The sequence below is a fragment of the Rhinolophus ferrumequinum genome, chromosome 10 (genome assembly GCF_004115265.2).
Source record: "Rhinolophus ferrumequinum isolate MPI-CBG mRhiFer1 chromosome 10, mRhiFer1_v1.p, whole genome shotgun sequence".
NCBI lineage: Eukaryota > Metazoa > Chordata > Mammalia > Chiroptera > Rhinolophidae > Rhinolophus > Rhinolophus ferrumequinum.
In genome coordinates this window covers 45,253,560-45,541,917 of record NC_046293.1, presented here as the reverse complement: position 1 = coordinate 45,541,917, position 288,358 = coordinate 45,253,560, and the positions used below count along the sequence as shown (strand labels likewise).

Sequence of the window (288,358 nt, the reverse complement as noted above, 5' to 3'; positions counted from 1 at the left end):
TGCATGGACTGATCATTCCTTAGAAATAAAAGCCTGAAGATGATGGAACCACGTCTTTTTAAGCGAGCTATAGCTCCTAACCTAAGGTGAACACATGGAAAAAATAAATCAGCCAATACGAAGGATTTGGGTTTTTATATTTTGAAAGGCAGCTACTGAAAACTGTCAGCTTCTCTTAAAATAATTTGCTCTTGGTCACCTTGAGTAACTACAACAGAGAGGAAAATGGCTAAAATCAAATTTCCCTACTTAATGCCTTAAAGCAGCTTCAGTTTTACCTATTTCAAATGCATTCACCAGAAAATGAATTTTTTCTCTCTCAGACAAGTTCAATTGTCTCAATGCTTTCTTTCTTCATGTGCATTCTAACTTTGACAGATAATTAAACAGTAGTTGGGAAACTGCACTTCCCAAAGTGACAAGGTACCTTTTAAAATAACTTATAGTTACCTAAAAAGCCTCTCTCATCCCAGAAGTTGTGACTTCCTCAGTTTCCCTAATTGTTGACACCTCAAGGAGGTAATTAAAGTCAGTTCTGCTCTGTGCAGCGCTCTTAAAAAACAATGTTCCTTTCAGACTTCTGAGTGTAAAAAAAAAAACCATAGAGTTGCATTTCCTTTTAAACCTGGTGCAACAGACTCCTAGTAAAGGCTCCATAGAGATTTCCTGTAAGGCAAGGAGCTATAAAAGGCCCAGTTTCCTGCCACACAATAGTGACACAGATTAAAATGAAAACCAAAATGATACATCTTGTTAACATGTGCTGCGATTCTTTATCAACACTATGGAAATTGGAATGCTCTTTTATCCTTCTGAACTTTCTTGAAATGACTACCCAAATTCCCTTAATACATAGACAGAAATGCTCTTGGCAAGCTTTCTAGAGAGAAAAGAAAAAAAGGAAAAAAAAAGTTCAACTTTAAAATTACTTGACATGATTTAGTGGGAGTTTCAGACAGAGAAACTGGAAGCCATTGGCCAAACTTCAGGCTGCGTTACTGCAATGTAGACCTGGATACCATAGGGGACATCATTTCTAACCATCATTGGTAGAAGCAAACAGGTTAGTGAAATGTGTAAATAACAAGTACATATGGTGATGGCTGCAAGAACAGAGCCAGGGGATAAGCCAGGATCTCACTCAGCAAACATTTCCACTGAGGCTCTCTAAAGCCAGTTACACAATCCAAGCCAAAGCCCTACTCTCCAAAGTACAAGCAGCTTTCTAATATTTAACAAAACTCAGACACTGGTCTTGAAAAGCTGAGCCAAAAAAATTTTCACACAATAAAACACAAGACTTTATCTACCTCCCAAATTGTGTTATAAATTTAACATGTTCTCCTAGAAACTACTTTTAACAATGAGATATTCTATCACAAGATACTGCATACTAACCATACGTGACCTTTGGGGGAGAAAAAGACCATAATTAATCAAGTATCCTTGTGTTTTGCCAGAAGTCATGGCTACAAAAAAAGAGCAAATGTGGCAGTGTTGGCTGTCGCTGTGTGTGATGAGGACCCTACAGAGACACACTTTGTGCACTGGCAACTTGGAACCACAATCAATCTATTCACATTTTAATTTCACTGCGGTTTAGTTGTAAAAAGTATAATTTGAAAGCAAGTGGTTGGTATGGATCCCAGCAGTGTTTATCTTAATTGTGTTTTATTTTATTCTTTCCGTAGCCCATTCTCTCACAACTAGAATGACCAGTAACTGATTTCATGACCTGCCACAAGTCTCTAATGAATAATCAATCAATTGATTCAGTCATTTTAATTTGCAATTTACATTTAAATAAAATGCGGAGAGGAAATTCTTCCGAGAAGTTAAAAAAAAAAATTATCCTTACTTAAATGACGTTTAAAATAAAATACCAAAGTCCTAAAATAATTCAGAGTTACATTTACATCTGCTACTTCATTTTCACTCATGACATTTCAATGGCTGGGACAAAGGTAAGTAATGACATGAAAAATGATGTGGAAAAACAAAGAAGCAAGCATTTGATAAAACAGGTTATTCCTATATTTGGATTTAGCCAGTTCATCTGCCTGATATCCTGACCTGTGGGTGTATATAAAGATTTTCTAAGAGACAGCTGAAATATATTGAAAAGAACTCTGACACTGTAAACAGAAATCCTATTCTGAAAAAGTCTGAATTTGGCCATCAATCACCTGTGTGATCAACTCTTAGCCTCTCTAAGCCTCATGTATAATATGGGGTTAATAATTCAAACTTCATGATGTTATGTTGAAAATTAAGGTAAATAATGCATGTGAAAATACTTGGTGAAGTCCAATCAACTGTGGTTGGATGTTAAATTTTAAATGAAGTTCCCATTCAGTTGGGAGAAACCTAGATCATAGAAGCTAATACCTCACTTCCTGCGGCCTAGTCTGGCGGGAGGGGGGAGGGGACTTTGTGGGGATTTCTCTTGGCAGCAGGGCAGCTGACCAGCAATACTGAGCAAGGGGTCAAAGGCAGTGTTCTAGGGTTGTCTTACATATAAAGCAAAATATATCTGACATTTACTATGTATCATGCGCTTTTAAAAGCATTCTGCATAGATTAACCAATTTATACCTGACCAGAACCATATAAGATAGAGATATTACCATGATCATTCCCATTTTACAGGTTGGACAACTGAGACAACGAAGAGAAGGTGGAAAACACAAAGAGAATCAGGGTCATTTGGCTCCACAGAAACAGAACACAAAGCCAAGCTCTGCAGCTCAAGAGTCCGGGTTCTTAATGCTTCTCCTGCCCACACCAGCGTAGAACAAGAAAAGCCCCTGAGAGCTCTATGCACAAGCAGTGCTGCAGAACCAAGGAAGCCTGGAGTCCAAACAGAGAGCCCCAGGCTGCTGGGTGTGGAGTCCTGCCAAGCGGAGGCAGTGGTAAGGCCAGTGGTCATCAGCAGTGGTGATAAAACACTATCCAGGCACACTGCATTAACATGAGACACAGCAAGGACAGAGGCTGATACCCAGGGACAGGGAGAACAAGACGTTTCACCAGGGGCAGACGCTCATCTGCTGCGAGCCAGCACCACGCTGTGAAGGTGAGGTGGGAGGAGCCCCTTGAGTAGGGCGAGCAGCCACTAAAACAAGGCATTACTGAAAGCAGAAGAGGCTCCATTACCCTTCATGGGCTAAATCAAGTGTTTTCTTCCTTGAAAAAGCAGGGAGCCTAGAGACCAAGATCATTTCATGTGTGGAAAATAAAGTGCAGGCTCATATCTGCCGGAGGTCTTCCACTCACTGTTCCCTCTGCCTGGATGCTCTTGCCCAGATCCTTGCAACCGTTGTCTTGCTTCCTTCTGTCTGTCCAAACGTCACTCCCAGGGAGACCCCCTTTGCTCTCTATGCTCTTACCCTGCTTTAATACACTAATCACCAGCTGTGATCACTCCGATTATCATCTTTCCTTCAAGCAGCATGTAAGCTCTGTGAGCATGAGGACTTTGTCTCCTGTGCTGCTTTAATCTCAATGCCTGCAACTGTGCCTGGTGCAGAGTGGATACTCAATAACATTTCTTCACTGACCCAATGCATCAGAATGTGTTCATGTCAACCCCAGTGCATACAAATTTAGGATAACAGATCTAGCAGGGAATTTACAGTTCAATCTGATGGATCCCAAATGGTGTTTTTTTTTTTCCTTTTAATCATCAGAATGCACACTTTAAAGACTAAGATATAAGTGGGAAAAGCTCTAACAGCACTGCCTGAACCCTGGAAGTGAGTAGGGAGGTACTTTCTAGAAAGAATTGTGGAGAACAGTTTGAAGACCACTTATCCACACCAACTGCTTTATTTTTCAGTTGAGGAAATGGAAGCCCAGAGAGGTTATATGATTTGCTGAAAGTCACTAAGTCCAAAAGTTAGTTTTCATGAACTCCAGTCTAAATGAATACCATATTTGCAAGTCACCTGTTTTGTACCAGATAGAGTGAAGTTTCTGATTCCAGAAGTAAGCCCCTGGTTTAGATTTCATGTGGTAGCTACTCTGCCTACAGACTCTAAGAGTCATGGAATTTCTTGAATATCAAAAATGCAGGCTCCGGGTAAAGAGTTGCATTTCTTATTTTTCTGCTCTAATATCTAAAATTTGGCAAACACCACTTATGGTACAATGTAGGTTTCCCCTACCTTTTTTATACCATTTCCTTCACCAAGCCCTCACTCGTGCACCCAGGATCTTAGCCACCTCTCTTATTGTAGCTCAGCGATATTCCTCTCTCCTCCCAGCCCTTCCCTGCTCTCAACAAAATTGTGCTTCACATATTCCACTTCTGTCAAAATGCCCTCCAGCTACACACTCCAAAGTACTTACACACACTGTTCTTCCTGAGTATGTGCATGTGGTTCCCTCTCTCTCTCTCTCTCTCTCTCTCTCTCTCTCTCACACACACACACACACACACACACACACACCTCATTCAGCTCTTGCTAAAATAGGATTTGCCTTCAAGTTTTTGGCAACCCAAGCCTCCCCAACTGCCCATTGGTGTATCTTTTCCCCGTCCCCCTCCTTCTCCTCCCGGCTCTGCCAGGCCTGACTCATTTGCCACTTTACTCCATCCCATGGTTCCTGCAGATGGCAGGGGGGAGTGGGACCATTGGCCATGAGTACCAAGTGATATGTTATTATGGAAAATTCTTCTCTAAATGAAACTCAGCCATCTGGCAAAATGTGTAACAAGGGGAAACCAAAGCGAGAAGGAAAAATCCATGAAACATTTGCTCATTTCAGGTTGGAAAGGAAGATAAAAACAAAAGACAATCTACTAAAATCTACCTAGTTAACACAGAACAACGTAAATTAGTGATAGAAACACCTGTATTCCAACCTTATGTACATAATATTTAATTTCCAGATCTTAGATTAAGTTTTGCCAAGAGAAACTTGTGGAAATCAATAGTTTTAAAGGACTTAGCTGGAAAGAAAATTTTTACCTTTTGCCTGGTACATGAATAACATTTCTTTGTCTTGATCTACTAAGGAAAAGTAAAAACTATCCTATGGAAGGTTTTTCTTTAAATTTCTTATTAATTTTTTAAAAATATTTAATGTCAAAACTAAAAAAGCATCTAACGTTTCTCTTTTATGTCCATATTCTAATTACTCTAATTTTTAAATATTCTACTCATGTAACCTTAAATCAGAACAGAAGGTCAAAGGATAGATTTAGAATCATAATATATTTCTTCTCATAAAAAGCTATACATCATCTACAATGAAGATTTTTCCACTTTATTTTCAACTGAGACAGAATTTTGGCACTAAGCAGAGAAAGAATGTGCTTTATGAAAAACAGACTATGCTGACTTTTCCATAACTTGGCTCTATCAAGTAGAAAGTTATTTTCTAGTAATGAAAATACAAGACTATTTATGTTTGAATAATAATCATATTTGAATTAGTCACATCATTGTTGGGATATGAATTATCCATGTCAAAAGTGGAAAAGGGAAGTGGTGATTATCAAAACAACTTTCAAGGATCTCTTAGTTCCCCCAGTATGCAAATGAGATGACAATATGCAAATTTCAAAACGTCCTAATCAGTCCTTCAAGAACAAATCATTTCTGGCTCCTATGAATGGTATGTGTCCAACGGAGGGGTCCAAGATCCAACATTTGATCTGCCTTGGAGGACCAGGCTCTTTCTATTGGGCTCGCATTCCACAGATGTGAAACTTCAAACTTGGACTCTGTATTTCAAAACCTTATTCCTTTCCTAATTGTAGCTACATCTTGCTCTTCGTCATTTGTTTTCGTGGGCTCTGACCTCCAACCTCTTGCACACACCACAAAGTTTCCCTCAAGAAGGGAGTCTATGGCTGAGAATGAACAAAGAATGAAAACCTCCCAGCTTGATAATGAACGATTTGTTTACACATTTTTTCCCATCAGCTCTCTATCTTTATCTGCTCCTTGGAATAGAGGCAGTGCCAAATGAAATACTGACTCAGTAAATGTGGACTGGTTAAGATTCTTTTGATTAGAAGCAACAGAAGAAAACCTCACACTTGCTCAGGCAAAAAAAAAAAAAAAAAGGGAGATTTATCATGAAGATACAGAGGTGATTCACACAACCTTGGACAGGAATGTAGCCAGGCTTCAGGAAGACTAAAACAGGAATGGAAAAGTTGTCAAGAATTTCTTCACCATTCTTTGACATCCTTCAGACTAACCCTTCTCAAGTGGTGCTACTTTGCCCATCCGGTGAATATAAAATGGACACCCATAGCACCCAAGGGCAGATCTTAAAGTTTCAGTCTCTCAGACACACAGAATCTTCCTCAAAATCCCACACAAAGAGTTCTAATTGGCCCCCACTGCATATCCTTGACCTAATCAGTGATGGCCAAGGAGAGCAGGGTCATATTTCCATAGAACGGCTTGCTGGGTCTATTCAGAAGGGGTGAGTGAATGGGCAGACACGTGATAGTAACTACCTGGCGACTGAACCAGGAAAACTAACCAGGAAATGGGGTCAGGGTGACAGGAAAGAGAAATTGACATCATTTTAGCCATCAGAAAAACTTCATTGGTGACAGACATGGCTTAAAGATGTGTAAACCACAGGGAATCCCAATATAATAGAGATTCAATGTGTAACATGGGTGACCTATGAGGAAGCACTTCTCATTTTTTCTCAGAAATCCCCAGGGGAATGATCCCACTGATTATAGATTGCATAGAGTAAGGCTTCTTAAACTCTGATAGCTTTCTTTTTAAACTGTGTGTGAGAGATGGGGTAAGTGAGGAGGAGTGTGGGAGTACAGGGGGACAGCTTGAGAAGAAAGCATTTGAGGTGTAGAAAGCAGCTCCGTGCTGTTGTGCCATGGAGACCAAAGGAGGCGGAACCTCTCCTTCAGCTTTTGTCAAAAAGCCTGTGTCATCAGCAGAGTCAGCTCCACCTCAGTCTGCTTCTTTGGCTGTGGTCCCTTCAGCCTAAAGCTAAGAACAGTTAGAAACCAGGCTCTCAGTACAGACAGCTCCCACCACTTAACATCTCCCAGACCCAGAATCCAGCGCCCTGGGTGTTGTAAGTTCCTGCACGTCTGTTATACATCACTGCAACAGCAATGTCTCCTAAATATAAACGGGATGTGGATAAAATGAAGTTTCTTTGCAAAGGTGAAGGATGTACAATGTTCAACACAAGGCTGTCCCCTCGCATTCACATTAACTAAGGGACCGTCTCAGGAAACGCAAAGGCCAGAACCCAGCTGTGAAAAAGGAAAGGACCTTGCAGGTAGGGATTTTTTTGTTGTTGTTTAAGGTATGAATGGTGTGCAAATGCCTCTGGGGACCAATGTAAAATCTAAAAATGTACACTGAATATCTATTAAAAATAGTTCTATCCTAGAATGCTAGCATCTAAAATTAGAACAATTGCACAAGATGTCAGCCACGAGCAAACAGTTCTGAACTTAGCTTTTGGGCAGGTCTGCCAGATCTCCCGCGTAAATTGCAGCCCACTCCCAGGATTCAGGGACGCTGATGTGTCACCTTCTTTCCATCTGTCCCAGCAGGGTACTCATCCTCCATGAGAAAGATGGCAGTAGCAACAGAAACTTCATTCCTCTCTGCTTCTCTTCTCCACTTTCAGAAGGTTCACTTGCACAAGTGTTATTTGAGAGAACAAAAGAGGAAAAAAGAGGACGTGGTGTGAGAGGGCAAGAGGGAGCCTGCTGAAAATAAAACAACTGATGTTTCTGACTTTCAATTCCAAAGCAGAAGTCTACAAATGGCCTTACTAGTCAACGTGGTAATGCAAAACATGCTGTAGAGTCTGTAAATTCCCTGTGAGGAAAGATGAACTTCATGTACTTATTTCACTCCTTGCCAGAAAGTTTTGCAAAGATCCTAAGACCATTTATCTCCAAAGAGAGTACTGGCTGAAGAGTCTTGTTAAAAACCTATGAGATTTTAGCTTCTGTCAACCTCACCCTTCTGCAGAATATCAGTGTTACTGAAATCCAAATGAGCTGTTTATCTGAGAAACCTCACTCCTTCTTTCCATCCATCAGTCCATCTGTCAGTCCATCGTTCATTAATTTATCAAATACCTTTTCCCCAGTATCTGCTATGTCCCAGGCACTGTACTAGATGCTGGGGATGAGACAATGAATAAGATGTAGACATTTATTTAGGGGCTTTCAGTGGGTAAAGAAAAATAGTAACGGAAACAATATGCAATATTTCTAACTGGAATCCCCTTGAAAATCGCAATCCTGCCTGGCAGTACCAACCCTATTTGAGCAGGATGTGGCACACATTTTCCACCACTCTCCACAGTCAAATGGTTGCAGTGCTGGAATAGAGGACATTTTCTGATACAAAAGTACCAAATATCAAGATAGAGTATCACCCAGCATATGAGGAAAGTCTAGTGGAAGAAAAGTAAATAAATTACAGTCTTTCGAGAGAAGAACTAAGCTACAGAAGCACCAAAAATGAAACAAATCTTCTTCAAATGAAAAGTAAAAGATAGAAAGATTAAGTCTGAGCCTGCATACTACTATGACTAGGGTAGAGTTGAGTATAGTCAACATGTACTCCTAAACCCTAAATTGGATCCTGCTACTCTCATACTTAAATATCTCCTTAGATGGTGGTAATCATTTTACAATATACAAGTGTATCAAATAAACACATTGTACACCTAAAAATTATACAATGTTATATGTCAATTATAGCTCAATAAAACTGGAGGAGAAAAAAACAAAAAAATAGAACTCTCTCTTGGATGCTTGTTGTTTACTTAATAAAATCTAAGTACATATATTCACACAAATAATTCATTCAGCAGAGCCTATAATATGCTATGTAACATTCTAGACAATGGGAATACAAGACCACAATCACTGCACTAAAGAATCTCAGTCGCTTTGAGAATACAGATTTTAAAAAAAAAAGAAAAATCTGTGATACAACACCTCAGAGCCATATCATATTAGGTACAACTTGTCATGGAAGCACAAAGAACCGAGAGCCAAACTCCTTCCCAGGGCAAAAGGGAAATAAGAGAAGGCTTTAGACAGGACAGATTTTCAAATGGAGACTTGAAGGATAAATGGGAATTCTTTAAGAGACAGAGAAAGAAAAGGCAACACAGCACATTTGTCAAAACAAAGAGACTAGAGCATGATTTTACTCATTCTGTCCTCCAGGATTATCCAGGTGTTTAGACGGATCAGTCATCCAAGTAGGTCAAGGTGCTTATGCCAGCATACACAGCTTCTACTGGGCAAGTATAACTCTGAGCTTTAAGAAGCAAGAGTGTTTCTAGGAAGGTTTTATATTTGAGCCCTTTACCTGGTTGGAGAAGATTCCTCAAAAGTACGTGTATTGGATGAGAGCAGAAGAATTGACACCACTGACAAACATGAGTTTTATGTACCTATGCAGCTTAAGATTGATCAATGTATTTATTGTTTGGTTGCTTTTTTAATCTAAAAATCAAGGTGCTTTTAGGAAAAAGTGAAAGAAAGAGTCAGCAATTATCCAGGTAATTTGATACATATAGTTAATCTTTATTGCATAAGCAAAAGAAGGTAATTTGGCAACAATCTGGTAATATGGGCTCTGAACATAACTGAATGATAAGATTTGTTTATTCAGCAAAATCTTCTAGGTGCCAGATTTAGTGCTCAATAATTGAAAAGACACAGCCCTCCCTCAGAGAGCATACATTCTAGTGGGAAAGACAAACAATAAATAGGTATGTAAGCTTAAGAGATAATGAAAGTTATGACAAGTGCCAGGAGGGAAACAGAGTGATGCGACAGGCGGCTGTTCCTCTCTGGAGCAGCGATGCTTCAGGAGACATCTGAAGTGAGACTGAAAAATTTTACTTCCAGAGCTAGATGTTTTATTTGGGTTTCTACATGTTTTAAATTAATAATTATACTACATAAAGGGAAAGAATACATTTTGTTTTGGCTTGGTTTTTTTTAAAAGGATGCATTTGGAAGCTGGACACACAGAATATGGATTTGGCCACTTTGGGCAAATTACTTCTCGTTTCTGGACATCTGTTTCCTCCTCTGCAATTTGGCCATCATAATATCCACCTAACCAGGCCATTGATGGAACTAAGGAGAAGGAAATGAAATACAATAATAGTATTTTCATGTACATTCAGATACATGTTTCTATATTAAGTCATTGATACAACCCACAAACCCTAGAACATAGATACCATCATTATCCCATTCTACAGATGAGGAAACTGAATGTCCATAAGGTAGAACTGGGGTTTGAATGAGGGCAGTATGACCGCAGATCCCATGCTTTTTAAATACTGCCCTTGATATTAGTACCTACCAAACAGTCAGGGCTCAGTCTTCTTCCCTTTACTTTGGACAAACACAGTTTTAGAAAACAGAAATCGTTTTACAAAGTCATGCTAAGAAAATAGTGGATGGGCACAACGAGTTAGCTAAAATGCTCATCACTATTAAAGAACGTTTATTTAAAAAAAATTAATACTAATGTCCAACAAATGTATCATATAGCCACAAAATAATAATTGTAAAATAATATTAAATGACATGAAGAAATGTTCATTATATACTAACTGAAAAACAAGTTGCACTTCTCCAGTGTGATCAATTTTTGTATATATCCAGGAAAAAGAAAACTATATATATATATAGTTTTTCTGGATATATATATATATCCAGAAAAAAGAAAAGCAGATAATACATTTCTTTGTACTTTTCTATACTTCTTAAAATTTTTGTAATGAACATGTTCTTTTAGTACAAGAGGAACAATAGAAATGCTAGTTAACAAAACACTACTCCTTTTCAATGGCCTATTCATCTTTGTTTATTCATATATTTTTCGTGTGGAATAATACTTCTATTAACAAAGACAAAGCATTCCAATCATACATTGTATTCTCAGGAGTTTAATAACCAGGGGTGGACAAATATAGACTCTGCTCAGGCATTAGCATTGTCTCCCAGTTTGGCTGCAAAGGAGCACCTCTTCCAAGAAGCCCCTCTCACCAAGTCCACTGCTTTCTTCACAAGGATCTTACCCACCTCACACCTCTCTTGGAGGCAACAAAACGGGCAGGCAGAACGTGTGTTTCTCTGATGGAGAGGTGGAGCGTCTGGTTCTTTGCTACTTAAAACAATGAAAACGCTGATCTTTAATGTGGAACAGAGCTAAACAACGGGTTGCTGGAATGAGACATGTTAATTTAATGGCCGCCCTGCCAAGGTAAAGAAATCAGACCTCATTTTATCTGAATTTAACTGGAAATCCCATCAGCATTCTTCGGACTACAACTACAAATGCTATGTTTATGGTTAGAGAGCCCTATAGCTCACTAACCTATAAAACAGATCAATTAGAGAAAGCATTTCTGCATCACAAAAAGAGATGTTTTGCATTACAAAAGATTCACCTCGGAGCTTTTTAAGTATAGGGACCCCTGTGAACAGCTGTTTATTTCTTTACAGGTCATTAACTATTTGGCTGAAAGATGAGTTGAGTCCAAGGTGGGCTCCAGAGCCAGTGCCACCAGAAACTAGAGATCAACTAACCGTGGAAACTGAGCTTTCTGGTGCAGAACCCCACCCTTTTTCTTTTCCTGCTGTGTCTGGGAAGGAACTGCTAGGGAGCCAAGAAAAGAAAGACAGATTAGCAAGACAGAATTTTGGTGTACTTCTGAGAAAGCTACAATGGATTTACATATGGGGGAGGAGGGTGCGGGGAGGAAGAGAAGGAGGAGAAAGGAAGGAGGGGGCCCCTGCAGGCCTCAGTGGGAGGCCTGTCCCTTAACTAGCGGAGGTGGCTGGGGCTTTGTTGCTCCAGGCAGGACTGCAGTGGGAGGAACTGTAAATTACAGATCTCCGTCAAAGCTGGGCTCTGCTATTGCAGATTTGGAACAAGGGCTCTGGTTTTGCAGATCCAGAACACTCCCTAAAACACGTCTTTTCTGGAAGGTCCCTAAGGAAGATCTGACTTAGGGGATCTTTCACTTCCACTGCAATAACAGGTCCTGATTTTTGGAAAAATCTGTACCCCCATTAAGTACATGGACATAGAGACCATTAAAAACAAAAATAAAATACACCCAGTTTATCTCTTCTCATTCCCTCCGAACTCTAGGCTAACAGCTTTCTCCTCAACAAACTAAAGGCCTGTGTGTCACAGCCTGAAAAGCACGCTAGTTTTTTGGTTTTTTGTTTTGTTTTTTTTTTTAGGTTTAACTGCTCAAGCGTTGCTTTCTGTTTCACTTAATGAAAAATTTAATTTTTCTGGCAATCATTGATCTGGTGTCAGTTCTTCATTCTACAGGCAATGATTTATGGCCAGATCGCACAATGTGCATTGATCCAAGGCTTTTAATACTTCTTTACAGCATTTATTTGCTGCTAGTCTAAGAACCAGAGCCACAGGATTCACTTTCTGACAAGCACAGCATCATTTTTAGTGGCCCATACAGGAGTCAACCATAGCTCTCCTCTGATTTTAACTTGTACCTCAACTGTTTGGTCAGCTTCAAATCCAAGATGCCCACTTAAGCCAACAAAAGATAAGGATCCTTTTTATGCTGATTACATGACACCATGTTTACATTCCAGGAGTGGCCTCCAAAAGCAGTTGAACTTGTTGACCAATTACTGCCTAGAAGAACAGCTAAATAGTAATTATGTCCAACTAAACTCAGCTTCTTCATCAGGTATACTGTCACATATAAACTGATAACACTATAAGCAATTTTACCCAAAAGATTTGCCCATTCAGTAGTACAAGGCTTCGTTTTTGGGCTGAATTATCTTGGAATCCAATCACATTGTAGTCCTATTCAAAATTAAACATAATTTAGGAGTTAAATTAAGATTTCTGTAGGGCAGAAATAAATTGGGGATTTAGGTAACCACCTCACTCAAAGTACTCTGCTTTTTTTAATAGGACAGAATTTGGGGGAATTTAGTTAATATTTCTTTAAATTCTTAAACAGATGAAGAGCTCAGAAATGAGAAAATCCTCTCTGTTGTCCATAGATTTTACTGAGCTTATTGTCCATTATTTTACTCAGAAGCCTTTAGATAGGTATCCTTTTGACAAATTTCTTTAAGAGCTTAAGATTCTCCCCCTCCCAAAACCAAACAAAAAACCTCCAGAAAAGCTCTTTTGTGGTAAACTTTGATCATTGAAGGCTTTGCAAATTTTCAATGTCCTACCTTATTTTGGCAGTTAGAAAGTATAGTGCCTGGTGAGCAAGCCTGGATGCCAAGAGAAAGGGTGAGAAGGAGACATTTTATTGTATGCATGTTTTACCTTTTGAAACTTATGCATGTATTACCTATCAAAAAATTAATACAATTTAAGTAAGATGGCATGATGGCAATTTAGAAGACTGTTCTTTATTCTGCGATTATCCCCTTCCTTGTTTTGGGTGAGACTCCCAAGATTGTTTTGCTTTGCTTTGTTTATTTTTATAATACCCTTATTTGGCAAAATTAAAGGTTAGCAACCATATGTCATCGCTTTTTACTCTACACCACTTGACTTTCGTCTTCTAATCTACATTTAATATTTTGATTCTTTCGAATCAGAGCATTTTATTATCAATTGCCTCAGATTCTTATTGGAATTAGGCTAGATATAAGTACACAAATACAAACACACACCACATATATACACAAAGTCACACACTCCAATCCTAGTGCTGAAAGATGCCTGGAAAACTCCTGTTCCCATCCCCTGAACTGATGAAAGAGGAAGACAGACTGGGGAGGATTCCTACCATCCCCTCTTCATGTTGGACTTGGACCCAGACACAAGTCTCCACAATTCCCAGTCTATTGTTTCCATTAACAATCAAAATACAAATCAAGAGATCCAAGATGGCAGAGTAGATTAAACACTGTGCCTGCATCCTTCCTTAAATGCATTAAAATTACAACTAAATTATAGAACAATCAACTTGGAGAACCATCTGAAGTCCAGCCAAACAAAGTCCTATAACTAAAAATTTTAAGAAGTCACGTCAAGACTGGTAGGAGGGATGGAGGCACAGAAGAGGCCCCACACCAGCATGTAATGGTTGAGAATCAGGAGGGATATCTCAGCTGCATTCGTTCCCCCTGGAGGAGTGAAGGACCCCAGGCCCACACCAGTCTCCCCAGCCTGGCATACTGGTGCTGAGAAGAGGAGCCCCCACAACATCTAGCTGTGAAAAGCAGTGGGGATTTTGGCCCTTTGGGTGGGACAAAGGGCTGCGGGAAACTCAAACGTTCTCTTAAACAGCAACGCACAGACTCACTCGCAGGCACTGACCTTGGGCTCCAATGGAGGGATGGTGATTTGGGGGCTTCAGAGACATACTGGGGAGAAGACTGAGGTGTGTGTCTTCAGGAGGAGGACTGGAGGACAGTAGGCCTTTTTCCTGTGAGAGGTCCTTCTCCCATGCAGCCAACAGACAGGTGCCATTTTGCCTGTGTTGAGCCCGCCCCGTTATAGGACAAATCTGAATCTGATTGGTCTGGTGAGCTCTGAGGCTCCGCCCTGCTGACTCAGCTGGGATCTCATCCCACCCAACTCATGCACCACCTGAGGCACTTTCTCCACGAGCAGCCAGCCCTGCCTTCATTGCACTCTTTCTTGAAAACCTATCGGAATCTGGCAGGTCCCAGGTAGGCAGTGACTGAGCTTTTGCTGAGTCACTCAAGGCTCAGTACTGGCACCAAACAAGAATTTACATTAACCTGATGACCACAATTCTTCTTACTCTAATTACTCCCTGAGATCCTACCTCAACCAACTTGCATATGGCATGAGGCTTTATCAGTGGCTGAACCTTAAGGGAGCTGGCAGGTGGCAGCAGACCTCTGGGTGTCCTGGATTTTTGGAGAGCTACCCCAGGCCTGGTGCTGGTGACAGACATCCTTGGTTCACAGTGTGGCCTCTCCCGCATGTCTCCAGGTCCAGCACAGGCAGTAAACAACTGCAGATTGCTTTGTAGCTCCTACTAGGTAGCTCCCTGCCAGTCACAGTCAGCGGGTGACCTGGGACTATACTGGTGCTCCTCCCAAAAGGCCTCAGAACCAACATACTTGGAGGTTGGTTTCAGACCACAGCAGAGCACTGCCCAATTAGCCCCGTAAATGGCACACACCCAGCATGGTCTCAACAGGTACCAGAGCCCACTGGGGTGAATCCCACTCAGTGGGTTAAGCCTCCTGCACAACAGTCCATAGCTGTGGACATGGCCAAACACCACAGCCAGTCAGCCGAGGGGCAATCGCACCTATTGACATGCCAAGAACAATCAAGGCTCAATTATAACAGGAGGGCACACACAGCCCACACAAGGGACACCCCTGGAGCACCCTGCTCAGGTGACCAGGGAGACTGCCACTGGGCCCCACAGAACACCTACTACATAAGGCCACCCGGACAAGACTGAGAGATATAACAGATCTACATAATACATAAAAACAAACACAGAGAGGAAGTCAAAATGAGGAAACAAAGAAATGCATCCCAAATTAAAGAACAGGAAAAAAATCCAGGAAAAGAACTAAACAAAATGGAGGCACGCAACCTACCAGAGACAGAGTTCAAAACAATGGTTACAAAAATACTCAAGTAATTTAGTGAGAACTTCAACAAAGAAACAGCAAGCATTATAAAGGACATAAAAACCATTAAAAAAAAAGTCAGAAGTGAAAAATACAATATCGGAAATGAAGAACGCACTAGAAGGAATCACCGGCAGACTAGATGAAGCAGGGGATTGAATCGGTGATTTGGAGGACAAGGTCACAGAAAACACCCAATTGAAATAGCAAAAAGAAAAAAGAATCCAAAAAAATGAGGATAGTTTAAGAGACATCTGAGATAACATTAAGTGTAACCACATTTGCAACATAGGGGTACCAAAAGGAAAAGAGAAAAAGCAAGGAATTGAAAACTTATTTGAAGAAATAATGACTGAAAACTTTCCCAACCTGGCAAAGGAAATAGACATACAAGTCCAGGAAGAGCAGAGTCCCAAACAGGATGAAAGCAAACAGGCCCACACCTAGACACAATATAATTAAAATGGCAAAGGTTAAAGACAAAGAGAGAATCCTAAAAGCAGCAAGAGAAAGACAGCTAGTAACTTATAAGAGAGCTCCCATAAGATTGTGAGCTGATTTCTCAACAGAAACTTTGCAGGCCAGAAGAGATTGGTACAAAATATTCAACATCATGAAAAGCAAGGACCTACAATGAAAACTGCTCTACCCTGCAAGACTATCATTTATAATCAAAGGACAGATAAAGAGCTTCCCAGACAAGAAAAAGCTAAAGTAGTTCATCACTGCCAAACCAGTATTACAAGGAATGATAGAAGGACTTCTTTAAGATGGGAAAAAAAAAATCAAAATTATGAATAATAAAATGGCAACAGCTACATACCTATCAAAAATTACTTTCAATGTAAATGAATAAAATGTTCCAATCAAAAGACATAGGAGGGATGAATAGATAAGAAAACAAAACCCTTACATATGCTGCCTATAAGAGACTCACTTCACATTGAAAGACACACAGAGACAGAAGTAAAGGAATGGAAAAAGATATCTCATGAAAATGGAAATGAAAAAAACATAAAAAGCTGGGGTAGCAATACTTATACCAGAAAAAATAGACTTTAAAACAACGGCTATATGAAGAGACAGTGAAGGACCAAGTAATCCTACTTCAGGATATTTATCCGAAAAACTCAAAATGCTACTTCAAAGAGACATGTACATCCCTATGTTCATTGCAGCATTGTTTACAATGACCAAGATGTGTAGGTAGCCGGGGTGTCTGTCGATGGATGAATGGATAAAAAGTAGGTGGTACATATATACAATGGAATATTGCTTGGCCATTGAAGAGAATGGGTTCTTGCCATCTGTGGCAGCATGAAATGGACCTGGAGAGTGTTGTGCTGAGTGGAGTATGTCAGACAGAGAAAGACAGATGCAATGTGATTTCACTTATACGTATGTGGAATCTAAGAACAAAATTAACAAACAAAACAGAAAGAAACCCATAGGTACAGAAAACATTTTGATGGTTGCCAGATGGGAGAGGGGCTGAGGGGTCAAAAAAGGGAAAGGGATTAAGAAATACAAATTGGTTGTTACAAAATAGTTATGGGATGTAGGGTATAGCATAGGGAATATAGTCAATAATATTGTAATAGCTATGTATGGTGTCAGATGGGTACTAGATTTGGAGTGATAGGTGAGAGAAGTTTGGGGGCAGAATGAAAAAGGTAAAGGGATTAAAAAGTACAAATTGGTAGTTACAAAATAGTCATGGGGATGTAAAGCATAGGGAATATAGTCAATGATATAGTAAAAACTATGTACAGCGCTAGGTGGGTACTATACTAGTCAGGGGGATGACTTCTTAAATTATATAAATGTGTAACCAGTATGCTGTACACCTGAAATTAATATAAAATAATATTGAATATCAACTGTAATTGATAAGTTTTAACAAGGGGGAAAGGAGAAGGGGAATTAGAGGTCCAAATTCCCAGGTATAAAATAAGTAAGTCATGGGAATGTAATGTACAGCATGAGGAATATAGTCAATAATATTGCGATAGCATAGTACAGTGTTAGATGGGTGCTGGACTTACATGATCACTTCTTTATGTATATATTAGGTTGGTGCAAAAGTAATTGCGGTTTTTGCAATTTTTTTTTTTAACCTTTTAAACAATACTTTTGCACCAACATAATAAAGGTGAAATAACTATAGTGTACCCCTGAAATTAATATAATATTGTATGTTAGCTATATTTTTAATAAAAATCTTTAAAAAATAGTCATGGTGATGTATAGTATAGGGAATATAGTCAATAATATTGTAATAAATATGCATGGAGTCAGATGGGTATTAGATTTATCAGCGTGATCCCTTGTAACTTATATAAATATCTAATCACTATGTTGTACACCTGAAACTAATGTAATATTGTATGTCAACTGTAATTGAAAAATAAAAAATATTAATGAAATAAAAAAAGAAAATTGGCAAGATTTATGAAAACAAAAACAAAAAAACACACAAATCAATGCTTTATAAAAGGACTATCGCATATCACTTGGAATAATCTAATAATTGCAAAAGGTATCTCCAAGAACTAATTTTCATCTTTATAAAAAATGAAATCAGCCCAGAAATTCTGGAGCAGTGGTATTTATATTCAGCAACTTGTGTTTGAGGAAAAGGACATTAACGTAATTAGTTTCTGCTCTGCTGGTTCCTTCCTCCCCATCACCATAAGCTAAAATATACACTCCTTAGCACAGCATCCACTTTAGGTTTCTACTTTCCAGCCTCAGCTTTTGGCTCTCCATCACACAATTCCTTACCTTCCACGAGACCAAACTACTTCTGGGTTCCTAAGCATACTATTTCCTGTCATTTTTTCATGTGTCTGCACATGCTGCCTCCTCCACCGGGGACATCTCTCTTCCTCCAAAACCACACCTTCCCACCTAGACTCTTTGGTAAAGACTCGGTGTCAGTAAAGACTCAGTGTCACTTCCTGGAAAACACTCTCCCTTACTAGGCCTCACAGATATCATTAGTTTTCCCTCCCTTTGTGCTGCCCTTAACACTTTGGAGATGCCTCTTCCAGCATTTATCTCACTGTTCATGAATATTTATGACATTTGAGTCCCTAACAAAACTTGAGCTCCCGAGTAGACCAGCTCTCTTTTACATAATTCTCTCCCCTGTCTACCTAGCATTGTACTCAGCATATAGTAGTTGATCAATAAGTGTCCTCAGGAGGGAAAAAGGGAGAGAGAAAGAGGAAAGGAGGCCATCATTTGGGATGCAGAGAGGAAAAAAGCCCTCCTGTATGTCTCCCTTTGGATTGCGGTATAAGCAAAGAATGTTTTCCCCATGGCTAGTGGCCCGGAAGTAGGTGCTTAAAAAGAACCTTTACTGAAAATCGTGCAACATGGGCCTTGGGTAAGAAAGGAAACAGGCACACTCTTTGCTGAATTGTTCTCTTCTTTATATCTAGACACATGCCTGGGAGCTACTGCTTAGTGGAACATTCTCTTCGCCCGCATAAAAGCAGAAAGTCACTCCTATTAGCCTCCAGTATTGAGTGACGTGCAGAACCACGGGCACTATGCTTATGTAATAGTCATTATACACAAAACTGAGTGAACAGTGACTTAGCAGCCCATGATGTGTGCCATCATGTCATCTTACGCCACCCCCCCATAGTCTCTGGGAAGGAAAAAAATAAAAAAATAAAGTATGATGCTAAATTCTAATCCCCACTGTGCCATGTCACTGCGAGCACATTTTTTTCTCTTTCTACTTAGTTCCCTCCTCTACCAAACAAGATTGTTGGATTAACTGCCTCCCACAGTTCTTCTAAATCTAAAAACTATGGTTTTGTGTCAGAGTATAATGAGGATGTGGAATTGCACAGTTAACCAATGCAAGAATAACCAACCAACACTTATTGCATTCAGATGGCGTGCAAGCATCGTACCACCTCCAGAGGTATATGTGAGGGCTATCAAGAAGTCCCCAAAATGACCCCTGCCCTCAAAAGGCCAACAATTTAACCAAAGCTTTATAACACACAAAATATGTCAAGTATTATAAGAATTGATGTGCACAATTCCAGAGGAGGGGAAGAGATGATAAAAACTTTGATACCACATAACTGATATGTTAGCAAACCTCACTCCTAAACAGAATAGGGAGTGAAGGAACCACTGAAACACTGACAATACTACAGCTAGCTTCCCCATCCCCATGATGCTCCTAAATCAGTGAATAGTCTATGGTTTTTCTGTCAGACATTTTAAATCAATTTTAGCATCAAATTTAAAAAGTGATAAGAAAAGAAAATGCAATCCTCTAGTATTAACCCTCAAGGCTCTAGTAAAAAATAATGTCAATAATAATAACATTAACAACAACTTGCCAAGCTCTGGCCACCAAGTCCATTGATGGGCATTTGCACTATAAAAAATCAGATGACTTCAATCTGTTTTCAATGACTTTGTTCCCATGGAGAGCGCTTCCCTGACAGACACACCCACCTCAGTTGTGGGGGGAAAATGGTATCGATATATTCCTACTGTGGTTGTGACGAGAGCTTCACTTCCTTTGGCTGTGTTTTGAGTGTTACCCCTCTTTCCTCTTCCATTTCCTCCTCACACTTGTCACCCACACACCTCTCTTGATTCTTACAGAGTGAATCGATGAGCAAAGACATAAACATCCTACTGTATTCACATTTCTCTCAGGTCCTGCTGGCTGGATTGCCTGCCTCTTCTATCCATTTTTAATGAGATAGTAAGGGAATTATAGCTATTTACAGGCAACTCCAATTTCAGATTAGATGACTTTTCATACAACTCGTAAAACTGCTCCATGCAGAAACCTGGGTTGGATCTCACCATCTTCATCTCACCACACATTTGAGGAAAACGTACTCCTGGTTCTTTGACTTCATTTTCAGCTCCTTATCTATGAGGTTTGAGGGTGAAGTTTTTTGTTTGTTTGTGTGTTTTCTTCTTCTTTTCTCATATTGAATTATTCTGCTCTGGTGGCTGAAATAGTACTTTTCACAAGAGTGGGTTGTAATTCTGAGACTCTATAAAAAGGATTAAGTGTGTTGATTTGCGTGGCACCCTAATTTCCTCTGTTTCTCTGTACGGCTCCTTAAACTTCATTATTTCGCAATGTAGAGAGCTAAATTGAAAGAGAAATTCCCTGTCAGATAACTAATCCAGAAAATTAAAATATCACCATTTGATTATTGTTTCAGTCTCCCATTTGCCTTTTAACCTAATGGAGTTAGTAAACTAATTTCCTTTATACATTCTGTCCAATCACATCATGAGTGACACATTACTTTGCTAATGCTTTAGGACAGTAATGTAGCGGAGAGTGTGCTCTGGTCACATGGTCAGCACGCTAACACAAAGGCTAATGTCTAGGCTCATGAATGGCTCTCACTCACCAGAAAACCACATCCTGGTGGAGGGTGCCGGCCTGGGAGCCAGTTCCCAGGAGGTCAGAAATGCTGCTCCAAGCTGCTCCCACTCCCTTCTTACCATGTGACTGTGTATCTGGATTTTCAGAGTTGGTGAGCAAAAGTCAACAATTACCTTTTTTTTTTTCCTGCTCACGAAATGGCACAGAGCCACCATTTCAAAATTTCCCCCTTACCGTCTTAAACTCCAGAAGAAAATGGACTATAAATCTAGCCATCTCTATGGGAAAGTTTATTCCTTTTTTATACTTATAGCCTATAACCACACTATTGAGCAAGTAATTTTTTTTTCATATGCTTGCTTGAGCTTTGTTTTATTTTAATGTTCCACAAATCCTGGACTCAGGGTGGGAGCTGGGGCATGGGGTGGGAGTACGACTAGGAGTTATGGAATTATTTAAACTCCGACATCTGGGAACTCCTGCCCCAACCAAAGCATTAGGGAAGGGAAGAGCTAACGCAGACATTGCAGGTCATACTTGGAGATATTTATGGAGCCCCATGTGTTATCCTCAAGTCAGGGGCCAAAAGAATAAGCAACGTTCTGAAGCAGGCATGGCTACTTTTTATAAAAAGGATAGAAAATGTAGTAAAATCTAAGATCTAGAGTTTGAGAGGCAGAGGATTGATTTTAGTCTTCGTTCAGTGATTCAACTACAGTGTCTAAGTTCCTTTTAGATTAAAACAAAAAGAGTAAATAAAGCACCATTGACCTAGGATATTTCCAGAAAAGGTCATTAGAAGCCATCATGTCACTCTCTTAAGCTGTCAAAGTGGATAAATTAGTCCTGGGTGTCTCTATATTGCAAAAAGAAGATCTGAAATAAAGTATTACAAATAGGGTTCAGAGCTGTGAACAAAAAGGACATTTATTTTTCTTCTTTCTCTTTCTCCAATTCACAGGAATGTGAAATCAATAGTATCTGGTTTGATGGATAAATCAGGAAGCCAGAATCTCAGAAACAAAATAAATAAGACACCAATCTGTTCTGCAGCCCAGCCCCTCCATTTTGGCGGTGGATGTCTGGAATTGACCTTGTTCTCCAAAGCTGGGTATCTCTATGGGGCTCTTCCAAGCAGCAGCTGTGCTCCTACCACATGCAGACACAAGCTTGGATTTTACCCTGCTTTCTCAATTGGCTACTGGGATGCTAGTCCACACCTGAATCTCAGCTCTTTTGGCTGAACACTGACAACCTGACACTCCCTGTTCCTGGGAGGTTAGACCCTGCCCCAAACCCTAATTGCTGCTTTACCTAGCCTACTGCCTCCCCACCTATTGCTGTCTCTACTATCCAAATGCCTGTGCCTCGCCTCTTTAGACAGTGGACCATACTAGCCTTGGGTGGATCATCTTAGGCCACGGGCTGATCAGCCCTACCTGCCCCACCTCACTCCCTTATCCCTGACAAGCCTCCACTGAAGCTGCAGTGGTCATTTATCATCCTATTTCTAGTAGCACCTACTCTGTTCTAGTTGCTGTGCAAGGCATTGGAGTCACAACCCTTAATTAGGCAGCACTCTGCCCTCAAGGAGCAGACTAGGGGAAGAGCCAGCAAATCAATGATTACAAAGATTGCTGTGACAAGGGGGTGGACCCTGACCCTGTGGCCTCCCTCCACTCACCTTTGAAATAGTCTTCAATTCTCTCATATGTCCTGGGTAGGCTCAGTTTTCACAAGAGATGATCAGTTTGGTTCAGTTGACTGTTAAAATATGTAGTAATTCTTTTTTTCACAAGCAATATGGAATAGCTGAGTATTACCCAGAAATCACAATTTCAAGATCACTGCTGGCCAAACTCCCAAAAGCCTGGTGCATATTATTTATGGAGGATGGTCTGAAGGACACACAGATCAGCCAGTTCACTTTATGGAACTAAAATTAAACTTCTGAGCTCTCCTGAGGTCCCCAAGGCCTACGCGTCAGGACCTCTGAGAGCCTCCGTCAAACCTCTTACTTTATGGGTTTGATAGAACTCTTCGGGCTCCAGGGAACACAGTTTGCTCTGGACAGTCTGAAGTTTAGCAGGAGAGAAAAGGCACTACTCCCTTCTATGAATATGCTTTTATTTTGAATTCTTTCATACCACTTTCTCCCTTGCTTCTTTCTATTTCTTTGGCTTCTTCTTAACCAATTATACCGGGGTTGCCAAAATAATGGCTACAAGTGGACACTTTGGTCAACGTTGCTCAAGCAGTAGTTCGCCGTAATCAGAAGTGTCTGGACGCTGATGGTAACGACTTTGAGCACCTCTTGTAATTGCAGAAGTCAAACGTGACTCGTATTCATCCTTTGTTACCAGTGTATATTGAGTATTACAATTTTAATACAGTTTTCCTTTCTTAAAATGTGAATACATTTTTTTTGGCATCCTCTGTAAAGGTTACTTTCTCTTGTCATTCAAAACTGAACTCAACATCTTCCCCCACCAAACTTGACCCTGCTTTGAAGCACATTCATGAACCAGCCTCTGCCCATCTCTCCAGGTTCAGCCAAGCCTCCACCACAGCTCTGTCCTTACTCCTCATACTGCAGCCAGACTGGACATATTTCAGTTTCTCAGAGTCACCATATTTGTCCTGACCTCCTCACTTTTACATATGCTGTTCCCTCTGCCTGAACTGCTAAAAACACACATGCATATGTCTTTCCCTAGGTTAGTTCAGCTTTCATGTGCTTCTTCTCCCACGACGCCTTCCCTGAGTCTACCTCTGTACCTTTCAACTAGGTGGCTTGTCCCTGCTGTGCACTACCAGGGCATTCTGGACTAGTCACTTTATTGTAATTGTCTTACAGGCTGCAAAGTGTCTGTCACAAAGTGAAGTGAATTAAATTGCTCCTTCTGAAAAATGAGTTTTCTGAGAAGTGAATTGAGGGATGCTTTGAGAAACAGCCCCAAGAAACACCTTGTTATGTGCTCCAGGAGGATGTGGTCCGGGATGCTGTTCACCATTTCTCTAGAACCGTCTTCATGATGACCTGGGGTGGGATGTTTTTTTCTGCTCTTTGACTTAGCAACAGTTGTACTTCACTGAATAGGATTGTTTTTATCTTAGACACATTTACAATTGTGGGAGAATTATGTAATCTTTTGTTGTATTGACTACTAGAAACCTGAAAGCTAAATTATATCCCATTCTTTATGGGACAAATTTTATGAATTTGTCTCATTTCTGTTTCTCATTTCAGACCTATTTTCAAATTACACTTTCAGGTTAACTTGTTATGTGTTTTTGTTACATAATTGGAAGTGGGCTTAAATCTTTTTTGGAATAAGTTCCGGTATAATTGATCAAATAAACAAATAAAGTGATAAAGGAGTAGAAAGTTGAACAGAAGAAAAGTAGTATCTAAACAGGAAAGGGATGTACCAGTTAGTATTCTTTAATTTGAAGTCACTTACACCCCAAAGGGGCTTAAAAGAAAACAAAGTATCAGTCTAATCTGAAAAATTCAGTGGTAGTTTGTTTTGAGGGAGGGTTTGATCCAGGGGCTTAGAGAAGATCCAACAGGGCAGAGACTTTGGTTTACTGTTGAATTTCCAGCTCAGGGGTACATTAGTGCTCAATAAATATTTGTTAAATTTATTGTTGTGGAATTCCTAAAAGTTCTTGTAAAATCCCAGGACCTGACCTGGGTCACATGCCGATCCATCCCTCAATCAATCTTTTGATCAGAGAGATCCAGAGCTGTAATTTTCCAGGTTTGGGTCACATGATCCTAACAGCAAAACCAAGGATGAGTCTCCAAGGAAACCACTGACAGTGGGGGAAGTTGGTTCCCCAAAGGAAATTTGGAGCATTACAAAGAAGGAGAAACAGATGCTGGACAGACCAAACAACAAATATGTACATCACTGGATTATGAAGAAGGTGATGCTTGAGTTGCATTTTAAAGGATAGACAGGAGTTAGCTAATAGGACAGTTGACAGTGGGTAACATGATAGGTATGTTCAAAGCACAAAGGTATAGACTAGCTTGATGCTTTCGAAGAACTGCAGATAATTTAATATGGTTAAAGCAAACAAGGGTGGGGGGACGTAGTAAGAAAATAAACTAGAGAGAGAGGCAGAGTACAGATAGGAGGCACCTTTTAGGCTAATCCAAGGAGGGTGCACTCAATCCGTAAAGCCCTGGAAAGACGTTAGGATTTCCAGCAAGGAAACATGCCTTATAGCTAAGCCTAAGCAGGTCATTACAGGGTCAAGACTGATTCACCCTGGAAACACTGAGTGGGGCTGAGCCTGCAGGTCAGGGAAAGGAGTCCAGATGTGGGCGAACACAGGAAACAGGGACCAAGCAAAGCTTAGAAATCAAACAGACCGGGAAATCAACACAGCCGGCTGACACCATCAGGTTCTTACTTTAATTCCCAAGTCTGTGGCGTGACCTCTACATCTTCCCATGAAAGTACTCTTCAGCGAACCAAGAGGCATTCACAGCATGACTTAGCTAGGTATTGCATTCATTTCCTAGGGCTGCCATAACAAAGGACCAGAACCTAGGTGACTTACACAAGAGCAATTTATCGTCTCAGTTCTGGAGGCTAGAAGTCTGAGATCAAGGTGTCATCAGGGTTGGTTCCCTCTGAGGGATGTGGGAAGAGTCTGTTCCATGTCTATCATGTAGCGTCTGGTGGTTCCTTGGCTTGCACATGTGTCACCCTGATCTCTACCTTCATCATCACGTGGTCTTCTCCCTGTGTCTGATTCCAAATTTCCCCTTTTTATAAGGACTGCAGTCATATTGGATGAGAGCTTACCTTAGCGACCTCATTTTAACCTGATTATCTCTGTGAAGACACTATCTCCGAATAAGATTACATTTTGAGGTATTGGAGAAGAGCTCAGCATATGAATCTTTGGAGGACATAATTCAATGCGTAAAGGTATCGTTTTTAAAATATCTGTTTGTTATCAAAGCTTTAAAAAGAAAAATAAACATTCCCTAAGTGAATTGATCTATTTGTGAAAGGTACGGTACCATATTGGTTTGTAAAGGCAAAGAAAATAATACCATTAATACAAAAGACCTAGAAGCAACCCAGTAACCCACAATGAAGAATGTTTTACAGAGGAAACTTTTTAAAAAAAATGGTTCTTTTCTAATTTGTAAGATTTTGCATGGAGGCTAGTGGTTGTGAGAAGCTGCCTTATAAATTGGCATTATATAAACTTTCCACCTATTGAATCTTTTCTGCACACCTGGCATCCAATCCTCTCAATAGTCCTCTGAAGTTGATGTTCTTATCCTCGTTTATATAGAAGAAACTAAGCATCTCCTCAAGGTGAACCACATAATTCTAGGCTACATTTGGTAAGCAGGGGGGCTGAGATTTGAATTCAGACTATTCTAGTGGCAAATCATCACATGTACCACCCAATGCAATTTTATGAGAGTCTTGGTTGAAGACCAAGTGTCACATTTACATTGAATACATATGATGCTGCCCACGGCACTTGTCTAAAGATGCGGTAAAACTCATGAGGAACAATTATGTGTGCTCTATGAGGTCCGACATGTTTCCTCCATGTATAATAGATGCTCAATAAACAAAAACTTTGTGACGTCCCCATAGATCTATTTCCTCTGATACCAGATTCATTTCTTGTCATAAGAAAGTAGCATTTTCCCCCCAATTAATAGGGAGACCCAAGTGCAGGCTCTATAAATATTCTCCTCATGAGCATCTCCATACCCAACTCTGCTGCTACTGCTGTACTGATCCACTGAAGAGTCTCTCTCGTAAAGATGCTGCTGTAGGAGTTCAATGATTCCATCCTCCATTGAGTCTCTTCCACTTAGTCATTGTTGGGAAACTGCTTTCATTTTAAAGTCCAAATTGAGACAGTAGACAGATAAGCACCCAAAGATACTAAAAAGGAGATTGGATTCTTTGCCCTTAAAAGTACTGATTTTCACAACCTTCGTGGGTAGAGTAAATCATTTTGTCAGTCTTCTTAGGCAGTTCTGGAGTTTAGATAGAAGCTAAAAGTTTATAGCTTAATGGAAGCACTTGCAACCCTGGCAAGATAAACAGACACAACTTAAAAAGCCAACTCCAATAAAATGCTGAGGAGCAAAACAACCTAGGTTGTTTTGTCCAGATTCCCATCAGTTACAAACACTACTGAGCAAGTGGAGTTATTTCCAAAGCAACAGCCTTGTTTCCTGAGTGATCTGTGCTCCGAGGATTAGGAACTCAGCGGGTGTATCTAGAGGGGAGAGAGTTTCTACAGTGCAGGGAGATCTGAGTCAGAGCACAGCCTGGAAGCCAAGCATCTCCCTAGCAGTGTACCGTTTTCTCCTCCTTTTGCCTTTAAGTGTTATTCCCTTACATCTTCTTTTTCATCTGCTCAATTTTTTGCTGAGTATTCCCTTGTTTCACTAGTAGTGAAAATGGAGGAGACTTGGAGCTCTGAAAAAAATCTGAAATGGGCAGTTTTGATTTTTCTTAAAGGGATAGAAATTGCATGGATCAACACCCTCCCCATTGCCCCGCCCCCACACGCCCGCACACATACGGACATCTTCATCCTCCTGGAAGATAAAACAGTATCCTAGAAGATTGCGGAAGGGGTTGAGACGTCAAGAAGCTCCAGCTTTCCAGAGACACCTGTCAAGTTGGGGTGAGCAGCTGCTGTGGGGTTTGCTCTCTGCAACCTGGGTGGGGGTTGAATAGTACTCCCACAGTGTAAGACCAAGATCGGGCACTGGAGAGGTCCTAAGGTGACACAAATGTCAGGGCAGAACTTTCAAACAGGCTGAGTTCTAGTTCATTCTGAGCAAATGTGCCTAAGAGCCCAGCTCTGGGAACTGGGCAGACTGAAAACATGGAGAGTAGTTTTACTAATGAAAAATGATCACCGTGATCAAATTAATACTTAGGACACAACTTGAAGTGTGCCATGCTAACTTGGGTCCAGTTCTGAACACTGGGGTGGGCTGAGATTCTCATGTGCATTCTCCACACTTAAGAGTTTTCTTTGGGATGGACAGGACCGTCGACGAGGGAAAGGGAATGGACTAGAGGCTGAATCTTTGATTTCATGCTACCAGGCGGAGACAGCTCAGTCTATGGGATTACACCGAGAGGGTCGAGACCAATTGGGTCCCCAGAGAGGCGAGGTGCGCCGGAAAGAATCCAAGAGTTTAATTAACTACCACCACCACCACCACCAGCACCACACACCAAAGGGAAAGCAACCCCGACAATTTCCAAACCGTTTGATCAGAGGAAATTGGGTTTGTCTTTTTCCCCCCTTCACCTTTCATGTCTTTCAATCCATCAGGATTGTCAGTTAAAAAAAAAAAAAAAAAAAAGGCAAAAAATCGGGGGCGGGGCACAGGAGATGACCGAGCTGCACTTGAGAACCTGGGCTGCGCCTGGGTGAACTTCGTCTAGTAGATAACCTGCCCCCAGTTCAGCCCCGTTCGCTGCGCGCGGAGCCAGTCCTGCCCAGCTGGCCGCACGTTCGCCCGCCTGCCTCGCCGCCGGGAACCGGGCACCGACCTCGCCTTTCCCCGCCGAGCCGGGGTTCACGTGGGTGCGCTGAGCGGCCTGGATCCCGCGAAGGCATCCGCGCTCCGCGTTTTCGCTCGCGCCCGGCCCCCGGCGGCCGAGGGCGGGGTGCTCGGCGGCGCAGCGGCGTGGGGCTCGGAGTCGGAGCGCACTCCGCCTGCAGCCGGCTGCCAGTGCCGCGTTCCTCCAGTGGCCGCCGCCTCCCGACAGCGCGCCCCGGGACGTGCCAGCCTCGCACCGCCTGCGCTGATTTCCCCGAGGGGCGCCGCGGCCGGCCTGGCGACTTTCTGGGCTCCCGATGGTTCGCGTGCTGCCCACCTTCGCCCATCCCTGACTCCACGGACCGCAGCCCCGCAGATCCAGCGCGGCGCCGAGGACAGTCCAGCGGAGTTCTCTGTCTTTTGCGCGGGGTGAGTGGCAGCCCCGCTCCGGGAGGGCTCTGCAGAAGGGTTGCGGGCGCGGCGGTGGGGAGCGATCACCGCAGGGGAATATCCGGACACCTCCGGTGTCACTGCGGGGGGTCTGTGACACCCACACTGGGTCGGTGTGGAAGAAAATAAGGGAGAAGGTCATCGTCGGTTTGTTGGGCTGTGCAGACAGTGAAAGCAGATATTGGGCTGCAGCACCAAGAGCGCTTCAGATAGGCTGCCCGCATGGCTCCTGTGTGCTGCATCACAACCAACTCTTCCCTTGATTCTCTCCTGCGTGGAAACCCGTTCAACGGCCCCAGAGTTGGGGCGATGCTGGCGCAGGGAGGGTGCATTGGCATGTGTCCGCCGCTTAGGATCGCCTGTCACCTACTGGCGTCGGGAAGGAGGGTGCCGATTCTCTCCTAAGGCTCTGGGGAGAGGGCCGATTGCTTTTTGGCCGGGGTGCATCAGCTCCGCGCCCCCCTCCCGCTCGGGCGAGGTTGTTTTCTTGAATGTAGCACGTTTATGGAAAAGAATGGGAGCGTCTTCCTCCCTTTAGGCAGAAAAAGTTGAAGAAACTGGGCATGTTAATGATTAGCAGGACCGGGACTCAGGATGCAGCAGAAAGCTGTTAAATTTTCATTGCCCTCTAAGAAAAACAAACGGCATCGCCAGTGACTGTTGGCAGTGCCGTGTTATTTTGGGGACTTTAGGAAAATTGTCCACAGATTGTCTTCGGGGAGGCTGAAGAACGAGGAGGGGATGGGGGAAGGACGGCTGGCACCGCACTGAGTTGCAGCTTGCCTAAAGAGGATTCAGAACCACAAGCCAAACACGTTTGCTTGCTGATTTTAAAACGCGGACAGGAGGCAGAACTGCAGCCATGAGCAAGGTGAAGAACACACATGGGAACCTGCCTAAAGAAAAGAACATCTTGCCTCTCAGGAGGAGTTCAGATGCATTTGTGCTATAAAAAGCATATATATATATATATATATATATACACATATATATACACATATATATACACATATATACATATATATACACATATATACATATGTATATATGTATGCATATATATATGGTGTGTATATGTGTGTGTGGCTTTTAGGATGGATTTCATGAAGGGCAAAATTATACTTAATGAAATTGTCTCTATTCACGCCGGACAGTTTTATCTACCTCCTCATTTTAATCAGTACCTCAGAAGGCTGTGTCTGCAGTTGATGTTATATAATTGACAGGGTTCACCATCAGATATTTTTAAATGCACTTTTGGAGTGAAAGGAACTTCTGTCTGTCCCTTTAGATAGGCCCAAGGTGTGGATGGGTGAGGGTTGCTCAGTGTTTGCCCTGATCCGGCTCCAGATGTGTGAGCTCAGCTGTTGCCTGTCACTTAGGTGACAACTGGCCTTTTCCCACTAAGCCTTTGCTGTCTCCATTATCCTCAGTGAAGTGTCAATGTTCAGCCGCCTTCTATTATGGGGAGTGGACTCTTTCCCCTTGGGAGGCTGCAGCCTTGTTTGACCATCCCCAACAATATGTCTGTTTTTAGACTGGTTGGGGGGGGGGGGGAATCCCATGACAGCAAGATAGATACATTTTGAATTAAGCACCAACTTAATCCAAAGATTCTGCTTTAATCAAGACAGCTCTGGAAGGATGATGCAATATTTGTCAAGCCTTTTTCTCTGGAACAATATTTACTCCCACCAGGGGATTTTAAACTTAAACAGCAGCCATTTATCTTGCTGTCTGGTGAGGCCCAGTTCAGTTTGCCTCCAATGTGGTCCTAGCCTAGGTGGCTGGGCTTGGCCTGGGACAGAAATCTGTCATTGTAGCCCAGCTGGAGCCTGAAGAAAGCAAAATATAGCACCTGCTGGTTCCAGAGGGTTTCTAAATGCCATCAACTGGCGAGTCAGGAAACACAGAAGGAGATATTTTACAAGCTCTTCCAGAAATGTTTATACAAAGGATTTAAAGGTTAACAATGCATGTGCTCTACATATTAAAACTAAAAGGTGCTAGAAATAAATGGACATTACTCACAGTTAAGAGTTAGCACACTTGCTGATGAACTTGAAAAATCTGTTTTAATACGTCATGGCTAACAATAGTGACTCACTCTTTTGAATAAGTCTAGTGAGAGAGGACGGAGAGCGAGAGAGGAGGAGGGAGGAAAAACTGGATGGTACATAGAGGTAGCCATATTGATGTGAGTGAATGGGTTCAGTAAGTTAATTTTTCCATCCTTAATTTGGTACTTATTGGTGATGTATTACTATGTGAGCCCGTCGGTTCACAGGTTTTTAAAATAAAAGTGATATATTCTATTAAAGTGAGAGATTTAATCAGTTCTGCCAGCAATACCAATGAAACTTTTAAAGTTTATCAGGTTTTCATAATCAAGGTACATGGAACCACCATTTGTCTCTATAGTAGAGGAGGTTATAATGAGCCAGTTTGGGTCACCCAAATAAAATCTAGTATCAGGTGGGGAGAAAAAAAATCCTTATAGGGTTAATAGGTAAACTATTAAGTTAAGCGTCAGGTGTGGATAAAAGTCTGGTTTTTCTTAATATCCTCTCCTATGATAACTCTGAAAAGACACAAAAGAAAAAAGGTTAAATTTTGAAGTTTCTTTACTTAAGGATTTTTAAAAAGCTGAAATCTAAGTTTTAAAAAGTGACATTGTAAGATAATTTCTCTAAATTTTTTTTTAAGATTTTATTGGGGAAGAGGAGCAGGACTTTACTGGGGAACAGTGTGTATTTCCAGGACTTTATTGAGGAATGGTGTGTTTTTCCCAGGACTCATCAGCTCCAAGTCAAGTTGTCGTCTTTTCAGTCTCACTTGTGGAGGGTACAGCTTAGCTCCAAGTCCACTTGCCCTTGTTCAACCTTAGTTGCAGGGGGCACAGCCCACCATCTCTTGTGGGAGTCCAACCGGCAACCTTGTGGTTGAGAGCCCACACTCCAACCGACTGAGCCATCCGGCCGCCCCGGAGCTCAGTGGCAGCTCATTGTCTTCATTCTAGTTGCGGAGGGCGCAGTTTGCTGGCCCATGTGGGAATCAAACCAGCAACTGTTGCCCAGAGCTCACTCTCTAACCAACTGAGCTACTGGTCTGCCCTGAAATCTTTTATAATGACTTAATAATAACAAAACAGAGTTAAGTATTATGAATGACTGTTCGTAATACTCATGAAATGGAACAAGAATTTTAAAACTTATTTTCCAGTAATTAAGTAACGCTTTTAGTGGCCTTACCTGTAGTTTGGGTTGTCCAATATTACGGGAAACAGTTTTCAGGAAAGGTTATCATTGCTGGAATTCTAGTTATTGTAGTTACTTTCCTGGTTAAAGCTGTTTACAAAGAGTAAACTTTTCCATTTAAAGAAGGAAGGTAATTTTAAAAATCAAGCGATTCTCATATGTGCACAGAAATGTTAAAGATGTTGCTTGGCGGTGATAAACTCCTTCCCCGTAAAAAATAGCTCTCTTATTTCCCCTTCACTTTATGTAAAAGAATATCAATTGTTGAAGTCTTATTAGTGAGAATATTCAATTTACTTAAATCCAGGTGTAATTATTCCACAATAAAGAGGAGTTAGGAAAATGAATGAGCTGTTTATTGGATGGTTGGTTGGTTGGTTGGTTGGTTGGTTGGTTGGTTGGCTAGTTGGTGTTTTAAGGGACCATTACTGCTTTTTCTTGTGGTCACAGAATGAAGCATTACCGTATTGTGCACTAATATCTTTAGAAGGTTGGTATGAGCAAGTGAGTTGGGAGAGGAAAATACCATAATCCAGATGCCAAGTCCTGCAGTGGTGCAGTTCCTCGAAACCTCAGGCAGCACATGGAACCAGTGCTCCAGGCTGGGGACCAACATGGCATCAGGGAAGCTGCAGCAGCCCCTGCTTCTGGACTTCTCCATTGCTAGACACACACAAGTGTAGCACCTCAGCTCCCCCGGTAACCAGTAACCACACCTTGTTTAAGGCCGTGCTGAACTGAAGTCAAGGACATTAACTACGTCTGTGTTTGGGAAGCAACATTTTGGAGCAGTGGCAAAGGCCTGACCTGGCGTGGGGATCCACCGACACCTTCATTTCCCCCACTCCTCTCTCTGCTGAAGGAGAGATGGTGGGAAGAGACATGCTTTTACAAGTTGGAGCACGCTGATGTCATGACACTTCTGGCATGGAACTATGACAGAATAATCAGATCGCTTTTTCTGCGTGCCAGAATGACACGGTTTTTCCAAGAACCGTTCCTGAGCCAGTGGTCCATTGGCACTATTTCCAGTTATTAGTGGGGATCAAACCTCTCAACAAGAATGTAATAATTCTTCCTGTGTCTCTGTTTTGTGAGCATATTTAGACTAAACTCTAAATGCATTTTGGTCACTTTTGAAGGGACCTCTCTATAGGAACAAGAATGATTGCCCAGCCTGAACTGATTAGACCCTTCCAGGTTCATTTCCCTATAAAGAGAGATTTAAAATTTAAAATTAAAATAAAAACTTCTGCAAGGCAGAAGTAAGTGTCAACTTTTGAAAACTTGGAGCGGTAAACTAGCAGGCAGCTGTCAATTACCTTTACTTAAACTCCCTCCCCGCCACATAAGTTTGGTTCCAAGTGATCCTAAAAAACAAGTGACCAATTAAATTGCAGTTGCGTTTTTCTCACTGGAAGATTGGGGGTAGACTCTTGGGAAAGATGCCTTTTATTTCTAGTGGATTACACTTCAGGAGAAAAAAGTTAGGGCTGTGTTATTTCAGTTGTTCAAGCGCTGAAGTCATGTACTCCTAAGAGTTTTGTCCCAATTGCTGATTTATAGCACCCACCAGCTTTTGCTTTGTGTCTGCTTCTCTCTGTTGCCTTCTTTTCTCTTTGGGTCTCTAGAAAGAAAGTTTTGTCAATAAGACAGTGAAAATATTGCAGTCAGATGCAGACCCATAAGTAGACTCCTCCGTGCAGCGTGCTCTCACTCAGCTGCCCTTCTTTTATCTGAGGCGCAGATCCCACAGTTCGCAATTATGGTCTTTGACTTCGGTAACAATTCTGTTTGAAATGTTTCCAATTACACACAATATTGGCGGCAAGTAGCAGCTGCATGCCAAAAAGCATTTCGAAGTGTGTTCCAAGAATCAGGCTGTGATTGCTTTTAATTTAAATAAAGGCTATTTGGTTTCCTGTGAAGTTTTTTATAACCACCTTCCCCCCCTCCCCCCCACACACACACCCTATTTTTGTTGCCTTTAAAAAAAAAAAAAAGTCCGATATAAAGTAGCCACCACTTAACGTGATACAATATTGGCCCTGGTTTTTCTAGGATGGCCATTTGCTATGAGCTGGCATAACTGAACTGTTCAATAAAGGAAATTTGAAAGAAACATTGTACAGCAGTTTAACTTTCCCAAAGAAAAGGGAAAAAGGTTATCTGATAGCATATTCTAAGTAGCTGATGTTTTCAAGTCCCCCACCCCTCACTTTTACGGATCTATCATTATAATTATCTTTTTAGATCACTGGAGATTATCATCACTGTCTGTCCTTCAAATTCCTCTATTTCTTTCTTTTTTTTTTTTTTTTTTTTTTTTTTTGAGCCCATGACCATGTTAAAAACATACTGAAAGAATACTGAAAGAATAGAGAGGTCAATAAGAATATTCTTAAAATGGGATGGGGGCAGGAACCAGCGAATAATTTCACCATTTTACAGGAACCAAACCCTCCAGATTTCCCCCCTCCATGGGCTTAAAATCTATGAACACTGAAACCTTTTTAAATGGTAGTGGTTTAAATCTTTTAATAGCTACCAGATACACTTGACTTATTAAATCTGAAAATAAGAAAATATACACTCCGAGGACTTGGAGTGAAGGGATTGGTTACAGGACTGGGGGGTTCTGTTTCTAGGATGGTTTGTTGGCCCATTTGAAAAATAACACCTAGAGCTAGAGGCTATCCAATAGCGAGGTGCTAAGATGGTCCTAATTAAGGTGTTTTCACATAGGCTCTTTCAATCCTGGCAAAAACATCCTATAGAATATAGTGCTTCTTTGGGTTGAACAGTAGTGGACTTGCATAAATGCCAACATCCCTTCTGGAATTTTTGGAAATCCTCCATCGTGTAATAAATAGTGCTGTATAATCCAAATTTGTAAATGCCATGTTTCATGTAGCCCCTGTAGAGACAGCTGAAATTAACCCAGGCTGCAGGGATCATGGAAATCCTGGAGGTTAGGTTACTGCCTAGATCCAAAGAACTACCGCTAATGAACCATAGTGGAGGCCTTTGATCACATCTAGGAGAAGGTGTGAGGTTAGCCTTAGCATAGCAGTGTACTGTGAAGCAGTGCCCACCAGCCGATACTTAGACGTTTCCTTTATCCTTGGAAACTGTCTTTCAATTAAGCAAACCTTCTTAGAGGAAATTTGCTCAGCTCGAGGTAAAATGAGGTTTATGTTGCTTTACCAGCTGAGCACCCAGCCTGCCAGACACTCGCCCCACACAAGCCCATTGCTATAGTGACAAAACCCACAGTAACTATGGTTGAAATAGAAAGTCTGTTAAAACACTTTTATATATTGGTCAGCTCCTCTGCCTTCATTAAAATGCAGTCTTCTGGATACAAACACATGCGCACTCGCTCACACATGCACACATACACGTGTGCAAGCAAACATAGCACTCTTTTGGTCTATAGTAATCTCCTGTAAACCGTGTCATAACTTCACCAAAGGCATTTATACTTCTTTTTTTCTTTTATGACACTGATAAGCAAATAATATGGTAATCTTCTTGAGGAAACTTGGAATATGCTAACTGAAATTGATATTTCTGTTATTTATGTACTTGAATAATCTAAGTTCTTTAGTTAGGATCTGAAAAAGAGCGAGACAGTGTGGCAATTTGTTTCGCTTTAAAACATCTCTTCTACTTCCTCTTCCCGTAAGTGGCTGAGGTGACCTCTGAAAATGGTTTGCTACTTACTTGACCCAGAGAATACCACGAAATCATGCAAATCGAGAGGTTCAAATCTTCGTGTTCACTTTAAGAACACTTGTGAAACTGCCCAGACCATCAAGGGAATGCATATCAGAAAACCCACCAAGTATCTCAAGGATGTCACATCACAAAAACAAGGTGTACCATTCCATCTTTACAGTGGTGGAGTTGGTAGGTGTGCCCAGGCCAAACAGAGGAGCTGGACGCAGAGTCAGTGGACCAAAAATAGCACTGAATTTTTGCTGCATGTACTTAAAAATACAGAGAATAATGTAAGGGTTTAGCTGTAGACTCTCTGGTCATTGAGCACAGCCAGTGAACGAAGCTCCCAGGATGCTACCAGAATTTAGAGCTCGTGGGCTAATGGATTCACCCCTACATGAGCTCCGCCTGCCACACTGAGATGATCTTAACTGACAAAGGACAGATTGCTCCAAACCAGAAGAGGAGGTTGCACAGAAGAAAAAGATCTCCCAGAAGAAACTGAAGAAACAAACACTTATGGCCCGGGAGTAAATTCAGCATCAAATTCAGCAAAAATGAAAGTGAGAGAAAAAAAAAATCTCTTCCAAACAATTTAAGGAATGGTTAGATTTTATGTAAGAAGACTGCTTAGTGCTCTAGTGTTGAAATATTTGTTATAATGTGTGTCAAAAAGAGATGGCATTTTAAATTCCTCTGGGATGATGTAATTAATAAGTCTGTTCAGTGCTTGAAGTATATACATGTTACATAATTTTTAGCAACAGATAAAGTTAGGTCTGAAGTGCATTAGAGAATCACAGATGTTTCTTGTAAGGAAGTACATATGCACCAGAGGAATTTTGAACTGCTTTCTGATGCTTAGCTTTTGTTCATTGCAAGGATCATATGAATAATTTCATTGAATTGCCTTAGTTCTTATTTACACAAACCTTGAAAAAGGAGCTGAACTGATAAATAACTTGCCTCCCTCACCTAGTTCTGAAATGCTTTAGCCTTTGTGTTTTTGTGAATGTGGAGGGAGGCAATAAAATATACAGAGAAGATGTTTGTGTTGCACTAACTTCATCATATACATTCCCTTTGTAGACCTTCTATAAGCTTAGACAGTTTGGCAGGCTAATAGCCAAAACCATGTCCTCAAATATTGCCAAACGTATTAAAAGACCAGGCTTTCTTTATATTGAGGTATTGGAAATTGATTTTTTTTAACCTTATGAATTTTACAGAATACACCAGAAAAATCGCATTCTTCTTTTCTCCTCCTTACCCACAGAAACCAAAATTATTATTCATTGCAGTGCTGAAATGATACTGATAGGAATAATATTTGTGTAGGAGTGTTTTAAACCAGCTTGATTTGTCTCATTAAGCAGGAGGTAACAAGGTTACTATAGTGTGTGATGAGTCTTTTTGTTGTTGTTATTTAGATGTTTATGTTGCCTGTAGACACTGGCTTTTTTACCTTGGTTCAGTAACTTTTGGCCAAATATTTGTCCATTTATCCTTATTCTTGAACAGAGATTCAAGGATAGACAATAGTGATGTAGTATAATAGCTCAGGGAAAGACCATTTTCCTAGAATCTTTTTCTGAAAATCAGAAAACTTGGACTGAAGTGCAATAGCTGTGTGATTTGGGGTCAGTTTCTCAGCCTCTCTGGGCCTCTCAGTTCCTCATATACAAAGTGAGGGAATTAGGCTAGATCAGTGTATAGTAACCAAAAGTTTGAATCATAAACACCTAGAGAGCTTTTTCAAAATGCAAATACACTGAAAATTTTAAGGCAGTAGATTTGGGATGGGGTCTTGCACATGTAACTTGAAAAAGTTCCTCAGGTAATTTGATACACAGCTGTGGGTAAGGACCACTAAATTAGATGATCTCTAAGACTGCCTTCCAGTTCTACACTTTTGTTTCCAATCCTAGGCTGAATGCCCTTCCTCTTTCCCCCCTCCCTCCCTCCCTTTCTTCAATTCCTCTATTCATTCATTCATTCATTCTAAACAGCTATGTTCATTCCTAGTGTTGCTGTCAAAATATTATAGATATTTTAACCCAGTCCCAGGAAGATGTATGTTCTGCTCCTGTGAATAGACGGTAATTGATGTGAGAGAGGAACTATGTTTGTTCACAGTTGCATACCCTCCGCCTTACACAATGCCTGGCACATAGTAGGCACTTGACAACTACCGAGAGCCCCGAAGTCAGGAAACTTTTCAAAATGTGGTATTAGTTACGCTTTCAAATAATATGCTCAATATGTTTTTTGTCAGCCTCCAGACATATTTCAGGTAAAGTGCCTCCAAATTTAAGACAATGAGTATAAATGTTCATCTGAACAACAACATAATAAATACATTATTTTCCTCATGTTTCCAGGGTTTTGGGATATATTATATTGATTGTGTGTTTTTTTCCAGATTAACAGTTGGTCTCATTGCTTTAAATTTGGAGGTTATTTCACCTGGAAAGAGCTGGAGATTGACCAAAAGAAAGCTATTGAGCATGTTATTTAAAAGTATAATTAACATATAGTTGAAAAATAGTTTATCCTGTGAAAAACATAATTTATGCTGTTTCCTTACCTTTTGGGCTCCTGCACTTTGTTGAATGAATGTCCAATCTTCTGCTATCATCTTAATGTGTGTCCATTTAACAAATAGTCCCAACCATATCACCCTAAAGGTTTCAAAGTTTATCTGACAAATTTACAACTTTATTACAATTTTAAGTCTCATTTTTAAATATTTTGAATTACAAAGATAAAAAATTTAAATAGATCCTTATTAATACAAGTTTCTTAACAAAGTATGTGTGTGAATCTCTGTGTGTGTGTGAGTGAAATTAAGCCCTTTGTCCTTCTCAACAACAGAAATGCCGATTGCCATTTTTTCGGATTAGTGAGTCAATTTTAAACTAGCTAATTGTAATTGTTTTTATAGCCCGCAATTGTTTTTAGCCTTCTACAGTCATGACTCCATATCATATCTTTCATAACATAGAAAGTGCTTTTAAACTGTCCATATCCATGCTATCCAGAGGTTCATTTCCACAATGTATATGTATACTTTGTTGTGGATAAGTCTCAGTAAAATGTGATAAGCACACTCTCAGTTTGTTCTTATAATAACTATAATGTATCTGAAAGTTTTGTTATCAAGCATTGGAAAATTCTGTTGTATAGTTTTGGGGAAATTGATTAAAAGGGTTTGCTGCCCATTGTGCTATTTTGCTTGTCTCTTTCAGTCTTTGAAAATTTGGGGTTTTTTCCTATCATTATCCATTATTACCATTACTGTATAGCACAGATAGAATAAAAAGAACTTAAACCAGTCAGTACTACTACTGGTTGTGTCCTATGTAGTACAAACAAAAGGCGAAATTTGATACTTAGTTTACTTGATTTTGTTGTTGTTGTATGTGCCATTCTTTGGGGGGGGGGGTGTTGTTTTGTTTTGCTTTTACTTAAAGGAAGAACTTTAAAAATTGACCATTCTAAAACCTGGATAAATTTCCTCTGCACTTCATCACTACGTAGGCATGGCCAGTAGCAAAGTCAGCCAGCTTCAGCTCTTCTTTTCCTCCTGTACGCCCATTGCCAAATCAAATAATCATGGCCTCAGAGTGGAAATTTCTACCTAAATTATCTCCTTGAGTTGTTTGTACAATGTAACCAACTGGAAAACTCTCTTTTAGGTACTATGTGGAGAGATACTGTGAGGCATTTCAGTCAGGAAAAATGATTAAGTTGTATATACAGAGTTTAAGGATCACTGGAGATAAATTGAGACCTAGTTCAAGTATTGTATAAAGCCTTATTATTTGTAGGATTCACTTTCCTGATGTTTATAGCTAATCTCCTCGTTTGTGCTCGACTTCAGGCTAATATGAAAAGACATGTAGGTTTTTCCAGGTGGGCTCATGGCTCACTCCATCCTTTTTGGTCTGTTCTCAAAAGTCATCTGATATCAGGGAGGCGTTCCTGATCACCCTCTATAAAATAGCAGCACCCTTGCCTTCCCTCAGACACCCCTCTAACCTGTTTCACTTTTCTCTGTAGCACTTCCCACTACCTGAACGATACTCATACAGCTGTCTGTTCCATGAAGAAGTCTACAGTGTCTTGTCTACTGCTTGAGTTACAGTCTTGTCTACAGTCTTAGAGTATGCCCAGCACATAGTAGGTGCTTAATAAATATCTGCAGAATGAATTACTACAGAAATATAGGAAGCTAGCTATGCTTCGAATTGGAGTATACGCTCCCCAATCTCATATATGTAGTGCTGAGCAGGTTAGAGTGTTTTAAGCTTATATTCTTAATCTTGTAATGGTACTTTAAAGATAGCAAATGGGCACTGTCATTTTACAGGGTAGGGATTTGTGTACCTTTTTAATGTTATATGTAAAATAAAGACACATGAAAACCAGAATTCTGTTTTTACCTGAGTGGAAATTTCCAGAAAGAAATTTTTGTTGTTGTTTTGGGGAGTTTTGTGGGATTTTTTTGCAGCTAGAGTGGAGTTTCTGAGCTGTTTCCCTCCTTATCCAAATAAAGCCAGAGAGACTGATAGAATATGACGGAAGGCACTGATCAAATATCCCTCTCCCATCTCTCCACAAAGTGATCAATGAAATGTAATCATATAGCAAACAGATACCATGTTAATAAAAGAGTGAATATTCACAACAAGGAAGCTATGTGACTTTCCTCTTCCTAATGCACCAACACTACTCTAACCTTTGAAAAAAAATAGAGGCGTTATCTTCAAATAGACTTATGGTGTTGCCTTGTCAGTTAAAACAAAGATGACAGTCAGTCTTTCACTCGAGAAATCCTGACTTAAATTCCAGAGGTGAAAAGCTAATCCTCTAAGTGATTTCAACCAGCTTGGTAGGAAACCTAGTTGCTGGAAATTATTATTTTAATGTCTCAGTTTCCAAGGTTAAATTGGCAGTGAGTCAGCTTTCCTGTTGAGGAGCTGAGCCAATTTATTTGTCCAAAAATTATCATGTTTTAACTCAGGAGTTCTTCACTAATAATAAGATTAATATTGTGCACAAAGCACTTTCAGACTCATCTCATCTACCTTCACTGCATTTTGTGTGGTCTAACCAAGGTTATCCCCAATGTACTGATGAAGAAACGGCCTGTTAGTTCAAGACACAGCTTCCTAAGAAACGTTGGTTTGGTAGTTCCTAAATCAAATAACATTTGCCATTCAGTTTTTAGTCAAAAAAGAAAGAGGGAAAAGAAGCAAGCACTTGTAACTGATACAAAATTATTTGATGATGTTTTAATGTTTTGTAAATATCATTGTGTATGTTTGTTCTACATTAAATGCTTTTAGATAGCCTCTCCTATTACTAACTTGCATGTGATTGTGGTAAGTTACTTAATTTTCTGGACTTCTTACCCACTGTGTGCCTCAGTTTCCTCAATCATGAAGTGAGGGGTCTGATGACTTTTTAGGCTCAAAATTTTCTAATTCTAATCTATGGATTTGGAGGCTATAACTTCAGGGGGCTAGATAATAAATTGGAGCTGATATTATCTTTTTATTAATTATCATCACCTAAGTCTCTGACTAGAATTATTTAATGATTGACTCAAGATTACTCATATTAGCCAGGTACAGCTTTAAAAAATGGTCTCTTTATTCATGACTCAGTGTGACCAATTCAAAACTCGACAAAAGCTGTGTTTTAAAGACTTAAGAGAGTGTGCACTTTCCCTTACCCAAAGTCTGGTTTCATTGGTTGCAATATAGTTTAATATGAGGAGCTTAAAAAATACAGTAATATTAAGAGCAAATTACTAATCTGATGTAGTTACAACAGTGGCATATTTAACACTAAAAATTACAAATGGGAGTACTATGTTTATGCATAAGAAATATAGAAAATTTAAAAAGTAGAACTCAAAGTAGTATGTTCACTTATGTAATCAATAGTGATTATAATTTTGTTTAAAATGTATGTGTTCATTGACTAAATTGGAATCAATTTTGGGAGATTTGGAGAGAGTTTGCTGGAAAATAAAAATAACTCAATGTCCATTTTAGTTCTCTTCCTAATATTTTTTAAAACCGTAATAATATTCTCATCTCCCCCATGCTCCAAATAAAAGCTGGTGTAAATATGCAATAAATGGTGAAACTCTTTCTGTATTAATCTTAAAGGTTGTCATATGTCACCGTACCTACTGGCCTGGGTGTTCCATTTTTGCAGCACTGTGATTAATTAAATGTCTAACGTTTGCGCAAATTCTCAGGACCTTGGATCTTATTCACACTCTAATTAGGCTGAGCCTGAAGTTACAAACAGCCCACCAGGCAGTTTTACAGCTTCTGTATTATGTTTAAGAAGGTGGAGTTTGTGAATTGCCCAGATGAACGCAGCAATGAGCCATGGCACATCTCTTTGCAGATTCGTAAGTGACTATGAAGTGCTATTCCAATAGAAAGGACTGTATAAATGTGACATTAATAATCACCAGTTTGAATCTGGGTCACTTCAGCCATGACTCAAAGATCAAATGCTATCAGACGGTAATGAGTGTGTGAAAGTACTGCAGGAAGACATTCCATTTCTTAATGACACCTTTGTGGGTCTTCTCAACAGACTGTTCAAGGGTGGAATAGAAATAAAGGCGCACATGCCCCTTGGTCTGGAGGCCAGTCCTCCAGGTTACAGTTGGCACACTTTTGCAGAGATGTTTTAGGAACAGTTTGCAGTGCTTTCTGTTGTTGTAGCTCCTTAAGTGGATATGCAGAACCTTTCAACTTCTGCCTCTCTTTCTGACCATTTATTCACTTCAGAGTCATGGCAGCTCTTTTACATATTCTCTGCTGTCTTTCCTCTTCTCTGAAAAGGAGAAATAGCACTTACAAATAAATGCATGTTAACCATTTAATGTTAAACTTTTCCAGTTTTATTTCAACTTTGGGGTATGATTTTCATTTTAAAACACCTTTATGTAGCCCCCATCGTCTGCCAGGCACTGTGTTAGGCTCTGAGAATATAAACACTAAATAAGAGGGGTTCCTGTCTTGAAAGAGCTCCCTGTTTTGTAGGGAAGGAAGGCATTTAAGCACTTAATTGCAAAAAAGTTGTGGTAAAGGCAGGAATATAGAGAAATGGCACAAACGCAGAAGTCATTTGTTCTGTGTAGTTTGTTGAGGAAGGCTTCCCAGGGGAGGAGATGGTTGACCTGGCTATTAATAACGGAATAGAAGTTGGCCAAGCCATTGAATTGGACAAAGACTCAGTCTAGGCAGAAAAAAAAGTTGGGAAAGGCAGGAAATGTGAGACAAGCGTGATGCTCAGTGAATTGCAATTCTTTGTATTTGGCTCTAAGATTAACTATGCTCTTGGTCAAAAGACTTATCGCCACCCCTATAAATCTTCAGTTTCAATCAGAAATAAGATATGAATTTTGACAGCTTTAACTGTGATCCTGTCTTTTTTCTGTGGTTGACTTTTAATTTCTGAGTAACAGCTCTCTATTCTCCTTAAATGTTGCCTCTACCTGACCAACCTACTAGATGTTTACACTTCTGTCTTTTCATGGTTATGTTGGTACAATCTACATTTATTTACTCATCAGTTTCACTGCCAGGTTTTAATTTCAGAGTCAAGTGTTTAGACAACATTATATAATGAGTGTTATATTTTTATGACATTTGCTTTAGTACTGTAAAAGCTTTCCATGAAAGCTAATGATTGGTAAAAAAGAAGCCTGAATGTCACCAAGTGGCCTCCAGATGTGTTTTATTGTGTTGGTATCTCTGTTTTGTTTTCATAAAAACTTTTAAGCTTAGAAAACCTTACCAAGCAGAAATGGCAAACAATGGACTCTTAGGATATGAACTGTTTTCATTTCCTGATTGTTATTTCTTGAATTCTTGTTTTAAAAACTATGATTCAGCTGGGGGGAGAAATCCATAATATAAAGTACTGTACTTTTAAAAAGCAAATTATTATGTTTCTTTTTCAAAGATATTCTCACTTCTTAGGTTGGAAGTTTCCCCTGTGTTTCAATATGTGTTTCTTCAATGTGGTGATATTAAAATTGTGATTTAACATCTTTTGGAATTTCTACCATCTAATTGTTCATTGAGCAATCAATATGTTTTCAGGCAGTCTGTCTGGCGTGTGGTAAATATTTTGGAGCATATACAGCTGAACATGCCAATTTCAAAGGGCTTTACAAGCTTCAATTAATTTTCACAACAACCAGATGCACTCTGCTTTATTAATGGGAAGTCCACAGACAGTGGAGTTCAGAGGATTGTCCTGATTTGTCTAGCAAGGTGGTTTTCAAACTTTTTTCGGATAGCTGAACACTTCTCACACACAAGATTATCTGGAACCCAGCATGGAAAGTGGGTCTGCTCGTGTTGGGAGGCAGAAAAGCGGTTCATTATGGGGCTGTCAGATTTATTGAAATAAAAAAAATTCCCAAGATGCGAAATTTGAGTTTCAGATAAACAGTGGTTTTTAGTATAAGTGTGTCCCAAATATTACAAGTCCTTAAAACAATATTGGTTGTTTATATGATATTCACATTTAACCAGGCATCCTGTATCCACCTGGCAGTTTGAAACTCCTGGCTGTAGCCCCGCCATCAGCACCTTTATCTCTCCCCCAGCCACGTTGGGGTCCTAGTTCCTTGAACACAGTTTGAAGACCCCATATATTAGAAATTTAAACAGACACTGAGAGAGAACCAATAATAACATTTTTCTTCTTGGTCCAGATTTGAAAAATAATATCACTTCCTTGACTGTGTTAAAGAATCGCCATGATCATGTATCCATTGCTACACATGATAATTTTAAAGAATTATTGCCTTTGCTTTGCCTTTATTGTTTCTTAGGATAAAACACTTTAGTCTCCCGATCTTTGGGAGCAATGCTTGCTAAGTCACCTATTCATAGATGTCAACAATTTAACTCCTTTGAGTAAGGAGAACTGATGGCATAATGTTTCCATGTTTCTATGTCCCAAAGTATAGAAGATCACCTGGGATATGGATATTAATTTTTTAAATTTGCAAATGCTTATATATCTTGGAAGGTTCATTATAATGTGAAATCTACCCAAATTGTTTACACTTAAAATTTATCTCTCATTCATTCATTCATTCATTCATTCATTCGTTCATTTATTCATTCATCAAATACATAATGTAGACATATTCCTGTACATCACAAGACAGGGGGCGACAGATGGAAGGAAAAGGAAACAGAGATCCCAAGATAGGACTTGACTATGTAGTGGGGCTGGGTTAGGGATGCACTCATACAGATACATCTGAAATGGGGAAGAAAGGTGACTGGCCTTAATTAGCACAGGAGCCCTCCCTCTGACGCTCAGGGAGGGTAAGTGACTGTCAGGAGGCTGTGTGTCACCATCAGTACCTAAAGACCTGTTTATCTCTTGTAGCATAAAAACAAGTGCAAGCTTCCATCCCAGGAGCTAGAATCTCAAAAGCCAGCAGAGTCCCTGGTTGTTTCCACACACAAGGCCTGGAACGTGGAGTCCATCTGCTGCTCACTGCCAGCTTTAGAGACAAGCTGGATTTGTGCTGGATGGTTTCACTCTCTCCTGCGCTGGTGTCAGGGATTTTGCTTTTAATCAACTATATAATATAAGCCACAGGGACATTTTCTTTTGTCTATTAGCATCTTTTTAATTCTCTCGGAGCAAGAAATAGCCTGTAATTTTATTCTTAGAATAACTCTTCATAAAATCCCTTGTATTGATCTTTTTATGACTTTGAAACTCATACCGAATAGGTAATCCGTATATATTTGGTTTTTTTTGTTTTAAAATATGAACACGTGCAAAAAAATTACTTGTTTAGTATGTTTACCTCCTTTCACAGTTTAAGTAGGCTACATTTCTCAGTGACCTGATGAAGGTGGAATTTAACAGGTGATTTGAGGGGATTTGCATGATAAAACCTAAGAAATTAAAGTTTTTGTATTTGCTAAGACAACCTCTGGAGTTAAGGTTAAATTCACACAAACTATTGCATATTAAATTAAACTGAGTTATTGTTGATATTAATATGTAAATATTAGTGAAAATAATCTCCCAAATATTCAAAACAGTTGCTTTAAAATAAAGCTAAATATTTTCTTCTTTATTTTAACAACATACGTTAAAGTTTATATAATAATTTTCAAGAACTTACTGAATATGGAATTTTTTACTTGTTAAGATGCACATTTGGATTTGAAAATCCACAGAAATAAATATGAAAGAATTTTCTTAAATTTTGATTTTTTCTTGTGAATAAACTAGGTGTGTTCTAGAAAGAAAAATGTGAGTGCCATTCAGAATTACCTATATTTCTGGGAGCTGCTGAAATCAAATAAATGTCTTGATCAGTGGGGCTGTCAGATGGAATTTTATCTAAAACTGGTATAGTTTCTTTCATACTTTAGGACCCCTGTGATTTTTATCACAAAATCATCTCATACCCCATTTGGGATGCAGCCACTTAAGCGTGGAATATGACAATTGTTTAACAGTGCATAGTAAACCTTAAATAATTTATGACTCATGGAAGGGAACTGTACCTAGTTGAAACTTCCAGGGTACTTCAGGTAGGTGGATGTAACCACCCAGGTGTCTTGGAACTATTCCAATTTGAGTCGGCTAATGAGCTCATAGGCTGAGGTCTCCTTTGCTCTGCCTCCCTTTCTAGTTCACCTGTCCATTAGCTCTGTGCCATCTGACATCATCCTGGGACGTGGATTTCACATTGATTCACAAAGAAATGCCTTGCGTCACACAGTGACTGTCTAGTCTGTACCAGGTGTCTTCTGTGGGGCTCTGATTTCAGAATGTGCTGTTCGGCTGATGACCTAATCTTTCATCTGTACCAGCCAGCGTTGAATGTCCAGTGCCACGCTGCTCATCTTGGATGTGAACCTTGGTAGAGTAACATGCTTCCATTATCGATCCATCTGTTCCAGGGATTACATCACCACAAAGGAGTTAATTTGTCTTGTTTTGAGGGTCACATTTAATTGCATAGGTCAGCAAAGGATGATAAATGACTGCTTTTTACTTTTCTTTAAGTCTGTGCTTCACTTTTTCTCTAAGACTGCTGAACAATACAATCAGTTTCCTTAATCGGCACAGCTGGTACCATAAGAATGACATGCAAGCAGAAAAAGGTTACTGCTAATCTAAAATCTGAGGTAACCCGTCCAGAAAGTTAAATATAGCATATCCTTAAATTGACTTGCTCACAGAAAGCCTCCTGCACCCAACAGGAAGAAAGGAGGCACTAGATGGCAGTCTTAAACAAACGTGAAATGTCCTTTCTTCTCTTAAAACTAATGCATTACCTAAAAGCAATCACTTCTGTTCCAGACAAACTCTTGGACTTGAACTCTACTTCATAAAAATTGCAAATCTGAGGGCATTATGAAGTTTATGTCACATTATAGAATTTTGATTAAAAATGATTCCATATATATCGGGGATGCCAAAAAATGTATACACATGACATGTATTCATCTTTTGTTATCAGTATATATTGAGTAGTACAATTTTAATACAGTTTTTTCCTTTCTTAAAATGTGTATACATTTTTTGGCACCCTCTGTACTTTAAACGCTTGTTGTGGAACGGGTTTATTTACAGAGTTTTTTGAATGCCTATTTTAACTCAACATTTTAAAGTGTTGTCAGAGAGCTCTTTTAGACTTTAAACACTAAAAAAAATGGTATGTTCATAAGGAAGAAAATTATACAGCTATTAAAAACAAAGATACAGAAGTAAAGTCATTGAAAAGATACAGGATATATTCAAGTGGAAAAAGTAGATGATAAAACGGTAAGTAGGGTGTGATCACTCTGAGGGAGAACAGAGTATACTCATCTGTGTCAGTGTTCATATATATGTCTACGTTGATCTCTGGGAGATGAGATTATGGATTTTTTCTTATTGCTTATTATTTTTCTACCAAAAACTATATTTTTTCTGCAGTACAATAGATTTTTCAAATGCACACAATAAAGTTAAATTATCTTCCTGATCTAAGATGAGCTACTTGAAAACACTGTTATTTCTTTTTTTCTATCAAGTACAACTATATTTTTTTTATCAACTATATTTTTTCTGCAGTACAATAGATTTTTCAAATGCACACAATAAAGTTAAATTATCTTCCTGATCTAAGATGAGCTACTTGAAAACACTGTTATTTCTTTTTTTCTATCAAGTACATTTGCCATCCTACCTTGTATGCTTTTTCATGTTATATGTTAGTATTTACACTGTGGGATTTTTATCATTTAAAATAATGCAAAATGTATTCCTCATGTTCCAAAGTATAGTGAAAGCAGATACTGTCCATATTAGCAAATTCTATACAGGTCTCAAGGATGATTTATATGTTTATTTTCTTTAGTTTCATCTCCAAGTGGGTGCTTATTGGACCAGATTGCATTCACAATGAATATTTACTAAGTACCAAAGGTGAACAAATCACAAATTATAACTATTGGGTTTTAAGTTTGGAGGTGAAGTTTTATAGGGGTTATAATCAGTTTATCTTTGTGCTGTTCCGTGTGTGTGTGTGTGTGTGTGTGTGTGTGTGTGTGTAAAGAGGAATGCATATCCTGCTTAAGAAAATAACACTTATATTTCTTACCTACCTTCTGTCTTGGTCCTAGATGTCATTTGGAATTAATGTTCCATTACAAGACAGAGAAAAGTGTGACTGAATATAATTGAAGTATTTTTTTTTAAATTAACAACAACAATACACCAAAACTTTAATTCCATTTGGGAAATACTTAAAAACAATCCTAGTAACTTCTATACAGAAAGGTCTTAAAGGGCAGTTCCATTCAGAAGGGGTCAATGTAGACTCTGGGAGACATTAGTGATTATTAAAGCGTGTGTCCTACCCTTAATAGAATGCCTGGCACAGAATGTATATATTCAATATATGTTTGTTCATCAATTGATTGTGTCCAGCGGGAACATTTTTAGTATACATTAGATGATTTGTATTGACAATCTGTATACACTTGATACAAAAGGCTTTAGGGAAGGGTTTTAGTAAATCTAAATCTGCTGAACGTATCATTTTGTTGATTCCTCCAGAAGGCGAGTTAGTTCCATTGCAAATAATTATTTAAAATAGTAAGAATAATCTCTGCCTCTCATATACAATATGAGAGGCAATAGTAAGGAGATCAACTAACTCTGTGGCAAGGATGGCATGCAGACATCTCATTCATTCAGCCTCCGACCTCCATTACAGTGCTCAACACATGTTATAATTGGTCTCTTTGTATTTTATCTTATGCATCCTTGAGGAGAACAACTGTGGATTCCTTGTGTTTTATTTTTTGAATCAAGCATATGATAGGGACTTAAATTTTTTAACTTGATGAATAGTAAATGTTTCTCATATTTAAGGCTAAGTTTGATGACCGCGTCAACCACTGTGAGAGTCACTGCCCATACCTGTATCTCTGGTGCTCGGTGAATATAGAGAGAGAGATGGGGCTTGGGGGGTTGTCTTACATTGTATTCAAGCTTCGGAGTTAAAGAATGCATTTACACATGTTCTCATTTAATCCTGGTAACACACTATGAGTCGATTGTCTCATTTTATAAATGAAGCAGGTTCCACATGGTTGAGAGAATCACTGTGGGTCACACAGTTAGTAAAGGGTAGCACGATCATAATCCAGCTCTTCTTACCCAAGTCCAGTCCGCTCCATCCCACTTCGCTTAGGTCAGCTCTTCGAGTACCGTGCTGAGACACCGACTCGCACAGTCACCTCTCCCACCAGCTGCTCAGTTTGCCGTTGCCCATCCTCAAACCTTCTCTATTATCTACCTCTATCCTTCTGAGTTAGTCGCTTCAAAGACACCTCGTTATCCAAACTGGAAACTTAGACATTATCCTCAATTGCTCTTTTCTTTGTCACCTTCATTCAGCCAGAAATCCCATCTAATTTACCTCCTGGTCATTTCTGGGACTAGCCATCCTCTTCTCTCTAAGGTTCCATCTTTTATATCTTAGTTCGCTAATCCACCATCCAGGCTTCTGGTCTCCAATCTTGCCCCATTCACACTGCAGAGTGATCTGTCTAGAGTGAAAATTGGACTATGCCATTCCTTTGTTCATATTCTGCTTCCCTTATGGGCCCTCCATGGGCTGGGTGTCCCACCACTTGAAGCATCTTCCTCTAGTGTCTCCCTTGTCTTCTAACAACACAGGCTACGTTATCATGTCCCATGTGTCTTGCTTAGGTTGTCTCTTTCCAGGGTAGAGCTGCATTTTTCCTCCCTCTCCCGCCAGCCCGTCTGTTATTCTGGCCCATTGTAGGTGAATGTAGTAGCCACAAACTCAGACTTTAAAGCAAGAGACTTTAAATAAAGCTCCCCAAAGAGTAGTAGCTTCCTTCATAAGTTCCTTTAGCCCAGTGCTTCTCCAACACTCTCCCCTCACCCGCCTCTGGGATTCTGAAGTCAGAGCTGGTCTGCAAAGAAAACAAGCTCGAGAAACTGGCTATGGGTGAAAATCAAAGAACACAAAAAGCAAATGTCAACAAGTGCACATAACAAATGGGTAAAACCACAAGACGGGCCAGGCTCTACCACCGAGGAGGATTTGCTGCTTGGGTTGTTGGGGGCCGGGGGCGGGGGGTTAACCCACAACAGAGTCTTCCTATTTGTTTAGTTTTTCCCTGTCCCTCTGCCCACTAAGCATCCCACCGTAGATTCTGTGCTGCTTTCTTCAATGCCGGTTTGTCATAGTCTTTATGACCTTTGAAAAAGTTCCATTGTGGGATGGGAGAGGCAGTTTTGAGGTGGGACAGTTCCTCCCATGTCCCTGCTCTACTCCCCTTTCCCCAAAACACATCCCCTTCTAGCAGTACTTCCTGAAGTCTTCCGGTTCTTAAGGTGACCCCAGATCTCCCCTTCCACCCAGCTTGCTCTCCCCTCTCTCCTACTTGGCCTGGCAGACCAGAGTTTGGAGGAATCCCGTTTGAAAACTTTCAGAATGGATGGCCATCCTCAGGCATCCCCACCATCCTGCCTTGATGGCCACATATTCGCAGCACCAAGAGAGCTGCTGTCCCCAGAAGTCTGCTGATACCAAAAGCAACTCAGGTTTCAGTGAATCTGGGAACCCCAGTTAAGGTATTAAAATTTGCATTTGTCCTTGATGGTACTGACTCATATTTATGAATAGTATTTTTAAACATGTGAATATCCATGCTAACTCTTTTTAGGATTCTTTGTTTAATTTCAGTTTGCTAGTGCTAATGTTCTTGCCCCAAATAAAATGTATTTAAATAAATGCAAATTTAATGCAAGTTAATCCTTTTTGCAGTAATTGAATTATTGTTCTTTATTACCAGTGACACTGAGCTCTGCATCTGGATACATTACAGTAAAAGGATCCTTTTGCTTTTGTTTACATTCCACTAGGACTTTGGAATCCAAATGATCCTGAAATTGGCTCGAAAAAAAAAAGGTTAAATCCTCTTACAACTAACCCTTCCAAGATTATTTCTTTGAATACTTCAGTGCAGTTTGGGAAATGTTCATATTCCTAGATTTTGAAATATGACCTCAAAAAAGATTTCAGTAGTGTTTTGGAAAAGGACATTTTTCATAGTGGGAGGAGGGTCGTATGATGAGTCCAGTTTTGTTGATGTTATTTCACTTTAGAAATGCTCCACGTTTCGGGTGAGTATACATCCTGCTTAATACCCATTGTGCCAACATAATTATTAATTATACTCTACAAGTGCCCTTCTTTGCATGATACATTATTGTCTCCCTATCTATATTCTATTCAATTGTCAAACAATTGATCAGGATTTTGGTTTGTCTGTAAGGATGTTTTGCAAAGAAATGCAAAAAAAAAAAAAAAAAAAAAAAAAAAAAAAAAAAACACACACCATATTGGACTTTTAATAACACCAATATGTATGTAATCTGAAAAAAAAGCAGTCAGTATTCTTACTTATCCAGCTTGAACTTGGCTTACCACAGACAAATTTCTGTTTGTGGCAGTAACTTAGCTCTTTATCTTTGAGAGCCATGAAACTGACCTGATCAATCATAGTTTAAAATTTTTAATAAAAATTTGCTAAACTTTGAATGCAGTCTTTTTTTGTGACCTAATGTTCCTGGGCAGTAATCTCCATCAACTGTCTTAGCAATACAGTTTCTTCCATCTTTATAGAATTTATTGTTTCTCATTTCCTCCTGTGATTTAGGGTATTGAAGCCATTCTTCATATGACAATGTTTATATCTCTTTTCCACATTATGAAGTTGATATTTAAATTTTACCTTCGTGCGTCTACTTGCAAGTCTTTTACCTTGCTTTGGTTCTTTCTTGTCTATTTGTTATCGAACTCTTACATCCTTGGTTTTTCTTACATTTATTCATTTCTCATTTCTTAATTTCTAGTTCCAATTTTTTTCATTTATTTATTTTTAAGATATCTTACCTAGGTACATTATTTCAGAATTTACTGTAGTTAATACTTTATCAGTTGATTTCAAGTACATTAGCAACTTTTCTTAACTTCCTGTAGTTCTAATATGTAAATAATATACTTTTGATCTGCCTTTTTAAAAATGTTATCGATATCTTTTATATCCTCAAACTGAATTTCACTGCCTTTTACACAATCTCTGGTGAGGTTTCCCGCCTCCTCCTAATCTTTCCCTTTGTAAGATTAACATGTTAGCATACATACTTTAATTTTCTGGTACAATAAATGAGATAAGATATCTTTGCCTTTTAATTGATTTGAAAATGGGTGAGACATTACATTTTCACCTGTCTATCTTGGAGCAGCCATAAGATGGTAGTTCAGTGACTGTGACAAATTCCCAGACTGATTTTGAATTACTAATGTACATTGGCCCTTCTTAGAGATGACTTTTCATAATTACTCTACATACGTATTGAATCATTATCATTAAAAATGGACAGCTAAAATGGAAAAGAAGATAGATTTCATTTTACACTCTGAGGATTTGTAACATACGTATTAGCCTGTAATTGAAAACTATTTGGGGCTCCTAAAAATATGACCTTTAAATTTAAACCAAATTAGTTCATTAATTCTTGGAGAGAATAGAGTTAACTCGCTATTGTAAATACTGCATTTAAAAACACGTATCCACAGACGATAGATGCCATCAGCAGGCTATTCTATGACTGAGCATTACAAAATCTGGAAGTTCAACAGTGCAGAAAAGTATTCAGGGGAAAAATTTGGGTGGAGTAATAGGGAAGTTTGGTAGAAGAAAGAAGGTCAGAGAAGTAACTGGGAGTGGTTGGAAAGGGCTTTCTTCACGAAACAAGCCTTTGTCTGCTTGAGACTTTTCTATTGTGTTATATTATGTATTTATGTATTTATTTATTTATTTTTACTGGCTCTTTCCCTCACATACACAAAAGGAAAACAGAGTAAAGGTTATTACTAAATGCATAGTACCATTGTTGGGTGAGTATCCACCATCTTGCCAGAGCAGATGACAGTTTATTATTAGTGGTAGGCATTTGAAGGATGTTGGTTTGCTAAAGTATAACCCCTAAGCCACTTCCCTGACATGATCTTTCTAATATCCTCAGAACTTTTTCTGAGGCTTATCTCATTCTAATCTTGTCTGGCAATGTGACAAATGCCTTAGGGAAGTGGGAAGGATATAACCTGTCTTCAGAGATTTATAGCATTTCAGGCACCACAAATCCTGCAAGACATTTTTGTTCTTCTTGGGTTTAGGACTCTATTAATATTTTCATATTAATAACACAAGTTAGCAGTATTATTACTGGTTATCAGTAATAGTGCATGTGTTATTTTGCGTGAAGATGATGCTTTGGACCTGCCAAGACTAAATGATCTTTTTTCCAGATTCAGATGCACATCTATTCTTGCCTAACCTTCCCTGTGAACAGTGGTGGTCAGGTGTGAGATGACTGTCCAGGGCCGGGATACTGTTTGAGCCATGGCAAAGCACAGAAATAACTAAACAACCGCCTAGTCCAGAGTAAAATACAGAAATGATCAATACTTGTCTTCAATGGAAAATTGGGTCACATATTCTCTCTCACTTTCTCTGACATTATTTCCACATATCCAACAAATAATCCCAGACAACAGAAATGGTATAACTAAGTTTGAAAACTGAGTTCAAAGATGAATAACTCCATGTTGAAAGAGACCCCATTTTATCTGTAGTATCTACAAAAGTAGTTCTCCACTTACGTTGGAAGAACTGACTCTTGTTTGTTTCTTGTCCAATGCATATATAACTGTTGGTTAGCACATTAGTTTTGTGAAGTAATGTTTAGGGAGCATGGATAAAACTGTTTTATTTGCCTATAATTTGTATATTGTAGAAAATCCTTCAGCACAGGCTCCAGACTTGGCACCTGGAATATAGCTTCCTCACTGTGGGAACTTGATAAAGACCTGTTTAATTATGGTCAGTCAAGTCAGATAGAATCAATACTGGGGCCAAGCGCAGGTAGGTTGCCTGTATCTAGGAAAGAGAGACCCGGATGTTTCCCTTCATAAGGAAAGTCTTAGGTAGGTTTTATTTTGGTACATTTTAATTAGGAAGGTGCATTTAAGCATCTTGACATCAAAGTAATTCTTCTGAATATAAAATCTCTTGACAGCTCATATGAATTATATAGGTTAACGTTATTTTCTAAAAGCTACCAGGTAACAGTCTGAAATGAGATATGATGGCAATGACATGGAAGAAAAAGAGATTTCTTTGTAGGAGTTTTGATGTATGTTTGGCACTTCATAGAGGCCTGAACTCATTGTCCTTTGCTTTTCTTTTGAAGTAGAAGTGCTACTTTTTCAAAATGCTTATTGCTCCCAATTTCTTAATTTTCTACAAAAATGCACCCTGTACACTGCAGCCTAAAAGCCAAGACTTCTCTAGGGAATATAGTCAATAATATTGTAATAATTATGTAGGGTGTCAGATGGGTACTAGACTTATTGGAGTGATCACTACGTGAAAAAAAAAAATTTTTATGAAAAAAAAATTTTAAAGAATTTTTTTTTTTAAAGCTAGGATTTCTCACAAATGAAAAATATATACAATCAACCATGCAATTCAGTATACACGGTTCAATGTCAGGTTTTTGTTTTGTTTTGTTTTTAATTTCCTGTTTGATAGCTATTTGACTAAGAAAATTAACAAATTCAATATACTTGCACTTCCAGCAGTGGCTTCTGCCTTCTCAGTATAGCTCTCTTGGCTGCAGTTCATACTGGATCAACCATATATATCAGCTCTGGCTCCTCAATAGGAAAATGAAGTGCTTTGAAAGAAAATAAGGTCATAAAAACCAAGCAATAGCACTTTATTATTTTCTTTAAGAAGACTTTAAAAACAGTGTTTCTTTGTAGCTTAGTGACCAAGCTACACTAGCTTAGTGCTGTAACCAAAGGCTACAGCAGTGCTCGTCCCGTGAGGCTGTGGTCCAGCGCCCACTCCTGGCTGGCATCTGCTGGCCCAGGGTGAGGCTGGCTGGGGACCCAGACAAGCAGCGTCCTGTTGGAGACCTCTGCTGCATTTTCCACAACAGCATTGGAATTTTCCTAAGGCAGTTCACATCTGGAATTTTAAAGAAAGTTTGCCCTTCAATAAAATGGTAGTAAATCTTAGGAAACATTGTGCCTTTTTTTTGTTTTGTTTTAATTAACCTGGCATTTCTCTACTAACCCATTAACAAATTATTGGTTCTTCCCTCCCTTTTTTACCCTTAATGGCAATAATGGACAAAGAGAAGAATTATGAAATTCTCGAGTGTGTGTGTGTGTGTGTGTGTGTGTGTGTGTGTTACTTTTGAATTAAGGTGGCATACATATTTCACAGAATATCTTTTACATTTCTTACTCAAGATGTATGCACTAATCTAAGGCATAAATATTACATTTGATTTATGGAAAATAGCATTATTTTATTATGAAGATCTAGAGTTTGTACAATTAAACAACACTGAAACATATTTCTGATGGGTGCCTTGTATGTGACATGTCTTTATTCAGTCTGTAGAGACTGTCTTCCTTAGAAGCCTGATTTAAAGGTTGTCATCACTACAATATACCAATTACTAAGCATGCAAAGTACCTCTCTAAAAGCCAATTTTAATGACTCCAGCCTGCTATTAGAATAGTCTAGTCAAATTCTGAAAGCGACAGTTTCTTATTTTAAAATGTCAAAGCTGTTCATTTTTTGACTGAAAAAAAAATTGTGATAACTTTGGAATGAATATCTCAGTGTGTGTTTGAAGAACCTTTTATATATATATATAGGAAAACTTTGCATGGTGACATAAAACAGTCATGAAACCTAGAATTTTGAGTTACTGGTTTTATGAAAACAAGATGAGTCCCACAAAAACCTCAGAATTGTAATAACTCAAGTGTTCCATGAATTGTGCATGACTGATAACATAAGCATGATCCAGCCCCTTTCAACTCTTAAAGAAACTTTTAAACAGACAAACATGGACATCTTTAAAAGTAGAGCATTTGCAGAAAGGAAGAGAGGGTGGTGTGTGAATAGGTCATATAAAAATCTGGAGTTCCATTTGTTATTTTGATTATTGATTTGCCCCTCCCCACCCACCGGATTTTAAGGGAAGCATAGGTAGGGGTGAGGGTGGCTGCAAACTAGAGCCCATCCCTTGTTCTAGTGCATAAATAGAGAGACCCAAACTACGTTAGCTTATACGTTATTTAGATTTGAAAATGGATTTTCCCAGACAAACAATGTGACCAGTTATAGCTCACTTCTTTCCTTCATCCACTTAACAAACGCTTACTGAGTTGCTTCTCAGTCCAGGCACTGTTCCCAGGCTAGTCCACAAAAAGTTAAAGCAGAATGTATGTATGTGTATGTTGAATAAACTGACTTTGTACTTCAAAAGCATTCAACCACTGTCTTGAACCCTCTTCAAGGCTTAGCTTGGTACAGCTACGACAGCTTTCCTGTCACTGAGTAGCACCCAGCAGTCTGGTAGAAATTAATGGCCTGTTCTTGGTCTGTGTCCTACACTGAGCCCTGAGCTCTTTGAACGTAGGGCACGATCCTTCTAGCCTGGGTGCCTGGCACGTGTCGGTGCTCCAAAAGGTTTGCTGAACAAATTTCTGCATTATATATTTGAATCCTTCCTTGAAGCCCATAATGCAGTTATGTATAGAAGAAGAAGAAGAAGTCAAGCTTGACTCTATAGAGTTCTTGACTAAGTGTAGAACTCATTTGTTCAGTCATTTAATAAAGACTTACTGAGACTTGACTTTGTGCCAGACCTCAGCTCTGAGTAAGTATCAAGATACAAGAGCACACACCCAAAGCCAGAGTGCTGTGTGTCTGAATCCTGGCTCCAACATTTACTTGTGGGATGATCATTTAACCTCTTCTGTAAAGTAGAGGTAATAATAGTCCCTCTTTTAAAGGGTCGCGGTAAGGATTAAATTAATTGCTTTATATATAGTACTTAAGCCCTATGTAGGTATTTCTTATTACTGTTGTGGCTGTGGTGTCCATGGGTATTAGTAAGAGCAAAGACAAGCCTGTCGTGAGATGAATACAACTGGACAGGTAGGAGGACCAAGTTTCCCAGTTTGGAGCTGCATTCTCAGTCCTGGGAAACCACTGAAACCTTTCAAGCTGAGAGGGAGGGTGGTGATGAAGTCTGTCTGTAGCTTCTGGCCTCTGCCACGGCCAGAGAACCTTATTCAGTGAATTCAGCAGGCAATTGCTTAAGGCACACTTGTAAGTGGCCACTTGACTTTAATCAATAGGGCTTTATGTCTGAATCACAGAAAAGAATATGGATTGTATTCAGGAACTGAGTGGGGTGGTAAATGTTTGCTTACCTTCAAAGTGGAATTAAGAGATGGGTAATATTACAAACCTACCTTCAGGCTGTTTGTAAAGAAAATCAAATTCGGTGATTAAATACTGAAAGGTGTAATTCTTTTTACTTTCTGGGCCTCTTAGTATAATGGAAGGTTTATATGTACGGGGAATAGAAGTGAGGTTATTGCCAATTCTTAGTAATCAAGTAGCAGATAAAGAAAATGCTGCTATATAGAAATAATGGTCATTCTAGAAGGATTTTACAGGAACAATTTTAAAAAGTTGTTGTTTAATAAGTAACCTTTATTTCTGTTGTTAAAATATTTAGAATGTATTATAACTTACAAGTACCGTGTTTCCCCCAAAATAAGACCTATCTGGACCATCAGCTCTAATGCGTCTTTTGGAGCAAAAATTAATATAAGACCCGGTCTTATTTTACTATAACATAAGACTGGGTCTTATATAAGACCAGGTATAATATAACATAATATAATACCAGGTCTTATATAAGACCAGGTATAATATAATATTATATATTACCAGGTATAATATATTAATTTTTGCTCCAAAAGATGCATTACAGATGGTTGTCCAGCTAGGTCTTATTTTCGGGGAAGCAAGGTATCTGTAGTGCTACCTAGGCACTCTGCGTAAGAAAACAAAGTTCTGGGTCCATTCTGTTTTATTCAAACTAGAGGAATTTTTATCTTAATACCCATTGTTGCCAAGTGCCTTAGGGAAAGAGTTGATGAAGGAACTTGAACCTGGGTTTTAGGGGGAAAGTTCTATTTTAAAACCTCTACCACGAATAGAACTTGGATTGTTGGCATTAACAAATTCATTCCCTTTATTCTCTTGGGTTTGGCTAAAAATCTCTTTTAAACTTGATACTCTCCCCTTTTAATAGGAATTTGCCTTGCTTCACTTGATGCTTTTAGTGTCTTACAGGTTTCTAGTTCCTTGTGAACTGTTAACAAAGCTAAAAGGGAAATACAGAAGTCATCTCCACCTTTGAAACACATTGGCATCCTATTCCAGACTCCTTAAAGAATTATTAGGGAAATAAATGTCCATACTTTTCTTGGACATAGTGTCCTTCTCCAACTACAATTTTGGTCATTTTTATAGTGTCCTACTTAACTCTAAAAGTTTCTATTAAAAAATTATGAGTTAATTTAGATTTTTTCTTTTTTGCTCATTTGTATGTTCTAATTTCTGTACAGTAAGAACGATAGGTACTGCGTAATGAGTACTTACTACACGCATTATCTCTTAATTTTCACAATAACAAGTAAAATGAATTCAGTTCTAAGACCCTATATAGTATTAGCTTACTTAATGCTTACTACAACTTGATGGGTATATTTATTATCCCCCGTTTTCAAAGGAGGAAACTGCGGCAGATTTTTCAGTGATTTGACCGAGGCCACCTGGGGTGTCAGAACCAGGCTTGAACCCAGGTGGTTTAATCATACAACCCCCTTTCTTAACGGCTGTGCTATGGTATCTTTCACTCCATCACATTCCGATTGCCTGATATTATCTGCATCTCACAGATGAGGAAAGTGGAGCTGAGAGAGGTTAAGTCACTTGCTGAAGGTGACATAGCTGGAAAGGGTGGAACTGGACAGACACCAATGACCCTCTGGTTCTAGAGCCCATCTGCTTTTCAATCACAATACAGTCGACATACTTGTTCGGAAAATCTTGTTTGAAAATAGAAACTGAGGGTGCCATATAGATACTCATATTCTAAGACACCATGTCTCTGTTTGAAGGAATATTTGTTGTGTTTACTCAACTTTAAAACAGGGTCTTTATGTACATTTTGGATAGAACTGCTGCTTGTTACTGCTGTTCACAGCTGCCTGAACCCCACTCTTGTAACTTCCCCCCTCCGTTCCTTTTTAAGAGAAGAGAGAGGATGCCTTCTGCCTGGTAGTAATGACCCTGGCAGTGATGATCCCTCAGGAATCTTGATGATTCCCGATACTCTCCTGGTAGTTTCTACCATGAGATTGGTCGTAAGAAGAAGAATAAAAATAATAAATATAACTCACATTTGTGGGGCGCTTTGTCTGTTCCAGGCCCTGGACTAAGCACTTTTCATACATTACCTTATCTGATTTTCACAGCCCTCTATGGTAGACACTATCATTTTCTCCATTTTACAGAAATGGAAAATAAGATATAATGACATTCAGTAACTTTTTTTGAATGTAAATGGGTAGTGAATGGCTAATGGAGATGTCAGTCGGTTTCTGTCGTACTATAAAAAACCCAGCTTCTTAACCCCCAGGCCCTTTTATATGTTAAGGACCATGGTCCTAGTTAAACAGTGTAGAACTAGAGTGGGGTGTTTTGGACGCGCTGGGGTCATGTGCATCAGCTGCTTCGTACAATTGGTTTTAAAAATTCAAAATTCTTCATTATACTGATTAAAAATTATATTGTCTCTTCATATGAAATTAACTGGGCTCTAGCATTGCACCCATCTGAAAGCAGACAGCCGACTGGCTTCTTTTCGGAAGGGAGGACATCCAAATAAACATCTCCTCCTTTGGGCCACACACAGAGAGAAGAAACTAAGCAACTGGCTTGGAGCTATTGGCCTAACGTGTATGTTTCTCTTTCCGCTTTTCTCCTCCTTCTTTATTTATTTGCTACCATACAGAGATGGCACCCTTATTCTTTACAGGTGGATCAATATTTACAGCCCTTCAGAGAAGACATTGACTCTTCCCATTTTGTAGGCTGCTGTGTAACAAAAGCTGCCTGTTTTTCTGGGGCCCTTCACATCTGCTAGCAGAACTGCAATTAGAATTACCAAGAGCTTTGAGAAATGGCCATTTCAAAGAAATTTTATTTGGAGCACTCCAAGCCTTCTTCCTGTTTGCTAGGAAAGGAAAATAACCCTCCTACACACAGGTATGAGACCCAGAAGGCGGCTATGTGGTTCCGGTAGACATTTATTTCTCCATTTTATTTTTTCTCATGATCGCCTCAACATTCTGATGTGTGATCACAACCATCTGTACAATTATAGTTATTTAACCTACTGTAAGTTTAAAATTGAAGGTTGCATAGGTGCATATTAACAAGGGTGGTGCTGATAAATAAAAAATAGAGGCAGCTGATCACAACAGCATTTTTAAATTAATGAATGCAATTGGCTTTAATTATAAAAGAAATACATATGTCTAGCAGGCTTCCTCAATAAGACTCTTTTATGCTGACTGGGGCACATTTTTCCTCAAATAATTGCAGAGCTCAGCTTTATCATTAAGCAGATGGTTTCTATTAATTCCCAAGGAAAGTAAATGATTGCAATTAACCAAATACTCAAAACTTGAGGATTTTAGAACTCAGCCCTACGACTTCAGACATGAATCTGTGTCACCCTTTTTTCAAAGGATGCAAGAAGAGGGACCCTTTGACAATTTCATATCTCCCACTTTAATATAGGAGCTTTGAATGTAATTTTGAGAGTCCTCAAAGCTCAGTTAGTGCTAAATCCCTGTTGCCTGGTGGTTCTCAATTGTTGTGATTTTTGTCTCTTTGTTTTTGTTGTGGTAGTGCAAAGGGGGTCGAAAATATTCTAGATAAATTTGAGTACCAACTGAAAAGAGTTAAAAAAATACCCTCTAAATTTGGGTAATACCATACAGGTTATATCTTGAAAACAAATGCTACTTTGCCTCGTTTCCCTATTGTACAACATATGTAGGACTGTTTCATTGGCATTTTCAAAGAACAGATAAACTGATGGAGACTATCCTTATGCAAGTCCACCCTTCCCCCCAATTAAATAAAATAATGTTTGCAGTGGATTTCTTCAAACTTGTTGATTTTAACCAAATAATATTGATTCCTCTCTTCTTCATTTTAAAGTTTAGTCATTTGCTCAACAGATTTTTGTTTGGGTGGGTTACTGTGTGCAAGACACAAGAGCTGGAAGGAGAAAGGATTTTGTTCCTGATTTCAAGGAGCTTACAGAGCAGTCGCAAACACATTGCAAACAATCATAGTGCTATGAGCTACCTGGTCTGGGGCACCTTAGCACAAGGTGTCAAGGAAGAGTCGGAGCAGAGATAGTACGTGACCTAAGGCTGAAAGGATCAATAGAAGTTTCCCAAGTCGTCAGCATGATGGGGAGGGAAGAGTGTATGCAAGGCAGGGAGGCCCCAAAGCAGGGCAGGTTCAAGTACCTGCCACGTAATTAGATGTTGCCAGAATGCAAATTTCAAGAGAGAGTGTTGGAAGCTCAGGTCAGACTGGTCTGCTGGAACCAGATAATGATGCCCTTCTGTGCCTTGCTAAAGAGGAGTTAACATTTTATCTGGTAGGAAATACTCTTTGTGGCAATGGTCAGGAGAATAGATAGAGGAGGTAAGACCGGACTGGGGAGATAAGTGAGCGATCTCTTACAATCCATGGAAGAGAGAGAGGTCCATGGTGACTTTTAGGTTTCTGGTTTAGGCAACTGTTGGGATGAGGCAAGTGCATTCTATGAGATGGGGAACACTGAAGGAGGAAGTCAAGGCTGCCTTTGTCCTCCAAGTAGAGGTGGTCAGTGTGCAGTAGGGGTGGAAGGTGAGGGTGTCACATGGTTGCGGAGCAGAAAGGAGACATACGGCTTCGAGTCACAATAGGCCCTACCTGAGAACTCTCCATATGACTCATAAAACTATGTCAAGATAAACTTACCAAGAGATATTCTGAGATATTTTAACCTTTGTTTCCCCTGTGTTTCTTAAACTTTTACTTCGTATTCACACAAACCGCCTTGATGTGGATTCTGCTGTAGTTTATTTGATGTATATTATTACCCCTGTCCATACTTCAGCTATACCACTTGACACCTCACATGCCTGAGGACACTGGGAAATGAGGAACACTGGGACGAGTGAAAATCATTAGTTAATATTATTTCTAATACTTTTATTCTAGCTTCCCGTGGGGAGAGACCTTTATCTAGAAAGCTAGAAGCCACACAAGTTTTCTCTTCCTCTTATACCAAATCAACCTTCTGAGACTCAGGTTTGAATCTTTATCATTAGTTTGAATTGGAGATAGGGTTGGACAGAACAGTACATTCTTTGCATCTGAAATAACAACCTCCATCTTCCTCTCTGCCTCTCTGAATACTGACCATGAAGGCCCAATTTAAATTTCACCTCGTCCCACTTTGATCACACCTCCTGAAAGTGAGCCAGACCTTATTCCTTGGAACTTACGGTTTTGCACCTATTATTTGCCTCATAGCTTATGCTGCCTTGTGTAGTTAGTTATTCTGGTGTGCATGGATGCCTCATTCTCCTCGATCAAACTCTCCTGTATTGTCCTCCGTCTTCTATATTACGCTTCAGCTTAGTAATCACATAATAAATATTTTGGTGTTACTATATTAGGGGGATTTAAAGATATAGGATATGTTTTTTCCTACTCCATATCCTCTGAATGTTTAACCTTGATTTTCCTCTCTTGTAAATTAAAATTGTCAGTAATAAAGATAGCTGCCTTTATCAGGTACTTAATATTATTAATCTGAGAACCTTGGAAGTGGGTTAATGTAATACCTAACTTTTAATCTGAATTGGCCTAACAATAATAGCTCATGTTGTTTGAGCATCATGTTAGCCCGTCCAGTCTTTAAAAGTAACCTCATGAATTAGGTGTATTATTTTCCCCATTTGGCGGATGGGAAAACGGGGCCTTAGAGTAAGTCCCGACACACAGCTGTGAAGAAGCAAAGCTGGGACGTGTGCCCTGCTGGGTTCAGCTCCCAACTCCAAATCCTGGAGTTTTATCCATTGCATTGCACTACTGGCTCTTGTGCATTTATTGCATAATCTGCCCACGGACCTCTGGATACCTGTTGTTAGCCTCGTTTACAGGTGATTAAATCTGTCTCCAGAACTCTTGCTCTTTAGACTGACCACTTCTTCTGATTAGCACTTGCTAGAAAGATGCCTCAGGTGGAGGTTTGAAGTAGCTCATCTCTAGGAGCCTCCCCAAGAGCCTTGCCATTCTAAGATTCTGGATAGCAAAAGCTAGATATATATGGGAAATTACATTATGTGGATAGAAATTATTCCAGCTATAGAAAGTGACTTCAAATCTGTTCTAGATTGCTCCTGTTTCTGAGAATACACAAATACTTAGAACCTGCAGCTAATTACAAAAACAAAAACAAAACTCAGGGTATATTTGGTCAGAGCTATTAACAAGTAATCAAAATGGCTGGTTTGAATTTCTTTCCTTCTTTTCTTTTCTGGCAAAATAGTTGAAATGCAATGAAAGTGAAAGGCCCAAAGACAGACAACGACCACCACCAAATAGAAATAAAGTTCTTGGAAAATTTCACAAAACTACGTAATTCATCCAGTACATTTAAGAATTTTACTACCTTGTTAGAAAAATTGATATTCATTGAAGTCCCCCTGAGAAACTATCAAGTACTAAATGACAGATTCACCACTTTAAAGGGTTCCAAGTGAAGAAGAATATTTAATTCTTTCATGAAGTTGTCTCAAATATTCCTGAAAGCTGGATAGTATAGTGTCAGCAGCAAGTCAGGTGAAAAGTTCCTTCCATTGTAGAAATCTGTTTTCATTTAACTTTTATTAATGTCCACTACTCCCATTTTATCTCTATATAACATAATATTGTCTGTGATTGATTACCAGTCCATTTCAAATTTATGTAAACTGTGATTTAATTAACTTTACCCTTAAGCAATGTGTTTTGAGACATATTAATGAGGTGGGAGTCTTTTCAGAGTATTCATAATTTATACTTTTTTTTTGGCTTGGCATCAAACTTTGAAATTCTACAAGGCAAAGGGCTGAATTCTGAGCCTACATGACTCCAGGGAATGTCTCCCATATATTTCCAGGCATATTTGCTCATCGTTGTTTAAAAAAGATTACTTTCTTACAACTAAGTTCTTTACTGCCAATTTAGAATTTACTTGAAAAAAAAATCATTGAGCTGCAGGGATTTGTTTTTACTGTCATTCAACTTAGTTTCATGACAGTCCTTTAAAAAGTATCTTAATGTGTTGAATTTTAAGGTTTTCCAAGAACATAGTAAACCAAGTTATAATACAAATAACCAATTTAAAGTATGTGACTTTGAGAGATTATAGATTTCTTCTACATTCTGCTTGGTGTATGCTTGCTCTGAGAAACTACAGAATGCAGCCTGGCTTTATGCATTTGGATATCTGTGTCATCCATCCAATGATGTTCAACAAGTCTTTTTGAAGGCTCACTAACTAGTATGTGCTAGTTGCTCTCAGAATTCAGTGTGGGAGCCCTAGGAGTTCATACCCTCTTCTCCATAGCAAGACACAGGGAAAGCAGTTAATCCTCATCTACTATAACAGGAAGTCAGAGATAATGACTAAAGTTTCAAAACCAAGTATAATAATTCTACATATTATTTAGAAATAAGGAGATAAGTATCAGAAGAAATAACTACAAGAGTTAAAAGTTGTTGACTCTGGTGACCAAATGAGTACTGTTTCTGTTGTAAGTGTTCTAGCACTGTTTTTCTCTTGAAAAATATTTGCATATGCATATATATTACTTCGGTAAAATAAAAGTGTTTTAAACATAACTAATTTTACATGACAGTTAGCACTGTTCTTAGAGTTCTGGATAGAGTTTGAATCCTGTCCTTATCCTGATGGAACTCTCCTGTAAGGGTAAGGCCTGCCATCTTGGCATGTGGAGGAAAAAGCCCTGGACCTAGAGTCAAGTCCATGAATGTAATATTGGCAGACGGGAGTGGGGAGATATTGCCTCCTCAGATTCCCCAGCCCTAATATTGCAGGAGGATTTTAATTGGTTCAACATGATAGACTACAAATATAGCATAAAAATTAGCTACAAAAATCAAAAAATGGTTGAGGAATAGCATATTGTCACAGTACCAAAAAATTAAATGTACTAACCATTAGCAAAAAATAAAATAATACTTTAGAATGGAGAAATGTTGTGCTCACCAACTTAACCAAATTATCACTCCTAAATTCATTAATAGTCGGGCAATCTGATGTTTCTTGATGTGAAGCAATATGAAGTATACAACATCACCAATGAAATCTTCTTTCCAAGAATGTATAACTTGAATCCAATCAAGCCTTACACAGTTTACAGGAAATGGAGGGGCTAGCAGAATGTTAAGAGACAATATCAGGAAATAACCAAATCTAGAATGTGGGCCCTTCTGCAAGACAGATGTCCTGACTCGTCAAAAAGTCAGTATCTTTTGGAAAAAATAAAATGGAGACACTATTCTAGATTAAGAAGACTTATGTTGTTGACTAACATATGTATATATTAAGTATTAGTATGATGTCAGACAATTAAGTTAATGAACTCATCCTAGAAAAAGTGCTACAGACCTCATTGCTGAATATCACTACGGTCACCTTGGAAGTACTCTTCCTGAGAAGCTATGCACCGACACCAGCGCCTAGTCCACCCTTCAAAGCAATTTTGGAACTCTTTTTCTGGAATGGCCATCAGAGCTGTCATTGTATTGCCCTTGATGTCCTGAATGGCATCAAATTGTGTTCCTTTCAATATTTCCTTTATCTTCAGGTAAAGAGAGAAGTCATTGGGGGCCAGATCAGGTGAATAGGAAGGGTGTTCCAATACAGCTATTTGTTTACTGGCTAAAAAGTCCCTCACAGACATTACTGTGTGAGCTGATGCATTTTCGTGATGCAAGAGCCATGAATTGTTGGCAAAAAGTTCAGGTTGTCTAACTTTTTCACGCAGCCTTTTCAGCACTTCCAAATAATAAACTTGGTTAACTGTTTGTCCAGTTGATACAAATTCATAATGAATAATCTGATATCAAAAAAGGTTAGCAACATCGTTGCAACAAGTTCCCGAACTTAATTGTCACACCTCGTATAGTTCTTGAAATTGTACTTCAATGTCTTTGAATCATTTTATGTCTGAATGGGAGTTATAGAGCAAATTCCAGGTGATAACAGAGCAGATAACATACTTGTTTTGAAAAAAAAACCCAAGTACCTCATTTAGTTCTTTTTTGAATAGATATCTTCTGTATCTTAAGGGAAGATTTCTAAATACAAACGCGGAGTAAACCTTCTTAAAGGGTCTTAATGGAGGTGAAAAAAAGATATTTCATAGCCACTAAGCTATAAAAAAATTCCTTTCAAATCTAATCAAAATAATTAACATCCATTTAAAGCTTCCTGTGTGCTAAATCCTTCTTTATTGTGGTAAGTGCCATATGGTGGGTGCTGCATTTAGTGCTCCCAACACCCCTACTCTCATTTCCATTTTACAGATGAAGAAACTGAGTCTTAAAGAGATTGCTAGTTTTCCTAGGGTCAGTATGATCAGGAGTCTGAGTGGAGAATTTGTATGCAGGCAGTGACTCCACACTCAAGCTCTTACTGCTGTCATCTTTCTGTCAGAACAGTTTACCTCCTGTGGCGGGGAAATGCTGTCATTTAGTTACCCTCCCCAAAGTGAAGTGGGAGTTTGAAGAATCTTAACATAAACTGTTATTGGCTTAAATTATGTAACATAAATAAAACTATTGATTTAACTCTTGAAACATTTCCATCTTTTAACGTGTCAAACGAGATCTGAAACAAAACCAGGGAGGTTCCTGATGTATACACAGTATAATTCCTGATTAACTTGACTAGGTGGAATGATACTATGGTGTACTAATCACAATTGATTTTCTTCTCACACCCGCTAGAATGCCAACTGGGAGAGATATCAAATATTCTTCTCTAGGACATTGGATTGTAATTAAAGGGCTCTGTTCCACTGCTTCTTTAACTTTCTCTAAAGTCTAAAATCAAAACCAGAAGTCTAGCATACTTAACATTTCTTTCAGTCTTGTGCATTAATAAAACTTTTTTTTCTTGTTGCTTTGTAAGGAATATATTTAGGAGGGCACAAAGGGTTCCTATTTCTTTAAAAAGCTTCATACATAAATATGTGACTTTTAAATACAAAAATGAATGACCTTTTCAACTTAACTGCAGAGTTCTTAAAAACTGATTACAAATAGCAATCACTGAAATTTCTAGAAAAATGTGGAATTGCCGGTGGAAAGCTATGATAAGAATTATAGAGGTGCCTGCTCATACCATGAAAGCTGTCAGCTGTCCCATTAAAAAAGGTTGTTCACTATATTCAGGGTAGGATGTAAGGTCTCAGTAATATAAAGACACAGATAAAATTTCTGATTGTATTACTTTTGTGAATATTTTAATCATTTTCTAATTTTAAGAGCTTGGATATTCAGTTGTTTGTGCTTTCAGGAGACTATTTAGACTCCCTTCAGCTATCAAATATACCTTATCTATGTTTTTATTTCTCAGCTTTTTATTAAATTATTTTAAGGATGTTTGCTCTAGTGAAATATATAATTCCTTAAAGCTATTAATCAGAATTAATTCCCATGTGTTTTCTTTAAGTTGACATAGTGCAGCCAGCTGCCAGTATCTCACTTTTGGGAAATCAAAGACAATAAATGGTTGGATTAAAGATGCGTTTTAAAAAGAAAAAAAGTATTTATGTGTAACATTGCAGTAGTTAGCACCAAATGCAATGCACTTGCAGAAGGAAAACTCACTCCCCATGTTACCCTGCACAGTGTAGTCCATGATGTGAAGAATAAGATGAAAAAGAATTTGTTCTATCTTAAAGAGCTTAAAATCTGATAGGGAAAACAAAAACATCTTACACATGAAGCTATTAGGGTACTAAACCTTGCAGTCTTAACTGCAGTATTGAGTTAGAGTCTTGATACTCCATCCTTCAAGTGTGATCCTTAGACCAGGAGCAGTTCTATTGCTTGGAGCTTATTTGGATTGTAGGATCTCAGGCTCCACCTCTGACCTACTGTATCAGAATCAGCATTTCAACAAGATCCCCAGTGACTACTACACATATTGAAGTTTAAGAAATGCTGAGCTAGCATAATGCAAGCAGTGTGTGTTAGACCCCAGAGCACTGGCCAATGGAACTTTCTGCGGTGATGGAAACAGTCTGTTTTACTTGCTTTTTAATGTGATCGTCACTAGCTTATGTGACTATTGAGCACTTGAAATGTAGATAGTGCAACTGAGGAACTGAATTTTTCATTCTAAATGTAAATGTAAATAGCCACATGGGGCTAGTGTTATCATATTGGGCAGTGCAGGAGAAGAAAAAGCACTGGATCAAGAATAAGTGAATGAACTAATCAGAAACAGTTTTGGAGACAAAGAGGAAAAACTGAGGGTTGCTAGATGGGCGGAGGGGGGTGGGGGTAAAGGGGAAGGTGAGGGGATTAGAAAACAATCAGTAACCACAAGATGGCCACGGGGTTTGAAAATTAATCTGGGGAACATAATTTAGTGGTTACCAGAGGGTAAGGGGGTTAGGGGGTGGGAGATGAGGGTAAGGGGGATCAAATATGTAGTGATGGAAGGAGAACTGACTCTGGATGGTGAACACATAATGTAATTTATAGATGATGTGATACAGAATTGTACACCTGAAATCTATGTAATTTTACTAACAATTGTCACCCCAATAAATTTAAAAAATAAATTAATTAATTTAAAAAAAAAGAATCAAGAGATTGAATACTGCTTTAGCAGACACTAACGGTATGGACCACCTTGATTGAGGAAGTCTTTTTAACTTTGTCATCTGTTAATAATAGGTTGAACTAGATTATCTCATAGTGATATTTTAGTATTATTGTTATAAGACTGCTTCTATTGAAAGAATGCTTCCTTGACCAACTGAGTCCTGACAGTCTATTTTAAAAATACATTCTGGGCAGAGTCATCAAGGCAGAAGAAGAAGTAAAAAAAAGATGGATTTACTAACTGGTGGTTCCACAAAGGAGAAGAGCCTAGTTTGATAATCAGCACATATAAAATATTCAGAAAATGTCTTGTTCTTCACTATATCCCCAGGGCCTATAGCACTGTCTGGCACATAGTAATCACTCACTTAATATCTGTTACATGAATGAATCAATGTGATGGTTAAATAAATATCAATTAACCAGAGTTGTTATTCAAGTCCCTTTGGTGTGGTCTGGATTACTGGGTTTTATGTTATTCTGTTTTGTTTTTTGTTCCTTAGTAGATTTGTTTTAAGAATAGTCTCGCTTCAGTCCCCCGTTAGAGCAAAATTGAAATAAATCTGTAGGCATATTTGTGTACGGTGAGGTGTTTTAATTTAACAACACTTAAATAAGATCTTTATGTTGAGATTTTATAAATGTAAGAACAGAAGAACCCAAACAACTCTATAGGTGGATTACATATAGTATTACCAAATAGTTAATTTAATAGCACTGTTAACAATAAGTATACTTACGAGCACCCCCAAACCATTAAAGATGGATTAAATTTTCCATGATTTGGACATGAAACTTAATGAATCGTCATAGCAAACAGGGCAAAAAAACGTGCACATCAAGTAAGGAAAAAGCCTGAGAGATGAAAGCGTGGACTAGAGAAGTGGGAAGGGGTCTTCTCAGGGGCAATTCAGGCAACCTCCATATCGGATGTCCCAAAGATGGAGACAGCATCTCAGCCAGGTGAGCAGAGTTCAAGATCGAGGGCCTCTGCGCGAACATTCAGGCACTTGCTCATATGAGAGAAGCTGTGAGAACTGAGCAGTGTGACAGGGACCAACGAAAAGTTCCCAGTTCTGAAGACTGGGGCACACAAGAATGTAGGAAACCAGAACCCAGAAGCTCTTGCTTATTTCTGGGGCTCTGGATCCTGAGTTTGGGAGGGCAGTTCACGTCCAACCTCTCTGAGGAGTTAATCTGAGGAAATACAGTAATTGGTCAGGAGGAGAGATCAGCACCAGGGACGTTGGGGTGGTAAAGGCCAGGGAGGCCGTTAGTTCCCAGAGCTAACGTTTCACAGCAGCTAGAGGCATTTTTAATTCTGGCACTCTTTTGTGGTGTCCCTCCTTCCATCTGTCCTCAGTTTGATTTCTTTCTCTAGCCACTTCATTTCTGGCAATTACACCAGAGTCCACTTCGATTCCCTCACTTCCAGTTCTAAGTCTCTCTGCCCGTAACTACTGCTAGGACTAATGCTCATCTTTCATCCTTTAGATCTCCTTCCCTTTTGGCCTGTGCACCTTTGAGCTTTTCATTATACAGTTCAGTGGAAAATATTTATGTCTGGAGAACCAAGACTTTGTAATCAGATGCTGCTTCTGCCGCACTGTGTTCAGTTTGTAGGTAAATTATGATGTAGGTGTGCTAACGTGTGCTTCCTTCTTTTGCTCTCTAGAGTAGCTGATAAACTCCAATGGGGAGAGGGACTATGTCTTGTTCATTCTCATATTCCTGCACCCAGAGCTGAGTCTGGCACACCTTAAGCAGCCAGCAACTATTTATTGACTGCTGGTTGTTTGCACCTGCATTTCAAAGGTGCATCTCCACTTTACTGGCTACTTAAGGTGTACCAAGAAGAGGAGTAATTTCACTTTCACCACTTGAATTCTCAGACAGTTTTGTCAATGGTCATATAAGTTAGGATCTTTCTGCCAATTTGGCTAGTACTGGCCTTACTTTGACCCTCATTTCTATCCAGTCTGCTCTGACTCTGATCTACACCAGGTCTCTTCTGGTTGAAAAAAGCCAACTCAAAATAACTTCTCTGAGGAAGGGAATTTGTTGGTTCATTCAACTCAAAAATCTAGGAGTAAATCTTGATTCTAGCATGCTTGAATCCATGTGCTCAGTGATTCATAAGGACTCCATCTCTTTATCCCAGTTATATTTTTCTCCTCTCCTGGTTTTATTCTCAAGCTGCGTGGTCCAACATGGAGGCAAGAATACATACCCGTAGCTGTAACTTAACATCTTTGTCAATAATTCAGGAAAGTCTCAGGATTGAGCTCATATGCCATCAGTCATATACCATCTCTGACTCAGTTACTGGCCAAGGGAATGGAATATTCCAGTTGCCTAAGTTTAAAGGGTCATGTCCTCAAATCTAAAGCCAAGGGTGGGATCTACCCCATCACAACTGCCATAGACTGAGAGTCGGGGAGGGATAGCTTCCCAAAGAAAAAAATGTTTTTATCAGAAAAAAGGAAAGTGCACTTCAGGGAGACAAAACCCATGGATATTTACTACAGCAGGCTACATGATTTGTTTGTCTTTTCTTCATGGTTTAGACATGAGTGAATTTGGTCTTTATTGTCCATAGATAAAGTTTATCCTCTAGGAACATATATCTCAGTTTCTTTGTTTGTTTTACCAGTATCCTCTTTCATAAAACTGTTCCTTTCCCCACAATTCTGGGGGCAATGGACCTCAGGGTGCAAAACTTGGAAGGAGAGGCAGTCCGCCAAAGGGGGTAAGGGTTTTTATTCTAGAGTCAGCAGTTCCCAGCTCTGCCCTTTATAAGTCATGGCACCGTAGACTAGTTACTCACCTCTCAGGTGGTTAATAATACCTACCTCAAAGGGCTACTGTACAGAATTAATCCATTATTATGTGTAAAGCTCTTAGCATGTGCCTGGCTCATCGAAAATGCTTCATACATTTTATTTCTTGCTGTTGCTCTTAATAACAACAATAATAAAAGCCATAGCTTACACAGGTTTCTAGCCTCTCTGCTGGATTTCCACAGGCTGAAATGGTTCCAGCTTCTTCCCCTTCCCTACCGTATAGCCAACATTGGACTCCTGAATTCACCTGAGCCCCCATCCACCCTGGACCAGGACATGCACCTCTGCAAGAAGGTTCTTCTTCCCATCTGCTGCCTCTCAGCCATCAAGTCTCATCATCAATGGGTTTTTCCATTGTCAATGAAGAGGCCTTCCCTGACCACTCCTCCACCCCAACTCATGATCTATTATTGCTTTCATAGCACCCTATTCTTTCTCTTTATTACCCTTACCACCATCTGTAATAGTCTATGTATTTTTATGTTTCGGTGTAGTTCTACTCACTGTAAGCTCCCACTTAATGCAATTAGTAGGATCTCAGTAAATATTTCTCAATTAAATAATGTCAAATATTTTCTGGACCTACTTAAGAGTCACAGGAACTTTGTTGAGGACACAATGAAGAATGCCATAATAGCTAGAAAGTACAGAGCTAGTGATGGGGGAATATTGAGAGAAGTTTGAAGAGGAAAAGTGGGTACAACATGGTGAAAAGGGTCAGCAGAATAAGATCTCTGCTATGTGAAGTGGATGCTGTGCATACAACATTTATTTAAGTTTAGTCTCACTTTTTCAAAGTGGATTTTGTCTGTATTTAGCATCTTTGCCAATTTTGTGTATTTTCTCTTTTTGTGTGTATGGTTTCGGGGTACAAGGAGGTGTTGGTCACATTGCCTATTTATTATACAATTCCCCAAGTACTTTGAATGGAAACTTTATAAATAATGGCTATTTATGATTGTTGTCTAGACTTAACAGTTATTTAACAGGCAATGAAATAATTTACTCACAGTTTTTATACTATAATTACACACACCACAATTAAGGGGCCAGTGTTAGAGCTCATGCTCAAAATATGTCTTGTTCATAGTGGGGAATTATTCTCTATGGACAATGAAATTTGTATTCACTAGTATGAAATACAGAACAAAGAAAACTACAGTCACTCTTCAAGGATCAAATTCTTAGAAAGAGTTGAATGTCTAAGGTCATCATAAGTCTAATCAATGCTGATTGGAGAATATTAACATAGCCATTTATTAGTTTCAAGATAATACAAGTTTATAGTCTAACATTTAGAAAACACAGAAAAGAAAGAAGAAAATAAAATAACTATAGTCCTGCTTCCCAGAATAACAGTGGAACATTTTGTTATAGACCCTTCTGTGCATTTTTCTCCTATTCATGAATTTTTAAAGCATACAATTAGAATCATATTATATAAATGTCACATAATCTTTTTAAATTTTAATATAATATTAATGATTTTCTAGATCTAAACATTGTCTGTAGCTGCACTGTTCAATACTGTAACCACTAGCAACATGGACTGTCAAGCACTGGAATAGTGGTTAGCTAAATCATATTGTGCAAATGTCATATAATCTTTTTAAATTTTAATATAATATTAATGATTTTCTAGGTCTAAACATTGTCTGTAGCTGCACTATTCAACACTGTAACCACTAGCAACATGGACTGTCAAGCCCTATAATAGTGGCTAGCTGGAATTGAGATGTGCTGTAAGTATGAAAAACACACCGATTCAAAGGCAGTACCAAAAAAATACAACATCATTACATTTTATATTGATTACATGCTGAAATATTCAAGTTCCTTGGATTAAATATGTTAATAAAATTAATTTCACTTGTTTCTTTTTACTCTTTTTAATGTGGTTACTGGAAATTTTTAAATTATAAATGTAACTCACATTCTATTTGTGTTGGACAGTGCTGGTTCTATAGCATTATTTTATAGCTGCATAATTTTCTATTACATAAATATAATTACTTAACCAATTGCAACTTGTTAAATCTTCTAAGTATTTCTTATTTTTTAGAATTAAAAATTACTCTCTGAACACCTTGTACATAAATCTTTCTGCACATCTCTGATTGTTTCCTTAGGATTTACTGCTAGAAATAGAATTGCTGGGAGAATGGAAATTTTTAAATGAGGAATAATGATATAAATACTTGAAGAAATAAAAAGTAATGGTTTTGCTTCTCATTATTCAGTTATTGTTGTCCTTGTAGAGAAAGACATGATTCCATCACTGGCAATTGCTCATTTTACAGTGAATCAAAACACCATGTTAGGGCCGGCCCGGTGGCTCAGGCGGTTAGAGCTCCATGCTCCTAACTCCGAAGGCTGCCGGTTCGATTCCCACATGGGCCAGTGGGCTCTCAACCACAAGGTTGCCAGTTCAATTCCTCGACTCCCTCAAGGGATGATGGGCAGTGCCCCCTGCAACTAAGATTGAACACGGCACCTTGAGCTGAGCTGCCTCCAGGATGGCTCAGTTGGTTGGAGCGCATCCTCTCAACTACAAGGTTGCTGGTTGGACTCCCACAAGGGATGGTGGGCTGCGCCCCCTGCAACTAGCAACCGGACCTGGAGCTGAGCTGCGCCCTCCACAGCTAAGACTGAAAGGACAACAACTTGACTTGGAAAAACAGGCCTGGAAGTACACACTGTTCCCCAATAAAGTCCTGTTCCCCTTAAAAAACAAAAACAAAACAAAAAAAACACCATGTTAACTATATTCAAATAAATTAAAATTAGCTATGACTAAGTTGGACTTGAGAAGTCTGCTCTGAGATATCCGCCAAGATGGCGGAGTAGGTAAATGCTCAGCTTATCACCACTCACAACCACTTCTTGAAGAAAACAAGATAAAAAATATGAATAAAATGGCAATAACTACATATCTATCAACAGTCACTTTAAGTGTAAATAGATTAAATGCTCCAATCAAAAACATAGATGGTTGAAAGGATAAGAAAACAAGACCCATAAATATGCTGCCTACAAGAGACTCACTTCAGATCGAAAGACACACAGACTAAAAGAGATGGAAAAAGGTATCTCATGAACATGGGGGAAAAAAAAGCTGAGATAGCAATACTTATACTAGACAAAATAGGCTTTAAAACAAAGGCTATAACAAGAGACAAAGAAGGAACCAGTAATCCCACCACAGGGTGTTTATCCGAAGAAACTCAAAACGCTACTTCGAGTGGACATGTTCATTGCAGCTTTGTTTACAATGGCCAAGATGTGGAGCCAGCCTGGGTGTTCATTGATGAATGAATGTGGTACATATATACAATGGAATATTGCTTGGCCAGGGAAGGGAATAGGCTTTTGCCATCTGTGATGGCATGGATGGACATGGATGGTATTGTGCTGAGTGGAGTGTCAGACAGAGAAAGACAGATGCAGCATAATTTCACTTATATGTGGAATCTAAAGAACAAAGTAAGTAAACAAAACAGAAACAAACTAACAGATACAGAGAACATCTTGATGATTACCAGATGCCACGATGGTGTTGGGAGTGGGTAAAAAAGGGGGAGGGATTAAAAAGTACAAATTGGTTGTTACACAGTAGTTATCGGGATGTAGGGTATAGCATAGGGAATATAGTCAGTAATACAGTAATAACTACGTAAAGTGAGGTGCGTGCTAGACTAGTCAGGAGAATCACTTCTTAAATTATATAAATGTCTAACCACTATGCTGTATAGCTGAAATTAACATAAAAGAATATTGAATGTCAACTGTGATTGAAAAATTTAAAAAGGGGAGAAAAAAGTTTCAGGGTAAGAAGAGGTTCAAATTTTTAGCTACCATGTTTCCCCCAAAATAAGACCTAGCCGGACAATCAGCTCTAATTCGTCTTTTGGAGCAAAAATTAATGTAAGACCCATTCTTATATTATAAAGACCCGGTATTATATTATACTATATTATATTATACTATACTATATTATATTATAATTTAAGACCCAGTCTTATTTTATTATAAGACCCGGTCTTATTTTACTATAATTTTTAATTTTTGCTCCAAAAGACACATTACAGCTGATTGTCTGGCTAGGTCTTATTTTCGGGGAAACACGGTATAAAACAAGTAATCATAGGGATGTAATGTACAGCATAGGGAATATAGCCAATAATATTGTGATAGCGTGGTACAGTGTTAGATGGTTGCTGGACTTACCATGGTGATCACATTTTTAAATATATATATGATGAATAACTATGGGGTATACTTGAAACTAATATACTATTGCATGTTAGATATATTTTAATAATAAATAAATTATTAAAAAAACTTCAAAAAATAGTCTGCTCTGAACGTTCATGTTTTGTGTGAATTGAAAAGTATTAAAGGTTAGAACTCAGCATTATTCTTCCTCCTAAATTAAAACACATAACACTTTAGGTTGTGTATTGTAGACAGTCATGGAATGGGAAGGAGGAGCAGTATATATACATTTTTAAATCTTTCGATTCATCTTTGTAATACTACATGATTAGGGAGGAAGAGGTTGTGAGCTTAACAAGTCATATGAGAAGTCCAGAGTATTTTATCTATTTCTGTAAAGGTATAACTTAACACTATTTTAACACTATTTATTGTTATACAATGAAAACATAGCCTTAGTATAGTTAGCAGTAAAGCACATATTCAATGAACAAGGTTGTATTTTTTTGTAATATTAATTGGATCAAATACACTGAATTTTTGCATCACATGGCCAATGTGAAATCTTCCTTCCTTCCTTAGGATTTTTGCATTTTGTACTTTTCTATAGTGTCTTGGGGGATTCTTAGGGAAAATGTCTAGAGCCTTTAGGAGTTGCTGAACTCCCTTTCATATTCCCTGGATTAATATTAAAGAAAATGCTGATTCAAGAAATAGAGGTTATGTTTGAGTAGGCAATTTAGCATTATTGAGGATTTATTGGACTAAACAGGGACCTAAATACAATTTAGGGGGAATGATTCATGGCATTTCTAAAGTATAAAATGAGTTTCTGCTTCTCTGTCAGTTTTTCATTTAAAATAATGAATTACATTGTCTACCAATGCAAGACAATAAAAATCCATAATTTAATTCGACTTGGCAAATTCTTCCTTTTTCCTAACTTTGGATCTAAAGAATTTGAAGACTTAACCCTACTCCCACAAAGCAGAAACTCCAAGCTGGATTTTTTTTTTTTTTTCCTTATGAGTGAGGGAAGAAAAGTAGATGAATTCTTAATAGAATGGCATTCAGAACTACAAGAAAAGAATTTTTGCTTTCTAATGTTATATGAGATTCTACCATCTATACATTTTAGATTATTATTTAGTTGCTTTGTTTCATCTTCCCTTCCTAGTAGTAAGTAGTTATCCAAAATAAAAATATTTACAAAACTCTTTTATTTCTACTGTGCAGTAAACTTTTCCCATCTTTGCTATCTGATTGCAAGAGTTTCTCCATTTATTAATTTAAAAATGTGTCTTCAATGAACACCATCTTTTATATTCTTCATAGTCTGCCTTTCAGATAATGTGCATGAAAGTATAACATGTCCTAGCACATGATGATTTTCAATTTTAGGTCAGATTTAGCAGTAGTAGATCTGAGATGACCTGACTTCTCTAAGAACCACATTTTTATCTTATGGCGGCATTTTAAATACAGGACTAATATTTTATTTCCATCTAAACAAGTAGCAAAGAAGAAACACTTTATTCTTACTCTTGTTCTGGCTTAACTCTTGTATCTCCCAGGTGTGTAGACAAGCAGCTGCCATTTTGCCTGTTAGAAGCATTTTTGAAAAAAATTTAGATTTCGTTTATTTAGATTTCTTTTTAACTTCTGTATATAATCAATAGCTTAGTTTAATTCCATGTTAAACCTTTACCATCTGCGGGATTATCATACAGTAGTGACTTAAAAGTTCCATAGGAACGTGCTTAATTGAGTAATTAAGACTACAGAAAATGCTTCCAGAGAAATATTTTGATTACAAATAGAATCCAAGTAAAATATCTAGTTTTGAAGGATAGGTATTTGTCTTAATTTACAAAAAAAAAAAAAAAAAAAAAAGAACCTGCCATTCATTTTAGTGTAATTTGTGTTTCCATGTGTAATGCCGAAGAGCAACAAGTCTGTATCTGAGACACCTATTCATTAAAAAGAGAGGAAGAGGGGCAATTTTCAAAACAGGCTTCCCTTAGTTGTATGTTAGAGGCAAAAAATCATCTTTGGTTTCCACAGGAAGATTTATTTGAGATGTTACAAAGACTATTTTCTAACTATGATGATGGAGAAAAAGCTGTGCAGTCCTTTTTAAAACTTAAATAGTACCTCATTCACATGTTCACTTTATAGCTTATACATACATATTAGGTATGTGAGGATTATTTCTTGATTTCATTCACACATTTGATGAATTAGTTTTAAAGAACTATATTATTTAGAGCAGTTTTCGGTTCACAGCAAAATTGAGAGGAAGATACAGAGATTTCCCACATTCCCCCTGTCCCCACACATGTATAACCTCCCCCACGATGAACGTCCCACACCAGAGTGGTACATGTGTTGCAGTTCAAGAACCTACAGGGACACATCATAATCACCCAAAGTCCATGGTTTACATTAGGGTTCACTCTTCGTGTTGTGTAGCCTATGAGTTTATACAAATGTATAATGACATATATCCATCCTTATTATATCATACAGAATAGTTTCACTACCCTAAAAACTCTTTGTGCTCTGCCTGTTCATCCCCCTCTTCCTTCCCTCCTCCCCCCTCCACCCCCCGCCCCCCCCACCGCAGCAACCACTGATCATTTTACTGTCTCTATAGCTTTGCCTTTTTCGGGATGTCATATAATTGGAATCATATGGTATGTATGTAGCCTTTTCAGACTGTCTTCTTTCACTTAGTAATATGCATTAACGATTCCTCCATGTCTTTTCATGGCTTCATATAGCTCCTTTCTTTTAGTGCTGAATAATAATCCATTGTCTGGATGTACCAGTTTATTTATCCATTCACCAGCTGAAGGACATCTTGGTTGCTTCCAAGTTTTGGCAACTATGAATAAAGCTGCTATAAACATTTATGTGCAGGTATTTGTAGAGGCATAAGTTTTCAACCCCTTTGGGTAAATACCAGGGGGCACTATTGCTGGATCATATGGTAAGAATATGTTTAGTTTTGTAAGAAACTGCCAAAATGTCTTCCAAAGTGGCTGTACTGTTTTGTATTCCGAGCAGCAATGAATAAGAGTTCCTGTTGCACCACATCCTCACCAGCATTCATGTCGTCAGTGTCCCGGATTTGGGCGATGCTTGTAGGTGTGTTGGTGGGTATTTTCTGAGCGTGGACTACGAGGATGTCAAATGGAGTCTGGCCAACTGTTATAGTCCAAACATTTTTGATTATATCCAATTCTCCCTGATTGATAAAATATAAAGATTTCTGGCAGTTCTTTTAAAGGCAGATGTAAAGCCAGGCTGTATTATGTTCTTCTCTTTTTAAATATGAAGACTTCTTACAAATGTTCAGTTTTTCTCAAAACTGAAGAGCCCTTCTTCAACAAAATTTTTTACTGGCTGCTGTCGATTTCTGTACAAATTCACTTTCCTATGTAAATTTGAGAAAGATTGCACTTTACTTGTGTAATTGTTTTATGGTAGAAAGATAAAAGGTCAGGTAAAACTTTAAACATAGAATAGTATAGAGTATATAGAAAATCTTTAATCGATTATTTACCATTAAATATAGAACTTAAATCATTACCCCTTCTTCCCAACATCAGCATTATTCTTGATCATGTCTTACTTAAGGATTTTCTCCCTTTAATTCCTAACATTTTCATCTCCATTTCATAAATAAAGAAATCAAGACACAGAGGCATTCAGAAGAGTCAGGTAATTTTTGAGACCCAGCCCACTGTTACTCACTTCCTGCTTAACAGATCCAATGGACAGCATTTTACTGTGTTTCCCCGAAAATAAGACCGGGTCTTATATTAAGGTTTGCTCCAAAAGACGTTTAGGGCTTATGTTCAGGGGATGTCATCCGGAAAAATCACACTAGGGCTTATTTTCTGGTTAGGTCTTATTTTGGGGGAGACACAGTATTAAATGCCCTCTACATGCCAGGCACAAGCCATGTCTTCATGAGTTCCCGGGGAGTCTGAATAGTTAGTAGTTCTTGTCAGGAAATGGAGCTTCCCGTAGTGCTTGATCTTGTTGCCTGCTAAGTGAATCTTCAATTGCATCTTGACCTCCACCACGGAAGGAGGAGAGAAGGGAGAAGTTTTCTTTTAGGTAACAGACCCTTAGATTCTATACTTTCCCAATGGCCCCATCTGACTTCTTCATTCTCCTTTCTTAATTGTTTTAGTCATCGGAATACGTAGCGATGGTGCTGGTCCTCAGTTTGACATTGGACTCCTTGTCGTTGACAGGGCCCTTTCACCATTGTCCCTATATCATTTAAGCCTCAGAAGCTATTGGTTCTATCTGGGAACTCAAATTTAAGTTCCTCACTGCCACCCTTAAGGCACGATCATCATTATTTAAGATGAGTAGCTTCCTAACGGGTCTCTCTGCTGCCTCAGCTTCTTTCTGATTCCTCTGAACTATTTTCTACACTGTGGCCATGGTCACCGTTCCAAAAGGCTATTCTGATCATGGCCTGGCCCTGCTCAGACATGCCAGTGGATCACCACTCACCAGAGTTCACATGCAAGGCCCTTGCAAAGTGGTTCCAGCCTGCTCCTCCAGTCCTCTGTATCCATGATTTTGCACTTGCACACTATGTTTCTTAGCTGCACGGAACCACTCACCACTCTCTAGGCAGGAGAATGCCCAGATGTGTCCTCCTTACTCCTAAAGGACATTCCCATTACTTTTTTGTGCTATACTTGGATATTACTATTCATCTCTTCAGTTCTAGTTCAGATGTCGTCTGTGAAGCTTCTCCTAATTCCCCCAAAACGGTTTGTCTTGCCCTCCTCCACCCCAACCATCGCCTGTTCCTTAGCACTTTTTCCACATTTCATTCATACCTCCATTGGAGAATTTATTGCATCAGCTTATAATTGTGCCTCTTCCCTATCAGATTGTAAACTGTCCAAATACAAAGCTATTTTCTTTTTTTAAAAACTAATTTTTTTTAAGTGTGTTTTTCCAAGACCCATCAGCTCCAAGTCAAGCAGTTGTTTCAATCTAGTTGTGGAGGGTGCAGCTCACAGTGGCCCATGTGGGGGCAAACCGGCAACCCTGTTAAGAGCATGGGGCTCTAAGCAACTAAACTAACTGGACACCCCCAACGCTATTTTCTAAACTGTCTTTGTCACTTCGGATCTAGAAAAGTGCCAAGAAATACATGTGAATGAATCTCTGGCCTGAGTTTTTGCCTATATATTCCACTGGCTGAGCTCAATCCAGGTTAGAGGTTTCATTAAGATAAGATGGCCCTATCTTCACACTATACACACTGGTATTTTGAAATCCTAGAGTACTCTGATACTTGTTTCCAAACACTTAAGATCTCCTAATTCTGTTTTAAACAGAAGATTGCTCAAATACTCTATATTACCTTCTTGGGAAGAAGTGTTCATCCCCTCCTTGTTCTTTATAATGGACTTTGGTCCATTGATAATAATGACATTTAACATCTGCCGAGCACTTACATGTGGCAGGCGTGGTGCTCTGTATGTATGATTTTTAGTGTCCACATCAACAACATTACGCGGTAGGTGCTACTATTACCCCTGTTTTAGAGAATAGAAAATGGAGGCACAGGGAGGTGGCACCGCTAATGAGTAGCAAAGCTGCCATAGAAACCAAGTTTTGTGATTCCAGAATCCATGTTCTTAACCACTATACTTCTCTATCTTCCAAACATCTATGCTAAAAACAATTATAACTGATGTAGAAGAATTTTAAGATAAATGTACAAATGTAAACAATGATTGTTATCAACAATTTTTGCTCAGTGATTTAACTTTGGTCCTTTTATTTCAGGAAAATTTTAAATCTATTGGATTAATAGAAAAAAATTATGAAAAAAATCAAGGTTACATAGCTAAAATTCAGGAACTTGCACTTTACTGGTTCTTCATTTTTCTATAATATGCAATGATTCAGAATAGCCTTGATTTTCATATTCAGATATTCTATACAAAACATTTTATAGGGCTGCTGTATTGTAAGTGTACTTGCTGTTTCAAATTACCTATGTTGCATAGGCCATTTTAATGAAAATAAAATTACCTAAAAGATAGGAAGTGCCTTTGATTAGCTTAGTGAAGCCATGGTTAATTCAATTAAAGTGTTAAAATACATTTCAGAGGAAAGAATGCTTAGGGTCATAAATGAATTCAACACAGTTGTTCCTAAGCACTTACTATTTACCTGGGAATGGGTACTGTGTTCAGTACTTTGAAGATAAATGTTATTTACAAAATGCCTAGTTAATAAAAAGTTGCTTCAGAATGCTGTGTTTGACATCAAAGATCTTTATCCTAAACTTTGTGGTTGACAAATTTTAATTTCATTTAAGTATGGGATAGGAGAGTCTTACTGGATAAGTTTTCATATAGATAAAAGTTGCAGGTTTATCCAAATCACCTGTTTTGACTGTACTTATCGATGTATTTCCACCTGTACTACATAATGTGACCCCAGGTTTTTACCGTTTAATACATCCAAAGGGTTCCTATTTATAGTTGGGCATTCCTTGAACCATCTGAAACGTATGTAAAAATTCATTGCTACCAATCTTCTTCTTTCCTTTCTAGGTAGTTTGAGGACTCAAGAGAGGTGGTTAGTATCACCCTTTTGTTTCGAACAAGGCTGGGAATGAAGCACTCATGTGAAAAGGTTTCTTGATATATTCACCAGGTGACCTCTTTGTAAAGTAGCCATGGAAAGACCTGTGTCTTGTTCAAAATTCAAGAGCTGCCCCTGCATAAATTGAGCTAGACAAAAATTCAAAAAATGGGCATTTTAATTAAACTTTAAATGCCTATTCCAAGTGTAAAGGGGACTTAAAAAAGAACTTCTTTTAAAATCATATTTAAACAAACATGAACCGCTTTGGGACGTGGGCCGTCTTTATATTTAAGTGGCTAATGATAAAATGGATGGAATAACACAAAACTTGCTTCCTTCACAAGAGCTCACTGAAAATTCTTAAGATCAAATTTACGTAACATATACATTTTAAAGGTAACCTTGCCAATTTTTTGTTTTAAAGAAAAATTCTATTTGCTAATGGGAAAAAATCAAAAACAAACAAACAAACAAAAAAAAAACTTTTTCTAGCCACAAAATAAAATTCACTTGATACAGTGATGGGTTTCCCATAGAAAAATGCCACATTAGCTGCTAAAAAAAGGAGCATTAATATGACCATGGCCCAAACACTGTTGGATGTATATGTCTCTTCTTTTCAAATGTTTAGGGTATTTTTTGACGGCATGTTCCATTTATTAAAACAAGATATGTTTTCCAATAAATACATAATCTCTTGGCAGATTAGGTGGTAATTCTGTGGACTATGCTATGATATAATTTAGAAACTAGATTTACAACACCAAACTTGGAAATTTCAAGGCCAAGATATAGCCTGAATGATCTGAGGAAAATAAGTTAGTAAAACTCATGTGTTTTGTTCTGGTTCTCTTGCAAATTTACTATAGGCATTTAATTCTACATTACTCTAGTTGTATAAGCAAAATAGAAATTGGCAGTCCTAAAATCCCTGATTTCACTTGAAGTAGTTAGACAACTGAAATGAAATTAGGTTGTTCTGAGGGTAATTGTCTAACTCTTCATTGTTGGTTTATATAAATATGGTTTTCAGAGGAGACATTCTCAGTGCTGGGAGAAATGAAACAGATTGCAAGAAGATCATTCCTTCTGAATTTTTGCTGGTTGGTTAATTTTTACCTTACCACTTTTAACTATATTCTGTTCACAACAATTTTGAAATTGACTTACATTTGAATTTTAAAGGTATTTCCCTTCATCCATTAAATATACAACTAGTAAAGAAATATAATGTTCCTCAAAATAAGGCTTAAGGTTTTTGCTATCATTTTTGACTTTGAATTATATAATCCATATTTATATTATACAATAAATTGCCCAGATAGATTACAAGGTATATCTTTAACTCATTTATCCTTCTATCAGTAGATATAAGTACACACTACCACATTAGAACATTATATCTGATTCAAATTGTGCACATATTGAAATTTCTTTGAAGGTTATATTCAGATTTCTAATACTTCACTATATTGTTAACCAAGAAAATTCAATCAACAGTTTGATGCTCTGCCTAAATTAAAGAACTTTTCTTAAGTTAAAAACCTTCTGAATTGGAAGTGTATTGTTAGGTTAGTGTAGATAACACATAAATGAAAGTGAAGCCTCAATCAAATTAAAACAATATAAAAGACTATTTGGCATTCTCCCGTTCACAGTATCTCCTCACTGTGCTAATCACTTTCCATCCCTTTTAATCCTCATCACAACTTGGTGAAGGAAATTTTATATTTGTGTTGTGTAGCTGAGGAAAATGAGGCTAAGAGAGAATGAAATGACTTTTCCCCACCTCATGAAGTTAGTTCTTGAGAGAGTCAGCATTCTAACTCAGGGCGGTCCTACTGCGAAGTCTGTTAATATTCTTCTCGTGTACACTGTCCACCAAGATCCTATATCTTTCTTTTCCTCATTTTAGCTGATGTTGGAAAAGCATGGTGAGAGGTTCAGCTTTTCAGGTTCAGCTGTCAGTGTGTAGTAGGGAAGTCATCTGTTCTCCTGGGGAGATTCCATATAACTCACTTCCACGACTCCAGGTCTATCAGAGACCTGGTGACCCATAGATGTAGGATGAACTTATAATTTATCTTCCAAACCTACACACTTGAGACGGTGAAAAGAGGTGGTGCTGTCAATATTTTTACCTCGAAAAGAGGCACAAACTGAGATTTTTGTCCAGAGCAAAATAGGACAAGGTTCCCCCACATAAAGCAGTGGCTGCAGGGAGGGCATGCCATATCAGAACTTGGGGGAAGGGGCTGAAATACATCATACTGGATTACTGCTACTGATAGGGAGAGAAGGATTGAAAAATTCTGGTTTAGATCAGTGTTTGTCAATTTCTGTACATCACATGCCTATGTTGCCAAACACATAGGTCTTCCTTTAATGTTATTTTAACTGCTAAGTAAACATTGGACTAAGACACTCAAAGCCAACGGTCAGAGTTCCGCTTTATTTTCAACCTACCCCACTTCAGCCCAGCCCTTTTAGTCACTCCTTCTAAAGGTAATTCCTCACCTACCCCATTACTGGTCTAGAATTATGGAGAGCAAACTTGTATAAATATTCATCCAGCTATGGATTAATCAACAGAATAGGCCACTTCTGTAATAACTATGTATGGTGTCAGGTGGGTACTAGATTTGATAGCGTCAGAGATAGGAGGGGATTTGAGGGGCAGGGTGTAAAGGTGAAGGGATTAAGAAATACAAACTGGTAGTAATAAAATAGTCATGGGGGTGTAAAGTAAAGCATAGGGAATATAGTCAGTAATATGGCACTATGTATGTATAGTGCCAGGTGAGTACTAGTCAGGAGGATCACTTCATAAATTATATAAATGTCTAACCACTATGCTGTACACCTGAAATTAATATAAAACAATACTGAATGTCAACTGTAGTTGAAAAATTAAAAAGGGGGGGGACATAAACGGGAATTAGAGATTCAAAGTTCCAGGTATAAAACAAGTAAGTCATGGGGATGTAATGTACCGCATAGAGAATATAGTCAATAATATTGTGACAACGTGATACGATGTCAGATGGTTGCTGGACTTATCATGGTGATCACTTCTTTAGCTCAGAGAACATAATCAATAATGTGGTAATAACTATGTATAGTGCCAGGTGGGTACTGTTGAATAACTATGATGTATACCTGAAACTAATTACAATATTGTATGTTAGCTATATTTTAGTAAAAAATCTTAAAAAAAAAAAAAAAAAAAAGAATAGGCCGTTTCACTAAATGTAGGAATGCTGTTTTGTTCCTATCACCACCACTGATCAATAATCTCTCATCAAGATCAGAGAAGGGGTCAGAGTTGACCAAATACTTTAAGCCACAACCATCTAAAGTATCTCTTCTGTTTGGTAACAGTCTAAATCTAATGCTAAAAAGTCAGCAAATGCCTATAACAACACAGTAGAAGCAAGAGTTCAGTTCCCTAAATAATGCTATTTAAGAATTGGTCACACTGAAGATATTTTTCAATGTTAAAGATGATAATGGTTACTGACTGAGCGTTATGTACCATGAGTGAGAAGTAATGTTACCCTTCCTTTAGCATGTCAGGCCAGACTTTCCTAAATAAAGCAGAGAATTAGTAATTATGAAGCCATGGTGGATTTCATGACAGGCATGGAGCTTTATATGAATTATCGCTTTTTTGGACCATATCAACAGCATAATGTAGGTGCTGTTGTTGCCCCCATTTTAGAGAATAGGAAATAGTGGCACAGGGTGGTGGCGAAGCCGCCGTAGGAACCAAGGCTCCAAGATTATCTTGTTAATAAGTTCAATTTACAGTTTATCAGAAAGCTACTGGGCTATTATTGCTAGTTGTTTGAGAAATGAAAGACGTATTTTTCCTGCCTCAGTCAGTGGATACTGCCAAATAAATTTGAAGACCAGTTAACTGGACACTAATATTGAACACAGTTCAGTTTTAAATAAAAATGGGATTAAAATTTATCTTATAACTTTAATATAGGTGAATTCAATAGTGTTGTAGTTTAAAAATGGGAAGACAGATGCAAGGACAAATATAGAGAAATTAGGGACCACTGAGCTATTTTTAACACTTTCAAATTAAGTTTGCAGCTGTTGTTAGTGTCAGAACTTAAATAACTTTGTTAAAAATAAATCTACAACATATGAATTTCAACATGTATATTTATTGTTTCTTCTTATTAGGGAAAGATACTTCATTTGAAAAAATAAGAAATTCTCCAGTGTATAAAAAAATCCTCCTTGTTAGCAGGCAAGCAATCACAGTGTTAGCAAGATATCTGCCCTCGAAAATGTCTGATGCTGTTAAGTTAGCTAAAAATAACACCAGTTTTCTTGCTAGTGGAATAAAGGCATTGTATTAGGCTAAGATTTAAATTCTCTTATTTTTAGAATTATAAATTCAACTCTAGAAGAGACATTCTGAGACCTTTTAATTCCCTCTTCAAACTCCAGAAATTCAAGTCTATCTGGTCTGCAGAAAGAAACCCATCTATTATGTAGAAAAAATATCTTTCAGACTACCAAAGAAAACACCCCACTCTTCTTATTAAGTGCCCAGTTAAGTATTTAAAGACACATTTGCCTTTTATTAACTAAAATTCCTCTCCTCTTCCTTCAACTTGGACCTCAAGGGCTGCAAAGTGTCCTTGAGTTGGGAGGAGGCAATGAGGCTGGAATTTGGAGATGGCCTGAAAAGCCAGCCCATGGAAAAATGGCTAATGATGGCAAATTGAATATACACATTTAGGTCTCTCCTCTTTCAAATTTTCACTAAAATGACAGTAAATTAGTTTTTAAAAGGAGATTACCCACAAAGATGAAGAGAATGGGAAAGAAAAAAATAACAAATATTAGCAGCTGGAAACAGGATAATTGGTAACTGACTTAGAAGACCCAAGGAGGCAGATCCTAATCTAGAAGTGGAGAAAGTTGAGGAGCAACCTGAGTTATATCTTAGAACTCCCAAAAGGCTCAAAAAGGTTTCTCCTTTGACGAGAATAGAACACAGGTTCTCTAGACTATGAGACCCCAGGCACAGTTGAGGGAGTGGTACCTAACCCAAAGCAGAAGAATCAGGTAACATGTCTCAACTTAGCTTCCACATCATGCAGCTGGGTGTCGGGCTGTAGGCAGGAGAGGGGAGTCTTCCCTGGAGAAGCTGGTTAGCCAAAAGGGGGCAAAACATGAAACACAACTAAAGAAATTGACTTCAGGGGTTCCCCAAGTAAATAGCCCAATGTATATTATCGTAGCCTACAGTGAAGACAGAATAAAAAAAGCTCCATTCCCCTGTCCCCATCCTCCCAAATGCACATAGCTTCCAGTCAGCTTTTTAGTGTCTTGCTCTGAAATATGAACAGATAGTCAAGGATCATCAGATACTGGAAGAAATATCTAATGTGAAATGAGAGAGAGAGAGAGAGAGAGAGAGAGAGAGAGAGAGAGAGAGAGAGAGAACAGATACTACCCAAGGGGAAAACATTTAAAACTTATTAATATTGTGCGAGAGAGGAGAAGATAGTGTAGCCAGTAAACAAGAACAGATGCTACAAAAAAGGAACCTTCATGGACAAAGGAGCTCTTGAAAATTAAAGATAAGACAGAAGAAATGGAAAACCATTCAGTACAAGTCTTGGAAACTACAATATCGGAAATCTGCTAGAAAGTAAAATAAAAATACTAAGAAATGCAAAATAGCAGAGAAAAGATGAGAAATTTTGAAGTCCGGTCCAGGGATCCAACATCTAAATAGGAGAAAATAGAGGGGAGAAAATCATCAAAGAAATAATTCCATAAATTTTCCTGAACTGAAAGACATGAATTTCTGGATTGGAAGGACCACCAAATACTCTGTACAGTGTTTGAAAGTAGTCTCATACTAAGGTATATCATCAGGGATATACCTGGGAACATAGAAGGTCCTACAACCTTTCAGAGAGGAAAGGTAAAACATGTTTCGTGTAAAGGATGGAAACTCAGAATGGTAACACTGGAAGTTGGAAGACAGCACAGGAGTCCCTTCAAACTTCTAAGGAGAAATTAGTTTGGGCTTAGAATTCAGTAGTTCACCAAAATATCCCTTGAAATTACGGTAGATCAATGGAATATTAGACATGCAAGTTTTCAACAAGTTTATCTCCCATGACAGGGTGCATGGGATAGAGTGTGGGTAGAAGTTAATAGATAATGACTTTTTTAAAAGAAAAAGAAATCAAAGTAATAACATCTCTGTACTATCTGGAGAAGTGGAGATAAATAGTAAAAGAATCTGTAAAAAGAGATGAACATGGTTGCCTTTGGGAAGCAGAAAAGGGGAGAAGCAGGGGACTGCTATTTTTCAAAACAAGCCTTTTAGAATTGTTTGATTTTTAAACGCTGTGCTTGTATCATTTCAATGAAATTAAATTTCAAAAAGTGGAATAGGCCAGGATGGGCAAAGACACTTGGTTCTCATTTTAATTTGGTAAATGTGGATTTTTCAATTTGACAAGTCCTTTCTTTGACAACATATAATAAATAAATTGTTCAGATTTATTTTTAGCTCATCAGCCCTGGTGTTTCCCAAGGTGTTTCTGTTGGTCTGCATGCATTAGCAAAATCATTCTTTTGTAATAATAATTAAGCTGGATTTGTATAACACTAACAAGAGAATCAGGAAAAAAAAAAAAAGGATGAACTTTGTTCTTCCATTTAAGAACCATGAGATAAGAGAACTACCTGACTATCTACTGGGGGTTAATAGTTTCCCGGCACATGCAGAGGAAAATATGAAATGCAGAAAATAAAAGGTTCTTAAGTCCCAAAATAGAAGACATAGTTTCAGTTGCTGCAACCTGAAACTAATTGCTTTTATTAGATCATTAATGTTTCATGATTTGGGGATCTATTTGTATACCGTACAACTGTTGGACTATTTTATTGCGATGACGATGCCTCAAAGGATTTTGAAAAGCAACAAATGTATTTGGGAATGGTTATAGTCTTGGGGCTGGTGTATGCATTAAATTGAATAGCTTCCTAACATACAATGAGCTTGTATCCATGTTTAATTGTATAATAATTTTAAAAAGACACACTAAAGCTTTGAGAGAGAGGGAGACAAAAAAAATGAGGAAAGAAAGCGCTGAAGATATATAAATACAGGGAATAGATAGTGAGTTACTTCAGGGCAAAGAACAGCTCTTACACATCTTTACACTCCAGTGCCCTGTACAGTTTCTTACATCCATCTATGAGACAAACATTAGTTGAGTACCTACTATGCACCAGGTTTTGGAGTTACGTCAGTAAACAAAACTGATAGAAACCCTTGTCTTTGTGAAGCTCACATTCCAGTGAGGTGGGGGTGGGGTGGGCTGAGACGGAAGCCAAACAAAATGATTACGTAACATAGATAGTCTGTCCAATGGAGATAATGTGCTATGCAGATAAAGAACTCGGGAACAGGGAGTGAAAGGCAGGGGGTGCCATTTTAAATACGGTGGGCACACAATAGGCACACTTAAAATGCTTGCTGAAATTATTTCTTGACAAAACAAATCTATCTGTCTCTCTGGGAACTTTGTCTGAGTTCTTTATTTGGTTTAGTAGTAGGACCATCCTGTTGGGTATTTAAGCACATCACTGGGGTTAAAGCAAAGACCCTGAAAAGAACAAGGTTGTTTGAATAGCACAACCCCAGTGGTGGTGGATAGGATAAAGGAGCATCAAATGCAGGTGCTCGTTTCCCAGACCTCGGTCTATTGGTCCTTAGCAAGGCCACCAAGCTCTTTGCAAAATACAAAGGCTCCCCTGTAATAATGGCAGGCTGTTTGCTTGTTTTTAAAAACGCCCTTGGTAGCCTAGAATGTACAAAGCACAGGCTTCGAGAAATAAAGAAAACCTTACCACTTTTAATCTTTGATCGAAAAGAGATCAAGCTGTTCCCCATTTGGCCTCCTGCTTCCAGTATCTAGGTGCCTGAGTTTCTTTGAAATAGTACTATTTATACATACATGTCTCTAATGCATATCTCCAAGAAAGGGCTGGGGAACCTCAAGGGTAAGCTTTTCAATCATTTTCAGAGATACTGGATTTCTATACCCCTTCTTCTGTGGAACATGATTTGAGAACGTAGGTATTTGTTTTTGACTTTCAGGGAAGTTAAACAAACAAGGCCAACAGATCAGAGCCCCCACCAGGAGGCCAGACCCTCAGGGAGTTCAATAAATTCCTTTCTGTTACCCTCAGACCTGTAGGCTTCCTCTTGGCATCCTGAGAACCAGTATAGTCCTTTCTTCTTCTTTTTATCCACAACTGCAAAATCATGTGGACACCTGCAGATTATTCTGGGTTACCGGCAGACATACTTCTTTTTTCTCTCCCTCTCTAATTATGTGCTGAGGATGCAGCCCCAAAGCTCAACTTCCATTCCCCCGGCAGCTTCCTTGCCCTCGTAGAATAATGAGACCCTGTCTTTTGAGCACATGGTGTTTAGAGTAAATGGTGTTTAAACTGAAGTTTCCCCCTGGCTTTCTTGGTAAAGACTGAGAGTCCTTGACTACGCTGCAGGCGCGATGCCCTTGGACTATCCCGCCTGGCCTTTGTTGTGGGATGAGCTGTGGGAACGCCTGTGTGTAAACATCCCAGTGTGGGGCAAATTCGGGGCATCCTCTGTGCGTGCCTGCTTCTTTTGAAGTGTCTGGTGATTGCACCATTGTCATGCCAGTGGGAAGAATCCTTTGTTTTACAATGGCAAAGCTCTGAAGAGACTGCTGATAAGACTTGGGCCCCTGGTGTGAAACTGACCCTTTGAACTAGGAAGAATCTTCTAAGATAAGCAAGCCTTGGCATTTTTATCACACAACTTTTTATTAGAGCTCTTAACGAGGAGCAGGTTAGTGTCAGAGCAGGTTACTGTCGTAGGTTAGTGTTGTTGTTAGGCATGTAAATAAAGGTGTTTCAAGAGCTTCTGTAACAACACAGGTGTAGGACATGGAGTCCTTTTTTACAAAATTGTAAATCTTTGAATTGCCCATCTCAATAAAGATTTTGGGGGAAATTGTATCAATGGGGGGAGAATCATTTGTTTAGTCATAAAAAGAGATTAATTATACCAGTAATAAAATACAAAAGAAACTCAAAAGACTTTTTCAAGAAAATGTTATGCTTTCTGACGGAAAAAAATGATCTGGATTATCTTTCAGACCAAATGGCATGAGTTATTTGTTAGGAAAGATCATTAGTAAAACAGGACGTAGAAAAACAGAATAAATGGTAGTCATTTTTCAGTTGATATTTTCATATCCTGAGTGTTCCACATCTTGGATCGTCTCATAATATTAATTGCATTCATCATTCAGCCATTTAGTCACTCAACAAACCTTCGTCAGTCCTTACTATGTGATGGGTGTCAGGCGAGTTCTCAGACACAGCACTGAGCAACAGCAGTCTTGTTCTCTACCCTCACACGTCATCCAGCCCAACAGAGACCACAGACATCAAACAAATAATTAAAGGGTGCACAGAATATGGAAGGGAAGTGACAGGTGCTGTGGCAACAGTCTTTATAAGTCCTTTAGAAGTTGATTCTAGACTGCACTTTAAAGGAAAATTTCTTTTTCCTATTTCAGCAGTTCTTTGAGAGTTCCCACGTTTTCTATTTGAGTTTGCTTTTCAACTTTTCCTTCTTGTTAACCTAAATGCATCTCTAGATGGTTTTCCAAACTAGAATTTTCCATTTCAGACTAAGGAGCTGCAGATGAGGGGAAAAATTTGGGGTACGTGCCTAGGAACTTTTATTTGAAGTTTTACACTGTCTGGATCCCAAAAGAACAAAACAAGTTAGTGTGGCTGCTCCGACTTTCAGGCCCAGCGCTGTCTGTGGTCTTCCCTGTAAAGAGCAGAGCCCAGCACTGGCAGGTGGCACCTCCCAAAGGGAGTAAATGCGATTGTTCCTACTTCACCAGTCTAGGATGTAGCTATAAGTTCTAAAACAGCCTTTTGGTTGAAAGTGGCCCCTGTGTATACAACTGACCTTCATTCTTAAGTTTTCTAGACTGAAGAAATCAGAGAATTATAGAATTTCACTGCCAGAATACCTTATAATCGACCATTTTTGTGGATGAAAAACTGAGGTCCAGAGGGGTAAAGGTCCTCCAGCCAGTTCGTGGCAGAAGCAGAACTACTGTGACAAGCCTTGCCCTCCTCCCTATCCGAGACAGGAGTGGAGCAACACAGCCTGCCTAGGACCCTGAGAGCGCCCCCCCCCTCCCCCCCGCCGACCTCCTCGGGAGCACTCCTTTTCCTTTTCACTGCTTTTGGAACCTCTCTGCCCATCTGGGTTTGAAGCCAGGCAATTTTAAGATACTTTGCATGCGATTGACCTAAAGCAGATTTCTCTCTCTATTGTTTTTCCTTTAAACAAAATGAACAAATAAATAATTAAGCTATTTATAATAGCCCTCTAAATAATAAAGCTCTAAAGACATCTCTTTATGCAACTATTCTTTATCAATGAGTTCTGTTGATGAATTTTACACTTCTAATTTGGTATATATTGTATACCTATGTCTAAAACTGTTGCGCCCAGACCAATAAAGGCTATCCTAAAAACTGTAGTAGGGATTTACAGATTTATTACCACTTGACGTTTTTTTCTGTTTCCAAACAGTAGCTCATTTGTGGGAATTACATTACACATAATGTTCGAGCATACTTCAATTTTAAGCCAGAAAAGTTCAAGGTAACAGTATAGGATATTCTAACAGGAAAGTATGTTCTGCTAAGATTATTGCCATATAATAAAGTTCATACTGCCCTTAGGCAGTAAGAGTATGGAGGATCCTTTATAAAAATACTGAGTCTAGGGCCAGCATTCCACCGCCCCTTTTCCTGTCCCCTCCTGCCTACCCAGAGTCACATTCTCCACACTTTCCATTTCCATTATAACCATTACAAAAAAAAAGAATTATCTTTTCATGATTTTTTTTTAACACAAAATCAGTATTCTCAATCAACCTTAAAATACGGAGGTGCCAAAAAAAGTATACACATGACTTGTATTCATCTTTTATTATTGGTATATATTGAGTATTACAATTTTAATACAGTTTTTTTTCTTAAAATGTGTATACGTATTTTTGGCACCCTCTGTGTATTTTCACTTTTGTTTGTTTATACAGTTAACTTTTGTAAAAACCCAAAAGTGACAAATTGATGGATGAATTCAAATGAGATGGACATAATTGCATTTCATATCCTGATAAAAATCACATAGGAGCGGGAGTTGTAATCTTAACCTTCTGTGTATCCTCAGATAACATGTTTCCCCGAAAACAAGACCTAGCCAGACAATCAGCTCTAATGCGTCTTTTGGAACAAAAATTAATATAAAACCCTGTATTATATTATATTAACCCGGTCTTATATTAAAATAAGACTGAGTCTTATATTAATTTTTGCTCCAAAAGATGCATTAGAGCTGATTGTCCGGCTAGGTCTTGTTTTCAGGGAAACACGGTAGGTATTTACCTTGTTCTTTGACTAATGAGGAAAAATTAATACTGTCAATACTGTGATTTAGCTCTGTGATAAGCTTATGTTTCATCTATCTCATGACTAGCCACAGTCATCTATTTTTCTGCATTAAATCAACACAGACGCACTGGCTGTGGAAATGTCTTTTAACAGCATTTAGGCTCTGCTACCTGCTCAGATGCAACTTTCATTGATGGTGTGTGGGGACTGGGAGTTAGTTCTTCTAGAAGAATTCTTCCTTACACGAAAAAGATAATAGCTCAAGAAAGATTCTCCCGTGCAATAAAACAAAACGAGAAGAAAGGAAACATACTGTAGCAGAGAAGAGCTAGAGATAGAGTGGTGAACTGATTGAATTGTTTGTTGGCTGTCACTTTGAGGCAAATAGAGGATTGTGAGATAAGGGAAACCTTTTCTCTCCTCTGCCAAGACAGTACTCTCCCGGTGAATTAGAGAATGTTTAGTTCACAGGGGTTCAAACACCTTCCCAGCCTATGTCTGGTAGGGTCATGTGATTTATTATTTTTTTGCTTTGTCTACACCACTTGATCTGCTCATGTATTTTCAGTAAATACCCTCTATTCCCCCCAAATGACATGTGATCTGCCTGCTATGGTTCCAAGTGCTGGGACGCTAATGAACACTCAAAACTCAGGGACACAGCAGCTGCCTAGCAGCCTTCGTTTCAACAACCCTGCACAGCAGGACAGCGGTTAATTTACATGAGAGGGAGCAGCCCTTGCCTCCAAGCCTTCTTGAAAATGGAGCATATGCATAGGAAATGTGTTGAAATTGCAGAAACTATGCCTAATTAAAACCAAACATTGCATACCCCCCAAATAATGGGTTTCAATATTAGATGTGAATTGGCTTTAATTTCTAAATTTCTCATTTTGTGTTTTTTTTTTCATCCATCCTTCAAATATTCATGAGAAATCATAGTTTTCAAAGGTTCTGTGGATTTCAACCAGCACCACAAGCCACACCAAAATCATAGTTTCACCTAACCTAATCAAAGAGAAGTTAACTTTCACTTGAGAAAGACAACTAAGGTGGGTTAAATCCCTAAAATGACATTTATTCTTTCAGAACTTCCAATGAAAGAAATCTGAGATTCACGCGTCAGCATGACTCTTCATGAGCAATTCTGAAGACGTTGGAGTATCCAGTAGAATTTTTCATTGACTCACTACTCAGTGAAAACTTAAAATAGCTCCTTTCTCATTCCACACATTTAACAATGTCTTAGAAGAGCTAGTAAGTGTCCTAGAAGAGCAAAGTGAATGGTGTCTGTAGGCCAGTGGTTCCTTAACCTAGTTACAAATTTCAACTACCTAGGGAGACAGTGTGAAATGCAATTTCTGGGTCCTAACTCAGACTCACTGAATCAAAATCTATAGGGCTATGATCCAGGCATCTGTATACTCTTAGGCTTTCCAGGTGGTTGCCAATCAGCTCAGTATTAATTGCTGTTTGATCACCATTAATATGGGCAACCTAATTCCCATTTATAATACCTTACAGCAAGTACTCTTGCCTCATTCTACAAATAGACTTTTTAAAATCCATTTAATAGACATTTTTGGAGTATCTGTGCAGGACAAAACAATTCCACCTTCGCTGGGAATTCCTGGCCGCAGCCCACAAAACATACACACCCAAATCCAAATCCATCTATCCCCATGGAAACATGGTCAAGGAGTGGGCCCTTGGCAGTCATGTTGGTTTCTAACCCCAAAACTGGGAGGTGGCCATTTTTTAATCTCATAAACTGAGGAACCAGTGTTCTGTCTGTGAGAAGAGAAGCATAAAGTGTTAACCAGAAAGAAGCAGAGACAGAAGACAGAGGAAGAATACTGCTTAGACTTCTGAGGGTTTCCATCTCTGAATCAAAGTCATTTTCTGAAGCTCTGCTACATTCCTGCCCTGTGTTGCCTGTTGCCTGAGACACCTCTATATCCTTCCAGTAAATTATCACTCCCCACCCTTTTTCTCCTTAAGTGAGTTTGGTTTCTGTTACTTGCAACCATAGAGTCCTAATTAATACAAACCTCATGCAGTATTTTCAACACAGCCAAGTTTGCATCAAAGTAGTTCCCTAATGTTCCTACCACACTTGGATGCCACCAAAAGAGAGAAGTAACCCATCTGTGGAATCAGTTTCAGAGTGACCCTGGTTCCAGCCAGATTTTCTGTCCACTCCATGTGCTTTTTTTGGAGGCAGGTACCCCTTTGTTCCCTGCCAGAATATTCTCCTTAAAGACACTTGAATTCGAACTAAGCAATTTTCCTGTACTCTGCCCACCAAAATTTCCCTGAACAAGAAGTTTCCTTTCCTGGCACCACTCCCAGGATGCCTGTCCAGGAGAGGCGCCTCTGAGCTTACTCTGGCTCTGCAGAAATCTGCTTTCAACTTTTACCATCCCCTGCTTTATAAGTACCCTCATATTTTATGATGCAGGCTTTTCCTAGGACCCCACTTTTCTTTGCATCTTATTTCCCTTTTTTAAAAACCATCAGCAGAATCAATACTTCAGGATGGTTGTTACATAGAACTTCTGCAATCCACATATGATTTTTGTGAGTGGGTTTTTGTTTCTGGGTTTTTTTTTCCCCCACCGACTCAGAATTCAAACTAGATGTTTGTTTCAAACCTGTTTTCGCCAGGAATCCCCTTTGTCACATAATTAAATAACCAGAACCCCCTTGAATGATATGCAGATTGGGGATGGGAGGACCACAGGGAGGTTATTTGTGGAGGTTGTAGGAATCTCACACTTGACCTAGCCTTCCTTCATCTCTTTATTAAGTGAGTTGAATTAGGGGATGAAAAAGGTGTGGGGGTAAATCAAAGAGCCCCACAGCTGAGAATTACCAGCAGCTGGGAATATTCTGATGTATACTGATTTCCAGTGAGGAATAAAGAAATAAAATGGAGGCACTGATAGCTTGCATTCACATGTCCTATGGCTGTAAGACCCAGAAGAAAAATTAGCTTGCGTAATTTCTGTTCCTTTTTAAATTTTTGGTTGTATAGTGCTTTCCTTAGAACAGATATTGAAATCAGTGGCTCTTAATTGTTTTGTGTTACATTGAAGAACTCGGCATAGAACATCTCATGATGGTTTTATAAGGATTGTGCTCCTTTCTTGGTGGTTACTTTAGTTAAGATCTGTATTGTGATAGTCTATTTTGGGAAAATTCCAGGGATTTTAGTGTGTCTTAATTTCTTTACTACCCGGCACTCCAAAGAATCCATCCTCTTGTGTAAAATGAGTGTGAGGGAAGTCTGGACATGCTCATCCCAGGTGGGAGTAACTAAGCCCAGGACTTTACTAGATAAGTAACAGGTGTGAAGTGTTGTCAAAAGGTTCTTCTCTTGACAGCTGAATCGAGCCATAAAATTTTTGAATAATTTATGCAAGTCTGTGAAAGCCCAGATATAGATTGTTAATCCAGGGTTCAGAATGCACTAGTGTCAATTTCACAATGAAATCCTTAAAGTTAATTTTTTATTGTGTCTCTTATCTTTGGCCTCGGTGAAAATGTTCAGGTTGCCTCATCAAAATTAACTTTCTAAACTATTATCCATGGTCTTAACATCTTCTGTTTGCTTTTCAGTAAAATCAGAGTTTATCATAATCATATGTTTGAGTTCATATTTTAAAATATTACAAGATGGCCATGACTGAGGTTCAGAAACCTTTAAAACATCTTTAATTTCAGTTAACTGCTAAATTTGCATACTCTTCTTGTAAGATGGATTTTTCCTCCTCAAAAAAAAGAAAAGCAAAGCAACATGTGGTTTGTTACATTCATTGCTCTTCTTAGCCTGTTTTGCATTAGGAGGTTATGGAAACCTAAGACTGAAAGCTCCATAAAGAAAGCCTTACGGCGAAGGAAAGAAATAGAGAAAAGAGACATCTGAAACTTGGCCCTTTTCCCCCATCAGCCCTAAAAATACATTCCAGTGTAAAATGTGGGTCCTTGAGAGCTGGAACTAGCAAGGAGCAGAGAAGCAAATTATTATTTTTTAAAATCATGCCTATTAAGTATCCTTGTTAAGTAGTCCCTATATTTCGCCCTTTAAGAGCATCTAAAACATAAAACCATCTGAAAAACAAAACAAAACTGAGTGTCCATTCATCCCCAGGCCATTAACTGTAAATTAATGGTCGGTTCCTGCTCTATTCAAAACAAAAACTGCCGACAGGAATCGACCCAGTGCAGGTCATAGCTGCCACACCTGTTGGGAGGCTCCCGGGAGCAACATGGCAGAGGCTCCAGCCCCCTTCTTCCCAATTTCTCCCAGTAGTGTCACCAGCAATGGTGACAGTGAATTTTTTCCTCACAAGGCACAGAAAATGTCTAGCTAGCACACGACTGGTCCTCTTGAATTATTTTCCCCTTATAACTCCTATTCATTAAATTTGTTACTACATAGCATCAGCACGATAACCTAGATGTCCCTACCACAGGCTTTCAAGGAGGCCAAATATTTATGTATGTGAGCACCATGTTTATTCTCCCTGAGAACTCTTTTAATTAGATGTGAGAAACAGAGTGGCCAGCATTTTTCTGCAGATTTTACTTTGCCTGATGGTGGGAAACAAAAAATCCACTTCATGAAAGGTATTCTTAGGGATTAGACAGTTTCATGTTTGAGAAAGTCATTTTAAAGATTCTTGGAAAGGCAAGAAGATGATCATAAGTGTTCCTTGTGTAAGAATTTGCCCTCTTTTGAGTGATAGCTCCATTTGAAGAGGTTGCCTAACCATATCATTGGATTCTTTCAAATTGATTACAAAAAAAATAACTTTTTTGACCCTTTATATTCTAAAAACATGATATGTCATAAAACTATTTTCTACAGATACTTTTGGTCTTCACTAAATTGCATTCGCCTCTCCCCAACATACTTTTCCAAAAGGTAGAGAAATCTTCCTGGAATCTTGTTACATTCTATTGAAAGCTGAAAACTTCAGAAATGGTTGATAATGGAAATGTGGGTTGGTCTATTACATAAGCAATAATGCAGTCAGCAGTCTTAAATTGGAACTAAAGTTTGTGTTAAGTAAAAATGTTTGCCCTTCAGTAGGAAGCAGATTATCTTTACAAGCCTATGTGATGTAATGTGACCTCCCTATTACTGGAGCTCGTCTGCAAGAAATTTTTGTTGAGGGACATAATGGGCATTAGAATTGCCCAGAAATGCTGCCAGACAGATTACTAATTCCATTGTCTTATTCTTTGTTTTTGTTTTTCACTTGCTGCAACTGAACTGAAGGACCTTAGTAAATAATAATAATACATTTTTAAAACTAATATATTACGGTTCTGGGAGTTGAGCTGTAATTAATTTTGTCTGACAAGTTTATTAATGGCTGTATTACTTCAGTGCCTTTTGCCTTCAGGATGTCGTGTGAGATGTGTTTCAGCAGAATGGGTTGCACACAAACTATAACCTTAACCGTTCTCATCATTTGTCCTTTGTTTAGCATAATCTGCCTTTAAGTTGAGGAGGTGTTGGTTGGGCTGCTGAACCCATCTGGGAGTGATACTCATGTTTGAATAAGAGCTTAGTACACCCTGGTACTGGTAATGACTTAATAGGCAACAGAGCAACTATTATATGAATGATTCTCAAATACAGCCCAGTTTTACTGTATGTAGACAGTAAAATGGTTTTGTATCTATATAAATCAAAATGATTCAATGAACCGCTTTAAAGCTCAAGGTCCCCTTTGTCTGAGGGTCCCCCAAGGTGGGATGGGGTTCGTCCAACTCCTTTGAGCAGCACAACTCTTTGATCCTCGAGGCCAGCAAAGCCAATATGTTGTCATTAAGCTCCTAAGTGAGACTGACAATTATTGCTTCGTTTCTACCTAAAATAATACAGTATTTAAAACTTCTAGAACTATTCTTCCTACTTTCTGATGATGTTGCAGAGGACAAGTGGGAAAGCAAAGCATTTTATTTGGGTATTTATATGAAGCTCTGCTTTAAAAGCAAATGACTGGTTTAAGACTACTGGCTTTGATGTCAGACCAGGTTTTGAATCCAGGTTCTTGCACTAATTAGCTGATGATTAGATGGTTAAGCAACTTACCTTACTTTCTCACTTGTAAAATGAATATAAGATCTACCTTAGCTTGTTATAAGGATGTTTTTTTAAAAAATAGGTATGGGATTAAGCACGATGCCTAGCATACAAGTACTCGGTGAATTATGTCTGCTATAATAATAAGGGAGGTTCATTTGGCATCGCTGAATTCTTAGTACATTACCAAAGCAAATGTAGTAACTTCACACTACATGTCCAAAATGACACTCGAGTCTAATATGCACTTGACTCCTCATTCTGTACCTATTCCCCGACTGTCTTTACGTCACTGACGTTTCTGTCAAAGGAAGGCGGTAGACCCGGCACTCAGGGGAATCCCCTTCGGCATTACTTCCTTTCCCTAAGGAATGCTCAGGATGTTCGCAGCCTCCAGATCCACTCAGACCCCACTTTTATCCCCAACAAAGAGTTTCTTCACCATGAGCATTTTCAGAGAAAGCACACCCAGGTTTTCCTTCGAAAATCCTTGCTTTCGTCTTTCTGTACCAGCCACTTCCACCTGTCATGCAAGGTGTCATGCGGGTTCTCAGCTCCCACTCCCCACATAAGAACACAGGATATGGTGAGGCCAGAAAGGAACACCCACGGAGCCATAGATAGGGGAGTCACACCACTATATTCTCGCTGGCAGCTGGGTTGGAGACACAGGATACAGGAGCCACACGATCCGCAACCTGCCGTCCACTTCTCTGTCAACCAACCTCACTTGCTAACTGCAATTGCGCACTTACTAGCTCAGCCACAGCAATTATATGAGTGGCTAATGGCTAACCGGTAACAGCTGATGGCCAACTAGTCACAGTTGATGGCCATCTACTACCCGAGCCAGCACCTTTCCACGTGAGGCTGAGAGCCTGGAAACTGCTCTCTGGGGCTCTGTCCGCACACTGGTCTCGCCTCACAATCTACAAAACAAGCGTCTTCCGTGAGGGGCTCTGTGTCAGGAACCCAGCTCATGAGAAAAAGCTTCATTCCAGTTCAAGTAATGTCCCAGGGGGTATCCCTCAATGTCCACCTACTTTCTGGGGACAGCCAGGGTTCTCAGGGCACCGCCAGTCCTGGGCACAGCCAAGGTGCTTATATATTCTCAACGGCAACCGGTCGAGACACAAAAAGCAAACATCCGCCTGCACCCCAAAAAGGGGTCTTCCTGCACCTGAGCTATTTCACTAAGCGCATCCTCCACGTTAGGACGCAACGCGGTGAGGAACATCCAGCCCACACAGCCAGCTGTACCCATCGCTTCCTCTGGCAACCACTCGGCAGGGCCCTCTCTACGCTGGCTGGAGAACCATCCATGTCCTCCCACCCCTCCTCGGGGGTCCAACTCCTGAGAACAGTGGCTACCAGGTACCACACACTATGTGGGGGCCACATGTCCTCCTGCTCAGAGTCAGACACCATTCTTACCTGGCCAGAATCCTCCTCTCCATGTCAGGTGTCCGATTTGGTGGAGGTCTCGGTGTAAAATGTCCACAACTCCAGGAGCCCACGGCAGCAGCAGACCACCAAGAGGAAGATGACGCTTGCTTTGGCCAATAGGGCGGCATGCCATCCAGAGGCTTCAGAGGACCACCAATTCACTGAGGGGTCATGTCTTTCCCAGGCAGGTCGTGTTTCCTGCTCCCGGCGCCACTCCTCACGGGTCTCCCAAAACAGAGCTTTCTTACATATAAACTGCTCCACCGCCCTTCAGAAAGTTCTGGCCAGCACCATACGCTGCTCACGAAACTGAGCTTTCATATACATAAACTGCTCCATTACCCCTTCGAAAATTCTGGCTGGCATCATGCTCTGCTCACTGCGCCATTTGTCATGCAGGGTGTCATGCGGGGTCTCAGCTCCTGCTCCCTGCATAAGAACGCAGGATGTGGTGAGGCCAAAACGGAACACCCATGGAGCCGTAGATGGGAGTCATACCACTATATTCTCCCTGGCGGCTGGGTTGGAGACACAGGAAGCAAGAGCCACACGATCCGTAACCTGCCGTCTGCTTCTCTGTCAAACATCCTCACTTACTAACTACAATCCGCGCTTGCTAGCTTAGCCAGGGCAGTTATATGAGTGGCTAATGGCTAACCGGTAACAGCTGACGGCCAACTAGTCACAGCTGACGGCCATCTACTACCCGAGCCAGCACCTTTCCACGTGAGGCCGAGTGCCTGGCAACTGCTCTCTGAGGCTCTGTCCCCACACCACCTTCCGCCTAGGGACTGTGCTTTGTCTCTGACTAACCTAACTTCCAGTTGCACTATCCCACACACTCTAAGGCTGATGTTCTATCTCCTATCACTTTACATTTCTGTTGTGCCCTAAAAATTATTCTTCATTGTGGTCCACAACAGGCTGTTAAGAACTTGGTTGTGCCTTAAAGGTTTGGATTGGAAACAGTGTAAAAGAATATCGGATCAGACAGTTTTCCATGTGGAACTACAGCCCATGCCACGTCAGGGTGTGGTACTTGTGTAACCAACTGGAGAAGAGGCCACGCCTGTATCCTGGCTTCTGCACCTTACCAAAACGAACTGTATCTAACCAAAGTCTATTCCATCAAGTTGTCTTTATTAAGCTCAGTGCTCTGAAAATAACAGAAGGGAGCAGATACTGCTATCAAGGAGCATCTGGTCTAGAGAAAAGATTAACATACTTGAAATTATGAGCTGACCACCCAAGAGGGGGTGTCATGTTTGTTGTTTATCATGTTTGTTGTGCTCTGTGTTCTTCCAGCAACCCAACAGCACGGGCTTCCCTGAGAATAGCTACTGAGCTCTTTGGGGTGGGCTTGGCAGAAGGAGAGGGGGAGCATTTGGGAAAGCTCTTTGAAGGAGCTAGAAACACCAGAAGGTCTATTTCTCAAAAACATACCTCTTCCATACACTAATATTAGCCAAAATAGTGACCAGAGACCATTCTTACTGGTGCAGCTGCTGAGTGGAAAGATTGAACCACTAGATTACCTCAAAGCTGTGTGCACATAGGAAGAGAATCCCATCGCTCCAGTTAATAGAATTTCTGATTGAAAAAAGAAAATAAATAGGCAGTAATTTGGGTGGAGGGACTGGCTTGAATAAGATGGAAGTCTTGGGACTAATGGGACAGTCCTCGAGTCATGGGAGTGCAGGTGGAAGCCCTTGGTCTAATAGAGCTCAGGAGACATTTCCTGGACCCATCCTGAATTATGTCTTGAAGTACGAGTTAGCCAGGCAAACCAAAGTGAGTGGCTAGACAACTCCAAGAAGGTGAAACAGCAGGATTAGGCCAAGTGCTCATGAAATAGCACGATAGGGTTGGAAACCACCAGTTTCAGATCCCAAAGTGAGTACCACAAGTGATGGAGGCAGAGCTGGAGAGGTCAGTGAGGGCCTTCAAGCTAAATTCTAACCTGTGGAGGGGTGGGGACAACTTTGATGAAGGGATTTTAAAGTAGGAGGACAACATACTAAGATCTGTGGTGGTCAAGTGAAGGACGAAGAATGGAGAGATGAGAAGACTTGAGAAGAGGAATGAGGCTGCTCTAGCATCTCAGGGTGGGGAAGACGGGCGGCTGCAGTCAGCAGGCAGGGAGGTTGGATACAGAGTCAACCGAGAGCAGTTAAAGGTGCCAAGATCTGCTACGTAACTGAATGAGGGTAGACAAGAAGGAGGGAACCTAGAGGAAAGAAAACGTCTGAGGTGATTAGGTTTCCGGCTTACTCAGTGGTACCATAAACAGACCCGGAATAGAGAAGGAAGGAGAATTTTGGTTTGGAGGTGACTGGAGAACATGATTTAGAAATTTGAGCTTTCTACAGGAAGTTCAAGTTAGCCAATTAGTTTGAGTTCGTATCAGATATTATTAGCCAAAAAGAACAAATGACCTAAATGATAAATGTGATGAGATGCCTTTAAATATTAAAACACAGTCATTCACTCAACAGTTTACTGAGAATCCACTAGGTACTAAACAATGCCTAAATGCACCAGACCTGTGTGTCTCCACACTTGGGATCTATTACTAAGCAGAACAGACAAGGTCCCTGCTCTTAGCCCCTCTATAATTCAATGCAAACTCAGTGTTGGAGAGACTAAAGCTCCAAGCATAAAGGAGAAAGGAAATATTAAAAGTAACTTGTATCAAAAGGTTGTTACTTATCTAGAACTATGTGACTCAATACCCACAGAACAATTTGAATTCCAAATCCTGGCCCTGACACAATCTAATTAAAGCTTGTAAACCAGTCTCCACTACAAAATCACCTCCTTTAAATTCCCACGGTTGCAGAAAGAGCCTTGGGATCTTAGATAAGATAAAGAAATGTTATGGAAAGTTTGGCTGACCTTTTTCTTTTTGGCAAGAGGCTTCTGGCTGCTTGAAATAATTCTTTGCTGACACCTCTTGAAGAACACTTTGATTAGTTGTAGCACACAGCAGCAGTGTTAAAAGCAGGCTTGCCTTTGTTGGCCCAGATTTTCCCTGGTGGAGAATCAACCAGCTCCGGTTAGTGGAGAGTTTAAGTAGCCTAAGAAAATACACAGGTGAGCATAATAGCTTTAAGCGTGTAATTCATGAAATAAAGCAGCAAATACTGTATAATTTTAAAATGTAAGACAAAGCACTATTTATCATTCACTGTTTTCTATAAAACACTAACTGGTAGATTGTAGACCTGCAGTTACACTAACTTTCCAATGCCATTTTGATCTCTGCAGTAGGAAGTAGGTGGGTGGTTTCACAGATTAGCTTCCAACCTGAAAATCACCATCCCTGTTTCTTTCATAAGACGGACTCTGAGCTCTTTGACACTAGAGGATACAAAAACTATATTTTAAATACTGACTTTAAATATCAACAGGAAGATAAACTTTGAGCTTAGAAATGTAAATCCTTCAGGTTACCTTGAGTTTCTCTCCCATGGGTAGTGAAAAATATTTGTGGTTTCAAGTTAGAGCTCATATCAGGGGTAAACGGTTGGTTCTTTCAAGTAAACTATGGAATGCTGACTCATTTCGGAATGTCAGCACCCCATTTGCCACTCCTCCCACCCCCACCGTACACACTGGGCCTCCACGAGTCTGGTTTCTTCTGCCTCAGACACACTGTCTTGTCGTCTCGGCTCTTGACTACGCAGGTAACTTCTAGTCTGTTCCCATCTGGTTGACTGCACTGTTGTCTCCACCCTCCCTCTAATTAGGGCATAGATACAATCATGTCACTCTCCTTTGCTTAATCTTCTGTGGCTCCCCACTGTCCCGAGAATAGCTTAAAGGTCCTGGCATGTACAACCATTCACAGCCTGGTCCTGCCTTCCTTTGGGTACTGTCTCCACCTTCTCCCTCCTCTCTTCCTGTCCTCCCATCACATTACGGTGGGTTACTAAGAGCTCTCACTCTTTGGACCCTCCTGCTTTGGCTCAACCTGAACGAAGCCCTGGTCCCTATCCCAACTCTACTCCATTAATTACCCTGAACAACAACTCTAATCCTTAAAGGTCCAGCTCAAATGTTACCCCACCTTCACATTTCCTTGATCCTCACCTTAAAACCAGATTCAATTGATCAATACTTCCTGTTATTCCTATATTAGAACTTTAGCCACACCTCTACTGTAGTATAATCACAGTATGTCATGATGTGCTGTGTATTTTAGAAAATAAAATCTTTTTTTTCCCCACTCATCTTGTATATTTCTCTGCTTTCACTTTGAAATAACTCATGATGTAAATGGAATGTGAAATTTAGAAGAGGAAGTCCTTAAGTTAAGGGGGGAGGGTCTAGGTCTCATAGTGCTGCCCTTCAACAAATATCTTTTGACTCAACCAAAGAGTCTATTAATGAATCAATGGATGGATACGTCGGCATCAATTGGAGCAGTATGTCAGGCTCCGTGGGGATGTGGCACTGGTGACACCCCCTTCCCAAAATATTGTAAATAAATGCAGCAGAGATTTCGCTCTTGAAGTGTGTGACTGGAGGAAGACAGCAGGCAGAGGAACCATGTACTCATGTATTTTTCCGTATCAATGAATACTTTTCAATCAGGAAGTCACTTTCTGCTTCCAGACTTTACTTCCTTATATTAACATTGTAGTACATTCGCTTTATTGTTTCTTAAACTGTTTACAAAAGTTTTATATGATCATTATTAAAAGGTTGGAAATGTAAAACTATGAGAATACATTTATTTTACAAATACAAATTCACAAGTGATAGTTTCCTATAATCTGCCTTCTCCTGGAAACCATGTTAATTAGTTTTCTATGTATATTCCTCTAAATAGTTTTGCTATGTCTATACTAGCTTATGTATTATTAGCTGTAACAATGTGATCACACTCTATATTTTACACCTTAATATATCTTGAATATCTTTCCATGTGTAGATTTCTCAATATTATTGGAAGATTAATTTTTCATTTCTTAACATTTTGGCAGTTTTTCAGTAAGTAGTGAAGTCTTTAGAATGTTTGTATTAAGTCACAGATCTCTATACGAATTAAGAAAGTTGAAGAACTCAAGGGCAAGCAAGGTGCTTGAATGCTTGTTTAATTATCTGCCCAAGAAAAGTTACAAACATTTCTTGAGGTGGAGAATGGATATATCAGAATAGCTGGGAGAAGAGAGAAGTGAGGTGGGCAAAGATGGCTGCCGATTTTTACTAGAAGTTATAACCCTGAACAAGAGTCAAATGAAAGGACCTGATCCCATATTCTCCCCCCCAGCTTGGGCAGTAGACTCAACACAGCATAGATATAAATACCTATCTGATGTCAGTGTCATAACCAACTATTGAGTTTTAAGAGACTCAGAAAATATTAGAACTGATGGAGCCTCTGGGAGCATATAGTTTCAGATGAAAAGGGCCTGAAGGCCACCTTGGAAGAATGAGGAAGGGAGGAGAAGGTAGTTGTGGGAGGGGTCTGGGAAGAAACCAACCCAGAGTTTCAACAGAGCAGTTTCACTTTCATCTATTTCTATATTAAAATTACTATTTTAGTTGAAAACTGGATTGTGTTTCCTCCTCAAAAGTGCTGACCATTGACCTAGCCCATTTCATTTTTAGAAATGGAAAACAAACAAACAAACAAAAAAAAACAAGAAAAAAAAACCCCTAATACCTTAGAGAAGTGATTTATCCCAAGGTCACAGAGCTTGTAATTGGGGGAGAATAAACCTTTAAGTATCCTAACTCCAAACCCTATGCATCAGGGTACTTTGAAGGGAGGATTTACCTCAGTCACAAAGGCAGTTGGAGTGGGGGGAGGAGATGTTTGGCTGGGAGGAGGAGTGGGGTAGTAAATCTAAAGAAGGATTGGGTGTAGAAAATGTTAAAGAACCAGTACTCTCTAATCACATTGCTTTAAATATAATCAAAGGGGAAAGAAAGTAATTGGAGACCTAGAGAAACTGCAACCTATTATAAAACACCGTAATGCCTGTTCACTCTTGGAAGAGCTGATATCTGCCTTGGGGCCCTTCCCTGAGGGTACTACAGACTCAGCTAATGGTAACTAGAATTTGCAAATGTTCAGTGACTCACAGGGTGTATGGCCTAATCTGAGGTACAACAGAAATGTTTAAAATTAACAAGAAAGAAAAACATTTAAAGTTTCAGTGGTAACAAATCTGGTAACAAGTATGAAGAATTATGATTATTCCTCTGGATCTCATTTCTTTATCTGGACAAGTCAGAGGATCCCAGAGGTTGTTGTTAACTCTAAAATTGTATAATTTTGTGATTTGCTTTACATTTACAAAGCCATTTTAATTAGAAATTACATCCTCTGTCTAGGTGTTATGTGCGATTCTTAGTTATCTATCTCTACAGTCAGAACAACTCACGGTCAGAAAAACCAAACTGCTGCCCTAGATTTTGCCCTCACAGAAGACTGAAACTGTCACCCTACTTAACATATATGCCAGCTGTCCATCAAATGCAGTGAGATGTCATTTGATGAATATTAGAGCCCTTGATCTGTCTTTTCTATTAAGAAACTTAATGACATCCAATCATTTAAATAATTCTTCCTAAATTGCTGGCAGTTAGTTACAAATCCTTCCAAATGTATGAGACCAAGAGCAACTCTGACTCTTAAAACTAGAAAGCAGATCTGTTTTACAAATGAAAAAACAGGCATGGAGCAGTAAAGACCTCAAGGTCACTATATACAAATCACAGGATAACCAAGGAATAGCACCAAGGTTTGCTTTATATTTTGTACTTTATCTCTTGCTCCCAGACCCAACTGAGCTGGCTGGCATTTGACAAACAAATGCCCTTGGCATTTTTCTGTTTTTCTATCAGTCTCCTCCAGTAGGACGTGCTGAGCTTAGTCTGGTTTTAGATTAGAAACAGCCTTCCTTGTACAGGTATGGTGTAGCTGTGAGGGCCTGAGAAGAATTTCCAGAAAGCATTCATTCAACTCATGTTTATTGAACTTGTCTGCTATGTGCCTAGCATGATTCTAGGTGCTGAGAATACAGCAGTATGTGAGTATCTCCAAAGTCTCCACCTTCTCGCAAAGGAGAAAGACAGCAAACATGAACAAATAGACACAGGAGGTCAAGCAAGCCAAGTGCTGTGAAGACGAATAGCGCCAATAAGAGGGAGGGATGAAATCTGGGACGGGGTGGTGGTGGTTGGAGAAGGCCTCTCTGAGGAGGCGACTGTAGAGCAGAGACCAGGAGGGGGTGAGGGAATCAAGTTCTGTGAATTTCTGGGCTTCCTTTCTCAGCCTCCCCTCAAGTGTGATATGTAAGCAATGAATATTCCACCTGGCTGAAACAAAAAGGTGTTGGTCGGGGTCCTTGCTTCCCATCCTGCGTAAGTTCACCCTTGACAATAACAATGCTTTTCAGACCAGACTAAAGGCTATTGGATTCTGATTGAATATTAGTCTCGAAACTGCTTCATCACTAAAAACATTTACAGTAGGCAAAGCGGACAGTAGCCGTTGAAAATGTTACCAACAGTATTTATAAGTAACTGTATTAGAGGAAGCACACTAACAATGGCTGACATTTAATACTGATAAGTGTTGCTATGGTTTGTAGTTCAGAGGGTTCTGGGGCCTTGGCTAACGTGTAGCTCTCCTTTAAAAGCTGTTTCCAAAAGGACCCACCTGGCTTAAAGCACTGCTGGGCTGATCTTTCCTTTAGCATAATGATATGATAGTTTAGGGTTTGGTTTAAATCAATAATGGATTGCACATCTGTCCTATAGATACTGTCAGTTGATGGCTTCCCTGAGGAAGCCCAAAGAGAATGTAATAGGAAAAAGGAAATCTAACCTAGGTATTCATGGTTAATGTCACAGCTCCTCAGAGGAAAGTGGTAACCTTGAAAGTTCTCCACATCACCCTCCCACAAATCTCCACACAACCGGAAGGATAGAGGAGCTCTATCTTAGAACTGTTTCAGAACTGTCCTCAAAACTGGAATCTATATTGGCCAGCAGAGTTGATTTGAATTACAAATCTTGTTGTCTGGATCAGTGTTTCCAAACTAGCCTACCAACAGAGCCACAACTTTATTTTTGTCTCTGCCACTTTAAAAAAGTAACAGAAAAAGCAACTTCTCAGCTGTCTTGCTTTGCAGCAGAGATAACAGAAATTGGCCACAGAGTTATTTGCTTGACTGCTCTATTTATGGCAACTTGTTTGTATATTTTTAAATCACAGTTACAATAGGCTATTGTTCACTTGTACACAGTAGAAACATATATGTTGCAAACGACTCCCAAGGAATCCTTATGGTACAAGGATGTCTTTTCTTTTACCTAAAAAATTAAAGTAGGATACCAAAGGAACTGCTAACCATTTTAAGTTGCTTTTATTTGCTAGCATTTTATAAAATGGCAAAACTCTTAAATATTGCCTCTTTTTCTCTCCTTTCCTTTGGCATTTTATCACCTTGTGATAAGGAGGCTATTGTAGACCTTAAAATTTGTAACGCAGAAAAGACTCAGACCTCTGCTGCAGATTATTACTAATCTATCATTTCTTTCTCGGCTTGCTTTGAGGTTCTGTTTTTGCTTTACTTGGGCCTTTTTATGGATACCTAATGCCAAGATTCACTTTTTCTTAGTGTACCTAGAAATAGCTCAGAAACAAGAATATCCTTAAGTATAGGGCACGCTCTTGTGTTTGAATGATATTCACTTAACCTACTTATAAAACTTTATTCATGTACTTGATTAACTGCATCCCGTGATCTGGCTCCTTTTCTTTCGCTGTTATCGACTGATAAAAATAAATCTCTAGGGCTAAGCAGTAGGAATCACTCCGAAATGCAAGAGAAGTCCTAAGGGGGGAATTCATATGTTAATGAACCCTTCCAAGTGAAAACTTGGTTAAACGTTCCATTTGCTGACATCATTGTTATGGGTAGAGTGGAGATGATTTCTTTAAGAGGTGGCTTTGCATATTCTCCCAGCGTTTTGCGGTCCGCGCGTGCACCTGCGGGAGGGGGAAGTTTACATAAGCGTCCTGGGGTATTTGCATCTCAGCTGCTCCACTCACTAGCGCTCGCGGCGATGGAGCCGGCAGACAGAGGTAGGTGCTCGAGCCGCGAGGCTGGCCAAGTGGGTGGGTAACTTTTCGAGGAATAACGTGCTCGCGGGACCTCGTGGAGACCTGCCAGGGGCACGGTCAGCAGTGACAGTTCCTGGAAAGAGGGCGGCGGCGAGATCTGGCTCGGCAGGCGCCTCCTGCGGACTGGAGCTGGGAGCAGAGCCGGGCTGGCATCGTGAGTGGGGCGCCCAGCCCGCTGCGCTCCGCGGAGGGTGGGACCGGCAGGAAGCGAAATGGTTACTTTTTTTAATGCGGGCTCTGGTTACTTTTGAAGATCGCCGGCCTCGGGCGGGCTGCCGGCGCAGAGCAGAGACGAGGGTTTTTCTCTCCGCGGTGGAAGATCCTGGGGAGACGCAGAGCTGGGGCATGGGTGATGCGGTGGCCTGGATGAGGTGACTCAAACACAGGCGACCAGAGTGGGCGACGCTGGCGGGGAGAGAGGGTCTCCGGGGAGCAGGAGGACCTTTTGCCGGGACCCCCACCATTGGTTAGGGAGCTGCAGAGGTGAGAATCGCCGCGTTGCACCGAGAGGGGGCTCGACGAGTACGGACCGGAGGACAGTGGGTGACGGTGGGGCGGGGGCGATGGCGATGGCGACCCCTTGCCCACCGGGCGAGGCCAGCGTTGCATCGCGACTGGGGGCTCGGCCCACCGCAGTTTAATGGGGGCCCTGCGCTCGCAGCTCCCGCCCCACCGTCCCCGCCCTACTGGGGTCTCCTCCGGAAATGGATGGGCGAGGGTGACCAGGAGGGCACCCTGCCCTGTTTTCCTTCAGGAGCCACCCTGCGTCGGCCGCTGGCCTCGGCTGGTCGCAGAGCGGGTAGGAGGCGAGTGAGCGCCGCGGGGCTCGGGGATACGCGGGCCGTGGCGGGCGCCGGGAGGGGCTGCAGGCCGCGCTCGGCTCCGCGGCCGCAGGTGGGAGCCGCTGTCTGGGTCCCGGGGCTTGATGGCAGCAGGGCGGCGGGGACTGAACGCCGAGGGCTGCAGGGGTGCGCGCGTCGGTGCGCGCCCGCGGGGAGGTAGCTTTTCGTCGCAAGTTGGGGCATAGACGTGGGGCCCCCTCGCCCACTCGGTACCTCCGTCCAGCCGCGGAGTGAGTCCCTTTCTTGGAGGTGACGCTGCGGCGAGAGGCGGCGTGGGGCTTTCTTCTAGAGGTGGGTAAGAGGGGTACGGAGGCGACTCTGTCCCCGGGGGCAGGGGGCCTCTTCTCCACGGGCCTCGTGTCGGCGCCAGGGAGGGGTTCGTCTCCAGCCACTGGGTCTTGAGCTCGGCCTTGGTGCGGGAGGCAGAGAGGGACCTCGGGGACCGGCGCGGCCCGGGGCGCCCCCTGGCGGATCGAGCCGCCACCGCCGCGCGGACGGCAGGGATTGCGGGACGCAGGGGGCGCTGACGCCTGCTCCAAGGTGTCTTCCTGATGCGGGCATGGGTTAACCCAGCGGGGCCTCGACAGCCGCCGCTGAATTTTCCCCAAGTAACATCCTTTCCCTCCGGCTCCCATGCCAAGCCCTTTTTCAAAAGCTCGGGTTTTTCACATTAATCTATGTCAGTATAAACCAGGCTATGTGTGGAATTTGTTTTTACAACTCGAGTCTTGTGACTTCTCAAACACTTTCTTGAAGTGTTTTCTCTGGAAACTTGTTTCAAATGAATGCTGTAAGTTTCACAAAGAGGAGTGTTGTTCAGGAGCCAACAGGTGACAGGGTGAAACCTGAGTCTGTGTGTACATTGGAGTCAAGTCTGCCTGCCGTTTCCTTGGGCCGCCGTTGAAAATAGAAATTCAAAAAATCAATAGGCGACTGACTGGAACACGATTTTGAGAAAAGATCTGCGTCTCCCATTATGGAAAATAATGAGTTCATTAGAACAGTGCCTTGCGTGGTCCGCCTCACACCACAGCGTGCGTTTTGTATTTTGTCTTTATATACGGGTTTACAGCCAAATAACCCGACCCCAAAAAGCGTCGCTCTGGCAAAGGACCATGCTTTGTCATCATGTTTCCTCCTTTTGTTAAGCAGTCTGTCTTACTGTCGTGGAATGTATTTGTGCATGAAATTAGAATGCTTTGAAACCCTGCAGAGTCCACATTTCCTCTTGGAAAAATGGATGGCTTCTTGGCAATTGGATGGTACGTGACAGGCCACTCAGCTGTTGGAAAAATGTACAAGTTGGATGGAGGCTTACCTGGAAAATACAGAAAATGCCAAAGGGCACATGGCTTAATGCCACTAATTGCTGGTATGAAGTACTTTTAGTAAAGGAAAGTTTTGCAAGTAATAGCTTCAGATACCTTCATTATGTTTTTATGTTTAATTTTTTATAAAATGTATCTTTTTTTATTACAGTTACCTTTACAGTTCATTTCAATATAAGTAAAACTGAATTGTGCTCTGTTGGCAGTGACTTTTTTTCTTGAGCAGACCATAGGCATTGAGTGCTCTTTGAGTGTGTGAAAACTTTAGAGATAACAGTTTAGCGTCTCTTTACTATGAAATTCAAATCTTGATTGTAATCATTTTGATACCTGAGGCTTTTACAGGTCTAAGGTTTTCTTTTTTTTCTTTTTCTTTTTTTTAAGTTTTCAGTTAAGGACACCATAAACAAGGAAATATGTATGTCCATAAGGGTTGTATATTTTATGTGTTGAAAAAAATGGAAGTGTGACAGGTTTCTGTGATACCAGATTAGTCTGTAGTTAAATTTAATTCACCTGCATATTTAGCCTGGAAGAAGTAGAGTAGGTGTTGATTGGGTATGTGTGATCTGCATCTTCTTGTTAACAAGCAGTTTAACAAAGAAGTTGTTAAGCGGTTTGTGGGCCACTGGATGACACTTCACAGCAGGGGACACGTAGGGAATGTTAGGCCAACTGACTTCACAAATCAGTATCTGTTCTGGTTTTTGGTGATCAAAGGGTTTCTAACTCCCCTGGGCATGTTCACACAAGAAATACTTTTTCATAGAGATCCTACCATGCCAGGGTAGTAGTCTTCACGTAGGAACCAGAGTGGGATTACATTGGGAAAAGTATTTGTAATTAGGGGTATGACCTTAGACTTCATGTTCAGCAGCGGGCACTGAAAATTATTCTGTTTTCTATTTGCATGATTTTAATTTGATTTGGTGGCTTGGTCCAAGAAAATGATGAGTAATAGGAACCATACCAGAACTGATGTATAGTTATCACCTCAATATGTGTCTGATTGAATTCATTCTCCTCAACCCCTCACTCCCCTTCTGACTTGTGTATGTAATATTTCCTTATCGGTACATCATCTTTCAATCACCTAGAACTCAAAACTGCCTTTGACCCAGTTTCTCCCTTTCCTATTGGTTCTTTTTTCTTTCCCTGAGTCACCATGTTTAGGCTCTGTTGGTGACAGTGGGTTAATAGGCCCCTCTCTTTTTTGGTTTCCTGACCATCACTATCCTGTTAATTTAAGACCAAGAGTGGCACCCTCCTGCTCACACGCCTTTTGTCCTTTCCCATTGCCTATGTCTTCTGCCTGATATCAACTATAATTCTTGAAAATGTTATAGTGCTACCATTGCCATCTATTGTTACTTCTTTGGAAGAATCTGTCTTCCAGTGAAATTGTCAACTCTTTACTTCCTCTGGATATTCATATACTGTGCTGACCTATTAAGTTTTTTTAGGGAAAAAATGGTCAAGGTTAGATTATGTATATATCAAGGTCAATTGAAATAATAATCCTTAGGTATCCTGGATGCAGCATACAGCTCAGTAGAAAATAAATGCTCCCCAGGTGACCAAAATAACATAGCAAAATAATAAAGCTGTGCGTTAAATTTGAATAACATCTTCAAATACTGTTTGCTATCTTATTTAACCAATGATTACTGTGCTTATGGGCGGAATGCCTAAGTCCTTTTCTACAGCATAATTCTATAGGCTTTTAGACAAAGTTTTTCAAAGACTACTTGCCCAATTTACAAACTATTGAGAGCAGGAAGAAAAACAAAAAACAATAAAAGTTTGTCACCCATCTCAAAGTCATGGATCTGGGGCAGTTCTGGACCTCGGCTCTGCATTGTGAGATAGCCCTTGAGCCCCTTGTATTCTAGGGGAGGAACTGGGCTCCAGATCACACCCAGCTGGATGGCTGGATTAGAACTGCTGTTTCTTGAATCCTGAAGCCAGTGTTCTTTCTACTGTTCATTTTTTACTCAAAAGGAGAACAAATAATCAGCCAAAGGCTAAATCACATATAATTTACATACAAACCACCATTAAAGAAAGCAAGGGAAGGTATAATGGAATTTGGGAAATGTTCTTATCGCGATGGATACATTTTTTTTTTTTTTAACTTCTGGCTTTTAATGGAATGAATGTCAGTTGCCTTCTTTTTGATAGTTCCCAGAACCATTCAATACTGGTCTCTAAATATAAGGATGGATGAATGAATGAATGGAGTGAATGAGTGTAAATGAAATGAAAGTAAATTTCATGAGGAACCTGTCATTACATCACTGTGTTAAATGAATGAAGTCATACTCCAATTTGGGAACAAGTGCCACCTCATAGCCAAGCATATACTGGGCGCTTACGGTTGTTGCTCCACCTAAGACAACTGGGAAGATGGTGCCATGCTCTGTAGACCATCATACATGCTGCGATACATGCTGCGCGTGTGTGCATGACGCTATGTATGCTAGTGTCAGAAATTTTATGTAGGGACTGATTAGAAGCTGATTCCAAGGGAGCTGGGAATGGTGGCCAATGGTTTGGCCAAATTGTTTGCTCCACAGGAAACTAGAGCACCCCCAACTCAACAAACAAACAAACAAACAAAAAACCAGTGAAACTCACATGTCACCATGCAGTCTTTTTTTATTAACATGTTCTTATTCCGGATGTCGCTGGTCAGTTTCAAGAAAATCTGTGTCGTCACAGGGGAAGTAACAATGCCAATTGGTATATGTCCATAATAACTTTAATTCCTTATATTCATATAATTTTTTTCTTCTTTAAAACTCATATCCTTAGATCATCTTTGGGAGGAAAATAGTTGCCATTTTTAAAGAATCAGGTCTCAAGACGTTTGGTGGCTTGTTAAAGGCCTGACGACTTCAGGGCTGGTTTTGCTGAATGCTGAGAGCTTGATTCCATTCCCAAGGTATTGCTCAATCCCTTGGGTTGGATATTCTCTTGACAATTATATGATGGAGAGGTCATACATCTGGGAGCTATTTGTCTTTGAGTCTTTTTAAATGGTGAGACGTCGCTACTTAACTGTTTTGAAGGAAGAAGGGAGAGAGAGGACCAAGGAGGACTCTTCCACTTTGGGTTGCGTGGCTTGCGTGGAGGTTCTCCCACGATAATCCTTGTCTTTGAGAATAAAGCTTCTCATCTCGTCATACCCAACTTTGGGTTTCTTTCTCCCCTCCCTGCGTCCATCCCCTTTCTTCTGTTTGTCATTCATTTCTCTCCTTGACTCTTGTAGTTGGCTTTTTGTCTTCTCTTCAAAATAATATCCACAAATAACTCATAACCTGCTTGAATTTAATTCCAATACCTGTTCTCTGTGGTTGACCTCAGTGCCATCTTTGATGGTGTTGTTCAATCTTAAAGGTGTTGCTTTCTTCTACACATTCCTTTCAGGTCAGACTGTTTGGAGCCTGAACAAACCCATCCCTGAAAACTGTTTTACTTTTTCCTGCATTATGATACTTACATTGACCATTTCTTTCACAGAGGCAGAACTAGCACAGATTTGGTTAATGTGTAATGTTTATTCATGTATGATTCTGTTCATTTAGCTTATTACTGCATTTCAAGACCAGGATAATAAACCTGCCTCCTGGTCATCATAGAATACTGATGGTTTAAACTATTTTGGCATTTTATTCTATTTATCTCCAGCATCTTACATGATGCCCTGCACATTGTTTGGGTTTCTTTTTCAAATAAACATTTTATTAAAAGATATGTTTAATTTCACTGTGGTTAGGTAAAAGAATGCAAAAACTACACACTCTCAAATGGTTCCCACAAAAGTATGTGTGTATGTTTGTGAAAAAGAAGAGGATGATCAAGCAAAGGAAGCAAACTGAACTGTTGTTGAGTCTGTGTAAAGGCTGTATAGGAGTTCCTTATTCTTGCGATTTTTCTGAAGTTTGAAATTGCATCAAAATAAAAATTTAGAAAAATAAATAAAACACAAAACAAAGGCCAGGGCCAGTCTTTTCCATCTAAGTGGTTCTGCAAACAAAACAAAACAAAAAACCCCAAATTTGCAAAAACCTTTCACCCTATAGCATAACCCCAACTTTAAATAGTTCTAGTTCCATTGTAACTCACCTTATTTGTAAACCTGATCTGTGTCTCTCTTTCACATGATCATCATTAAGAGACAACACCTGGGAATGAAATTAATGGAATTTTTCTATTAGATCTAAATTCACCCATGGTTTCAGGTTTGGCCTGAAAGGTGGTATTTTGGCAGACCAAACAGCCATGTTTACATGTCATTAGGAAGACCTTTCATCATGACCCAGAGCATAAGTAATGGCTAGGCTCCCCTCTTTTGTGCTGTCAAAGCAAATGCCATATAGTAATGTAAAGGCCTATGCAAGGGATATTTGTGAGATCATAATTTTACTTATCATTTGCATTTTAACTTTTTACAAGCGCAAGAACCATGCTCAACAAGCAGTCAGTTGCTTTCATACGATGCAGCATGAGACAGTGATATACCATGTTTCTCCCAAAATAAGACCTAGCCGGACAATCAGCTCTAAAGCGTCTTTTGGAGCAAAAATTATTATAAGACCCGGTCTTAGTATTAATTTTTGCTCCAAAAGACGCATTAGAGCTGATTGTCCGGCTAGGTCTTATTTTTGGGAAACATGGTACTTAAGAATATGTTCTCTGGGTCAGCTGACAGGTACAAGTAATATTTAAAAAGAAAAAGAATCCAAATTCAAATGTTTTTGTTTGTTTTTTTTTTTTGCTTTCAGGTAAAGAAAAACAGTAGCTAGTGGTAATGTAGCATCTCTTACTACAACCTGCTAAGTAGAGGTTATGCTATGTTTAATGTTTATTTTTTGGTCAGTTCTGAGAACTTGCTAATAAAGGTAACGTTTCGTCATTGTAAGTCATTATCCTCTAATATAAAGGAAAAAGAGAGACTTTCTCCAAAGAATGAACTCTGAACCAACAACTCATAAGGCCACTGAATTTTTGTAATCCTTTTTGACTGCACGTTCTCCTTAAAATGTCTTCTCTGGGCGAAGTGGACTGTCTCCCATCCTGTTACGTCCTTTGCATGCCTGCAGTGCAGTAGCATGGGTAGTTCACCAAAGAAAAGGGAATTGGCTCAATCAGGTTCCACCCCCACCATGCAGTGCGGGATTCTTGGGTTTTAAGATCACAGGCCCAGTTCTAAGGCCACTGCTCGTTAACCTGCTGACCTTGGACAGTTGACCTGTGACCAATCACTCTCAGGCTTTCTTCTCCTCTATTAAGCAACATATGCCTTCATTGGGTTGCTTCATATGGTGATTAAATGCCGTAACACTAACAGGAGAGGCCCAAAGGAATATGTTAGCTGTCAGAGTGCCAACAAATGAAACCGAAAGCCGTGCCTGTGACAAAAATAACTTGGTCACTCATCTTGCTCCAGTTGTACTCTTCACACTGTCGATGAATGACAATCCTCAGTGTAGTTTGTAGACAGGCTGGAAGGAATGTGTGAGAGTTGAGGCTTGAGATGTGGCTGGCACATCCAGACGATTGGGAGGAGGGGATCATGGCATTTCGTGCTAAAGTTGATTTACCTTGATTAGCATAGGAATTTACTGTACATTTTCTAAAAAAGGCTCATCAAGGAATACAGCTGTGGAAGTAATTCAGATCTTTGGCAATCTGCGTCTTTGTGCTACCTTGAAAAAAATCCATGGTGTGTCTTAATGTGTGGTATTTTTTTCCCCTCAGTTGATAGGATAGTGACATTTAAGTTTTAGGTTCTACTTAATATTTATGTTATTTGTAAGTTTGTGCAGAGTAGGTACCTTAGAGTCTGCAGTCTCAGCCAGATTTCTCAAGGGACAAATATGCATATTTCATGATTGAGGTTAAATTGCTTTGAAGGCACCCATTCTCCTGGTGGAGGCTTTTGAGTTACTAATTGAATTCTTAACCTGATTGAGTTCTCTTCCTTTGATATGTGGGAGGGTTTTGTTTGTTTGTTTGTTTGTTTTAAACAAAAGGGAAAGACTAGATCCAAGAAATTTTCTGACTTTTATTAACACATCTTCTTTTTATTGAGGAGAAAGAGGAATGTACCTGTGTGTAGAAAGCCTTTCCTAAGTCAAGACGTGAGTGACTAGCACCTGTGTGAAATGATGAATTGTTTAAAAGGTCATAACCTCCCAATGGTAGTGTAGGAATCGAGGTCATCTTTACTTCTTGTTCAGGGTGAATGGAAATTAAATTTATTTGTTGGAATAATATCTACTGTGTGGTATCTCACCTACTGCTAGTAAAGATTGTAGCTATTGGATGTTTGGCCTTCCATTTGTGAACTGTTACAACTTTCATTGTGTTATGTCCTTTGCCTAGAAAAACTGTAAGTTTTAATAATCATAGGTTGTAATACGTAACATTTTCTAATACTAAGTATTAAGAGTTGAACTGAGATAGTCACTGAAAAATTACTTAGTATCAGGCTGAAAAGTATTTGGGTTTTTCCCTCTTGTTTAAGCAAACGAGAATTTTTTTTTTTTAAGGCAGAACTTTTGGATAGTCTGATGTGTCAGGCACGTAGTATGACTTAGATTCTGGGCTTTTGGCTGTGACTTGGGCAAGTCACTTACCTTCCCTGAGCCTTGTTTTTTCTAAAATTGGGTTTAACTAATTATAATTTTCTTTCTTTTTTGTGGTGGAGGGCAAGGGGCAGGTATGAAAAGCTGCATCAATCAGATTCTGAAAGTTTTGTACCTTTGTTTTTTCTTAGGGCCTTGGGATGAGGGATGATTTCTTTAAAATCAAAAGAAACCTCCAAGAATATAAATGGTGATAACAAAGTTCCTGGGTTGTAGGGCAGGGACTGTTATCTGACACCTTTATCAGCCCTTCTTCACCTGAGGAGACTTTTCATTCAGAGCCAGATTTCCATCTTAACTTTGCCCCGTAGCAGGCTGGTAGCATGTCATGTATAGTAGGTGCTGCATAACGTTTCAGTGAATGCCTGCTAAAATGCAGTTCACCAAACTGGATTTTATTTTAACCTAGTGCTTGGATTCAGTTACTTTTTGTTGAAGGAACTCATCAGTAAACATCTGGCTGACTTTAGCCCAAGGATAGTAAATGCTTGGATTTCATGTGCTATATAAGGACTTAACTGTGCTATTTCTACTCAATGAGTAAACTAAGTTTAGTGTCTCTCAAAATGTTATCAGAAACCTGAAACCTAAGCAGCTTGGCCCAGGGGACCCACTCTGAGCAGGCAGCGGTGCCTCAGTTGGGAAAATCTATTAGGACTTGGGGAGCCGAGTAGGGTCTCTGGAGCCATTGATTATAGTTGTGGACAAGGCAGGAGGAGATGGAAGCCCCAACACTTCTTTCTTCAACTCACAGGACTTCACAGGGATTTCATTTGTGGTCGTTAGAAAGTCAGCAAAGCAATTTTCTTGAGAACACTTTCAATGAATAATTGTGTAGAGAAGCACTTAAAAAAAAAATCATTAACCTTACCAATCAGATATATCCATGGTTAACAGCTTGATGTGGTCTTCCAATAGTTTTTCTCTGCATAATATATTTTTACACAAATATGAGCTCACATTGTACAGTATTTTGAAAACAGATTTCCCCCTGCTCTTAAATATGCTATGAACCATTCTACTCCATCTTGAAAAGCATCTTTTAAAGGCAACTAGAACTACACTTGTTTTGGTGACATTTTCTGAAATGCTGAGCTAGTAAGGGGGCTGTTACTGAATGTAGCCCTAGATGTTTAAGTTTCAGGGAACTTGGGGGTTGGTGACATTAGTCATTTGGGTCTTTTCTCTGGGCCCAGCTGTGTGTAAACAAGCATTCAATAAAAGCTCTTGGAGGGTAAGAGTAATGCCTTCAGGTTTTTAATTTTTGTTTTTCCTTATATTGTCCCAGCAGCCATTGTTTGATGTCCTGTGACTGATAAAACCTGCTGTTTAACTTGATTATGCCTTTGGAGATGGAGCCCAAGATGAGCAAACTCGCCTTTGGGTGCCAGAGAAGCTCCACGTCCGATGATGATTCTGGCTGTGCGCTGGAGGAGTACGCCTGGGTGCCCCCCGGCCTCAGGCCAGAGCAGGTAAGAACCGGAGTAAGATCCTGTGTGTGCGGTTTTCAATGACATTTCAGATTTTTAAAGAATTTTAAAAAAAATTTTATGGAGCATCCCTGCCACACTGACATGCTACTGTCCTCAGTTTTGGATAGTTTTACATTTTTACTTAAGGTCATACCCAGTTTCTCAATGAAAGTGTTCAGTCCATTGTGTACTCATGGATGCAGAAGCCCGATAAGGATGCTGTTTTTGCCCGAATGAATGAAATACAGAGGGCTGCATATGCGTTTGTGATGTGAATTTCTGACGAGTCCCTTTGGAGAGAATGAGAGGAATTTATTAACCTTTTTAAAAACTTCAGTAACAACAAAAAGGTAATAAAAGAGGAAAGTTTCCATGCCAGTTCTCAGCAATGGAAGAGAGGAAATACAGAGCTATAAGAAACCTTCTGAAGTGTTATTGCTTAGACATTTGACCTTTGATAACCTTGCACAGAAAAGAAGCTGTTACTACAGTGTGGATTAGGAAAAAAAAAATTAAAGACCTCATTTTGTGCTTTGTTTGTATTGTTAATTTAAGGAAGATGAGAGCGTTCTGTATGCCTGTTTTTATTTTCCTAATATCCTTATAATGATGAACTTGTAAAAAAATTGCTGGTGATAGATATTATTCTGAGGGCCAAGGCATAGTTTGAAATAAAAGGTGCCGACTGGGTGTATGGTTGCTTCTGATTTATGGTTGTTTCCTGTGTGACGGGAACTCATCCATGGCCTAGCACAGTACCTGGCACACTTGTAGCTGGTGTTCAGTAAGTGTTTATAACGGTAAAAGCTTCTATAGCTGTACAGTGGGGAGAGCATGCAGTGTTGGGGGAAGCAGTTCGGAAAGTGATAGTTTGACAAACTACTTATTAATAGAGAACCCCTTCTTATAGCTTAGGGTGGGTACGTTTCGTGAGATACTAAGATATTGAAACAGGCCCCCAATTCCTTAATCTCCTGTCTTTTTTCCTTGAATCACTTTCATTCTTTCTCAGCACTGTAGTTTCCTTTGCTATATTTAAAGAACATCATTAAGAGATGTTCTTTAAATATAACAGAAAAACAAAACAAAAATTGAGTTCTTGCAAAACAAACCAGGTATAGCTCAATATGGCTCCCCTCCAGTTTCTTTTGGGGAATTGACTCCAGGTATTTAGAAAATAACACCCATGAAAGTAAAGAAAGCTGATGCTGGGAGAGAACCTGATAAGGGAGAGTTTACAAAGTTTAACAAAACAGCTTTTGTCTTTGTAACGTGTAAAATTCAGAGAGCAGATTCAATGTGTTTGTATAGTGGCAGGATTTTGGACACTGCACAGCCTGTGTGGTCATTGCGGCATTCACCCAGGACTCTTCTTTGGCTGACCCCAGGGGAGATTGGATGAGGAATAGTGGCATTAGATGTGCATATTTTATGGTGTGTAATTTATGATGCCCCTAATTGTCACTACAAATTACATTCTTCAAGAGCAATTTAGCAGCTGGATGCTAGCTATCTGAAGGTTTGCAGTTCTGCTGAGTTGGCTCAGCTGGTCTTCTCATTAGCTACAAGAGGCCAAAACGTGTACCTGAAGGGAAAGGTAACTTTTTAAGATGGAATAAAACTATGGCATTCACTTTCTGTATGCTGATGTCCTTCTCTCCATCTCTTACTCAGATCCAGCTCTATTTTGCTTGCTTACCCGAGGAAAAGGTTCCTTATGTTAACAGCCCTGGAGAGAAACATCGAATTAAACAGCTTTTGTACCAGTTGCCACCACATGATAATGAGGTAAAATAACAGGAAGGCTACAAAAATAAACACTAAGCATTCAGATGCCTCTCATAAAACCCCAGCTCCTCACTGGCTCTGGCTGTCTTTTGCCTTTCTTCAGTTAAAATTTGGCTGCAGAATATAGCTCTCCATTCTTTGAGAGAGAAAGGGGTGTCAGTGCAATAAACTTAACACACGTTGGTTTTTATAGTGTTTGCAGCCACCCACCAATTACCAGGAGCCTAGATTCCTGAGATTGCCCTGCCCCTTCATCTAGACTCAATGCTTTATGGTCGCTCCGGCTTGCAGTTGAGTTGAGTGCCTATAGAATGTAGAGTGAAAGTGGCAATTAACAAGTTTAAACCTTTTGTAGAAAGGTTAATGTCCTACATTTTTTTTTTTTTTTTAGTGTCTGCTGATAAGAGTTTAAACATTTCATATATTTTTTAAAAAGACTTCCTTTAAATTGCATTTCCCTTTTGCTAGAGAGGCTGTACGGTTTGGTGTCATTTTAAAGGTATGGTGTCATTTTCAAATTGGGGATTTGTGGGAACAGGCGATCTAAAGTTGCTGTTTTATTTCCTGAAACTCTAACTCTGGAAGTAAAGAATCAGTGAAGGAGACTGTGTGCTCCAGTGTGGTGCTTCTGTTTTCCTTTCTGTGAAGGTGCGGTATTGCCAGTCTTTGAGTGAAGAAGAGAAAAAAGAATTGCAAGTGTTCAGTGCTCAGCGGAAGAAAGAAGCACTTGGAAGAGGAACGATTAAACTTTTGTCCAGAGCAGTAATGCACGCTGTGTGTGAGCAGGTAGACCTTTCTAGAACGAGTAGCTCGTGGTAGTGATGTGGATGGAGTGGGCTGGGGGCTAGGTGAGAGGGCTAGCCTGCATGTGGGCCCCAAAAGCCTCCAAAAATGAAGAAAAAGAAAGGCAACCTAGCTTTTTATTAAACGGGGATTAATGTTTATAATTGGCTACACTGCTGTGTACGACGGGGAGTCATTCTGGCCTTGTGTAAACATCGGGTGAAATCCTGCCTTTTCTAGGCTCCGGGCATGGAGGGAGGTGCTAAGGTGCACCTAGTGTTCAAAATATGCAGAGACATAATGAAGACATTCAGGTCCTGACTGGCCGTTCTCAGAGTAGGAAATGTATCCAGCAGGAAGCTGGCTCAGGAAAACCACTCTTAATGGGAGTCAGATGAAACCATTCTTAGAAACAGTCTAGTGTGGAAGTCTATCTGAGGCACGTTCATTTCAGTTGAGAATCACACATAATCCAGCATTAAAGAGCTACTTAATCACTAACAGGAGGGGACAAAAATAAAAGCTTTTCCTGACAAATTTGGGATTTAGTGTCAAGTGGGAAAGGCTGAGAATCCAGTCATTAAAGAAGGATCGTTTTAAATTCAAATCCTTTTGTTTTTAGTGTGGACTGAAGCTAAACGGAGGTGAAATTGCAGTGTTTGCGTCGCGCGCGGGCCCTGGAGTATGCTGGCACCCGTCCTGTTTTGTCTGCTTCACGTGTAACGAGCTGCTGGTCGACCTCATCTATTTTTATCAGGATGGAAAAATTCACTGTGGCAGGCACCACGCTGAACTGCTCAAACCACGGTGTTCAGCATGTGACGAGGTAAAAAAGTTCATCCCTTCACACTGGGAAAAATAACCTTGTAGTAAGCCAATATTCCATTGTTCCCATCTAAGCAAAATATAAATATCTCCTGCTTTTGCTCTGTTCATATATTTTTAAGAGAACCCTGTACATTCACACAGTGGCATAATACATAGCTAAGAAAGAGAAGACAGCAAGTGTCTTTGTGCGTTGATAAGTAGGATGTCCTTGATGGACTGACTGTGAGAAAAAAAACAAGAAGTGTGTATAGCAGATGATCTTATTTTTTGTTAAAGGGGGAACAAACCAAAGTTGTATACAAGTAATTTTAGACTTACAGAAGAGTTGGAGATATAACAAGAGTTCCTGTATACACTTCTCCGAGATTCCCCTATTGTTAATATCTTACGTAATCGTGGTAGATGCTTCAAAACTAATAAGTTAGCATTGATATAATACCATTAACTATATGTAGATTTCCACAGTTTTTCTAGTGTCTCTTTTCTATTCCAAGATCCAATCCAGGGTACCTCATTGCATTCATTCTTTTTTACTCCATAGTCTCTTTCAGTCAGTGACAGTAAACTTTCAGTTTTTGCTTTTATACTTTTTTTTTAAAGATTTTTTTCAGTGGTATGCTTTTGAACTTTTTTTGAAACCAAAAACATAAAAAAAGGTTTTAAATGTGGGGATGGCCACCAGATCAAACGGAGCAGTATCTACCAAGTGCTGTTCACACAATCCAGCATCTGGATAGCTGTTAACTGTGTCCACTCCACAGCCCTTTTTGTGAGTTTTTTCCCTATTAAAACATGTGCCACTAAATTATTTCTATGTTAATATAGTCTTTGCCAGATTATGCCAACAAAGTGTGATTGGGGAGCAAAAATAATGACCAGATTAATCATCTCCGATGTAGAAATCTGTTCTGTTTTTTAAAAATATGATTTTTTTTTCAATTACAGTTGACATTCAACATTATGTATTAGTTTCAGGTGTATAGCACAGTGGTTGGACATTTATAAAGTTCAAACAAGCATTTAGTTTGTTTTTTTACATTTTCAACGTCTGCTCTTGTTTTATAGCTAAAGCCAGTTAGATTTAAGGTTGAGGCTATCAGAAACAAGGTTAGCTATCTAAGCTAACAAGGATTTTCTGTCATCCTATGGTTTCATATTCTTTTTAAAGATAATTTTTGCTGATGAGTGCACAGAAGCTGAGGGTCGCCATTGGCACATGAAGCACTTCTGCTGCCTTGAGTGTGAAACGGTCCTGGGAGGACAGAGGTATATCATGAAGGATGGCCGCCCGTTCTGCTGTGGCTGTTTTGAGTCTCTGTATGCCGAGTACTGTGAAACCTGTGGGGAGCATATTGGTAAGTCCATAGCCCGACCTGCCTGCTCTGTCACATTCCCATAAGTCTGTTTATGATTATCTATGGATGTATTTTAATTGAGCTATAATTTATGTACAGTGAAATGTACAGATCTTAAATGTTTCAGTTTGCTGAGTTTTGACAAATGCATAGTCAATTCGTGTTATTTGAGCGAGTTATAGTCTATGAAATTGCCTGAATGATCAAACAATGAACCGTTGCTCGTAGGGGAAATTCATGGATAGGTTCCTGTGAGCCCCTGGTCACATGTTATTGATTCATTAACACTGAACTCAGCCAACGGCCCTGTCACTCATGCTAGGACGAAGCTTCTCTAATACACGTATGTTCTCCCTAAGACACACCACAGCCTTCCTGTGCTTAGGAACACTAGACAGCACTTCAGCACTATGCTTGGGGGCCATTTAAATAGCAAAATCAACAAGCACAAACATCTGAAGAAAACTGAATAGACCACGAATATGCCCCTTGTTTGAAATACGAGAGCTGAAACAAGCCAGAGAGCATCACCCGGTTTGACCTTACTAGGGAACGTGTGTGTTCGTCGACTCAAATTTTTCACCACACTGCACATGTCCACAAAGGACTTTGAAAGCTCTGCAAGCATTGATTTAGGGGTTACAAGCAAGTAGGCAAATGTGCAGATGTGGATGTTGCAAATTAATGAGAATTAACTGTACCTGTGTGACCCACAACCCTGATAAGAAACGGACCGTTTCCATCATCTCTGAGAGTTCCTCATGGCACAGTTCCGTTCCTTATTCCTTTGTTTAAAGATTGAACCATAACCTGTTATTCTGTCCTTTTTCAAAACAGGTGTCGACCATGCACAGATGACCTACGACGGGCAGCACTGGCATGCTACAGAAGCCTGCTTTTCTTGTGCCCAGTGTAAAGCCTCTTTGCTGGGGTGTCCCTTTCTTCCCAAACAAGGCCAGATTTATTGCTCAAAAACATGCAGTCTTGGTGAAGATGTCCATGCTTCTGATTCTTCCGACTCTGCATTTCAGTCCGCTCGATCAAGAGACTCCAGAAGAAGTGTCCGGATGGGCAAAAGCAGTCGGTCAGCGGATCAGTGTAGACAGTCTCTCCTCTTGTCTCCTGCTCTAAACTACAAGTTTCCTGGCCTTTCAGGCAATGCCGATGACACCCTTTCTCGGAAATTGGATGACCTGAGTCTCTCCAGGCGGGGAGCAAGTTTTGTCAATGAAGACTTTTGGAAAGGCAGAGTAGAGCATGAAACCCCAGAAGACCCTGAAGAATGGGCCGAGCATGAAGATTATATGACGCAGCTTCTCCTCAAGTTTGGTGATAAAAGCCTCTTTCAGCAGCAGCCCAATGAGATAGATATTCGAGCCAGTGAGCATTGGATATCTGATAACATGGTTAAAAATAAGGCTGAGTTAAAGCAAAATAACCAGAGCCTTGCAAGTAAAAAATACCAATCTGATATGTATTGGGCCCAGTCACAAGATGGACTTGGAGATTCTGCTTATGGCAGCCACCCAGGCCCTGCAAGCAGTAGACGGCTCCAGGAGTTGGAGCTGGACCATGGGGCTTCGGGATACAATCATGATCAAACTCAGTGGTATGAAGATTCCCTGGAGTGTTTGTCAGACTTGAAACCAGAGCAGAGTATTCGGGATTCTATGGATTCCTTGGCTTTGTCTAATATCACAGGTACGTAATCTAGGGATTATGAGATAGTTGGAAGAAGAGCCACTATAAAATCTGTTCTGAAAATTATAGTTCAGCACCAGCAGCAGCTATGTTAATTAAAACTGTAGACCAAGGTAAGGAAGGAGTTTCCGTTAAGTGTCAAACACTAAAGCAAAACAAACACATGTGCATGTGTGTGTATTTTAGTATAATCTTTTTGAATAGGTATTATTTTGTTTTAAAGAGGAGAAAATTGATTTGTTTGGATAATAGAGTTTGTATCTGTGTCTGAAAGATACGATATTCTTCGATTGTGCTGTCTGAATTTCAAGTTATTAAAATCAATCCGCACACAGTCAGCTCACAGCTCAACATTTTTTGTATTTCCCTGAATTGCCATGTAGTAACAGATAGGTAAAAAAAAAATAGCGGAATGTTTTTTATCCAGATTACAAAATAATTTCATTTTAATGTTTTCAAAGCACATTCATACCAGTTATCAACATTTTATCCTTAAAATGACCCCGAGCTGTGTAGAGTAATTTTGTATCCTTAAAATGACCCCGAGCTGTATTGTAATTTCTAAATGAGGAAACTTGAATTACCAGAAGCTAAATGCCTCACAGTACAGAGGTTTTTAAAAGCAAGTTCAAGCCTAAAACTGAGCCCTACTAGATCTCATATTTGCAATAAATCTTTGGATCCAGAAATTGCTGTTGCATAGCTAGTTTTATAGTCAAACTAATGACATTCAGTCCTTTCCTAAAGGTTATGTTACTGTAATACAGACAGGAAAGGCTTTAGCAGCTGGCCACTGCCAGGAAGGACCCTGTGGCAGGTGCTGCAGTGGCAAGGAGGGTAAGACAGCGACCTTCTTGTTTCTGTTGGACTTGTAAAGGGGAGTTGAGGAATGGTGGATGAGACTAGATTATTGAGCACTTCCTGTTTTCTAGATCCTGTGTTAGGCGTTTTAACATTTCATGTCAGAAATAGACATCATTTAGTACACAAAGTGTTAGGGCTGGATGTTCCTTGACAATATGGGCTGAACAACAGGCTCCCTTTAGAAACTACGTTTAGTTACGTAGTCCCCACTTGACAATAGTCCACTCCAGTCCCTACTGTCACTTCCAGTCTGCTGGGCTCTGTTCACTATCTTAACTTGCCTGGACCCTATTTAAATTGGAGAAAAGTTTCAAAAGTTTGAAACTTTTCAGTTGAGAAAAGTTTCAAAATCTTATTTTATGGGATGAAGGGGAAGAAGACTGGATGACGATCTAGGCCAGGGGTTGGAAACCTCTTCCGTAAAGGGCTAGATAGTACTTTTTGGGCCATACTGTCTCTGTTGCAACTACTCAACTCTGCCACCGTAGAAAGCAACCATAGATAACATGTAAGCGAATAGGTGTGGCTGTATTCCAATGAAACTCTATCCAGAAATAGGCTGTGGGCCAGATGTGGCCTTTGAGCTGTAGTTTGCTGACCACTATCAAGGTATAAAGTGAGGAAGACTAGTCCATGTGTAAGAGGAGGACCATAATGGTGGCCATGCAGAAGAGACTGATTTGAGAAATGTTCAAGTAAAGCAGTCTGGCTTTAATAGATTGAGAGGCAGGCATGTCTGACATAATCATGTAAATAAACTATTGATGGGATGTTTATGAAGAGCTTTTAAATTATTGCTGCTCATGACATGTGCTATAACTGTTTGGCTCCAAAACAACTGGACCTCTGAGAGGCTATACCCTTGTATCTTGTACCAGTAACAAAGTTCATACCTTCTCTCAATTATATATGCATGCTGAGTTTACCTTGTGGGTGTTAATCAAATACTGAAATTTGGGAGAATTTTCTTTGAAATGCTTCCTCCCTTTCAGTAGCTTGTTTGTAATAATTGTCAGAATATTAGGATTATTGAGAATCACATCTTGTCTTGGCTTTTCTTCTAGGGGCTTCGGTGGATGGAGAAAGTAAGCCGAGGCCATCATTATATTCTCTGCAAAACTTTGAGGAAATAGAGGCAGAAGATTGTGAGAAAATGAGCAATATGGGGACTTTGAACTCTTCCATGCTGCACAGGAGTGCAGAATCCTTAAAGAGTCTAAGTTCAGAGTTGTGTCCAGAGAAAATCATGCCTGAGGAGAAACCAGTACATCTGCCAGTGCTCAGAAGGTCCAAGTCTCAATCCAGACCACAGCAGGTCAAATTTTCAGATGACGTCATCGACAATGGAAACTATGACAACATCGAAATCCGGCAGCCTCCAATGAGTGAGAGGACTCGGAGACGGGTCTACCACTTTGAAGAGAGGGGATCCAGGTCTCATCACCATCGCCGCAGGAGAAGTAGGAAGTCCCGCTCTGACAACGCCCTGAATCTTGTCACAGAAAGAAAATACTCTCCCAAGGACAGGCTGCGGCTGTACACCCCCGATAACTATGAGAAGTTTATACAGAATAAAAGCGCCCGGGAGATCCAAGCGTACATCCAGAATGCGGAGCTCTACGGCCGGTACGCCCACGCCACTTCCGATTATGCGCTGCAGAACCCGGAAGTGCATCGCTTCCTGGGACTCTACGGTGAGGATGACGACTCCTGGTGTTCCTCCTCCACCTCCTCCTCCGACTCGGAAGAAGAAGGATATTTTCTTGGACAACCAATTCCTCAACCCCGGCCACAGAGATACGCCTACTATACAGACGACCTTTCTAGTCCAACTTCGGCCCTCCCCACTCCTCAGTTTGGTCCGAGGACAACTAAATCCAAGAAGAAAAAGGGACACAAGGGCAAAAACTGTATTATTTCTTAACCTAGTAGCTGTGGAGGTCATACTTAAACTTAGCCATTAACCATCTTGAATCGTATCTTTTTCTTCCATAGGAAAGTTGCTAAAATAGTTTAAAGTGCTTTGCCCATGTAAATGAGCCCCTGACTGCCGTTTACAGATTAACATTTGGAAGGTGTGATTTCTCCAGTTTACCCTCCTTGGATGGTGCCAGGTTGCTGTGACATCTTTGTGCCTCTCAGGTGCCATTATGGTTTCACATAGCTGCTTTGGTCTCCAATCCTCAAAGAGAACCCTCAAGAAACTGTTGAGAGGTGATTGGACAGAGGTATTGATTTTAGACAATGGAGAACTTCAGCCACCTTTGTAAAGCAATAGTGTTTGTCGTTCGTCTACACCAGGTTGGCGCAGGTCCTGATCGGTCTGTCTGGTAGTGCGGCATGCACGTAGTCACACTGACCCAGCCAACACTGTGCGTCCCATCCTATGAGGCCACCTTGTCCCTTTCAATCCTCTTTAGCCAGGTGAACATTGTATTAGTTCCAGCTACAGATTGGAAAAAAAAAAAATTGCTATTTATAATGTAGTATTTCATAGACTTAAGTGTTTTCCTTATTTAACGGTGCAAATACTAATGTACATACTGTACAGTTCAGATTTTAAAGCTGATATTTTTATATCCCTGAATTGCAAGATGTTTGTTACACTGCAGTGCTAGATTTGTTAGGGAACCAGAAACAGCATTTATGGATGAAATGATTGCTTGTATTTTAGTCAGGGTTTATAAGTGTAGATGGTCAAATTTATATTGCCTAGTGATGGAAAGTTCAATTTTTTTGATTTTTCAATATTAAAAAGGCTCTGTATGCATGGTGGGGCTATGTAAATACCCTTTAAAACTATGGCCCTATTAATCTTACAAGTGTTATTTATGGGTCAAGCAATGTAAACTGTATAAATGTAAAAACAAACAAAAAAAAAACCCCATATATACCCCTGGAATATATGGTAAAAACAAATAGAAGCTGTTTGGGTGGATGTTTTTCCCCTCTTGGGGATGGTGTGTGTGGGGGTGCCTTTCCCATTTTTAGCAAGCTGGTTATTATCTCATGGGAAGAGACCAAAACTACAAGGATCTGCTTTTTTGTGGCAGGGGACTTTGTAGATTTATTATTTGAACAGAGGTTATTCCTTTTTATCCCTCCCTTCTAGCTAATTTGTTGGTCTTTAAGCAGCAATTTTGAAAAGTTGGCCTTCTGATTATGTTTGTCTTTTAAAATCTTTAAATTAGAGGATGTTGTACCACTGACTACTTCAAGTTAATATGAGGTTCTATTTCAAGGGAAAATTATCTTGAATTTGAACTAATGAGCTGATATTTTGGTATGTGCCATTCTTGCACATACATTTCAGTCCTAAGGTCCTAGTGGTATTTGGGACCTTTAGGAAGGTATTTAATAAAAAATAAAAACTACCTATCTTTCTGAATACAAATCTTTGCAGACATATCCAGATAACTTCCACTGTGCTCCTCTGTTCAGGCATGATTTATTTTGCGGTACTTCTGCCATTAACGGACTACCGTTGGACTCTTGGGTATCCACTACCACTACTAGTAGGTAGGAAACAGGACTTCAGGCAAAGTTGTCTGTATCTTCTGAAATGGGGAAAAGCTGTTAGGCCTTGGGGAGGAGGGACATGAATCCAACAGCGAAAACGTGTAGTCCATAGCATTCCCGATACGCCTTCCCTGGATAGGGCAAGGCCTTGCATCTGGCCTAGACACAGCCTCTTCAGAAACGCACCGCACCACTGGGGAGAGAGCGCTTTGCTTAATAACTATCTCATCATTTCCCTGGTCTCGTTCATTTAACAAATATATCAGCCATGAAAAGGAAATGCATGCACATGGTAAAATCAAATTCAAACAAGACAACAAACTGTCTCCACTCTGCATCCTCAGCCCCTCAGTTCTCCTCCCCAAAGTAACCACTATTATCCATTTCTAGAGTAGCCTTCAGATGTTAAAGCATATTTATATAAAGGCACCTCTTTAAAAAATGGTAGCAAACTATACACGCTGATTTGTTTTTTTTTACTTTATATGGGAACATTCAGATTAGTCCAAATAGGTCTGCTTCATTCTTACAGTGGCTGCATGATACTCCACTTTTGGATGTACCATAATTTATTTAACCAGTCCCTTAGTGATGGACTTGAATTTCCTCATAGATACAAAGATTATGCATTTAAAATTTTGATGGATAGCAATAATTTTCAATGTATGAGAGTGCTATTTCCATCACAATCTCACATACAGTAACAAATTTCTTGATTTTGTAAACCTTTCCACAACCTAATGCTGCAGAGTGGAATCCTTTTAGAAAAGACTGTTGTGATATATTGCTTATAAAGGATGGATAACAAATAGTAAACAGGTAATACCTGGCTTGGGGAAATGTGGGAATAAACAAGTCAACTGTCGTCAGTTTTCAAGTCATTCTCAAAAGATTAGTTGCTTTTACTTCTCACCTGATTCAGGGTTATATAGATTCAGGATTATATAGATTGCCAGTGGTTTACGGAAATGCAAAAATATTTATTCACTATAATAATGCAAACACTAAAGCTTTTAAATCTTGGTTTGTGGCAATAAAAAAGATTAGAGGAAGAGAGCAAGTGACTGCCTTCCAGTTCCATAAAGAACTTGCAAGAAAATTAAGCATACAGTAGCTAAAAGGTGTTCATAGATTTAGTTAGCAAGAGTGTAAAATATCTGGTCAGTCACTAAACTCTTGAATTTTGGTCCCAAGATAAGTATCAAATATTAGAACACCGCCTCCAATCTCTGTGTGGGTAAAGCAGAACCCTATGGCTGCATTTTCCTCACTTCAGACCAAATTGGAGAACATTTTGCTTAAGACCCACAGAGGGACGCTTATAAAATGTCAACAGGGAACTCCTTTCATGTATGTTACGTGCTCTTGAGTTGGCTACAACTCTGGGCAACCCTATGAATGGGTGATGTCCACACTGTCCTGTTCTCCACAGCCCTGCTCAGCTCCTGGAGACTCATGCCTATGGCTCTTTTATAAAGTCAGTCATCTCATATGTGGTCTTCCTCTTTTTCTGCTGCCTTCTGTTCTCCCCAGCATTATTGTCTTTGCTAAACAACCCTCCTTTCTCATGATGTGCCTGAGGTAGAACAGCTTTAGTTTTGTCATTTTTGCTTCCAGTGATGTTTCAGGCTTAATTTGCTGTAGGACCTACCTGTTCATCTTTTCGGCGGTCCAGGGTATCGTAGAGCTCTCCTCCAACAGCATATTTCAGATGAACCAATTTTCCTGTCAGCCTCCTTCACTGTCCAACTTTTGCATCCATCCACAGCAGTAGTAATTGGGAATACGAGGGTGTAGATGATAGGTTTGGTCTCCAATGACACATCTTTGTTTTCAGTGATCTTTCCTAATTCTTCCATTGCCCTTCAGAGTCTCAGGCTTCTCTTGATTTCTTGGCTGCAGTCTCCATGTGAATTAATGACCAAACCAAGGTAAGCAAAATCTTGAACAATTTCAATGTTTTCATTGTCTCCTAAGTTGTATATTTCTTCTATAGTCATGATTTTTATCTTCTTAATGTTCAAAAGCAGTCCCACTTTGGCACTTGCTTCTTTCACTTTCATCAGAAGTCATTTCAAATTATTGCTTTCTGCCAATAAGATGGTGTCATCTGCATATCTTAAGTTACTGATATTTCTTCCAATTTTTCACTTCTCAGAGATTCCTCTGAGTCTAGCCCAGTTTATCGTCTATGTTCTGCGTGCAGATTAAAAAATTGGAAGATAAAATGCACCCTTGTCTGACCCATTTGCCTACAGGAAACCATTCTGTCTCTCCATATTCTGTTCTGACGGTGGCTTCCTGTCCACAACACAGGATACATCAGGACAATCCAATGCTGAGGCACGCCCAGTTCTTTCAGAACTGTCCATAGCTTCTCGTTATCCATGCAAAGGCTCAGAGTATAAAACGTCGACGAACCTGCTTCTTTGGAGCACTCCTTTTAGCTCATTAAAAGAACATGATTCATTTTGTGTAAGCATTTGTTATTCTTGACACTCGCCCTTTTAGTTCCTGAGTTAAAAGGTACTAGAAGTGAAAGGAGGTGTCATTTGCTGTCTAACCCTCTCACTTTAGCTACAAATCATGGGCCTTCTTAAAAGGGCAGTAACATTGTAATGGGCACACACAACTGCTTGATTTCCATTTGTGGCATGCGTCCCTGCCCAACTTGGTCTGTGGGTGATAGGACCAGGAAGTATTGGTGTGGACATATGTCAGGAGTGCCCAGAGGATTTCAGCACAGGCATTAACATAGTGTGGGTATAGTGTGGGTATAGTCTCCAGTATTGAGCTTCTCTTTTCTAATGGACACTTGACTACTGCCATGGAAAGGAGGACCAGTGTTGCGGAATTTGAACTTTGGTGAATTTTCCAAGTTTATAATTGCTAGCAACGAATTCAAACATTTCTGAAACACCATAAACAAAATGAGCCTGCCATCAGCAAGTCTCCAATGCATGGGTTATAAATGCAGAAGCTTGAGGCTGATTCAACCTATTCCTTAAAACTATCTAGGGGAGGCATGGCTAATTTCTGTTCATAGAAATACATGTGACCTTTATGGGATCCACAAAGAAGAAACATTGGGATCAAAAAAAATTACACTATGACTTGCCTCATTATCAATTCAATGCTAGTAACACAATTATAAAATTCCATTTTAATTAGTCAAATGAGAAATTTGCTAATTGCCTAGACAGATTCTCTAGCCATTCTTTGGAACTATTTAAAAATAGAAGGCATACTCTTACACAGTCCACATAGGTTTTCTGCAAACTCAAACATTAGGAAGGCTTCCAGGTAAAGTGGGCCTAAACCGGAGAAATAAGCAGGAGCAAACTGAATTTTGCACCTCTGTGCTTTTTTGCCAAGGTCATAGAATCATACACTTTTCTGGGGGAATGAAGTTTAAGGGTACTTTTCACAAAATGGTTTGGGAACGAAGTATAGAGGAAAAGTAAGACATTAAGTATACATAGACTTGGTCACAGGAGTACAGCCAATGTATTCCTTTTGAACCGGCTAGCTGGTCAAGAATTCCCATTTTAGGGATCGATTTTAGCCTCAACTTGTTGCAAAAGAAATTTCACATCTCTATTGCTGTATGTGCACAAGTGCTGTCCATGCCAACTTTAGAAATAACTTGCAGTGCATTCTCTGGAAGCATTTGATTCCAGACAACATAAATAGTACAATTAAGAATATGAAACAAGTCCTCTTAAGGACTACTACTTGTTTTAGCACTTTTAGATAAACAAACCAAGCAACTGACATTGGAAAAGACGATTCCTGGGCTAATATAAATCCACCATAGTTGATCTTGGAGTGGGGCAAAGCATACTGGACTCTAGGAGTCAAAAGATCTGGGTTAGGAGACTCACCTCTCATTAACTTGGGTGGGTTAAGTGCTCTGACCCAGTTTCCACTTGTGTAAAATGAGAGTGCCAGGCCATCTCAAAGGCTTCCTTCCAGCTTCAGTATTCCTTGGAGACTGAACTGAATTTTTCAGGTCAGAAACATCTTGCCACTCAGCATAGTGTTGTTTTCCTTTTCTGACTCACTTTCCAACACATTTGTCTCGACAAGGATGATCCCTCCAAAGCTCGTGGGAGTGAACTGGTGCTTTTTTATGTTAATGCTTGGGATTCTGAGTGGGCAAAAGGTTAAGCTAAATTATGAAAAAGAAGTTTGGAGATTATCTCCCCGTCAATGCATATGCTTCAAATTGTCTTTAGCTTCACTGAGTAGATGAGACTAGAGTATGTGAAAGGTTAAGATATTTTTCTCCCTCGTGTTATTTCTGCCCAGTTACCAGGAAAAGAAAGTAAGATTTTTTTTCTATGTCGTAGAGGGCTGCTATTGGCAACAATCTCAGTTGGGAATCTCCAAACATGTAAGCAAAGCTGAAAGGTGTTAACCGTGTTTAACTAACCTTAGTTCCTAGGAGAGTTAAATTACCAGGTTCATTCCACTGTAAATGGCAATTTAAACTCCATCAGGGGTTCAGGTGCAGCACCCAAACAGCTGAGTCCTGAGCTGTACTGTGGCAGTGAAGGCTGTAACCATACCTGCCCCTTAACAACTACCCCTTATGAACCTCAAAGGTGTTTCCTAAGATGGCTCCAAAGCACAAGTCATAGGAACCAATACTGAAGGGGGTGGCAACTAGGGATAGAGAAACCACCAAGCTTTTCCACTCTTCCAAGAACACTGAGTTTAGAGTTGAAAGATTTGAGTGTATCTCTGGCTCTGCCACTTCCAGCTATATGACCTTAGGCGGTTACAACTTCTCTTGCCCTTGAATGCAAAATGAGAATAAAGTTCTTATCGGCTTATTACATGTAAAAATGTTCGTGAATCAAAAAACACTAGAATGTGATTCTAACCTGATTCAGATAGTGAAATAATGGAAAAACACTGGTGTTTCTCAGAATCCTATAAAGTATTTAGTATACTTAACCTGAAATACATTTTAAGCTACATCCAGTATGGTACACCAGAGTCGAGTCTACAGAAGTAGCAGAATACAGTTTTTAAAAATGTGAAATTCCTTCCAAAGCTGGGCTAGTCCCACACTCCTATCCCCAGTTTACAAGCTTAAGGAAGCATCCCCTTCACTCAACACTCCCACCTCAGGACAGAGGCAGCCATGGAGGCTGTGACCATCAAGCTGCCCCAGGGGATGAGAAAATGCTGAGAGCTCTCCTCTTGCACCTTGGGTGCGTCACATTGCTCCTACCGTGTTTCCCCAAAAATAAGACCTAGCAGGACCATCAGCTCTAATGCATCTTTTGGAGCAAAAATTAATATAAGGCCTGGTCTTATTTTACTGTAATATAAGACCAGGTCTTATATTAATTCTTGCTCCAAAAGACGCATTAGAGCTGATGGTCCGGCTAGGTCTTATTTTTGGGGAAACATGGTATGTTGTAAAGAAAAGATGATTCTCACTCAAGATTCACCTCTCAACTGAGTAAGCCCTGCAGTGTTCAGTAGACCACCACCCACTGTGATATAGTAGGGCTGTGGTTGTTGGAGACCAGGCCGGTATAAGCCCATGGCATAGCTAATCTTCAGCCCTAAGAAAGGGAAATCAAAAGCTTCAGCATAAAACAGATACCTCAGCCTCATAAGCTACAGCTCTGATGGATTGTATCTCCTCTTGCTCCTCCCCCAGCCTCCGACCTTCCCCACCCAACATAATCCCCATCCATTGGGGGCTGACCCTCTTCTGGCTTCAGAAGCCTTCCCTACCAGGCAAGCACAGGGTGTGGGCAGAGAAGGGCAACTGGGATCTGGTGCCAAGGAGGAGCCCAATTGGCTGGAGCTGGGTCCACTTGAAGGTACTGCAGACATTTGGCCAGTGTGTCTTTCTCCGGAGTTTGGTCATGAAGGATGGACTCTTCCCCCTTGGAGGATGCAGGGACAGTCATTTGGTCCTCTCCCTGTCTCCAGGAAGTTTGCCGAGCCTCACCCTCTCAGAGAATCCTCAGTGCTCTCAAGGACAATGGCAGGGTCGCAGCCAGAAAGCTCATGAGTGAGGGTGCCAGCAGTGACCCCAGGAACAGGGTCCTAGGCTACAAGGAGCTTTAAGATGCAGTCCTGAATGCCATATGGCCAGGGCAGCTCTGTCCCCTCCTCCTCCTCCTCATCTAAGTATTCTAAACAGGAAAAACATGATAGCACATAGATAGACTAGGCAGTGGGTAAATACCTCAGACGTGCTCTCACAGCCAAGTATCTGTATGTTGTGGTTATTTTCTACCTTATATGTTCTCAAATGATTATGTTTCAATAAACCTCTACCTATTCACATACACACATGAGAAAAAAGTTCCAAACTTCACACAATTTTACTGATATTTGCTATCATTAGAATACCATTAAACTAGGAGTAGGGCTCGTGCCATAGAATCAAGCTGTCTCTATTGCTACACAAATGTACATGAGGCTTAAATGATATTTCTCAAGTGTCATTTTTAAATACAACTCAAACTCAGTGGACTGGCAAAACCTTTTATATGATCAGTCCCCATTATTCCAAGATCAATTATTACAATGGAAATGTGGGTCTGGTGCAAGTTTCAAGGGCCAACTTCAGTGAAGTTAACTCTCAAATATAATTTATTAATTTGAGCAAAAGGTGAGCCAACAAGAAACCAATAATGTGGCTCAAACAATAAAGACATTGATTCCTCTTTCACATAATAGTTCAGTACTCCACACAGTCATGCAGGGATCCAGGCTCCTTCATCTTGTGCCTCTGCAATAAATCAAGGCTGGGTTGCTATTGTTACTACTTTTGATAAGGGATAAAAGAGCATGAAGGAGGCATATCCATTGTCCTAATGGTTCCAGCCCAGAAGGAGTACCACTCAAATTCCATAGGAGGGAACTTAGTCTCACTTGGTCAGACCTAACTGCAAGGGGAATAGAGCAAATACAGTGCTAATGGGGCAGTTATGTGACTCAATTTTGACTCCATTACCAGGGAAAAAGGAGAGAATATATTCTGCTAACTACCTTAGTTACTAGTCCCCTTTTTCCTATATCACTGAATTGGGTAACTTCAGTGCTCTCGAGAGAATTGGCAGGAAGGAGATGGTAAGTTACTGTACGTAACCCACAAACCTTGGTGTGGCAAGCAGAGAGGTGAGCTCCAGGTGCCAGCCTCAGGGTGAGCTCCAGGTGCGAGCCTCAGCAGTAAAGCCACCTGGATGGCTGGCTGCCTGCAACACTGAATACTCCACCGTGAATACTTCAGGGATGACTGGATCACCGTCCAAAGTTGTTGCCAAAGAACTGACAGAGTCTTCCTCGAAGTTTAGGATCTCTTGCAGGAAACTGAAATAAAGCTGAAACCACTATATAATATTTTGGCAGTGTAGCAGAGTCCTTTCTTAAGGGGATCTGGCCTCCCCTTCCTTCAAAAGGTTCTGGGTCTTATGAACTAACTAGTTAGGGCTGGGAAGTGGCCGAGGGGCTGTGAGAAATTAACATTTTTGGCAAGAATAAATACAAAGATAGTATTTCCAAACCTCATTGTTAAGTAGGAGAGAAAGGATAAAGCTACAAGCATTCAAAATCCTTCACATTCTGCTTTTAACCTACCTGTTTCTACATTCGTCCCCTATCATCTTCCCCAATCAGCTTCCATCACAGAGGCCTATACCTTTCCCTCCTCCTACTTGTAACACTTCCCTTTCTCTGCCTGAATAAGTCCTATTCCTCTAAGACTCGGGTCAAATTTCACTTCCTTTCTGAAGCCTTAACAAATATAAGTACATACAACATTCCAAACTGTGCTAGGAACGGAGGTCACAAAGACAATGTGGTTCCTGAGTCCTCCAGAGGTTACTGTAAACATATGGATTTTAATCCTACAAGTCTCTGAAACTCAGACTCATAATTACACAATTATTGAGCACTACTGTGTCCTCATTTTATGTCATTTAACTGCTTTCTCAGATATCAAGACTCACTAAATCACCAAAGTTAATAGTTTCTCAATTCTCAAACTTCATCCTGCTGCTGAGTAGGTGAACTGAATACTAAGGAGTAATCATGCAGTAGGAAGGAATAAAAATCTACATTTTAGCAAAACACTTTAAGCCTGTTCAAGAGAAAAAAAGACAATCTAATTATTTAAACCTGGTTGCTTTATTTTGCACTTTTAAAGTTCACAAAAAGCTTCACAATATCTGCTTTTCCCCTGTTGATCATCAAGGCTTCATAAGACAATGCAAATTTTATTACATCAATTGGGCATACTCAAAAACAACGGGTAATTTACAAACACATTTTTTAACTCAAAAACATTTTGCAAAATATACACCCTGGTATATACCTGAACTAATCTATCCTAAAATTAGACTTAAAAAAAAAACACAAAAAACAGACAGATGGATAGATTTAACACTGACAAGCCTCCCAGAATAATGCTGATGGCAAGCTATAAACAGCTTTAAATGTTGAATGTAATTTGGGGGAAGGGGAAAAGAAAAAGATTATCTGTTGACCCTACATTTAAATGCATCTGTGCGTTAAACTTCTATAGTTTAATGAATTTCAACAAAGTGAACAACTCCTTTGCTTCCATGGTAGTTTCTCAAGTTTTATTTTTAAACTTGTGACAACTTGACTAAAGAAAATGAAAACTGGAATTAGAACATTTAAGGAGAAGAAAAACATAGGGGTAGGGGAGAAAAAAGATCAGTACTTTCTTAGTCTTTCTAAAGTGGTTGTAACCAACAAAATCATTGTTCACATTAGGGAAGAATACCAGAGATGATATGTGGGGTTTAGTTTTGGTTTATGTATAACATCTAAATGGCAAAAGTAAAAATTCAAGGTGGTCTCATATAGGAAGCTTAAGCAAATAATTTTGCCTTCAAGTCATTTTTAAATTTGTGGAATGGCATAATACATATTTGGAGGCACCCATTATAGGATCTGCTAAAATTATTTATACTGCTATTTCCACTTTTAATAAAAATTTTATCTACTCTGGGGTAGCTGTTTAGATAGTATCAATAGAGGCCACTAAAAATAATGCTAGAATTCAAGTGAGAAGAGAGTGGAAATGGAAAGAGGATGGGAGGATAATGACATTGAGTAGTAATAACAAACATGACTTTTAAGATTTCCTAACTAATGCCACAAAATTACATATTTTGGCTAAATGCCACTGGGCAGGTGGAAGTGATCAGGAAATGAGTGGAATATCCTAATCATCCCAGTTAGATTCTTAACTAACCCATTATTTGGATGGTTTGCTCATGAAGGACTACTTACATAGATGACTTGATTAAGAGTAGTCGTGTTAGGCTTACTGCCTACTCTACTTTATTTCTTCCAAGAACACTTTTGAAGGGTTAAGAACTCCTGAAAAGGGCAACAGAACTTGAATTTGTTAGAATACAAACAGAGATTAACAAAGGCATAATCTGTAAATGGCTTAGTCATGGATATATTATCCATCACCTTCTTTCTTGAGATGGGGAATATAATAGGCCTATAGAAAAAATGAAACTCCACTACTCATATTCCAAATTTTTCTCTACTGATTAGAAATTTTTAAAGAAATTTCAACTTTAAAACAGCTCTCATCTTTCATCTCAAATTGCCCCTTGTCTTTTATGATATTATTTAAGATTCACAGATCAGTCAGTCAGGAATTTCAGGATTATTTTAACAGAAGACATTAAGTTCACTTACTTGGAAAACAGGAATTTATTGCAAGGTGTCTTTTAGAGATTTAAGTGCTCTATGTTAACACAATGAGAATTATACTCAAAGCAAATATTCCCAAAGGATACCAAACTATGCAGGTTATTTGAATCTTATATTTAAACATATTAAAAGTTACAAAGCCTAAGATAAGAAACAAGTCAATAAAATCACAACTTAGTATTCTAACATTTTGACATGGTATCACTGACTATGAAATGCAAAAAGACTGTGTTTAACTGGAATGATCTCTAAAATTACACTAGTGTGACCACACAAATGGTCACATATTATGGAATACTACAAACATAAGTACAGAAGCTGTTCTCTAGGACTTGAAAAATCAATTTACCCATCATTTTAGGGGCGAGGAAAAGTATGGATTAGGAGACTCTTTATGTAAAGAAAATTCTAATTAAAATATCTTAGACTATTTTAGATGTTTATTTGATATTGGAAAGGTGATCAACTATCATAAAGTAGTTCTCTTCATCACAAAAACTCCATATATTAAGGATTTACACAATCCAGGGGGGGGAAAAACCTAGAAACATTTTTTTGCCTGAGCAAGTGATCTTCTAAAAAGACTCTCCAAAATCTTGATTAGAAGTGTCATACTCTGCAATGAAATGCTTGAGTTCTTCAACACACCGTTCTCCTATTTCATGTAAATTCTGTCTTAATGCAAACTGTATAGACTTTTCTAATGAAGGATCTTTTTCAATCAGCATTTTCACAACCATCCCGAAAGTTTCACAGTCTTGTCGGTAAACCTAGAAAGGTGAAATACATGTGGTTACCTCAAAGTGAAAATAATTAGCTAAAGATTGAGCTGATTCAGTGGGCAGAATTATAATGCTGAAGTCTAAAAGGGAGACATCATCATACAGCTGAGCCTCTGTCAGCTCTGAGTAGTCACTGTTGCCAAAGGCCATTTAAACATTCATCTTTGATATTTGCTGACAACTTGAATGAGTAGAGAAACACTTATATACCACATCACTGAATGTAGAAGTCAGGCATGGCATTTGTCAGGACATCAGACTAGACATGAGAAGAACTGGGAACAAAGACTAGCTAGGTAAGGCACATTCATGGCTTCATTCATTTACTTGTTTGGAAGAAAAAAGGCTCTGAGCCCCTAACGTCAGATGATTTGTTTGAATCACGACCAGACGACAAATTCAAAACTCTGTTTAGTATACAACAAACAACTATACGAATGCCAAAAGTATCTATTTGAAAAAAACTTTTCAAGGTATAAATATTTGACCATAATTAAAGTCACCAAGGCAGAGTTAAGACCAAAACAATGCTTTTATACATACATGATTGTGCATGTACGTGTGTACACATGTGTATAAATATACATATATACATATGTGTATTTTCTACCTCAATGTTTACATTTTACTTTAATAGGCATATAAATTTTTATCAGTGGCAATAATTAGGTGTTTCCTGTCCAAAAATTGCTAAGTTTCTTCCACACTGTTAAGGAAATGTCATTTCCTTAATTTGTAGTCACAAAATACAAAACACATTTTACATATCTATGCTATTTTTCGTACTTTGTAATTCATGTATTTAGAGAAAAATTAGTTGTTTCCATGAATATTAAGTGAAGTACAAATTATCTGATTTAAAAAACCTGTTAATTTTAACTTTTCTGAAGTTAACAAAAACAACATGTTTGTTTTCTTAAAAAAAAGATTTTGTTCATTTTGAAAACTTTAGAAGTGATCTGAGATGTTGCTTGACTTATGATAGTATTTATTCCTCAAATCACTACTAGATGTTGTGGTGGTTGCTGCTGTATTTTTTGTCTGTACTATTTTTTTGATTACTTAAAAACATCTATTTAAATAATATTTAATTTTGACTCTCAGTACTAGTTTGCTAAATTATACTAAATTCCTGTCCTTGTTCTTGAAAACCATTCACAAACCCCAAGGAAATTAAAAGGATAAATTTTTCAGATGACACAAAAATTAAAATAAAGCCAGTAGCTGCCTTCTCCATCTCAGCGCACACGCATGTGCATACATGCGCGTGTACTACACAAATTTTTCTAAATAATGAGGAAATTTATAATAGCTATTAGATTTAATTCAGGTATTTAAACCAACCATTTATTCCAGATTATCCTAAGGTCTACACGACTCAGAATTGATAATACTACTTTAATAAACCAACATAGAAAACAGTATACCATTCACATGATATATCAATGTCAAGGCAACAGAGCACATTAACTGGCCCAACAAAAACATAGTACCTAAGTCAAGCCAATGCAGACCCCATGGGGGAAAGTCAGAACCATGATGTTTCACAGTCTTAGTGGAGGTAAATTCCTTACCAAACCAGTTAGCCCACATAATAACAGCATTCTAACACCAACCACAGGCCTCAGCAGACCACTTTGTGGGTGGCCTAAATTTTATAGGCTTCTTTATAACAGATGTACTAGATGAGTATAATGTTACACTGTGAATTAACCTGCAAATTCTTTAATGTAAATCTGCTGTTGTACCTAAACTGTAACTTTTCCTTTAGCACAGAGTACATGAATGTGCTACAGATTTTCATATCAAAAGTAAAACCATATTAAAATGCGTTCATAGATTTATTTAAATTGTAAACTATCAATCTGGAGACAAGATAATACAAGCATTTAAAAATTGCTTTTTCATTTTTATTTTTTTTAGAGTTTATTGGGGTGACAATTGTTAGTAAAGTTACATAGATTTCAGGTGTACAATTCTGTATTACATCATCTATGTATCACATTGTGTGTTCACCACCCAGAGTCAGTTCTCTTTCCATCACCATATTATTTGATCCCCTTTACCCTCAGCTACCACCCTCCTCACCCCTTACCCCCTGGTGGTAACCCCTAAACTATTGTATGTAAATTATTGTATGTGTCTATGAGTTTTTGTTTCTTCATTTGTTTGTCTTGTTCTTTTGTTGTTTTCAGTTTTATATATCACATATCAGTGAAATCATATGATTCTCTACTTGTGTTTTATTTTTTAATTTTAAGTACTTTTTGAATTATTCACTGAAATAGACAAATTTTGTACATTAGTTGACAAGTAAACCAGAATTGCTCAAAGCAATGTAATTCTCTGCTACAGAGTAAATTTTCTAAAAAGACTGCTTAAAATGTACTGGTTGAGCACTAGACAGGAAATAATTAGTTTTTTGTTAAAGGAAGAACCTCACCCTCCAACATTTTATAAATAAAATTCCCAACTGTCAGAAACCTATTTCCGAAATCTGTTCCACAGTAAACTCTCCCAAACAGGAAGGGTGTAGTTATCTGTAAGAGAGTTTGTTTGCTTATGGTCCCTAGTTGGAAATGCATTAATAATCTTCAGATTTGATATCTACAGGCCACACAGGAAGATTTTTTTGCTGTTGCTTTTTCCCCTGATTGGACCTCATCAAAATGGGAAACAGGTTAAAGTTTGGGTGGGGTTCACATAAACTGCATTGAAACGTAGTTAAATTTGCCAGTATAATAAAAACACTATCCAAATGTGGTTTCACACAGTCCTTTATTATAGTAGCCTGTGTTAATAGTTCAATCCTCACTTCTAGGAATAAAGAAATATGATAAAATAAACTACCAAGACTTTTCACTATGAATTACGCTGTCTGGTGACTGAAAGAAGAGTATTTGGCAAAACAAACTCAACGGCAAGTTTGTTCTATCTAAAATGCTTATGATATAAAACGCCTCTAATATGCATATCATTTTAGTCCTTACACCTCTGATCCCACAAAAAGAGAAACCCAAAATTAAAGCAAAATGAGTTAGAATAATTTTCATTTCAGAATAACCATCTTTAGCATAAGCACTGCAGTTCTGCAAGAGCAGTTTGATGGACTGGTAGAGATTACAGAGCTGTACTATCTAATGTAGTAGTCACTAGCCACAGGAGGCTGCTTAACTGTAAACATATATGCATATCTTAATATATAACTTATAATTTAATTTATATTAATGTCAGCAGGTAACTGGCTAACTGCAAAAGTCAGACATGCACCAAGCCTTAAAAGGCTGGGGAGTCAAATAACAATTATTTTCTCTATTGCTGATGCCTCATCATTCCGTATCATTCCAATTTCCTTGATCTGAACTATACATCCTGTTTCAGGAGGGTCACATCCTAGTGGGAAAGGTAAACACAATTAAAACAAAGCATAAAGGAGACATTTAGATGTAGAAGGTGGTAGGGAAGCTCGAAAGAGCAGAGCAGTGGTTCCACGAGCAGGCTTCCTCAGTTCAAATTCTGACTCTACTGTTGTTGCAGGCTGAATAATGCCCTCCATCCCCACACCCAAGATGTCCACATCCTAATCCCTGGAACCCATAAATGTTACCCTACATGGTATGGTACAAGGGACTTTGCAGATATGATTATGTTAAGGATTTTGAGATGAGGAGATCATCCTCGATTATCCAGATGGGGGAAATGTAATCACAAGAGTCCTTTAAAAAGTGATGCAGGAGGTCAGAAAAAAAAAAGAGGAAATGTGACCACAGAAATAGAGGTGGAATGATGAGCTTTAAAGATGGAGGAAGGAGCTACCAGTCAAGGAATGCAGTTGCATCTAGAAAATGGAAAAGGCAAGGAAATGAGTCTCCCATAGCACTTCCAGAGGAAAGGTAGCCCTGCAGACACCTTGATTTGGGCCTTCTGAAACCCATTTCAAACTTTACACATTCTTCTCGAACTCACATGAAACATTCACCAGGACAGACAACATTCTAGGCCATAAAACACACCTTCACAAATTAAAAAAAAACAGCAATCATATGAAATATGCTCTCAAACTACAATGGAATTAAATTAGAAATCAACAAAAAGATTGCTAGAAAATCCCAAATTATATGGAGATTAAACAACACACTTCTAGATAACATGTAGATCAAAGAAGTGTCAAGAGAAATTTAAAAATATATTGAACTAAATGAAAGTAACAACTTATCAAAATTTGTGACATGCTTAGAGAGAAATTTATAGCACTAAATGCATACATTACACAAAAATAGAGATATAAAGTTAATCTAAGCTAGGGAACTAGAAAAAGAAGAGCAAATTAAACGCAAAGTAAGCAAATGAAAAAAATAATTAGAACAGAAATCAATGAAATTGAAAATAGGAAAGAAAAATCACAAACCCAAAACCTGGTTCCTTGAAAAGATAAAAGAAATTGATAAAAATTTAACCATACCAACCAAGAAAAAAAACCCCACAAATTATAAACATCAAAATTGAAATGGGTCATCACTACTGACCTTATGGACATTAAAAGGAAAATAAAGTAAGATTATGAATATCTCCATGCCTGCTAATTTGATAACTTAGATGAAATGTATCAATTCCTTGAGAGGTACAGTCTACCAAAACTCATAAAAGGAGAAACAGGTAATCTGAATAGGCCTATATCTATGAAAGGAATTGAATCAATAATTAATAACCTTCCAAAACAGAAAGCACTAGGCCCAAATGATTTTACTGGTGAATTCTAGCAAACATTTAAGGAAGAAATTCTCTACAATTACTTCTAGTAAATAGAAGCAGAGGGAACATTTCCTAATGTTCTATAAGGCCAGCATTATGCTATTACCAAAACCACACAAAAACTTAAGAAAATTACAGATCAATATCACTAATAAACATAGATGCCAAAAAATCCTCAGAAAATATCAGTGAATCCAATAATATAATAAAAAGAATTATGTACCACAACCAAGTGGGATTTATCCCAGGTATGCAAGGCTGGTTCAACATTTGAAAATCAATTTATGTAATCCATCATATCAATAGGCCAGAAAATACCAGCAAGTAATTTTGTGGATATTGACAAACTGATTCTATTCTAACATTTATATAAAAAGGCAAAAGATCCAGGACAGTCAACACAACACTTGAAGAAAAAGAACAAAGTCAGAGGACTTATACTACTCAGTTTGCTGTAAAGCCACAGTAATCAAGACTGTAGGGTATTGTCGAGAACAAACAAAGAGATCAATGGTACGGAGTACAGAGCCCCAAAATAGTCTCTTACAAATATAATCAACTGATCTTTAACAAAGAAGCAAAGGCAATTCAATGAAGCAAGAATAGTCTTCAACAAATGGTGCTGGAAGAACTGGACATTCATGTTCAAAATAATCTCGACACCGATCTTACATTTTTCAAAAAAATAAATCAAAATACGTCATAGACCTAAATGTAAAATACAAAACTATAATACTTCTAGCAGATAAACCTAGGAAAAACCTAGGTGACAACACCAAAAGCACATTAAAAAAAAAAAAAAAAAAGAACATATCATTAAGCTGGATTTCATTAAAATTGAAACTTCAGCTCTGTGAGATACTGTTAAGACAAACTACGGAATGGAAGAAATCTTTGCAAAACATATCTAAAAAGTACTGGTATCCAAAATACATTCCTGAAACTTAAAAATAAAAAAAAACTTGATTAAAAAATGGGCAAAGAATCTGAACAGACACCTCCCCTAAGAAGATGTTTGGATGGCAAAAAAAAGCGTATGAAAAGATGTTCAATATCATATGTCATTAGGGTATAAAAAATTAAGATGATGATGAGATACCACTACATCCCTATTAAAATTGTTAAAATCCAAACCAATGAGCACCCCTATTTCTGGTGAGAATGTGGTCAAAAGGAAAGTGCATGCATTGCTGGTGGGAATGCAAAATGCTATGGCCACCTTAGTAACAACTTAGCAGTTTCTTAAAAAGCTAAACACATTCTTAATATATTCTCTGGCAATCATACTCTCAGGTATTTACCCAAATTAGTAAAAAAGTATATTCACGTAGAAACCTAAACACAAATGTTTAGAGCAGATTTATTCATAACTGCCAAAAATTGGGAGCATCCAACCTGCTCTTCAATAGGTGAATGGATACTGTGATATATCAATACAATAATGGAATATTTTTTGATGATAAAATGGAATGAACTAGAGGGGTCCAAGATGGCAGATTAGGTAAACCCTATGGTTACTGCATCGCACGATCACACCAAAATTACAAATAAATTATAGAACAATCAATCTCAAAAATCATGTGAAGACGAGTTGAACAGAACCCCTATAAATAAGGATATAAAGAAGAGGGCCATATCACGACTGGTAGGAGGAACAGAGCTGCAAAACAATCTGACCCCAAATCCACTGACAGAGGTTGAACACTGGGAGGGACACTTCGGTGGTGGAGGTCCCCTCAGAAGAGGGAGGGGTCTCAGCCCAGGGACCCTGTGCCAAGAAGAGGAGTTCCCACAACATCTGGCAGTGAAAATCAGCAAGGACTCTGTCTGCCCATCCTGGTGAGATGGAAGGCAGCTGGAAACCCAGACAACCTCTTAAAGGGCCTGCACAGACTCACTCACTTGCAAACACTCACCTGGTCTCTGGTGGAGGAGCGGCAACTTGAGAGGCGCCAGAGACATACAGGGAAAGAATGAATTGTATGGTTTCAAAGTGAGGACTGGAGGGACAGCCGCCATTATTGCTGTGTGGAGCCTGCCTTATGTGTAGCCTACAGGAGAGCACCATCTTTTCTATGTTGAACCACCCCCAAAGGGCCAGACCTGAGACCGCATTGGTCTGGTAAAATCCACACATGCACACCACCTTGGTGACACCCTGGGTCCCCTCTGCACACAACTAGTACTGCATCACCAGGTGCCCTCTTGGCTACGCGCCCACCCCACAAGCTGCAGAAGCCTTTTACAGCAGTGGATGGCCTGCGGCTGTCCAGGGAACTTTTGGTGGTGGAGAGTGAGCTACAGCTTACACCGCAGCCTCTCTTAGGCAGGCCTCGGGGATCTGTAAGGCCAAGTTGCATGGCTGGTTGCAGTGTTCTCAGGGTTTTTGTGAAGTGGTCACAGGCCAGGCGCTGATGCAGGAACTGAATCTGCATTAACCTTGTAGAAACCAGTGGCCATGCCTCGTGACTCCCCGGGAACCTCACCCTGCCCAGCTAGTTCTGCATCAACAAAGGCACTCTCAACACCAGGTCAACTAGCCTGACCTGCACACCTAAGGAGGCTCTTGCAATGGCTGAGCCTTGTAGGCAGCCTGCTGGTGGTAACAGGCCTAGGGGGCCCTGGGCCTTTTGCTAAGCTGCCCCAGGCCCAATACTGTTGACAGCTGACCTCAGTTCATGGCAAGGCCACCCCTACACAGTGTTTGTTTCTATGTATTAGGTAGACCTCCTATGTCTCTCAGTCTTTGTTGGGTGGCCTTATGTAGTATGTGTCTTTTGTGGTCCAGTTCTTCCAGCACCATTTGTTGAAGACTATTCTTTCTTCCCTGATCACCTGTGTGTGTGTTGTAGGAGTATCCCTTTGGTGTATTGTGTGTGTGCTCCTATTGTAGTTGAGCCTTGATTGTTTTTGGCACATCAGTGGGTGGGATTGACTCCCAGGCTGACTGACTATGAGGATTGACTATGCTCACAGTGTATGAGCTGCTCAGTGGGGGTTGACCCCTAAAAGGGGGATTCACCCACCTCGTGCTCTTGTACCTGTTGAGACCATCCTTTGGGTGTGCTGCTTATGGGGCTAACCAGGTAGTACTGGTGTGATCCAAAGCTGGCCTGTGTGTGTGTGTTTTCTGGTGTCTCTGGGATGGGCTCCCATACAGGCCAATTTCAGCCTTGCCTGTGACCAGCCCATGACTACCTGGTAGAATACCTCCAGGTCCAGCACAGGCAGCAGCCAACCACATAGAGCTTTGTAGATTCTACCACTTTATATTAAATCTTCCTGTCCACGAGCATGGAACCATAAAAGACTCTGAAGAGCCATGGCAACCCTGAGAAAGAAGAACAAAGCTGGAGGTATCATGCTACCTGATATCAAACTATACTACAAGGCCATAGTAATCAAAACAGCATGGTACTGGCATAAAAACAGCACACAGATCAATGGAACAGAATAGAGAGCCCAGAAATAAATCCATGCCTACATGGTCATTTACTCTAAGAATTTACATTGGGGTAAAGACGGTTTATTCAATAAATGGTGCTGGGAAACTGGACAGACACATGCAAAAAAATGAAACTGGACCACCTCCTTACACCATATACAAGAATAAACTCAAAATGGATTAAAGACTTAAATGTAAGACCTGAAGCCATAAAAGTCCTAGAAGAAATTATACTAAGTAAAGTCTCAGACATTACCTCTAGTAATATTTTTACTGATATATCTCCTTGGGCAAGGGAAACAAAAGGAAAAATAAACAAATGGGACTACATGAAACTAAAAAGTTTTTCACAGCATAGGAAACCATTAACGAAATGAAAAGACATCCTACTGAATGGGAAGAGATACTTGTCAATGATACATCTGATAACAGCTTATTATCCAAAATTAAAAAAAAAGTCATATAATTCAACACCAAACAAACAATCCAATTAAAAATGGGCAGAGAACCTGAATAGATATTTCTCCAAAGAGAAGATACAGATGACCAATAGACATGAAAAGATGGTCAATGTCACTAATCAGAGAAATGCAAATAAAAACCACAATGAGATACCACCTCACTCCTGTCAGAATGACCATCATCAATAAATCAACAAATAATGAGTGCTGGTGAGGATGTGGAGAAAAGAGAACACTTGTGCACTGTTGGTGGGATTTCAAATTGGTGTAGCCACTATGGAAAACAGTACGGAGGGTCCTCAAAAAATTAAAAGTAGAACTACCTTATGACTCAGCAATGCCACTCCTGGTTATTTATCAAAGAAACCCAAAACATTAATCCAAAAAAAATATATGCACCCCTATGTTTATTGCAGCACTATTCACAATAGCCAAAATTTGGAAACTGAAATGCCCATCAATAGACGATTGGATAAAGAAATTGTGGTATATTTTTACAATGGAGTATTACTCTGACATTAGAAAAAAAAACACGAAATCTAACCATTTGCAACAACATAGATGGACCTAGAGCGTATTATGCTATGTGAAATAAGTCATGACGACTGAGAAAGACAAATACCATATGATCTCACTTACATGAAATCTAAGGAACAAAATAAATGAAGACACAAAACAGAAACAGATACATAGATATAGAGAACAAACTGACGGCTGCTAGATGGGAGGGGGGTTGGGAAGACGGGTGAGAAAGGTAAAGGGATTAGGAAGTACAAATTGGTAGTCACAAAACAGTCACGGGGACATGAAATACAGTATCAGGAATCTAGTCAATAATGTAAAAACTATGTAGACTAGACATCTCAGAGGATCATTTCATAAATTATATAAATGCCTAACCACTGTGCTATACAGCTGAAACTAATATAAAACAATATTGAATGCCAACTATGATTAGAAAATACATAGTCATGGGATGCAAAGTACAGCATGGGGAACACAATCAATGGTACTGTAATAGCTATGTAACAATGTCAGACAGGTAGTCGACTTATTGGGGTTATCACTTTGTGAGATGTGTAAACGTCTAATCATTATGTTGTTCTGTACACCTGAAACTAAAAATAAAAAAATGGCAAAAAGAAAAAAAGGAATAAACTATCAAGCCATAAAAAAAAGATACGGAGGACCCTTAAATGCTTATTGTTAAGTCTGAAAAGGCTATACAATGCATGATTCCAACTATATGACATTCTGGAAAAGGCAAAACTCTAGAGACAATAAAAATCAGTGGTTACTGGGGAAGCTGGGTTACTGGGGAAGAGGAGGGGATACATAAGTGAAGCACAGGGCATTTTTAGGGTGATGAAATTATTCTGTATGATACTGTGTGATATGATACTGAATGATACATTTTGCATTTGTCAAAATCCACAGATGTATGTGACACAAAGACTGAATGCTAGGGACTTTAGTTAATAATAGTGTATCAGCACTGGCTCATTAACACAGCAAATGTATCACAGCAATGCAAGAGGTTAATGATGGGGGAAATCCTGTATGGAGAGGGAAGGTACATGGGAATTCTCTGCACTTTCTTGCAACTTTTCTGTACTTAAAAATGCTCTAATGAATAAAGTCTATTAAAAAAAAAAAGAATCACACAAAGGAAAAAGGGGGCTAAAAGTTACTTGCCTTCTGTGCCTCAGTTTTAGTACCTATCAACTATGCTGCTTTAAGGATTAAATGAGATAATAAAGAGCACTCAGAATAGTGTCCACTGTACAGGAAGCATTTAATGTATGTATTTAATGTATGTTAGATACAGTGGTGCTGATCATCTCAGGAAGAACCTTTGTGACTTTATCTAGAGAGAGTGTATTAGACAATCATGTTAGAACTGATTCTTTTTTTTATGTTTAACATCTAATTTTCACATTGAAGACTATGAAGTTTTATCATTAGTGCTTTTATTGTGGTTCTAGTTTTACCTCAAGTTCTCCTTTACTTTCTGCTGATATTAACCATGTACGTATTTAAAAAAATCATTATGATGGTAACATTTGCCGTGTCAAGAACTGATCTTTAAATATGAGAAGTTCACGCTAAGGAAACGTGAAGTAGGAAAATAAAATGGCACTTTGGGAATTGAACTGGCTTAGCACAGCTAAACGGGGTGTGTTCACCCTCAAAGCGGATCATGAAGAGCTTTCTTTCAAGGAGTTTAGACCTCAACCTATAAATTAGCAACTGGCAAGTGGAAAAAGAGGTACAAGGAGGAAAACGATCCTTTCGATGTATCAGGGAGAGAAAATGGTTAGGATTCAATGCTATGGGCTTCTGTGAGCAGGGACAATGAATGTGACACAGTGTGTTAAAGATGAGATTAGAGGCTTTACAAGTAATTAAGAAGCAATATGGACATGATATTGGGATGGTGGAGATTATGGAGTTGTGCTGTCTAATACAGCAGCCACTAGCCATATGCAACTATTTAAATTTTAATGTTAATTAATTAAAAATTCAATTCCTCAGCCCAACTAGCCCCATTTCAAATACTAGTAGCATCCATATTGGACAGTGCAAATATAAAACATTTCCATTATCACAGAAAATTCTATCAAGTGTTGTTATTAAAGAGGATTGAGGAGTGAAAAAAGGGTGGAGATATAGTGGTAAGTGTTGAACTGGTATATTAAATTATGCAGACACACACACACGCAACTATTTTACCGTTAACGTGGAAATAAAAGCTTATCACTTTTAAAGGAGCATTGTGAAATATAATTAGTATCTGTGAAGTGTTCTACAATCTTTTGATGAAATGCAATAAAAATGTAAGTTAAAATAAGTAACTCCAATTCAGACTTAATAAACAAGGAAACATTCATAATGTCTTGTGTTGATGAGGTCGGGGAAAAAGTGACAGCATGCTTATGTTAAATACTGGAGACAAATTTAAACCCTTTAATTTGGGTCTGCAGTAATGCAAAAGGCATCAAAGCTATTATAATTTATGTTGTTCCTTGGGCTATATTAATAGAAAAAAAAATCTTTGAAATGTCCTCCTCAAAGCTGCAACTGGCTCTTACAGCACAGATCCTAAAGAGAACAGTGGTAGTTGCTAAGAAATGCATTATGAGCACATAGATTAGATCTCAACTGCATGTACATTCAATACGCAGGTACAATTACTATAGCCACATAAAAAGTAAGATCCAAGTTAATGATAAAGTGGATAAACGCTAAAAATCCTTAGCAATCAATGTTTATAGAATTCTCATCCATAAATGCAGATAAATTTATAAATTTACAGGATTCAAAATACTTAAATGATTTTCTTTTTACCCTTCCCAGATTACTAGTTCTTTTGATCATAATACACTAAATAGACAAAAATAAATGCAATAATTCCAAAGAATCTACAGAATCTTTCGCTGATGCCAAAAGCAGGCCCATGGAGATTAAATACAAGAATTAGACAAATCTCAAAGTAATACTGAAAAAAGTTGCAAAGGAAATATGTAGAGACACCATTTGTGTATATTCTTTTAAAGTGTATTTAGTTTAGGGATATATACATATAAAAACACAAAAACATACAGAAGAATGACAGCTCTAAGAGAGGGAGCCAGCAGGAATCTGAGAGGGTTTTTATAAATCCATATCTGTAATATTTTACTTTTTTAAAAAGAGGGGGGAAAGCCACAAATATTGATCTCTAGTTAATAGCATACATGCTGAAGCATTCAGGAGTGAAATATAATGTAATTTACAACATACTTTGACATGCATCAAAAAATAAGATGAATTAATGGGTGAATCAGAGGAATGGATATGTGACAAAGCAAATAAAACAAAATGCTAATTATAGAATCTAGGTGATGAATATATGGGTGTGCACTGCATAATTCCTAATGTTTGAAATTTTTCATAAAAAAATGCTAAGGAGAGACCTAAAGCAAAATAAGGCCAATGGTGGATATATGGTTCTGATCATCTCAGCTTACAAATGAAGATGGCTCTGTTTTGCTTGGATTCCATATAGAGAATTGCAAGTATTATTTTAGATATTAATGAATCTATAAATGCAGATATACATTTGAATGAAAGACACCTATGACTGCCAGACAAGGAGAACTCACATGCACAAAGCACTGGATTTGCACAGCATATAGCACACCCTGCTCAAAGAAATCAGATTCGAGGAAGAAGAGTAATACATTTAAGATAACCATAAGACAAGGCAAAATATAGTAATGCCATGAGATAAATGCAAAATATTAATAATAATTCCAAAGAACAGATAATAGGTGGAGTGGGAGGGGACTAAAAGCACTGAGAATGTTGGCTATTCTGTGCAACTTGGAAGCTTGCAAACAAAAAAAGCATAGTATGTTTAAAGAAGAACGAATCTTAGAACATAAGGAAGTTTTTGAAAAGATGGATAATGGATAGACCAGAATCAAAATGGAGTTAGATGCAAATAGGTTGGACTTTAAATAACTTATGGTTGGACTTATGGTTTAACTCCTCCTTGGACTTAAAATTACTTGTTACACTATAGGCTTTTTTTTCTTATTCATCAGACAATAAACCAGTGAAGATTGCTGATTAAAGGAAAACTAATGTATTCATTACTCAGTATCCCCTCCCCTTCAAATCTGATTCAATAGGCCAGGAAAAGTAATTTTGTATTTCAAGTCAGTTACTGGTTTGAGAAAAGAACTTCTAAGATTCAAAACATATAAAAAAGGTTCAATCTAAAGAAAAATATTTATAATAAAGACAAAAGGCAATTAAATACGTTATAAAATAGGTTTAAAAATTCTTGTTGCTGAGAAAATGGCTAACAAATATTTTGTAAAATCATAAAAATTTTCATGTGGTTTTTAATATTTTCATGTCTGAGAACAATAAAACTTCTTTCATAAAGGCAAGGAGGGAAAAGCTTAATTTAGACTTAATTTTCCCAAGTTAATGTCTAAAACATTCATCACCATGGAACAGATCATAGATTAAAATGGCAAGTCAACTCCTTAAAAGGTATTTGTCACTTAAAATGTAGTTCCTTTGATAAAAAGAAAAATCAAGTTAATAAAGTAAAAATTTGTATGTATATATTGAACTTTTTTACATATAGTTATTTGTTATGAAAAATTATATTGGGTGAGAAATTAAATGACGCTAAGGAATATACAAGTAGAAGAAACTAACATACAGTTTAAGTTAGTTATCCAAAGAAAATTTAATTAAGATTACTTCCAAATAAATCTTTTTAGAAAATTAATACATTTTAAATTGCTCATGAGTTAAATCTAGTCCGCAAATGATTTAACAGTAATAAAAAAATAGTAATAACAAAACATGGAAACAACCAAAGTGTCCTTCGATAGATGAATGGATAAAGAAGTTGTGATACATATACACAATGGGATTCAGCCATAAGAAAATATGAAATAGGACCATTTGCGACAACATGGATGGATCTCAAGATTATAATGCTAAGCGAAATAAGTCAGAAAAAGTAGAGAACCATATGATTTCACTGATATGTGGTATATAAAACTGAAAACAAAAGAACAAGACAAACGAAGAAACAAAACTCATAGACACATACAGTAGTTTAGTGGTTACCAAAGGGTAAAGGGGGAAAGGGGTGGTAGGTGAGGGTAAAGGGGATCAAATATATGGTGATAGAAGGAGAACTGACTCTGGGTGTTGAACACACAATGTGATATATAGATGATGTATTACAGAACTGTACACCTGAAATCTATGTAACTTCACTAACAATTTTCGCCCCAATAAACTTTAATTAAAAACAAAAACAAAAACAGAAAACGACAAAGTCCTGAGTGTACCAAAGGTCACATTTTGGATTTGACTAAGGTAAAACAGAAAGTAAATAATTGGAACAGCCTTTTTTTCCTTAAGTGAAAATCTTACAATGGTTTGAGGTCTAAGAGGAGCAACCTCCATCCACCTAGTTACCCTCTGATAGGAGAGATGTATAAATAGGAAGGACTAAGCCAGAAGCAGCTTCAAGACCCTCTTCCTCTTCTTCCTCCAGGCTCATTTCTCAAAAAGGAGGTTAGAGAGAACCCAATATTAAGGTTGCTTTAACCTTGTGAAGATATGGAAGAGTGGCTCAGAATCCAGAAGTATTGAGTTCCTGGGCCCAATCAGTGACTCCTCAAGGGAGGCTCACTGCACAGGAAGAATTCCAGGAGGATGGGGAAGAATCCTAGGCAAAGGTCTCTGTGACTACAAATGGTTCTGGGTTACAATTCTGAAGGGTTTTTGTTTGTTTGTTTAAGCATAATAGCATTTAGAAATTATTAGCATATAAGAAACATTAAGTCACTAACACATAAAGGCTTTCATATTATTTTAGGTATCAGGAATCTTCATAAGTATTATCCTCATTTTATAAAAATAATGAAGTAGAGAGATTAAAGGGAGTTATTAGAAGTATGATTAACACTCACAGCCTATTGTGTTTCCCCGAAAATGAGACCTAGCTGGACAATCAGCTCTAATGCATCTTTTGGGGCAAAAATTAATATAAGACCCGGTATTATATTACACTATGTTATATGATATATTATATTATGTTATATTATATATTATACCTGGTCTTATAGTAAAATAAGACTGGGCATTATATTACATTATATTATACCCGGTCTTATAGTAAAATAAGACTAGGTCTATTACACCCTGTTTTCCCGAAAATAAGACCTAGCCAGACATTCAATTCTAATGTGTCTTTGGAGCAAAAATTAATATAAAACCCAGTTATATTATATTATATTATTATTATATTAATTATAGACCCAGTCACATATTATAGTAAAATAAGACCAGGTCTTATATTAATTTTTGCTCCAAAAGATGCATTAGAGCTGATTGTCTGGCTAGGTCTTATTTTCGGGGAAACACGGTAGGTTTCTAACTTACCCCTTATCATACTGCTGCTATAACCCATGAGAATTATGTAAATCCAAAATAGAAATGAAGCCATAAGTGAAACTAAATCCTTGACAAAGATAAATTAATCTGTTTGGTTTTAAAAAGTGGCGTAAAGAAAGTGCCTTGGAGGGGCCTGGAAGGTGGGTCATCTCATCATGATTCCTATCATGAGACAATGAGACCTTATTTGTACATGTGTGCTTCCTGTCTAATACGTTAAGTCAGATCCCCAGTGAAACCTGAAACTTGGATTACTTTTCCATATAGCTTCAGGGATGCCATTAAGATAAATTTATAAAAAATAAATAGGTTTGGATTAGCCATCTTCACCATGCTGGGAAAAGTACTACTGTTCTATAAACTGCTTATGCTATGGTTGGTTAAAGAGCATTTTATGGTTGGAATGGGACATTTTCAATGTATCCTGCAGGGGAGGATAGTTCTTTAGCTTTTTTCTTTGCTAATGGTAGTTTGAGTGGGTTTTATAATTTGTAACCAAAAGGAACTTTCTCCAGATACTTAGATGATAGCCTGCTATATGAAGTACGTGTTACCTGGCCTTCTGGGCTGGGATGGCAGCAGAGTCCTGTACAATTACACTCGCAATGCAGCATATCTACTCATCACCAGTGCTTTAACACTGGCATGAATGCCAAGGTGATGGTATAAACCATTTTTTCTTCAATGCAATTGCAAACCTATGAAAGGTGCTTCACAAGGCTTTATTCAACATAGTTAAAGATAGGTTAGGGGCCGGCCTGGTGGCTCAGGCGGTTAGAGCTCCATGCTCCTAACTCCGAAGGCTGCCGGTTCGATTCCCACATGGCCCAGTGGGCTCTCAACCACAAGGTTGCCAGTTCAATTCCTCGAGTCCCGCAAGGGATGGTGGGCTCCGCCCCCTGCAACTAGGATTGAACACGGCACCTTGAGCTGAGTTGCCGCTGAGCTCCCGGATGGCTCAGTTGGTTGGAGTGCATCCTCTCAACCACAAGGTTGCCGGTGGGCTGTGCCCCCTACAACTAGAAAACGGCAACTGGACCTGTTGCTGAGCTGTGCCCTCCACAACTAAGACTGAAAAGACAACAACTTGAAGCTGAACAGCACCCTCCACAACTAAGATTTAAAGGACAACAACTTGACTTGGAAAAAAGGCCTGGAAGTACACACTGTTCCCCCAGTAAGTCCTGTTCCCCTTCCCCAATAAAATCTTTTTTTTTTTTTTTTTTTAAAGATAGGCTATACTTTTCCATGGTGAAAGCTCAACAATCCTTCAAGCTTCCAATGAAAATACAGCTTTTGTTACTCCTACTGGGAAAAAAAAAAAAGCAATGTATCTGCTTTCAGCTCATCATATGCAAATGCAAGAAATAGAATATTATCAGTCTACTTAATCATACTTTTACCAGAGAAAGGCTTTTCAATTAGACAACATATAATACCACAATGAATACTTCTAAGATGGGTTTTTTCTTTCCAGAATAAAGGAATTATTCATAACTGACACACAGGGATTGCAGGTTCAGGTATATAAAAAGTAGGTTGAAATTAGTATTTAAAATAATTCATTGTTTTATTTTTATCTCTGAAGGTCTTGTATACATTGGGAAAAGTCCATAAATCCCATCACATACGAATGAAAACACATTTGCAAAGCCTATCTGCGGATATTTTCTAGTCTGTACTTTTTAATAGCAAGATTTGTAGAGCAATTGGTATATGATTTAAAATGAATCTTAATCTGTCCATTTGACAGTACAAATAAAATCTCAAATGATACTGAAATTCCTTCCAAGAATCAGAGCTACACTTAATATCATGCACCCAAATGAGCTAACCCATGCTAGAATCACAATGCTGTCATCAGTACATCAAGCCCTGCTACTTCCATGTTATGCTCAAGATAAGCACCAGGTGTCGATCACTAAGGATGGCATTACTAAATATTAGTAAATTAAGATACAAATCTGGCCCTCAAAAAGCCGTTTTGAAGATATAATTTAGCTTACAACCAAGGATTTGAGGCAGGAATCCAGTCAAATGAAATTTTTTGGTAACGTTTACAGATAATTTTGGGTAAGCTGGTATTACTAAATACAACTAAATATCTCTACTTATTTGAAATTATGAGGGCAAAAATGATGTAACTATGAAATTCTACTGGAATCCTGAAGGTCTAATGAAACTTACCACATGTATTTTCAATATGTAGCACATTTATTAAAATGGTTGTTTAAAATTTATTAGTTTAAAAGTCTATACTTTTAAATTGATAACATTTTTTGGTTGACAAAATCACTAAGACTACACTGATTGGTACATTTTAGGTTAGAAAAACAGAAAACCAGAAACAAAATCTTTGCTTGGGTTAGCAGCACTGGACATTGAATTGGTTCAGATAAAATAAGGGTCAAAAGGCTGATCACCTTACTACAAGAGCCAAAAGAAACAGTAGACTGTGGTTTCCCCTTTAACCTTACTTCGTGCACAATTTCCATGTGCTCCCGTAGATACAACATAGACAGAAATTTTTCATATAAACACATCCTGGAAAACTGCATTAAAGCATTCCTCTCCTCATAGATATTTTCAGTGTCCTATGTCAATGAAAAGCATGAATATCAAATTATGGCTTCATTCTGGGAGAGTTCAGTGTGCTTCATGTTATAGTATTTATAAGTCCAGAAATTAATGTTTATGGTTAGGACTTACTTCCTGAGCAAACATGAAATCATTCATAAAATTAACTGCTAACTTATTCTACTTTTAAAAGGGACTGTTCACATGATTTCAGAGGTGTCACAGTGCTGAAATCTGACACTGTCTCACACCATCTACACCATCTTATTTCTTGGTTTTGCTATTTCTAAAGTCACAATACTAGTGTGGAACTAACCAATACAACCCTGTCATAACACAGTAGCCTTCTTTCTAATTATTTTGTTTCTAGTCTTTTTATTCTAAACTTTCCCACTCACAGATGCCATCATCATAAAGATGAAAAAACCTTTCTCAGAACACTGCTGCTCTGGTTTCTAACATCTGTCCCAATTAAATTCTTCAATAAAATCTCAGCTACTAAAATCTTCTCATCACCCACTGAAATACCATCCAACATACATTTTTCAGTGTTTTACCTGCTCTTGTATGCCCCCTGCACTCCCTTGGTTGCTTTTCTACTATTTTAATTTCTTCAAAAGTTTGTTCAAGATACCTTTCACAAAGTTTTTCCAGATAAATTTTCCAGATTACTCTAAGTATTTAAGAAATGTATGTTTCTTTCTGCCCATCACCTCTTTCATTATATTGAGGGCAAATATAATTTCTTTTGCTTCCTTTGTTAACTGTCTCCCATTAAGTATAAGGCTGGGAACAAAATGGATCCTTAATTATCTCTAATTAATTTAAAAACTTGAAATCATATATTCGACTCTTGGCTCAAACTTTAGACATTTTGGTCATCCTATCTAATTGATTCCACATGTAAATTCTTAGAGATGAATCTGTTCACAGGGGTTGTTAATAAATATTGTTCCTTTATTGAGTAAATATCCTAATTAAATTTTTAATTGATTTGGCATTACAAGGAAGGTGAAGTATAACAAATATTCTGAAATCAAGTAGGGAAGAAAGTTTACATTATGAAATAATTTCAAAATAGTGAAAAGCCTGAAACACAGTACCTTGAAAAGCATCCTTCTATTATTTTGTGAGAATCAAATCTCCTAACTAGAATCAAGATAAGTTTTGGTCTAAAGTTTTTTGTTTCTCCCTTATAAAACATTCAGATTGTAGGAAGAGAATAAAATTCAACTAGAAATATCTTGCTTCATTGTACATTCATATAGTTTTCACTACTAAAACCGAACACCAAAAGAGAAAAGAAGTTTTTATAGAGTATTATACAAAGAGACAAGTTTAAAAATGTCTAAAAACTTATTTATTGTCTTTTGCAAAAAACAAAAACAACATACACACACACACACCCAAAAGCAAACCCAAAACCCACAACAAAACTCGACCAGAAATGATACTATTCAAGATGACATTATTTAAGAAGGCAAAAAAATTGCATATCACTAGGATGAAGCAATAATTAAAATGCAAACATATTACATATAAAACAAAAGAAAAATTTCCAGTTCTACCTCTGTCTCTATTGTGTAGGTGTGACAGGAAAGCTGTAAAATTTTTCCTCAAACACTGAATCATCGCCAGTGATTCAAGCCAGGATTTATCCCATATAGCTCCACTGTATAGCGTCTGCACTCTGTATTCTATTTTTTCTCATGGCACTTGAATTATTTCAGTTTTAGAGACAAAAGAAGCTACGTTAAATTGGAACAACCAAAATACAACTTTAAGTCAAATTTTGACTAAAAATGTCCTATGCTTATGTTAAAAAAAGAATATACCATTCTTCTCACATTCTGAACACACTCAGAGCTACCCACATAGAAATCAGATTAAACTATGTTTTCTTAGCCTTCATGTCATCATATGTGGATATAATTACACAGTAAAAGCTTCAAACTCAAATCCTGTGCACAATAAAAATCAGTATAGTATGACCTTGAGGAATGAAACATTCATATCCACAGGTATGTCAAAAAAGAAAGGAGAAATGTAAAAAATTACCATAGGTATAATTTCTTATCATTTTCTTTATAGAAAAGAAGTGATTTCTCATTCATAGTGAACAAATGTAAGTTAAACGTAACTTAATCTTCAAAAGTACAAAAAAAAAAAAATCCAGAAAACACCTTAGTCTTCAACCCTTTAAAAAAATTCCCATAGATGCAATTACTATAGAAAGATAGGCTCATAAGCATTTTAAATGCCCACTTTTATTTTGTCTTAACTTTTAAAATATGGATGAAAGTGGTAGGAGGGGAATATGGCAGAGCGATGGAGATCATGGATTTTATGGCCATGGAGCCCCTAGGTTTGGGTTGCTGTTTGACCCTGGGCACATTACATAATTCTAAAAGCCCCAGTCGCCTTATTTGTAATGTGGGGGTTGTAAAAATATCTTACTTCACAGGGTTTTGTGAGGATTAAGTGACTGAATAAACATAAAAGTAGTTAATATTCAGAAAACATTCACTTAAACATTTGATGGCCTACCAGGCAACAAATATTTTGGCACCAACTATGTGCAGGCCTTGTACAAGTAGTGAACAAAAAAACCCATCTAGTCCCTATCCTCAGGAAGCTGCTTTTTTTTTTTTTTTTTTTTTTTGTGGTAAAGATATACAATAAAATGTATGAAAATACATAAATGTATTTCTGGGAAGTATTATAAAGGAAATAAAGTAGGTTCAATGATAGAGAATCTACTTTGACTGGTCAGGGGGGATAAGGAAACGTTTTAGTGAAAGGATAAGATTTCAGCGGGGGCCTAAAAGATGAGAAGAAGACAGAGACAGCATTCTAGGCAAAAGTAATACCATCAACAAAAGCCGTCAAGAAGAGGAGGCCAGTATGAGTACAGTGCAGTGAACCATGAAGGTAATTTGAAAGAAATATGGAGGGAGAGGTAACACACAGAACCAGCATGGTAAAAATTTTATTCAGATTTTTATTCTAAATATAATGGGAAGCCACTGGAGGGTTTCGAGCAAGGAAACCATTATATTTAACAAGTTTAGAAGTCAGGAAATAACCACAGTAATATTCCATTTGGCCAGGGATATCTAGATTCAAAGCATTCTAGGGCACTGAAACCCACCTTTGTTTTAAAATACTACTGTTTGTTCCTTGTAAGTGGAAAATTCTAAAATATATTGGTCATTTCCTGCCTTAGTTAAAAAAAAAAGAGGCATCTCAAAAACACTAAAACTAGAGTACTTTTTTCTTTCTCCCCCTTGTAAATGCATCATGATCAACTGCTATTCTGAGTTATGGATATAAATTTAATTTTTATAACTTGCCTCTTTAATTCTGCAACTGCACAATATGTAGCTGCTCAAAAACCTGGGCGACAGAACTAGTCAAACTTCCTGGTACATAAATAACTGAAATAAAGACTAAAAGAGACTAAGTTTGTGTCATTAATTTTTTTCCCTAATAAAATCATCACCTTCACCATTTCATCAGTGAGCATTTTTGAGTAACATTTAAGGTGTTCTTCTTGTTCAACTATGGATAAACAATCCGGTTTGCCTTTTCTACTCTTACTCAAAGGACGCTGTGAAGTGTTGGAAAAAGTCCAAAACTGCAATTATTTGATCCATCATGACCTCTTTAATCTCTCTTGTTGACTTCCATATCAACATACACCATATGGGTATTTTAAGCCCTTCCCACACCCAATTCAGGAACTCCAACTGCTGATAGGACTCTCCCCTGCCTATCCCATTTCCCTTTACTTATAGCAAATCTGCCTCTCTCCTAAACTTATCTCTTGTCCACCTCAAAAATGCTGCCACTTTATTTTATTTTGCCCTAGTCCCAGAAAAAGGTTTCTCTAAATTTTCAAGATTAGTACTTCTATCTGTGCTATTGATAGCCCTTGTTGCTTCATCAATCATTCCATCTGTTTATCTTCAGTCTTTCTCATATTACCCTTATCCTTTCACAAGTGGTCAAAATAAATAAGTAAATAAATAAATAGATTGCTGGGTTGTATTTATTCTCCTGCCACACACTCTCATGCACTTGTTCTCCATTTCTGACTCTACCAATCTCTTTCAGCCTCTCATTAGCCCTCATCTGGGAGAGTAGCCAAACATTTTTGTACAATCAAACTAGTTTTCAAAAAAAATCTTGATCCTAACTCTCACGTATTTGAAATTCATCCATAAACCATAGTGCCTATCAACAGAATTCAAGCTCTTATCTAGCATTTAAATTTTTCAACAATCTGGCTCTAATCTACCTATCCGTCAGAAAACTATCCTGGGCTTGCTATCCACTATCTTTCCTCTCCCAACACACTTCCATAAAATGCACTCTGTCATCACACCCTTCCTCCCACTACCTTAGTTTCTCATCTACTACTTGGGGAGTGTGCCCTTTAACCTGTGGTGTTTGCATGCATGAACAAACTCTGAGTGGTTAATGCCAGAACCGAACTGCCATACCCCAGTTGGGGTCAAAACAGAATACTTCCTTCCTGATTTTGTATCTTTTATAATAAAACTGTAATCATAAGTATTGCACCGTCCTGAGTTCTGTCAGTTGGTCAAGCATATTATCAGACCTAATGGGGGTCCTAGGTACCCTCACATTTGTAGCCAATTGATCAGAAGAAGTACAGGTGGCCTGAGGAACCCCCGCAAAGTGTAGCAGATGTTTGAAGAGAATAAAGGCAGTCTTGTGGGACCAAGCCCTTTAACTTATGGGGTCTGCACTAACTTTGGGTGGTTAGTGACAGAATTGAATTGCAGTACACCAGTTGTGGTTAAAATAGAGTACTTCCTTTCAAAGCCTTTCTACCAAATCAAGACAAAGTTCCTGAGCCTATTACTCAAGACTATTCAAGATCCTTCTAATATATCACAATAAATAAAATTTTGTCAACATCTACTCTATGAAATCATAGCAATAAGTGCTGAGACTGGGGAGTAGGATGGGGATGAATGAAGGGTACAGGAGATTTAAATACTTATGCAAGATATGGTTTTATATAAACTAAACTACTGGCAATTGTTGATTATTCCCTATAGTTCCATATTTTCCAACCTATGGTCATGTCATTCACCTCATCTAGAATCTTTTACCTTCTATCTTTACCTAGGAGACTCCTACATGAATTTTAAGGGTCTAAGAAATGTCACTTCCAAAATGAAGCTTTTTTGGTTCTCCTAACTGAAACTGAGCTTTTAAAATCTCAGTTTCAAGGCAAACAAACAAAATCAGAAGCAAAAAGTAAGAGTAGTCATATTTCCACCATTTCTAGTATAAACTTGAACAGGTCACTTGAGCTTCTTAAATATGTAAAATGAAGATAGGGCAAAACAGCACACTATATTTCCCAGAAAACTCCCCTGCCTCAAAAAAGTTAGAAACACATTCTTTTAAAAGCATAACTAAACTCTTAAAGTAAGAGGAATTGTCAGCAGTCAAATGAAGAAGAAACCAGAATAATAAGCTAATATCATGGGCCATAGCCGCCCCAAAGAACGTGAATTCAGAGCCTGATGGGGAATGAGAGGCATGACCTCTGGCCCATTCAAGATACAGTTGGACCTGAGACCTCTGCATAAAGCTAGGATTTTTGTGAAAGGATGAACTAGAAAAAAAGAAAACAAAAATCACCTGTCAGTATTAAAAGAAAATGACAGGGAAACTTCTTGGCCTTGATCTGGGGTCTAAGGGAGGAATGCAGTTTCCTCTGAGAATTCACGAGCACAGGACTACCTTCTTATGCACATTAAGTTCTAAATAATAAGCTCACAACTCCAAAATACAAATATTATGAAGGAACATGCTACTTTGAGCAAGAGTCAGCATAAAACAGCTGCCAGAATAAAACTCTGAGACTTTAGATATTAAAATTATCAGTTATAGAAAATAAGACGTTTAAAGAAATGAGAATAGAGGTGGCAGTTAGATCAGCTAGTTAGGGTGTGGTGCTGATAACACCAAGGTTGCTGGTTCGATCCCCGCATCGGCCACTGTGAGCTGAGCCCTCCTTAAAACAAACAAACAAACAAATAAAAAGAGTTTGGGGGGAAAAAAGAAATGAGAATAAAAACATGAGCAATAATCTAATTGTAGGCAGATACACAAAGAAAACCAAATTGAACTTCTAGAAATGGAAAATACAACTGAAATTAAGAACTCAATGGATGGGTTAAACAGCAAATTAGATACAAATGAAAAAAGACTTAAGAGTCCTGAACAAAATACCCATAATTTCAGATTTAAAAAAAAAACAGAAAAGATGAAAGAAAAAAGCTTAAGAGAAATGAAAGATGGAATGAAAAACAAAATCTACCCATGTCCAATTGAAGTACACAAAATTAGAAAGAATAAAGATACTCAAAAGTCAAAGAGATAACACTTTATAATTTTCTAGCTCTAATGAAAAATGTAAATTCTCAGAAAGCATAAATTATCTTAAACAGAATAAATTTTAAAACAATATCTAGGCACATTATAGTGAAATTGCACATCGAAAGTAAATCAATTTTAAATTAAAAATAATCTCTTACTTCCTCCTCCATAGGCTGTCACTGAGATTCAATTTTTTACATCAATAATTTTTACACCAATCTTCTCACTATATAGTCACATGTAGTAAATTTATGAGCAATTGTCTCAATCTTGTGGACTTTGAAAACCATTAAAATCTGGCTGTAATTTTGCAACCAAATGAATGAAGATGGTTTTGTTTCTTCCTTTACTACCTAATTCCTTGAAGGAAAGATTCTTGAAGATTTATTCTAGGGATTATCTTCAAGCTAAAATGGCAGGGCTAAACTACATGGGACTAAGGGTGCTTCAGGCACTCCTTCCAGTTCCATTCATTCAACTGCTAAACATTTGCTGTGAGCCTACTGTAGGCAAGAAACCCAGATGAGTCAAAGATGATTAACTGGGTAATTTTCTTTTCAACCTATTAAAAAGGTAAGTAGTACTACAGGTGAACACAAGCTAGCTATGCATAGGAGGAAGAGATGTTATTAACTTTTAGCTGCGCAACTTTCATGGGCAAACAACAGTTGGCTGTGCAACTGATGAATTCAGTGACTGAAAATAAGTTTTTAGAGTAAATAAAACAAAATTTAGAAAGTTAAACACGCTGCAAACAAACTCGCTTAAAACCAGGTTTCAACTAAAAAGCCAATTAATTTAATATCTTTTACTTTTTCGCTTTATATAGGGCCCTAATCTCTTTCACAATCACAATCAAGAATGTACTACGTTAGAAAACATGGAATGGAAAAAAAATTGTTATGTAAGAACAAATCCTTTACTGAGAGAATACATTTCTTCAAGCTTGGTCCCAATGGTACCAAGAATTTTTACTAAAATAGCTTATGATTAAATATTTAAGTAGAGTAAGTGGATACTACTTAAAATCTCTGGATTTAAAAAATCTTTATTAAGACCCCATCTGGGGGTGGGAGATGAGGGTAAGGGGGATCAAATATATGGTGATGGAAGGAGAACTGACTCTGGGTGGTGAACACACAATGGGATTTATTGATGATGCAATACAGAATTGTACACCTGAAATCTATGTAATATTACTAAAATTGTCACCCCAATAAATTAAAAAAAAAAAGACCCCATCTGATCTGTAAATTTTGGACAACAGATATAAAGGGTAGAAAACACACGTGGTGTAACAGTGGTGGAAATACATGTAAGCACAAATGTTTTTTTCTTCTTAGCTCTTCCCAAACAGTACCAATGAAGGTTACTAATAATAGAATAAAATTTCAGGGCAGAACAATGCAAACCATAATTAGAAATCAATGCAGTATAAAACTGTCAAGGCTCCTGGGAAAAATTATAACTGAGAACCCTCAAAAGAAGTGTGCGTATGTATATGTATGTATGTGTGTACACACACATACATACACATACATATACCACGTTACCCCAAAAATAAGACCTAGTCGCACAATCAGCTCTAATGTGTCTTTTGGAGCAAAAGTTAATATAAGACCTGGTCTTATTTTACTATAATATAAGACCTGGTCTGTAATTAACATAATATAATATAATAAATATAATATAATATAATATAATATAATATAATATAATATAATATAATACCAGGTCTTATATTAATTTTTGCTCCAAAAGATGCACTAGAGCTGATTGTCCGGCTAGGTCTTATTTGCGCAAAAACAGGGTACACAAACACACATACACACACTATATAAGCCAATGAAGCTAATGAAAAAATATAAAAAGTCTTCAAAGTTAGAAAGATCCTAAAGGTAGATATAAACACCACAATTCAATACAGTCTATATACAGCAAAAGACAATGGAGTACATATGTTTAGGAAAATGTTCAGGAAAAAAATTGACAAAAGAAGTGATTTGATGGGGAAAAGATAACTACTGTATTTCCTGAAATGAAATTTTAAAAACTTCGTAATTTGAATTTATACACCATAAATGATTACCTCAAATTTACCCTGAAATAAAACATTTCCTATCAATCTAAAATGGGGATTGTATAGATAAAATAATAAATAGAAGGCAAAAGCCCTACCTAAAACAGAACATTGCTATTACATATTTTAAACACTTTATCCCAAGCAAATTAATCTTTAAAGATATATGTACAAAAACCAAGTCCTACTAGCCTCAGTACAATGATAGCCATCATAGATAAGTGGAAATGACAATATAGCCTCATATTATCACCATCCTACACATTTCAGTTATTTAATATGTACTTTGCCTTTTACCTTTTACTTCTAGTAAGAGGGAATCACTACATATAAGTGACAGGAAGCATCATTTTTTCCCCTTCTTGGTTTTAATGACATCAATTATAATTTCAATCCATTCGCAAAGATTATAATTTAAAATATAGGGATTACCAAAGGAACAGATTATTTTTCAGTGTGACTTGTAAGTTACTTGGTCAGAGTTTGGGCCTTATTTTTCTAAGTTGGTATTCCAGGCTAACCCACAAAACCCTGTAAGCACACAAAACTAAAATACTTTTCATCTACCATGAGAAAGATAATAGCAGCCATTTTGATTGCTGACAATGTCCTAGGCAACTTAAATACACATTCCCACTTAATGCTAACATTACTATGAAATGAATAATATCACCATTAGTGCATTAGTGAGCAAAGCAAGGCTCAGAAAAGTGACTTTTCCAAAGCAAATAGTAAATGGCTGAACTGGAATTCAAGCCAAATCCTCTAACTCCAAAATTATGGCACTACTTATTCCAACTACTAAAATAATGTAGCAGCATTCTTACAATTCTCTCTAAATCCTACTAATGGCTATATAAAATTCCATAGTGTGGATGCACTAGAATCTACTTAATCACTGTTCTTCAGGTAGAAACAAATGATCCTGATGGAAGTTAGAGATGTAAGAAGCAATGAAAATAACAAAAAGGGTAAATATTTAGATAAACCTAAATTAATATTAACTGCATAAAATACTGTTAGTATCCTGTGGGGTTTAAAATATATATGAAAGTAAAACATAAATAGTAATAGACCAAATCAAGAGGAAGTTCAATAGAGTTAAAATGCTCTAAGGTGCCTGCATTAATCATCAAGAAGTAAAACTACTAGCTTATATTAGACTTCAATAAGTCAAAGATGCACGGTGTATAACTACCAAGAAAATGTTGCTGTATGAAAATGAGTAATAATTTTTAAAATTCCAAAGAAGGAAAAAAGGAGCAAAAAAGGATTATAAAACAGGAAGAACAACTAAACATAAATATATCAGTAACTGTATTAAGTATCCTCAACATCATCAGTGATCAGGGAAACGCTAACTAAAACCGTAGGAGCTATATTACATATAACAATATTAATGAACCTCATAAACACAATGTTGAACAAAAAAAGCTAGATACAAAATAATATATACTGTATGATTTCATTTGTATAAAGTTCAAAATAGACAAAACTATATAATGCTAGAATTCGATTAAGTGGTTACTTTTGGGAAAAGGGGAATAGGGACTCCTGGGGTGCTGGTAATATTCTATTTCTTGCCCTGAATGGTAGTTTTCACAAGTGTTTTCTTTGTGAGAAATCACTCAAAGGTTAACAATTATGTTTTGAATTTCTTTCTATATATTTGTTATACCTCATTAAAGTTAAAACTTGTTTTTAAGGCAGAACATAACAGCACACACAGAGGAGTTCAGCATAGTTGAACTTCAGCTAACCAGAAAGTTAAATGATGCTGAACTGCTCATTTGCCCCACGTCCAGGTAACTGAGAGATTAGAAATCTTAACATTCAGCTTTGAGGCAGACAAAAAAAAGCTACAAATAATCTCCCAGCTAATTAAAGTAAACAAGTATTCTAAACAGAAATTATGTGTGTGTGTGTGTGTGTGTGTGTGTATTGCATTGTCCAATTTTCTGTAATAGTTTTTTTCTTAAAAATCAACAAAATAAAAAGAGGAAGAATATGGGGAGAAAAACAGCATAACGGATAACAATATAACAGGTTTCCAATGAACCAGACACTAAACAATCATCAACTCACTTCTAATGTTTAATTTCAAGTTACCTAAGTAGAAACATAAGATTTTCCTACTGTAAATTTTAAAACATCATCTATAAATGAGCTGAGAATATCAATTAACTCACACTCAGCACGTAAGTGTATAAGAACATACAAGCTTGTTATCACTAACCTTGCACAATACCTAAATTAAACAATAGTTAAGACAGCAGATGTCATAGGAGGGATCACTTCCTAAAAATGAAGGACAAATGAAGGAGAAAATACAAGAACAATTTATATTTTAGGAATGGGGAGAAAGAGCAGGGAATTCTAAAGAAAAGGAAACATTAATCTTTTTATGGTACTTCTTATGTCTAGAAAAATAGATAAGGACCAGTGAGATAAAAAGCAAGCCAAATGGAAAATGTGAAGGCAAAATTACAAAGCCCCCCACAAAATAAACAAAACACTTCATCATAAAATTATTTTTATATTTTACTTTGAACAAATAAGGGGGAAAAAGAAAAACAAAAACAGAAACAAAAGGAAAGAGGTAAACAGCCCGAACCCTGACAATGATGAGAAAATGGCCTCTCAGAGTTAAAGCTATATAAAAAACTTGCTATAAAATATTCCTAAGAAGTCATTTGAGAGTAGTCACTATTCCAAAACTGCGAATAAACAGGCAGAGTAATACTTCACACTACCATAACCACTTTGATAGTGATTTTCAATACACAAAGGGCTTTCACATATAATAGTTTGTTAATTTTAAGGGAGAATGTATAATTAATCCCATTTAACCAATGAGGAAAAGGGCTCTGGGAGATTAAAACACTAAGTGGATGCATCTAGTGTTGACTATGCCACCTACAAATGTCCTTAATGTGAAGTACTCAAAGACTAAATAAAATTGTCAATTTACTAAAGGGGAACTGAATAGCAAAGGACAGTAGTTTGGAACCATTAGAGAAAATCCTTACCGAACACTGGCAGACAGTGGACGAGGTGAGACAACGAAGCCCACGCTTGAGTGTATGCCATAGGAAATGCCTGTGTTGGAACCGCCTTATAACTGGGTTCTTTAAGGGATAACATCTCCAGGGATAAGGTCCAAGACGGCCTCATCTCTTCTGGTACTTGTAACATTTTAAGTATGGTTTTTATTAGGCTTGGTATCTGTATTGTCAAATTTTATATTTTATGTAAAAATAGTATTTCAACAGAGTCATCAACCTCCATATTTATAACTTTACATCAGGTATAATAAAATAACTAACGTACCTTTAAATTTAAAGGCTGAGATACTTGGATTTGACATTTCAAATATGATACAAATTACTCTATGAACTAGTTTTCAGATGAAAGTCCTTTAAAATGAAAACTTTATAACTTGTATTTCAGCAACAAGTTTCCATAGTAAGAACATGACCAAAATCTGACTGATAAATTATAACATTTAAAAACTTTGAAATTTGGCCAAAATAAATGATGTATTTTCAAAGTGATTTGGGAATAAGAGATTTTTCAGAGGTAAATCTTATGTGAGTATATTTTACTAAAACTATATATGTAAAGTCTGAGTAAGTGGTTGGTTAATAATGGATTGTTAAATACAGTAGGGTAGACTTGATGTCTAGACAAGATAGTGGTGAGAGCTGCACTTTTAAGAAGTTCATTACTTGCTCTGATAAAAAGGAAAAACAACGAATGTTTCTATTATGTAAGGCTAGTATGAAATGCTTAGATCATGCATATACAACAATAGAGTTACCACTACTTTGAAACCAATTTCATTTTAATCCAGCATATGTTAAAAGCCAATTCTTTTCCATGTCCCCAACTATAGTTAACATTTCAGGAAGATGGCAAATTTGATTAATCTTCTAGTCTTTTTATTTTAAAAAGCAGAACAAGAATATCTTATTGAGTGAGAAAGAGCAAAAGCTAAGCGAGAGTGCTGGGAACCACCAGGCTACTTAGGTAGTGACTGAAACTAGACACTGTAAGAAGAGAAGAGGGCCACAGGTAGAACACTGAATAAATGTAACATCTTATTTATTGAAGAAAACATTTTCTGCACAACTCATTAGCTCAACAAACATTAATTAACTACTAACTGATCACAGCAATGGTACATTTGGGTTTTTTTTAAAAACATATTAATATAAAAACTCTGTGTCTTTATGAAAAGGTAAAAAAAATCAAAACACTTAAAAATCTATAAATCTGAAATTAGCTACACATAACAGTGTGTACAGAAGAAGCAATACTTAGCTGTTACTTTTTAGTATGATTTAAATTAGGAAGGGACCTAAGATTATTCAGTCCAACTTTTTTATTTTCAAGAAAAAGTGAAGTAAAGTTAGTGAGCAGTCCACATGGTCACAAAAATGGTGAACGTGTAGAATTCAAGTTAAAATAAAAATTACATGTTAAATAGATTTATCTAGATGTACAGTAAAACCTTATCAACCTATATGAGTAAGACTAACGGTCTAGAATAGGCAACAAAATGTTTCACGAATTGATTTTTCTTAGCTAAGTGAAGTAAGGAAAGGGGTTCCTAGATGGCTAAGATATAAAATTTCTTCAATATAACAAAACTGGCATAGCTATGAGTGACTATAAAAACTCGTCTTTACTAAAATAAATGTATATTCAGTTTAAGTCTTTTCAAGTTAAAAGAAAGAAAATAAAAATAATTCTTTGATCAACTGTCTCTTAATACTCTACATCTACATGTTTTAGAACATCAGATTGGCACCCTCTCTTGATCTAAAATAATTCCCGTCTACATCTTAATTATAAATACCAGATAAATATATAATCAACCCTTCTTTCAACAGAAAGACTTACTTATAGGTAGAAATATCAGCATTTTTATAAAACAGCATTATGTTAGGATAGTATTCTGAAATAGCCAAAGAGGCTTTAAAAATGAATTTGCCTTCATGGTACTTATTTTTTAGTTATTATCCACCAAATAAGAAGAGACTTTTTCCCATACTTTTTCATCAAGTTTCTGTGATTTGAGGAATACTGTGAGTAATGCATTTAAAAAATATTTTCAGGCATATCCCTGCAATTGTATTGGTTGAGATTTTATAATAGTAATTGCATCTACTAAGCTAATTTTTAAGAATGGTTAACAATGAATAGTACAAGCAAGAAATTAAGATTCTCTACAATCATATACTCGAGTTATTTTTCAACATGGCATGCCATTAGAATCATGAGAGGTTAACAGGCACTCTGGTAATCTCTTATGCGTTATTAAAACTTGCACAGCACTTCATTAAGTCATAAACACAGGCATTTGACACCCACAGTATTAAACCACACCCCCAAACTGCTCATTTTAAGTGTAATACTTTGTTTATTTAAACAATACACATATAAAACTTTATTTTTAATGTGGAGAAATCAGAGGGACTGTATTTTAAAACACAGTTCACAAGGGATTATAAATATCAATTAAGGGCCAGCCTGGAGGCTCAGGCAGTTAGAGCGCCAGGCTCCTAACTCCGAAGGCTGCCGGTTCGATTCCCACATGGGCCAGGGGGCTCTCAACCACAAGGTTGTCAGTTCAATTCCTCGAGTCCCGCAAGGGACGGTGGGCAGCGACCCTGCAACTAAGACTGAACACGGCACCTTGAGCTGAGCTGCAGCTGAGCTCCCTGATGGCTCAGTTGGTTGGAGTGCGTCCTCTCAACCACAAGGTTGCCGGTTCGACTACCGCAAGGGATGGTGGGCTGAGCCCCCTGCAACTAGCAACGGCAACTGGACCTGAAGCTGAGCTGCACCCTCCACAACTAAGACTGAAAGGACAACAACATGACTTGGAAAAAAGTCCTGGAAGTACACACTATTCCCCAATAAAGTACTGTTCCCCTTCCCCAATAAAAATCTTTAAAAAAAATAAATAAATATCAATTAACAGGGGGCTAGTTATATATACCGATATGAAATGGTCCCTCAGATATATTGAATAGGGAACATGGTATGTCACCATTTGTATTTAAAGAAAAAATATGGAGACACACAAACCAACTCATCTCTAGTCATTTGGATCAACCATGCTCCAGATGTGTAGGTGTATATGTGTGGGTATACTGTGCATGTATACATAAATACATAAACACTGTATATAAGCTATGTGTATATACATACATACGCATATCACAAATGAGTGTATCTACATGCTGGGGGGAAAAACTAGGCAGCTAAGAGTCATGGATGAGAAGCAAACTTACTTTTCACTGCAGAATCTCTTGTGCCTTTTGAAGTTTATGCTTGTATATGTTAACACTTAAAATACAGCCCTCAAGAGATGGGCAGGAGGCTATTTAACATAAACCAAATCAGAGCACATGCTTTTGAGACATGACCATAACTTTAGTTCCTAACTAAATTCCTATTACTGTCAGTATAATCAACTGTTCATATCTGATAGTCAAAACTCAACAACTGTCAAAACTCATCCAACTGAATATTTAAGATTTATGCATTTTATTGCATATCAGTTACACCTCCATTAAAAAACAGATCAACTAGAACTTCTCTAATTTACCTAAAAGTAAGGTGGTAATAGATTTCAACCACTTAGCATAGCCGGAACAATGGAAGAACTTAAGAAAAAAGTCACCTCCTTCCAACTCCTGTTACAATATGGTCCATAGACTAGTAGAATCAGCATCTGGGAGAAGGTTAGAAATTCCATTTTCAAGCCCCGTTCCAGAATCTGTATTTTAACAAGATCACCAACTGAGTTGTTTGCATATTGAAGTTTGAGAAACTCCAATAACCTACTTAGGGGAATATTTATGGTAGAAATCCAAGAAGCTCCGCAGATGTACAGCAAAGGTAGAGAATCACAATATAAGCACTGTGCCTTGAGAGTGGAGATGGAAGGTTCTTTCAAGATGAGTTTGCATTTGCATAGCAAAATATCCTAACAAACTCCCGTGGCTCACCAACTATCCTTAGTAGTTGTTTCATTAGGTAACTACATCTCTGCTGCTTGTCTTCTTTTTAGGAGATTTTCGCCACCCTGATAACTTAGTCATATGATCCGCTAGACAAAACATGCATATGCGTATTACATATCCACCCCAAATCTACTCAGATTATCTGATTCCATCTGAAGTAAGAGGAAGATAGAATATCTAATCCAGATCTTGCTAGTGGGGAATTACAAAGAGACTTTTAATATCATTAGATGCCAGGACCCAACGAAAACAGAGGATCTCACTGACATGCTCTATCTAAGCACAATTTTATCAGAGTATGAGGGACCTTACAAATCTTAAAAATGATAAAGTTCCAAAGAGTTAAAGTATATATTGCTTTATCCCTGGAAGTGCAATAGATGGAAGAGGGTATGTAATAATGGAGAATTTCAATTTGTATGGTTCACTCAAAGTAACAATTTATTAAAAGACAAGGTTCCTTACTGGTAAAATAGTAAGTAGTAGTGGGATACACTTTCAAATCAAATAGTTCAGGAATAGTATGTTAGGACTTACAGGATATCACAGTCGAGGGGTTAATGCCAAACACCTGAAACAGAATATGAATCACCCATAATTTTGTGGGTTAAGTCTCTCTAGGAATTACTATAATGACAGGAGAAATTCTGAAATTTGACATTCTAAGCTCAGAGGCCAGGAAGCCTCTGAAAATATTCCAATAATTCAATGTAAATGGTGGCCCTAATTGGGTAAGAGGGGGTAATCTGGGAAATGAGTGGGGGGAAAAAGAGATAGCAGAGAATCCAAGACATAAGGAGACTAAGCGTGCTGTGGCAAAAGAATGGATCATAACCCCTAAAGGATATTTGAGTCAAAGTGGGATGGTTCAGATGATTGCCAGCAACCCAATATTCAGAGATGCGACTTGATGTCTTCTGGCTCAACGATTTCAGACCAGTGGTTCTCAGCCACATCTAACCATAACCTTGGGTTTTTTTCAAAAAGCACTTGTACCCCCAAACCTACCAAATTTTTATATGCCTAGGGATGAGATGATGAGAATGTGGCAAAGCACATGAATTTGATCCCTCGTTGAGGTGATTCTGATACAATCTACCTCCATATGCATGCCCTTAATACACCAAGTAGCCACATTTGTAGGCGTTTTAAATTATTAATAAACCAGATTTTGGCCTAGAGATTAAGTTTATTTTATATTGTAATACTGCCTCAAGTTAATGACTTTCTTGGGATTCAAGGGCTGAAGGACCTGATTTATAAACACTCAAAATATTGTATGTGCTAATTTACCTTTACAAGATATCTGAATGTATTGCAATTGACATAACAGAAAGCAAAAGCAGATTGAGTATTACACCAATATTCATATTTTTATATATTCTAAGCTTGGTCTGTTGGACTCATCTATACAGGTTTTTTGAGGGGACAGGGTTGCTATTATTCTTTTTTTTAAAGTATTTCAAGCACTTGAAAAAGATGTAAAGAATAATTACTGGACAGCTGTGTAACTACCATCTAGCTTTCTCAAGCCTTAAAATATTCCTATCCATCAGGTATTTAACCCCTAAAAATAAAATGTGCAAAAGTTGGAAATGGAACAATGGAGGAAAAAATCCTCTTAAAACTACTTGCTTTCATTTTCAAAATCACTGTTTCAAAAAACTTTTAGACACAAATTTATGAAAGAATTACATAATTATTTGCTAGCTTTCTGACATTTTGGGAGCTTTTGGTTTGATTTTCTTACCAGTATATAAAAACCAATGTACCCTATCAAAAACACAGTAGTTATATTCCAATATTTAACATCATTTAATTTTCTAATATTTCTAATAGGCTGTTTTACTTCTACAGAACATTAGAATACAGTAATGTCCTTTTAGATTTATTTTTCTTTTCTTAAGTCATCTGTCCTTGCTGTAATAAAATCAATATATTTTAGCATCGAATTTTTTAGGTGTTTGAACAATGGGCAGATAAAAATATAGACATAGTCATATTTATAAGTCAGATATATGTAGGTATCTATAAAGTACTATAAAAACTGGTTATATATTAAATAATTTCATGTGTGTACTGCTAAGCCAGCTTCTACATCTGACTAGTAACCCACCTTTTCAAGATCAAATAGATCAACAATGAATAATAATAAGAGCAGATGGTACAGATAATAAACCACAACCCAAAATAATACCGCCTCCACAGTTGTTTCAGTCAAGTTTTTCTATTAATTATATTCTTAAGAGAACTTCTTTAAAGAACTGCAATTTAGGTGAAAAAGAAAAATAATATCAAATCATTCATTCAACAAACACTTAGCAAGCACTTACTACTAAATGCCTAGACACTCTGCTAGGTAGTTAGGTTAAGATGCAATGTCTTATTTCAAGTGATTCAGAGACTGTTTCAAAGGTCCCGTCTAGGTTTATGACTCCATCCATCACCCATACAACAAATATTTCTTGTAAAGCCACTATATGCCAATCACTATTCTAGGTAATAGAGATAAAGCAGTAAACAAAACAAAGTCCTCGCTCTCATGAAGCTTCCATTACGGCGAGGGGAGACAAGCAGACAAATAAAAACATATGCCAAGTGGCAAAAAAAGTTACAAAGAAAAATAAATCAGAGTTACAAAAAACAGAACGGCAGTAATTTTATATAGGGTAATGATTATTCATATTCATATTGAAGGTACAGCTAGTGGGCAAACATTTTATTTATGCTCTCATTTAACTGATATCTTGAAAGGCACCTATCCACATTCACATCACCAAATTAAAATTTTCCTTCAAGGATCTGATACTGCTGACTAGCTCCATTTTGAAAATCTACTGGCTTACATGACAAATTTCCTATCCAGGTTCTTAACATTTGCCACTGGAGTGTTATCAATTAAGCTGCACAATCACACCTAGGATTTAATTAAGACCTCGTATCCAACCAAGGGGAATAGATTTTAATTAATAAGGAATTGGACAGCACCTTGAGAAAAGATTTAATTTTTTTCTTAATTTCCAATAGTTTTTAGAAGCTTTTATAACAATATGATGACATTTACTCCAGTCATTTGAGAGAAACAACATCAAAAACAAACCCTTGTACATGTTACATTTTATAAAGCCCTTTCAAAGTTCATTTCATAAAGTGATAATACCCTATGAGACAGGTAATATTTCCATACTGAAACACTTTAAATTTTTCTAAGCATCATAAGCATAGTGAGGAGCAATAAAGAAAAAAGATTGCTACTTCTGAAATCTTAGGTAAAACAAAGCCTCAAGGCCTACTCCATTCCAAAATTCTATTTCACACTGTATTAAGATACAGCTAGAAGGTTTTGTCCTATAACTCATTCCTTATTACAAACAAGATCCTAACTTTTCAGAATGACATTATTAAAACTGACTTAAATACTTACCCTTTATATTTTTTTTAATATCTGAAAAAATGCTTAAAAGCATAATGAGAAACATAAGAAACTTCTGTAATCCCAATATTCAAAAAAGATGCTAACATTCTGGTATCTTTAGTAATTCTTTCAGCCCACTCCTCGTAATCTAATAGTTTTTAAATTGCTTCATACTAACCAGACTATTAATATTCTCTAAAAAAGACTGCGTTTTTTTAAAAAAACATAAAGTAAACACGGGAAGGGGACCAAACTGAAAAAAACTACTATGAAATCAAATCAAACAATTTGTGTAACTTTTAAAATTATAATTTTAGAGTCACAAGTGGAAAAAAAAGACAAGATGAAATATATTTATTCAGTAAATATTTACTGTAAGTACCATGTGCAAAGTGATAGGAACAAGGGATTATGTATCCCTTGAAGAAGGCTGGGTTCTCACCTGTTCAATCTCTTTGGTTTTTGATGCTATTGCTTTAGAGCGACTGTTCAGCTGACTATCTTCAAATAATTCTATGCCATCTGCTGCATTTGACTCAGGTTCTTCTGGCTGGTCAATGAACAATGGTGCTGTGGGTCCTGCCTTCAAAAAGATTAGAAATCTTTAATTGCTTTCTTAAAGGACATATTGCATTTCAGGTAATTTGTATAGGCACTAAGTGGCAGATTATATCAAGAGAAACTGCTAAATTTAACCTGTTTTAAGAAAACACTTTCAATTTCATTATTCATAATGAGCTTACGTGAGGAGAATTAAAGAGGAAATGATTGCTAACTTTTTAAATTTTAGGTAAGACAAAGCCTCTAGGCTTATTTCATTCCAAAATTGTATTTCACATTATATTAAGACATAGCTATACGGTTTTGTCCTATGACTGCTCCTTAATCAATCTATTTAAGAAATACTGAAGAGAAAAAGTCCAATTGGAAGTGAGGGGTGTGGGGTGTGTCTACACAGAAACAATTATATTAAAAAGTAACATGGGCTCTACTTTCAAAAGTTAAATATTGAAATAACTGAAAACAATCCCCAAAAGCAATAACAATCACTTCTATTTTAGAACAATTCATTAATGAATAAATTATCCTAAAAGAAGCCTACAGTTGATTATTGTACTTTCTAAAAACACTTGAAGAAAAGAGAAACGAATGAGGGAAGACTATTATTTAACTACTCTCATTAGTTTATTCAAAACTTTACTATATGACAAATGTCAAGCATGGCTCTAGGAACAAAGGATACATCAATGAACAGAACAGACAAAAGTTCTTGTCTTCACGTAGTTTGCAGTAAGCAATAATTTAGAGTTACCTGTAAAGCTTGAGCTCATGTATTTTACTGTTGCATATTTTAGGTGGGTGTGAGGTAAGGGAGGAAATAAGGAATGTGTATTTATTACAAGTTTATAAAAAATTTAGGGTTTTTGTGATTGAAGTTGTAGCAAACAGCAATAGGTTTAGAGAAGTCACAGATATATACACTAATTAGTGGTACTTTTCACCAGTAAAAGCAGTGTCATTCCAACACCTAGTGTGACGTATACTGCCACACTTCATTAGAGAATAATTTGGCAACATTTATCAAAATTTAGCACCTGTCCCTTTCACCCAGAAAAGTCAGGCAGAGAAAGGCAAGTATTGTATGATCTCACTTGTATATGGAATCTTTAAAAAGAAAAAGGAAAAAAAAAAGAAATGACTTATAGAGAAAGAAATCAGGTTTGTGGTTACCAGAGGCAAGGAGTGGGGGTGGGAGGGAATTGGATGAAGGTGGTCAAAATGTACAAAGTTCCAGTTGTAAGATAAATAAGTACTGGGAATGTGTGAATGTATACACTGATGTTTGGTATATTTGAAAGTTGCTAAAGAGTAAATCGTGAGATTTCTCATCACAAGGAAAATAACATTTTTCTCTTTTTTGATAGCTACATGAGATGATGGATGTGAACTATTAACTAAACTTATTGTGGTAATCATTTCATAATATATGTAAGTCAAATCATTATGCTGTACATCTTATATATGTCAATTATATCGCAATAAAATTAGAGAAAAAGCATATTAATTAAATTAATTAGATATATTATCCAAAGTACTGTACGGAAAACAAGAGAAATGCCTGAGATGTATTCAATATAACTAGAGAAGTAAAAAAATTTTTTAATAAAGTCAACATACGGTCATCGGTGAAATACAAATGACATAAAATTTTACAACAGGAAGGCGAGGAAAGTGGACTCAAGAAGGATCTTGAGTCTTATTATTTCAAACACTATTGCTTCAACTGAACGGATCTGAAAGAGGACCATGAAGATGAGCATTCTTCACTGGGGACAGAATAAGCAGAGATATTGAAGCCGAAAACGACACCTTGTATGTGGAAAAAACATAATTCCCATTTTCACAATTAAATACAAATGTTTAAATTTTCTTCTACAGCAAAGCAATCTGTTCTATTGGGACATTCTAACAGCCTTTAAAGAACTTGCTTTTCATTCTGATAGCCAAAATCAAAACTCTCCTGGTCACTTGTTTTAGGATAGTAAATTATATCTTTATAAAACTTGACTGTAAGCTCCTTGGTAGCCAGGATGGTATTTTAATGCAGTGTTTGACACAAGCAGATAAAGAATAAATATTCAGTAAATTTAAATAAACTAAAAGAAAACCAGTACAGTATTATTTTCTGAAAATAGGCACCTTAAAACACTAATCCTAAAATATACACTGTGAAAAAAATTTCATAAACGTTTGATAAATTATGCAAACTTTATTATTCATCTTCCTTTCACAGACCATAGATGAGCATATCAACATAAAATCTCTGAAAAGTGCTGAATTATCAAAATCAACCTACCTTTTTTCAATCTAGCATTTCCCAAACATACTGACTAATGGAATCTTTTTTTTTTCTTCCTCAGACCATTAGGACCCCTTTAGAATTACTATTTTATCAAATACTTTCGTAATTCTCTATTAGTGTCCAAAGGTAAAAATACAAAACTGAACAGAGGAACGAACTATAACATTCCTGAATATTTAAGTACATAACTGAACATATCTTCAATTTCACTGTACTTTACCTATAAACTACCTGGTCTCCCAACCAAATTGTTTAAAACGATATTGATGGCAGCAAGAGAAGATTAAACCAGAAACCTAAATATTTAATCTCTCAACTCATAAAAACGAATCTACACCATGTTTCTGAAGTACGTAGACCATTGTTTAAATAGCTAATATAAAGTAAAATACTGTCACAACTAGATTTAGACACGCACATAAATTCTTTCCTAGCATCAAAGTCCTTTTTTTTCCTTCCAGCTTATTCTTTCAAATCAGATAGTTTATAGAACGAAGGTCAAAATTCTCAGAAAGTCTGTATCTCAAAGTGCATGCATGGATCACTGAAATTAGTAATTACTTAAAAACTACCCAAGAACAAATGTTAACTATCTGAGAAAAAGATATGATGGAATTAAGCTTCTAAATGAAAAACAGTATCATAAAAATTTCCCAACTGCTTTATTTCCAGTATGAAAAAGTATCAGTCTAACTTGAAAAACATTTTAGACAATGCTACAAAATTGATCTGCACCTCAACATTAACTATGTACACCAAATAACAAACATTCCAAAGTCACCTCAGTCCTACTCTCAGTCACCTTTGGTTCAACAGATCATATCTGACCTATGACCCCACTTACAGACTTTTAGGGTTATTTACTTCCCATTAATTCAAAAATCTAGCAAATTCTGGGCATATTTTAGAGAAAAAAATCAAAGGTTAAAAAAAGTCTGTCCAGACCCAATGTTACGGACTATTCAGAGTCAAGATCCAGTTAACCAATAATGAAAGAATATAAGTGGAATATTTAAAATCTGGGAAAAGTAGATAGTGAGATTTGTTTAAATTAAGAGATATAAAAAATGATTAAGAAAGTAGGGGAGGATAAATATATTTTATTAAAACCTTACTAATTGAAGAGAAAGTACTTAACAAACAAGAATGCGTTTCTGGAGGTTTCTGATTTTAAGTACACTGGGAAAAATTATCAGTTCTCCAAAACAGCAATTTTGAAGCATTTATATCCATTATAATATAAAAACCATTATTCTAAATTATTAAAGAAAATAAGCAAAATGACCCTATTAAACGTATTACTGTATTGTTCATACTTTTAAATAGTGCTGTAAAGTTACCAAAGAGAAACAGCTTGATGTTTTTGATACATTTATTTGAGAATATGCATAAATATTATTACAGATACACTAATAAAGGAAACCTTGATCTATTTAAGAATTGAGGTCAAAATGACAGACAGCACTTTTAAAAAACAGTCTCTAAGTACGGATAGGATCTGTACTGGTTTCTCCTTTCTGTGAGCAGTGTACACTAGTTATTTTGGAAAGGCTTTTTTCATAGTTTATGAATATGCATGTAGACATATAATTTATATATCGATTTCCAATGCTTGATTCTTTTTATGAAAGGACATTCCATGAAAGGCATTCAAAACCATGTTGAAAAGCCATAAATCTCCTGCAAAGATACATAATTTGTTGTGGCACAAAGATTTTAATATTCTCTGCCAATCATGTCAAAATAATTCCTCAAGTACCAAATCCTAAATCTAAAAGCTGAATTTTGCCCAAGAAATGTCTATATTTCTCTATTAGAGATATTATAGGGTACAGAAAAATTGTTAAGTTCATTTTCAAATATTTTAATACAAACATTTCATAAACAGTATTCTGTATACCCAAAACTTCTCTCATCTTTTAGTACTCAAGACTCATCAAAGGTCATAGGCAGCCCAAACAACGCAGTTTCATTTCTTGCAATATTTGTGAGATAATTTAAATAGACTAGTTCGTTCATGCAATATTAGCATAATCCAAGGTCTAATTAGATTTTTGTTCTGAATTCACTGGTTCATGACTAGTGGCTCAACGTGAATTCTAGAGATACTTTTAACAGCGAGGTCCATAAAAAAAATATATAGATAATGCCTTTTCCTTTTATTCCATATTTACGTTATTCTTACACTTCTAAACTACTGGAGACATTGACATTGTATAATTATTGAATTCAAAGTCATTCATATTTATACTATTGCTATGTGTGGTAAATTTTAATAATCTATGAAGATATTTTCCTCAAATATATTTTAAAGTATTAGAACAAACCAACTATTTTCTGCCCACAATTTAAAATCCAGGCAAAACTCCCAGATGTGAAACATAAAGGAGAAATTATGCCTTACCTCATACTCAGAAATTTCAGGTAAGTTACTTTCATCTGCCTTCTCTAACTTTTCCGCAGCCCACTTGCTTGCAGCCTCAGCAAGCTCCTTTTCAGTTAGCCTACTGGGTTTGTCTAGCACCTAATAAAAACAAAAGAACAGCTCTGTTACAATTCTCAAGAGCTTTTAAACTTCAAATACATCAAGAAGTACACCCACTTACACTTAAAATCATATACATCTTCAAATTTATATATAAAACAAGTACATTCTTTGTTTTTTCAAAAATATTCAACATGGAATTTTTTTACTAAGTAACAATTCCTTTGGGACATATAAAGTAGATCTCTTAATTTCATTTATATAAAACTTCAGAAATTCATCTAAGTCACAAAAGACTGACAAGTAAGTCACTGACAATTTACTAATAATATTTAGAACATAAAACAAACTGATTTCAACTTTCTATCTTCAATTATATTCAATGAAATAAATTATGCTCAAATCCCATCAAGGTAAATTCCTAATTAATGCAACAGAAAGGTCCAGATATGCTGTTTTTATAATTTGTAATAATTTATATAAATCCTACTCTTTACACAAAGTTAATAGACTTAAATTTTATTTTTTGATACCACTACTACTACTACTACTACTACTACTACTACTACTACTTCCCTTCTTCAACCTCATACAATACTAAACAAGGAATGGGATATGGAGTTACAGAAAGACGTGCGTTTGAATGGCAGTTTTATCACTTTCTAGGTCGATAATTTTATACATATAATTTGTGACACTGAGTCTTGGTTTCCTCATTTACAAAATGAGGATTAATAATATTCATTGTTTTACAAAATAGTTGTGAGAATCAAGAGAGATAACAGCCCCAAGAGCAACCAGCATAATGCCTGGGGGTGGGGGGCGCGCAAGGCTTATAACACCAGCATGGGCCAGGGAGCTGTGTCCTACACAACTACACTGAGAAACAACAGCTTGAACCGGAGTGGGGGTGGGGGGAGGCAGAAGAAGGCGGGGAAATAAAATAAAAAGCATGCTCAAACCAAAATGGCTGATGCATAACAATCACTTTATTAAAAAAAAAGAAAAGAAAAGAAAGAAAAAAAAGAAAAAGTCCTCCACCAAATCAGGTAATCTAGGTAATAAAGCTTGCCACAGCCACCATGTAACCCTGGGCGAATGACACAGGAGGCTGCACTTTCCAAATACATAAAATGATTACAGATCAAAAATTCTGATTCCATTTTAAAAACACAAAAATGCAAACATTGACATAAACCGTCAGACAAAAATATCTAAAATCCATTATGGTTCTTTCACACTAAATAAATTTTAACATGTGCCATAAAATTTTATGTTGTAGCTTATATTTACATTGCATTATAGTTCGGGGGAAATGAATATTTCATATATCAAAATTTAAATATTCACAGTGACTTGGATAGGCAGGTACTATATACTCTTCTTTCATTTCCACCTGACAAGAAAAACAGCCAGTTTTCAGGTGGGTAAAGCACCCTTGATATGGTAAGGCAGAAACAGAAAATCCAATCAATCTTTCCTATTCAAAACCCAGCATTCTAGAATCTTCAGACTTCTGGGAAAGTTCTAAAGACAGTTTGTCATACAGACATCTTTTGCTTTTTTTTCCTTTGAAGCAGAGAAGACCTGCACCTGAACACCAGCATAGACTGCCTAGTGATATCTACTCTTGCTGAAAAGCCGTTTGGTATTTCTCTATGGTGTTGGCATAAAAACAGACACATAGATTAATGGGACAGAATGAGACGTCAGAAATAAATCCATGCATAGATGGTCAATTAATTCACGACCAAAGGAACTAAGAAAATGCAAGGGGAAAAGACAGTCTCTTCAGTAAATTCTTGGGAAAACTGGGTAGCCACATAGAGTTTTGGTATCAGAGTAATGCTGGCCTCAGGAAATGAGTTTGGAAGTGTTCCCCCCTCTTTTATGTTTTGGAACAGTTTAAGAGGTATTGGGGTTCTTTAAAAGTTTGGAAAAATTCACCAGTGAAATTATTTATTTATTAGAAAAAATTATTTAACTTTTGAGTCTTGTCTTAAAAAAAATGGAGATACATACTTACTTGTATCATAGGATTTCTGTATGAATTAATGAGAGAAGAAAATAATATAGTATCTAGAATCAAGTAGTTATAGAATAAAGGTTTGCTGTCTCTGCCTATACTACACTCCAAAATAAAAGCTCAGTCTATCAAATACGCCCCATCTGAATATTCATTCTCACCTAGTCATGGGGTCAAGATGAGGAAGGACAGCAGTAAGTACTAATTTTAGCATACTCTGTGGAAAAAATTCTATGAGAAAACTACTCATTTACTCTAGTTGTTACTTTCAAGTTGTAGTTACTTAAAATTCAAGTTTTTGAATGCAGCAAATTACCCACATTAGGTATGACAATAAAGAATAAAAGCAACTGTGCTAGACAGACCATATCATTTACTTTGTAATTCCTCTTTAAATTGATTTTGTAAATATAACAAACCTTTGATGAAGGAACTGCTGAAGAACTTGAGGGTGAAGTGTCTCTTGATGTTTTCAAAGACTGAACAGGTCTCTCTTTACCTACAGAAGAAAATATAAAATGCAATCTTCTATCTAACTCATTTGTTTTCAATTAGTTATTTTGTACCTGAATAAATAAGAGGGGACATACACTTATTTAGCACTGAAATCTTCATTACATAACTAAATTAAACCAGTTAACATCTAAATCCTCTAATCTCTCTCGGAGGCTGGGCACCATCAAAAATTTCAAATCACAGAACCAGTGGACATCATCTACGGCAGTCTACGCCATACCAATACCAGTTCTCAAACACGGAAGCACTGAGAAGACCACAAGAAAGGCAAAAAAAACTTTAAAATCATAAATGCTTCCTCCTCCAAGTTCCTACAATCTTTTAATATATCACAATAAAAATCCAAAGGTAGTTATTATATAGATATCACCACAGAGAACTACTGAATTAAGCAGTAGCTCAAAGAGAGGCATGTAGGAAGTTTAGCAGGTATTCCTGAAATGTTTAGACAGTTTAAAAAATAAAATAAAAAGCCAGAAAACTTAATTTAGAGCGCTAATCCAACACCTGGTATGAATGAGTACCCAAATACATGCTAAATGGCTAAAAATAAATATGTATAAGATAAAATCACTAACTTTTATCTTTAGTCACTTCAGATAACTCATGTAGTGCTCTATCTATACCATTGTTTTTATAGAAACTTTAGCCAGAAAATAGATTTAAATGTTACTTTAGCCAGTTCAACAACCACAAAAATGGATTTAAATATAATATTAAAAATAAGTGAGTTGTTCTTGCCAGAAAAGCATTTCATTAAATTGCCTATATGTGTCAAATATAACATAAACCCCCTGGCTCTTAAATTGCTAGGAAAACTAACAAAATTCATTACGAAGAAGAGGAAAAAGTGACACTAAGTTTGCAGTGTCACAGAAGCTGGTCAAGACTAGATAGTGGGTTAAGGCCATGAAAGCACTCAAGAGCAAAAGCAGAGACAAAACAACCTTGAAACTGAGGCAAAGCCAGCATCTTGCTACAGTGAAGAGCTAAGTAAGGGCCTGGAGGCGCAAAGGCTTTTGAGGACCTCATGGCAGTAGTAAATAACATCTCTTTCCAAGGTCCTGCAGACCAGAAAAGCTTTCTCAAGACCCTCCTCCCAGCTCCCCAGGGACATTTAGCAATGTCTGAAGATACTTCTGATTTCACAAGTGGAAAGTGCCACTGGTACTTGGTAAATAGAGGCTAGGGATGCTGCTAAACATCCTACAACTGCACAGGACGGCCTTCCATAACAAAGAATTATCCAGCCTCAAATGTCAATAGTGCCAAGGTTGAGAACTGCTGCTCTAACCACAGTATTCCAACTCTGAGGCTCCAAGAGTCTTAAAAAAGATATAACCCTAGAATCTTTTAACTTGCAGTATCACTAGGGAGCTTTCAAGGAACTAATGAGTAAGTTGACAAGTTCTTGCAGACCTTAAAAATCCAACTTAAAATGATGCCAACTTTCACTACGTCCCCAAATGATCAATAACATGGGCTTTTCCCTACTGCTTTTCCACTGCACATGGCAAATTCCACATCATATTGTGACAGTGTCAGTCTATTCCATGGCACCAAAAGCTCCTAGAGGAACAAGTGTCATAGCTTATTTATTTCTGAATATTCAGGACTCACCTAGCTCAAGTCCTTTAAGTAAAAGAGCAGGCACTCAAAAATTCAGTGACAAGATAAATTATTTTTTTTACCCTTAGGATGCAACGGATTCCCCATCTTATGCAGATAAGCAATTCCTTGACAGAAGAGGAGTGGAACCAATCAGCACAGCGCACTATGCTCATTAAAGGCATAACTGTAGGCTCAATTCTGACACACAGCAGCTAGACACAGAAAAAAACCCTTTCACAAGCAGCTGCTAATCTCTTACCTAGCGTTTCTTTTACAAACAAGACATCAGCATTACAGCTATGCCACGTATGGTACCAAGTAGTCTTAGAATGTTTCCTGATTTTAGCTGTGTAAGGGCTAATTTAGGCCGATTTAAAATAATGTCATTGTGCTGAAGCAAAGGAACACTGAAGGTCAGGGTAGGTGTTTATCATATATCCACACGTGTTCATGTGTAACTATCGCATGAGAGAGACGGACAGGCAAGAAGCAAAGGATAAAGAAAAAGGATGATACAGATGGCAGCAGAAGCACAGAATAGGTAAAAAGAAACCCCCTGACCCTACTGTTGTCAGGTCCTATCTGCCAATGACTTGTCTATTCTATTTACGACCAGAAATGGCTAGCCCAGACAAACAACCCTCATATCCACCCAAATCCTACTATCTCAGTCTACTGCTGTTTAACTCTGGTTCCAGCAGTAGGCTCCTAGAGCAGTTACAAACTTTTCCCATTTCTATAATATCGATCGATTCAAGCTCCCACCCTTTCACAATCCCAAATCAAAATCTAGCTCAAAACTCACCTCTTTCTGGCTTTCCTTCATTCTGCCGTTTGCAGGAGGCACCAACACGCACGGGCTCTAGGGAAAGGTGGGCAGGGAGGAATTACCACCAGCACCTCTGTGCCCAGGAGCAACGAGAGAAGAACCCAGAAGCAGGAGTGATGAGAACAGGAACTTCTAAGCTTTTGCTGGACACCCTAACCTCTTCCCTAACCTGCCTTCAAGTTGGGCTGCCTGAGCAACCATCACTGAAGAGGAATAAATAACAGGAGAAAATCTCTGTTTAAGATCAGAAGCTAACTGGGTCCAACAACATGAAGTATGAAGATGAGGCTAACTAAGGATAGCATGGGCAGAAAAGAATGAGAAAAGGATTATAAAATAAGACACCAAAAGATGAAGATGGGGATCATGTCTTTCTCATCATTGTAAACACCTAGTCTAATCTCCGTAAAGTCGACGTTCAAAGGGTTGGTTAAAGAATGACACATACAAAAAAATCAAGAGTGAAAGATGAATCACTATTAGAAATCAAAAAGAATACTGGGAAGGGTTTTCACAGTACATCGTATCAGTTCCCTGGGTTTACAATGGTTATCTGCAATAGTCATTATGACATGTTCTCAACAAGCAACCTATTACTAAATCTTGTGAATTAATTCTTTTTATACAAACTCTCTCATATATGAATTTTCTTTATAAACAAATCCATAGCCAATGTCTTGGTTGAATCTCCAATTATCCCATATTTAGAAACTTGTAAATATTTTATTAGCTTCCAGCAAACTCTTCAGGCAGATGGAATCAGCTTTCTAAACAGCCTAAATATACTAGTAGAGGCTTCCAGATAGCTTTCCAATAAGATACAAACTCCTTCTTCTTTCACAGATTCCAAATTGCCAATTTTACCTTTCTTTCCTGAGAAAATAACATTTTTTCTGAATCGTTTTGGCACCTTGCATTAAAAAAGTTAAGAAATACTACATAAATATTGCCACCTTACTTTTACAAGAATGTTGTTGAAGATGCAATACCCCTCTCATGGTTCACTGATCTGTCATCAGGAAGTTTTTGTTCCTCCTGAACAGCTGATATGTTTTGAACCAAGGTATACTGTGAACACTGTTATTGCTCTTTTCCTCTGTGGTTTGGCAAATCTTTAGTCCACCTACAGCAACTGCTGAGAGCCTCATCACAGGTACTTATTTCATATACTAGTAACTTTATTACTTTTATTTTCAGGTCCTTTCTTCCCTTTTACATAAAATTCTTCACCCATTTACTTACTCTTGTTTTATTAAGTGTTTATTTTGTTAACCTGCCTCAAATTCTTTATAGATCAAGAGATTTTACAAGCGCGTCTGGAGTCTGGGACCGGCTCATGTTAGCTAGTAGGAATGCACTGTCCACATCTCTTCCAAAGTCTAATTTCAGTGACTCCATCAACATCGGTAGCCTGAAACAAGCCACAGTAGTAGTATTCACTCCATGGATACCCGCAAATATCACAAATCGGATGTTTTGCCCTTCCAAAGAGTCAGTTTACTAACACACCACTGGTGCTATGTTTGATTTTGATTCCAAATTTCAGAGTCACTGTAAGAATTACCACACTGAACTACAAATTCCTATCCACGCTGCCCTAAACAAGCCTGGGCTATTTAATCATATCCTAACAGACTAGTAAAACAACCCAGCTGAACCTGCAGAATCATAAACAAATCAAGTGGTTGTTTTAATTCACTAAGTTTTAGAGATTTTTGGGTTTTTTTTAACACAAAAGATAATAGCCCCACTATGCTTAAACTCTACATCCCCGAGTTTCCAATGATCTGTTTATATTAAAACCAAAGCCTTCTTGTCATCTACTACAGCATTTTAACGATTTCTAAACAAGTTTTTCTTAATATTTTGCCTTTTGGTTTTCATGCCATTGTACTTCTGTGTTTACACTTCCTAATTACACCTTTCTCTTTCTCCGTCGTTGGTTATTATTCCTTAAATGTGAGTATTCCTCCTAGCCTCAATCTTTTTTGCTCTGTTATTCTTATGTGGCTCCAACAAACACTATGAATACATAAGTCTCTCAAATCTGCTTCTTTCATTCACGCTTCTATATTTCTAACTACAGTATGCTGCTACTCCTTAGTTATTACCTCAAATTCATCTCATATATGATCTGAGTAAGCAGCACTGACTCCCTGCTTGAGAGCGGGGCAAAAAGGCTCAACACATTTCTGCCTTTGCTGTGACTTGCTAAAGAAAATGAGTTCCAAATTAGGATTAAGGAAAGAAAAAATCTGAATGTGGCAGTATGGAAATAAAAATCCAAGATCATACATTGGTGAGTGCAAGAATAAATGGGAATGAAGAGGAATTTCAAATACTCGTTCCACAGGCCAGGTATGAAGTTCTTCTTATGCAAGTGATACCAAAGCTAGAGAAGCAGGTTAATGTTCCAACAAACATTTAGAAGTTCTATAAGAATGTCAGAATGTCAGAGGTGTAGTAGCTTGGTGGGGGGGAATATCACTTCATGAGGAATTTAAATGTCTAACTATTATGTTGCTTTGTACACCTGAAACTAACAAAAAGAAAAAAAAGAAGTTCTGTAAGAATTTAACAATATTTGGTGACTCTGAAATAATAGCTAATATAAATATCAACATCAACAATATTTAATGACTCTCTGAATAGCTGTAAATCTGATACGACCTGTCAGAAATGCTTTCTTCCTGATGTGTCTTCCTGATGAAAGTAATGATGAACCTAACCAGACTCATTCAATCTTAATTAAGTGTTATCATTGATAACCCATGTAGGAATAAAGAACACTGCTAGAAAAAAAAATCATCATTAGAGATGATAAAATTAGGGACTACGTATTACAAACTACTGAATTCTTGGTACAGTGCCTGACATACAGGAATGAAACAGATAGTTGTGAATGAAAGTTTTATCAATAAGCAAAAAAAGTCATACAGGTAGTATATTAATTTTTCCTTTGAAGCTCTGAAAGAGAAATTAAGATATGAACAAATGAAGATGTGGTAGTTAAACAGATGCTAAGAAAAGAATTTATTTTTCTGGATCATGGAGAATGATATACAAATTTGGGGCTCTTGGTTAGAAAGAACATGATTTCCTAGAGATCTACAGATTTATTCAAAAAGTCGTGAAACAGAAAATGGAGGGGACACAAGAAAATGTTCTTGTGGTAAAGACACCAAAAAAATAAAAAATAAAAATAACAGGAAAAAACCCCAAAAAAACCAAACAGATAGAGGGGCAGAAAAGGCTTTGTACCACTTCCGCTTCCCCCAAATAATCATCTTTAGAAGGTTAATGATGCAATGAGTTGAAGTAAAGGCATATTAGCTATGAATACTTGGAAGGGTACTTGTAAATAGAACTCTCCTTTAACACATCAGTTAAAACCACATGGGCTCACTTTTAAAAATATAAATAAAACATTACATCACCTGTACATATTATGAATGTGTGATACTGACAGAATATACCAAGTCTTACAACAGGGATACTATAAATGCCTACACATATGGAAACGTCATTAACTGATTACTGTTTTAGAACTGCAATTATTCAGATTCCAGAAAAGCTGTAGCTGTACTCCTAGGATTCAGGCAGGTAACTCACAGCCAAAGCTCTCTTGTGAGTAAACAACAGATTCTCAAACCAAAAGACTATATTGTAGACTCTAATTCCACAGCACATTAATAGCCTGGATCAGGAAATAGTCCAACATTTTCCAGGAAAATATTAAATAACATTTCAGGAACTCCACATGACACAGCTCATAACCCTTCTCCACTTCACCCTTCCAACATCTACCCACCCTTCAGATATTACCTAAAAAAAACTATTCCTGTGTAATAACTTGTTTCGATCACTAGACTATAAACTCAGAGGGCAAAGACTGGACCTCTCTTGCTTGGCAAACCATGTATGTGAAATATACTGTTGTTGAATGAAAGACGTACGAATATTGATCATAAATACAGTGACTTTCAGCTGCTAAGAGAATGGGTTTATCCTCCCTTCCTATTCCCTAATATACATAATCTAATGGCAAAGCCTTATTTCCATATTCCTATTACCATCTAAAACCTGCATAGAAAAAGTGTCTTTCTAAAGACAGAATTAAGCTTCTAAATTTTATTGGGATTTTAGCTATTATCCAAAAACTCATGTGGACTTTCAAATTTATTTATAGGCAACAGGTCTTTAGACTTTTGTCTTTTCCAATTACATTGAAGTTCAACAATGGAGTCTATTTTCCAAATACGAGTATACTCTTCTCATAATAGTATTTTTTAATTCTTGTATATTTTCAGGTATATTAGATGTGCTTTCCAGATGGAATAAATACTAATGAATAATAGTATTTCTTTAAAATATCTGCTATTTTTAATAATGGTTATTGATATCAAGAAAATAAGGGGAGGCTGGGCCCAAACTCAGAGCTATAGAAAAACACAAACCAACCAAAAAAATAAACTTCCAAATCTTCATAGTAATGATATTTTTAAAACGCAACCAAAATGTCACACAGCACAATTCATATATGAACATAACTGTAATTCTGGCATTAGAATAAATTAACATGAAGCAGTTTATAAGCATTTACATAACCATTGGGAGCCACAAAGCTCCTAATGTGAAAAAACAAAGCAAGGACATCTTCATGTCATTGTTTTGATAGAGTAAATGCTTTATAACTTGAATTTCAGTAAAGTACCTGACCAAACAAGTCTTCTATGAAATCCTCAAGTGGAAAGGAAGATGGTGGGGGAATGACAACCGGTTGAAGAACAGCAAACAATGCATAAATGGTTGAGGTCTCTAGAGGTTTCTATACGGGGCCTTATGCTGCTCAACACAATTATTAATGGTTACTACAAAACACATGAAGCATACTTCATTTGCAGATAAAACAAAGCTATTCTTATCTGCTGCTGCTATATAGGATCACTAAATTAGATTTTTAAACCTCTATGGAAGAGAACAAGCCAAAGTTAATTAGATGAAATTTAGCTTACACAGATTTTTTTTTTTAATGCATTAACTACACACAAACAATTGCACCCCAAAAATTACAGGCTGAAGAGAATTTTGTTTCATAGCAAAATACGTGAAAATGATTCAGGTTTCAGTTGCCAACAGTCTCAACAAGGGCCACTAGTACAAAATAAAAGTTCACTTCTGGCATCACAACTTGAAAGGAATAGAAAAACAATTTAGGAAAGCAAAAGTCCTGAAAACCATACCAAATAAAAGGAACAGCTATAGGAACTAAATATATTTAAACCTGGAAAAAGAAAAAAAAACAAAACCAAGATTATGATGGGACTCTTCAAATACATAAAAGGGTTACAACATAAAAAAATGAAATATCTTTAAGGACCTAAGACAAATAACTATCATTACATGGATGTTACAGAGAAAGATTTCAATTGTTTTATAAAAAATGAGCTATACAAAGATGGTAAGACTAGACTGTGACACAGTAAATATCACAGGAAGTACTTTAACAAAGAATGGGTATGGTGAACTTGGTGCTCTCTGCTGTCAATATTAATGCTGTCAACCTAAACAAAAGACAAAAAAAAGTCAAACAATGGAATTCATTTGAGAAAGGGGAGGAAAAAAGGAAATATTCTGAAAGAGAGCTGACAAATAGGGAGATGTTTGGTTAATTAAAATGAAAATAAACTTCAAGTAAAAACATACAAGATATACATAACAAAACAATTTTAACTTAAACAGTATCATAACAAATAGGGGGGAAAATATGAGGTTACCTAGGACAACCTACCCTTGTAGCATGTAAATATGGACAACAAAAAGGAATGAAAAATACTATGGTAGTCATAGCTATGACCAGGTTGGTCCAATTAAGTTATAGGCAGAAAATTCTTATACATGAAGCACAATATATAAAAACAACAGTTTGAGGAGGATAATTAGTCAAAAGCAGTACAAAGTTCCATAGGATTAACCCAAAAGGCTAAATAGAAGAAATCTAATTAAATACATGTGTGTATGTGTGTGTTCGTGTGCACACGTGTAAGCACAAAATGGGAAATAACTAGTTGAGATGAAAAAGGAGAAAAAATCATTCTGTGGATTATAATTAAGCACATAAGAGATATATTAAATGCACAGAAGAATTAGTCCTTGAATCGTTACCATGTGCCAGGTGGGTACTAAATTTATCAGGGGGATCAATTTGTAAGTTATATAAATGTCTAACCACTGTGCTGTACACCTGAAACTAATATAATATTGAATGCCTACTGTAATTGAAAAATTAAGAAAAAAAATTTTTTTAATGGTTACCATGGCCAAACTACTAGTGATCATTAAAATAAGATTACTCTGAAAAGTATGAACAAAAAGCAAAACATTAAAAATTAAAGAATTAGCAAAATGAAGGTATAAGGAGTAAGAAAATTATTTTTATGTTATTTACAGAAACATTTAAAATCATTGTCAAAATTTTAATACACATTAGAAAACTAAATTAACACACTACTGCTAACTAACCCAGTTTAAGTGCCTGATAATTGAAGGACCCTGTTTCTCAGTACCTTTTTTTGAAGAAAAGCAAGGTGCTGTCAATATTTGTGACATTTAAAGCAAAAATTGGCATAAAAAATATGTAAAATAACAATTACTTTTCCCATTTGTTATTTAAAACAAGACTTCTTCGTTAACTTTTTGAAGATGATCTTATGTAACTATTCTGAAAACTATTTACATGAAAGGAGTATAGAAAGACATTTAATAGTTCAGTAAAAATAGTTAAAGAATCAACCAATATAATTTGTAAAGAGAGCTTCCCCAGAACAAACTTTTTTCCTTGATTAAAGAACTTTATTTTCCAAAAGCTAAATGACTTAAGAAACATAAAGGTATTAACAAAGTCAAATGCTCTATTTTATTCAATTTATGAATTTTATTCATATTTCAGTCTCCCACCTTTCTTTGCTATCGTTTCATCACTACAGATATTAAAGGCATTAGACCTCAAAGGATGAGAAAAGGATATGGAGACTGTAACAAAAGGACCACCGGGCTTCTCTACACCTCAAGATTTTAGCGTTTTGGCCACTAACTTACCAGAACAAAAGTAGATAGAAGATGCCTCCCAAGAAATTTTTAGAGGTGAAATGTAAATATAAGGCTAATTCACCAACAACTATCTTAAATAACTTAATAGCTTCACCATAAGCTGTCAAGTACGAATTTCAAGCTTTTATTTTACTCATGTTTGTTTAAAAGTCTCATAATTAGTTTCCAAAGATACCTTCCTCCTCTTAATCAAATCATTAATAGATTTGTATTTAAGTCATACACATCCAAAAAAAAAAGTTCTTAGGTGAATGGCTAATTTTGGGTATTTCTGTCTGTGCATGTGAGCACACATTAGAACTTAGAGGTAGTTTATCCTCTTGTAGGGGGAGAGAGGGGTGGGATAAAGGAAGGAAGTGAAGCAAAGGAGAAAACACCAAACTGTTAACACTAAACTCCACAGTAAAACTTTCAGTTACTTGGAACTATTCTGAAACATTTTAAGCAATCAGACATATATAAGTACTTGACCATTCATACAAATGTATCCAAAAATATATTTTGGAAGCCCACTCTACCCAGCTCTAAAAACAGGAGACAATTAATAAATGTTTCCAAACTACAAGAATCTAGCAATAGCTACAATGGAGACAATCTGATGATCTGAAGTGTTCTTCCATCATTCTTAACATGCAAGAGGCAAAACCTGTGAAACTAAAAATCTTATTTGAAAAAAACAGTTACTAGAAGTTAAAGAGGGGGTGGGGGAGAAGAAATACCCTAGACTTTTCTAGTTTCTGTACCTTGGCTTATAATTCCTTCTACCTAGAAGACACTTCTTCACTTACAGAAATCTGAAATAAAAGATACGTCCAAATGTCATTTCTTCCATGACATGTTCTTCCATCTCCAGAGTGAGAATCTCTCTTACCTTGACCTGCTCATGTCATGTTAACTCATTTATGACACATTGATTCTTGTATCAAAGTTATATTTTATATGTTATATTTACATATGGATAAAATTATTGTCAATTGGGGAAAATACATATATATGTTTATATTCTAGTTCTTTGGCGACAAGAACATCTTTCTATGTAACACAGTGCCTTGGATATAAAAGGCATGAGGAAATGTTTTCTGGATGAGCTCAACTGCAGGTAGTCGACTCTAAAAAGGTAATACAGGAAGATTTCATTTATTTATTCCAACACATAATGCGTAACGCAGCCAAGATGTCGTGCTATGATTGCATAGAATGCATGCTTGTCCAGGCCCTCCAAATTTAAAGAAAACAAATTGACGGCTGGAAAAGAGTGAACCTAAATTAGGTTTACCTATAAATTCTATAAAGCAATACTTTATATTTAGGGAAAACCACTGATATTTTTCATGAAAAATATACTATCAGATATATATAGATAATACCTAGTGACAGAAGGTTAAAGAGGTTGGACCGGTACAGGAACAGGAAATACAGGAGTGTGTGACTTTTCAAACTGATTACAAACACACCTCTTCCATGCTGAAGAATTAAAGTAAAATGTCACATGGACTGCAACTTGAAATGGTTCAAAAAACGTGTGTGTGTGTGTGTGTGTATGGTGTTCACTACACTATGCTTTCAATTTTTGTCAAGTTTGAAATTTTTGAAAGTAGAAAGTTAAAAAATGTATCTCTTACAAACCTATAAGGCAATCTGACTCAGTACATGCTCATCAGTGGAGGTTATAGAAGAAAAAGAGAAAGTCTTAAGAAATACGTACTTCTGTGTTGAGACTGATGGAAAGAATAAGTTTTGCTTCTCTCTGGAGAGTAGCTTCTACTACTGACACTGGAGCCAGATCTGCTGTGTGGAGAATCCTTTCGGCTTACAGGTGACTCTCTGAGAAAAGAACTTTCTCTTTTATGAGGAGACCGGTCTCTCACGTAAGGGGAAGGGTAGAAACTTTTTCTTCTAAAGCCATCCCTCGTGTCCCTTTGAAGAGATAAAATAAACTAAGTTAATCATATCCTGTACACTGTTTACAAAGACGATAGGCAAAAGTTCTGATTACAAGCTACTTTTTATGTAGTACTCTTGGTTCCCTTTTTCTACTACCACCTAATTTCTGAAGTCAGTCCACAAAATGAAACTTTATCATGGAATATGCTTTAGGACACATCATTTTTTTGGTTTGGGATAGAGCCAGGTGGTAAAGTACACAAGTTACTTTATTTTAAGCAAGCATAGAAATTTTAAAATGTGAAAAACACACAGTCATAAAGTCTCTACTTCTATTTGCCATTAACAATATACCACACAGCTATCATACTCTCAAAGATACCTACAGGATGCCAAAGACTTCCCAAGTGAGATATCTCATGGCCTATTATCCCCTTCTAAGTACAGTATATACTGATTTTCAAATGGTGCGATTTTGTCCCCCACATGACAATTTAGCAATGTCTACAGACATTTTTGTTGTCACAACTGGAGAGGAGAGAGTACCACTGGTGGGTAGGGGGCAGGGATGCTGCTCAAGTGCTGCAATGCCCAGGACAGCTCTCACACACACACACACACACACACACACACACACACACACACACACACACACAAAAATCCATCCAACCGAAAATGTTAATAACGCCAAGACTGAGAAACCCTGGTATATACATATTAAATCCTTGCTCTCTGAATTTGTATCCTTAGTATACAGATTGTTGTCCATCTCCAAAAACCAACTTTTATAAGTCACCTCTACTTTTACAAATTAAAATTCTTTATTAAGGAATACCATTAACTCAAAGCAGAAAGTAAGCCCAGGTAGTAAAACTTCATAAAGCAAAACCATCTTTAAAACATCAAAGCAAATCAAAATTATTAAATCAAACTATCAAGACTTGAGCCTCTATTTAAAAGAACACTTGGAGTCAAACGAGTTTTAATTGAAGATTTAACAAATGTACCTCCATATTAAAATGAATGAACTTTAAATTTCAGACAGAAGCACGCTAAGAGACAAATGACATGAAATTTCAACTGCTCAGATAACAATTTCAACATATTGATTGGCAGTCCCCAGTATTGAAGTAGGTTATTGTCATTAGCTGATTAATACCTAAAATATATTGCCTTTATACATACACCGAAGTTTCTCTAGGCAAAAGGAAAAAATAGCTAAAACTCACTTATGATGAAACTCAGACAAAATACTAATACTAAATAAAGCATTAAAGAAATTCTAATATATTCAAGTTCAATCACTAAAACTATAGGAGTCATGACAATATCCCTGAGAGCCAGAGTGGCTACTTAAGTATTACACAGGTTTTAGGAACTCTCCCGGGTGCTAAGGACCCAATGGTGAACCGAATATACGCAGTCTTTCCCATCATGGAACTCAGGCTTTTAGGAAAAGGCTATTAAAAAACAAACAATCAAACAAACAAACAAAAAACATAAAACATGTAAATGCAATCAAGAGTGCATGCACGTAAACTAATTAGGAGCCTACTCAGTGCAGGCAAGAGACAGTGGTAGCTTAGATATGACAGGAGCAGGGGAGGGGTCATAAATTTCACAAGCACAAGAACATACCTTGATAGACTCAATGGGACATGGTAAATGCTTGACGTAATAAGTGTAAATAGCAGGAATGTCAAGCTCATTCCCAGAATTCTGGCATGATGGATTATTAAAGTGATAAAAATGGATTTAAGAAATAGAGATGGGGTGGGGGAATCCACATTTTACACTTGAACATGTTAAATTCTAAATACTAATGTAGCATCTTGGTATGCAACTGATGACAAGATCAGAAGACATTTTTTATTATAACCGTAAATTTGTCTGTAAATAGGCAGTATTTAAAACCTTGGATATGGATGAAAACAAAGGATATAAAGAGTAGAGGGCCCAGAATCTAGGGCTAGAAAACCACCACACTCAGAGAGAAATGGGCTTTCCAAGAAGAATGAAAGAGAATGGCCACAGAAACATGAGGAAACTGGTATGGTACGGAAGTTACCAGGGAAGCCAAGGAAAGAGTGCTCCAAGGAGGAGAGTTTTGTACTCTCCAAGGTTTTGTACACTGAAGTTAAATGAGTTCTTACTGTTAACTCACTTTGGGGATGGATAAGAGCAGGCCCACACTGGGAGGAAAGACTGCCTGAAATGCTGAACTACAGTTTCCTAATTCTGACACCAGATGGCGGTCAAATCACAACAGCACAGTTCAGAACTCAGGGGCCTGGGTGGCTGGCTCCACTTGGGGAAAAGTACATGTCAGATTTTTAATATCTCAGAGCACAGTAATGTCTCGCCTCCCCTTCACCTCAACACTGCCTACTGCCCATGACATTAAGCAAAAACTTCACAATAGGTATCATCTACCATAAGTAACTCTTTGCTAAAGTGGTAGTATTAGCCAAGTCATTTCTTCATGTGTGTATGCATATGTATTTTTTCATATCCCTATCTCCGTATCTGTATCTATATCCCAATAAATGAAAGGAACTATGGGGAATTACCCTGACTCTGAAGAAGCTTAGTATCTAATTGGGAGAATGGGGTATAAATAAATTTTCCAAAAGGCTGGTACTGTAATTCAGAAGAGAAATGTATATTAGTAGATGGAAACTAATATGAGGGGTCTTTAAGGAAATATAAAATTTAGAACAACACTGTTTAACAGAAATATAATTGTGCCACAAATGTAGTAATCATATTTGAAAAGAAGATAAAATTAATTTTAATAATATTTTTACTATAACCCAGTATATTCAAAATATTATCAACATGTAATATAAATTATTAAAAATTTTAGTGAGGTATTTTATAGTCTCTTTTTCATCTTAAATCTTGAAAATCCAGTGTGCATTTTATACTTACAGAATATCTCAGCGTGAACTGACCATACTTCAAGTGCTCAATAGGCACAGTCAGCTAATGGCTCCCATTATAGACAGCTCAGATTTAGATGGTGGAAAAAGCATTCCAAGTTTCAAGATAAAGCTGAGAGGGATTAAAGGGTATTATGCGAACAAGAACAGAAGTGATCAGGACAGTGAAAAAATTTTAAAAGCAGTGACTAAAAAGCAAAGGAAGAAAATTTTTAAAAGGTAAAAGAAAGTAGTATCATATAGTGCAGAACCCAGAGGCTACCTCTGCATTGAAGACTAAGAGTCACGTGACCAGTGAGCTAGTGGGGCTGTCTGGAAAGCTTTGGAAACCAAAGCAGATGAGAAATTAAAATATTTTTTATTAAAGGAGTTAAGCCATTACTTTTCTAACAACAAAATTTGGCAGAGGGAAGAAGGGAAATAACTGGGACAATATTTTAAGGGAAGAGGCTTATATGATCATATCTGGAAGTTGAGGGAAAAGGCTAATTTCCTGGACAAGGAGAAACTGATAATCCAAGACACAAGAATGTTAACTGATAAAGGAGCCAAAAAGCAACAGATAAAAAATTAGACAAACTAAGTAGAAAAGAATGGCATTGAAAGAAAGAAAAAAAGAAAAACGATAAAAAGGAAAATTCTCATTTTCACAATATGAGAAAATATGAGAAATCTCTCTTCAGAAAGCTTTTACTTCACTAAAGAGAATTACTTTAGTAGTCATCAATAGAAAATAAAGTAAGAATGTGAATAGAAGCTTAAAGCTGAGTGGAAAGTTTTGATATTCATCCTTTGGGAAAAAGTATTAATTATAGCAGTGTTCCTCAAATTGTGTAGGTCCCCAAAAATTCATCAGCATTACCTGGGAAAGTGATAGAAATGCAAATTCAGGGGCATCCAACCACACCTTTTGAATCAGAATCTCTGAGGGTGAGACCCAGGATTCTGGGCTTTGATAAGGCTCTTGAGGTGATTCTGATACACACAAAACTTTTGAGGAGGACTGAATTAGAGAATGGCACTAACACCTAAGAGCTGTATATAAATATGTTACATCTGAGCCAAAAGAAGAAACTCAGAGCTCATTAAAGAGGCAAAACAATTCCCAGTGATGATCCTAAAGTTTGACCATGCCTGTGGATAGCTAAAGATAAGAGCTGAAAAACACAAGAAAGACCTGGTGTTAAAAGTATCATCAAGTCAGGATAGAAGACTGTGAGCCAGAAATTACAATCATCAAGGAGGAAGGAATGGGATCCTGGAAATTTATCAGAGTACAAGAATGAGGAAAGTGTGGTATAAATGAGGAATTTCAAAGATGACACTGGAACAGTGGCTTAGAGAAGGTAATAAGGAGTAAGAAGTATGCCCAGAATTCGTCTCAAGAACCAACATATTAGGAGGCAAGTGAGCTGGGAGGGAAGTGGTTTTATCCCTGGGAAGTTTGTTTCCAGTTATAGAAGAGGGAATGGGAAGAATGGTAGAAAATATATACAATCTATTTTTATACTAGAAGAGCAGTCTTTGTCCTAAGGAAACTTATATTCTAATGGGGAAGACAGCACATAAATAAAACATTTCAGAGTGACAAGCACTATAAAGAAAGGGAGGGGTGAGGGGGGTTATTTTAAATAGGCTGCTCAGGGAGGACTTCTCTGAGAAGGTGGTATGAGCAAAGATGTGACAGAATGGATGGAACCCAAAAAAGGACGAGGTGGTGAAGAGATCTGATTTACATTTACAATGATCACTCAACCTGCTTTGTGAAGGCATATGTTAGTGAAAAGAGCACAATGATGAGCCAGAGGGGCTTCCTGGAGTTTACAAAATTACACAGCACCAAAGCGTCACACATAATATAAGCCCTATGTATAAAAACATAACAGAAACAACACCTAGTAGAGGAAGGAAAGGGGATTAGCGCATGTTGAAGCCCACTATAAACTAGCCTCCTACAGACTGAAAGACCCTTCCAAAGTAACCACTAGTGACTTTATGATCTTGAGCAAGTTAATTTCCTCATCTACAAAATGGAGACAATAATAGTACCCACCTTACAGGCTTGTTGCAAGGAGTGAATGAGATAATATATATAAACTGCTTAGAACAGAGCCTGGTACACAGCACTCAATGGACGTTAGCGATTCCTATTGACAGTATTACCTTATCATTTCCAACAAATCAGTAGAAGGTTTGCAGCAAGAACTTAATCTAAGTACGCAAATACAAATGTTTGATAGTTATGTCATTCAAAAAAGCAAAACTTTGGAATCTTGCATATTTGTAAGAGTTTCAAACCTACTCAAAATAACACCTCTAGAAAACTTTGACTTTGCAAGGAATTTGCTTTACAGAGATGAACTGTGGCTAACTCAATGTCAAGAACTTCAATTCGAGTTCTTTACACAGATGAATCACATATAAAGTGAAAAGTAGGCAGAAAAGCCATTCACTAAACTAGGCGTCAACAGACATTTCCTATAAAGGGTCAAATAATAAATATTTTAGGCTCTGGACCATTATATGGTCTCCATCACAACTCAACACTCCACTATAGCACAACAGCATTCACAGACACTACGTAAACCAATGTACATAGCTGTATTCCAATAAAACTTTATTTACATAAATAAGACAGCTGGTCAAATTTGGCCCGTGGGTTGTAGTTTGCTGACCCCTGAGCTAAACAATTATGTACTTCCTGAAAGTTTTCAAATGCAATTTATTAAAGAATAAAGAGGTTACCTACAGCTTCATATTTCTCACAGAATATAAAGAAAGGTATGGGGATTTTTTTCCACCCTATCTCTTACCAATAGCCCAAAGATTTTTGTGCATTAAAAGTTTAATTGTAGTTTGGAAATCAAACTAATTACACAATAATAGAAATATGTTTCGGCTAATTCATATGTTCTTTTCTACCACAGACCTGAATTTATAATATACATTTGTAACAAATTTAATACTTATATATTTATAATATAAAAAGGCCTTTCTCAAAATATGTTCCACAAAATATTAATCCAAAAGATGTAAGTCTTTTTTATTTCACATAAGTACCAAAAAGAGGTTTTGTGGGTAAATAACTTTGGGAAACACAGAGTTTAATAAAATTAAATCCATTTATTGACAGTGGCATTTCTCAAAGCATTCTCTACAGGCAGGTACAGGTTCAAAAATTAGTTCATCTGCTTGCATGTGGCCTTTGACTTTAATTAATGTACCCAACCTCTCTTGAGCTTCATTTTCCAAATTTCTCTGAACACAGTAACTCTGCAGTGACTGGTATCTATTATTATAGTTTTAGGTTTTTGTCTTTTCAACATCCATTATCTCATTTTTAACGTTCGTTTACATGAACTTAATGGTAACCATGCAAAAAAAATGCAGAACTGAGATATATAACATGAAAAGAGAGGAAACAGAGGGAAAAAAAATCATAGAATACCACTAAATTAAAATAACAGACAGAAACACAAAGGCAAAGAAACAATGGAGACACCAGGTTACCAGAAAACAAAAGATAAAGTGGCTATACAAAATCCTTGTATCTCAATAATCACCCTAAATGTAAATGGAGTGAACTCATAAATAAAATGGCACGGAGTAGCAGATTGGATCAAAAACAAAACCCAATTATATGCTGACTTCAAGAGACACGTCCCGACTGCAAGAACAAATCTAGACTAAAAGTGAAAGGGTAGAAAACAAATGGCATCCAGAGAAAATCAGGTGTATACAGACTTATACCTGACGACAATTATAAAGGGGATAATACAACAGGAAGACATAACACTTATCAATATATATGCCTCCAATTAGCGAGCACCAAAATATATAAAGCAACTGCAAACAGAACAAAAGGGATAGACTAACAAAAAACAATTATGGTGGGAGATATAAATACCCACTGACAGCTATGGATAGATCATCCAAACAGAAAATCAATAAGGAAATATCAGCAAATGACACATTAGACCAAACAGATACAATTGACATTGACAGAACCTTTCATCCCAGAACACCAGACAATACATTCTTTTCTAGTACACACGGAACATTTTCATGGATAGACCGTATGTTGGGACACAAAACTAGCTTCCACAAATTTAAGAAGATTAAAAATCATACCAAGCATATTCTCCTATCACAATGCTCTCTGAAAGTGGAGATCAATTGCAAAAAGTGGGAAAAATCACAAGTATGTGGAGATTAAACAACATGCTACTAAAGAACGACTGGGTCAAATAAATAAATAAAAGGGTAAGATCAGAAGATGCATAGAAACAAATGAGAATGAAAATACAATACATCAAAATTATTGGGATACTATGAAAGCAGTAATAAGAGGCAAATTTATCATTATAGGCCTATCGCAAGAAACAAGAAAAATTCCAAATAAACAATCTAACAGTACATCTTAAAGAACAAGAAAAATAACAAATGAAACCCAAAGACAGCAGAAGGAAGGAAATAATAAAAATCAGCAGCATTAAATGAATAGACAACAAAAAGACAACAGAAAAAAATTAATGCAATAAAGAACTGGTTCTTTGAAAAGATTAATAAAATTGACAAACCCCTGGCTAGATTCACTAAGGAAAAAAGAGAAAAGACACAAATAAAATCAGAAATGAGAGAGGAGAAGTTATGATGGATACCACAGAAATACAAAGAATCATACAAGAATACTATAAAGGACTATATGCCACCAAATTCAGTAACCTAGAAGAAATGGACAGGCTCTTAGAAAAATGTTACCTTCCTAAGCTGAATCATGAAAAACTAGAGTATCTAAATAGACCGATCAACAGTAAGGAAATTGAAACAATCATCCAAAACCTCCTCAAAAGCAAAAATCCAGGACCAGATGGCTTCACTAATAAATTCTACCAAACATTCAAAGAGGATCTAATACCTATCCTGCTCAAACTCTTCCAAAAAATTGAAGAAGAGGCAATACTTCCTAACTCATTTTATGAGGCCAACATAAGCCTGAAACCAAAACCTGGCAAGGATAACACAAAAGTAGAAAACTACAAACCAATTTCTCTGATGAATACAGATGCAAAAATCTTAAACAAAATTCTAGCAAATTTAATACAACAATGCATTAAAAAGATTACATATCATGATCAAGTAAGGTTCATCCCAGGGGCACAAAGATATTTCAATATTCACAAATCAATGTGATACACCACATTAACGAAAGATAAAAATCATATGATTATATCAATAGATGATGAAAAAACATTTGACAAGATACAGCATCCATTTATGATTAAAACACTTAATAAAATGGGTATAGAAGTACTTCAACATAAAAAATGCCATATAGGACAAACTCTCAGCTAAAAACAAACTTAATTGTGAAAAACTAAAGCTCATCTTCTATAATCAGGAACAAGACAGAGATGTCCTTTCTAACCACTGTTATTCAACACAGTATTGGAAGTCCTAGCCAGAGCAATCAGGTTAAGAGAAAGAAAGAAAAGACATCCGAACTGAGAATGAAGAAGTCCAATTGTCACTTTCTGCAGATGACATGATTCTTTATACAGAAAACCCTAAAGACTCCACCAAAAAAACTATTAGAAACAATAAATAATAAACAAATACAGTAAAATTGCAGCACACAAAATCAATGTACAAAAATCCACTGCATTCCTATACATTACCAATGAAATTTCAGAAACGAAATGAAAAAACAATTCCTTTTGCAATTGCAACAGAAAGAGTAAAATACATAGGAATAAATTCAACAAAGGATTTGTGGACCCATACACTAAAAACTGTAAGATCTTATTAAAAGAAATGAAGACACAAAGAAATGGAAAGATATCCCATGTTCATGAATTGAAATAGTTAATGTAGTTAAATGGCCTATTACCCAAAGCAATATACAGATTAAATGTAATCCCCCAAAAATCCCAATGGCATTTCTTAAAGAAAATTTTAGAACAAAAAAAATCATCAGATTTGTATGGAATCACAAAAGACCTGGAATGGGCAAAGCAATCCTGAGAAAAAAGAACAATGCCAGAGGTATCACAGTCCCTGACTTCCAATTATACTACAAAGTGAAAATAATCAAAACACAATGGTATTGGCAAGAAAACACACAGAGACCCAAGGAAATAGAACTGAAAATCCAGAAATAAAACCACATACATATGTGTATGGGCAAATAATGTTCAACAAAGGAGCCAAAAACATACAATGGAGAAAAGAAAGCCTCTTCAATAAATGGTGTTGGGAACAAAAGAATGAAACTAGACTGTTATCTATCACCATATGCCAAAATTAACTCAAAATGGATCAAAGACCTAAATATAAGAGGTGAAAAGAGAAATTGCTTAGAATGGAGCATAGAAACTAAACTTATGGACCTTGTTTTTAGAGAGGATTTTACGAATGTGACCTCAAAGGCAAAGGAAGTTAAAGCAAAAATGAATGAATGGGACTACCATGTTTCTCTGAAAATAAGACCAGGTCTTGAGTTTTGCTCCAAAAGACGCGTTAGACTTATGTTCAGGGGATGTCACCCTGAAAAATCATGCTAGGGCTTATTTTCCAGTTAGGTCTTACTTTAGGGGAAATACAGTATATCAAACCAAAAATCTGCTGCATGGCAAAAGAAAGCATCAAAACAAAAACTGAATGGAAGAAGATATTTGCAAACAACACTGCTGAGAAGGGGCTAATATCCAAAATATATAAAGAACTCATGCAACTTAACAAAAAATAAACAATCCAGTTAAAAAATGGGCAGAGGACTTGACCAGACACTTCTCCCAAGAAAACATAAAAACAGCCAACAGATATATGAAAAAATGCTCAACTTCACTAGCTATTAGGGAAATGCAAATCAAAACCACAATGAGATACCACCTCACACCTGTTAAACTGTCTATTATCAACAAAACAAGTAATAACAAGTGTTGGAGAGGTTGTGAAGAAAAAAGAACCCTCATACACTGCTGTTGGGAATGTAAATTGGTACAGCCTCTATGCAAAACAGTATGGAGGTTCCTCAAAAAATTCAAAATAGAATTACCATACCACCCAGCAAGCCCTCTTCTGGGTATCTAAATACACGTATGTGAAAACATTTACCCGTAAAGAAAACATTTACCCCTATGTTCACTGCAGCATTATTCACAGTGGCCAAGACATAGAAACAACCAAAGTGTCCTTAGATAGATATTTGGATAAAGAAGATGTGGTACATATATACAATGGAATATTACTCGTCCGTAAGAAAAGATGAAATACTTCTATTTGCGACAACATGGTTGGATTCTGAGATTATCATGCTAAGCAAAATAAATTAGACAGAAAAAGCTGCGAACCATATCATTTCACTCATCTGTGGGATATAAAATGGAAAACAAACAAACAAGATAACCAAGAAACAAAAACTAGAAACAGACAACAGTTTAGTGGTTACGAGAGGGTAAGGGGAGAGGAGAGATATTTCACAACAGTGAAAAGGCTAAGGACGAAATGTTGGAAACTGATACAAACTTAAAATAGAATATGACAATTCACTAAGGCATAAAAAGAGATGTGTTTGCTCTACATCTTAAGTTATAAGGGAAGCTCTGTTCAAACTACTCTTGATAAGTTTTTTACAAAGAAATAAAACTCGTTAACTCTCAATGTTTGTAACGTGTTAAATTACAATGTACTGAATATTAGTTTTACCATTTTTTTCACTTCCCTATACACTTCTAGTTAACAATTTAACAGTTTACAGTTTGGACAAAAAAATTTAAAAGTCACAATTGTAATTTTTCCCATTGAGTATTAAGATTGCTTTAAGTCAGAATAATAATCACCTGTGGGGAGGAAGAAGGTAATTCAGTAGGAGCATAATGAAGCTTCTAGGATGCAAGTAATGTTCTATTAATGTAAATTCTGGTTACACTTATGGTCATTCATTGAGCTGTACACCTTGATTTGTGTACTTTATGTAGGCTTATTAAAAAGAAAGCTGGTATGTTTATTTTCCTCTGAAAATGTGATACATAAAAATAAAATAGCTCCTTATTTAACATAATCTGAAAGAACTTAAGAAAATAAACAGAACTTTTCATCTTTGGGAAAAGAATTTTCATTCTTTTTTTTTTTTAATTTTTATTGTGGAATATTGGGGAACACTGTGTTTTTCCAGGACCCATAAGCTCCATGCCAAGTTGCTGTTTTCAATCTAGTTGTGGAGGTCGCAGCCCACTGGCCCGTGTGGGAATCAAACTGGCGACCCTGGTGCCATGAGCACTGCGTTCTAACCAACCAAGCCAACTGGCCGCCCAGAATTTTCATTCTTAATATTTATTTTAAGGAAACACAAACTGTAAAACTAACTATTGTCTGAAAGTCATTAATACATTTTAATGATTTCTTTTGAACCCGCAAATAGCACAGCATTACTTGACGAGCCCAAGAGAAACCTTGTCAACTTCAGCTACCAACATGGTATTAAGTCAACTTCCCAGAATATTACTAAGAAATCAGTGCAACATGATTAGAATCCTCCAACTCAGGATATTCTCTCTGCAAAGGCAAATCTTTCCATATGTCTTGACCAAGAATTCATCTAACCTGTATTTTTCTGTTATTTATTTTTCCATTATTCAGAAAAATGCTATACTTTAACACAATTCTTAACCAAATATTATGATTCCAAATATTATGATTCTCTTTACCCAATCTGCAGGAAAAGTCAGTGAACAGATTCAAAGACCATCTTTTATAAATAAAACTATTAAGAAATAATCCTTTATAATAAAAAAAATATTTAAATATTTTTTTTTTTGGTCCCATAGTTTTTCTTAAATCTTTGGTGCCTATTAATATATCTATGCAACTAAACACTATTAGATGACTAATAAAAAAACACAAATTATTAATAAAAAAATTTAAAGTCTGTTATCCTTGGTTTAACAACTTGTATTTCTGTGCACTCACAGATATTTTATACTTTATATTTAACAGACATTTTCTATTAATAAAAATTTTTGACATATCATTTAAAAAATATATGTATTTCAGAGATCAAGCCAAAGATACCATTACTTCAAGGCTCACCTCAATTTCTACTTAAAAAAACACCACTATTACATTCTAGATCTACTTCTACATTCAAAAACGGAGAACTAAATTAACTCTAGCTCAACTGCTGAAAAAATCCAGAACAACTAGACAAAATATTTTTTTAGAAATCTGCTCAGAGTTATCAGAGCTAAGAATTCAGCAAAGAACTGTGGAACTAATATGCAAAAGAAGTAGGAAGCCCAGAGAGCTGGGCCTGTCTCTTTTGGGACACTTTTCCCTTTATATATCTGCCAATTTCAGAAGCAGCAGCTGAAAGGATGAAAATCTGAGAAATAATTTTGATAGCTTCAAGGATTAGGATATAAAAATAGAGTTCGGATCTTCCAAGGAAGGAGGATTGAAACCCCAAGGGACACAAAATAGGGTGAACCGGAAATAGTCCAGACTCGCTTCATTTGACCTAAATTCCTTAAAGTGACCCTGGATTGCTAATTACTCAAACCCTCTGTTTGATATATACAGCGATTTCTATTTTCCTGACCATTAATTAAGATTCCTTAAATTTATTTCAGATGTAAAAATCCATTTTTAACAGGAAATTTTATGTACTACAATTATATAAGCAAAATAAATTTAAGCTAGACATTCTAAATACAGAACTATTTCCTGAAAAACTGTACAAATTAAAGCGAAGCCACATATTCAACTTTCACTGAGTATTTAAAACGTAAAACATGAAATCTCTGTAGATTATCATTAGTTTGTCCCAAAAAGATTAAAAAGGAAAAATCAATTAATAGAAATATCACAACTTTATTCATATCATTTTTCTTTAAAAATGTTAGTCCCAACATTCATGATTAGATATAAAATTCAATCAATATCAACTAGTATAATTTTTTGTGTGCAAGTACCATCCTGATTTTAAAGAAAGAATTTTGTTTGTTTTAACAATGACCCTAAAGCATGCTGAACAGAGCCAAAGGGTATTGAGAACTTGGGCACATTTTTATGCCATTCCATAAATCAGAGTAAAAACTCTGCACTGCAAGAAACACAAAATCCATTAACCACACAAAGAAAAGTTACATGAAAGGCCTTCAAACTATAAAGTTTCTACTTATGTTAAAAATGAGGATATCAACACACATAATAAAATGGGTTCAGTACAATGAATTATCAGGCAAATCAAAAAGAGCCATTGAAGAAATGTGAGTAATAGTACAACTAGAATGCTTACTATAAAGCCTGGAAAAAAAACCCAAACAAACCATATTTAACTGAACTGATGCTTTTTATTTTCAGAAAAGTACGTAATTTAAGAGTTAGGACAGCATCTTCAGCTGTATCACAAACATTTCAGCCATAATGCTGGGCCCACGCAGGAGGCCGAGTCACCTGGAGAATGGAAGACGGGAAGAACTCATGCCCTATAATGCACTGTTTCTTATAATGTGGTCCTGAAACCAAATGAACTATAATTACTTTGGATGCTGGTTTCAAGAGCAGATTTATGAAGCTCAGGATTCTGCCCTGTTAATACAGCCCCCCACCCTTCCCCGGTAATTCCAGCCACTCACAACAGTCGAACCAAACAAGCTGTGATAGACCCCTCAGTTTCAGCAGATGTATGTCTACTTGTTAAGAGTAAAATTCAATAAAGCAGAAGGCAAGGATATAAGGGGAGGGAAGAAGGGAGAGAAAAAAAGCATTTTACTTCGTATCCTGGACCTCATTTTTCTTTCCTTCCCACATCCAACATGCACAAATATTCCACACAAAATACTGACTACTTCATTTCTAATCAACATGAACTTCAAAAAGGAATTAAGATTTTGGGAATCATTTTGAGAAAGCAGCTTGGTAACTAGTAGGAAAAACATGAGACTAAGTTAAGTGCAGACCTCAAATACCTTGTTTAAAATATGGAAACAAGAGAACTAGGTTATTGAGATTTAAACTAAAGGATTTCCCACTTACCTCTTATTCTATACTACCCCAAAAGCAAATAACTATCTTGCAGCAGAGTTGAAATTAGAAGTTTGATGACCAAGTCCAGAGCTCTTTCCACAAAAATCACATCTTTGCAATTAAAAGTATTCCAGGCATGAGACATGAACTAAGAGATCTATCTCTCAGCTAGACTAGAGATCTTAACTGTGTAACTCACAGTTTGATCTCTAACACCTAAAATAGTGCCTATTGCTATATAGTTAAGATATGCCTACATTGCTATAACAAAAATACCAAAAAATATAATGTTGAGTCATTACACATAAGAAGTCTATCTCACTACCATGAAACAGTCTAGGACAGGCATCCCATGGTGAGAGACTCTGCTCCATGCAATAATCCAAGAACCCAGGCTGGCCACTCTATTTCAACATGTGTCTTCCAAAGTCACAATCTGCTGTCACTCCATTCCAGAGCCCACCCTGCAACATGGGAAACAGTAAATGTGTGTGGAGGAACACATGTGGAAGTAGAACTCCTACTTACATTACACTGGAGATAAATTAGTCACATGGCCGCACCTAGCTGGAAGGAAGGCTGGAAAATGTAGTCCATCCATCTATATGTGCCTATCATGTGTGGAAAAGAGGCACAAGTCTTTTCAAGAAAAATGTATTTCATTTCAATGAAAAGACTGGGATTCCCAAGTGAAGATGTGCCTAACAGGCCATTGGATGTAGAAATGTAGGGCTCAGAAAAGAAGCCCAGGATACAGACGCAGATTTGTCCATCATTAACAGCAGACAGTACAGGCCAGTGATTCTTAGATGTCAGCCTGCAGACCCGCTGTATCACAATCATGCAGGCAGCTTATGAAAAATACAAATCCAAGGCTCCACTTACTGAATCACAATCTCTTGAGATGAAGCCTGGAAATTTTCATTTTTAAGTAGCTTCTAAGTAAGGAGCTTCTGTGAAGATAACTTTCTGACACATAAACAAAGGGAATAACAACTGCCAAGGATAAAGATAGTTGAAGTTACCATAAAGAGGAAAGATGCCAAGAACTGATTGTGAACACGGGCCCGTGGTTTCTGGACTGTTGTCAGTCCGTACTACCTATTAGACCAATCATTCCCAAGGCTAGCCTCACATTAAAACACCTGATGAGCTTTTATAACACTGATGCCCAGGCTCCACCCAAGCCCAGTTAAATCAGATCTCCAAGTGTGAAGACCAGGCATTAGTATATTTTTTAAAAAAGCTTTTCACCTAATTCAGAGTACAGCCAGAGTTGAAAACCACTGTATTAGACAAGCTGCTATTATACAGTCTTCATTTCAGAGTCCCATTGTTGCCCTACTGCATAGAGTATAAACTCTGGTTTTAATTAGTTGTGAATATTTAAAAATCAAGAGTTTAACATTTTGAAAAATCTGGATTTCTGACTTTTGAAGCAGGCCATGATAGGCTTATATTCCCACTAGCAAACATCGGCTAGTACCAAGTAGCAGCTGCTCCAGTCTGACCCTTGGCATCCGTTTACATTCCCTGACTGGCCACTGCAGGTACATGAGTTACTTCCACTAATGCAGAGGGGCAATATCACCAAAGGTAAACAAATATGTTAACTGCTTACCTGTTAAGTATTACAAGTATTTTATGTTTAATAACTGTACTTGTGTATACTTAAGTAACAAAATATAGTAATTTGAGTCAATCTTGAAAATGTTTTCACATCCTCAGCCTCTTCATAAACCAATCCTTCCAACTTCTTCCTTTAACGGAAATCTGTTTGAATGCAAATACAGGTTTCCTTGGCTATTCCAAAGTAGAGAGCAATTAAAGTAAACAAGCAATTGCCATTAATATTTATGAAAAAAATTTTGCATATTCCCAGATCCAAAATTCAATGCAGGCACAAAGTCTTTTTTTTGTTCTCCATGATCAGAATGCTTAATTCTGTCCAGTTTTATGCTAAGGATAACACCCTTACAAACTCTGATGCTTTTCTGGTATCGTCGGACACATCTTGCTAACGGATGCACAAAATACATGGAACTAAAGCACAGATGCTCACAGACATGGTTCAAAGCCATGGTCTGATGCGAGTGTAGTTCCGGGGAAGGAGCTTGGCTGTGCTACTCTCGCTGCTTGGGCTGCACTGTGTGCTGCCTATATAACAGGTTGCTGCAAAACAAACCCTGAATGCTATTTTCACATTTCACCTTTTTTTTTCCTATGAAAGTAAAAAATCCTCTTCTGATTTCCTTCGGTTAGAGAAAACAGGTACCAATGCAGGTTTTTCATAAAAGCAAAGTGGCATAAAACAATTTTAGAAAGCAGGGGATATCTGTACTGCCTCCCCTTAAATTCTTGAGTACAGTAGGTGCACATTGGTAACTCTGCCTCAAGGTCTAAGGTATATGAGGCATAAGACTATGTTCTAAGTCCTCCATCCACTAAGAAAAAGAGAAAAGAGCTCAACAAACTCCGTATTTAAGTGTCTGCCACCCCACTATAACCCCATATTGCCCATATTACCAACATTTTGGTAACTTTCCCACATTTCCTAAAGCCTTTAACTCAATGACAGACACTCTGAACTGTATGTCCTGACCCTCATCACAGACGACTTTCAAAATTCATGTGCATCCTCTGTGCAATACTGTAGCAATTCCTTGTACCTCCTACTTCGTCACAATATTTCAGCCACACAATTAAATCCTAAATCTTGCCACTTGTTACCCAGAGGTGCCCTTCATCAGAATCCAATACTGCATTTTTATTACAATGTCTTACCCTTCAGTTTTCTCACTGCTGCAATAACTCCACCTCCACTTCATGGACACCTTTCAAACTCGTATTTTCCAGCAATCCATGAACCCCATCCTGGCCTCATGTATTGCCCTTCCAGCCTAATACGGTATTTGAACCACTCGATGAATAACAACTTTCTGTACTGGCAATTCTGATACATCACCTCAGCCAACCCAAAGCCCAAATTAATTCCAAAATCTGTGATTTCTTCAGATATAATTTGATTGTCATAACCTAAGAAATCACACAAGCTTACAGATTAGGCCCTCTACAGATACATGGTCTCTATCTTCCATTGTTCCTTCAATTCCCCTAGTATTATTTTCATTTATCATTAGTGAGCTTAATCTCCCACTCACCTCAGCAACTACGTATGTATTCTATATTTCGACAACTCTCCCGAAGCCCCCTCACCTAACTCCAAGCTTTTCACTGTCAATGAGTTACCTCGGCTCCTAAAACACAGCAGTCTTCGTGCATGAAACACCTCAACTGCCAGCCCAGATCCCCTCTCCCCCAATTTGCCTTCATTTGCCCCAACCCTAATTTTGTCCTTTCTTTCTTGATATATGATCCCAACCCCGCCCCTGTTAAAAATTAGCCCTTCAATCAATGGTCTTCATCTTGGTCCTCCTTTACCCTGCTTCATCAGTTGTCCCTTTTCTGCCTGCATCTTTAAACTCTATATTTTCCTTCAACCTATAGATATGCTCAAGTCACTGGTCACCTAAAAATAAACAAGTTTTAGATGATATTCCTTTAGCTAGTGTCCTTCTCTGGCTAACAACATTCCCAACTTTCCATCTCTGTTAAGTATTTTTTAAAAAGTTATCCACCCAGGTTGAATCTACCCCCTCACATCTCATTCATCCAGACACAGCCAAACGCAATAGATATTTTAATCTTTGCATTACTGGAATAGTCAGTTGCATTAGACATTGGTGGCATCTGACGTTGTTTAAGAAGTTTTATTTTCCACCACTTCCATAAAGGTGTTACCTAGAGTTCTGACTTCAGTCCACTTCTCTTGTCTAACTATATCTTCGCCTTGGACAATCTCAATTTTGAATGCAGCTTCTCCCCTCAAACAATCCCTGCAGTACTGATAATCTCATTAATAGTATTGTTATACACACAGTAAACAAAACTACAATCCAGATGTTTCCCTCTTCTTTATTCCCAAATCCAACAACCATATCTTGCTGATTTTTCACTTCCCAAGCAATTTATCAAAGTTAACACTTTTTCTACATCCCAACTCCAGTTCTCCAATTCAGATATTCATGATTTCTCCTTCTATCTCCAGTGCCATTTTTAAAAGTCACCCTCTATACTGAAGACAAAATAAACTACCCTTTGATTGGGTCATTTTAGCCCCTCTATCCCTACCAGGTTAAAATTTTTCAATAGCTTTCCAGTGCTAATAGAATAAAATCCAGACTTCTTAGTTATAGTTTTATACACAATTCCCCAGCTCATGTGTATTCATCTATAACTACAGCGATACATCATGCTTTAGACAGCTTTGCTCATGCTCTTCCCTTTATAGGAACATGTTCCCCATCACTTTTTCCGGTTGACTCTTACTTTTTTTTCAAATTCTATTTATATTATCTGCTCCTACAGGAAACTTTTAAGAAAACCCCAGCATAGGATAAGTGCTTCTTTATTTGCCTTCTCATGGCACTTCATACAACTTCATGTCATACATATCATGCTATCTAATTGTATATTTCATTCACTATCTAGTTCATAGATTATAAACTAGTGATATAAGCACAGTGGCCTACACATAGTAAACATTCAATAAACATTTGTACCACTGAACTAGACCAAAGAAGATGTTTATAGTATTTTTTTCTGTCAAATATCGCCTAAGAAGATAAAATCACTGTAATAAAGTTAAAAATCAAATCTACTCTATTTTTCAAAAATACCAGTAAGTATAAAATACTGAACTACTAAATTCAAATTTTACATATGTGAATACACTAAAAAAAAAAATCAGCATTTAAAAATAAAGTATAGTGGCCACTTGGTGACATTCTTGTTCTATATGTTTAGATATTATTTAATACTTTAAATCAGTTCTGAATCTACGGTTTATTTTAAGATCTCGTACCTGCAGGAAAAAAAATGACTCTGTTAAAAACAACCTCATTCTGTCTAAATCAATAACCCTTGGTAAAGTCCTCCTTAAATACAAAATTAAATAAATCCTAATATATTCTGAATTTCATCTACAAGAGATAATCAGTGTGTAAATACAGAACCAAGATTAGTAGGTGATGATATACTTGAAATGTAGAAAAATTATCAGGTCTGTGGTTCTATTAAATAAGAAAGTGATAACTTGCAGAGCAAGGGGAGGGGGAGGGGTTTGCATGAGTATGATAGAAAACTTCATACATTCTCTTTTCCTCTGTCAGCTGTTATTTAATACAGTTGCCTCCAATAATTCCATACTCCCATTAATAAAACATATTTAAATATGAACCACTAATATATGTATGCTGAATTTATAAAGGACATAATGTTCTACAACATGAAACACATAAAACAGAAAGTGAAAAAGATAAATTATAAACAGAAAGTTCCACTAGGCCTGCGGAAAATGGGGTAAAAGCAAGGCAGCCCGTCAGCAACCAGTGATAGCAACCTGCAAAAGGAAGGTGCTGGAGCAAGTAAGAAGGAAGACTCACGGGGTCAGAAGATTAACTAAGTACAAGAATATAGGCAAATACATTGAGGATACAGGTTTCAGGACCTAGTTATAAGCTAAGAAGTTAGACTATTACTGCTTTACAGGTGCTGGCAAAAGACACAAGACCCCTGGGTCAGAGACACAGGACTTCAATACTGTCAGCACGACAAACAACATAAGCACTAGCATGTTTGTCACTTCCCCCTGGTTCCAAGTCCCACAGGGACAGTGTGATACAAGCCTAGATGGATGCTGAACATGTAGGTGATCTGGTTCACAACTGAGGAACACTGATCTTGAGGAACCCACTATTTTCACATTAAGTGATAAACAAACCTGCTCGTTGACACAGAGGGAGACATTCAAGACTGCTCGTTAAAAACTCAAATCTGAGAAATAACATGATAAAAAATGGTCAGGGCCTTACATTCATGGCATATCTTGACAAGATATGTAGGAGTACAAGAGACTCATGGAGAACTCTCTCTCCCAACAATTGGAATACAGGACTTTCACTAATGGAAAAGGGAGGTAAAATATGGAAAAGATGAAAGGATACTGCCATGAACCCATGGTCTTCAATATATGTAAATAATGCATAAAAACAAATACAGATGTAAAAGTGTCCGTGTGTATATGCTCATAGTGTCCACATCCTGATTTCAAGAAACCACTCTCCACTAAAGAGAACCTGTGCTTTTTAGAGAAATTGCTGACTTTAAGACCAGGACAGAGAAAGTATAAGAAAACCTGGACAAACTTTCATCCGAAAGTAAGGATTGATGTGGACAAATCTTTCATCCGAAAGTAAGGATTGATGTGGACAAATCAAAGCAACACAGAGGACCTTGATTTGTCAATGGATTCTTATATATGACACCAAAAGCATTAGCAATAAAAGAATATAAAAATATATTAGACTTCATTAAAATTTTGTACATCAAAGGACGTTATCAATAAAGTGAAAAGACAACATACAGAATAGGAGAAAATATGTGCAAATGATATAGCCAAAAAATTTAATATCCAGAATATATAAAGAACTCCTAAAACTCAACAACAAAAAGACAATCCAATTTTTCTTAATTGTATTGTTTCTTGGGGTGACATTGGTTAATAAAATTATAGGTTTCAAGTGTACAATTCTACATACATCATCTGTATATTGCATTGTATGTTCACCACCCAAAGTCAAATCTCCTTCGGTCACCATATTTAAGCCCCTGTACCCTTTTCTACCTCCCCCAACATCTCCTTTCCCTCTGGCAATCATCATACTGTTGCCAGTTTTTATTTCTTTGTCTTGTTCATTTGTTTTCAGTTTTATATCCCACATGAGTGAAATGATATTGTTCCTGACTTTTTCTGTCTGACTTACTTCACTTAGCATGATAATCTCAAGATCCAACCATATTGCCACAAATGGCAGTATTTTATCTTTTCTTACAGTCGAGTACTACTCCGTTGTATATATGTACCACACCTTCTTTATGCAAACATCTATCAAAGAACACTTTGGTTGTTTCCATGTCTTGGCCACCGTGAATAATGCTGCAATGAACATAGGGGTACTTATATCTTTATGAGTAAATGTTTTCACATATTTTGGGTAGATACCCAGAAAAGGGATTGCTAGGTCGTATGGTAATTCTATTCTGAATTTTTTGAGGAACCTCCACACTGTTTTGCATAGAGGCTTACCAGTTTACATTCCCAAGAGCAATGTATAAGGGTTCCTTTTTCTCCACAACCTCTCCAACACTTGTTATTACTTGTCTTGTTGATAATAGACATTTTAACAGGTCTGAGGTGGTATCACATTGTGGTTTTGATTTGCATTTCCCTAATACTAGTGAAGTTGAGCATTTTTTCATTTATATGTTGGCCATTTGTATCTGCTCAAGTCCTCTGTCAATTTTTTAATTGGACTGTTTGTGTTTTTGTTGCTGAGTTATATGAGTTCTTCATATATTTTGGATATTAGCCCCTTATCAGCAGTGTGGTTTGCAAATATTTTCTTCCATTCAGTTGGTTGCATTTTTGTTTTGATAGTTTCTTTTGCTGTGCAGAAGCTCTTTAGCTTGATATAGTCCCATTTATTTTTAACTTCCTTTGCCTTTTAGGTCAAATTCATAAAATCCCCTCTAAGATGAAGGTCCACAAGTTTAGTATCTATGCTTTCTTCTCAGCAATTTCCTGTTTCAGGTCTTATATTTAGGTCTTTGATCCATTTTGAGTTAATTTTGGTATATGGTGACAGCAGTCTAGTTTCATTCTTTTGCACATGGCTTTCCAATTCTCCCAGTACCATATATTGAAGAGGCTGTCTTTTCTCCATTGTATCTTTGTGGCTCCTCTGTTGAAAACTACCTGCCCATATATATGTGGTTTTATTCCTGGGTTTTCAGTTCTATTCCATTGGTCTGTGTGTCTGTTTTCCTACCAATACCATGCTGTTTTGAGTATAAGACAGTCCAATTCTTAAATGGACCAAAAACTTGAATAGACATTCCTCCAAAGAAGATACAGAAATGGCCAACAACCACACAAAATATTGTTCATCATCACTAGCCATTAGGGAAATACAAATCAAAACCACAATGAGACACCACTTCATACTTACCAGGATGGCAATAATAATAATAGTAACAATAATAATAATAATAGGAATATAACAAGTGTTGGCAAGGATGTGGAGAAACTGGGACTCTAGTACATCATTAGTAAGAATGTAAAACATTCTTATGGAAAACAGTTTGGTGGTTCCTCAAAAAGCTAAACATAGAATGACTACATGACCCAGCAATCCCATTCCTAGGTATGCACCCAACAGAAGTAAAAACAGAAACTCAGAACTGATACTTATGCACCAATATTCATTGCAGCATTATTCACAATAGCCCAAAGGTGGAAATAACCCAAATGTCCATTACAGGATGAATGAATAAACAAATTGTGGTATATACATACAATGGAGTATCATTCACCTACAAAAAAGAATGAAGTTCTGATACATGCTAGAACACAGATGAACCTTGAACACATGCTAAGTGAAAGAAGCCAGACACAAAAGGACAAATATTTTATGAAATACCTATCTAAAATAAGCAGATTCATAAAAACAGGAAGTAGAATGGTGGTTGCCAGGGGCTGAGGGTAGGGGGAATAAGGAGTTAATGCTTAACAGGTATAGAGTTTCTGTTTGGGGTGATGAAAACGTTTTGGAAATAGTGGCGACGGTTGCACAACACTGTAAATGTAATTAACGCCAGTGAACTGTGCACTTGAAAATGGTTAAAATGGCATATTTTATATTATGGATATTCTACCACAACAACAACAAAAACTTTTTTTAAACACAGAAGCTATCTTAAAGGGAGGTACAGTGGCCAAATTTGGGCATCAAAATAATGGTAGCAACAAATAACACACTGAATAAAATAGGAATCCATGAATCTACAATGATATAAACAAAGTTTCATTTTTTTGAAGGGGGTGGTGAAGAGAAGAGAAAGGTCTTCCTTACAACAGAATGTCTGCACAATAAATATAGAAACAGTCTATTTACAAAATCTTCCATTAAAACCTATCATGTTGGAGACACCAGTTAGCTCAGTTGGTTAGAGCATGGTGCTAACAACACCAAGGTTGCCCTGGTTCAGTCCCCCCATGGACCACTGTGAGCTGCGCCCTCCTTAAACAAACAAACAAACAAAAGACCCATCATGTTAATAATCAAATCAGGCAAGAAACATCAATGGATGCTAAAACTAGTGAGTGAAAGTGGGATCTAGAACAAAATAGTCAAATAATTTCAAAGTTATCTCTTATTTTGAAGAGATACAAAACATTAATTTTATGGGAGGAGGCTAACTTCACAGTGAAGAAATTTTGCAGACTCTGTCTTAATCAAGTGATAAAAGTCAACAACACCAACATGAGGACAAACCAAGAACATGTGCAACCTAATAGGGTTCAATGAAAAGAATACAGCATCACTTCTGGGACTGCCCTGGCAAAAATGCATAACCTGGATCTAATCATGAAGAAACATTAGAGAAACCTAAATTGAGAAACATTCTACAAAATGTCTGCCCTGTAATCTTGCCATAAAAGTCATCCATAAAAGTCAAGGAAAGACTGAGGAATTGTTCCAGATTCAAGAAGTCTACAAAAATATGACCTATGAGCTCAGATTAGATCTTTTTGCTATAAAGCACATTATTGGGGCACTTTTGGAGACATTAATGGGGTCAGTGATGAAGGGTTACAAGGGTTCTTTAATTATTTTTGCAACTTTTCTATAAATTTTAACATTGTTCCAAATAAATGTTTTAAATGCTCTAATATTTTCTTCCCACAATACAAAGAATTATTGTGTATGCCCCACTAACCAAAACAACAACACTGATTAGCATGGTTTTCCTAATTACTCAGAACCATATTCTCTTACCCATATACACAACTACTCTCTGCCTGGTTTACAATGCAGTGATTATTTTTTCTAAAACAGCTATTCTATTTACAAAATCTTATAGGTATAGGTAGGAGCTCTTCAATGAGCCCATCTGTTAGAGAATAACTTATAGCCAGTAAGAGCTATAGCTTCTGTGTTAGCGTAAAACCTGGGGTGTTACTGAAGACATCCAGATCCACACATCAAGTGAAGGTGCACGAAGGTGTTGAAGTGGAAGTACTTTCTACTCCACTGTGCTTGCTTTATTTTTTTTCATAAAAATTATCTGTTTTATCTGCTTACTATCTATAATCCATACTAAAATGGTAGGCTTCATGAAAAGTAGGAGTTTCTTATCCCCAAAGGGTAGAAGAGTAACAGACATCTATCAGACACACCATATTTATCACATGAATGAATATATCATGTAGAATGAACTCTATATCCTGAAAACAGGGAATATATCTTGTTTTAACGCTATCGTACGGTTAAGAAAACTGATCTGCTAATGGCCAATGAATTGAAAACAGTAGAATAAGAGTACAGGCAACACTCTCTGATCACAGATCACTAGAATATACAATGTCAGAATCATTATAAAACTGCTATATATCAGAATGAATGGGCTACAGTTACAGCAATGCTTAAAGGAAATATCAAAAGTCTTCTTATATGGGGTGGCCAGTTACCTCAGTTGGTTAGAGCGCGGTGCTCTTAACAACAAGGTTGCTGGTTCCATCCCCACATAGGCCACTGTGAGCTGCGCCCTCCACAACTAGACTGAAACAACTACTTGACTTGGAGCTAATGGGTCCTGGAAAAAACACACTTAAAGTAAATTTTAAAAAGAAAAAAAAAAGTTTTCTTATACTAATTAGAAGGAAAGAAAAAATAAAGTGAATATCCAAATTAAAATGTTAGATTTTTTTTAATGGAAACAGAAGTGTTACAGGCTTTTAGAAGGCAAACTGAAAACATCTATAAAAATTTAAAATACATACTATGCCCTTCGACCCAGAAATTCCGCTTTCACAATTGATTCCACAGAAACTGAATAAAGTACTGTTTCATAAAGAATTGATGTATTTGGATTTATTGCAGCACTATTTTATACTGGAACCAAAGTGAATATTCATCAATAGGTGAACAGTTAAATTATTTAGTATATCCACATCATGAAATATTACTTGCCCATTAAAAAGAATCAAATTAAAGTTAAACCAAATAACTTGGAGGGATTTCCATAAGCCTCTCAATGAGAAAAGCAACTTACAGAAAAGTATATATAGCATGATCTCATTAACAACAATCAAATACCATGAATGTTTATGAATACAGAAACATATACCAAGCTGTTAACATGGCTGTGGTGATTAGGGAGTCATATATATGATTTATATCATTTATGTAACACTATACACATAAAGTGGAAAACATAAAATGCTAATAAAAACAGGGAGAGAGAAAAAAGGTAAAAAGAGAAACTTATCTAAAAAACTGAAAAACAATAGAATTAAAATAAACCTAAGAACTGTTTCTTTGGGGGGAAATATTAACCATTAGCTAATCTAATCAAAAGTTTTATTTTTATTTTTTTTGGCAGGGGGGCAGTTTGGGTTTTCATATTTAGATCTTTATTATGCCCAATATTTATTTTGACACACAAGCTTCCAATTTCACATTCTTTTCAAATGAATGACGGCTGTCCCAGCATTATTTATTGATGAGTTCGTTCTTTCCCCATTTGATTTGTAATGCTACTGTTGCTATATCACGAACTCCTAGACATATCTAGGTTTACTTCTAGACTCCTTATTCCATTTTACTTTCTACATTACTACTTTTTAAGTTTTGATACATGATGTAATGAGTCTTCACATTTTTTTCAAGACTATTTTTGCTATTTGGTCCTTTACTCCTTCATATTAATTTTAGAATTAGCTTACCAACTTCCATGTTAAAAAAAAAAAATCCTGGAATTTAGACTGGAACTATATTAAATTCATACCCAAATTTAAGGAGAAACGATATCTTTATGATTCTTTCTTCCCAGCCAAGGATGTCACACATATGTTGCTCCTTTTTTTCAGGTCTTTTCAAATGTAAATGTCCTTTAGAAATGACTTGTAATTTCATCTATGTAAGTTTCATACACTTTTCTTAGATTTATTCATATTACTCCTTATAGCTTTTATGCTATCATAAATATTTTTTAAATTACATTTTCTAATTTATGCTGCTAATATTTAATTTTATTATATTGAACTTACTCATTTCCTAATAGTTCTAATAGTGTATGGACTCTCTTGGATTTTCTGCATAGATAATCATATCATCTGTAAATAGTTTTGTTACTGTGGGGGCTGAGACCTCCCCTAACATGATGAATAGAAGCACTGAAAGCAGGCATTATTGCTTTGTTCTGATTCCAAAGTCAATGCTTTTACTTTTACCATTCAGTACGGCAAATCCCCATTTACCAGATAAAGGAAATTCTCTTCCATTCTTAAAGTTTTTATAATTACTGTGTTAGTTTTAACACAATAATTAAACTTTATCACAGTATTTTCAGCATTTATTCTTTCTCCTGCTTCTTTTGGGAGAGGCAGTGCACCACGAGTTCTAAACGTCCCTGTACATCCCTGCCATGTACATGTAAGCCCAATTGTAAGACCTAACCATCCACTGATACTTAATGGTTTCTGTAGCTGGTCACATACAAATTAAATAGGTCAAGGTCACCACAGTCTAACTACTGTGTGACTGTTGGCTCCCAGGGAAAGAAGGACTGGCTTGCTTCCTGCTTGCTACAAAAGGTACCAAGCTTTTGGCCCTTCAGCTGCAGTGCACCTCACCATCTCTGCTCATCACATCACCCTGTGGGCCTTGGGGACAGGAAACCAGTACTCCCATACTGATGTCCCCGCTGATGGCTGTGCTTCCAGTAATAACTGCCTTCCTCTGATCCACTGAATCCTGTTGTCTACTTTTGGCACCTAGGATATTCTACGGCAGTTGATTCCTTGCCATTCTCTATGTTGTTGGGGCAATTCTCTGACAGTTTAAATGAGATATTTAAAAAGCTCCTTTTATAACTTCTACCACTACTATGAAGTAATTTTTCAAAACTATCAATCTAGTTAAATCTGTCCATCTTTTTTTCTACTATTCTATCAGATGTCTCTATAAGTAACCAAAGTGCACAATGATTGAGGTCCTTCGAAAACGTGTTTTCCTAACAGAATTCTACTGATCAATATAAAGCAACTGAGACAACACCTTATAGTAGGAGAAACTTTATAATGATGCAAATATTCTGGAAAAAATGCCTTACCTTCCAATTAACCTTATAATACAATTAACTTGATAATAATATATTAATTGCTCAAATATTTTTAAATATGTATTATAAATTATAAAATGCCAATAGACAGAACACTAGCTATTAGTGCTACTGTTTTATTACACAGTCACAAAATAATATATACTACTTGTTGCTTTCAAAATTTTAAATCCTAATAAAAAATATTTCACCTATGTGTCTTGAGGTTAGATTTTAACAGGAGATGTCCCAGTGAGTCAAGTAGCAAAGCCGTTACATTATTTTCATCTTTTTACCTGTATTCAGGCTGACGACTTGTAGAATGATCATCTCTTGTCCATTTATAGCTAGATTCGTCCTGTAAAATAAAATTAAAAATACTTAGATATTTGTTTACAATTACTTTGGTCAAGTAGGATATATCTAAGCATACTACTGGAAACTAGTCTCTAAGGCCAAAATAGTATAAGGGCAAAAGTACCATTCTAAATTTCTCAGAGTTTAAAAGGCATAAAATAAAAAAGATACAAATCATCCATTTCAACAACTAATTTAGTAAATTGAGAACCTATAGAACCATTTACCTCTACGAAAATGCTTTAATATTTCTTTAGTAGGCCCTAACAGCCTTATTGCCAAAGACACATATACTAACATAACAAAAGCTAAGGATTGTTAAATAACAAAGGCTTGATTTAAATTTAATCAAGCATACATTTTTTGACCTTCATTTTATTCTTCATATGGCAAGTTCTCTCACCAATTTTCAGATTTAAGCCCAATGAAGAATTTGCTACTTTCCCCCTTTTCTCATTCAACTTTTTTTTTTCTCACCTTACCTCCCATTAAAAACCCTAACTGGAAACAATATAAGAAACCATCACTTACTGATAAGCTATATTAGAGCAACATGTAGCACTACATTGAAAATTAATCAAAGAAAGCAAGCACATTTTGTCCTCTAAGACAGACACACTTGAAAACAGGCATAACAAGGAACCACATAGAATTCACACCCAATTACTTTAAAATTATACGCAGAATAACATGTGACTGACTTACAATCAAACACTATTCAGCTAAAATAAATACTATTTTCATCTCCCTCTTTAGCACTGAACCCCTACTCCTTACATAAGTAAAATGTATTCATCATTTTCCTTCAAACATTAAGTATAAACAAACAAAAGAAAAGATTCAACAATTACTGTGTAATGTTTGCTTTATAGAACCAAACTCTATATAAGAATTAATGTCATGAAAGTCCTAAGGATGCCAAGTGGGCTTTAAAGAGAAAATGGTGTATACAGTATGAACAAACACAATTTGTAACAATAATAGAAAAAATTATTGTTAAGGCACTTTTATGCCACAAGGTTTTAGGAAAAAAAAACATGTTTGTGAGGATTCAAATACAATCAGTCTAATGAATCCAAAATTCCCTCTCTACACTAAAGGGCCACAGGGTTTTCACAGATAACAACTTTATGCAAAGGTCAAATTATTTCTGAGACTACCTGGAAAAAGAGCTGATGGCAAAATCCAATATTTTTAGAACAGGGATAATGCATGCTTACTTTTCAACACTGAATACCTCTTCCTAAAGGAACAGTATGACATTTAAAACTTAAGCAAAATAAAAATTAAATCTATGAGAAGTAAGGAAGCTGTAACACTCCAAACTTTAAAAACAAGCGCAAGAAAACACTGAATAGTCTCATTACCACTATAGAATTGTCAGGGTCACCATGATATAGTCGTAAGAGAGTTGGACTCCCACACATACCCACCCTCATTAAATTACCTTATCTCCCTTTCTTTAAAGATAAAGTATGAAAACTAATTCCAACAGCTTATGTGAGGTCAAATGTTACGATAAGTAATGCCTGAATATGCACTGTTAATTACAATATTATATAGTAGGGAAAGGGTAAAAGAGAATATGTAGGAAAATGGTCTAGCAGAGGAATGTTGTAAAAATGCAAGCTAGGGCAAAGGAATAGTTTCAATCAAGTTCAATGACAGATTACTGCAACATTAAATACACACTTTTAGATTATTAAAGATGATCAAGAGAAAAACATATAATAGTAATAGTAATGATAGCAGCTAACATTTTATAAGTGCTTACTACACATCAGGCAACGTTCTCAGCAGTTTCTAATCTGAGTAAGTAGACTTTAATAACTATAACCAAAGTGAAACTGAGTCTCAACAACCTTAACCCAACCTTGCCTACAGCATTTCATCATGACAAAAATAATCAAAATAATTATAAGTGGGCACATCAGTAAGAGATGGTAACCACCTGCTTATCACTTATTAAGTACCAAGGCAATAAATAGATTACCTTTAACTGCTTCAGCAAATCCCTGCCAATTTGGTGGATAAAAAAGCAAGCTAGTTGGAATTAATGTCATTTAGATAGAGCTATCCAGAGTGCTTACCCACTCTGTCCAGCACCCCAAAATTCTTAACTACCAGTTCCCATTTGACAGCTCCAGTAGGCAATTCAACAGAGCCATCGAGCAGGAAGTGTTTATTTAACTGCCTTCATGGCCAGTCACATAAATTTCAAAAATTACATAATTTTTAAACTTATGAAAAAATAACAATTAGTACATGGGGGAAATTTACATACTCCTCTGTGAGGTGGACCACTTCTTCGATCATGAGAAAAACTGCGGCCCTCGTCATAGTCTCGGTAAGCAACATGACTGCAATATCTACTGTAGTTTCCTTCACCAGGTCTGTCTAGTAGTGGTGGTTTCTTTGGCACAATATTAACTACTCTATGGCAGCCATCCTAAAACAGACAAAAAGAAATATATAAAAATCACTAATTTCTCTACTTGGTTTTGGAAAGGTTTTTTTTTTTGTTTTTTTTTTTTAAAGCACAGGAGTTCTTATCCTTAATCAAATAGAGTAAACGTAAAAACAAACAAAAATGCATTCATGAAATAATATGACTATAACTAATAGTAAGGTCTTCACATGGATTAAAGGAAATAAAATTGTTCAATGAAGAAAGCAAGGTGTTTAATAAAATAACATGCAGCAATGCAGAAAACTAATCATAAGTAAAAGAAAAAATACAATATTATTGTTTTAATAAAAAATAAACTACAGAAAGAGTGTTACAGTAGCTCTAATCCCTAATTGCCTAGGAATTTTAGAAATAAAATCATTTAAGATAGCACACATCTTTGGTCTACTATTGAAGTATACCGTTCAGAAGAAATACAAGGTTTTTACACATAAGCAACAGCAAATAGGGAGGTAATACTGGGGTGGGAAGATTATGAGGAAACATTTTGCTATTTCTCCACAGCAATGGATAGCGGTGAGTCTGACTTCATAGGTGTGGAAGCAAAATAAAACCAATATAAAATTTGAACAAATTTTCAAAGTATTATGGTAATATTTTAAAATTTTAGCAACTGAATGGATTATTTGTGGGGGTTGGGAAATTAGACAAAAGGAAAACCACACTGTGAAGTAACTGAACAAAAATATTATCAACAGTAAGAACTAGAGAGCTACAGAGCACATATCTGTAAATAATCTGGTCTTAAGAACTCGTGCTTTCTATCAATATCAGATAAAATATATGTGAAAGAAACTGGCAAGTTATCAAGGTATAAGACATAATCAATATAAGCTAACTAACACGGCAAAATAAAAAACCAAAACATAAAGCCTAACAGTCAAAGCTGGATACTTTACCATACTCAGCCTCAGTTTCAATATCTGAGAAATGAGATTAATACTAACACCTACCTCATGGGGTTGTTGTGAGGGCTAAACAAAAGAGATTGTAAAGCATTTAGCACAGTGGCATAAACTAAATGCTCAAAAAAATGTTTGCTATTTTGATCACTACTTTGTAAGTCTAAGTGAAACACTAAATTCCTCCAAGTGTCTATTTCCTTAAATTACTTCTTAGCATTAATAACTACAACTATTCAGTTAATAAATTATTATATCTTATTAAAACTTCCCAATGGGTAGGAAATCTGTCAACGTGCTGGGGAAAAAAATAATTAATATTTCATATTTACTTAATAGCTGAAATGATCTAAATTATTTTCCATGGGGATAATAAGGTGGTTTCCTTCTTTAGTATGCTAGATATTAAACTGTAAGATATATGTTATGTTTATATAAAATATAGTACACAAATGAATTTACTGACTCTTCTAAACACTCTTTCACATAGATTTGAATTATATTTAAGCAAATAGAGCTTCTAAAAAAATTGGCATTAAGCCAAAATTAGCAACCTCACAATTTATAGCATTTTCTAATTCAAAATTTGTTACTCAAAACCTTTAATTAAAAATTTTTTATAGAAGTAGAATCACTGTTTTCTCCAATTCCAAGAAAATTCCATTCCACAATATCGTTGTTTGTTTGTACATGCTTATTTGAAGGGATGGTAGAGTGAGTGTGCTGTCTAAACACTACTATGAATAAAAAGAGAGCTTCTTACTTTACCAATCGGGCTGTTCCTTTGTTCAACTCCCCGTTACTAGAAAGTTATTTCAGGATTTAAAAATGTATATGGTAGAACTTTCAATGAACTAAAACTCAAATTACATTTAGTTATGTATTTAACAAATTATTTTTACCAAATAACAAATGGGAAAAAAAACCAAAAATTCCTAATGACAGCTCTTGTGTGAAAATAAGTGTTCAAACATAAGTACATATACCATTTCCACTCTGTAAGCATCTAATCTTAAAGAAGACTCACTGGCTATCTGAAAAGATTTAAGCAAACAAAGATGCCTGTAGGAGATGTGACAAAGGAAGATTGTATTTTCAGAGACAGTTCATGTCTTATCCAGATATACCATTCACGGATTTCTTTTTCTTTCCAGTAAAATCCATGATGAGAGGCAAAGATTTTAGAATTTCTCTTCCAAAGGCTTATAGTATTGAGAAAGTTCAAACAATATTTTTTCAAACAGTATGCAATGCCAGACCTGAATGGAAATTCAATCACTGTTTGAAATTCTTGTACAAATCTTACACTGAGCTATAAACATGTTAATGAAACTACACAAGGCCTCAGGTATTGATATGTTTGGAACCTCCATTTAAAAAATATCTTAGAAAACAATGGCACCATTACATACAAACCAGTAATTAAAATTATAACTTACAAAGTATATCTCAAAAGGTTTTTAAGGATAACAGGATCGCTTTCAATTAACTAGAAAAAGAACTCAATGGAATTAAAACATGTCTATTATGGAAAATGCGGGCATTTCAAACCATAAGTTTGAACGTAAAATCTCAATTTACCTCCATGAAATCAATTTTCATTGCTTTTTTTCATTATGAAAATATCTACAATATCACTATTAATTTAAAAGATCAGAGTAGATTAAGTTAATACAATTGATGCATATTTATGCTATTATCAATTTTCTGTGTATGTTACTAGAATTTCCGAAAATATGCATGGAATCTATCTGATTTGCCCCTCCAAAGTTAGTATAAATGGTATGATGAGTCAGACCAAAAGTAAAACTTATATGTAGCTCATTAAAAACACAATTAAAAAGCCTATTTTACTTAATGATTTATCTACTCTGACAGGATGTAGAAGGCAAAAATTTGCATATAAACTTAAATATTTTTTTGAAGTTATACTTGTCTGAAATTTACACTTTCGTATTTGTCATTATCTTAGGGGCGAAGCAATTACTACCACAAGGTCTTCTGAATTTCTGAAATAAGGATTGTTCAGTCTGCTTATGCTAATGAAAAGCTGATCAGATTAAGATAAATATCAAATTAGCTTGGCAATTTTGAAATCTGAAATGGTGATTGTTGTTACAAAATAAGCAATTATTTTTTAATTTACTATCAATTCCAAATTAACGTAACTACCTGTTATGAGAAATGCTTTCATTTTAGTAACTTAAAGCATCAAGTTTGATGGTTTTGTTTCATTATATACCTAAATCTATGTCAAAATTTCCATACTAATGTTTAGTCTCATTATTAGGCTGGGTATAAATTATGAGGATTACTGTTTCTTTAAAATCATTTATTTTTCAATGTCATTAAAATATACTTTGCACTCAACACAAAAACATTTTCTTTAAAATAAAACTTTAGGGTCAGCCCGGTGGCTCAGGCGGTTGGAGCTCCATGCTCCTAACTCCGAAGGCTGCCGGTTTGATTCCCACATGGGCCAGTGGGCTCTCAGCCACAAGGTTGCCAGTTCAACTCCTTGAGTCCTGCAAGGGATGGTGGGCAGCGCCCCCTGCAACTAAGATTGAACACGGCACCTTGAGCTGAGCTGCCTCCAGGATGGCTCAGTTGGTTGGAGCACGGGCTCTCAACCACAAGGTTGTCAGTTCGATTCCTCGACTCCCACAAGGGATAGTGGGCTGCGCCCCCTGCAACCAGAAAACAGCAACTGGACCTGGAGCTGAGCTGCGTCCTCCACAACTAAGACTGAAACTAAGACACAACTAAGACAACAACTTGAAGCTGAACGGCACCCTCCACAACTAAGATTGAAGGGACAACAACTTGACTTGGGGGAAAAAAAAAAGTCCTGGAAATATACACTTTTCACCAATAAATTCCTATTCCCCTTCCCAATAAAATCTTTAAAAAAAAAAAAAATAAATAAATAAATAAATAAATAAATAAATAAATAAAACTTTAATACATAAGCACCTCGCCTTAAGTATTCTTAGCTTTTAGAGACACATACTGACATATTTACTTGCATTAGAAATATGGTATCTTGGATTTACTTCAAAATAATCTGAGAAGGAGGGAAATTGTGAAGGCACAGACAAAACAAGATTGACTATGAGTTCATAATTGCCACTTGAATGATTTGTCCATGGGGAGTTCATTATATTATTTTGTCTACTTTCATATACTTAATTTTTGCCCTTATAAAGTCAAAAACAGCTAAAACACACTAAACTACCAACAAAGTAACTAAGTACGATGGCACATGTAGTCAATGTCATTCCTTCCTAACACAACAACTTAAGAGTACACATGCAAGCCTCATGGGTACAACCTTGTTGGTCTTATTCACTGCTCTTTCCCCATCACCTGAACAGCACTTGGCACACAGTAAGCACAGCATACATAATACATATATATTCTACGTGGCTATCGCAATTTTATATCACTTTTGGCATCATGTGCTTCTTACTAGAAAAGTACCAAACAAACCACACCTGACTAAAAATTCCTATTACATAAGCTGGTAACTTTGGCTTTCATAAACTTGAGTTTCTTCACTCTGATCTCTCACATAAAGGAGAGATGGGAGGATAAATAGATGATAAAGCAAGTTCAGTAAAATCTTAATAGTTAAATCTAAGAGGTGAGTGTTTGGATATAAAATATATCACTATAAAATTCTTTCAATTTTGCTGCATGTTTGAAAACTTTCATAATAAAATATTGGTTAAAGTTGTACTTACATAACTTAAAAGTGATTATATAAAACAATAATAAAAATGTGGGGCATAAAGAGAATAAGAATTAAGATATGCATGGGAACATTTAAAATACGTGTTTCATGAAATAAGAGCGGGAAGAAAAGGAACGTTTCCACATACTGTATTTTAAACAGTAGTATACGAAATATGTATATAATTGAATTGCTAAATGAAGTAGATTGGACTATTTCAATTTGGATGAAAGAAAGATTTCTGGATTACATTTTGGGTACATTTATATTTGAAAATATATGGAACAAGTATGTTTCATATATTCTCTACACAGTCTCAGAAATTAACAAAATCATGTTCTGAATTCACTGAAGAATTTAGTTTTGATTGGTTAAACTCTCTAGGAGAGAGAAAAAAAAGCAGTGACAAGAAGTGTAGAAACATTCAACTAACTCAAGAAAATATTGTTATATAACTACTTTGTCATAAAGCCTAATTATGTAACTCAAAATTAACTGAATGTGATAGAAAAAAAAGTAAACTGTTGTTGACATCACTACTCTCAATCTGTACAATTCCCACGGCTATTAGAAAATTTTTGACTTAACATGTGTTTGTTAAAGGAACAAAAAAAGGCAGGTAGAAGCAGATAGAACTGCTTCAGCCCGAATTTTACTACTATGCCTAGGGTATATGCTGCTAAGTGTTTTAAGCCTAATTTCCAAACTTTACAACCCCTAAAAATTCTGAAACTGAAACTTGTCCTCCATTTTAAAATAAGCCAATGAAAAATGAACATTTTATGTTTCAACTTCATTGAAATGTTCCATAATACCTATCTGTTCTCTGTCAAGCTAACAAGATAAGACTCCCAAACTGGAAGTTGACTGGTTATCTAAAACCCATTCTGTCACAAAATTTGATAAAGCCTAAGAAATCAGATAATCAAGCTCGTAGAAATTACAAAAATAGTATAAAGAATGCCTTCAAAAATAAGGGCCTTACAGACATCTGGAACTTAAACACAGAATTTCTGATGACAATTTCCTCCCAATAGAGGAATGTGTATACTTACATTTAGATTCCCTGCAGTGTACCTCTTTGGGCTTTGTCTTCTATCTACCCAAGTTTAAAACCAAATAAAAATTTCTGTGAAAGCACCTTACAAAAGTAACTTATTATTGATTCAGAAGTAATTTTTAAAGTGCTATAAAGTCCTAAAGTAATGATTGGTACATTTGTCAAGTTGCACATTGAGGATAAGCTTTCCAATACTCAAATTTAGGGTGACTTCATATGGGCATCAAAATATATGAGTATTCAACTGCCTTTCCAAGTTCATCAAGGCTAGAAGCTCACAAAATAGCCTCTTTTATTAATGAAGTCATACTAATATAGTAGGTATCTCCTCAAGTCTCCCCTTCATGTCATACTTTATGTCATATCCAGTAGTTCCTCAAATACATTTCTGATATATCAGAATTGGGAATGAATGGGCCAAGGGGAGAAGAAAAAAAGAGAAATGCAGCAAAATCACTTTTCTATTAGAGAACAGAACCCAAATATAAAAAGTAAAATAGAACACTACCTTTTCCTATCCCAGGCACTAATGATAGTGGGTTCTCACTTTTTAAAGAATTAACTAAAGTTATGTATTTAGAAAAATATGACACGCCTTTTCAAAATGTTAAGTGAGTTATGACATACACACAAAGGAAGTATACAAATCATAAATGTACTCCTGGATAAATTTTCACAAGTTAATCACTCTGTAATTACCACCCCACTCAAGAAACTGAACATTCCTAGCAAGGCAAAAGCCTTCTTCTGCTCTCTCCCACCACTACCTCTGTCTCCCCAAAGTACCTGCTTTCCTGGCTAGTTTTACCTGTTCTGAAACTTTATATAAAAGAAGACACACAGGATATACTCTTCTTTCTTTCAGTGTTACGTCTGTGAGGTTCACACATACTGTTCCATTTGGCAGCAGTCCTTTCATTTCCATTGCTGTATGACTGCACAACTAATTTATCCACTCTCCGGCTGGACAGACTGTTACCATTTTGGAATTCTTATGAACAATGCTGTTTGTCAACATTCTATGCACGTCAACAGGATAAACCAACACATGGTAGTTTGTAAAACAACATTAGATGATCTCTGCTTTGAAGCAAATATTTGAAAACTTTCAATAGTTATGTCTTTATTAGAGCCAAAGTCAGAAATTATAACTTTATTGATTTACATTTCTAGTTTTAGTGTCACTTATCAAACTCTTTAACCAACGATTCAGTGAGTCTATGAAATCAGATGTGAATATAAAATGACTTTTTCACCTAAATGTAGGCAACAAACACAACAATAGCAGCAGCTTCATCACTAACAGAAACCAGAGATGTTTTTATATGTTACTGCTGTTGCAGACACGTATCTTGAAATATCATTTACACTTATCACTTCTTTGAAAACATAGCAATGAAAACCCCACCATGAACTCTTGCTATTCAATGACCTGCTAAAGAAGTATGTATTACTACATCACAAATTTGGGTTTTAATAGTTTAATAATTATATACAAATTAGAAGTGGTCTCCTTTAATTCTGCGTATTTTGTTTTATAGTTTTAAAAATGCTATTCTGAGAAGTGATCCATAGGCTGCCCCAGACTGCTAAAGAGACCCATGACACAAAAATCTTAAGAACCTATGCCTATCCTTTATTTAACTAAAATGGAAGGTGTAACACAGAAGGCAATGGTATAATTTCCAAGAACCATCAAAAAGGTATGTTGAGGGGAAGGGGGAGGACTTAAATTGCTAACCAAAATAAGGCCTAGTTCACCAGAAAAAAAAAAAAATGGATCTGAGTCTCGAGGAGGCGGGTATGTGGGAATGCACAAGGATTTATAAACTAGGAAAGGCTGACTCTGGGAGACGGAGAGACCAATCTAACGGAATTAGAAGAAAACAGAGAGGAATGAACCTGTACAAGGTCTGGCCATGTTCTGTGCTCTCAAAAGGAGAAAAGCAATCTAGGTTCCTGCACCTGTAGGAGAAACCAAGTAGCCAGAGAACTTAAGTGAGAATTCCCTTTAGGCAGTTAGAGACAATTGAGCACAGCTAGTCTGATTTCAAGGGCCACTGGAGTATAAAACATATCTATCTGCTTACTGCTGTTGAAATTATTTTACAAAGGAAAAGAGCCTCTGTTTCACATGTACACACACAAATATGGTACAGAATGAGAAGGTTTGGGTTTCTTTAGATTTTACTACAATATCCTCATTCACTAAGGACTTCTATCAGCTGTTACCTTACCATAACTGTCATCATCAGTGACTTCAGTGTTCATCTACGATCTGCATTTCTTAACTCTACATGTTAGAATCACCTGATGTACTTTTAAACAACACTGATGACCAGATCCTGCCTGCAGATGATTATGACTTAATTATCTGGGATGGGGCCCATACATCAGTATTTAACAGCTTCCTGGGTGATTTTAACATACAGCAAGGATCGAGAGCCTCAAATCTAAATCACTGACCCAAAAATCTAGCCTTAAAATTTTCTTGATCTCACATTATTTTCACCCAGCCTCTATTCTCACCACCATACATTCAATTTCAATCTCTCTGAACTTGGAAATTCTATACTCTAAAATATCAATTGTCTATCCTTCCGTCACACCCAGGTCTTCAAGCTCACTAAGTCTTTCCTGTCCCTCGACCTTCACTTCTTTCAATCCACTTCCCTTCTCACAGCCTTACTCCCTTTCTTAAACAGTCCATATCACATAATGTATTACCTCAATAATTATCAGAACCTTCAATATCCTCATCTCCCTGGGTCCACCACTCATCTTGCATCAATACAAGTGGCTTTCCCCACTCCTAAACTGGGCTACTTAGGTAATAAAGCACACAGGCGCCCCTATAGTTTATGGTGCATAGACATACTGGCCCTCAGCGAGTCATTTCAAACATCCCTGGTCAGGACATGCCTACAATGTCTACTCCAAAACTTCAATGCTGGCCTTAAGTGCCCCTCTAGCTCCTCAGCTTTGAATAGATGATCTCGCCATCTCTTAACAGAGAAAAACAAAGGCCATTAGACATGAACTTCTCAAATTCATTCTCACACAAACAATTACCCAACTAGAGATCTGGAGGGCCCCTCTTATTGACATTGATATTATTGATTATTTCCATCTTAAAACACACTATTCCCCAGCTTGTTTAAACCAGCTCCCTTGCCTAGCTATTGCTGTCAGCCCTCCTGACAGGGCTCTGTGCATCCAGTCTTAATAACTCTCTAAGTTTCACTGCAATATTTCTGTGATATAACATAGCATGCATACATACTGCAGAATGGTGTAATAAGGGTTTTATATCACAACTTTGTCCATTTCATCATGAGTATTTCCTATTGTTGTCTGATACTGTATTTCTGTATATAAATCCCTGCCCACATCTTATGGTTTCTAAACATTCTACTGGGTTCTATAAATGTTGTACCGTTCAACACGAAGTATTATTTTGAAGATTAGGAAACATATATATAACCCCTCAGTTATAGTAAGCAGTCACTAGTTAAATGTATAATTATAATAAATTACCATTTAAAGTAAGTTATCCCCTCTCTGAATGTACCTTATTTTATAATTTGGAGCCATGTAAATGTATTAAATTAAAGAAACCTAATTAAAAAAGAAAAAAAAATGCAATCCCCCAAAACTAAACATAAACTATAAAACAAACCCAACTACATATCCAACTGGTGGCATAACCACGCAGAAAATTCTTTTAAATATCTTTGAAAAACAAATTCCTAATGGGATATATCCTTGGACAGGTGAGGGCCTAAAAAAAACATTTTGTTCTCTTAAAGTCATCCTTTTTCCCATCCCTGCATTAGTCCTATATAGTGTTTATCTATATCACTTGTTTGTTGTTCTAGGTAAAGTATAAAATAATTCTATCAAGTTGAAAAAAATTTAAAAATTGAGATTTTGATTAGAAACATAAAGTCTATAAATTAACCTGAAAATAAGTGACATACAGTAATAATTAAGTCTGCTCATTCTAGAATATGGTAGGCGTTTTCATTTTTTCCATCTTAAGTCATTTTGGATCAACCACAAACTAAGCTGTAACCGAGGCCAAATGACAACCTTGAAGATAACATCACCCATTTAAATGGGCTGTAGGATTTACTGACAGTATGTAGGTAAAAAAACAACTAACATATAAACCAATATTTGTTCCCCTTTGATGGTGTATAATGAATCCATAATATACCCATATACCATGACCACAAGCCCAATGCCCTGGTACTTAGAATGGGCCTGTAAAAAGTTTAAGATTGACAGCTTCCTGACCTTCTCCAAACCCTCTCTTGGGTCTTTATAAAGGATTTCTGGGGAGAGAGTGCATATATTTATTCAATAAACACTGAGCTCCCACTATGTGCCAGGTACTAGATATAGCGCTGGGAATAGTGATAAGCAAAACAACAGCCTCCTTGAGAAAAGAGCTGGTTCCAAGTCCCCAATTCCCAGAGGCATAAGGAAACAAGCAGCAGGACAGCATACCAGAAGCTGCCTACCTGCCCCTGAGCTGCCCCTACTTTACAGTTTCATCTAGCTAGCCTGCAAACGTTTGTAGGAATACAGAAAAATAGGTGACAGCCAATAGTAGGAACAGGTGCTCAAACACTTCTTTGTTAACTGATGGTCTGACATCTATCAAATCTAAAACTTTCTTCACAAATTCAACGTGAACCCTCCATTTTAGAAATATAAACAAGAAATATAAAATATGGATTTTCTACATAAATAAAAGGTTGGCTTTTACTTTCAAACGTTTAAGTTTTAAAAGATAATCTCAATCTAGCTATATCTCAACCTAGAGTGGTAAACTTTGGGCACTTGCGGATTTTGTGATGAGGTGTGGCCTTGGTGGACCCCACTCCCCTAGACTCTAGGTTTTGGGTCATTCTGCACATGGAGAAGCGACTCACACTGGGGTGACTTCGCGGAGGTCCCCGTTCTCTCGGAAGCCTTTCATAGTCATACCGTCCCTCGGACCACATCTCATCTCTTCTGTAAGCCACTACAGAATAAAAAAGAAACCAGAGAATTACATTTTTTTTATATTATTAGGAAGTAACAGAGAAGATAAAGAAGGAGTAAATGATTACTTTCCAACAAAAATATTTTCCAGATACTCAAGGAAAAAATAATGTAAGTGACTAAGGTGAAAAAAGAATGATTAAGGCAATTCTTCTTCCAAACAATTCTGATACTTTCTTTTAAAAAATATACTAGAAAGCACACCTTCTTTCGATTCCCAAGGCTATCTAAAGCTTCAAAGAGCTTATTCCTATCAATTATGGAGAAAGACCCATAAGACCATAAATATTTCTTCATTCTCATATAGTAAAATCTAGAAAAGATTCATTTTTTTGATTAGTTTCAGGTGTACAAAACGATGTAACAGACATCCCCTCACAGTGATAACCCCCTTCCCCCAATCTACTACCCCTCTGACATCGTATATAGCTGTTACAGTTCCATTGACTCTATTCCTTATGCTGTACTCCACATCCTATGACTATATATATATATATACATATATGTATATAATTCTTTTTATGTATTTTACATATACTTTATATATATATATATATATATAATATATATATATATATAATTATAGTTGACATTCATTTTCATTCAGCTTCAGGCTCAAGTGTACACTGCAGTGGTCAGGTACCTACACCGTCCATGAAGTGGTCTCCCTAATAAGACAAGTGTCCATCGGATACCCTACAAAATCTTTACAACATTATTAATTATATTCCCCATACTGTCTTGCGTATCCCCAAGGCAGTCTGGTGGTTACCAATCTGTGCTTTCTAATCCCCTCACCTTCTCATTCATCCCCACCCCCTCCCATCTAGTAACCCTCAGTTTTATTCTCTGTATCTCTGAGACTGTTTCTGATTAGTTTGTTCATTTATTCTATTCTACAAAAGATTCATTTTAATGAATAGCTTAAAAGGCTGATCAGCGAAGCTACTCCTACTTTCTGGGGGACGGTTTGGATAACATTCATTTTTTTGCTTTTCTACATTCTTAGAGCTTACATCTTTTCTCCATATGTTCAACAGTGATTTTAACTGAAAAACAGTGTTAAATAAACAATCCTGTAAAAACACACTCAACAAACCCTGAAACAAACCACTCTTGATTTTGTTTTTATTGCTATAAATATACTTTAAGGTAAAGGCACCCTCATAAAATTTGAAATTAAAATAATAGTTCTGTCAGCATTTTTCAAATCTGGGATGCAGAGAGGCTTCCTACTTTGAGAGCTGACACATTCTGGGTAGAGACTAATGTAATGCATTAGAGTCCAGCTGAAACGGAATCTGTGAACAGGCAGAAGACAAGGTAAGCAAGGCAAACAAGAGAGGAGACGAGAACAGTTTGCAGGGAACAGCCCAGAAGGCATTTATATGAAATGGTGAGACAGTAGATCAGGGGTGGCAAGCTGTTTTGTAAAGGACCAGAGAAATGTTTTTGGGCTTGCAGGTCACAGGTCTCTGTCACAACTACTCAATCCTGCTGTTATAATACAAAAGCAGCAATAGGCAACATATACAAATGTATGGTGTGGCCATGTTCCAATAAAATTTTATTTACAAAAACAGGCAGATGGCCCACAGCTTGACAACTCCTAGGGTAGATGACAAATGGTTGACCGGACAGAACCAGGAGACAGTGAAGTAATCACGGAGCAGGTTCTGAGCCAAGCACTGTGAACTATCCTGATATGTAGAAGGATGATCATGAACAAGAAGTGAAAATGGGACAGCTAGCTACTAAGTTAGGACCTTTTTGTACACAGAAAATAGAGCAACAAGTCCGGATGTATAGGCCACAGATCTGTGAAGAGGGAAAATATTTCAGAAAACACACGTCAAAAGATTTCTGGTGGCTTTTTCTGATGCAATACTAAGGGGGTAAGGGATAGCCATCCCATTTGGCAATATAGAATTCCAATAGTTTATGTTAATGTGGGCTAATGAAAAAATAAAGGCTGGAAGATAAGAAACAGTATTTTTTGACAGTATCGTAGTAAAAACAATTTTCTCTGTAAAAAGAAAACTATATTTTCTATTACAGACATACAAAAATGAATTAACTAACCAAATATACCTAGGTAAATTTTCATTTCTTTAGGTTACAAATTAGCATAAATCAACCTGAATTCTAAGTCTACAATCAGGTATCATTAGCAATGTTATTTCAAAGTAACCGGTCTATTAGATACAAGAATTGATGGAAGTTTATATAAGTTAAGGAGTTTGTCAATATTAAGAGGGTTCCACCCATCAAAGGTTTGAGTCTAATGAGTAGGTTAGGTTTTATCCTACTTAAGACATAGTACAGAGAAATAGTAGTAAAACAAACTGAAATTATATTACAGGGAAAAAAATCAACAACCCAAAAGAAAAATGGATATATGATATGAAGACAGTTCACAAAAAAGTAAATACAATGGCTCAATCTTTTGAAAAGATGCCCAACTTTCTTCAAAATAAAGGTGAAAACTGAAACTATAAGGAAGTACTAATTTTCACCCAAAGCTCTGCAAAAACCTGCTTTGACAAGAATAAAAAACAACATTGTAACACATTAATGAGGGAAGCATTAATTTAGTACAACTGGGAACAAACAGGCAATATCTATTAAAAATGTTAAATGCATACATACACTTTGACCAATTCTACTTCTATGTATAGTTGCACATGTGCACAGCAAAGACTGCAAGCAACCTAAAATGTCCTTCAGGAGGGTTCAGATTAAATACAGTGTTGTACATTCATATAAAGGAGAATTGTGCAAACCATTTCAAAGAAAAGTAACCCCATACGTAACAATATGGAAAGATTGCTAAGATACACTGCTAAATAAAAAAGAGTAAAGGGCAAATTAATATGCAGAGTATGGCGTCACTTTTGGAAAATAAAGAGGCAGGGCCTAAATAGATATGAATCTGCACAGACTACTTCTAGGAGTATAAGTAAGAGAATGTCCCAGTGCCTGCTTCTGCTGAGAACTGGGTGGCTGGAGGACAGCAGGGTGAGTATTTCCACTGCATAATGTTTTATATATCCTATAATTCATTATAAAAATAAGTAACTGTTTTTAAAGTCCTGAAAGTCATTCAATAAGCATAATGTATCAAGCGATAGCAAAAATTATGAATATAAATTAATGAACTAAAGGAGAACGTAAGTAAAAACAAGATTTTGTTATTAATAAGAAAAATAACCTGTAAGAGCTCTAAAGAAAGACTATATCATTTCTTAACTAGACATAATACTAAATTTGAAATTTATTGGATTGTCACAAAAATGTAAGAATAACTACTATACTACTTACTTGAGTCCTTTCAGGAATCAAATTTAAAGTTTTCAACAATCTCCTGTAGGAGGGGAGGAAATACAGACATAAGGATCTGTGTCTGTAATAAAGCAACCAATGGAGAAAAATAATTAAAACTTCATTATTTGTATAAATAAAACTCTCAAAATAAAAAATTATGGGCACTAACAAGTAAACTCCCTTTAAACACACTTTTGAAAATAGAAGATGTTATTTTTACCACCAGAGGTCACCTCATTTTCGTAAGAACAATAAAATTATGTTTAAAGAGAAGTGTAGTCCTAATTTTGCCAGTTGAAAGCTGGACAGAGCATCTCTCTTACCCTTATCTCTGAAAGGATTATACTAGATGTTTAAGACCATTTTACCTAGACTATTAAGAAGATTGGCTTTAAAATATCACTTTTTTAAAAAATCTGTTATCCTTAGTTCTGAAAGCTCTACAATTTTATATTGGCTATAAATGGCCCCATATTTAAAAGTAATCCCCCAAATCAAGGCAACAATCATCAACCTTCAAAAAAAAAAAAAAAAGATACTAAACTTATTAGGTAAAACTTTGACAGAATGTTTTAATGACTTCCCCCCAAAATAAATAAAGTGCACCGAGTTAGCTTAGGTAAAATAAAAGACAAAAAGAAAATAGGCGATGTGTGATTCATGATGAAAACTGCAAATCTATGAAATATTCTTACCTTAAAAAAAAAAGTGAATCTAAAGCTACTCAAGCCTGTAGCTCTACCTACTACTTAACAGGAAATTCAAAGGACAGAGGAATTTGGCTCTATTATGGAAAGAGTAAGCTCACTTTAAAGCTCTCCTAATTGCTGCACAGAGATTTTGTGAAGTGCCTCACTAGCAGAGTGCAGAAATAAGACTATATTTATAGTCTTAAATTTATAGGTCATTCCTCATCTAGTTGCCTTTTTCTACCTGGCAGTTTGGAAGACATAATTTTATTGCAATAATCTCAAAGTATCTCTACTCTAATTAGTTAATCCACAATTCATCGAAGTTAAAAAAAAGCAGCAAAGAAATTAAAAGTATATAACTCTGATGAAAACCTAGCAATTAGAAACAAAGCAGCTAGAACAAGACAAAAAAAAAAGTAAATATAATCATGTAGCAATTCAAAGCAGGATTGTCTAGAATATATATCAAGAGACAAGGAACCAATTAAATTCATTTGTACAAGAGCTAATTGAACAAATGAATCAAAGAGCTAAAATCTGGGAAGCCTCAACAAATGGCAGCAGAGAAAAACCTAAATAAAAGTACATTTATCTGATGTGGAGTTATCGTTTAATGGGTATATTGTTTCAGTTTGGGAAGATGCAAAGTGTTGAATGGTGGTGATTGCTATAAAACAATGTGAATGTACTTAATATGTACCACTGACACTTAAAAATGGTTAAAATGGTATATTTTATGTACAATTTACCACAATGAAAAATTTTTGTTAAAAAAAAGTGAATTTATCTGGCATCAAACTCCCCACTAAATTTGCTACATGAACACTCACTTCTGTAGGGCCTCAATTTGTATATTGAACTTATTTTCTACTAGAAACAAATAGCATCCAGGAAACAGCTAGAAATTGTAGTACTGTTACCACATTTTCAAGCCTTACAGTTAATCCTATAACAACTTTGCAAATTTGACTCCATACCTGATATTGTCCCAATGGGGTATTGACCTGACAGGGAGCTATGGAAATCACAATTTCAAGTAGAAATGTTTAGTAAATAAAGTAAATAAATTCTATGTACCTTAAAAATTGACAGTTTTTAAAGATCTTAATTTAAAATTACTGTATATATGGTGGATAATTTTATAAAAGGAAATTAATTTCCTCTACAAATAACATTAGTGAAATTACTTAAGTGTCTATAACACAGTGATTAAATATAGACGTTAGGCTATAAATTAATCTCCTTTAATCAAGTATCTCTTACTGATAAGCCTACTAAAATATTAATATCTTTACAGAATCTGCAGGTAGTTTTTAAATGTCCTCTTACCATACCTATGCTGCTTTTACAAAAGAGCAATATCAGAATATAATGCTTCATTGTTATCTAAATATTTTTAGAATAAAGAATATAAAAATAAAACACAATCTAAAGGTGAAACAAATTAAAGAATGGTGTAGCAAAATAATTAGCATCCAGGAGTATAAACCTCCCACCCCCCCCAAAAAAAAATCAAGCAGTACTGGTGAGGTCCTTGTCAAATTATTTAACTTCCTGCATCCTTAAGAAATCTATATAATTGGGTAAAGAATGTAAATAGAAGATTCCATATTCAACTTTGTTCTGTTAGAAAAACAAAATAGAAGACACAGTTTGATGATTACATACAAAAGAATATTGGGCTGTAAAGAAGATGGGCATTCAGCTGGATCTTGAAATTAAGATAACAGAAAAGGGAAATGGTATTAGAGGAGAAAGATATGATGATGATGGTACTATAATTAGGGAAGAGAATATGTTAATGTCACCTTAAATTCAAATAGCACCCACTAATTTTCAAAGGATTTTAAAATAACTGATGAGCACTGCAATCTTCTGATTAGTGGCACATGTTGCTTATGATATTATCCAGATTTAGGAAATTGACCCATCCTGCACTAGAAGCCAATCAACTAAATTTAAACAAAGGGGCTCCTATTTCCAAGTGAAGTGATCACGTTATTTATTGTCATCACTTCACTGATCTCCCACTAGTGGAGTCTCAGAAGTACTCCAGTGAAGTTGTCTGATCCAACAAGATATGAAAACTGAAGAATACAACTAAAAAATGAAAGGACCCTCTACTTCACAATTAGGCAGGTAGCAGATTTTGAATTCAGTGTCAAGAACGTAAGTTTCATTTAGAAGTTTGCTAGTAACCAGTGCTAGATTAAAAAAGTAAATCTCATTTTTTTATGCCATGTTTAATAGAGTATGCTTAATATGCCATAGTGGTATAATTCCAGAAAGAAATAAGCCTTTCTTAGAGCAAGCACTCCATTGAGCTATCCAACCATTCTTATGTTAACTTCAATTGAGGGCTAGCAGGATAGGGAGGACTTGAATTCTCAGTGACAGTAGCCTGGAAATTGAGAAAACGGTCACAGGCAACATTCTCCTGCTACACCATTCACACTTTGAATCTACAGGCAAGGTGAGAAAGATCTGTTGTTCATTTTATCCAAACTAGTTACTGTAGCAGCTTAGATTACAAAGTAACTCCGCACATTGCTCTAGTCAGTTTCCAGTATTAAATACACTCAGGATATATAGCTTTCCCTCTTCCCCAAACTCATTCCTTTCACTCTTTATATTCATTCAGTAACTATTTTGATAGCCAATCATGGTTAGTGAATAGAAAGGTTACATTTGACCACATACTTTAGATGAGCAATAGACAGGCCTTTGAGCTGGCAATTCCTCACCAAGAAGGCTTTTCTCTAGGTGTCTGTACAAACAACTTCTTCACCCTCCAATGTTACCTTCTCAATGTCTTATTAATATCACCTGTCTACCGGACCCAAAAATCTTGCTATTTTTTTCATAGTACTAATCATCTAAGATACCATATAATGTAAATTCGATGCATTGATGTCTATTATTGGTCCCTCACTACCAGGATTATGAGCTATGTGAAAGCAAGGACCTCCATTTTGTTCATTGATTAGTATTAAGCCACTAGAACAATTTGTACAACATATGTGTTCAGTACATGGCGTGAATCTGTTAATGCTGGTAATATGTTCTGTCTAGATAAATGATTCCTACACTCCAATTCCATCCTGAGTCCTTTCAAGAGGATGTCTCACAGACACCTCCAACTCAAAATGCCAAAACAGTTCTTCACTTCTCAGAAACCTGCTTTAGTTCGTCTTCCCCATTTGGTCAATGACACCACCAGGTACCCAAAGGCCCAAATCAGAAACCTGAATCATACAAGACCCAAAACTTTTCATATCTATTTACTAAATCCAGTTACTGCTATCACCTCAATATATAAAGCACATGTATCCACATTTACCTATCCCTACTCTCCCTATCCCAATGTTCAGACGCTCTTAAATTAGCCACTGGAGTAAGCCCCAGTAGTAAGATACTGGTCTCCCTGCTTCTGGGGTCATTCCCCACCCTGCAAGCTATAGTGTTCATTCTGATAAGACACCTGATTTAAAAATCTCAGTGGTTCTCCATATCCTAAAGAGTGAAGTCTCAATCCTAAAACTTGAAAAAGGCTTATTTAGGACCTTGCTCCTGCCTTTCCAGCTTCACCTCCTACTATTTCCCCAACAGTCTCCAGAATCTCCAGACATATCACCTACATCTTGTTCTGCAGGTATGCCACTATTTCTCACCACCACACCTCAGCATGCTTTTCCCATCTACAGTATCTTTCTTCTACTTATCTGCCTTCACCCTCTAATCTTCCTTAATCAGTTCAAATGTCAGCTTTTCTTATACTCTTTAGAAAGACTAAAGTTGTTCCTTCTTTGGGACTCTTCTTTGGGACTCTTAAAGCACCCTGCTATAATAGCACTATAAAACATCTTATTCAATTCACTTTTTTTCCTCTTTTCTCTCCCAAACTAAATACCAATGCAAAGGCAATGACGGGTACCTCCCCTACTCCTGTTGTTTAGCAAAAGTTCTTAGTAAATATTGGCCAAATAACTAAACATATTCATATGACCACATGAACCATTCTGGGAAGCATTAATATTACTATGTACCTTTTAATTATTCAGAAAACTTCTAATGAGCACTATTAGATTATGGTTCTGTCACACTTTTCATGACACTATTACCTTTCATTTTTGAGCAATGAGAATCCTTTAGCTCTAGCACCTAAAGCAGTGATTCTCAACCCTGGCTGCACATTAGAACCATCTAAAGAGCTTTAAAAAAATAGCAATGTCTAGGCCCTATCCTCTGAAATCCCTATATAATTGGCCTGGCACGGGGGAGACCCTGACACTTAAAAAATTTTATCTCAGGATGAGATCCGCTGACCTTTAAAGCAAGGTAAACATATTCCTAACATATTAAATTGAAACAACAAGCTTTTAAGGGCTGTTTTGAACCTAAAAACTACATAATACTATTTCTATTGGAAAAAAATGTTTAGAATTCTATACTACTAAATAAAAAATGAATTTTAGAACATAAGTAAAGTCTGTGGGGGAAAAACTAACATTGATGCCAATTAAAATGATTATAGAGCAGAGTATCTACTAGAATCAATCATAGTTATCAGAGTATCTACTAGAATCAATCATAGTCAGTGTTCAGGGAGAGAGAAATGTAAGCAATGGTAGTTAAGAAAGTCAAGAAAATTTGAACAGAATCTTGAGAGATTTCTCAAATGTGGATGAACAATAGTGAATAGAATCCAAGAAAAGGAAAAAAAGAATTAAAGAAGACAAAGTGTACATAAGAAAGATGGAACCGAGAAGAGCAGAAGATTCACACTGCAAAGGAGTAGGAAATAGGCCTGCATGGGTATTCATTTCTTCCTCTGAAGTAGGTATTATCCCTCCCATTCCAGATAAAACATGGAGGCTCTGAAAAAGCTCAAATTCCAGACCCAAATGGAGCCTGAAATCAGACTGAGGCCTGCATGACTTTAAAGCCCAGGCCTTTTCCATCATATCACATTGCTTCACAAATGAAACAAGCAAGGACAAAGAGAACAAATTCAAGGGCATTAAGTGGTACAACACAGGAAAAAAAAAACCCACAACAGTAGAGAAACTCACTATACGCTTTTAACTCTAGAAATATGGTGAGGGGGAAAATGTCATTCCAGAAGATTAACCTGGCAGTAAACAAGATGGATTAAAAGAGAATGAGGTGGGGCAGGCCTGGTGGTTCAGGTGGTTAGAGCTGTGCTCCTAACACTGAGGTCACCTTTTCGATTCTCACATGGGCCAGTGAGCTGCGCCCTCTACAGGCTAAGATTATGCTGCTGTGGGCTACCATGGGCCAGGGAGCTGTGTTCTGGGAAACAACTAGACTGGGAAACAATGGCTTGAACCAGAGTTGGGGGGGGAAGGAGAAAGGAGGGCAAAAAAATTTTTTTAAAAAAAGACAATGAGGTTAGAGACAAGACCACTGACTGCTTCATAATGAACCATGTATCTTAGCACTGTGAAAATACTGCATTGTCTACTAGTTTCACAAGTTACTTGACTTTTCAATGTTTTAAGGATACTTTTATAAGACCCGCCACATTGTACTAAATACTTATAGTAGGAGATTCTTGATTGTCCATTGTAAGTGATCGAGTAACTAAAATTATACAAGTAAACAAAAATACCAGATGTTTGCTTATGTATATTTACAAATCAAAATCTTATTTCACATCTGGATAGAGGTTACAGTCTTAATTGGTCAGCCTCCTTCCAGTCTTTTTACCCTCCATTTCACCCTTTAAAAAAATAACTCAATTCACTTTGCTAATACATCATTCATTTCTGAAGTTTCCCTGGATCAAGAGCCCACAGTTTCTTATTAGAAGTAACAAATCCAAACTTCTCTGCCCTCCATATGCCCCCTCTATCACCTCACTTAACCTCCTGTTCTCTCCAAAAGGATTATTCATGCCAGCCTCCTCACTGTGCCACAAAGTGACACATGCTACCCTGGAGCTATTTGACTGATTCCCAAACTGGAATACCTCTTTCCATTCTCTTATTCAACTTCCAATCATACATCAAGGCTCAGTTCAAAATCTGTTATTCTCCACAAAGACAATTTCTAAACCTATGACACTTAAAACATACCAAACTGGTGGTGGGGCCACATGTGACTTGTGTTTGACCCAAGTTTTGTGTTTTGTTTTGTTTTTTTAATAAAATTTTATTCTACTGATAAAACTTAAAAACCGGGAGCTATTACTTTTTAAAAAACTATTTCCAACTTTCCTTGAAAAAACTGGATGCTCTGGCAACACTGGAATCATATAGTTACATAGCCACAACGAGCTATAGCTGAGTAGCAGCTGACCCTTTTCGAATGGTTCTTACATCTTAAGGTCAGGAGATGGCAGCTTGACTTCTGACACCACCTGCAGCATTGCAATCATTCAGGAAATACCTGACCACCTTTCAGGCACTAGAGCTACAAAAATAAACAACAAAAATAAACAAAACAATTACAATGCCTCCCCACAGCCTGGCTTAGCAGAAAAGGCAGAAACAAGCAATTAAGATGCATGTGATAAGTGCTATGATGAGGAAAGTAGAGGGCACTTAGCACATGGCTATAGTACCTAACTGTGACTGTGTCTATAGGAACTCAGGGAACACCCCTCAGAGAAAGTGACAGCAAACTGCTCTTTAGCAGGCACAGGCATGATCAAGGGAGAGGTCAGGGAAATAAATGCCACAGAAAAAGAAAAGAACCTTTGCAGACTGAGGGGAGACAATCTGAGGAAATCAAATCAGTTCACTATGGCTATAGCCATCACCCAACCTTAAATGCAGATATCAGAGAAAGGCTCAATTGAAAGAGCTGGAGGGAAAAGCCAAGTGTTAGTTAAGGCTAGGTGAAGAAAGAGACTTTCCGTCAAGTGGTTTAAAAATGTAAGAGAGTTTGTTAAGCAGTGAATAGAGGTTTTGGAGAGCACAGCGGTGTGGAGGGTTGAAATGTGGAGAAAAAGGGGAGAGAAGCAGTAATAGCCTAAATCACGGGAGGGGAAGCACAAAGCAGCATGGGAATAAGGGTGTAGCATAGAAGACCAAAGGGGCTTACATCTTGGGCGGTAACCAAGGATAACGGGGATGTGAAGCATGGTAGTTTTGGCAGGCCACAAATTTGCCAAGAGAATAGTCCTAGCGGTCCCGATGGACGCCGAGGCATTCAGGCCTCTCAAAATTCAGCTGCGCCCTGGTTGGATTGCACTTCCGTCTCTCTAGAAGACATCGGCTTCAGGCTGGATTGATTGTGCAGGCTCCAGGATAGGCTCTGGGTTCCAGGCTGCTGGCACGCAGGCTCCCAAGGAGTGGTTAGAGGCCTGGTCTGTATGGGCTGGTGGGTAGAAGTTAAGTATAAACTGCCTTGCATTATTTTCTGATTTTTGTGTAGGAATGATGGGCTCGTATACAGCCTCTTAGGAAAAAAGGAGTGTGTGCCCATTACAGATTTACAGGAAGAAAAAAGGTGCCAAGAAGTTTAACAGTTGTCCATACCAATACTCTAGATGAATCATTCCTGAATCCAAATCTCCCCCAGTTGATCTTATCTCCCCAACGAGATAAGATAATACACCAGCAAAAGGCCTGTTTTACACTTTTTTGTAGCTCTCAAAGTGCCTACTACCCAACTGGGTACGTCAAACACGTTCGGTAAATTTACCGACTTCCTAACGGATACGGAGTCACTGAAGTTACCTGGTTTAGACCTCTTTTTGCATAGCAAAGTGCTAAAGATAAGTGAACCTATATCTCAGACTGAAATATATTTCAAACTCTACGGCATCTCTCCACCCTCAACCGCCGGGGCAGAACAGTTACACGATTCAAATACGGCGGGAGACTCCAAGTCCCGCCACGGAAAACGCCCCCCCACCGCCACCCCCACTCGTCCACCCTCGCGTCTACGCCCAGCCACCTGTCGCAAAGGTAAAACGCGCTCACCAACTCTGGACTACGCGAAGACCCCGTAAATGTGATGGCCCGCTCGTCGCCGCTTTCCAGGCAGGCACTTCCGGCGCGCGCAAAAACGTCACACAAGCGCCCGCCTCTGGGCCCGCCTCCGGGGCCTGGGTCTAAGGAGAGCCCGGAAGAGGCGCTGCTGCCGCTGCTGTCTCGTCAGCGGCGCCTGACCCCCTCCCAGTACTCGTGATGCCAAGGCCGCTGCCAGGGGTGAGGAATAGTCGTGGTTGAGCACCACGTGAGCCGAGGGTTCGCGCTTTTCTGATCTCCTGGGCCTGGCCCACCTCAAGGTAAACGCCTCCTCAGCTGCGGCCTTTCCTCCTGGGGGCTGCTCCCCAGACCCGGCCGCCGAAACGATGTGTCCTTTCTCCTGTCACCCTTTTTATTCCAGAACCTTTACAGTTGACTGCCCTCGCATTTCTCCCCAGAACGGCTAACGTGTAGAATTTCAAATGAGAAGTTTTTCAAAAGCGACCTACCGATGTTGAGTTTCTGAAGTTGTCTTGATTCCCAAAAAGCGTCTCAAGTGCCAAGCAGTTTTCCCATTACTTCGCGAATTGGCACGCCTTAGAATCAGTATTTTGCCATTTGTGATTGTCCACACCCCCGTCTTAAATACGTACCACACACGCTTTTTAAATCGAAAATTTGAACTTGGTTGAGCCAGATAACAATTTTCAGAGAACTTTCTGACTTTGTAAAATACGGTATGAAAATTAATTATGGATTCGATTTGTAAACTTAAAAATACATACCCAGGTCGGTATCCTTCAAGGCATTGAAACCTAGTCATGTAATAAGATGTATCGTTTCATAATTTAGCAATAATCTGCAAAATTAGTGACTTGGAAGATCTTTATGTACATCAAAATGTGAGGCTAAAATTTCCTCTTAACACAACCCCAGAGAAAAATACTAAGACAACTAAAAAGTACCCAACCATAGTAATGTTTCTTCTAAGTTTCTTCTAATGGCTAAGTTTCAATGGCTAAGTTTTTTCCAAGGTGCAATGCTCTTTCTGATACGTGCAGGCATAGTATGCATATTTGAAAGCACTTTCTTGCTCTTAGCCTTAGGGGAGGTTAAGAATAATCTCAAGAGTTTTTCTTTCGTCTGGTTAAAACTCACTTCTGTTCACACCATAGAGGAGCACTGACAGGATTAATGTGAAGAATCCACCTGAAAGGACCAGAAAACTCTTCTAAGTCGTGTCTAGAGAAAAGGAATTCCTTAATTCACCCAGCTGGAGTCATTGGTCTTAACTATTACTGAGCAGTAAGGGAGGTACATGAATGAATCTGGCATAATTAAATCAGTGATTGCCTGCCCTGGTTTTACCTGGGATGAAGAATACCTGGCTTAGATTATTTCTGGGTCTGTTTGTTCTTCTTTTTAGACATGAGTGGTGGATTGGCCCCAAGTAAAAGCACAGTGTATGTATCCAACTTGCCCTTTTCCCTGACCAACAATGACTTATATCGGGTAAGTACGTTTTAGTATTAGTACTGTTATCTTCTGAATTTTCTGTTTGTTATTTAAGCAAACAGTTCTCCTTAGGAGAAATCCTTAATAAGTACATTGCAATGCCCTGAAACCATTAGACCTCTATTAGTCTTATACCAAATAGAAGCCTTATACCAAAGACCTCTATTGCAAACATGAATAAAAGGAAGAAAAACTTAGACATTCATAATTTCCAAAGAGAATTTGCAGTGCTTTTATAGAGAATAACAAGTTCTATATAAACATGGAAGAGCGGCTACCGTGTTTCCCTGAAAATAAGACAGGGTCTTACATTAATTTTTGCTCCAAAAGACGCATTAAGGCTAATGTTCAGGGGATGTCATCCTGAAAAATCATGCTAGGGCTTATTTTCCCATTAGGTTTTATTTTGGGGGAAATATGGTAGTATAATGAAGTGAGAGCAACTCGTGATAAGCTGATTTTTCCTACTTGCTTCCTTGGCTTTGGAAATTGGTAGTGGGGTGGAGGTTTTTTTGGGAAAGGGCTGATGGAAGCAAACATCCCCTTTCCTAATCCTCAAATTCTGAAAGTGTATCTTAATTTACATATGTGGCAGGAACTTAACAGTTAAATAAATTTTGTTTTCAATTCAGGATAGGGGTAGTTGAGGAGGGAAAAAGTCCCTTCCAACATCTTTTTTCACCTCTTTACCTTATAGAGAACAAAAGTTCCTGCAGAACTTGTCCTGCAGATGGGTGGTTGAGAGAAACTGGAAAGAATGACATGAATCCTCTCTTCTAAGGGTGCCCTCTTCTCTCTGTTACTTTAGGTAGATATTAAGTAAAGAGATGCTGCCTAGAAGATACCTAGTACTTGATTAATTACTTGATACCTTGACTCAAAGAACTGAGGAGAAAATGAATTGTAGCTTCCTTCCTTGTTACAAAATAGAGACGTTTCTGTATTTATTGCATACTTACTGTATGCTCAGCACTCATACAGGTCTTAGGAACACATCAGTGAACAAAAAGATGAAAATCCCTCTTGGCACTCACAATATAGCAAGATAGAGAAATAGTGCGAAATATCAAAAAAAATCAAATGATGTTAATTTGTTAGATACTAAGTTAATGTTAAGATGTCAGTTGCTAAGGAGAAAAAAATAAAGCAGGAAAGGAGGGTTATTAAATGGTAGGTTGGGAATGGAGGTGAAATTTTACATGGTGGTCTAAAGCCTTATTGAGAAGGTGACTTTTGAAGAAAGACCTGAAAGAAGTAAGAGACAGTTGTGCAGATGTCTAGGGGGCAAGCCTTTTAGGCACAGAGTAAATCAAGTAGAGAGAAAAGGAGGGTCGGTCAAAGTAAGCCCATGCAGGTGTGCCTTGTAGGGCCTCCGTAGATAATGGTAAGGACTTTGAGTGAAATGAGAAGCCAATAGAAAGTGGTATAGGGAAAGCTGTCTGTTGCTGGTCTTCAGAATTCAGTATGGCTAACACTGAAGTCCAGTTATACTACATTCCAGCATTACGCAAGTTAATCATAGAACTCAAAATTTATTATTATTGACTATTAATGTATTCTAACAGACTTTTCTAAGGAGCATTATATAATAAATAAGAACTATTAGTATGCAGGTAGTGGCTGAAAGCAGTAGACATATAATAGATGAGATTGCTTAGGGTGAAGATGTAGAAGTAAAAGAGACAAAAGGGCCAACTGTAAAGTTCCACCAACATATTAAGGGTGGGCAGAAGGAGACGGATGGGAATGGGTGTTTCATTATAGAAGCGTTTATGTTTTGTTTTGCTTTTTTATAAGCAGTCTAAGTATCTGTCTTCTGAAACAGTGATCGCTTGATGGGGTGGGGGTAGGCTAGGAGCAGTGATATTGCACAACATTGGCATTTGAAACACAAGGTTTTTCTGGAGCTATGATGGGGTTGATAATTACCATGCATATACCACAGGAGCACAGCAGCTATGCAGTGTGTATGCCCTCGATCTACCACACATGAAGTGTGTTGTTTTCTCTATGCAATTTAGGAAATGAGGCTGATACTATGACTCCAGTAACAAAAAAAAGTATTATTCTAGTCACTAAAAAAATACGTCTTCTAGGGCCTAAAGGCTAAAGTTTTTCATAAGCTATAACAAAGAATGTGATCAGTGTATACAACCTATAATTTAACTTTTTTTTTATGATTTTAAATTAAATTGTAAATTACTATGGAATTTTGTTTCAGATATTTTCCAAGTATGGCAAAGTTGTAAAGTAAGTATTCACAGCAAATTTTGAAACTTTATTTAAAGATTTATCTGAATTTACTTCTCTATTATTTTTTAATGGAAGTAGATTTAGTATTTTTTATAAAACATATTTTATATAACAAAGAAAATAAAAATATTCTTGTTAAGATTTTATGCATATTATTTATTTAAACAATACAATTTCTTACCATGTTACTAAGAACTAAAACTGATCTGTTGTCCAACATTAGACCTAAATTAAAGGCTCTGATTGTACATTTTGTTTTCTAGAAGGAACATTATCAAGTATGCTATAAATGGATTATCATTTGTCAAACAAATGTAAATAATATTTAGAATATTATTAGAATGTAGATTAGAATGTAGAATGTAACATATTTCAATGTATATGGCATGCAGAGTTGTTATGAGACTGATAATAGAAAATGTTATTCTCTGGCGTCATAAAGTTTAGATATCATTGAAAAGACTGGAAACAGAAAGAAATGATAAGAATGATAATATCAGTTGGGACCAAGTAAAGAAAGGATGAGAACTTAAGGTTCTCATATTTAATCCACTATTTAAATCAACCAAGCAACTATATTAAGGGGCAAAGAAGTAAAAGCAAGATACTCTCACTCTAACTATCTTATAACCAATATAGATTCTGGTATAAATTTTAAATCATACTTAAAATCCCAAGAATTTAGAGCATATGTATCTTGACTAGTTTTACTTCTAGCTTTTGACAGATGGATATTAAACAGTTGAAGTTCGTTTGCATCCTGAGGTTAATGTCTTTAAAACTCACTTCTTGATTAAAAATTATCAAAAATGCTTCTTGGTAAATTTTTGGGTCTTCAGAATATCAGTCATCATTGTCAATCAAAACACTAATGACATGTAACAAGGAGCACAGAAATATGCTAGTCACTATTCTAATCTCTTTATACACATTATATCATTAAATTCTGACAAGTACCTTTTAAGGTAAATATTATTATTATCTCAGTACTATAAATGACAAAACTGAAGCACATAGTAAGCCTAAAATTACATTGCTAGTTAGTGGTGGAGGCAAGAGTAAATCTAACAGTTTGATTCCAGGACCTACTCCCTTAACTATACCAGTAACTTTTCATGTTTTTTTTTTCCCTCTCAGAATCTCTGAATGAATTTCCATACAAATATATAACTATAAACCACAAGAATGCTACAACGTTAAAGACATAGAGTTATAAGCACCTAAAAACAGGGAAGACCTGATGTGTGACCTAGTCTAGAGAGTCAGGGTAGATTTACCTAAATCAGTATCCTTTGAGTTGAAATCTACAGTCTGAATAAGAGTTAATTAGGCAAATAGAATGGAAAGAAAACTTCAGGTAGAGGAAATAGCTTGTGCAAAAGCCCTGTGGCAGGAGAAAATAAAGTGAGATCATGAAACAGAGAGAAGGCCAATATGACTAGAGATGAGTGAACAAGAGGGAGAAAGCCCAAGATGGATCCAGAGATGGAAGCAGGTTCCTAATTTTGCTGGTTGGTCATGATACAAGATACTTGGTTTTCATCCTAAGAACACCAGGAATCCATTAAATAATTTTAAATGAGTGCCATTGTCCTTCTGCCTTTATATTATCAGTGTTTAGGGCTAGCTTACTGCTAATGGAGTGACTAAATGACCACGTGAAAAAACAAATAGGTGCACTCTTTTTGAGAAACTACTTTCTCATTTATATCTATCTGTTTTAACATATTGAGCTAGCCTTAATAGAGGTTACAGGGGCGACCTTAAAGGAGTTTATATAAAAATAAGTAAGATGAGGCACTATTTATAATAAATAGATTTCAGCAAAAAGGAGGAGAAAGTATTTCCAGTTAAAGAGATTAGTTCCCCTTGTACCTACCCTATCCCAGCCTTGGAATCAACCATTTCTCCAAAGAGCCCTTTTGAACATTATTTTTTAAACTATATTTAATGATAAGCAAAAGGATGTTTAAGAGGTCAGTAGGAAGAACAGGTTCTGTGCTCTTGTCACCATCTCTATCACTTAGGTACCTTGGGTGTTTTGGCTGAGAACCACAGAGCTGGAGAGTCTTTAAAAGAGTATTAATAATATAGTTAGATTCTAAAACCTAGCAAAAAATAAATAAGTGATTTTACTATTTCTATAGAAGAGAATACCTCAGTTTTGTTTTGTTTTGTTTTCTGCAGGATAGGAGAATTATCCTGTTTCCCCGAAAATAAGACCTAGCCGGACCATCAGCTCTAGTGCGTCTTTTGGAGCAAAAATTAATATAAAACCCGGTCTTATTTTACTATAAGACCGGGTCTTATCTAACATAATATAATATAAGACCGGGTCTTATATTAATTTTTGCTCCAAAAGACGCACTAGAGCTGATGGTCCGGCTAGGTCTTATTTTCGGGGAAACACAGTAGTAGAGAAGAGGAATTATGCTTACTATTTGAGATTCCTTGTCTCTGTAATCTCTTCATTCTTCAGCCTCTGATTAATGTTTGATTTATCAGAGACTTCTCATCATACTTGTATTCACTATTGTTAAATCAGTATCACACTTTCTCATTTCCATTCTTCTTGATATCCCATGACTTTGAAGAGATAACTATCTGTCAAATGTATTAAATTACCTTACTCTGTAAACGTTTTATTCACTCTATGAACACAACACTTGAGTTTTTCAAGTTATTAATATCTGTTTCATTTATTGCTGCCTCATTATTTTTAACTGTCTCTTTGTTTATGCTTTAAGGGTTACTATAATGAAAGATAAAGATACCAGGAAGAGTAAAGGGGTTGCATTTATTTTATTTTTGGATAAAGACTCTGCACAAAACTGTACCAGGGCAATAAACAACAAACAGGTAAGCCATTCATTCCCAACAAGGTTTTTAACCAGAAAGCCTTTGTGCTCATCCAGGGCTAAAAATGTGAGGAGGTAGTGGATGGATATCAGTAGATTCTGAGGGTATTTAATTCATGTCAAAGAAAAGAGTTTAAAACTGTACTGGTTTCCCAAAACATTAGTAGAATCTAAGGAATAGGAATCTATTTTACAAGATAGAATTTGTCACACCTAAGTAGGCAATTGCTAAAATAATCTAAAAAATAAAACGTAATTGAAGGTTTGAGGAAATGCGATCAAAAAACTGTAGTTTTAGGTTTCAATGAAATACATCTTTTTGCATTTACATTTTTCTCTGATTTAGTTGTTTGGTAGAGTGATAAAAGCAAGCATTGCTATTGACAATGGAAGAGCAGCTGAGTTCATCCGAAGACGAAACTACTTTGATAAATCTAAGTGTTATGAATGTGGGGTGAGTATACCTAAAACTTAATGTGATTTTTCATAGTTTAAGGTATTTTTCACATCAGTGTTTTATTTGTGCTCTCCAAAACTGGCTGGCTAAAACCAGGTTATGAAAGTTGTTTTACTTTGGGGCTCTAGACTCATCTAAATAAACTCAATTGAAATGTAATATGTAAAGATAACCTGAGCTGAGTAGTATAGAGTGATATTTTCTCCAGTTTCTAAATCTTCGAAAATTGTTAGATTAAAAGGTATTGACTAATTATTTATATTATTGTCTTGAAAGATTATGGTGACTCATAAATATTTGTGTTAATAGGCTATTGCCTGTTTCTATAATATTTTGCCAATGTTTAAGCATCACAATCCAGTGTAAATCTTATCATATGACTTGTCCTCTGTGGAATATTGTGTTTTAAAAGTTGTTTGTTTGTTTTTTCCTGTTAGTGTTGCTAATGTTTTATAACTGAACTATCCCCAAATTTTATTATGTAGTTCTCATCATGAATTGTTATCTATTTAAATTTTGGGTGATTAAGAGAGATGTATAGCCACAGAATAATTTTGCACAAGGCCCATAATGATGCCAAGAGAATTTCAATCTGGGTCTCATTGTTGTCAGTTTGCAAAATGCTGTTGACGTAAAAACCTCTAAACCTGAGAGTTTAGTTGAGCCAAACTGAGGACATGCTGGTGAGCAAGATCTCAAATGCTCTGGAGAATAACAGTTTTGCAGTTTGTTTTATGCACTTAAAATAAGGAGACAATGTAAGGAAGATTACATGAAGGTAGGAGAAAGTAAGGTGGGAATTGGATTATAGGTAGGTAAGATTCTGTGCTCTTACACTTTAGAAGGAGAGGTCTGCAAGGGTGGTCATGTATTATAGATGGAAGGGTCTGAAAAGGCATTTTAAAGGTGTGCTAACCTAGATACATAGAAACAATGGACAGGGCTTGCTTAAGGCAAAGATAAACCTTTACTAAAGAAGTTATATGCCTGGGGCGTGACTACCCACCATGACCTGCCCAATTAGGAATTTATTATCACATCGCCTGAGGTTACTTTCCACAGAACCCCTTTTTTCGTCCACATGGCTGAATAAAATACTTGAAAAAACAGGGTCCAGAGGTAGTAATGGAGAGCTGGGGAGAAGATTACTAAGAAACATTGTCCTGTCTACAAAATCATGTGGAAAATACAAGGAAATGAATTGGGGTCCTTTCTCCCCTGCCATTTCCTAACTCACCCCCCCCCAAAAATAAATAGATAAAAAGATGGAAGGGAGGGAGGGAGAGAAAAGGAGGGAGGAAAAATGAAAGGAAAGGGGAAAAGGGAAGGGAAGGAAAAAAGGAAGGAAGACCTTTTAAGTTAATGTTTCAGAAGCTGTGTTCCAGAGTCCAAAAAAAGGGAGAGATGAGCAGTTATGGTCAGATAAATAGATTAGTATGTGGCCTCATATTCAGAGTAAATAATTAAATAATCTGAGAAATCCTGGGTGAATCTCTTAATCTTTTTGGTTTAAGGTTCTACAGATCTGTTATACTTTGTACATTTTTATGTTTTTTATATCCCTTGCCCCCAAAAAATCAGTTTATATTTATTTAGCTTGTTTTTTCCCCAAAATAATTTCACTATTAAATCCTTTTGTTAATATGGGACATGTTAGTATTTTTTGGTACACCTTTATTTCAAAAACAGTTTGGGAAGTGCTTCTCTTAAGTACATTCTCATAGCAGTTCATGAACAGTAACACCTCTTGAGTTCAGCCATGTCCCCAGGTATATCAAGTACAGTCTATTTGATGCTTTGTTAAATATACTTGAAAAGCATTACTTTTCTATTATTCTAATCCTGGTTCAATCTTTCCCTATACCCTCACTCTCACATTTTACTTCTTAAATATATTTTAGTGAGCTAATGTACAGATTATAGTTCATTTAAGTTCATTATCTTATGTTTTACAACTCAGTGTTATGTCTTATTATAATTTTATGGCTAGTCCAGCACTGTCAAATATGAAGATAATGCAAACCACAAATGTAATTTTAAAGTTTCTAGTAGCCACATTAATAAAAGAAACAGGTAAAATTTAATATCTTTTATTTAACTCAATGTATATCTAAAATATTATCATTTGAACTATGTAATTAATATTTTTAAAAATTAAGGTATTTTACATTTTTTTTTTCATGTTTTCTTCAAAGTCCAGTGTATGTTTTACCCTTACAGTGCGTATCGACTCAGATTCTCAGTAACCACAAGAGAATCATGACTCTTGGCTACCATAATTGGACAGTGCAAGTATAGTTTAGATAAAAAGAACAAAATGAAACTAATTAACAGGAAAAGTGAGAAAAACTTTAGATTTTCCGTTTGTTTTTAAAACAGAATGTTAAGCAACATCTTGGAAGAGTTAGAAATAGTTTTGTCCCAATTTTATCAAATAATAACTTAAAAATTTTACACTTAAGGTACGTAGCCCATTTAAATTTTGAATTGTTTTATATCTTGAATCTTGATGTTTAAAACGTTTGAAGAAAGAGTACTTCTTTTACTTTTAGTGAACTACTGAAGTACTCCCTTGTTATTAAAATAACTTTAAGAGTTGTCGTATCTCCTCCTCCTAAATTTTAAAGTAATGGGTTTTGTTAATTTCTTCATCTGTTTCCTAATGTGACAATATATTTTTTTAAGCTCTTACACCTGTTAGTTTTAAGGTATCAGGCAAGTTTCTGTTAGTAACACAAATACAGTATTTTTCCTTTCCTTTTCAATGGGAAACAAAAGGAAAGTGGACACTTAAGTTATGCCTGTCCTAAAAATATGCTTGGAGAACGTGAACCTCCAAAGAAGAAAGAGAAAAAGAAAAAAAAGAAAATCCCTGAACCAGAAGAAGAAATGTATGTATATCCATTCTCACTAAATTATTATTGTGTTGCTTCTGTCCTTTTACTATCAGTTAAGTGCTTTCTGATTTTCGCTTTTTTTAATTTAGTGAAGAAGTAGAAGAAAGTGAAGATGAAGGGGAAGATCCTGCTCTTGACAGCCTCAGTCAGGCCATAGCTTTCCAGGTACTAAATAGTTCTTTAAAAGGCACCATGCCGTAGCTGTCTGGGGTTATGAGTTCTATTATTGCTTACTTTATTGATCATCTCCTCCAGCCACCTGTCTTTCCCCTTTACCTCCTAAACTTTAGGAGACAGCCTACTTCTCTAAGGTCTTTAGGAAGGTATAATGGAAAAGTTCCCATTATTCTTTCTAGATTTTAAGGACCTCATAACACTTCTAATATCTTAATTTGTTTTCATTATAGAACTGAGCAGAACTATTTCATTAAAGTGAGTTTAGCCCTACAGAAAAAATTTTATTAAATCAAAGATATTATTATTATATATATATTTTTAACTTTATTTAAGTGTGTTTTTTCAGGACCCATCAGCTCCAAGTCAAGTAGTTTCAATCTAATTGTGGAGGGCGCAGCTCACAGTGGCCCATATGGGGATCGAACTGGCAACCTTGGTGTTATTAGCACCATGCTCTAACCAACTGAGCTAACCTGCTGCCCAAAGATATTATTTTAAAAGAAACTTCGCTTCAAAACAAAACCAAAAACATACTGGGGGTGCCAAAAAAATGTGTACACATGACTTGTATTCATCTTTTGTTATCAGTGTATATTGAGTATTACAATTTTAAGACAATTTTTTTCTTTCTTAAAATGTGTATACATTGTTTTAGCACCCCCAGTATTTTGACCATTAAAGGCCCCAATACAAATATGTGCAACGTTTTTGAAGGATACACAATCTCCTAATTTTTATATAACCAGATACTTTGTTTTAATGTAGTTGATAAATGTATACATTAGTTTATTTTTCCTTTTTGTTAACTAATGTTGTATTTTATATAACATTCCCACCTCCAGCAGGATGGGGAGTACGCTTCATTTCAAGTGCCTGGAGTGGAATTGTTTGCATAGGCTGGGAGGGTAGGGAGTGTTGACACTTGTAGTATGTTTGTGCATGGTTTTGAGTTAATGTACCATAAACAATACTAAACAAGTTCCTGGTTTTGTTTTGTTTTGTTTTGTTTTCTGATTCACAGCAAGCCAAAATTGAAGAAGAACAAAAAAAATGGAAACCCAGTTCAGGGGGTGCCTCAACATCAGATGATTCTAGACGACCAAGGATAAAGAAAAGCACATATTTCAGTGATGAGGAGGAACTTAGTGATTAAAATTGTATTTATTATGTAAATATCATTTAATTTTTTTTTAAATATGGATGTTTTGCCATCTTCTTTTCTTTCAGCTTTATCCTAATCTAGATACATTATAATTCTCCATAAAATATAAAGTAACTTTAAAAGGCTGTTTCTTTTCATATGTACATATATTTTGCTAAATAAAATACGTATAGTTTTTGCCACTCAATTTATAAAGGGATAAAAGAGGATTTGCCAATCTCCTATACTCCACACTGCCCTCCTTTACCTTTTCAATATGACTATTAAAATTCTTCTTTAAATCTATATTTATTGTTTTTGTTTTATGATCATGTAAATACCATGTTTCCCTGAAAATAAGACCTAGCCAGACCATCAGCTCTAGTGTGTCTATTGGAGCAAAAATTGATATAAGACCCGGTATTGTGTTATTTTAATATAAGACCCAGTCTTATATAATTTAATATAAGACTGGGTCTTACATAAGTCGAGGTATAATAAAATATAATATAACACAATACCGGGTCTTATATCAATTTTTGCTCCAAAAGACGCATTAGAGCTGATGGTCCGGCTAGGTCTTATTTTCAGGGAAACACGGTACTGTTCACTTCTAAGCTAACAAATGTACTGTAATAACATTTTTCCTAGAGTTAATAATTGCGTCATTTTTTCATGTGTTATAATTTTATTTATAACTAAATCTTCTCATACCTTCTGCAGATAGTTATATGGGAATAGGATTATGGAACCTGAAAATTTCTACTTTGTGTATTTCTATACTGTTTTGAATGCTCTTACAAAGAACATCCATTTATTAGTTTTTCAATTACTAAAAGCAATAGAAGTATTTCCATTTTGAAAACTGCAAAAGCAATGTAAGTGTTAACCACTAGCCAGCAAAGAATCCTTTAGAGTTCAATGAGGAAACCAGACACTGCAATTAAATGCAGGACTCTACTTTCTATGTTCTACACATTAGTTTCTCAAGTTTAAAGCAAAAAACTTGGGGAAAAATTTTGTCATAAAATATGGAAAAGTTTATATGAATACATTCAAATATGAACAGTTAGATAAGCATCGACAAACATTTGAGGAAAGCCTCCAACACAATAGAGACCCAAATGACCAGACCCCAAAAAAAGGGAGCTTAGAGGAGCTGAGGAATTCTGACTTTAAAAATCTATCTGGCCCCATGTATTTCAGAGAAAGAGATTGTGGACATGTAATAAACTTGGTGCTTTCTAATATGAAAGCATGTGTCAATCAGAATACTTGTCTTGCTGTATATAAGTTATGTTTTCTTTCCCTCTTCAATCATTTATTTACTTACTTGCTTTTTTGACTAGATTCCTACTCTGAAACTGCCAATTATAATTTTCAGGTTATCACAAAAGGCAGTTATGGCCACAGTAGGACATATTTGTAAGTATTAAATGTTAATTAATTTCTTTCTTTTATATTCCATAAGTGTGTGTATATGTGGCACACAACAGTGATCATGGAATATTTAGGCATTTTAATAAATGTATAAACAGTAAAACCTTAGCCACCCCTCCTAGAGAAGTACAGTACTTGAAAACTATGTAGAATATACCATAGATAAATCAGTAATTTAGACTCAATCATTCATAGAGTGAAAGCATAATTTTAAAAGGTGACAGGAAAGATCATTGGATCACATAACTGAGACATTCAGCTTCAGAAATGGATGAAGGGGTTAAAAATTAGAAATCTATTTTTCTTTGTCTCTTACCACTACTTTCCTTTGTACTACCTTCATCTTCCAACAGCTTTCTTTATGTGATAGCAGAGATGACCACCAGTATCTCTAAAGCTTGGAGTCCTAATAATGAGAAGCCCCCTTCCCCGTGGGTCCAGCAAAATTCCCAAGCAAAGCTCTAATTGGCCAGACCTGTCACAGTCCCCATGCCTGAAGATGAGGAGTAGATTCAGTCCCACCCAACCCACATAAGACTAAGGTGCTCCTTTACAATGTGGCATATCTATTTTCAGTTTGGAGTCAATGTGCAAATTACCTTGTCAAAAGAATTTTAAGCTCTCGTTTCATCATTGTCAAAGACAACACGGAGGCAGCTGAGTAAGACGCACAGGAAAAATAGAGATGCAGCAACAAACAAAAAGAAGCCATGTCCCATAATAAGCAATTTTCACAGACTTTGCAGAAAATATGCAAAGAGGGTAAAGCCTCTGGAAAGCAGGTTGATAAGCACTGTTACGTAAAGTAATAATGTAAGCAATTACAGTCAGAGACTGAACCCTAAATCTGCAGAATGGGTTTACCTACTATTAACTATTTTAAAAATTGCTTTTATAAGATCCAAATTTTAAGAATCCTTAGGTACTATTATAGATAGAACCAATTAATTTCAGTCAAGATCTGGTACCTAGAGTAAGCCGACCAGAACTGTAACAGCTTTTATAGAATGTGGTCTTAAGCAGAGTCCTTTCTGGCAGAGTTGCATTTTTCCTCAGTACATCTTTTCAGATGCATGGCTTTACGTGAAACATGTAACCTTTACAAGGATATGGTATAGTTTGGTTAGGGCTTTATGAGTATACTTGAAACACATTAAACACAAAGTAAGCTTTTAGCAAATTACCTGAAAGAATTTACATCACATATTTAGCACTATACCTCAGGTGCTGTTCTAAAAACACTACAAATATAAATTAACTTAATCCCTTTTAGGTAGGCATTTTCATCATTATATAGATGACATAATTGAGTCACAGAGGGGTGAAGTAATATAGGCAAAGTCACACAGTCAAGTACAAGGATTTAAATTCAGGCAAACTGGCTCTAGGATCTAAACACTAAACTATGCTGTGATGCTTCTCTCAATGAGTACTCAAACTATATTACTGCCTTATCAACAGGGGAAGATGGATTATATTTCATATTTCCATATGAATAAAAATTTGTCTTAGAATTGCCCTTTCTTAATGATTTTTCTGAGAAAGAAATATTCTTTGGAAGAGCCAGCAAATTGAAAAGTAAAGCTTAGAAGATTAAATGTATTATGCTTTCTTTAAATTTTTAAAATAATCTCCACTTGGAAGTCTCATGAGACCTCAAACTTACCTGTCCAAAACTGAACTAGTCTTCCAAATTGGCTACACACACAGCCTTTTCCATTTCTTACTGTTAACTCCATCCTTTAGCTCAAGTCAAAAAATCTTATAGTTATCCTTGATCTTTTTTTTCCTGTATATCCCACATCCAAGTAATAAGCTGTCAACTCTATCTTCAAAATATATTCAAACATGCAGAGTCAGTCCACTGCTATTACCTTGGCTTAGGACACCGTCATCTACTAGAATTACTGCAATTGCCTCCTAGCTATGCTCCGCAGAACTCTATATTCTGTTTTTCCCCATGCATACATAGCTTTTCACTTAAAAGTAGCACTTTAAGGCATTGACATACCCGAATTGCCAGCATCACTGCTCTTGCAATCTGGGGCCATTATTAAGTAAAATCAGGGTGACTTGAACACAAGTGCTGTGATACCATGACAGTCAATCTGATAACCTTGACAGCTACTAAGTGACTAATAGCTGGCATATACATCATGGATATGCTGGACAAAAAGATGCTTCACATCCTGGGCAGGACAGTGAGACAGCATGAGATTTCCTCACACTACTCAGAATGTCATGCAATTTAAAACATGAATTGTTTATTTCTGGAATTTTTCGTCTAATATTTTATGACCATGGGGTTGGTTGCAAGTAACTAAAACCAGAGACAGAGAAACCATGGATAAGGGGGAATTACTGTATGTAATACATATGATAACAATAGGACAAAGGAGGGTGGACAAAATGGAACTATATTGGAGAAAGGCAATTATTAATACATAGATGGTAACTCAAATCACAGGAAGAAATGAAGTATTGGAAATGGTAAATTTCCAGTAAAAATATTTTTTTCTCCTCTTAAATTCTTTAAAAGACATACTACCATGTAAAGCAATTTTAAAACTTTAAATGATGTTTAGTTTAAAACTAAATGATGATAGTTTAAATGATGTATAGTTTAAAACTATAAACTTGTTGAGTTTATAATATATGTAGATGTAATATATATCACAATAATAGTACTTTGCACTCCCCCCAAAAAATCTTGTGGCCGATTTGTAGTTCCTCCCTTTCCCATATTTAATCCCAGGCAACCACTGATCTGCTTTTTATCTCTATAGTTTTGCCTTTTCTAGAAATTTCATATAAACAGCAGCATATAAAATGTGGTCTTTTGTGTCTGTCTTCTTTCATTTAGCATAAGTTTTTGAGGTTCATCCATATTGTACCATGTATCAGTAGTTCATTTTTTATATTTACAAATAGTCCATTTTATGTCTGCACTACATTTTGTTTATCCATTTGCCATTTGATGGACATTTGAATTATTTCCACTTTTTTGGCTATTGTAAATAAGACTCCTAAGTATGATCGTCTGTTTACAAGTCTCTGTGTGGACATATATTAATATTTTCATCTTCAAATGAAGAATTGCTGGGTAATATGGTAAATCTATGTTTAACAGATTAATAAACTGAAAAACTATTTTCCAAAGTTGCTGCTCCATTTTACATTCCTGCTAGCAATGTATAAGGGTTCCAGTTTCTCTATATCATCACCAACACTTGTTCCTGTCTTTTCCATTACAGCCATTTTTGTAAGTATGAGTGTTATTGTGAATTTAATTTGCATTTTCCTAATAACTAGTGATACTGAACACCTTTTCCTGTGCTTACTGACCATATCTTTTTTTTTCCACTGAAATGTCTATTCAAATCTTTTGCACATTTTTTGTCTTATCATTGAGTAGTATGAGCTCTTTACATATAATGGATACAAGTCCTTTATCGAATATATGATTTAGAAATATTTTCGGGATTGGAGCACCATGCTTCTAACCCCGAGGTTCCTAGTTCGATTCCCACATGGACCAGCGAGCTGCCCCCTCTACAGCTAAGATTGTGAACAACAGCTCTCCGTGGAGTGGGGCTGCCATGAGCAGCCGAGGTTGGCGTGGGCTGCTGAGTGCTGCTGCAGGCTACCGTGTGCCACCATGAGCGGCCAGTGGCCAGTGTAAGGCTCATAATACCAGCATGGACCAGGGAGCTGTGTCCTATACAACTAGACTGAGAAACACTAGCTTGAACTAGAGTGGGAGGCCGAAGAAGGGGGAAAAAAGTTTCTGATCTGTGGTTTATCTTCTTACCTTCTTAGTATGTCTTTTGAAGGGCAAATTTTTTAAATTTTAATGAAGTCCAATGTATCATTTTTTTTTCTTTGCTTGTGCTTTTGATGTCTTATCAAAGAAATCTTTGCCTAACCCATGACCATGAAATTTACTCCTATGTTTTATTTTAGGGTTTTCATAGTTCTGGTTCTTACATTTATGTCTGTGATCCACTTGGGGTTTATTTTTGTGTATGGTATGAGGAAAGGTCTAAATTCATCATTTTAAATGTGGCTATCCAATTGTTCCAGCACTATTTGCTGAAAAATTGCCTCAGCACCTTTGTTGAAAATCTATTCACAATAAATATAAGGGTTTATATTTGGACTCAAAAATACATTCTTGACTTGTCAAATTCTAGTAATAATAGTACTTCTCCCCCGAGTACCTTAACTCTATTTAGCCTCCTTTATCGTTTTATATACTAGTGTTATCGTGTTTCAATTTCTCTACATTTTGAACTCCACCCAAAAAAAAATTATTATTTTATACAGTTCATGTTTACTCAAGAGATTTATTCATACATTTAGTGTTTTTGTGCTCTCCATTCCTCCTTGTATCTGAGAACTCCTACCTAGGAGCACTTTTTTTTTTTTTTTTTTTTTTTTGCCTAGAGAACACCCATTAGTATTTCCTTTAATATGGATAGGCTAGTGATGAATTACCTTAATTTTTGTTTGTGTAAAGCATTCCTGAAGAATATTTTCACTAAGTATTGTGGACTAAAAAGCAGTGTTATAGTAAATCATAAATTCTTTTTTCTTTTTTTAAAGATTTTATTGGGGAAGGGGAACAGGACTTTATTGGGGAACAGTGTGTACTTCCAGGCCTTTTTTCCAAGTCAAGTTGTTGTCCTGTCAATCTTAGTTGTGGAGGGTGCCGTTCAGCTTCAAGTTGTTGTCCTTTCAGTCTTAGTTGTGGAGGGCGCAGCTCAGCTCCAGGTCCAGTTGCTGTTTTCTAGTTGCAGGGGGTACAGCCCACCAGCAACCTTGTGGTTGAGAGGATGTGCTCCAACCAACTGAGCCATCCAGGAGCTCAGCGGCAGCTCAGCTCAAGGTGGATGTTCAATTTTAGTTGTAGGGGGCGCTGCCCACCATCCCTTGCAGGACTCGAGGAATCGAACTGGCAACCTTGTGGTTGAGAGCCCCCTGGCCCATGTGGGAATCGAACCGGCAGCCTTCGGAGTTAGGAGCATGGAGCTCTAACTACCTGAGCCACTGGGCCGGCCCAAATCATAAATTCTTAAATGGGCAGGTCATGGTGGGTAGTGATGCCCTAGGCACATAACATTTTTAGTAAAAGTTTTTATCTTAGCCTTAAGCAAGTCCTGTTGATTGTTTTTGTGTACATAAGTTAATACAGTTTTGAAATAGGCCATAACCACCCTCAAGAGAACACATAATCTTAACTATCCTGCAATCCAATCCCTGCCATGTCTTCTCCCACCCTCATGTACTCTTCCTTACCTTCCCTCCTTAATCTCAAATGCATAAAAGAAATTGCAAACTGTTATTCTCTGGAGCACTTGAAATCTTGTTCCCCAGCATGTCCTTGGTTTGGCTCAAATTCTTACAAAAATTCTCTACAGGTTTGGAAGTTTCTTACATTGACTGTATAGAATTTCAGTTTGGTAATGTTTTCTTTCAACTCACTGAAAAAATTGTTCCATTATCTTCTGGTTTCCGTTGTCTCTTTAAAAGTAACCCTTATCTTTGGGATTTTTATATTCTGGATATTCTCTTCCAGTTCTATCCTCCAGATCACTAACTGTGTCTTGAACTTTGTCAAAAATTCTGTGAAACCCTTGCATTGTGTTTTTTTTCCCAGAATGATTTCCATTTCTTGAAAATTTTTTTTTTCAAATTTGTGGTTGATTAAGGATGAATTTAGTGATTTGTTTTGGCCAATGGAATGCATTGGAAGTGATATTCTAGGATTTCCAAGGCTGGAACATAAGAAGTTTTGAAGCTTCTACCTGGCCTTTTGAAATGCTTGTTATGGGACCGCCTAGCACTCATGAAGCCTCCACTTGGGAGCCCAGCCATGGTGCTGCGAAAAAACAAGCCATATGGAGAATGAGTAGGTACTCATTCAGTCATCAAAAGTTTTAGCTGAGCTCCTAGCAGACAGCAAGCAGCAACTTGTCTGCTGGTATCTGTGCAAATGAGTTATCTTAGATATCCAATCAATTTGAGTTTTCTAACTGCAACCCAAAGATAATTCCAAAGTTTGCAGTCAGACATGAAAACAGATTAAGATTAGCACTAGATTAGACTCAGTGCTTCCCTCTCACCTATCTTTTTCATGCCATCCTTCTCCCCCATTTTTATTTATTAATTCTCAGAGTTTTGGAAACTCCATTTTTAAATCCCTTTTCCTGCCACTCATTTATTCTTATTTCTCTGGACATGAAAGCATCCATTTTAGACTATGAAGAGATGGAAAATGAGGCTGAATGTATGTTAATAAGATTAGAATTTCTGAGACAAAACAATGTGCATAAAATGTGCAGAATATTGAAAAGAGTGGTTTTATTTTTTAAGACCAAATTTTATGAACTTATCCTATAGAACTAATGATTAATGGTTCAGAACTTATACATATCTGTAAAAACAATTATGCCTCTTATATACTGTCATGATATGTTGGAAATTACTTGCCTTACTAAATGCAAATATACTGAAATCCTGGTATTGATGAGGAAAATTAATGCTTTTTTTAGTCTAAGACTATAATTTTTTTTTTCAGGGGAACATTATGTAACCCATAGCTTAAACAAAGTAATAATAACATATTTTAGGATGAGATATAATTTTCAGTGGAAATGATTTGACATAAGTATGCAAATCTAGGTACTAACATGCTGTGTTATAATGTGGTTTAACACACTAATAATCTACAATGGAAGGTTGTTTTCTAGGGAACCTCTGAATTGGGGGAAATTTTTTAAACAATAAAGTATATCATAATAATAAGCACTACTCTGTATTATGCATAGCATTTTAAGTTTATTTTGTTTCTTAGGCTTAATGGGCAGTCATTATATAATGTAATATTGAATGCTCACTAAACATTAATTGTAAATTGGGTATTTTTCAGAAATTATATTTTTGTTGATTAGAAAATATAAAATGTTTTCTCTAAATTTTAGTAAATTCTAAAACAGTATGCCCTTAATTTATTCTCATATAACTACATTTTAAGCCATCATTTTCCATACCCAATTACTGCTACTGACAACATATATCCTATGGTAAATGCTTACTATTTGCCAAGTACTATTCTAAGCACTTTAAATGTCTTTTCTAATCTAATCCTCTCAAGAGTCAAAGGAGGTATGCCCATACTACAGATGAAGAAACCAAGTCACAGAGAAGATAAATAACCTACATGTTTTATGGCTGTAATATTAAATGATGCTTAAGTTTATGCAGTCAGTCTAAATAACACATCTTAAATTATATGAGTTAGACTGGGCTTTATTTTACTACTCTCTTTTTCTAACACTACCTTTTAAAATTATTTATTTATTTACTTATTTATCTATACTGGTAGCACTATGGTTTATTTAGCTCTGCCTTAGTACATGGGGCTTTCCCATGGTGCTCTGGATATATAAAGCCTGGACATCCTCCAGTTCTTTTTGAGCAACAACACCGGGAAATTGACAGCTAAGTGGCTGTTGTACACAAGCTCATCATCTATTATTTGCATGTGGCCAAAGGCCACTGCCAGACAACTTGTTGGTGGATTTCACTTCATCAACTTTGGCTACCATGTTCTCATTGTGGGTCAGCAAGGAAGGCCTTGTTCTGGCCTGGGCCCAGGAGTCATTGCATCTGCTTGATCAGAGACTCTGAAGCCAAAAAGGCATCATACTTCTTGGCAAGCTTTTGACCTGTTTCTTATTCTTGTTTAGTTTCTTCAGTGCCTCAATGTCCATGTGGGGGACATCTATAGCCTGGGCCTCGTCACAGTGCTGCTGATCCCCCAGAACATATGGTAGAACTTGGGCAGGGAGTGGATTTAGGCCTGAGGTGCCCAAGAAGCATTTGTCCTTCTGAGGGTCATAGTTTCTCAAGCTGACCTGTAGCTACTCTATCTCCAAAACCTTTGTGCTCGTGCGCTGGTTTCGGTGCAGGACTTCCTGCACCACCTCAGAGACTGCTGCTCATAATTGCCTTGCGACGCAAAAAACCGGAAATGAGCTCTAATACCTTTTCTTTAAATGACTGTTAAGGGCACTAAATTACCACCAGTAGAATGCCAGATGCTAACATCTAGAGGTTATGATAATGTTAAAGACTAAAAATTGACTTGGCTTATTTTGAAAGCTTACCAACCAAAAATTCCAGTGTAAATTAAAACAAAAAAAAATAAATAAAAAGTAAAACCCTAGTTACTCTGATACAATCTTACTGGGCTAATCCTTTAACACCCACATTTTCATCTCCAGAGCAAATGTCTGGAATGCAAAGGTTGGACTTGAATGTTTTACTGTTGCAGTATTAGATGATGATCTCAGTGTGAACTCTTCCGACCTTCCATTCTGCATTTGTCTTACACTATCAAAAACCGCAATTTTTTTTAAAATCCTTGCTCACAAAGATATATGTATCTCTGTGTTCTATGTATTATAAATAATAGTTTAGCCTCTAAAATGTCAGTCCTCTTTTCAAATAGAATCTCTTCCTCTTTTTAAATAGAAACAAACAAACATGTTTTTGCATTCCTTCACTTAGTTCCTTCACTTATAAATAATAGTTTAGCCTCTAAAATGTCAATCCTCTTTTCAAATAGAATCTCTTCCTCTTTTTAAATAGAAACAAACAAACAAACATGTTTTTGCATTCCTTCACTTAGTTCTCATCTGTAAACCCAAACATGTAACTTTAGCAAATGTATGCCCTTTCCACCACATTGTTTGAAATTAAAGAATCAAATTGCAGAAACACATATACATCAAATTATGAACGTTTTTTTTTTAATCCTTTGAAATAAAATCCTTACTTGAAGAGACTAGCGAGATGATGATTCATGCCGTAATTTTACCTCATGAAACTATAGCAAATCTCTTTTGGCTAACATCCCAGCCAAACTCTAAATGTGACTAAATCTAGATGGAATATAGCTGTCAGATTCTGTACTCATTTTAAGTTTCTTAAATATATACCCAGGACCATATTTGACCACCTGTAGCCACCAGTTATAGAGGGCACTGAAAATAAAATCACTCTTACGATTTTAAGTCCGAAATAGTCAATCACTTTTTTGCTATAGTTCTGGGAGATGCAATTATTATATCAAACACTACTCGTATATAATTTTTGTTCTGTCATTCAGTTCTGTGTGTTTCAATATCTAGCATAGATTTTCTTTAATAATAATAGTAGCAAAATGAAGAAAAATAGCTACAATTTGAGAACCTACTGTATGCCATGTACCTTTCATACGCCATTGCTGATGGTCTTCACAATCCTGAAAGACAGTTGTTGCCCATAGGCAACAGTAATACTCTGTTCTAGTCCTTTGAGCTCTGACTCAGTCCACAAGGGGGAGTTTCTTTTTTTTCTTTTTTTTTAAGGAGAGCGCAGCTCACAGTGGCCCATGTGGGGATGGAACTGGCAACCTTGGTGTTATTAGCACCACGCTCTAACCAGCTGAGCTAACCAGCCACCCGACGAGGGGTGTTTCTATGGTTTGATTTGGTTTGCTTTGCTTTAAGGAACATTGTACTGGCCATGGCTAGTGGCTTGGTGTGTGGCCGTTTATCAAATGCCCTACCAAGACTGTAATATCAATAATTGCTAAGAGCTAGTGCTACATCTTCACCAGCTCTTGCTCTTCTTTTCAATTCTGCACCCATGAGGTTATGGAAGTCAGGCTTAGGACTTGGTAGAAACCTAAACCACCTCCCCTTTCTCTGCTCTTGCTTTGTCTCTCTTTTCCCAGGTGACACAATCAATTTCAGTGTCTTGCCCTGGCACAAGAAGGTCTGGGGTAGATAGCTCTATGCTCAGGGAACAATTTTTCTCTTCTTATTTGCCCCTTGTTCTCTAGCTCTGGTAGATGTCGTTTTCATAGCACTGGAATGGCAAATTTCAAGATTTGGGTATGAATAGGGGATGAGGTAGGAAGGAGAGAAAATACTTGCCATTTGGTTTGTGGTGGCCATTGATTTCTAGGACCTCCAGCCTAAAGAAGTGGAATTTTACCCTCCTGGTCCAGCTCTCTGGAGTTTTACCTTAAGGTTGGGAGCCAAAGATCTAGCTAACAATGAAGGATTATTTTGTCTTGTTTTGTTCCTGTTTGCTACAGCTCCCTCAACACCAACACAAATAGAAGGAGCAATAGGCCCAACACCAAATTTAGGTATTTCTGGCTAAATACCACCCACCACCATCCTGACACTAATCCATTATTATAATTTTAATAAGTTATGCTAGCAAACATCTGTACTATGTGTTAGGCTCTGTTCCAAATGAGTTAATCCTCACAGCAAACATATTGTCTTTGCAATGAGATAATCCAATAAGAGTTGAAAAGTATTATATTCTGAATGTTGGAAGTGAAAAAGGAGTTAAAATATATGAAATGGCAGCTTGTAGGGGTGCAAGCCTCTTTAGTGCTGGTATGAACAAGTTTAGCTCTTAGCTGAGACTCAAGGTGAAAATTATAGATGTCACTTAACATCATATATGATATCATCAATTACTGGAGGAAAAAATATTGAGATTTTTCTTTGTTAGATTTCTATGTATTAATTAATGGGGCTATCATTCTGTGTTCACTTTTGTGGAAAAATAACTACATTATTTCTAAATTATTATTTACCTAGTAAATGAAGCACTTTCTTCCATGGATACTCAGGATTCAGGTTATAAACATAAAAGATGGGAACTGAGAGAAGAAATGTTACTTTCCACACCCATCACAAGATTCTTACTTATGAGTCATAATTCAAGGATGTCAGCCAGCTTCAACTAAAAAGCCTACAAATAAAATCATTTTAGAAGATGGGAGGTCATAGGGTCTGATAAGCCAGTTTACAATGTTCTGATGTAGCTTTCCATATATTGTGTTGCACGATAGATCAAAGTCTCTACAGATTGTTACGAAGAACTAAAACAAAAGCAGCCAGAGTTGAAACTAGATACAGAGGAGGGTACAAGCTGGTCAATGAAACCTAGTAAAATAGAGCAAAAGTAGAATCAGATATTGGCTAAGGACAGAAACCAAGTTGCTCAAATGACACAGTAAAAACTATTATAGAAAAGGGCAGACACCTAAGATATACTTAGGATTTTGATCTGTTTGGGCTGAAAGAATCAATCAAGGGAGAGACACACACAGCAAAGATGTGCTGTGACAGCCTCTATTTTAGAACGGAAAGCCTTACAGATGTTCCTGCACTGGCCTTGAAGTCACAGGGCTCCCAACCTGGCACTTGACAGATGCTAAAGTCAGGCTCCCATGGGTCAGGTAGCTTGGCTTTGTTTCCTAAATATTAATGTCACCCTTCTGTGTCTTAAGTGAATTCAGGTGGTTGTAAAAGGCACTGAACCAGACAGCAGGAGAAAGGGTATAAATCTCTCTCTGCTAATAAGAAACAACTCAAGGCAGAGGATCCACCAGCATTAAATCAGAAGCCTTGTTTGTATTGTGTTACTAAGAGCAGGAATTGACCCATTTGCAAAGGTTCTGCCCATTGGCTCTTTCTAAATGTGGAAAAACATTTATCACCATTCTTGGGATCATTGGGATTACTGGCTCTGACTTCAGATAAGTAGGATAAACAAACCTTGGCTCAAATGGAAGCTTCTTCTGTTGCATTCCTTCACATCAGACTCTCCCAGCTTACTCTAATAGAGAATTTCTAATGGATTACCTATATTTGCTTATTTGTTTTTCTTATGTGTCTTGATCTTCCACATATGTGGCTAATGGACACCTCTTAAGAATGTTGTCATTTAAGGTATTTCCTAATGACTAAATATTTGCCCTATTTTGGCAGTGATAATCAGCTCACTTGCAGATAGGGTTATCCAGTGGATTTATTTTTTGCTTTCATTTCAGGCAAGGGTCAAATAGCTTATGGACAGGTCCCTTTTTAAAAGCATCAGTGATGTATTTATTTAATAGTCGTACTTAAGTTACCTTATATGGGGATCGGCGGGAAAAATTATCCTTATGCCAGTGGATAGGCTGAGTTCACATGATCTCTCCACTAAAAATTATGGCATAGGTAATTAAAAACATTTAAATGTTTCAAGACTTCTCTCTTATGGTTATATACATCGCCCTACCCCTACAATCTATGCTTGCGATTCCTAGCTTAGTAAAGTAGGATAAGAAAGAATTGGGGGTAAAGTGCAAGAAAATGGAGTGAATGAGAGAGCCACTTATAACTGGTTGAGATTTAAGTACTGGGTTATTGATTTGCATGTAGTCTAGTTCCCCCATATGGAAAATATATGCAGAGCTGACCTATAATTTTATTTTTTTAATTGCTATATATAATTATATCTCACTTGTTTAAAAGGCATTCATCCAACAATCTGTCATCTCTGCAGTATAACCAAGAACTAGGAAATAAGGGAGAAAAGCTGTGAGAAACCAAATGAGAAATTTTAATTTTTGTACACTAATGCTCATGAACTTTACCCAGAAGGCAGCCCTTTGAATTTTCAGTCAGTCCCTATTTTCCTTGCCTGTAGAATCAACAGATTAGAAAGGAAGACAAAGCAGATGGTAGCGAGCACACTGATCGCAAAAGAAGTGGTCGTAGACAGCTGTACAATGAGGGAAGTGACCAAAAAAAATGCAAAAGCAGACTGAAGGCCTTAAAAATTTTAGGCATCTGAGTAAATCTATTATATGTGACAAACAAATCTACACATTGGAATGACAGAATATCTTTTACATGATACTAAGATATTTAGATAAGTAATTAGAGGTTATTAAAGACCTTTAAGTGCTAGAATAACAGTCAGATTTAAATATGAGTTTTAATCAACCAGACAAATAATTTAGCAAGAACCCTACTACCTGGACTAGCTAGGATCACAGAGGTCAACAAGATACACTCCCGGTCCTCATGGTATTCACAGTGTGGAGAAGAGATTGTAGGAGTCAAAGGTTCTAGGTCAGGCAGAGAAATGGCTAGAATACAAAAGATGACAAAGGGATGAAAACAAGACTTAGACATGGAATGTGGATGTGGAAGGTGACAGAGAGCCAAGATTCTAAGGTGAATCCTGATTTCCCATGTGGGCAGTTGCATAGATCATGATGTTGGCGACCAAGATATGAAAAGAAAGAGGAAAAATATATTCTGAGGAAAGATTTAGTTCACTTGTGAGATGCTTGTGGGATAGCCAGAAGCTGAAAATACTGTTCTGGAGTTCCAAAGAAAATTCTTTGGCATTATTATTGTAATGGCTAATTTTACACGTCAACTTGGCTGGGCTAAGAGATGCTCAGGTTGCTAGTGAAACATTATTTCTGGGTGTGTCCGTGAAGATGTTTCTAGAAGACATTAGCATTTGAATCAGTAGACTGAATAAAGAAAATCCACCCTCACTAAGGTGGGTTGGCATCGTCCAATCCATCCAAGACCCGAATAGAAAAGAAAGCAGAGCAAGGGTAAATTCACTCACTCTCTTCTTGAGCTTGGGACATCCATTTCCTCCTGCCTTCAGACACTGAAGCTCCTGGTTTGTGGGCCTTTGGACTCCAAGACTTGCACCAATGGCCCCCCTGTTCTCAGGTCTTTAGCGTCAGACTGGCTTTTCTGGTTCTCCAGAATGCAGATGGTATATCTTAGCATATCTCAGCCTCCATAATCGTGTGGGCCAATTCCCATAATAAATCTCATATTTATGCCAAAAAATGTATACACATTTGAAGAGATGTTATCTGTGTATTACTTTTCAAAGTTGAATTGAATTACAGTAGCAATGTGTAGTGTGACATTCGCTCAAGAGATGGCGTTACTCAAGTGAATGCTAGCTTCCTTCATTGTATTACAATTTTAGTACAACCTTTTTCTATCTTATACGTGTATACGTTTCTTGGCACCCTCTGTATACAATCTGTTATTGGTTCTGTTTCTCTGGAGAACGCTGACTAATACAACTATGTATATGTGATGATAGAAGCTGTAGGTGAAGATGAGAATACTGTATATAGAACCAGAAAGATAAAGTACAGGAACTTTTGAAACATCTACATTTACAATATGCATAGATGAAGAGTTTGGAAAGGGAATTGAGAAGGGTTTGGTCCAAGGAATAGAAATAAAATCAGGAAAGAGTGGTGTTACGAGAGCTAAGTAAAAGGTCAAGTAAGTGAGTACTAAGAAGTGATTTTTGCATTTGACAATTGGAACATCTTTAGTAAGCAGTGAAAGGGGAAACAAATATCCAAAAGTTTGAAAGGTAAATGAAAATTGACAGAATAGGGACAGCCAGTATTGCCTTTTTCAAGAGGCTTGGCTGTGGAGATATCATAGACAGCTTCTAAAATGGCCACACCTGGTATGCATGCCTTTGTGCAACCCTCCCCCTTGAATGTGGGCTAGACTTAGTGACCTGCTTCTAACAAATAGAATACAGCAAGTGATAGACTGTCACTTCCCAGACTGGGTTATAAGACCAGATTCTGTCATTCTCGTCCTTTCTTGCACTCTGCTCTCTCTGATGGAAGCCAACTGCCACATTGTGAGCTGCTCTGTGGAGAGGCCCACATGGCAAAGGATCAATGGTGACTTCTAGCCAGTAGCCAATAAGGAACTGAGGCCCTCAGCTCTACAACAGACAAGGAACTAAATCCTGTCACTACCAGATGAATGAGCTTAGGAATGGACCCTCCCCATAGACAAACTTTGAAACGACTGTAGCCCCAGCTGACATCTTCATCGCGCGCGGTCTTGCAAGACACCTTGAGCTAGAGGACTTAGCGAAAGCCATACCTGGGTTCTTGAGCCCCCCCGAAGTTATTTACAACTGCTAAGCTTTAGGATGATTTTTTTTATATATACAACAATGGATAACTAATACAGAAGACAAGGTGTGAGAGAAAAGATTCTTAAGAAGAAAAGGTTTTGGAAAGAGACTTTTTTTTTAAGATCAGGAAAATTCAAGCATTTTATATGCTGAAAAGCCAGTAGAGAGATTTTGAAAGTAAAGCAAGGAGGCAGGATCCTTGGTAGAGCAAAAGGAGATGAGAGGCTATTAAACAACAGCCTCACTACAAAAAGTGTGGTCTGTGGACCCACAGCATCAGAATCTCCTGGAAGATTATTAGAAATGCACCATCTCAGGCCCCACCCCAGACCTGCTGGATCAGAATCTGCATTTTAACCAGATCCCCTGGTTACTCATAAGCAGTCATCCAGCACTCAGATAAACAAAAGAGATCTAGCCGGCAGGAAGGTAATCTCCACCTGAATCTGAAGGGACTAAAATAGGAAGGAGATGGAAATATAAATACATTGTTAGATGGAGTTGAGAAGGCAAGAACTTGTTCATAAAAATTGCTTCAGTATTTTCTATGAAATACGACTTCATTCAGGGCACAGTGCCTGAAATAAGTAGCAAAGAAAGAAAAAAAAAAAAACACGACATAAGTGGCAAAGAATCCCAATAGCTACCAAAGTGACTGGAACAGGGAACTGAACCAAGAAAATATATAAATGTTATGCCAAGCAGTACTAGGAGCCCGGCTGAGTTTGGAGACTAGGAATTTGTTAGGTGTGGGTGTAAGTGATTTCTTCGGTATCGCTCAGCAACCTGTGTAAAGAACCAGAAAAGGCAGATAGCAGAATCAGTACAAGGATGGGGTGCAACAGCATGTCAAGTCCCAGAAATGGGACAGCAAATTGAAATAATGCACTAGTGTCTTGGCTGGAAAGGAAAGAAATTTGAGTCCAAGCTGGGGAAACAGAGAGGGTTTAATGGACAAGTGGCTAGAAGTAAATATGAAGAAACTAAGAATACTGGGAAAATAGGCAGTATTTTCAGAAACCAAAATAAAAGAATGTAAGATTTCAGGTGTTTTGTTTTGTTTTTTAACTGGATGCTAAAAACACTTCAGCCTCTCCCTCCATTTCAGTTTCCAAGAAATAAGAGAATAAATATAAAAACCATAACTGTCATGCGGGGCGTCCGGCGGGGTCTCCGGTCCCGCCCCCCACACAAGAACGCAGGACATGGTGAGGCCAAAAAGGAACACCCACGGAGCCATAGGTAGGGGAGTCACACCACTATAGTCTCACTGGAGGCTGGGTTGGAGAAACAGGAAACAGGAGCAACACAATTCTCAACCCTTACTGCGCCGCTTGCAGGCTCAGCCACCATCTTCTTGCTAGCTCCCCCTTTTTTCTTTTTTCTCTTTGCTAGCCTCTTCTCCTAGCCTAGCCACGGCACTTATATTCATGGCTAATGGCTCACTGGTTACAGCTGACGGCCAACTAGCCACAGCTGCTGGCCATTTGATCACAGTCGATGGCCATTTACTACCTGAGCCAGCACCTTTCTATGTGAGGCCGAGAGCCTGGAAACTGCTTTTTGGGGCTCTGTCCCCACACTCCACCCCTACAGGCTCTCGCCTCACAATCTACGCGACAAGCGTCTTCCGCGAAGGGCCCTGTGCGAGGAACCTGGAGGTGAATGCTATTTCCTGGACACAGCCAAGCTCTCTGGTCACAGTCCGGGTTTCTCAGGGCACCACCAGTACTCCTGGGCACAGCCAGACTTCCTGGACTTCTTAGGGTACCACTAGTCTCCCCGGGCACAGCCAGGGTTTCTCAGGGCACCACCAGTACTCCTGGGCACAGCCAGACTTCCTGGACTTCTTAGGGTACCACTAGTCTCCCCGGGCACAGCCAGGGTTTCTCAGGGCACCACCAGTACTCCTGGGCACAGCCAGACTTCCTGGACTTCTTAGGGTACCACTAGTCTCCCCGGGCACAGCCAGGGTTTCTCAGGGCATCACCAGTACTCCTGGGCACAGCCAGACTTCCTGGACTTCTTAGGGTACCACTAGTCTCCCCGGGCACAGCCAGGGTTCCTGGACACAGCCAGGGCCTCTCAGGGCACCGCCACTCTCTCTGGGCACAGCCCGGCTTCCTGGACACAGCCAGGGCCTCTCAGGGCACCGCCACTCTCTCTGGGCACAGCCCGGCTTCCTGGACACAGCCAGGGCCTCTCAGGGCACCGCCACTCTCTCTGGCCACTCTCTCTGGGCACAGCCCGGCTTTCTGGACACAGCCAGGGCCTCTCAGGGCACCGCCACTCTCTCTGGGCACAGCCCGGCTTCCTGGACACAGCCAGGGCCTCTCAGGGCACCGCCACTCTCTCTGGCCACTCTCTCTGGGCACAGCCCGGCTTCCTGGACACAGCCAGGGCCTCTCAGGGCACCGCCACTCTCTCTGGGCACAGCCCGGCTTCCTGGACACAGCCAGGGCCTCTCAGGGCACCGCCACTCTCTCTGGGCACAGCCCGGCTTCCTGGACACAGCCAGGGCCTCTCAGGGCACCGCCACTCTCTCTGGGCACAGCCCGGCTTCCTGGACACAGCCAGGGCCTCTCAGGGCACCGCCACTCTCTCTGGGCACAGCCCGGCTTCCTGGACACAGCCAGGGCCTCTCAGGGCACTGCCACTCTCTCTGGGCCTCTCAGGGTACCGTGCTGGAACAACAGCGGCTCACAGTCAAGGTGCTTACATATTCTCGATGGCGGCCGGTCAAGACACAAAAGCAAACATCCCCCAGTTCCACTACATGGTGGTATGTTCCCAAACAAATAGTCAAGCTGTCCATTAAATTAGGGATGGAAGGCAATTCCCCATAGTCCATAGTCATTCGCCAGGGCTGTCCTGAGGGTGAGGGATGACCTTGACCTCACCCTCAGCTCCCACGGAGGACTCAGCAAGCCTTTCCTCCTGGGACTACAAGTCCTGCATCCGGGCTGCCTCAGCAAGCACTTTCCAGCCCACCGGGCTGCAAGGACCCTCGCTTTCTCCGTCCTCTGCTGGTTGGGGAACCATCCACGTCTTCCCACCCCTCCACGGGGTCCAGCTCTCAGGCAGCTGCTCCTCCTGGTCTTCCTGCAACTGAGTGTTCATATGCACAAACTGCTCCACTGCCCTTCGGAGAGCTTTGGCCGACACCATACCCTGCTCGCTGCGCCATGTGTAGTGCAGGGGATCCTGCCGACTTCGCCAAGTGTCATGCGGGGCGTCCGGCGGGGTCTCCGGTCCCGCCCCCCACACAAGAACGCAGGATATGGCTAGGCCAAAAAGGAACACCCACGGAGCCATAGGTAGGGGAGTCACACCACTATAGTCTCACTGGAGGCTGGGTTGGAGAAACAGGAAACAGGAGCAACACAATTCTCAACCCTTACTGCGCCGCTTGCAGGCTCAGCCACCATCTTCTTGCTAGCTCCCCCTTTTTTCTTTTTTCTCTTTGCTAGCCTCTTCTCCTAGCCTAGCCACGGCACTTATATTCATGGCTAATGGCTCACTGGTTACAGCTGACGGCCAACTAGCCACAGCTGCTGGCCATTTGATCACAGTCGATGGCCATTTACTACCTGAGCCAGCACCTTTCTATGTGAGGCCGAGAGCCTGGAAACTGCTTTTTGGGGCTCTGTCCCCACAATAACCATGTTATTTAACAAGCCCAACCCAAGAATTGTAGTTGATGAACTAACTTTATGTGGTTGATTACTAGTCCTTATTAAGTGAGGGAAATTGTTCTGCTGCCCCCTTGAGATCTCCAACAGGCTTCCATGACTCCTTTGGCCTCTCATAGGAAAAAGACACTCTTATGTTCACCTGAAGTCACAAAACACAGTCTGTATATGGAATTACTATGACCAATTCTTTGTAATAATCATGGTTCTAAAATTGATTAAAACGAAATTCCCTGCTCTCCTATAGTTAGAGCCAGCATCAGGCTAGCCTCTTGACACCTGGAGGAGGGGATGACATTTGTTTCTTTTCTCTCTTTGTTTCTCTTCTGTCAGTGTGCTTTTCATAGCTTTATGTCCCCTTGAGGATTAGGGCACAAAACGAAAGGAAAGGAAAGGGGTCCCAGACAGTTCTTATTTGACTGACGCTGTTATAAAAGATGCCACGCTCTCTAGGCCTTACAGGTGTTTAAAGAGGACTCTCTCATAGGCGTTTTGTGGGTTCTTTGGTTGTTTATCCACTTGCACATGCTGTGATAAATTCATGTTCTTTAGTGGTTCTTGCTGCTTTGTCTCTAGATTCTCAGTCCATTTGCACAGACCCTCTCTTGAAAAGGTGTCTCCTTTTCCGTTGGCAGAAGCACTGGAACATTTTTTAAATGGCCTTTGACGGATATTCCAAGAGTTCCACACCTCATCCCTGATGGGCATGCAACTTTGGCTCGCGTCAGTTCCTTCTCAAAGCAGAAGCATGTCTCTGTGTCTTTGTCCTTTCTTCTCAGGCTAATTGCAACAGGATGTGAGTATCTGCTGTCTAAGGGTCTTGGTCAGAACTTCCAATTTCAAAACCAGTTACTATAAATAAATGTATTGCAGTGTTGTAAAACACTTACAGGTGCTCTTGGTAGGCCAGAAATTAAGAGGCATTCCTGAAGGTTAAAAAGTAGAAGGACTCAGTTTGAGGGAGGAAGCAAAACTCAAAACAAAGGAATGAGAAGACTATTGAAAAAATGAGAGTTTCTTTAGAGGTGCTATATGTTCAGAATAACTGTATAAGGGGAGCAAGAAAGAGCCAGTGGAACTATCAGGAATATTGGTTTGAAGACAAGTAGCCAGAGAGCTTAGCTCCTCCCCACTTGCTGGTTTATGCCAAGCAGTGGATAGCAGAAACACACACTTCTCATATGACCCAGACTTTCCACTCCCAGATTGTCGTGTCCAGCACAACACGGGCAGTGAGGGTACGAGAAGGGGAGGCTTTGGGTTAAGTTTTAAAAAAGAAACATACAGAGACTTAATGCAGTTTAAACCTCAGAAGGCCAGGGGTCTCACAGTTCTGAAAGACTGGAGCCCAGATTTGAGCCGACCGGAGGTTTTTATTGAGAAGTATACAAGGGAGTAGCAGTGTTTTTGGCACGGTCTGTGAGACTCACTTATCACGTTATAGAAACAACCCAAACCAATTATGTTGATCTCCAAACAGCTGAAGCAGAAAGTCCTTGAGATGAGGTATGCAACTCTTTTAAGGGACGTATATTACATGTTGAAATTGTTTCACAGAGCTGAGCAGAGAGAGTTTAATCTTATCACTCTCAAGACTTTTTCCCCAATTAGGTGAGAGGGAAAAGTCAGAGCCAGCAGCGGCTTTTCCCAGGCAGGGGCAAGGGGAGACAAGGCCCCTTCCCAAATCTTTTTAAGGCAGCTCATCGAGGGTCTCCATGGGGTTCCGCCTGGCTTGAGTTGTCCCCCCGTCACCCCGTGGGGAATCTTACTCGTCATTGGCCGCAAACCCTCTTTTGGAGACTAGATAGAGAGAAATATACAGTCCCAGAGATGCACAGTCTCACAGACTATTCTTTCCTTAAGGAAAGACATGGGTGGGGGGGTGGGAGGCAGTCTGCTAGGCTGTTGTGTGACAACATCAGACATTTACCCAAGAGAACTGAAAACATGTCTATACAAAGACTTGTATGTGTGCACTCACACAACATTATTCATAAAAGCTAAAAACTGAAAACAATTCATATGTCCATCGATTCATTGATAAGAGGATAAACAAAAAATGGTACGTCCATACAGTGAATACTTACTAGCAATAAACAGGAATTAACAACTGATACATGCAAAACCATGGATGAACCTCAAAGTATTATGCTAAATGAAAGAAGCCTGATACAAAAGACTACATATTGTATGATTGCATGTATATGAAATTTCTTAAAAAAGACAAAATTACAGAGACACAAAGAAAATCAATGTGTGCCTAAAGCAGAGTGGGAGAAGGGATTGAGGGCAAATGGACATAATGAAATTTTAGAGGACGATGAAAGAGTTCTAAAACTGACTTTGGGAATCAACTGCTGGAGGTTGGAGTCATTGAAGGAAGTCAAGACACTTCATGACTAAGATTTGAATATCAATATTGAAACTGTCTAGAATGATTATGGAATTCTGATGGAGGGTAAGACTGAGAGGGATTTTCTGGGAGATAGAATAATGATAGCAGCAAGGAGCGGTGAATAATGAAATCAATGGTGTGAACCTTGAAGAAGGAAGTACTTTTACACAAGAGTGGAAAACTAATGGTTAAAGCTGACAAAGAGAAAGGTGGAAAATATACCATCTTCCCTCAGGTCTTTGCACGTTGTGTGAGATGAGCAACCTCTTCTCAATGGGGTTATAGTCAAAATGGTATGATACGAAGGTAGCTAGTGAAAGCAAGGGGGAAGCACATTCAGTGGGCGAAAGCTGAAATATACTCGTAGAGAGGGTATGTAAGAGTTAGGCTTGTATTTGAGAGTATGTAATAGAATCTCGACCTAGATTAATCAAATGGGGAATTTGTCTTTTGTAAATAATTATTTTTAAATTACAGTTGACATACAATATTATATTAGTTTCAGGTGTACAACATAGTGATTAGACATTTATCTAACTTGTGAAGTGGTCACTCTGATAGATCTAGTACTCATCAGAAATAGGGAATTTCTTGATGTTATGAAATAAAGAGAATAAGTATTTCAGGGTTGGTATTGTAGTTTCATGAGGTCATCAGGGAAAGATTCTGCTTGGTTCCTATGACAACATTCCTAGAATGTGGCTTTCGACTTTCTGGTGTCAAGATGGCTTCTTTAATGACAGACATCATGACCTGCTTATAGACAGGAAGAAGAGAAGGAGAAGGGCAAACGTGTATGCCAACTTGAGTCTGACCCTTTTAATAGTAAAACAATAGTTTTCCTTGACACTCTGAAGTAGACTTCTATTTATATCTCATTAGCTAAAACCATGTCAAATGACCACTCCTATCTTTAAGGGAATCTGAAAAATCAGAATTGTTACATGTAACATACATGTTACACGTAAAATTGGTATTCTGTTAGTAAAGAAAGAGAGGTAATAGATTTTGGATAGGTAATAAGTGAATGTCAGAGTATTCATTTATTATAATTTCACATTTTCTGAAAGGTACTTAAGGAGGTTTTGCAAAGATGTTAACACCATAGCAAAGCTTTAAAAAAGTATTAGAAATAAAGCAAAGGAGAAATAAGAATAAGATTATAAGACAGAAGTGGACGTGGAGTTCATTCACAAAATTGGCTCTAAGCTTTCTAACAGCCAATTTAGGGAGGAAAACACTTTAAAGGAAACTCAGTGTCCTTGAGAAAAGGGTTTGTTGTTTATATGTTTGATTGGCTGTTGGGGAAGCACTCCAAAAGGCATAGTAAAAGAGGAGTAGCATGGTTGGGCAACCACCAGAGGGAGAGTGATTTATTGGGGAGAAAGTACAAAGCAATAGAATGACAGCAATACTTTCAAAGACAGGATAGAGTGTAAGTGTTGGTGGAGGAGGGAGATTGTGATTTGCAATTGTGAGAGTGATTAAGGATGACATAGATTAGAAGACTTTTAGGATTAATTGGCTTTGAGGTTCAAAATGGCCCCAGGCTAAGTCCTCAGACGGTGTCAGACCTGATGAGGCTAGAGTCTGTGCCTCTGTCAAGAGCTTTGAGCCTTTGCTCCTATTCGAAATCATGATGCGTGTTGTGAGCTCCTGAAGAGACATCTGGCCAGAGGAGAGTGACGTGGTTCCTAAAATGTTCTCTCTTGGAGTGTCTGAGAGGGAAGGAGGCAGGAAGATGTGTCAATTCTAGGACTCGCACTGTCAGTATAGTATGGGGCCCAATGTGACTTGAAGGCTACAGTTTCTATTTAAAGAAACTTCAGACTCTCAAGTATGCAAGTAGGTACCCACATCCCTAAAGCTGTCTCTCCACAAACAAAAGTTAGTGGGTACTTGGCACCACTTCCATATGTGATAAGAAGTACTATTGCATCTAAGAGATGGCTGTCTTCTTCATTCATTTACCTGTGTGTCTTTTTTCTGTTTTTAATGTCATCAATAGATTCCAAATGAAAAAGAGATTTTTTTAAAAAAAATTCCTAGGCTCTAGCACAATGCCAGATAAATAAATAATAGTAAATAAACATGGCTTAATAAATAAACATTTAGTTATTTGTAGTTTTTTTATCTTTTATTTGCTTCTTATAGAATTTTAAAAACAGCATTATGATAAATTCTGGATGAAGCCATAAAATGGCTTATTAAAGAAATTATTAATTTTCAAAAATACCGGTAGAAAAGCTGTTTCCAGAGCTAA

At 37.6% G+C, this 288,358-nt stretch overlaps 3 protein-coding genes and 1 pseudogene across 19 annotated transcripts; 2 read left to right on the top strand and 2 right to left on the bottom strand.

Moving 5' to 3' along the window:
* Positions 1-28,754: 28,754 nt before the first annotated feature.
* Positions 28,755-131,574, top strand: PRICKLE1 (prickle planar cell polarity protein 1). Of its 6 annotated transcripts, none has more exons than XM_033118345.1 (8): positions 28,755-29,022; positions 121,624-121,804; positions 123,479-123,592; positions 124,241-124,378; positions 124,998-125,201; positions 126,372-126,558; positions 127,396-128,259; positions 130,188-131,574. In XM_033118345.1, exons 2-8 carry the CDS (start codon positions 121,673-121,675, stop codon positions 131,045-131,047), a joined length of 2,499 nt encoding a protein of 832 aa, XP_032974236.1. In that variant the 5' UTR covers positions 28,755-29,022; positions 121,624-121,672; the 3' UTR covers positions 131,048-131,574. The 6 variants fall into 6 exon arrangements, with proteins under 6 accessions (XP_032974236.1, XP_032974237.1, XP_032974239.1 ...); XM_033118346.1 differs by having other exon boundaries at positions 121,621-121,804; XM_033118348.1 differs by lacking the exon at positions 28,755-29,022 and adding an exon at positions 111,456-111,470 and having other exon boundaries at positions 121,621-121,804.
* A 10,685-nt stretch (positions 131,575-142,259) lies between these two features.
* Positions 142,260-252,531, bottom strand: PPHLN1 (periphilin 1). Of its 11 annotated transcripts, none has more exons than XM_033116625.1 (12): positions 252,445-252,509; positions 251,561-251,836; positions 243,798-243,879; positions 240,365-240,456; positions 229,544-229,708; positions 227,199-227,260; positions 199,470-199,681; positions 190,631-190,687; positions 188,118-188,197; positions 185,592-185,711; positions 180,767-180,907; positions 142,260-143,147 (listed from the first exon to the last, which is right to left on the bottom strand). In XM_033116625.1, coding segments are annotated over exons 3-12 (1,125 nt in total). In that variant the 5' UTR covers positions 243,799-243,879; positions 251,561-251,836; positions 252,445-252,509; the 3' UTR covers positions 142,260-142,952. The 11 variants fall into 11 exon arrangements, with proteins under 11 accessions (XP_032972516.1, XP_032972514.1, XP_032972515.1 ...); XM_033116623.1 differs by having other exon boundaries at positions 243,798-243,840; XM_033116624.1 differs by lacking the exon at positions 251,561-251,836 and having other exon boundaries at positions 243,798-243,840; positions 252,445-252,515.
* An 18-nt stretch (positions 252,532-252,549) lies between these two features.
* On the top strand, positions 252,550-264,093 carry ZCRB1 (zinc finger CCHC-type and RNA binding motif containing 1). 2 transcript variants are annotated; one of them, XM_033116620.1, is made up of 8 exons: positions 252,550-252,752; positions 253,859-253,944; positions 256,169-256,197; positions 258,948-259,059; positions 259,405-259,512; positions 262,294-262,406; positions 262,502-262,577; positions 263,611-264,089. In XM_033116620.1, the coding sequence occupies exons 2-8, from the start codon at positions 253,861-253,863 to the stop codon at positions 263,740-263,742; spliced, it is 654 nt and encodes a 217-aa protein (XP_032972511.1). In that variant the 5' UTR covers positions 252,550-252,752; positions 253,859-253,860; the 3' UTR covers positions 263,743-264,089. The 2 variants fall into 2 exon arrangements, with proteins under 2 accessions (XP_032972511.1, XP_032972512.1); XM_033116621.1 differs by lacking the exon at positions 256,169-256,197 and having other exon boundaries at positions 263,611-264,093.
* An 8,477-nt stretch (positions 264,094-272,570) lies between these two features.
* On the bottom strand, positions 272,571-274,460 carry LOC117028790 (60S ribosomal protein L10a-like; annotated as a pseudogene).
* Positions 274,461-288,358: the final 13,898 nt, after the last annotated feature.

Bases quoted from the DNA above. Each gene is read 5' to 3' on its own strand.
- PRICKLE1 (XM_033118345.1), top strand. From the start codon at position 121,673: ATGCCTTTGGAGATGGAGCCCAAGATGAGCAAACTCGCCTTTGGGTGC. The intron at 124,379-124,997 runs GTAGACCTTTCT...TTTTGTTTTTAG, and splicing joins TGCACGCTGTGTGTGAGCAG to TGTGGACTGAAGCTAAACGG. The intron at 126,559-127,395 runs GTAAGTCCATAG...TTTTCAAAACAG, and splicing joins AACCTGTGGGGAGCATATTG to GTGTCGACCATGCACAGATG.
- PPHLN1 (XM_033116622.1), bottom strand. From the start codon at position 251,600: ATGCTTCACATCCCCGTTATCCTTGGTTACCGCCCAAGAT. The intron at 240,457-251,560 runs GTAAGCCCCTTT...TTTATTCTGTAG, and splicing joins CCTTGGTTACCGCCCAAGAT to TGGCTTACAGAAGAGATGAG. The intron at 227,261-229,543 runs GTATGTAAATTT...TTTATTTTACAG, and splicing joins GTGGTCCACCTCACAGAGGA to GACGAATCTAGCTATAAATG.
- ZCRB1 (XM_033116620.1), top strand. From the start codon at position 253,861: ATGAGTGGTGGATTGGCCCCAAGTAAAAGCACAGTGTATGTATCCAAC. The intron at 256,198-258,947 runs GTAAGTATTCAC...TTATGCTTTAAG, and splicing joins AAGTATGGCAAAGTTGTAAA to GGTTACTATAATGAAAGATA. The intron at 259,060-259,404 runs GTAAGCCATTCA...TCTCTGATTTAG, and splicing joins GGGCAATAAACAACAAACAG to TTGTTTGGTAGAGTGATAAA.